Here is a 268,036-nt window from a genome sequence, read left to right on the forward strand (position 1 = left end):
AGATTACACACTGCTGAAGGGACAATGAGGCAAGAACAATATAAAGAAATTCTTGATAAGAAACTTTTCCCCCCAAATAAATGAGTGGTTCCCTAATGAAGATGCCATTTTTATGCATGATGAGGCATCGTGCCACAAAGCCAAAGGAGTTTCCAAGTACTTTGAAAGGAAGCAACTGAAAGTGTTGCCCTGGCCAGGGAATAGCCCCGATATGAACCCAACTGAAAATTTATGGGCTATTGTGAAACGGAGGATAAGGGAATTTACATTAACCACCCAACAAGATCTTGTGGAGAAACTAGAGCATATTAAAATGCCGTGTGAAAAGTTACTAAAATCTATCCAAACAAGATAAAAATTTTGATTAAGAACAAAGGCCTGCATACAAAGTAATGAACGTGCATGTATAATCTGTATGTGGATGTAAATGTGTGATAAAGGTAAAGTTTTGGAAAAAAATGTCTGGAGTGGAGCAATTGGAACACGTCTGCACATCTAATTCTTGCAAAGACATGGTGGACACTGCTGCGACTGTTTGAGGTTTCTCTATTTCTAATTTGCATTTCTGTACTCTTTTATCCCCTTGCCGCAGTGCATATACCGGTTCCCGTGCGATCACAGAAGTTAAGGGCTGTCGGGCGTGGTCGGCACTTGGATGGGTGACCATCCAGGCCGCCATCCGCTGTTGCCATTTTTCGGGGTGCACCCAGCCTCGTGATGCCAATTGAGGAGCTACTCGACCAATAGTAGCGGCTTCGGTCAAGAATACAGTCGTAACGACCGGGAGAGCGGTCTGCTGACCCGACGCCCTTCCTATCCGCATCCTCCACTGAGGATGACACGGCGGTCGGATGGTCCCGGTAGGCCACACGGGGCCTGAAGACTGAGTATTCTTTTATTCAATTCCATCTACATTGTAACTGTGTGTCATTGTTGGCTAATTGGAGTTACTACTCGGAAGGACAAATAAAAGAATAATTAAAAACTTTTTATTCAAATATAGCGGTATGTGCAACGCTGTATAGATATTATCAGCGCGAAACAGATCGAAAGATAAATGGGAGGTAACAAACTGTGCTAAATAGTATTACTGTGTAAAGTGCCACCGGAGACCACGGCCGGCTCATACCGAAGTACTGAGAAAACATTCCCGGACAAACTCCGATATGTTATCGGTGTAGCTGGAGTTGACCCTTTATTTGGAGGACACTTTCTGGGTCGGCTGTTGCACAGTAAGAGGAAAGATGGACGATTACTCCGCAACAGCACCACACGGCGGCTCCCACGCCGAACAATAGCACTGTGCCGCCGGCATTATGGACGCTCATTTGCATCCTGGCTGGGATTAGCGGTGTGCGGACACGCCCACCGCCTATACGGAGGCGGCGCGGTTGTCTAGCGAGCGGTAGCGGCCGCGTACCGTCCTATCTCGCCACTCGCATCGCTTCATCCGACGCGGAATGTCGCCCATGCGCCGGTGGCGCCCTCTGCGATGACGTCACTCTTCCCTGGATACCTGCCTAGGGTGGGACCTCACTTCGGCGACGTGACGTCACAACCCACACAGGCTACCTGGGCTAAAATTATCTGCACAGGGCAAGTACACTACCGGCCATTACAATTGCTACACCACGAAGATGACGTGCTACAGACGCGAAATTTAACCGACAGGAAGAAGATGCTGTGATATGCAAATGATTAGCTTTTCAGAGCATTCACACAACGCTGGCGCCGGTGGTGGCACCTACAACGTGCTAACATGAGGAAAGTTTCCAACCGATTTCTCATACACAAACAGCAGTTGACCGGCGTTGCCTGGTGGAACGTTGTTGTGATGCCTCGTGTGGGGAGGAGAAATGCGTACCGTCACGTTTCAGACTTTGATAAAGGTCGGATTGTAGCCTATCGCGATTGCGGTTTATCATATCGCGACATTGCTGCTCGCGTCGGTCGAGATCCAATGACTGTTAGCAGAATACGGAATCGGTGGGTTCAGGAGGGTAATACGGAACGCCGTGCTGGATTCCAACGGCCTTGTATGACTAGCAGTCGAGATGACAGGCATCTTATCCGCACGGCTGTAACGGATCGTGCAGCCACGTCTCGATCCCTGAGTCAACAGATGGAGACGTTTGCAAGACGACAACCATCTGCACGAACAGTTCGACGACGTTTGCAGCAGGACTATCGGCTCGGAGACCGTGGCTGCGGTTACCCTTGACGCTGCATGACAGAGAGGAGCTCCTGCGATGGTGTACTCGACGACAAACCTGGGTTCACGAATGGCGAAACGTCATTTTTTCGGATGACTCCAGGTTCTGTTTACAGCATCACGATGGTCGCATTCGCGTTTGGCGACATCGCGGTGAACGCACATTGGAAGCGTGTATTTGTAATCGCCATACTGGCGTATGACCCGGCGTGATGGTATGGGCTGCCATTGGTTACACGTCTCGGTCACCTCTTGTTCGCATTGACGGCACTTCGAACAATGGACGTTGCATTTCAGATGTGTTACGACCCGTGGCTCTACCCTTCATTCGATCACTGCGAAATCTTACATTTCAGCTGGATAATGCACGACCGCACGTTGCAGGTCCTGTACTGGCCTTTCTGGATACAGAAAATGTTCGACTGCTGCCTGGCCAGCACATTCCCCAGATCTCTCACCAATCGAAAACGTCTGGTCAATGGTGGCCGAGCAACTGGCTCGTCACAATACGCCAGTCACTACTCTCGATGAACTGTGGTATCGTGTTGAAGCTGCATGGGCAGCTGTACCTGTACACGCCATCCGAGCTCTGTTTGACTCAATGCCCAGGCGTATCGAGGCCGTTATTACGGCCAGAGGTGGTTGTTCTGGGTACTGATTTCTCAGGATCTATGCACCCAAATTGCGTGAAAACCTGATCACCTATCATTTCTAGTATATATGTCCAATGAGTATCAGTTTATCATCTGCATTTCTTTTTGGTGTAGCAATTTTAATGTCCAGTAGTGTAGTCATCGGATTCGACGCCACATTGTGCGACCTGCGCGTCGGAAATGGGGATGAAACGATGATGGGGACACCACAACACTCAGGGCCTGAGCGGAGAAAATCTCCTGCCCCAGCCGGGAATCGAACCCGCGCCTCCTGGCCGCGCTCACCACTCGGCTAACAGGAGCGGATGCGGTTCACACTGAGGCGACAGGATACGATCGTGCGAAGGTCGCGCGACGCGACACACATCGCCGCATTCCCGCTTTTTTTTTCTTTTTTTTTAGTCGGGACGATGCGATATGCGACATGCTACGTGACGCGTCTCGACTTGCGACACGCAACAAGGAAGCGCAAACCACGTTTCCGTTCCAATCACTACCGTGATACCTCCTGAAGAGGGCGTTACTGTAGCTTATCACTTAGAGCTCAAAAACGTGAAAATGGAAAGAAAGAGCTGCGTGCAAGCTATAACGGATCTTTTGCGTTGGGATGAATTTATTTTATTTTCGTTAGATGTTTTCGTCAAATAGCTGAATAAATTGTAATTAAGAATAATTTAATTAAGCAGAGTAGGGAAGATAAAATCAAAGAGATGTTCATTGGGCGGACATTGTCGAAATGTAACGTCATTGCGTTGTTCGGTTGTGTTCCGTTCTGCTGTTCGGTCGTGCGCGTATGTGAAAGGAATTTGTTCCGGGACTAGAATAAACTTTCACATAATACTTACGATTCGATGTTCCGACAGAAGGGGTTAACGTCAGTGGTAATTTGAATTGTGGGCGACAGGATTAGTTTTGACAGATACGTGAAAACCGACGTAACGGAAGTTGTTCGCGTATGATCCTTTCTTCCAGGAGTGCTAGTTCTGTAAGGTTCGCAGGAGAGCTTGTGTAAAGTTTGGAAGGTAGGAGACGAGGTACTGGCAGAAGTGAAATTGTGACGACGGCTTATGAGTCGTGCTAACCCTCTACTTAGTATTGGTGAGTAACCCCCCCCCCCCCCATTCTTTACAGAATCGTACTATCGTGCAGAAAAAAGTCTGAAATGTCTGACTACTGAAGAAACGATTAAATGTATCAAATATCTGTCGTTCATCATGTAAGCGAGAAGAAGTTTAGACAAAGGTTACAAAGTGTATTTGGAGTTGCTTGCAGTCACTAAGTGTTAACATTGTCAAACACTACATGAATAGAGTTTGCAAAATCTGTGCTCCATTTTAAGCAAAAACTAGTCTTTCACGCATCTCAGTGTTTATGATGTCATTTCTGCTGAAGATGGCAGGGGTAAAATACAGGCAGCCGAAGGCTATTTACATTTGTACAGGAACCAGATCGCAGTTACAAGAGTCGAGGGGCATGAGAGGGAAGCAGTGGTCGGGAAGGTAGTGAGACCGCGTTGTAGCCTATTCCCGATGTTATTCAATTTATATACTGAGCAAATATTGAAGAAAAATTTAGAATAGCAATTAAAATCCATGGAGAAGAAATAAAAACTTTGAGGTTCGCCGATGACATTGTAATTCTGTCAGAGACAAAAGGACTTGGAAGAGCAGCTGAACGGAATGGATAGTGTCTTGAGAGGAGGATATAAGATGAACATCAACGAAAGCAAAACGAGGATAACGCAATGTAGTGGAATTAAGTCGGGTGATGCTGAGGAATTAGATTAGGAAATGAGACACTTAGAGTAGTAAAGGAGTTTTGCTATTTGGGGAGCAAAATAACTGATGATGGTCGAAGTAGAGAGGATATAAAATGTAGACTGGCAATGGCAAGGAAAGCGTTTCTGAAGAAGAGAAATTTGTTAACATCGAGTAGAGATTTGCGTGTCAGGAAATTCTTTCTGAAAGCATTTCAATAGTGTGTAGCCATGAGTGGAAGTGAAACATGGAAGATAAATAGTTTGGACGAGAACAGAATAGAAGGTTTCGAGATGTGGTGCTACAGGAGGATGCTGGTGGTTAGGTCGGTAGATCGCATAAGTAATGAAGAGGTATTGAATAGAATTGGGGAGAAGAGGAATTTGTGACAATTTAACTAGAGGAAGGGATCGGTCGGTAGGACATGTTCTGAGCATCAAGGGATCACCAATTTAGTACAGGAGGGCAGCGTGGAGGGTAAAAATCGTAGAGGGAGACCAAGAGATGAATACACTAAGCAGAGTCAGAAGGATGTAGGTTGCAGTAGGTACTGGGAGATGAAGAAGCTTGCACAGGATAGAGTAGCATGGAGAGCTGCATCAAACCAGTCCAGGACTGAAGGCAACAACAACAACAACAACAGCAGCAACAACAATCTCGTAAACTGTGTGTCGTAGAGTGACGTAACTTTGCAGGTACATTCACTGACATTTCTCAGCAAAATGTGTCGGGAGTAGAACTGGCAGCAAAGAGGTAATAAAAAAAAATCGTGCCAGACACGTCTTAGTGCAAACACAGCGAAAATATAGTAAGCGATCAACGTTTATCATTTTGTCGTCGTCTCAACGAGTGATGGTTTAGAAAGGGTTTCTACATCTACTTGCATACTCCGCAAGCCACGGTACAGGGCGTAGCGGAGGGTACCTTGAACCATTACTTATCATTTGCTTCCCTCCTGTTCCACTCGCAAACGTTACGAGAAAAAGACGACTCTTGTTTTTTTGGAGATATATTTCCAAAGCAAGAGAATAGATTAACTGGTAAGATTTTCAAATATTTGTGGGGTAGGAAGTCCACAACATGGATCAACGAAGTTTTTTTTAAAAAAAGTTTTCGAAACAAAAAATATAACACACCAGAAGATATGAACAGGAGAGAAGTCTTTCGGGGAGAAGTATTGAAAATGGAAGGATTCCACGGCCGCGTAGCTGAAAAGAGCGGTACAAAAATGTCTAAAGAGAGAAAGAAGAAACATTTTGAACAGGTGAAAGTGTGAGTAGGCTGTTTAGGTTTTTTTATTGGTAACGCCAGGTAGCGCTCTGTATGAAAATCACTGGCTGTGCTGTGTGCAGTCTGTGGCTGGGTGGCATTGTTGGAATATTTGCTATTGTAGTGTTGGGCAGTTGGAGGTGAGCCGCCAGCAGTGGTGGATGTGGGGGGAGAGATGGAGTTTTGAGAGCGGACGATCTGGAGACAGTACATTTGTAAGACTGGATGTCATGAACTGCTATATATATATATTGACTTTCGAACACTAGTAAGGTAAATACACTGTTTGTTCTCCATCAAAATCTTTCATTTGCTAACTATGCCTATCAGTAGTTAGTGGCTTCAGTAGTTAGAATCTTTTATTTAGCTGGCAGTATTGGCGCTCGCTGTATTGCAGTAGTTCGAGTAACGAAGATTTTTGTGAGGTAATTAATTCATGAAAGGTGTAGGTTATTGTTAGTCACGGACATTCTTTTGTAGGGATTATTATAAGTCAGATTGCATTGCGCTAAAAATATTGTGTGTCACTTTAAGCACAGTCACTGATAATTTTTGTAAGGGGACGTTTCAAAAGATACTGGAAGAAAAGAACGAAGAACTGAAATTAGAAAACTTGTTATAGCTGGGATTCATAGTGATAAACTTTTTGAAGATGGTCATCTTTATACCAGTGACTATTATAAGTTTTTTTATTACACACTATTGCAATTTCGGCCTTGGGCTGATATTACGGCTTTAAGCCCTGTCAACGTAATGTAAATGTGTCAGCTTACATTACGTTGACATGGCTTAAAGCCGTAATATCAGCCCAAGGCCGAAATTGCAATAGTGTGTAATAAAAACGTAAAATAGTCACGGGCGTAAAGATGACGTCCTTGTCCTCAGACAGCCAATTCGCAGTAATAAATAAATAGAAACATTTCTGAAAATGGTACACTTGCTAACTTCTAATATAAATTTAAATGTTAGGTAATCTTTACTGATGGTATTTTATTTGGCCTTGTACGGAATTAAGATGTGGACAATAACCATTGAAGGCAAGAAGGGACTAGTAGGCTTTCAAATGCGGTGGTATGGAATCGAGTAGGGGAAAAACGGTATTTATGGCGCAACTTGAGCGAATTTGATGTGAACAACCAGGCAGCTGAAGGAATCGTTAATTTGGTGCTAGCGTGTGCGTGTGTTTTGGGAGGAGGAAAGGAAAGACAACGTAAGTTCTCATGGCGGAGGATAGGGTGAAAAATCACCATTCTGTGGCTGTATCGGACTGGCTTAAAAGCGCCTAGTCAGTGTCACGGAGTCGAACCCGCCGAAGGCTCGTAGTTTTGTGGAGTACGAGTGGTATAAGCAAGACCCTTCCATTACTGTAGCCGGAAACGGCTAGGCGTTATTTCCGCCTGCTGAGGGACCTTGTCAAGGGCAAAGGGCACGCGCCGGCGCAGATAAGGGCCGCTACGAGTGACGCCGCGCGCAACACGATAAGTGGGACCCCAAACAGGCACTGGAGAAGAACGGGAATTCAACTCCAGTACAATGTTTGTTCTGCAAGTACAGTACAGCGTGCTTCAATAAGGAATATACAACTTTGAAAGTCGTTATAAATTTACTGAAAAAAGATATACACATCGATTTACATCTACATCTACATTTATACTCCGCAAGCCACCCAACGGTGTGTGGCGGAGGGCACTTTACGCGCCACTGTCATTACCTCCCTTTCCTGTTCCAGTCGCGTATGCTTCGCGGGAAGAACGACTGCCGGAAAGCCTCCGTGCGCGCTCGAATCTCTCCAATTTCACATTCGTGATCTCCTCGGGAGGTATAAGTAGGGGGAAGCAATATATTCGATACCTCATCGACTAACGCACCCTCCCTAAACCTGGACAGCAAGCTACACCGCGATGCAGAGCGCCTCTCTTGCAGAGTCTGCCACTCGAGTTTGCTAAACATCTCCGTAACACTATCACGCTTACCAAATGACCCTGTGACGAAACGCGCCGCTCTTCTTTGGATCTTCTCTACCTCCTCCGTCAACCCGATCTGGCACGGATCCCACACTGATGAGCAAACGAGTGTTTTGTAAGCCACCTCCTTTGTTGATGGACTACATTTTCTAAGGACTCTCCCAATGAATCTCAACCTGGTACCCGCCTTACCAACAATTAATTTTATATGATCATTCCACTTCAAATCGTTCCGCACGCATACTCCCAGATATTTTACAGAAGTAACTGCTAGCAGTGTTTGTTCCGCTATCATATAATCATACAATAAAGGATCCTTCTTTCTATGTATTCGCAGTACATTACATTTGTCTATGTCAACGGTCAGTTGCCACTCCCTGCACCAAGTGCCTATCCACTGCAGATCTTCCTGCATTTCGCTGCAGTTTTGTAATGCTGCAACTTCTCTGTATACTAGAGCATCATCCGCGAAAAGCCGCACGGACTTCCGACACTATATACTAGGTCATATATATATATATATATATATATATATATATATATATATATATATATATATATATATATATATTGCGAAAAGCAATGGTCCCATAACACTCCCCTGTGGTACGCCAGAGGTTATTTTATGTCTGTAGACGTCTCTCCATTGATAACAACATTCTGTGTTCTGTTTGCTAAAAACTCTTCAATCCAGCCACACAGCTGGTCTGATATCCCGTAGGCTCTGACTTTGTTTATCAGGCGACAGTGCGGAACTGTATCGAACGCATTCCGGAAGTCAAGGAAAATAGCATCTACCTGGGAGCCTGTATCTAATATTTTCTGGGTCTCATGAACAAATAAAGCGTGTTGGGTCTCACACGATCGCTGTTTCCGGAATCCATGTTGATTCCTACAGAGTAGATTCTGGGTTTCCAGAAACGACACGAAACGCGAGCAAAAAACATGTTCTAAAATTCTACAACAGATCGACGTCAGAGATATAGGCCTGTAGCTTTGCGCATCTGCTCGCCGAGCCTTCTTGAAGACTGGGACTACCTGTGCTCTTTTGCAATCATCTGGAACCTTCCGTTCCTCTAGAGACTTGCGGTACACGGCTGTTAGAAGGGGGGCAAGTTCTTTCGCGTACTCTGTGTAGAATCGACTTGGCATCCCGTCAGGTCCAGTGGACTTTCCTCTGCTGAGTCATTTCAGTTGCTTTTCTATTCCTTGGACACTTATTTCGATGTCAGGCATTTTTTTGTTTGTGCGAGGATTTAGTGTTTTTTGTAGACAAACACGTCAAGTATTTTTTTTAACTTAAACTATAGATGTTGTATGTGGCATCAATTGGTTCTCCTGCACACATCCCGCCGGGAGTCAATTTCTTCCAAAACTCGCTATAGCATTGCCTGTGTAACTTGCTCAGTGGCGGCGTAAATTCTTGCTCTGAGTTCAGATAGAGAAACCGGCACCCGAGGTACGAATCTCCCATTTCATCATCTACATCCTCTTCCATTTCCATAAGATTGTCCTCAAGTACATCGCCCTTGTATAGACCCTTCAAGTTAGGGTGCACGAAAAATCTGTAGACCTAACCATCCCACAAAGCGACAGACGGTCAGGAATACGTGCGTATAGACAGAGCGGTTGTTAATGTACTGGGTTTGGCTCTGAGCACTATGGAACTCAAGATCTGAGGTCGTCAGTCCCCTAGAACTTAGAACTACTTAAACCTAACTAACCTAAGGACATCACACATGTCCATGCCCGAGGCAGGATTCGAACCTGCGACCGTAGCGGTCGCGCGGTTCCAGACTGAAGCGCCTAGAACCGCTCGGCCACAGCGGCCGGCGTACTGGGTTTGGCGCGAAGGGCGTACCTCTAATCATGTATGTCCGCTCTACGAATGTGCCTACAGGATCCCAAGAATATTGAAGACCTTCCCCACACTGTCCACTTCCTAACCGTAATTCCAACTAATGACATTCAAAGGTGAAGTAAAGATCTGAGGTGATGTCGTAGATCATTGGCGAAATGAGTCCACTGATCACAGGCGCATTTCAGATGACAGGCGCGAAACACTTAACACAGGTCACTACTCGGTCGAGAACGAACTACCAGGCAGTTCGTACCTATCTTTCACACCAGCGACATGTTCGTAACATTGAGCAGATATTTTCTCTCACTCAAGCTTATTTCAAACCGGTCTCCGAAAATGAGTTTGTGAAAACTCACTACAGCATTCGTATTCGTGATGGCAACGTGTTGTTACATTTGACTATTTGTGTATTATAGAAAGTGTCGCAAAAGTTAAAAATAGCCTCCGGAAGCGCTTGTGTACAATATGTTACTGTCATTGAAAACGCGAGGAGATATTTAGGTGAACTTTCATAATACTCGATAAATTACACTCAGAATAGGCAAACTCCGATTGTAAAAGTGGTGCCACACAGTCAGAACAGATTCAGAAAACGTTCTTGCGAAACGCAACTAGCTATTTATACTCATGAAGTAATGAGTGTTATCGACGGAGATGTCGAACTGATTCCGTATTTTTAGATTTCCAGAAGGCTTTCGACACGGTTCCTCACAAGCGTCTTCTAACCGAATTGCGTGCCTACGGAGTATCGCCTCAGTTGTGCGACTGGATTCGTGATTTCCTGTCAGAAAGGTCACAGTTCGTAGTAATAGACGGAAAGTCATCGAGTAAAACAGAAGTGATATCCGGCGTTCCCCAAGGAAGTGTTATAGGCCGTCTATTGTTCCTAATCTATATAAATGACATAGGAGACAATCTGAGTTTTTAGATTCTTTGCAGATGATGCTGTCATTTACCGTCTTGTAAAGTAATCAGATGGCGAAAAGAAATTGCACAGTTATTTAGATAGGATATCTGTGTGGTCCAAAAAGTGGCAATTGACCCTGAATAAAGGAAAGTTTGAAGTTATTCATACGAGTACTAAAAGAAATGAGCTAAATTTCGATTAAGCGATAAGTCACATAAATCCGAAGGCTGTAAATTCAACTTAATACTTAGGGATTACAATTACAAATAACCTAAATTGGAACCATCACACAGACAATGTTGTGGGTAGACCAAACCAAAGACTGCGATTCACTGGCAGAGCAGTTGGAAGGTGCAACAGGTCTACTAAAGAGACTGCTTACACCCCGCTTGTCCGCCCTATCCTTGAATATTGCTGTGCGGTGTGGGATCCGCATCAGGTGGGACTGACGGATGACTTCGAAAAACGCACAATACTTAAAAGTACAAAAACAAACACAGTACAGTGGTGTGCAATAAAAAGTGCTGTGAAAAACATAAGAAATGCATAGTGCTGTTGAACAACTAAATATTAGACCAAAATTATCAGTGTCTAACGCAGAAAAACAACGATGTGCTAGTAGACGGCATTTCCCGGTGTAAACGAAAAATCAGGCGAAAAATCACCGTAAGTACAAATCAACGTGCTCTTAACCAACTGGTTTTCGATCTAAAAGCAAATCAAAATGTAAATAATTTAATTACAGACCACTGATGATGCTTCACCTCAATGAAGGGAAACGCGTATGGTGAAAAAAAAAAAAATAAATAAATAAATAAATAAAATTCACGCATTTTTGTTGTTGCAATGTCAGAACAAAAATACCCTAAGAGTTACATAGTTAACTAGCTAGGAATGTGTAGGAACCATCAAAAATCTTCTCGGTTTAGGAGCCGACTCATGGCATCCTGTTGTCGCGACGTTTCGACGAGTATCCTGCCAGTCATCTTCAGGGGAAATGTCTTGCTACTGCCTAGACGGTGACTTTACTGTCGCTGTACCGCAGTCCCCTCTGTGAAGATCCCAACCGGTGTGCAAATGGCGAGCCCTTTAACAACCGGTAACAGATGTTGAGCTGTTAAGATTCCCTTGCGTCATACGCGAATGCAATAGCGCAGAATCTACTCTCCGGCACGCGCTATACAGTGGCTAACGCGATACCGAAGTTGTTATCAGCAGCCCACGGTGACGATGCGATATCAAAGCGACCAACTGGCGATATAGCGCGTCGTGGAGATTCCTTTAAAGGTTACTCGCCCGTTTTATCTGATAAGAGTGGTCTTTCCGCCCTCTGGACTGATTTACGATCGCGGATAACACACCGAGCTGGCAAGCGGCGAATCTGGCGGCCATCACGCTGACAGGTTTGAGCCTTTAGTCGGGGAAGCAACGTAACAGATGAGTTTTTAACTACCGCTAAGTAACTGCTTAAGCTCGGTAATGGGCGCACGGCTTAGCAAAAATCGACACACATCAATTACAACTGTCAATCTAGCAAAAGCCATGGATGATTTAAAGTGGCGCAATTCGTCTGAAATGTTTAGTAGTAAAATAAATTTATGCTGTAAGTGAAGACGAGTCAGTGGAACAAATTGAGAGACTGGATTAATAAGAAATAGAAAAACGTTACGATGCTAGTTTTAATGGTCTATTCTCCTCAATCAGCCTGTAAACTAAGCGATTTTTACAACTTGAAGACTAACGAAGCGAACAACGCAATTTTTTTGCACGTTTGTATGGAGTGTAGCGATGTATTGAAGTGAAAAATGGACGATGAAGAGTTTGGACAAGAAGAGAATAGAAGCTTTCGAAATGTGGTGCTACAGAAGAATGCTGAAGATTAGATGGATAGATCACATAACTAATGAGAAGGTATTGAATAGAATTGGGGGGGAAGAGGAGTTTGTGGCACAACTTGAGCAGAAGAAGGGATCGGTTGGCAGGACATGTTCTGAGGCATCAAGGGATCACCAATTTAGTATTGGAGGGCAGCGTGGAGGGTAAAAATCGTAGAGGGAGACCAAGACATGAATACACTAAGCAGATTCAGAAGGATGTAGGTTGCAGTAGGTACTGGGAGACGAAGCTTGCACAGGATAGAGTAGCATGGAGAGCTGCATCAAACCAGTCTCAGGACTGAAGACCACAACAACAACAACAACAACAACAACAACAACTTGTTGGTTCTTGGTCAACTTCCTAATTTTTTTTAAAATTAGGACAATCATCATTAAGTGCCCACCCGACGAGTTACAGTTGCTCTGTCCAAAATGAATGAGGTGTATCCACGACTAAAGTCCTGCACACCTTGACGAAGATATGCAGATATTTTAATGTGTTGTTCTACAAGTAAAACTAGAGAAAAAAGTTAATATTAATATAGGTCCGCGAATGTTTAGTTACGGAGTTACGGCCAAGAACAGATTTTGCCTGAAATTTAGCAGCTTCGCTAATGTGAAGCCATCGCAAAACTGTACGAGGTTGAAGAAAAGCACGATTTCAATTTATTTGTCATTGGTCTGGCGAATCTAATAAAACATGTCCCAGACGCGTGTCTGCAGTAGTTTTCCAGAACATCCAGAGAACCAAAGCCGTAATTTCGTATAATTTTTAATCGATTAACTACTTGGTCCAATTTGTTTCTTAAATTCCATGTTCTTTCAGTGAATTATATAGAAACTCATTTCAAGGTTAGGAAACTACTAAAACAACTCACTAACGCTTGCCAACAATGTCATAAACGTTTCTACATTCTTAATGGAAAGTAAACAAATTGACTTGGCTCTGAGCACTATGGGACTCAACATCTGAGGTCATCAGTCCCCTAGAACACAGAACTAATTAAACCTAACTAACCTGAGGACAACACACACATCCATGCCCGAGGCAGGATTCGAAACTGCGACCGTAGCAGTCGCGCGGTTCCGGACTGGAGCGCCTAGAACCGCTCGGGCACCCCGGCCGGCCAAATTGACTTGTATAATAATCTTTGCTTCTCTGGATGTTGCGGAAAACTACTGCAGATACACGTCTGGGACAGGTTTTATTACATTCACGAGACCAGTAAAAAGAAAACAAATCGGAATCGTGCTTTACTTTAATCTCTTACAATTTTGCGTCCGCTTAATATTAGCGAAGTTGCTAAATTTCAGGCAAAATATTTTGTTAGTCGTTAATCTGTAACTAAACATTTGCGGACCTACGAATACAGGGTGGTCCATTGATCGTGACCGGGCCAAATATCTCACGAAATAAGCGTCAAACGAAAAAACTACTAAGAATGAAACTCGTCTAGCTTGAAGGGGGAAACCAGATGGAGCTACGGTTGTTCCGTTAGATGGCGCTGCCTTAGGTCAAACGGATATCAACTGGTTCTTTTTGTTTAAGTAGGAAACCCCCCCCCCCATTTTATTACATATTCGTGTAGTACGTAAAGAAATGTGAATGTTTTAGTTGGACGATTTTTTTTTTTCGCTTTGTGATAGATGGCGCTGTAATAGTCACAAACGTATGGCTCACAATTTTAGACGAACAGTTAGTAAGAAGCGAGATATTTGGCCCGTTCACGATCAATGGACCACCTTGTGTATAAATGATGTAGTAGAAAGCGTCGGACGTTCTTTAACGCTATTCGCAGATGATGCATTTGTCTATAGCAAAGTAGCAGCGCCAGAAGATAATAACGATTTACAGGACGACCTGCAGAGAACTGAAGAATGGTGCAGAGTCTGGCAACTGACCCGGAACGTAAATAAATGTAACATATGGCGCATACATGGCAAAAGAAATCCACTACTGTACAGCTACACTATTGACAAACAGCTGGAGACAGCGTCTGCCGTAAAATATCGAGGCGTAACTATCCAGAGCAACCGTAAGTGGAATGTCCATATAGAACAGATAGTGGCAAAAGCAGACACGAGACTCAAGATTCATAGGAAGGCTCTTAAGGAAATATAACTCATCCACGAAAGAAGTGGCTTATAAGGAGCTTGTTCGCCAGATTCTTCAGTATTGTTCCTCTATCTGGGATCCCTATCAGGTACCACTGATAGAGGAGACAGGGAAGATCCAACGAAGAGCGGCGCGTTTCGTCACGGGATGGTTTAGCTGGCGAGAGAGGCGTTACGGAGATGTGAAACTCCACTGGCAGACGTTGCAAGAGAGGCGTTCTGGATCACGGAGAGTGTTACTGTTGAAATGTCGGGGCAACACCTTTCAGAAGGAGTCGGACAACACATTACTTCCCCCGCTCTCCCCACACATACATCGCACATACTGACCACGAGAAGAAAACACCAGAAATTAGAGCCAATACAGAGGCTTACCGATAATCATTCATCCCACGCACTATTCGCGAGTGGAGCAGGGTTGGAGGGATCAGATAGTGGTACCGAAAGTACCCTCCGCCACACACAATTAGGTGGCTTGCGGAGTATGATTTGGCCGTATGTCCATATGACTTTTCTCGCGCCTTATTCTCTAATGGATAGTTTCCTGCAGCATGTCCACAAAGAACGTAATCGCTCTTTGTAACTTGTAGCGTATAAGTAGGGGCTTAGGTAAACTTATCTGCAATGTGCTTACGTAAGTTGCAGTAGGCAGCTTTTGAGAATACACGTAAACTGTCCAAAGGCTCAATACGACGAGGAAGCTTGGCATGAGAGAACCACTTCGCGCTGTACATACGTTGATAGTCGATTCCGGACCCCTTGTCTTTCAACTGCAGTACTTTCTCGGATACTTTGGCTAAAAGCTTGAACGCCAACATTAAGAAGCATTACGTCCTACGCGCCTCACACTGTATCCAAACTAGTGTGGAAGCAACCCTATCACAAATCCTAAGGTTTGTTTCTTTAACACCGCGGTGCTGTACTGTTAACCGTACTCTACAAGCTGTACCCTTGGCACAGGCGGCTGGCAGCTAAAAGTTCGCCGTCGGCTCTTAGCACACTGGCTGCTGGAACGAAACCCGACCGACGCCTTCTCTCTCACGACAGCCAGCTTGCTTACAAGATAAACGAACGTTTAATGGCTACGTATTACCACGGCGCACAATACTGTTATGTACAACGAGGTTGATAGCGAGCGTAAATACACTCCTGGAAATTGAAATAAGAACACCGTGAATTCATTGTCCCAGGAAGGGGAACTTTATTGACACATTCCTGGGGTCAGATACATCACATGATCACACTGACAGAACCACAGGCACATAGACACAGGCAACAGAGCATGCACAATGTCGGCACTAGTACAGTGTATATCCACCTTTCGCAGCAATGCAGGCTGCTATTCTCCCATGGAGACGATCGTAGAGATGCTGGATGTAGTCCTGTGGAACGGCTTGCCATGCCATTTCCACCTGGCGCCTCAGTTGGACCAGCGTTCGTGCTGGACGTGCAGACCGCGTGAGACGACGCTTCATCCAGTCCCAAACATGCTCAATGGGGGACAGATCCGGAGATCTTGCTGGCCAGGGTAGTTGACTTACACCTTCTAGAGCACGTTGGGTGGCACGGGATACATGCGGACGTGCATTGTCCTGTTCGAACAGCAAGTTCCCTTGCCGGTCTGGGAATGGTAGAACGATGGGTTCGATGACGGTTTGGATGTACCGTGCACTATTCAGTGTCCCCTCGACGATCACCAGTGGTGTACGGCCAGTGTAGGAGATCGCGCCCCACACCATGATGCCGGGTGTTGGCCCTGTGTGCCTCGGTCGTATGCAGTCCTGATTGTGGCGCTCACCTGCACGGCGCCAAACACGCATACGACCATCATTGGCACCGAGGCAGAAGCGACTCTCATCGCTGAAGACGACACGTCGCCATTCGTCCCTCCATTCACGCCTGTCGCGACACCACTGGAGGCGGGCTGCACGATGTTGGGGCGTGAGCGGAAGACGGCCTAACGGTGTGCGGGACCGTAGCCCAGCTTCGTGGAGACGGTTGCGAATGGTCCTCGCCGATACCCCAGGAGCAACAGTGTCCCTAATTTGCTGGGAAGTGGCGGTGCGGTCCCCTACGGCACTGCGTAGGATCCTACGGTCTTGGCGTGCATCCGTGCGTCGCTGCGGTCCGGTCCCAGGTCGACGGGCACGTGCACCTTCCGCCGACCACTGGCGACAACATCGATGTACTGTGGAGACCTCACGCCCCACGTGTTGAGCAATTCGGCGGTACGTCCACCCGGCCTCCCGCATGCCCACTATACGCCCTCGCTCAAAGTCCGTCAACTGCACATACGGTTCACGTCCACGCTGTCGCGGCATGCTACCAGTGTTAAAGACCGCGATGGAGCTCCGTATGCCACGGCAAACTGGCTGACACTGACGGCGGCGGTGCACAAATGCTGCGCAGCTAGCGCCATTCGACGGCCAACACCGCGGTTCCTGGTGTGTCCGCTGTGCCGTGCGTGTGATCATTGCTTGTACAGCCCTCTCGCAGTGTCCGGAGCAAGTATGGTGGGTCTGACACACCGGTGTCAATGTGTTCTTTTTTCCATTTCCAGGAGTGTACGTCGGAGTGACCCGAACTCCGCCGACTTTCACCGATCAGAGAAGGGGCAAAAGCCACCCGACAGTTGGTTAAAACAAAACATAAGTACCAACAACACGTAGTACAGCGGGAAGCTTTAACCCGTCATGTTGTTATTACGAAATGGCGATAATTACGCCGTGTGAAGTTGGTACGCAATGCAATAAAAACAATAGAAACAATAATCAAACTGGCAAACTGTTGAAAGCACTATCTGGAGGCGTGCTTGCAGCTGTTACGATGTCAGTGAAAGAAGAAAGGATTTTCGCGTTAAAAACATTTTACAAAAGTGATGCTACAACAGTTCGGATGACATAGTGAATGTCGTACGTTGTTTGTCTAGAGGGTGGTTTTCATCAAAAGTATCCGGACATCTGGCTGAAAATGACTTACAAGTTCGTGGCGCCCTCCATCGGTAATGCTGGAATTCAATGTGTTGTTGGCCCACCCTTAGCCTCGATGAAGGCTTCCACTCTCGCAGGCATATGTTCAGTCAGGTGCTGGAAGGTTTCTTGGGGACCGGCAGCCCATTCTTCACGTAGCGTTGCACTGAGGAGAGGTATCGATGTCGGTCGGTGAGGCCTGGCACGAAGTCGGCGTTCCAAAACATCCCAAATGTGTTCTGTAGGATTCAGGTCAGGACTGTGCAGGCCAGTCCAATACAGAGATTTTATTCTCGTGTAACCACTCCGCCACTGGCCGTGTACTATGAACAGATGCTCGATCGTGTTCAAAGATGCAATCGCCATCCCAGAATTGCTCTTCAACAGTGGAAAGCGAGAAGGTGCTTAAAACTACAATGTAGGCCTGTGCTGTGATAGTGCCACGCAAAACAAGTGGTGCAAGTCCCCTCCATGAAAAACACGAACGCACCATAACACCACCGCCTCAGAATTTTACTGTTGTCACTACACACGCTGGCAGATGACGTTCACCGGGCATTCGCCGTACCCATACCCTGCCATCGGACCGCCACATCACACAACGTTTTTCCACCGTTCTATCGTCCAATGTTTACGCTCCTTACACCGAGCGAGGCGTCGTTTGGCATTTACCGCCGTGATGTGTGGCTTATGAGCAGCCATTCGACCATGAAATCCAAGTTCTCACACATCCCGTCTGTCATATTACTTGCAGTGGATCCTGATGCAGTTCGGAATTCCTGTGTGATGGTCTGGACAGATGTCTGCCTATTACATATTACGACCGTCTTCAACTGTCGGCGGTCTCTGTCAGTCAACAGACGAGGTCTGCCTGTACTCTTTTGTGCTGCACGTGTCCCTTCACGTTTCCACTTCACTATCACGTCGGAAACAGTGGACCTAGGGATGCTTAGGAGTGTGGAAATTTCGCATACAGACGTATGACACAAATGACAGTAAAGAATATGAATATTCAGACAGCAGAATACCCAGACTAGTGAACAGGGGTCGACAAGACTTTCGCGAACTTAGAACACTTATTGCCCGTTTCCTTTTAGAATGGGAGGAGTTACCGCAAAATATAATACCGTAAGAGAAAAGTGAAAGAAACTGAACAAAGTAGGCTAATTTTCGTGTCAAACGATCACTCACTTCAGATACCGTTCGAATAGTAAAAATGGCTGTATTAAGTCTGTGAACAAGATCGTGAATGTGGGCTTTCAGGACAGTTTAGTATCTGAACACCTAGAAATTTGAACTGTTCAGTTGCACTAATCGTATGCCCATTCTGTGAAATTAAAACGTCAGGTTTTGTTGAATTGTGCGTTAGAAACTGTAAAAACTGAGTCTTACTGTGATTTAGCGTTAGTTTACTTTCTACAAGCCATGAACTTGTGTCATGAACTGCGCTATTTGGAACACAGCCAAAGTTGCACACGAAATCCTTTGCTACCAAGCTAGTGCCGTCAGCGAACAGAAATACTTTAGAGCTACCCGTAATGCTAGAGGGCATATCATTTATATAAATGAGGAACAGGCGTGGCCCCAACACTGATCCCTGGGGCACCCTCCACTTGACTGTACCCCGCTCAGAGCACACTTCACAGCCAGTCGCAACACTGTCAATAATGACCTTTTGCTGTCTGTTGTTACAGTAAGAGTATCTCTGCAACATAAAAAGACTGCCCTTTCCTTTCGGTGATTTCACGCGGATTATGTGAGATTTGGGAGTCCACCTGGACGCAAACACTTCGCTTGTTCTCCCCGATCATCATCATAATCATCATCAAGTTATCACTAGGTTATCATGTTATGTTTCTGCCCGATTCTGTCTTCTTGTCCCGACTGCGTTTCATCACATCTGCTTTTTCAGGAATTTGCAAATTTTTGTTTTACTATTTATTTTTCTGGCCCTATCACCTTCCTGACGCCAGTCTTGAAAATGGCTCTGAGCACTATGGGACTTAACATCTGAGGTCATCAGTCCCCTAGAACTTAGAACTACTTAAACCTAACTAACCTAAGGACATCACACACATCCACGCCCGAGGCAGGATTCGAACCTTCGACCGTAGTGGTCGCGCGGTTCCTGACTGGAGCGCCTAGAACCGCTCGGCCACAGCGGCCGGCACGCCAGTCTTCATCGTAGCCTAAGGTAGAGAAGTTACGTTTGCCATCTACGTGTGACTCTCACGAACTTTTTTCTGCCGTATCTATATGACGAAGCGGAATTTGTTCTGAGTGTACTGCATTTTCTGAGGCGGAATTTTCGGATCAGCCCAACATCTGCCTGAAGTGGGTGTGGGAAATCGCCTTAAAACCACGTTACTTAAAACTGATGGGCTGTGGCCGATATGTAAAACTTTCGCCAGCCAGTTCGCCGATTTACCTCCGAGAATGTCGCCCGCAGCTGGAGACGAAACGTTAGGGGAAAGTTTTAGGTACAATCCAGAGCCTGTCAGCCCGGAAGGTTTTAAAGTGAAGTTAATACCGGCCGTGAAAGTCTACACTGAACGCCTAAAACCCAGGTCATGTTAAAGTTCAATGCAACAACACCTTTTCTTTTGCAGACACGGATCGGCCACCGGAAGTGGTAATAGTGTAATGATGGTCGCCCCCCTTATCTCAGCCATGTTGGGGTCCTGTAGCGCTCGTTGGGACAGAGTTTATTAGAGCATTAAAGAAAGCGGAGGTACCTCTCAGGCCACGAAAGCGGCTACACTTGTGAGCGGTCTAGCCTTCCTGGGTGGACTTTGAAACGGACACACAGCTCGAAACCATTGGTGCGACTCGTTATTTATCGACGAAATCAGTGGTAGTTCACTTTTCCTTTGATATTAAACGAACGGATTTAATTATTTTAAAATGTTTTTTACGCACACTACGGAAGCCAGGATGAAAATGAATGAATTAACTGGACGATGGTTAAATTGTGTCACTTGAAATTTGTTTAAAAATATGCTCTTGGCGCAATCTGCCAGGTAGTGTAAGAAGTACATATCTGTAACATGGAAGTTTTAGCTCTAACGGTATTCTTGTAAAACATTACCGTGTTATACTTTTCAGTATAACCGTAGATTACACCCGACATGATCTTTCTTTGCCAACGTCGCGTTTTTATGTTCCAGCGTACAACCAATCTTTATGTGCAAGGATGTGGCTGAAAAAACCCCAATTTTTGATGTACATTCTCTCTCTCTCTCTCTCTCTCTCTCTCTCTCTCTCTCTCTCTCTCTCCCCCTCTCTGTCTGTCTCTGAGAAGATGTCGACAGACAAACTTCTCCATACGCAAGACATTTTTCGTTTATTTTGTCCTTTACCTAAACATGTTTCAGAATTTTATGCGCTTTCCCCTGTTTTCGTTTATAATTTGTTGCGTCTTATATGACGCTATCGGTCATCACTTGTGTCTAGTATACACGCTACTTCTTATCATGGTTCTTGATACTACAGTTTTGTTTCGTACTGTTTTAGACACGTTAAAATACTTGTTTTCTACGCTATCGCTGCCGCTAACTGTTATCAGCATATTTTATTTATCATGTCACAAAAAATACAAGGTTCCTGTGGTCAGCTCACGTGCAATTGAAGCTGTAGAATGTGGAGATACACACAAAACTACCGACAGCGTTGTGTCAGATAGAATAATTAACAAAAACCGGCTCAAGGTACACCACACGAATTGCTGAATCGCTTTTCGGTAAAGCAGAAAATAGACAAACGGTGATCTGCACGATGTAGAAAATATCACCAACTGTTCAAATGTAATTAGACACCTTTGAGACGGACACGAAAATACTGAAATGTAGCAGCAAGAACAGTCGAGTATCAGGGAAGACAATTCAGACGTTCACCTACACAGATAATGACATGAGGGTGACATCTAAGTGATGCACACTATTTTTCACGGTTTTGTACAAAAGTATGACTATTGCAGCAAGAAAAGTTATTAAACGAAGAAAATGATTTGAGAGATAAGTTGAAAGTGAACAAGAAATGTGTAATAAGCGAATGGGTGTTTGCCTATCATATCGGCTTTGCCTCATATAACAAACATCACGAAACATTCACAATCTCGATGCTGTCTCTGTTGTCACTTAGGCAAACATCAAACGCCTGTTCGTTTTGGAAACCCACTAATCGTGCGAGAGCAAAAAACAAAAACTTGCTACCTTACCTTTTATCGCTGCTATGGAACTCTCGTCAATGGCACCAAATTACATACTCCACTCTGCCAAAGCCAGTATTCGTTTCCTCAGGAAAAAAATGAAAACATCACTTTGGACTTCTGCAGAAGATTTGGTGAACAACACAGCACCTGAATTCTCACTCTCACGAAATCTTGGCAGCACTGGTAAAAACACTTTACGAAGATGAAACACACTTCGACGATGGCGTAAGACCATGTACGCAGAGATTTCGGTTTCCTATCGCGACTAATGTTTATTCCGAACCAGAAACGCACGAAAAAACGAAGCTAGCTTTCATCACGCCGCAAAGAGAACAAGCTTTCTAGCATTGCGGAAACAGATCAGAGACGAACGAATTGCTCCCAGAGCTTAGTCACGAAGACGTTGCACTTAGCTCCTGCAGCGAACAGAAAACTCTGAGGGAAACAAGCGAACAGCTGCACTACCGTTATTCGCCGCAGGCGTGACAAGAGAAAGTCGCTAGCGGCTTCCGTTACCGCGACATAAATAACACGACACGGCACACGCGTACTGGAAACACATGTGTTATTAAGTTTTGCGTCCACACGCTTCGCGCGCGCTTTATAAAACCCGTGGTCAACAACACCACCCCACACAACCGCTTCGGAGGAGAAGCAACAACTGAACTTGCAAGCTGCAACGGGAGGCGCGTGCACTCATCTGTAGCAGTGGTGGGGGGGAATCCGAGTGGAGGGGGGATCAGTAGGTGAGGGGATGGCGGAGGGGGGGGGGGGGGCGCAGGGGTGCTCGGAACAGCTGAAAGACGCGAGAAAACTATGCGGCCACACAAAAAAATTAGTTAACAGGCAATGAATGAATCTGGCGGCACACCAATGACCGAGGAACGCGACTTTTATGTGTACACATATACAGGGAGGTCTATTGATAGTGACCAGGCCAAATATCTCACGAAATAAGCGTCAAACGAAAAAACTTCAAAGGACGAAACTTGTCTAGCTTGAAGGGGGAAACCAGATGGCGCTATGGTTGGCCCGCTAGATGGCGCTGCCATAGGTCGAACGGATATCAATTCCTTTTTTAAAAATAGGAATCCCATTATTTATTACATATTCGTGCAGTACGTAAATAAATATGAATGTTTTAGTTGGACCACTTTTTTCGCTTTGTCATAGATGGCTCTGTAATAGTCACAAACACATGGCTCACAATTTTACACATGGCTCACAATTTTAGACGAACAGTTGGTAACAGGTAGGTTTTTTAAAATTAAAATACAAAACGTAGGTACGTTTGAACATTTTATTTCGGTTGTTCCAAAGTGATACATGTACCTTTGTCAACATACCATTTCTGAGAACGCATGCTGTTACAGCGTGATTACCTGTAAATACCACATTAATGCAATAAATGTTGCAAATGATGTCCGTCAACCTCAATGCATTTGGCAATACGTGTAACGACATTCCTCTCGACAGCGAGTAGTTCGCCTTCCGTAATGTTCGCACACGCATTGACAATGCGCTGACGCATGTTGTCAGCCGTTGTCGGTGGATCACGATAGCAAATATACTTCAACTTTCCCCACAGAAAGAAATCCTGTGACGTCAGATCCGGTGAACGTGCGGGCCACGGTATGGTGCTTCGACGACCAATCCACCTGTCACGAAATATGCTATTCAATACCGCTCCAACCGCACGCGAGCTATGTGCCGGACATCCATCATCTTGGAAGTACATCGCCATTCTGTCATGCGGTGAAACATCTTGTAGTAACATCGGTAGAACATTACGTAGGAAATCAGCATACATTGCACCATTGCAATCGATGAAATGGGGGCCAATTACCCTTCCTCCCATAATGCCGCACCGTACATTAACCCGCCAAGGTCGCTGACGTTCCACTTGTCGCAGCTATCGTGGATTTTCCGCTGCCCAATAGTGCATATTATGCCGGTTTACGTTACCGCTGTTGGTGAATGACGCTTCGTCGCTAAATAGAACGCGTGCAAAAAATCTGTCATCGTCCCGTAATTTCTCTTGTGCCCAGTGGCAGAACTGTACACGAGGTTCAAAGTCGTCACCACGCAATTCCTGTTGGGCATCATTTGTTGCAGGTCGTGGTTGTCGTTTCACACGTGGCTGAACACTTCCCGTTTCCTTAAATAACGTAACTATCCGGCGAACGGTCCGGACACTTGGATGATGTCGTCCAGGATACCGAGCAGCATACATAGCACACGCCCGTTGGGCATTTTGATCACAATAGCCATACATCAACACGATATCGGCCTTTTCCGCAATTGGTAAACGGTCCATTTTAACACGGCTAATGTATCACGAAGCAAATACCGACCGCACTGGTGGAATGTTACGTGATACCACGTACTTACACGTTTGTGACTATTACAGCGCCATCTATCACAAAGCAAAAAAAGTGCTCCAACCAAAAAATTCTTCTTTACGTACTACACGAATATGTAATAAAAAATAGCGGTTCCTATTTAAAAAAAAAAACGCTGTTGATATCAGTTTGACCTATGGCAGCGCCATCTAGCGGGCCAACCATAGCGCCATCTGGTTTCCCCCTTGAAGCCAGACGAGTTTCGTTCATGTAGTTTTTTCGTTTGATGCTTATTTCGTGAGATATTTGGCCCGGTCACTATCAATGGACCACTCCGTATATTTTACGAAAACCGTGATGAGGTGCATGGCGGAGGGTGCTTGCCACTGTAGGGTGTGTTCCTGTTCCATTCGCGTGATTAATGTCATTTTGCCTTCGTTGTTGCTACGGGTGCTATACGCGTGCTGTTGTGTGATTTCTTAGACTCACCACTAAACGTCAGGCTTCTCCCGATAGCTTATGTCATCTTCAAGATCGTGCTAATTCAGCTGCTTCTTTCCTCTGTGGCACTCCCACGCGTGAAACAAACCAGTCAATATTTCTGCCGCCATTCTCTGTATACGTTCATTACCCGTTGTTAGTCATGTCTCGTACGGGTCCAACACACTTTGGCAATATGGTAAAATGGGTGATAGGGCAGTTTTGTAAACAATCTCCTTTGTAGACTGCGTTTGCGTTTGCATACTGTCCAACCAATAAACCGAAGTCCACCACCTTCTTTACCCACAACTAAACCTATCAGATCATTCCATTCCACGCTCCTACTATTACTTCCTTCTTTACAGAGTCACTCTTCATTAATTCTTGCTTGTAAGACAGCAATATTTATCAATAACCCACATCACGTAGCTCCACTTACATTTCGTGAAACATAACGTGACAACAGAGGTCGTACGACGCACAACGTTCATTTAGACGTATAGTCTGTTGAGAAAGATTCCAGAGTTTTAATCTTCTAAGCGTTTACCATTACGAACATCAAATGTAAATGACTTTAAAGAAAGTCAGTGCCGCCATTAGACTTTTCTATTTGCAGTGTTACATTTACACAACCATTATTTCGGCTTAAAATGCCACTATCAAGTGTTTTAATGTTATACAGTGCCTAAGGTGGCATACTGTCGTATTTAAAATACACTATTAGACACACAGTTTAAATACGACAGTATGCCATCTTAGGCACTGTATAAAATTGAAACACTGGATAAGGCATTTTAAGCCGAAATCATGATCGTGTAAATGTAACAAATGGCTCTGAGCACTATCGGACTCAACAGCTGAGGCCATCAGTCTCCTAGAAGTTAGAACTACTTAAACCTAACCAACCCAAGGACATCACACACATCCATGCCCGAGGCAGGATTCGAACCTGCGACCGTAGCGGTCGCGCGGTTCCAGAATGAAGCGCCTAGAACCGCTGGGCCACAACGGCCGGCTGCAATTGTAACACTACAAATAAACAACAGTCTAATGGCGGTACTGACTTTAAAGAAATATATTATGACTGTGGCCCCACATTATGAAAAAATTATTAAATGTAACTGAATTAGAATCCACTGCATACCGCCGGCGTTCGGAGTGAATGGCGTTTGTTGGTTTTATTACCTGTAACAAGGAAGGAGCAAAACAGTTTTTGTTTATTCCGCAACGTACTTTTGTCTTTCACTTACATTTATCATGTTACTAATTTTCGAACTATTGCTATCAACATTCTTTGTTTCGAATAGTTGCTACTAACAAACATTTTTCTACCAAACCTTTTGCAACTGGTATCTCAATCCCAAATACACTGGTGTGCATAACTTAACGGCGAGAGGAACTTTCGCATAATGTGTCAATGCCAAGTAACACACGTAAAAAAAAATTATGAATTTAAGGGCACCATCATAAATTAACATTCGTAATGTGATTATTAACCCATGTGGGTAGTGGATTTAAAATTTTATCACAAATCTAAAAAAAAAAAAATTAATTCTGGGACACAATGGGTTAAATCCCACTGCACACGTGTGGAATGAGTTTGGCATACGTCATGCGCGGCAGAAGTCAACTGCAGAGGACCAGGAATGGAAGCCCCTGACACAGGAACTCCTCGCCAACCTTGTAAAGGATGCATTTCCATAGCTACACCACGAAGATGACGTGCTACAGACGCGAAATGTAACCGACAGGAAGATGATGCTGTGATATGCAACGGATTAGTTTTGTTCGGACATGGAAGAGATACAGAGAGACAGGAACTGTCGATGACATGCCTCGCTCAGGCCGCCCGCATTCACACAAGGTTGGCGCCGGTGGCGACACCCACAACGTGCTGACACGAGGAAAGTTTCCAACCGATTTCTCATACACAAACAGCAGTTGACCGGCGTTGCCTGGTGAAACGTTGTTGTGATGCCTCGTGTAAGGTGGAGAAATGCGTACCATCACTTTTCCGACTTTGATAAAGGTCGGATTGTAGCCTATCGCGATTGCGGTTTATCGTATCGCGACATTGCTGCTCGCGTCGGTCGAGATCCGATGACTGTTAGGAGAATATGGAATCGGTGGGTTCAGGAGGGTAATACGGAACGCCGTGCTGGATCCCAATGGCCTCGTATCACTAGCAGTCGATCCCTGAGTCAACAGATGGGGACGTTTGCAAGACGACAACCATCTGCACGAACAGTTCGACGACGTTTGCAGAAGGACGGACTAGCCGAGCGATGTCGTTACGTTGAAGGAAGTCATTCACAAGATATGCACGATGGGGGCACGAATTGTCGTCCATGAACATGGATGCCTCGCCAATATGCTGCCGATATGGTTGCACTATCGGTCGGAGCGCGGCATTCACGTATCGTACAGGCGTTACGGCGCCTTCCGTGACCAGCAGCGGCGTACGTCGGCCCCACATAATGCCACCCCAAAACAGCAGGGAACCTCCACCTTGCTGCACTCGCTGGACAGTGTGTCTGAGGCGTTCAGCCTGACCGGGTTGCCTCCAAACACGTCTCCGACGATTGTCTGGTTGAAGGCATATGCGACACTCGTCGGTGAAGAGAACGTGATGCCAGTCCCGAACGGTCCATTCGGCATGTTGTTGGGCCCATCTGTACCTCGCTGCACGGTGTCGTGGTTGCAAAGATGGACCTCGCCGTGGACGTCGGGAGTGAAGTTGAGCGTCGTGCAGCCTATTGGGCACAGTTTGAGTCTCAACACGACGTCCTGTGGCTGCACGAAAAGCATAATTCAACGTTCAGGGTTCCTCCGAGCCATATTGCGTAGGTAGCGGTCATCCACTGCAGTAGCAGCCCTCGGGCGGCCTGAGGGAGGCATGTCATCGACAGTTCCTGTCTCTCTGTATCTCCTCCGTGTCCGAACAACATCGCTTTGGTTCACTCCGAGACGCCTGGACACTTCCCTTGTTCAGATCCCTTTCTGGCGCACTGTAACAATGCGGAAGCGATCGGACCGCGGTATTGACCGTCTAGGCGTGGTTGAGCTATAGACAACACGAGCCGTGTACCTCCTTCCTGGTGGAATGACTGGAACTGAAGGGCTGTCGGACCCCCTCCGTGTAATAAGCTCTGCTCACAGTCAACGTCTATGTTCAAGAATTCTGGGAATCGGGGTGATGCAAAATTATTTTTCGTGTGGGTAGTTTGCAACTAATCTTTTCTATCAGCTCGTAGCATTTTCACCTGAGCAGCTGGCAACCATTGCGCTCTCTCTCTCTCTCTCTGCGTGTCGCTCTCTCTCTCTGTGTCTCTCTCTCTCTGTCTCTCTCTCTCTCTCTCTCTCTGTGTCGCTCTCTCTCTCTCACTGTGTCGCTCTCTCTCTCTCACTGTGTCGCTCTCTCTCTCTCACTGTGTCGCTCTCTCTCTCTCACTGTGTCTCTCTCTCTCTCTCACTGTGTCTCTCTCTCTCTCTCTCTCTCTCTCTCTCTCTCTGTGTCGCTCTCTCTCTCTCTGTGTCGCTCTCTCTCTCTCTGTGTCGCTCTCTCTCTCTCTGTGTCGCTCTCTCTCTCTCTGTGTCGCTCTCTCTCTCTCTGTGTCGCTCTCTCTCTCTCTGTGTCGCTCTCTCTCTCTCTGTGTCGCTCTCTCTCTCTCTGTGTCGCTCTCTCTCTCTCTCTCTCTCTGTGTCGCTCTCTCTCTCTCTCTCTCTCTGTGTCGCTCTCTCTCTCTCTCTCTCTCTGTGTCGCTCTCTCTCTCTCTCTCTGTGTCGCTCTCTCTCTCTCTCTCTGTGTCGCTCTCTCTCTCTCTCTCTCTCTCTGTGTCGCTCTCTCTCTCTCTCTCTGTGTCGCTCTCTCTCTCTCTCTCTCTGTGTCGCTCTCTCTCTCTCTCTCTGTGTCGCTCTCTCTCTCTCTCTGTGTCGCTCTCTCTCTCTGTGTCGCTCTCTCTCTCTGTGTCGCTCTCTCTCTCTGTGTCGCTCTCTCTCTCTGTGTCGCTCTCTCTCTGTGTCGCTCTCTATATTGCTCTCTCTCACTGTGTCGCTCTCTATATTGCTCTCTCACTGAAAATTGGCACCATTTTTATGTCAGCACTTGGGTACATTTCTAACTAATTTTTTTGAGTACTTCCGGTAGAAATTGAGAAGACTCTAAATGCATGACTTGGCTTGAAATGATTGATAAAAGTTACCTAACAGGAAAAATGTGGATTAGTGGGGAAAAACACATGTCCAAGAGGGAACTAAGTGCCTGCATTAGCGAGTACTGTACTGACTGCCCATTTCTCCCGCGGCTCACTCAGGCTGGGGTCGGCTTCCGGCCCTTATTACCTAACTACCACTTTGCCTAATTAGCGCCGACTACTTTGCGAGCTCTTTCCCTCCCTCCTTAATCTCGCCAAGTGTAACGACGCGCAGCCGTCGCCAGGCCCACAGGCGCATAGCATGCGCCTAACCTCGCCTCCGTTACAGGCTTCCTCTTCTTCCGCTCGTAAGTCACGCAAGGTAATACCACACAGGAAACGCAACTTTGTCACTAGCTCACTACTTTTCTTTTGTTACGGCCCGCATACAAACCTATGCTCTGCAAGCGAATTTACTGTGTGTGGGCCGGCCGGTGTGCCCGAGCGGTTCTAGGCGCTCCAGTCCAGGACCGCGAGACTGCTACGGTCGCAGGTTCGAATCTTGTCTTGGGCATCGATGTGTGTGATGTCCTTACGTTTAAGTAGTTCTCAGTTCTAGGGGACTGACGACCTCAGACATTAGGTCCCATAGTGCTTAGAGCCATTTGAACCATTTACAGTGTGTAGCGGAGGGTACTTGTGGCAGCAGTGAAACGCTCCTTTCTTGTGCACCCCGCAGCTTCCGTTGCGTCGCCTTTTTGTGCCACTGTTAGTCGCAGACAGAAACCACGCACTCTTAGGCTCCTGAAACAATCCAACTGCTTTCACAAAGATTCGAGACCTGATCACTGGAGTGGGACTATGTTCACCGCAAACAGTTTGTAATGAAACTGGTCAATGGCCGGCCCCTTTTCGCTACATACTGCACTTCTCGATACACTCAAATGAATAAATCAATCAATACAGAAATCGTTCAGAAATCATTAAAAACTGTTTTTGATTGTTACCGAACTGTAGAGTATTGTTTTACACTTGTGGAAAAATATCAAAACAGTGCAATGAGTAATAATTTATCAAAATTTTCAGAAGCGGTTTGATGTAGTTTTTACTGTTACCTGCAGGGACAGCCGTGCACGTTAAGGTTTGGCTCGCGGGACGGGGAGGTGGGCCAGCTCGGAGGATTAACGACACAAATCGGTGTGCCGGGCAGCTTGCGTGTGGTTTTTTTAGGCGGTTTCCAGCATCCCACTAGGTGAATACCGGGATCGTACCCACGTCCTGGCTGACTTACACGATTCGCAGGCAGTTAGAAAACTTTCGCCCACTTTCACACGAATAATACTACTCTAAGACAGCGGTACACATACTCTGTCCTGGGAGCTTAAAAAGAACCTACAGTCTGTGGATAGAACAGTTGTGGTCTAGAGTGAGAAGGCAGTGGAGGTCATTATATGATCATGATCATCACGATCACGATGATGATCACGACGACGATGATGATGATGATCACGACGACGATGATGATGATGATCACGACGACGATGATGATGATGATCACGACGACGATGACGATGATGATGATGATGATGATGATCACGACGACGATGATGATGCTGATCACGACGACGATCACGATGATGATCACGACGACGATCACGATGATGATCACGACGACGATCACGATGATGATCACGACGACGATCACGATGATGATCACGACGATCACGATGATGATCACGACGATCACGATGATGATCACGACGATCACGATGATGATCACGACGATCACGATGATGATCACGACGATCACGATCACGATAATGATCATGTGTTCGTGGGGCGCTCAACTACGCGGTCATCTGCATCTTTACAAATGTCCCAATTTTTACGCAGTCCAGGTTTTTTTCACAGTCCAATCTAGCCGCTGTCACAAATGAGGATTAAATGATGCAGACAACACTAACACCCAGTCCCCGGGCAGAGAAAATCCGCAACCCGGCCGGGAATCGAATCCGGGACCCCGTGATTCAGGGGCAGTAGTTATATATGAAGTGGACAATGAGGAAGAGGAAGTAGTAGTTTCAAATGACGATTTTCAGGGATTTCAAAGGTCACTTCGGTTTTATGAACTAAGAAACCTGGTTTTGCAATCTAATAATAAAAATTGCAAAAATATTAATTTAAAAAATGTTTAAAAATTTAGATGCGCCTATAGTCCCTAAAATACGCTAATCACATATGACTTTCTCTGAATGTATAAATCCGTATCTTATAATATCTTTATACGGCTTCTTCGTATCTTTGGTCACCACTGACTAAGTTTCGGCACGTGTGAGTAAGGTTTTTTTTCACACTGGACACAGAGCGACGAGGCGCACGCACACGCACGCGCGACACGAATGTTGGCCTGGTTAATCATCCAAAGAACGCTAAGGTGTTGGGATAAACATTTATGATGTAAAAGCACTTCCGACATCAATTCCGAAAAGTGGCAGCATATGCGTCAAAAGGAAGTAAACAAGTAAATAGTCTATAACCAACAAGCTTTCTACTCACGTGACCTCAGTCTTTACCGAAATCCAACTGTCAGTTAGGGGTGGAAACTGACACGAATAATGAATCCATGTACTGAAACACAAATTTACAATGCAGCAGCAGCAGCAGCATTTATCAAACCGGATGGCGCATTATCTGAAGACGGCCTCCTGCTCATATTTTCATTAAATGACAGCTGGTAGACAGTGACAATTCAATACACAGAATTTGACAGCGAAGGAGATGACGAAAGAAGAAAACATGACAAACTATCAAGAAAAACAGACACTGTAAAAACGCAATACAGCGGGAAAACCACATCATGTGGTAAGAAGCCATAAAAACCACTGATTATGCTGCAACTACAGTGAAACACGTCTGGGACAAAAAACAAGATTGTGTTCTGCTATAAAACTTGCCAACCGTTCTCATGACTCATGAATAAACAAAGACTTTGAAGTATTGTGTGAGTGAATCCAACCAGTAAGGGAGACCGAATGAAGAAGGCTCTTATTACTGACCTCACCGTAGAGAGTAGTTACATTCGCTTCAGAAAAAAAAGGAAAAAAAGAAGGAAAAAAAGAAGGGGGAAAAAAGGAAAAAAAGAAGGGGAAAAGAAGGGGAAAAGAAGGGAAAAAGGAAAGGAAAGAAGGGAAAAAAGGAAAGGAAAGAAGGGGGGGAAAAGGAAAGGAAAGAAGGGGGGGAAAAGGAAAGGAAAGAAGGGGAAAAGGTAAGGAAAGAAGGGAAAAAAGGTAAGGAAAGAAGGGGAAAAGGTAAGGAAAGAAGGGAAAAAAGGTAAGGAAAGAAGGGAAAAAAGGTAAGGAAAGAAGGGAAAAAAGGTAAGGAAAGAAGGGAAAGAAGGGAAAAAAGGAAAGGAAAGAAGGGGAAAAAAGGAAAGGAAAGAAGGGGGAAAAAAGGAAAGGAAAGAAGGGGGAAAAAAGGAAAGGAAAGAAGGGGGAAAAAAGGAAAGGAAAGAAGGGGGAAAAAAGGAAAGGAAAGAAGGGGGAAAAAAGGAAAGGAAAGAAAAGGAAAGAAGGGGGAAAAATAGGAAAGGAAAGAAAAGGAAAGAAGGGGGAAAAATAGGAAAGGAAAGAAGGGGGAAAAAATAGGAAAGGAAAGAAGGGGGAAAAATAGGAAAGGAAAGAAAAGGAAAGAAGGGGGAAAAATAGGAAAGGAAAGAAGGGGGAAAAAATAGGAAAGGAAAGAAGGGGGAAAAATAGGAAAGGAAAGAAGGGGGAAAAATAGGAAAGGAAAGAAGGGGGAAAAATAGGAAAGGAAAGAAGGGGGAAAAATAGGAAAGGAAAGAAGGGGGAAAAATAGGAAAGGAAAGAAGGGGGAAAAATAGGAAAGGAAAGAAGGGGGAAAAATAGGAAAGGAAAGAAGGGGGTAAAAATAGGAAAGGAAAGAAGGGGGTAAAAATACGAAAGGAAAGAAGGGGGTAAAAATACGAAAGGAAAGAAGGGGGGAAAAAAAGGAAAGGAAAGAAGGGGGGAAAAATAGGAAAGGAAAGAAGGGGGGAAAAATAGGAAAGGAAAGAAGGGGGGAAAAATAGGAAAGGAAAGAAGGGGGGAAAAATAGGAAAGGAAAGAAGGGGGGAAAATAGGAAAGGAAAGAAGGGGGGAAAATAGGAAAGGAAAGAAGGGGGGAAAAATAGGAAAGGAAAGAAGGGGGGAAAATAGGAAAGGAAAGAAGGGGGAAAAAATAGGAAAGGAAAGAAGGGGGAAAAATAGGAAAGGAAAGAAGGGGAAAAAATAGGAAAGGAAAGAATGGGGAAAAAAATAGGAACGAAGAGGGAAAAAATAGGAAAGAAAAACGAAAGGATCAACGAAAAAAGCAATCGATTGACCAATCTGTAGTAAAAACCAGTCTGTTGTGCTATCAATAATCTGCCCAAGGTTCGCCGACCCGAAATCGTGGATCTACGAGACTACAGGAGCGCTGATCGCGTCTGTAATGATTCGCCTAATATATCGCCCGATTGCTTCGAACACAGTTAGCCGCGCCACACGGCAGCAGTTAATGCCGTAGCGACACTATTTCGCGGTTCGGCGGATTCTGCGGGAATTGTGAGGTACATTCATTTGTGTGACCGTGTATCGATTTGCTGGAGGGTTTTACCACACGTGGAGTTAAAACTGTCACAGACTCAATCGCATTATCAGAGGGCACGAGTGGTTTTTGATTACTACTATTCAATAAAGACTAACTTGTTTAGTACAGACTAATTGCGAAAATTATTGCCACGATATGGAAATAGCCTAGAAAAAAATTAGCCACAAAAGAACGCATGAGATGCACAAAAACGAAAATCTGAAAGTGTCATCAAATGGTTGAGTTTAAGTATCAGTGAAACTGTCACTAGAAACACCCAGCCAGGCACTGAAGAAAGACGAAAGGCAGAACGCAGTATGTTGTCGCGGAAATTTTAGGTCCAAAATACGCCGATGAAGGAAGATACAGAGTAACAGCAAATAAGGAAACACACAATTATACCTGGATTTATGTAGATATATGGGGAGTACTACCTAGAACTTGCACCAGTTATATTTGGCGGACAGTTCGAGATATCGGCATGAGGTTTCCTACAGATAATAACGTATCGGAACATGTCACTTTGATGTACGAGTAACGCTTGCGATTCCTTTGCCAGGTGAGATTTTTTTTTTTTTTTAATGAAACAGTGTAGCTCTTCTCCGACGACGTTCAGTAACTGTTGACAAGACGAGCAGAGCGTTCTAACACTTGTTCACGTCGGCGTTAAAGCGTCTCGCTTCAGTATACGGGAAATCTGCTGAAGTTGGAAGGCCAAACGGCCGCAAACCCGCTTATTGCGGCGTAAACATCAACAAGTGTCTCTCATGGCAGGTCCCGTCGCTGTACACAGACAGCCAAAACACAGGCCTACAATGACAAGTGATAGGTCTTACTCTATACGACGCACGTACAGTGGCACCTATTGCTGTTGTAAACGGAACTGTACGCTAACTGCTAGCGGATGGGAAGGGGCTCAGGGAAACAATGTGATATGTCTCTACATCGTCCTGTTTACGTGAACAGCTTCTGTGGAAACAACTAAACAGTCGAAAGGCTTAATGTGTATGTTTATAAAAATCACTGCGTGTGCGCGCACGCTTTCCACATCTCCTCCTAAACCACTGGATCAATTTCAGCCAATCTTGCTGCACGTGTTACCTACTATCTCCAAAGAAGCATTTTAGAGCTGAGAACCATAACGCCACCACAAAGGTGTGGATCAAAAGGTCGAAAGTAATGACAAAGAACGGTCGGTCACTCTGAAACGTTCGGACCAATGTCAACCCAATTTTGCGTTAGTCACTGACGAAATCTTGTCGGGCTTTCATCCGGGTGGCTGTGCTGAAATTCCGCGAGCTTTCGATGAGACAAAGGAGAAGAGAAGCTCGCCTTATTCACTACAATGGGCATCCTTGACCCAAAATTGCGAATATACGAGAGAAAAAAAAAATATTCCGACTATCACAAAAGTGCGCCAGGTTTTCAGGTTCCTTCGGTCGCTATCGCAATATATTAGTCCTACAGAAATCATTAACAGGACATTACTATAGGAAATTTAATCTACTTAAATAATGGAGGTCAGAAAAAGCTTTTGACAATGTTGTCTGGGATACTCTCTTTCAAATTCTGAAGGTGGGTGGTGTAATATGCAGACAGCGATATGCTATTTACAATTTGCACAGAAACCAGACGTCAGTTATATGAGTCGAGGGGCATGAAACGGAAGCAGTGGTTGGGAAGGGAGTGAGACAGGGTTGCAGCCTATCCCCGATGTTATTCAATCTGTATACTGAGCAAGCAGTAAAGAAAAGAAAAACTTGGAGTAGGAATTAAAATCCATGGAGAAGAAATAAAAATTGAGATTCGCCGATGGCATTGTAATTCTGTCAGAGACAGCAAAGGACCTGGAAGAGCAGCTGAACGGAATGGACATGGTCTTGAAAGGAGGATATAGGATGAACATCAACAAAAGCAAAGCGTGGATAATGGAATGTAGTCGAATTAAGTCGGGTGATGCTGAGGGAATTAGATTAGGAAATGAGACACTTACAGTAGTAAAGGAGTTTTGCTATTTGGGGAGCAAAATAACTGACGATGGTCTAAGTAGAGAGGATATGAAATGTAGACTGGCAATGGCAAGGAAAGCGTTTCTGAAGAACTTTCGTAACATCGAATACAGATTTAGGTGTCAGAAAGACTTTTCTGAAAGAATTTGTACGGAGGCTAGCCATGAATGGAAGTGAAACATAGACGATAAACAGTTCAGACAAGATCAGAAAAAAAGCTTTCGAAATGTGCTGGCACAGTAGGATGCTGGAGGTTAGATGGGTATATCACGCAAGTAATGAGAAGGTACTGAAGAGAACTGGGGAGAGGAGCAACTAGTGGCGCAACTTGAGTGGAACAAGGGATCGGTTGGTAGGGCATATTCTGAGGCAGCAAGGGATCACCAATTTAGTGCTGGAGGGCAGCGTGGAGGGTAAAAATCGTAGAGGGAGACCAAGAGATGAATACAGTAAGCATATTGAGAAGGATGTAGGCTGCAGTAGGTACTGGGAGATGAAGAGGTAGCATAGTGAGCTGTATCAAACCAGTCTTCGGACTGAAGACCACAACAGCAACAGCAGCAGCAACAACAACAACAAATTGTACTGCGATACATAGGCGCTGGAGGTTGAGGTTTACGAATTATTCAAGGAAAAGTACGAAAGTGACCTTGAAATTCATCCCCAGTCCATACTCAACTCCAACCAGCCAGGATTTCTAGGAGGACGTTGATAGCACTCCCTGTTAGCACTATACACATATTTGCGACTGCACGAACTTTTTCCCCACATTCGACCTTTTTTTTGGTCTTCAATGACTGGCCTTATTATGCCATCGGCTTTGTCGAGCATTTACTATCAGTAAACCTGACATTTGTGTAAACTCTACCTGACAATTTTGTGCTCTTAAAGAGTGTAAACTTAACAACTACATCGCTGTACTCGTCAGTCCCTGTTGATACGGCGCTACTGTGCTTGTGGGGGTTAAGTTTGGATCCAGTTGTGAACGTAAATACACTCCTGGAAATTGAAATAAGAACACCGTGAATTCATTGTCCCAGGAAGGGGAAACTTTATTGACACATTCCTGGGGTCAGATACATCACATGATCACATGATCACACTGACAGAACCACAGGCACATAGACACAGGCAACAGAGCATGCACAATGTCGGCACTAGTACAGTGTATATCCACCTTTCGCAGCAATGCAGGCTGCTATTCTCCCATGGAGACGATCGTAGAGATGCTGGATGTAGTCCTGTGGAACGGCTTGCCATGCCATTTCCACCTGGCGCCTCAGTTGGACCAGCGTTCGTGCCGGACGTGCAGACCGCGTGAGACGACGCTTCATCCAGTCCCAAACATGCTCAATGGGGGACAGATCCGGAGATCTTGCTGGCCAGGGTAGTTGACTTACACCTTCTAGAGCACGTTGGGTGGCACGGGATACATGCGGACGTGCATTGTCCTGTTGGAACAGCAAGTTACCTTGCCGGTCTAGGAATGGTAGAACGATGGGTTCGATGACGGTTTGGATGTACCGTGCACTATTCAGTGTCCCCTCGACGATCACCAGTGGTGTACGGCCAGTGTAGGAGATCGCTCCCCACACCATGATGCCGGGTGTTGGCCCTGTGTGCCTCGGTCGTATGCAGTCCTGATTGTGGCGCTCACCTGCACGGCGCCAAACACGCATACGACCATCATTGGCACCGAGGCAGAAGCGACTCTCATCGCTGAAGACGACACGTCTCCATTCGTCCCTCCATTCACGCCTGTCGCGACACCACTGGAGGCGGGCTGCACGATGTTGGGGCGTGAGCGGAAGACGGCCTAACGGTGTGCGGGTCCGTAGCCCAGCTTCACGGAGACGGTTGCGAATGGTCCTCGCCGATACCCCAGGAGCAACAGTGTCCCTAATTTGCTGGGAAGTGGCGGTGCGGTCCCCTACGGCACTGCGTAGGATCCTACGGTCTTGGCGTGCATCCGTGCGTCGCTGCGGTCCGGTCCCAGGTCGACGGGCACGTGCACCTTCCGCCGACCACTGGCGACAACATCGATGTACTGTGGAGACCTCACGCCCCACGTGTTGAGCAATTCGGCGGTACGTCCACCCGGCCTCCCGCATGCCCACTATACACCCTCGCTCAAAGTCCGTCAACTGCACATACGGTTCACGTCCACGCTGTCGCGGCATGCTACCAGTGTTAAAGACTGCGATGGAGCTCCGTATGCCACGGCAAACTGGCTGACACTGACGGCGGCGGTGCACAAATGCTGCGCAGCTAGCGCCATTCGACGGCCAACACCGCGGTTCCTGGTGTGTCCGCTGTGCCGTGCGTGCGGTCATTGCTTGTACAGCCCTCTCGCAGTGTCCGGAGCAAGTATGGTGGGTCTGACACACCGGTGTCAATGTGTTCTTTTTTCCATTTCCAGGAGTGTAGTTTTAGCGCAGCGGGCAACAAAAGTCGCATTTCTTTCATTACTCTAACGGGCACGATTAAGGTAATAATCTTAATGAAACAGTCGAGTACGCTGGTGGCGGAATAGCCCAATCTACAGAGACCAAAACAGGTAGAACATCGGAAGCAGTTGCTGTAATCTGAAATTATTGTACAGTGGTAGGCGAGAGTCCCGCGAACAACACATTAGAAATCCGACCTGATGGGGCGTGAGAGTGGTGGTGGTGGTGGTGGTGGTGGTGCGTGTGGAGGTCACTTTTCCACATTTTCCTAGAATAACTCGAAAACCGCCTTCTCCAGCGAGAGAGTGTGCCAGTACAAAATTTAACCACGTTAAGTTGCTGTAAGAAACCTGTTCGTTTTTTCTGCATGACTAATTGTTTGTGCACAGCGAGAGAGGTGATGTGGAAGTCTCGCGCTTCGTTTATGGGGGGGACTGTTGTAACACTGCGGGTTGCATAGAAGTAAAGCGGTAGGGGCAGGCTGCTCATCCCGTATACTGCACCCCTTCCGTGTGTGGCCGCCAATACGTCGGGTTAACACAGCGCTGAAACTCGGAACACGTTTGATGCGTACCTCTGGGCCCTGAAGATAAGCCATCAGAAGCAACAGGACACATCCTCAATGAGGAATGTACTTTGAAGTATCAGAAAACAAAGAACACCACTGGCCATTAAAATTGCTACACCAAGAAGAAATGCAGACGATAAACGGGTATTCATTGGACAAACATATTATAATAGACATTTTCACGCGATTTGGGTGCATAGATCCTGAGAAATCAGTACCCAGAACTACCACCTCTGGCCGTAATAACAGCCTCGATACGCCTGGACATTGAGTCAAACAGAGCTCGGATGGCGTGTACAGGTACAGCTGCCCGTGCAGCTTCAACACGTTACCACAGTTCATCGAGATAAGTGACTGGCGTATTGTGACGAGCCAGTTGCTCGGCCACCGCTGACCAGACGTTTTCAATTGGTGAGAGATCTGGAGAATGTGCTGGCCAGGGCAGCAGTCGAACATTTTCTGCACCCAGAAAGGTCCGTACAGGACGTGCAACATGCGGTCGTGCATTATCCTGCTGAAATGTAGGGTTTCGCAGGGATCGAATGAAGGGTAGAGACACGTGTCGTAACACATCTGAAATTTAACGTCCACTGTTCAAAGTGCCGTCAATGCGAACAAGACGTGACCGAGACGTGTAACCAATGGCACCCCATACCATCACGCCGGGTGATACGGCGATGACGAATACACGGTTCCAATGTGCGCTCACCGCGATGTCGCCAAACACGGATGCTACCATCGTGATGCTGTTAACAGAACCTGCATTCATCCGAAAAAAATGACGTTTTACTATTTGTGCACCCAGGTTTGTCGTCGAGTACACCATCGCAGGTGCTCCTGTCTGTGATGCAGCGTCAAGGGTAACCGCAGCCACGGTCTCCGAGCTGATAGGCCGTGCTGCTGCAAACGTCGTCGAACTGTCGGTGCAGATGGTTGTTGTTTTGCAAACGTCCCCATCTGTTGACTCACGGATGGAGACGTGGCTGCACGATCCGTTACAGCCGTGCGGATAAGGTGCCTGTCATCTCGACTGCTAGTGATACGAGGTCGTTGGGATCCAGCGCGGCGTTCCGTATTACCCTCCTGAACCCACCGATTCCATATTCTGCTAACAGTCATCGGATCTTGACCAACGCGAGCAGCGATGTCGCGATACGATAAACCGCAATCGCGATAGGCAACAATCCGACCTTTATCAAAGTCGTAAACGTGATGGTACGCATTTCTCCTCCTCACACAAGGCATCACATCGTTTCACCAGGCAACGCCGGTCAACTGCTGTTTGTGTATGAGAAATCGGTTGGAAACTTTCCTCATGTCAGCACGTTGTAGGTGTCGCCACCGGTGCCAACCTTGTGTGAATGCCCTGAAAAGTTTATGATTTGGACTTCACACCATGTTCTTCCTGTCGGTTAAATTTCGCGTCTGTAGCACGTCATCTTTGTGGAGTAGCAATTTTAATGGCCAGTAGTGTATTTTAAAACTCTGAAACTTAATAGTGGCCTTCAGCCATTGGTATTGGACCTTGCATATGTTTGTTCTATCTACTATGTTTTGATGTTTTCCACCTATGTGTCACAGATTTTTTGAATTACTTTATTGCTATTTTAATTGGATTTTTATCTTGTTGATTTTTTTAAGAGTTCTTGCTTGGCGGCTTTCAGCCGTGAAAGAGTTGCATTTGGTAAAGGTTCGGCTGTGTGTCGCTTTGGTTGTAAATGTGTTATTAAATTGCAATAAATTACAATTAGAAGGTGAAACTGACCCCAACCTTATTTGGCCCTTTCCACAATGCTAATTACCTGTTCCGCCCAGCGGGTTTAGCGGGCGTTTCAAATTGGAATAAACGAAAACAATCCACACGTAGCAGTGCAGGTTCTGTTCGGCTATAGGAATGCAGTGGAAAGTCGGTGTTACGTACAGTTTTCAATCCAAATTATGACCGCGGAACCAGAGAGAACCAGGAGCAGCAACAGAACGAATAGGTCATGGGAAAAAAGAAAACGTGCTGAACAAATGACCAGTGATCCTAAATCAAATTAATGTAGATGAACATCCACGAGTAAAATGACAGTTGTGGAAAAGGAAACCTGAAGCGACAGGAACGGGCGGCCGGTGAGTGGGAAACCGCTCCCCGGTAAGATAGCGGCGCCAGTAGCCGCTCCGCGGAGTTACGCAACCGCCTCACTTATCCGCTGGCTGGGCTGGGTGAGTCAGCGCTGGCCGGCGGCCAATCAGACGCGCCGACTGTCATCTGTCAGCGAGCCGCCAATCAGGCGCGGGGCGCGCGGTTCGCGTGGCGCAGCGGGAAGTGCGTCGCTGCGCGGCCCGACAGTCGTTATCCAATCGCCGGGGAGAGCGCACGTCGGCCGCTGCGCGCGCGCGCGCGCCGCGTACACGTCCGTAATACGGCAGACTAATTCAACTAATTCATAGAGTTGAATCTTTCAAAGGAGTGAACAATCAGTGATTCAGAAAAAAAGAACGGTAGCTCCAAACGTTTCCCATGGCAGAGAGAGAGAGAGAGAGAGAGAGAGAGAGAGAGAGAGAGAGAGAGAGAGACGGAGCATATCAGCAGCGCCTCTGCTGGTCAGAGCACAGTGCACGCCACACAACACAGCCAGCGCCGGCCTCTGCCCTGCTTCTACCTTGGCTGCCTGCATTGTGCAGTGCTCCATTGGATTTTGTGTTTCACATATGCCGTGCCGTCTCTGTGCGTCGTCTGCCGTGTGCAGTGTCTGGCGCAGCTTAACTTCGCATCGCACTCTGTCGGCGATCGTTTGAGTCGCACGTCCTGCCCTCTGGGCAGTTGATGCGAGCAACGGGACAGAGAGCCACCTAGCGGATAACATAGGAACTACTTGCAAAAACCTGCTCGCAAGGGAACGGACGATTTGTCTCGGAGCGGGTGAGTTCACCGCTCCCCCCACCCTCGGAACTCGCCCGCTCAACGCTCACCCCACCGTTCTCGACTCTAGCCAGAGCGTCGAGCAAAGCGACTCAGGTGTCACTCTGGTCTCTGCGGTCTCAGCTCACGCAGTAGTAAAGCTCGCGGCTCGACCTGCTCGACTCAGCGCCTCTGCATCGGAGTTCGTCCCCACTGGATATTGTTCTTCGTAGTAATACCGCTATGTATATTACATTATTATGTTATGTATACATCAATCGTTTTTATTTTATTTTTATTTGTTTAAACTGATTAGATTAGGTTCCTGATGACTCCTCTTACCATAGGATTTTTATTATGGACACTCGAATTTACGCTTTAATTACGAGCGAACCGATAAACGTATCGCAAAATGTGACACACCAATATTGTCCTTGTTTTATTCTGCGTAAGGCTATATGCAGCACTTTCGTTTTACAGTCAAATTTATATTTTTTTTCTTATTCTGGTACGGATTTTGGGATTTTAGGCGTCTTCGGAAGGAAATGTTCACTTTAAAAATATACGGCTTGCGATGTATTTGTACGAGGTTAATGAAATTTTAATACATTATAGCCAAATATATTGTTAATGTAAATCTCAAGTTACAACATTTTCCGATCACCCAAAAAACCACGATAATGCAAAATAAATCAATAATCAAAAACTTTGTCATATCGTGGAAATTTCAATAAACAATACAAAATTCTTACTCATTATCTGTGTTACTTCAAAATAGGATCAAATAAGATCAAAATACAGGTATAGTACTGGAATAAACCAAGTTTAAAGGGCAATGTGCCTTCCATTTATTTTCTATTGTAAATGAGTGGTGAGTCATGAAAAAGAGCTAGTTCATTTCAGGGAGTGAATAGGTCTGATCCAATCTCTGAAAAGAACAGTTTTGCCCATCTCTAGTCCGTATCTCGCGAAGCGCAGGAAAATGAAAGGCAAAAAGCACGTACTGTACGCTGCCGGGCACTGAAATCCCAACAGTCGGAAGAACAGCACATAACGACATAATAAGACCATACACAGGAGTACGAAGACTACTCGATTTTGGGGTGTACAGAATGCCGCATTTGACTCACACGAGGAGAGGTCCTGAGCGATGGGGTTGCCTTTCTGGAACCACATATGTAGGCTAAGACCCCGTTTATTGCACTCCGCACCTTGATGGGACCTCGCCTGCGAGTAATATACATAAAAAAAAAATCGGAATTTCGTGTGATGCTCTATAGCTGAGTCAACATGTAAAAGGATAGGGGTTCGAATCTCGTCTCGTGCTTTGGAATTTATTACTTTCAAACCTTCACCAAGATTACTTTGATCATTATTTTTATTCAGTTACTTAGTTTAATTTCGCTTTTTAATTTCTATTCCTCTGTCAATTCATTTTAATCACCGTATTACGTTTTTCATTCGCTCTCATTTTTTCTTGTTGTTTCCTTTCTGTGGTATCGATAGCAACGATGCCACAGCGTAGGTGCACGTTCATAAGTTGGCACTGCTCCGCTTCCGAATCAGCCCATTTTCATCAAGACCAGACGGCCTGGAAACATCGCTCTAACCACAGAGTGTGTTGATTTGCGATTGAGACTATGTGCTACTTACGACGGGTCTAAGGCTTCGCTCATCATTGCACAGTTATGTAACCATTTATTAACTTGTTTTTGCCAGTAGTAAACATCTATAACTCACAATGCAGTACCGAGAGATTTTCACCTTTTCCTGGTCCTACCAGCTTTCGTGATTCGGCCAATCTTTCAGTTTTCAGGAGCAGACCCACGCGCCGCCTTCCAGGCGGGATACAAAACTTTCCGCATGCAATCTTTGTTCATGTCACTGATTTTTCAGGTATTCGATTTAATTTCTTTCGTTTTATCAAAAAAAAAAAAAATTCTGACAGCACTGCACAGTCAATATAAATAGATTATTTCGTCTGAGTTTTTAACAGACATATCGGCATTTTCAAATTTTTCAATATTATGACAGACAAGGAAAACAGCGACAGGAAGAAAAAAATTGGAGCAAATGGAAAAGTTCGTACGATAATTAAAATGACGTGACAAAGGAGCACAAATAAAAAAAATGCATTTAAACCAATTAAATGAATAAAAATAGGCACCAAAGCTGTTTCGATAAAGATCCGAAAATTAAGAAAAATGAAAGCACCAAATGAGATTAGAACACACAACCCCATCCATTACGTTGCAAAAGCAGTCCGTGTGACATTGCTTTAAACTATAAAGCATGACGCGAAGTTCCGATTTCCTCTTTTATTTCTTCATCGAGTACCCGCGAATGAGTGCCCACCACGGTGAATAGCTGCAGTGTGTGATAGCTGTGACCTTAAACTACATGGCTTCTGAAAGTCGAGACCACTGCTGGGAAGATCTATTTGTTAGAGCTGCAACCTCTCCTAACAACAACATCTAAAACAGCTAGCCACCAAGACGAACTGAACTGGAGGACACACATTGGTACTACGATGTACCATGCAGCGTAACTTGCTGTGACAATGCGAGAGAGAGAGAGAGAGAGAGAGAGAGAGAGAGAGAGAGAGAGAGATACATATATATTGCTTATAACTTTGTGGCGGTCGCCGCTCACATAATTATTCTTAGGGTATAGAGCTTTTGCTCTTGTTAAGAGTAATTTTTACCAGAAGAGAGCCATTCTTGTGATGTAAAAAACCGACGCCATTGCGAGTTTTTGATTCACATTGTAAAATATATGTGTATATTGAAGGAAATCACTTAATAGAACAATAAAATATTGTTCATTTCAAGAAGGTACGTCATACTCTACACCCAGCGTATACTTCTATTCTGATTTAATAATAAATAGGAGCTCGAGATCAGTTCCGACGGGTGCGTTCACAGTTCTAGTGAAATAGTTCGATGTTTTCTTCGGGAAAGAAGTCACTTCATGGATCATTCAAATCCGTAATAGTACCCGGACATTTCTCAGAACTGAAAGCAATCTGATTGCTATGCAACAGCGCCCCGAAGAATATTTCTGCGTACTTTGGTTACCCCTTTCAGCTCAACACGGTATCTGCAGCATCTGGAGCAGATTTCTACAACAGCACCCCGTCTACGCTATGTATTTACCCACAGCAGTGAACATACAGTTACTCACACACACAGAAAGACAATACAAGGTGGTGTGGGGAACATTTCAGTATAAAGGTCCTGTAGAGCTAAACAGTAATTAGCCTAATAGTAGTAGTTGTTGTGGTCTTCAGTCCTGAGACTGGTTTGATGCAGCTCTCCATGCTACTCTATCCTGTGCAAGCTTCTTCATCTCCCAGTACCTACTGCAACCTACATCCTTCTGAATCTGCTTGGTGTATTCATCTCTTGGTCTCCCTCTACGATTTTTACCCTCCACGCTGCCCTCCAATGCGAAATTGGTGATCCTTGATGCCTCAGAACATGACCTACCAACCGATCCCTTCTTCTGGTCAAGTTGTGCCACAAACTCCTCTTCTCCCCAATTCTATTCAATACTTCCTCATTAGTTAAGTGATCTACCCATCTAATCAGCATTCATCTGTAGCACCACATTTCGAAAGCTTCTATTCTCTTCTTGTCCAAACTATTTATCGTCCATGTTTCACTTCCATACATGGCTACACTCCACACAAATACTTTCAGAAACGACTTCCTGACAAATCTATGCTCGATGTTAACAAATATCTCTTCTTCAGAAACGCTTTCCTTGCCATTGCCAGTCTACATTTTATATCCTCTCTACTTCGACCATCACCACTTACTTTACTCCCCAAATAGCAAAACTCCTTTACTACTCTAAGTGTCTGATTTCCTAATCTAATACCCTCAGTATCACCCGATTTAATTCGACTACATTCCATTATCCTCGTTTTGCTTTTGTTGATGTTCATCTTATATCCTCCTTTCAAGACACTGTCCATTCCGTTCAACAGCTCTTCCAAGTCCTTTGCTGTCTCTGACAGAATTACAATGTCATCGGCGAACCTCAACGTTTTTATCTCTTCTCGATGGATTTTAATTCCTACTCTGAATTTTTGTTTTGTTTCCTTTACTGCTTGCTCAATATACAGATTGAATAACATCGGGGACAGGCTACAACCCTGTCTCACTCCCTTCCCAACCACTGCTTCCCTTTCATGCCCCTCGACTCTTGTAACTGCTATCTGGTTTCTGTACAAATTGTAAATAGCCTTTCGCTCCCTGTATTTTACCCCTGCCTAGTAGTAGTAGTAGTAGTAGTAGTAGTAGTAGTAGTAGTAGTAGTAAATAATTTTTTTTTCTCTCAAAGGAGCCTTTATAGTACGTCAGTCCCTATTGGTTCGACACTACGCCAGACATCGTCAATCGTACCGGTAGGCCTGCGGTAATGATTACATTGTCGGCAACACATGGCCAAATGTTGTATTTGGATGTTTGGAGGACGTGCTGACCAGGACAACAATCTGAGGCCTACAGCATCGAGGTGGGACATGACAGCTCGGGCAACCTGCGGTCTTGCGTTATCTTGTGGAAAGATGCCCGCTTCTCGAATCCTCTACTACATGAACGACAGGTGACTGAGTTGTGCTAGTAGCCAATGTCAATCCAGACTATCGTCGTAGGTGTCGGGACAGTATGGCGCTAACTAGAGCAGTGTCACATGGTTCGTTTTCCTCGCTGCCTGCACACACGGTGCGATCGCCCTGCTGCTGTATGCAGAACTCGTATGGAAAGCAAAGGGGTGCCCCCTCCTGTGTCTAGAAAGATCGTGGGATGTGCTTGTGGCATACGTAGCCAGTGTGGTGGAAAAAAAAAAAAAAATCCAGCTGACGCCAAGTCTGCGCAGTCCAGAGGTGTTTGTGTCGAAAAAGGCGCTGCTTGACGAGCAGATACTTCCTTCTTACCTCCCCCCACCCCTCGAGAGGGAGGGAGGGACGAATGGATTGACCTGCCTGCTACGCCAACTCCCCAAGTCCCACAGAGCACATCTGAGATGTACTGGGGCTGTGTACTGAAGCACGTCTTCATACACGAACGACCATCCAGCAACTATGAACCGCTCTTCCTTACCAAACTTATGGCCAACTTGGGACCGAGCGAGGTGGCGCAGTGGTTAGCACACTGGACTCTCATTCGGGAGGACGACGGTTCAATCCCGCGTCCGGCCATCCTGATTCAGGTTTTCCGTGATTTCCCTAAATCGCTCCAGGCAAATGCAGGGATGATTCCTTTGAAAGGGCATGGCCGACTTCCTTCCCCATCCTTCCCTAATCCAATGAGATCAATGACCTTGCTGTTTGGTCTCTTTTACCCAACCCCAAACCAAACCAACCCAACCCCAAACCAAACCAACCCAACCCCAAACCAACCCAACCCCAAACCAAACCAACCCCAAACCAAACCAACCCCAAACCAAACCAACCCCAAACCAAACCAACCCCAAACCAAACCAACCCCAAACCAAACCAACCCCAAACCAAACCAACCCCAAACCAAACCAACCCCAAACCAAACCAACCCCAAACCAAACCAACCCCAAACCAAACCAACCCCAAACCAAACCAACCCCAAACCGAACCAACCCCAAACCGAACCAACCCCAAACCAAACCAACCCCAAACCAAACCAACCCCAAACCAAACCAACCCCAAACCAAACCAACCCAACCCCAAACCAAACCAACCCAACCCCAAACCAAACCAACCCAACCCCAAACCCAAACCAAACCAACCCAACCCAACCCCAAACCAAACCAACCCAACCCGAAACTGGCAGCACATTACAAGGCACACACCCTATTCAGAACCATATCCCACTTTTCTAAACGACTGAGACTGTAATGCAACTACTTTCTTTGAACAGTAGAATCATTTCCGTTCACCTCATTCCGTATTTCTTTCAGTTCCTTCTATACTATACTGAAGCACTTGTTTGCGTGTATTGTCCAAGTTTCATCGAGGTATGTCACTTGGCAGTGAGCCATAACGCGATCCTTAAGTTTTGCACACCAGTGCACACTGACGTGACAAGAGACATGCAATACCTCCAAATACTGTGTAGGATCTCGTTTTGCCCGGGGTAGTGAGCTACTCGGCACGACATGGACTGAACAAGTCCTTGGAAGGCCCTTGCAGAAATACTGAACCGTGCTGCCTCGATGGCCATCCGTAATAGCGAAAGTATTGCCAGTGCAGGATTTTGTGCCCGAAATGACCTCTCGCTCACGTCCATAAATGGTCTACAGAGTTCATGTCGGGCGATCTGGGTTGGCAAATCGCATTGTCCAGAGGGTCTTTCGAACCAGTCACCAACAACTGGCGAGATGAAATGGCGCACTGTCATCCACTGAAATTATATCGTCGTTTGGGAACAGGAAGTTCACGAAGGGGAACAAATGGTTCCCAAGTAGCCCGACATACACAGTCAACGACTGGTCCAATTGGACCAGACGGACAATTCCGTGCCACATAAAAACAGCCGACGCCATTATGGAGGCGCCACCAGCTTAAACAGTGCCTCGTTGACAACTAAGGCCCACGGCTTGCTAGGGTCTGCGTCACACTCAAACACCACCACCTGCTCCTACAGACTGAAATCGGGGTCCACCTGACCACACCGCGGTTTTCCACTCGTCTAGGGTCCAACTATTAGCCAAGGCAATCGCGTCGGCCGCCTGCTGCCACAGACCATTAACGCCAAATTTCGCCGCACAATCCTAACGGTTACGCCCGCCGTACGTCCCACACTGATTTCTGCGGTTATTTCACGCAGTGTTGCTTGCCTGTTAGTACCGACAACCCTAGGCAAACGCCGCTGCTCTCTGTCGTTAAGTGGACGTCATAGGCTACTGCATTGCCCGCGGTGAGAGGTTGTAATGGTACTTGAATTACGTAACCATTACGGCAGCTCACCTCAACCTCTCGATACCAGCAATATTCTACTGTGTTTCTGTAAAGTAGTTAACATATTTCTGTGACAACATTCAGATTTGATTTCATTAACGTAGAGGTACTTTGATGCATCGATATGCTTATATTGCAATGATATTAATGTGAATTCTTTCTTTCGTAATGATCTTTCACTCGAGCGCAGTGCTGTGCAGTGTACGAGTGAAGTAATGTTGGTCGGTCGACGAAAGCTGCTGCTGAGAAGAAAAAGAAGAGAAACGTATATTTCTCTCTCTCTCTCTCTCTCTCTCTCTCTCTCTCTCTCTCTCTCTCTCTCTCCCCCCCCCCCTCCTCCTCCTCTCCCTGCGGCCCTCGCCCCAACACACAGACGCACCTTCACTGCCACTACTGCGGCACGGGAAAGTTGTGGTTTGGGCAGACTTTACGACGCGCTGAAGTGTCGGAGCTCTGCGAGACGTATAGTGGAGCGCATCAACTTGGGCCTGGAGTTTGACAGCCTGATGTGGCGGGCGAATGGAACCGGGCAGTGGACTGAGGCGGGCACATGGATGTAAAAATAAGAGAAGTTGTCATGACGTCACAAACTTGAAGGCGACACAAGTGAAGATCCGCCATGTTAGCTACCCCCAAAACATTCGCTTCTAGTGGTTCGATTCCGTGTAGTCGAAGTGTTTTGATAAAAAAAACGCCGGCTTGCGTCACTTATGGGTGCACTAATCGTTCTCATTGTAGTCTGAAGTCTAAACAAATCACATTTAATTCGTAAGTGGACTTATTTAAGCGCTATTTTCTTATATATACAAATTCTAACACGTGAGGCAATTCTGACCCTACGTCTTATCTTACAAGAAAGATTAAGGATAGGCAAACCTACGTTTCTAGCATTTGTTGACTAAGAGAAAGCTTTTGACAATGTTGACGAATACTCTCTTTCAAATTCTAAAGGTGGCAGGTGTAAAATACAGGGAGCGAAACGCTATTTACAATTTGTACAGAAACCAGATGGCAGTTATAAGAGTCGAGGGACACGATAGGGAAGCAGTGGTTGGGAAGCGAGTGAGACAGGGTTGTAGCCTCTACCCGATGTTATTCAATCTGTATATTGAGCAAGCAGTGAAGGAAACAAAAGAAAAATTTGGAGTAGGTATTAAAATTCATGAAGAAGAAGTAAAAACTTTCAGGTTCGCCGATGACATTGTAATTCTGTCAGAGACAGCAAAGTGCTTTGAAGAGTAGCTGAACGGAATGGACAGTGTCTTGAAAGGAGGATATAAGATAAACATCAACAAAAGCAAAACGAGGATAATGGAATGTAGTCGAATTAAGTCGGGTGATACTGAGGGTATTAGATTAGTAAAGGAGTTTTGCTATTTGGGGAGCAAAATAACTGATGACGGTCGAAGTAGAGAGGATGTAACATGTAAACTGCCAATGGCAAGGAAAGCGTTTCAGAAGAAGAGAAATCTGTTAACATCGAGTATAGATTTAAGTGTCAGGAAGTCTTTTCTGAAAGTATTTGTATGGAGTGTAGCCATGTATGAAAGTGAAACGTGGACGATAAATAGTTTGGACAAAAAGAGAATAGAAGCTTTCGAAATGTGGTGCTACAGAAGAATGCTGAAGATTAAGTGGGTAGATCACATAACTAATGAGGAAGTATTGAATAGGATTGGGGAGAAGAGGAATTTGTGGCACAACTTGACCAGAAGAAGGGATCGGTTGGTAGGACATGTTCTGAGGCATCATCAAGGGTTACCAATTTAGTATTGGAGGGCAGCGTGGAGGGTAAAAATCGTAGAGGGAGACCAAGAGATGAATACACTAAGCAGATTCAGAAGTATGTAGGTTGCAGTAGGTACTGGGAGATGAAGAAGCTTGCACAGGATAGAGTAGCATGGAGAGCTGCATCAAACCAGCCTCAGGACTGAAGACAACAACAACAACAACAACAACAAGAACTTGACATTCTGATGCACTGTAAAGTTTTACAGTATGGTTTTATTTCTGTGATTTGACTTTAGATTTCCTATCAATCCAATGCGAAGAGCTCCCTGGAGGTGAGCAGTACACTTGCTTCTCATTGTTTGGTTATTGCCAAGTAACTGAAAAGTCCTGGCAAGAAATATCCTGGAAATGGGGACTAATGTGTTAAAAAGGATATAATTTAATATAAAAGTGATGTAACTAAATCTAGTTAATTAAATCTTCAGTAAAATGTGTGGAACACCTGTTACAGTGGTTAAATTGTAAGTACTTAAAGGGTTACATATTTGTTAAAGCAAAGTTCCGTATCTAAGTCCAGGCTATTTACATCATTACATTAATCATTGTGTTGTCGTGTTACCCTGTAAACTGCTGTTATTTGCCACCCTGAATGTCACTTGGTAGGTACAATTTAAAAACAAAGCAAATGTGTAGACTGCAATGGGCTTGACTATCTTAAATTCAGTTCCTTCTCTTCGTAATTTAACGAATCTTTCACTTTGTTGACATGGCAGCTGCCTTGTTTATATCATCCCTGCATACATCTATGGGACAGCAAAGGAAATGTGGTAAGTTTCTTGCAAACTTAAACATTTAAAACTTGCATTTGACTGTATCATTTGTAGAATTTGGAACACGTTATTATGTTCGAGTATAATGACTTTTCTGGAGACTAGAAATCTACTCTGTAGGAATCAGCATGCGTTTAGAAAAAGACGATCGTGTGAAACCCAGCTCGCGCTATTCGTCCACGAGACTCAGAGGGCCATAGACACGGGTTCCCAGGTAGATGCCGTGTTTCTCGACTTCCGCAAGGCGTTCGGTGCTGTTCCCCACAGTCGTTTAATGAACAAGGTAAGAGCATACGGACTATCAGACCAATTGTGTGATTGGATTGAAGAGTTCCTAGATAACAGAACGCAGCATGTCATTCTCAATGGAGAGAAGTCTTCCGAAGTAAGAGTGATTTCAGGTGTGCCGCAGGGGAGTGTCGTAGGACCATTGCTATTCACAGTATACATAAATGACCTTGTGGATAACACGGAAGTTCACTGAGGCTTTTTGCGGATCATGTTGTAGTATATCGGGAGGTTGTAACAATGGAAAATTGTACTGAAATGCAGGAGGATCTGCAGGGAATTGACGCATGGTGCAGGGAATGGCAACTGAATCTGAATGTAGACAAGTGTAATGTCCTGCGAATACATAGAAAGAAAGATCCCCTATCATTTAGCTACAAAATAGCAGGTCAGCAACTGGAAGCAGTTAATTCCATAAATTGTCTGGGAGTAGGCATTAGGAGTGATTTAAAATGGAATGATCATATAAAGTTGATCGTCGGTAAAGCAGATGCCAGACAGATTCATTGGAAGAATCGTAATGAAATGCAATCCGAAAACAAAGGAAGTAGGTTACAGTACGCTTGTTCGCCCACTGCTTGAATACTGCTCACCGGTGTGGGATCTGTACCAGATAGGGTCGATAGAAGAGAAAGAGAAGATCCAACGGAGAGCATCGCGCTTCGTTACAGGATCATTTAGTAATCGCGAAAGCGTTACGGAGATGACAGACAAACTCCAGTGGAAGACTCTGCAGGAGAGACGCTCAGCAGCTCGGTACGGGCTTTTGTTGAAGTTTCGAGAACATACCTTCACCGAGGAGTCGAGCAGTATATTGCTCCCTCCTACGTGCATCTCGCGAAGAGACCGTGAGGATAAAATGAGAGAGAGATTAGAGCCCGCACAGAGGCATAGCGAATGTCTTTCTTTCCACGAACGATACGAGACTGGAATACAAGGGAGAACCGATAGAGGTACTCAAGGTACCCTCCGCCACACACCGTCAGGTGGCTTGCGGAGTATGGATGTAGATGTAGAAAATGCAACGAATACAATTCGGTGCCTCTAAACTATGAATCATTGGAGTTCTGGCTTTATCAGTTATCGACACAGACACAATGAAAGTGAATACACTCCTGGAAATGGAAAAAAGAACACATTGACACCGGTGTGTCAGACCCACCATACTTGCTCCGGACACTGCGAGAGGGCTGTACAAGCAATGATCACACGCACGGCACAGCGGACACACCAGGAACCGCGGTGTTGGCCGTCGAATGGCGCTAGCTGCGCAGCATTTGTGCACCGCCGCCGTCAGTGTCAGCCAGTTTGCCGTGGCATACGGAGCTCCATCGCAGTCTTTAACACTGGTAGCATGCCGCGACAGCGTGGACGTGAACCGTATGTGCAGTTGACGGACTTTGAGCGAGGGCGTGTAGTGGGCATGCGGGAGGCCGGGTGGACGTACCGCCGAATTGCTCAACACGTGGGGCGTGAGGTCTCCACAGTACATCGATGTTGTCGCCAGTGGTCGGCGGAAGGTGCACGTGCCCGTCGACCTGGGACCGGACCGCAGCGACGCACGGATGCACGCCAAGACCGTAGGATCCTACGCAGTGCCGTAGGGGACCGCACCGCCACTTCCCAGCAAATTAGGGACACTGTTGCTCCTGGGGTATCGGCGAGGACCATTCGCAACCGTCTCCGTGAAGCTGGGCTACGGTCCCGCACACCGTTAGGCCGTCTTCCGCTCACGCCCCAACATCGTGCAGCCCGCCTCCAGTGGTGTCGCGACAGGCGTGAATGGAGGGACGAATGGAGACGTGTCGTCTTCAGCGATGAGAGTCGCTTCTGCCTCGGTGCCAATGATGGTCGTATGCGTGTTTGGCGCCGTGCAGGTGAGCGCCACAATCAGGACTGCATACGACCGAGGCACACAGGGCCAACACCCGGCATCATGGTGTGGGGAGCGATCTCCTACACTGGCCGTACACCACTGGTGATCGTCGAGGGGACACTGAATAGTGCACGGTACATCCAAACCGTCATCGAACCCATCGTTCTACCATTCCTAGACCGGCAAGGTAACTTGCTGTTCCAACAGGACAATGCACGTCCGCATGTATCCCGTGCCACCCAACGTGCTCTAGAAGGTGTAAGTCAACTACCCTGGCCAGCAAGATCTCCGGATCTGTCCCTCATTGAGCATGTTTGGGACTGGATGAAGCGTCGTCTCACGCGGTCCGCACGTCCAGCACGAACGCTGGTCCAACTGAGGCGCCAGGTGGAAATGGCATGGCAAGCCGTTCCACAGGACTACATCCAGCATCTCTACGATCGTCTCCATGGGAGAATAGCAGCCTGCATTGCTGCGAAAGGTGGATATACACTGTACTAGTGCCGACATTGTGCATGCTCTGTTGCCTGTGTCTATGTGCCTGTGGTTCTGTCAGTGTGATCATGTGATCATGTGATGTATCTGACCCCAGGAATGTGTCAATAAAGTTTCCCCTTCCTGGGACAATGAATTCACGGTGTTCTTATTTCAATTTCCAGGAGTGTAGAAATGGATTACGAAAGCACGCTTTTCATAGCACATACTTCTCTTCTCGGTTATTCGAAGTGTATGAACACAAAAGGAATTACAGTTCTGAGGCCAGAAGCGTAATATTTTCGTGTGGTATTACTGTACCGAATACTCATTTAAGACCAGAAAAACGTTTGGAGTTGCTGTGTTGTACACTAAAACTGTGTGACATTGACCGTATAAAACAAATATCGCGTGCACACGACAGAAATAACGAACAAGAAGCAATTGTAGACACTCGTCTGCTAATGTTTTGGGGGATCCAAGATGGCGGCAGTCTGCGCCGACTGGCTTCGAAACAACGTACAGCGAAAGTCTGTAGCGCCATCTCCCCTTATTCTACCTCCATGGGCGGGCAGTGTTGCCAACTCGCGGCGGCCATATTCCCCCAGCCCCGCCGCGTCAGTAGCGTTCGCTTCACCGCCCAGTTCTACGTCCAGCCTCGCGTCGTCAGGCAGCGACGTCGGCTGAGATGTCCAGCTTTTCTTTAGAAGCAGCAGCCGGGCACGACTTACAGCAAGTCCCCCCTTAACGCCAAAACGGCCAGCTGTCTCAAGGGAATGCAAGCATCTGTACTCGGGTTTCACAAACAGCCCGCACTCCATAGGAAGAGGACTGGTTACGCACTGATCGGCCAGAACATTATTACCATCAACGTAGTAGGCAGTATGTCCAGCTTTGCCAAGGGTAACAGCGGCGACGCTTCGTGGCATGGAACCAGTGAGGTGTTGGTAGGTCGCTGACACCATACGCGCACTCTCAAGTCACCCATTTCCCGTACATTCCGGGGAGGGGATGATGAGCTCTTACGCTACGTTCAATCACATCCCAGACTGTTCGATTGGGTTGAGATCTGTTGAGTTTGTGGGCCAGCACATCAGTCTCACACTCCCTGCCTTGTGGCGTGGCGCACCGTAATGTCGCCGCCGGTGGGAAACCTGATCGTCTCAAAGGCGTGTACGTTGTCTTCAACCAGTGTACAAAACTTGTTGGCCCTATGGTGTCTTGCACTAATTCCACTGGACCCACGCATGGCCTCGTGAATGTTGCCCAGAGAGTAGTGGAGCCGCCGCCATCTTGTCTCTGCCCCGCAGTACAGGCGTCGAGGAGTTGTTCTCTTGGAAGATGACGGATTCATGTCTTCCCATTGACACAACAATGCAGGTATCTGGATTCATCAGACCTTGGAACCACGAAAGTCTGCTACAAAATAGACATTTCTTTGTTACTCTTTGAAACATGATGAGCTGATGGACGACAGAGAAATGGTATCCCGCAAGGAGGTGTACTGGGCCCAGTGTTGTATAATGTTTACAGTAATGACCAACCAGTTAGTCCTGCCACAAGATGCTTCATTTTCACAGATGACACAGCACTTGCTGCAGAAGGTAGAACTTTTGAGGAGGTGGAAGGAAAATACACAACAGGTCTTAATGCACTATTACGATAGCAACTACCTGAAGGAAAACCCCTCAAAAACTCAAGTGTCTCCATTCCACTTACAAGATCGCTGTTTCCGGAATCGATGTTGATTTCTACAGAGTACTTTCTGGGTTTCCAGAAATGACATGATAGGCGAGCAAAAAACTTGTTCTAAAATTCTACAACAGATCGCTGTCAGAGATATAGGCCTATAGTTTTGATCATCTGCTCGACGACTACTGCAGCCTACATCCACTCGGGCCTGATCACTGTAGTCAATCGCTTTGTCTCCCTCTGCGCTTTTTACCCCCCCCCCCCCCCCCCCACACACACACACCGGGATGCTGCCCTCCATTAACAACCTGACGACTCCCTCATGCATCAGGATGGCCTTCGTCGCGAAGCGTGAAATTCAGTCACATCTAACTCAACCCTTCTTCCTCATTGCAGGAGGAGGGATTTGGTCAACTGAAATCTTAAATTGGTACCCCAAGTTTGTATTGCGGATCCGAGAAAAATACATAACAATTTTTCGTTGCCTGATACGTGATACCGTAAATGAAAAAACAAAATGGGTTAAAAACTGTTTCAGAATGGTATCTCAAGAAACACACACATCACATTAGGATCGCAGGAGATAAGGAAGGCGGTTCTTCTAATATAACTAATGATGTACAGGATTTCATAGAAAAAAAAAGATGTCTCCACGTTATTACTGCAATTTCTTTCCGAGTTCTCGGATAATGCCAAAACTAATTTTTAATTCGCTCGTAAGAAAACTAAAGAACTGCTGCAACTGTGTTGCATTCCAGTAACATTTGTGAAAGAAACTACACCAACAGTATGGAGAAAATAGTGTACTATAATCTGGAGAAACAAGTTTGTTTGCTATACAAAAAGTGGTTTGTTATGAAAGATTTAAGAGTAACTGCCTTTGTAATATCCTGGGTCCCTGACGTATATTTCTTGAGATTTTTCAACGGCTTTTAATCACTTTCGATTTTTTGGATTACAGCACCATGACACGCAACGAAAAAATTTTTAAATACAGAAGTTATGTATTTCCTCCGGGAGAATCTGATCTGCAGTAAAAAATGGGGAATCCTACGTAAGATATCGAGTTTAACTAAATCCCCCCCCACATATCTCTGGCAATGGATCGAGTTTGGTCTCGTCGGTTGACACCCTTCGAGGTGGCAAATTTTTATTTTAACTTTTTTAAAACCGATTTGTAGTTGTTCCGAGAACAGTTTTAAATTCGTCACCCTGTATAGTGTTGTGTCCTGTGTGTTCACTAAAAAAAAAAAAAAAAAAAAAAAAAAAAAACGCAGCGTTTGTTCTCTCGTATTCTCTTCCGTTACCTCCAGTGTAATCGGTTGTTCCCGAATGTGATCGAATGGTAATGATCGCTGGCGAAATGTCTGCGAATGCTCTTTCCATTGTGTTTGCTTATATTCTCTCCATTGTAAACCACGTTTGAATCACGTACAATTCGCAATTGGGTACGCCTACAGTGCATGCAAGCTACAAGACATCGCTGTTGGTCGGGTTGCGCACACAGAAGGCGCACCCCTTACGGAACTGCTTCGTCCTGACCCATCTCGGTGGTGCTGCCTTCTGGTTTTCCCTGCTCCCCGACGCGTGACGTCAGAGGCAGACTGCGTCCCCTGCTGACGCCGCAGGGAGCCGGCCCAGCCAAGGTCGAGGGCTCCCCAGACAAAGGGCTCAATGGCGGCCCACCGAACAATGCTCGCCAGAAGACGTACAAGTATTGTAACTGCGCGAGGTGGTCACGTGGTCAGAAAAAAAAAACGTCACAAGATTCCCTCCCGCGATCGGCCTTCAGCTCAACGAGACACAGCTGCGCCAGTGAGACAATTAAATCTAATATCGAACTCTGAAATGGATGTAAACACACGATATGAAATTGTTCACAATGTGAACTACGGCTAGCGGAGAAAAAAAACCGAATATTTAGATCTACATCGAAAAGTGTATTCTGCGAACCAGAGGGAAGTGCATGGCAGACGGTACTCAGCATGGTAACACAAACGCGCTACAATTAACATAACCCTGCCCACTCGCCCCTTCAGAGAGCAATGTATAGAAAGTTTTAGTGTATTCCCAGATTCCCACGTAATACTGGTTCTTGAAACTTTGTCAGCAGCTTTTCACGGGATAGTTGGCGTGAGTCAAACAGACATGTGTGGATTCGTGCTGCCCTTCTCTGTATACGTTGAATATCCCGTCTTGCTCCTATTTCGTACAGGTCCCACATGCTTGAGCAACATTCTACAGTGGGTCGGACGAGTGTTTTGTGAGCTGTCCTCTTCTCTCGTAAGCTGGCAATAAACCGCAGTCTCGCTCCTGCTCCACCCACATTGTGCGTATGTGGTCGTTTCATATCCCTACTGAATCGTTACACCGAGGCATTTGTATCAGGTGGCCCATCCCAATTATGACTGACTCATACTGCAGTCTTAGCATACTACTTTACTGCACTTTCTCAACTGAGCAATCGCCGATTTGTGAACATTAAAAATAAGTTGCCAATCTTTGCACTGTTTCTAAATCTTATCAACATCTGACTGAATGCAACAATGATTAAGTACCTGAACATCCCCTTTCTCGAAGTGAAGTTACACAGTGGTTTTTACCAGGTACATTATTATTATTATTATTATTATCATCATCCCTACCTTCTCAGACGTTAAGTCTGGTTAAGAATGGAGTGACGCGGACCTTTATCAAGCGTCACTTCCTTTTTGCTGTACGGTACATGTTATATTGCATTTAGGAACTTTCGGGTAATTGAACATGTATCAATAATTACGGATTTCTGTAATTGTATATATATGTTTGGATGTAGCTGTATTGCATTGATGTATTGGTGGATATTGTGTGGTATGACTCCTGTAGTTGATAGTATAATTGGTATGATGTCAACTTTATCCTGATGCCACATGTCTTTGACTTCCTCAGCCACTTGGATGTATTTTTCAATTTTTTCTCCTGTTTTCTTTTGTATATTTGTTGTATTGGGTATGGATATTTCGATTAGTTGTGTTAATTTTTTCTTTTTATTGGTGAGTATGATGTCAGGTTTGTTATGTGGCGTTGTTTTATCTGTTATAATGGTTCTGTTCCAGTATAATTTGTATTCATCATTCTCCAGTACATTTTGTGGTGCATACTTGTATGTAGGAACGTGTTGTTTTATAAGTTTATGTTGTAAGGCAAGCTGTTGATGTATTATTTTTGCGACATTGTCATGTCTTCTGGAGTATTCTGTATTTGCTAGTATTGTACATCCACCTGTGATGTGATCTACTGTTTCTATTTGTTGTTTACAAAGTCTGCATTTATCTGTTGTGGTATTGGGATCTTTAATAATATGCTTGCTGAAATACCTGGTGTTTATTGTTTGATCCTGTATTGCAATCATGAATCCTTCTGTCTCACTGTATATGTTACCTTTTCTTAGCCATGTGTCGGATGCGTCTTGATCGATGTGTGGCTGTGTTAGATGATACGGGTGCTTGCCATGAAGTGTTTTCTTTTTCCAATTTACTTTCTTCGTATCTGTTGATGTTATGTGATCTAAAGGGTTGTAGAAGTGGTTATGAAATTGCAGTGGTGTAGCCGATGTATTTATATGAGTGATTGCCTTGTGTATTTTGCTAGTTTCTGCTCGTTCTAGAAAGAATTTTCTTAAATTGTCTACCTGTCCATAATGTAGGTTTTTTTATGTCGATAAATCCCCTTCCTCCTTCCTTTCTGCTTAATGTGAATCTTTCTGTTGCTGAATGTATGTGATGTATTCTATATTTGTGGCATTGTGATCGTGTAAGTGTATTGAGTGCTTCTAGGTCTGTGTTACTCCATTTCACTACTCCAAATGAGTAGGTCAATATTGGTATGGCATAAGTATTTATAGCTTTTGTCTTGTTTCTTGCTGTCAATTCTGTTTTCAGTATTTTTGTTAGTCTATATTTTTCTTTTAGTTCTTCTTTAATATTTGTATTATCTATTCCTATTTTTTGCCTGTATCCGAGATATTTATAGGCATCTGTTTTTTCCATCGCTTCTATGCAGTCGCTGTTATCCAATATGTAATCTTCTTGTTTAGTGTGTTTTCCCTTGACTATGCTATTTTTCTTACATTTGTCTGTTCCAAAAGCCATACTTATATCATTGCTGAATCCTTCTGTTATCTTTAGTAATTGGTTGAGTTGCTGATTGGTTGCTGCCAGTAGTTTTAGATCATCCATGTATAGCAAATGTGATTTTGTGTGGGTATGTTCCAGTAATATTGTATCCATAATTTGTATTGTTTAGCATGTTGGATAGTGGGTTCAGAGCAAGGCAGAACCAGAAAGGGCTTAATGAGTCTCCTTGGTATATTCCACGCTTAATCTGTATTGGCTGTGATGTGATATTATTAGAGTTTGTTTGGATATTAAGTGTGGTTTTCCAGTTTTTCATAACTATGTTTAGGAACTGTATCAATTTAGGATCTACTTTGTATATTTCCAATATCTGTAGTAACCATGAGTGGGGTACACTATCAAAAGCTTTTTGGTAATCAATGTATGCGTAGTGTAGTGACCTTTGTTTAGTTTTAGCTTGATATGTCACCTCTGCATCTATTATCAGTTGCTCTTTACATCCTCGTGCTCCCTTGCAACAGCCTTTTTGTTCTTCATTTATAATTTTGTTCTCTGTTGTATGTGTCAATTTCTGTGTAATGACTGAAGTTAATATTTTATAGATTGTTGGTAGGCATGTTATGGGACGATATTTAGCTGGGTTTGCTGTGTCTGCTTGATCTTTAGGTTTCAGATAGGTTATTCCATGTGTAAGTGTATCAGGGAATGTGTATGGGTCTGCAATGTAACTGTTAAATAATTTAGTTAGATGTGAATGTGTTGAGGTGAACTTCTTTAGCCAGAAATTTGCTATTTTATCATTTCCAGGGGCTTTCCAATTGTGCGTAGAATTAATTGCTCGGGTGACTTCATGTTGCAAAATTATCACTTCAGGCATTTGTGGTATCATATTGTATGAGTCTGTTTCTGCTTGTATCCACCGTGCATGCCTGTTATGTTGTACCGGGTTTGACCATATGTTGCTCCAGAAGTGTTCCATGTCTTATGTTTGGTGGATTGCCTATTTTAATGTGCGTGTTATCTATTGTCTGGTAAAATTTCTTTTGGTTTGTGTTGAATGTTTGGTTTTGTTTCCTTCTATTTTCACTTTTTTTGTATCTTCTAAGTCGTTTGGCCAACGCTTGTAACTTCTGCTTCTTTTCATTTAATTGCTCTATTGCTTCTTGTTGTGAGATTTTACCTAACCTTTTTCGTTTTTTGTCTGATATTTCATTTCTTATAAATTGTGTTAGCTGTCCGATGTCTTTTCTCAGTTTTTCTATTCTGATCTGTAGCCTGTGTTGCCATGCTGGTTTTGTGGGTTTCTTCTGTGTGTTGGTTGGTTCTGATCTCTGCCTAGTGTGTATATTTAGTGTAGTGAGTGCTCCTACATAAACCAGTAGTTGTAACTCTTCCATTGTTGTATTTTCATTTATTTTGTTGTGTATGATTGTGTTGATAGTTGTTATTGTTGTTTGGACTTGTGGGTTATTTGGTGGTCTATGCAAGAATGGTCTAGTGTCTGTATTTGTGTCTTTGTATTCTATATATGTCAGCTGAAATTTTTCTTCTGTATCTAACATGTGTGTCACTTCGTGTTCTATGTGTGCTTGTTCTGGTGGCTGTCTTAAGATTTCGTTTTCCTCTGACTGTTTAATTGGTGCGTGTTGTTCTTTGTTTGTTTGCTCTGGGATGTTTGAGTCCATTACTGTATTTTCTTCTTCTTCTGATTGCACATTATTTTGTTCCAGTATTTGTTCAAATGGCTCTGAGCACTATGGGACTCAACTGCTGAGGTCATTAGTCCCCTAGAACTTAGAACTAGTTAAACCTAACTAACCTAAGGACATCACAAACATCCATGCCCGAGGCAGGATTCGAACCTGCGACCGTAGCGGTCTTGCGGTTCCCGACTGCAGCGCCTTTAACCGCACGGCCACTGCGGCCGGCCAGTATTTGTTGTACTTGCTGTTTGATGTTTTCTAATTCTGACTGGGGTATCCTGTTATTTTTGATTATTACACGGATCTGATCAGCTAGTCGTTGTTCTGTTAAAAATTTTAATTCTGGGTATCTGGTAATAAATGTTGTGTATACTTGTGATCTGTATCCAGTTGTGTTGGTTCCTAGGTTTGTTGCTCGGTAATAACAGAACATGAGGTGTCGATTAACTTCATCTGACCATCTCATCCTCTGTCTTTGTTTTCCTTCTAGGGTGGTTGCAGGAAGCATATCCTGCAAAACACCTCTATTTGGATTTAAATCATTTTCCAGTTGGCTAGCAGTGTCGTTACCATTGTGGGCGGGCATAGGGTTCAAGCGTCGTCCCCGACCATGACGGCGCTTGTCCGAGGCTTCTTTAGTTCTGTCCTGAACCAACTAATCACACTAAAAGGGGGGGTTAGCCCTATTAGTGGTTTGTTCTTTTCGTCGCCTTTTACGACTGGCAGAACATACCGGAGGCCTATTCTTTTCCCGGAGGCCTCCACGGGGGTTATTATTATTATTATTATTATTATTATTATATTATTTTCAGTCCGAAGACTGGTTTGATGCAGCTCTCCATTCTGCTTTATCCTGTGCAAGCGTCTTCATCTCCGAATAACTACTGCAACCTACGTCCTTCTCAATCTGCTACCTGTATACATCTCCTTGTCTCTCTCTACGATTTTCACTCCCCACGCTTTCCTTAAGTACTAAACTTGTGATTCGTTGCTGTCTCAGAACGTGTTCTACCAACTGATCGCTTCTTCTAGTCAAACTTTGCTATAATTTTTTTTCTCCTCCAATTCGTCCCCCCCCCTCCCCCACCCCCACTAGTTACCCAGTCTAATTCTCTTTTTTTTGTAGCACCACGTTTCGTTAGGTTCTACTCTCCTCTTCTTTGAACAAGGCTACATTCTACAGAATTACCTGGACAAAAGACTTCCCAGCACTTAAATTTGTATCCGATGTTATCAAATGCCTTTTTTCAAAAGTGATTTTCGTGCTACAGCCAGTCTGCTTTTTTATATCCTCCACTTCGACCATCTTCTCTTTATCAGAAGTTATTAGCTACTTTTAGTTTCTAACACAAATCTCGGAGCATCATCTTACATAATTCGACTACATTAGGTTTTACTTTTGTTGTTGTCAACCTTATAACTCCTTTTCGAGACACTGTGGACTCAGCTCAACGGATCTTCCAAGTCGTTAACTGTGCTTGATAGAGTTAAGATGTAATCGCCAAATTCCAAATTTTTATTTCGTCTTCCTAAACGTTAATTCCCTTTGAAAATACCGCCTCCGTTTCCTTTACTTCTTGCTAAATTTGGTCAACATGGCGGCTAGGCTACAAACCCATCTCACTCCCTTCTCGACGAGTGCTTCGGTATCATGTCCACCTTTTTTGTAATTGCTCCATTTTCGGCACGGAATACAAAAATGAGGATACATTAGCAAATGTAGTGCGCGACTACAGATGGTAGTGAGATAGCAACTCATACATCCTGAAGATACCTTTACATCTAACTTTCTTCTGCGGAAATATATCTGAAGCGCCGGACACAAATTCGTTTTGACTATTTACATACTGACAGAAATGAGTAGATATTTATGTTATGGGTATGTACTGGCAGTTCTCGAAATGCTGTAGTTTATAACAAATGTATGACCCGTATGGGTATGTTTACATCCGACAGTTATTGCATAATACACGCAAATGTGTCCTGTGTCGTATATTTTTTTCATTCTACTAGCCACGTTGAAAACATCTGAACGCAAAATCGCGGCGTGTGTGTTAGATGTCAGAGAAGAACAAAACACGTTGTGTGTGGTTTCGAGGTTTGTTTTTGAGATGAAGATTCAAGTGCGTACAGTCGATTAATATCGGAGCTCCGTATTGCGAATACAGCACAGTTTTCGAATTTTTTTTTTTTTAAGGAAAGAAGCACCTGATTTCTAAAATCTTGCTTGTAAAATTGGTCCACTTATATCGAAGCAAGATACAAAATTCAGCTATTAGCGTAACAGAAAGACCTGTTCCTACCTTTGCGACGTTTAGCATCGGATAAGCAAATTTTGGTACTTCCAACATTGCAGCCCAGTCAGCAATCGTGACCATCTAATATAAGAAACCATCAGCCTCGATTGCGGAAATGAAACCAACCTTTACCTATGTTTCAACCCAAGTAATAGAGCCTTCTTCAGAAGATAAACCTGATTTTATAATATGTCTACGAGGGCATGTTTTAATTTTATTTCTAGACCATGCCCTCGTAGACATATTATAAAATCAGGTTTATCTTCTGAAGAAGGCTCAATTACTTGGGCTGAAACCTAGGTAAAGGTTGGTTTCATTACCGCAATCGAGGCTGATAGTTTATTATATATTGGATAAGGAAGTACCTATACCATTTGATGAATCAGTAGTTCATTTCATGAAATGTTTAATAAAAGTGTACTGTTTGAAAATCAACGTTATATGTTCACTTGTCATTCTTACGCAAGCTTAAATTGTTTATTCAGAATAGCAAAATGTGAAATATGCCTCATTATTCCCGAAGTACGCAGAACATTATGTAAGCATTAAGAGAAAATTACAGTACGGTAATTGTTGTTGAATAGGTGAACAAGCAAGAAACTTCCTGGCAGATTAAAACTGTGTGCCGGACCGAGACTCGAACTCGGGACCTTTGCCTCTCGCGGGCAAGTGCTCTACCGACTGAGCTACCCAAGCACGACTCTCGCCCCGTCCTCACGGCTTTACTTCTGCCAGTACCTCGTCTCCTACCTTCCAAACTTTACAGAAGCTCTCGTTCCAGGAAGTTTCATATCAGCGCACACTCCGCTGCAGAGTGAAAATCTCATTCTGGAAACATCCCCCAAGCTGTGGCTAAGCCATGTCTCCGCAGTATCCTTTCTTTCAGGAGTGCTAGTCCTGCAAGGTTCGCAGGAGATCTTCTGTTAAGTTTGGAAGGTAGGAGACGAGGTACTGGCAGAAGTAAAGCTGTGAGGACGGGGCGTGAGTCGTGCTTGGGTAGCTCAGAGGTAGAGCACTTGCCCGCGAAAGGCAAAGGTCCCGAGTTCGAGTCTCGGTCCGGCACACAGTTTTAATCTGCCAAGAAGTTTCATATCAGCGCACACTCCGCTGTAGAGTGAAAATCTCATTCTAGGTGAAAAAGCAGTTTAAGTCAGTGTGTAAGGTGCTAAGGTTTTTGGCGGCTGTAGATTTAAAAATTGTTCAGAATTACTTTACGATTCGAGAAATCCACGATCCGAAGCAACCTAGTCCAGATTACTGTAGCTATGAGAAGCAGGATCTGGGGATTGCTCACCCTCCAGACTTAACCAGTAGCACGACCTGCAAAAATTTTCTTCCCACGTTTTTACCAAAGTCCGGAAGAGAGACTTCTCATTTTGACTGCGAGACGTTGGCCGAAAACGCCCACATTAACTCGAAACTTGGTCAGTGGCTGCAAAGTACAAGCAGACAAGCCCTCAACCTTAACCGTACCTGTCGGACGAGTTGAACTTGGAAATTAAGTACTACTAGGATCTGTTGATCTGAATGTGTCGACACGTATCGCTGGTAGTAGGCTTTGTTGGTCATAAGCGTAAAGCTGATTGCAACAGACACAAACGCCACGATTGGTCAGAAGCCGTAACACACTTACACTGGTGGTGTAACGCTCTTGAAAGTAGCTCCTACTTATGTATTAGGTATCTTATTACCGACTTACGTTAAATGAAACTTTAAGATATTCTGATGTATGAAGACCCATCAAGAAGAAAGATTGAATTTCATTACAGTTAGAAAACTGGTAGATAAAAATATAAAAACGATTAAGAAGACATGTGAAAACAAAACTCTCCTCCAAATTGATGAAGAATTTACTAAAAACAACACAAGAAGCTTTTACAGAACTTTCAAATAAAGGTTATCAAGATACAAAGCACCCACCCTCCAATTTAGATATGTAAATGGGACCATCGCTCTCAATAACGCGGAAAATTGCAAAATACGTGCAGGCTACGTTGAGAAACTCTCGAACTGTGAACCCATCCTTGAAAAATTTGAATCCATCCCAAACAACCGCGAGAAGCCGGATTCAGAACCACCGACGACTGAAGAACTACAGAAGGTCATTTCAGGACTTGAAAACAACAAAGCGTCCGGTGAAAACCAAATAGTGGCCGAATTATGGAAAAAGGCTGACAAAAATGCAATTACATCCCTTCAGTGTGTTTTCGATAAAATCCGGAAAGAAGAAGAGATCCGCGCAGAATGGAGAACAGCTCTCATCCACCCTATCCACAAGGAAGGTCTGAAGACAGACCACAAAAATTACAGAGGAATATGACTGCTACACCTTTCTGAAGTCCTTTTGAACAGAGCAGAGCCGCAATTGGACGCGCAAATCGGGGAATACCAGGGAGGTTTTAGAAAGGGTACATCATGTTCGGAACAAATACTGAATCTCAAAAACATTACGGCATACCAAAAATCAAGAGCAAAGACATACGTAATCTCCTTCATTGATTAAAAAAAAAAAACGCATATTATTCGACTGATAGAGAATCTCTGTTATCAGTCCTGGAAGAAATGGGTTAGGATAAGAAAACAATTAATATTATAAAAGCGACCCTTACAAATACACTTTAGAAAGTTAAATTTATTGGCGAATTATCGGAAGCCTTTGAAATAAAAACGGTAGTGCGACAGGGGAAGGTGTCTCGCCGTTGCTGTTCAATTGTGCGCTTGAAAAAGTAGTCAGAGAATGGAACACAAATATTAATAGTGGTATAAGACTGGGTTGCAAAAAGAAGAACCTTAAAGTAAACTGCATTGCTTTTGCAGATGATATGGCCCTGTTTGCTGAAACAATGGAAGAAAGGAAAGCACGGAAGCAAATCCATGAACTAAAGAAACAGGCAGCTAAAATAGGCCTTCACAACTCCTTTGAAAAAACTAAGATATTGACAGACATCAAGAACTCATGTAAATACCTCAAAGTTAAAGAACAGAATACTGAAATAGTAAAAGAATTGAAATATCTCGGAGAATGGATGAGTTGGAATGCTAGAGAAAGCAAAGCAATGGAACCCAGAAAAAACAAAGTTGAACTGGCCTTCCAACTAACAAAAAATACATACAACAAAAAAATCCCTTTCATGGGGGTCCAAAATTACATATTACAGGACAGCGAGTAAGACAGAAGCACTGTATGCAGCAGAAACACCAAACATGAATTTCAAAGGCCGAATGGAGGAATTTGAGCTGAAGGAAAGAAAAATTGAAAGAAAAATCATATAATCAAAATTTCAAGACCATAAGATTACATACATAAAAAATGAAACTCTCCACAAGAAAATTGAGAAACTTTCAGATACTATGCGAAAGAGGAGGATAAATTTTTATGGTCACCTTCTCAGAAAGAATTCCAACAGATTAACTAAACAAATCTTTGACTTTTTCCGTAACCGCAAAACGAAACCCAACTTTTTTTAAAGATACTGAGAAAGACCTAGTAGAATTAAAGACTTCAGAAAATTCACTTATTGATCGAAGAGCTAAATTAATTACTGAAGATGAACATATAAGGTTCCAAGACAAATCTACACAAAAGTCCAAACCCTTCATCTCCGAAGAAGAGAGGAAAACTAGATCACAAAGAATGATGAAATACTGGGCCCTAAGAAAAGAACAACGCACAAAGAAATGATTGATCCACCATACACCAAAGAGGGTGAAATGTAACAAGAACACCCATCAAGGTTTTTCTTAATCACGCTTTAGCTACGCTGCGTTTACTTCAAAAATTTTGCACATTCGCTGTTATTGTATTGTTGCGCTCTCATTGTCGTGCTGTTGATACGCGGTGTGAAAATGGCTGACGCTGTTTCCTGCACCGTCGTGAAACCTGCGCTGGAACACGGCTAAAAAGTGCCGAGAAGTAGGTTGTAAGTTTACGGAAAATTCAGGTTTAATCTTTAGCGAGGAAGAGTATTTATTAAAGTCGAGAACTTGGAAATACGTGATGAGTAGATGAATGAATCGGCAGCGTTGGAGAATGGTAATCCAGTAGTAACAGAATGATCGTGGGTTCAAATATCGCACTGGTTGTTACAATCTTTCGTTCAATTCGGAAAACCTACATCTTTTAAACGTAAAATTCGTCAAATATCTGCTAGCACATTTCCAATGATCATTTTAGATAAAAATGTACGTCTTCTTGTCTGAAATTACATGCTGCTTGCAAAAATTCCAGTTTTCAATCCTTAACTATCGATATGTTAATAAAGATTATTTAAACTAAGAAAACATAAGAAATTAAATTTTTAGGACGAAAATGAAAAGACATACTTTCTATTTGCACTAGATCCATTGTTTTATACAACAAATGTGTTCTCTGACATGCCAGAGTCCTAACCGTCGTGGATACATGAAAAACAATCATTTTCGCAGCATCGAGCACACCGCACTAACGCTAAATTTTTACGGTTGCCACCGTTACCTCCCAACATGAACGCAACAGATCTTGTCTGCAGCCAAATGCACCGATTTGTTGCGAGGAATAATGAGACCGAAGTTAAAATCTCCTGTGTTATTAGGCCGCGTCATGTTCCTTCTAAAATGGTGGACGTTTCGACCCCTCTGCTGGGATCTTCCTCAGGATCTTCTGGTGTACACTACTGCTAGAACATCAGACACAATTTCTGTCCGACATAAAAATTACACAATAACTGTCGTATGTAAACGCAGCTAAATGTCTTTCTGTGGCTTTCTCTACAGCGTTACGCCATCCTTACGAGACAGCAATTTTCGTCGAATTGCGACTAGAGCGCTGAGACGCGCCTCTGTGTGCAAACACGCTGGCTCCCACCCGGCCGGCTGCCGCAGTTGAGCCCTTCTGCAGACAGCTACGCCCACGCACCGCAGAATTCCAGGAGCGCTTGGACGTTTCCACCGAGGGTCGAACAATGCGGCGGGAATTAACTTGAGGACCGCCGCACCGCGTAGAGATACCGCGCGGAATGCGATCCCACGCCCTTTACAGGCCCGCTGTCAACACAGGGGCTTCTTAGCACGTGGAGGCGAAGATTTAAAGTGTCCAGTGTCCCGGTGACATTAGACACAAAACGCTAGCTGCCATCGGAAAAAAAAAACAACGGGTGGGGTGGAATTCTGGCAGTTCAGTTCTCAAAGGGACCACCCTGGAATTTCTAGTACTCGATTCAGTGGAAACTGTGCGAGAGAGACTCTAATCTGCGCGGTAGATTCCAACTGCTAACATCCCGAATGTGAGTGGTTGCTGATCTGCATGTACAAGAATTACAAAGACCGCTTAGAGTTATATGGAAGTGCTAACGTCCATTTGATTAGTCCAGTTAGTTACAAGTTCCAAACGTCTGTTCAGCCATTCTTTTATCGAAGCGGTGTGGAATGCGTCAGTCTACAGGGGAAGCAGGAGATGGACGTGAATAGGGGGCTGGAGGAGATGCACAGATGTAGTGGTAGGGGTAGTTGGACAGAGAGAGCAAGGAGGGGGAAGAGGAAGAAAAGGCGTGAGAGAGGGGAGATGAGGATATAGATGGGGGGGGGGAGCAGGAGATAGAGGGGGAGGTGGAGATAGGCTTAGAGGGGACAGGGAGATGTAGAGAGGAGAGAGGAGAAAGGAGAGCAGATAGGCAGATGTGGCGGGAGCAGATGGACAGACAAAAGAAAGAGGAAGAGGACAGAGGTAAGGGATAGGAAGGAGATGGAGTGAGAAACGAAGAGCAAGGAGATGGAGTGAGAAACGAAGAGCAAGGAGATGGAGTGAGAAACGAAGAGCAAGGAGATGGAGTGAGAAACGAAGAGCAAGGAGATGGAGTGAGAAACGAAGAGCAAGGAGATGGAGTGAGAAACGAAGAGCAAGGAGTGAGTAACGAAGAGCAAGGAGTGAGTAACGAAGAGGAAGGAGTGAGTAACGAAGAGGAAGGAGTGAGTAACGAAGAGGAAGGAGTGAGTAACGAAGAGGAAGGAGTGAGTAACGAAGAGGAAGGAGTGAGTAACGAAGAGGAAGGAGTGAGTAACGAAGAGGAAGGAGTGAGTAACGAAGAGGAAGGAGTGAGTAACGAAGAGGAAGGAGATGGACTGAGAAGCGAAAAGGAAGGAGATGGACGAGAGAAGGTGTGGAGAGGAGATGAGTAAAGAGAGAGGAAAGGAGGATATGGACTGATTGGTTTACTCATTTTGAGCCGCAAGGGGGCGATCTGTAAATGGATCATACGAAATAAACTTCTTTGCAAAGATCGCTAATAAGAATCTATATTCTGGGTAGTCGGTTTCGGTAAACAGTGTTACCATCTTGAGAGCTTGACAGACAGGTTATCGCATATTTCTTAAATCGTCGGTAATAGCAGTCTTTCAAAAATGGTTCAAATGGCCCTGAGCACTATGGGACTTAACTTCTGAGGTCATCAGTCCCCTAGAACTTAGAACTACTTAAACCTATCTAACCTAAAGACATCACACACATCCATGCCCGAAGCAGGATTCGAGCCTGCGACCGCAGCGGTCGCGCGGCTCCAGACTGTTGCGCCTAAAACCGCTCGGCCACTCCGGCCGGCAGCAGTCTTTCTCAAGAACTGACAGGTACCATTTTTTAAGAGACCAGAAGACTGATGCACCGCGCACGTCAAAATTAAAAACAGCCGTATTCACAGTTATTTACGACGTACATCTGCCTTATCCCACTTACGACAACAACAGAGCACATGACTGCAACCAGGGAACCGCAAGACTTAACTGTGAATACAGATATTTTAATTTTGGCATGCCGGTGCATCTGTCTACTTTCTGCAACGTAACTGCCAGTTCATCAGAAATACTACTCTTACTGCTGTTTTAAGACATTATGCAATAACGTGTCTGTCGCGATCTGAAGTTGGTAACACAGATTACCGAAACCAGATGTCGAGAACTGAAGTTATTATCAACGACCTTGGCAAGAAAGTTTTTCTTCTCAAATACACGGTTAGTGTTGACAATAATTAGTATACTTTTTACTAGTTCTCATGCCACTAAAAAACAAGTTTTTTCGCAATACCAATTCTTAAATAGAAATACGTCCATGAAATAGAAGCAATTGACCAGGAGAAATAATTTTAGGTTAGATTTAAACCTTTCTTCGATCCCTGTCGCACATTTTATAGGATTGGGCAACTGATAAAGCTTTTGTGAATTTGCACTTACTTATACCCTGGGACACCCAGTTCAATCAATCTTATACCAAAAGTTTTTGTAGTTGATAATGGATTACGACCGAAATCACGGCAGTAATATAAAATAAATATCATAAAAAATGAAAAAAAGACTCAAAAGGAACACTGAAAATTTAGAAGCTATACAAACACCCAACACAGCCACAAATGGCACCCGTCCAGCGAAAAACACCAATTCTATCCAAGACTGGTCAACCTCACAGACACTATTTTGTATACAGAAGAAATAAATCTACGCGGAAAATGCCTGAAACACAATGTCAGCGCGCGCGCACACACACACACACACACACACACACACACACACACACACACACACACACACACACATATATAGACGAAAGATACATAGAAAAATCCCATAGTTGAATGAGAAAGCATTCTCACACAGCAAAACAGAAACTAAACAAGTGAGGTAAACATTGGTCTGACGAGGGAGCTAGTCCGTAATGAAATCAAAAACATACCAACACAGATGGGAGAAAACAGAAGAAAGCGAAACAATACAGATGCAATAACACCGACAAAACTTAGAAAGAAACTACAGGGACACAACACCATCATCACAAAGGCAGATAAAGGAAAAACAGTCGTTCTCGTGAGTACAGAGCAATACTCACAAAAAATAAAATTATACAATTAAAATCAGATCCAGCAAACAGGTTCCAAACGATGCTGAGAAACATTCTAAAAGACATCGAACATACAATAGAAAACAATGAAAAAGGAAAACTGATACAAACAAATTCCTGTGCACCTTTCCTCCGGTGCCAACCAAAGCTATACAAGAAACATCTCCCTCTCACATCTATTGTGAATTATACAAACGCTTTCACTTCCGCACTTGCAAGATATTTGTTGAGTATCTTATCAGGAAACTACAAATTACGAGAAGAGGACTATAAGGAACACCACCAAGATTGATTCAGTACATAGAAGACATACAAGATCCAGACACAGCCACCCTCCTATCATTTGATTTAGAGAATATGCATTACAACATACCAGTAACTCAAACAATAAACATTATAGAACAAAACCTTAAGACACACAGTACACTTCCACATGAATATATCTAAGAAAGTCAGGCTTCTAGAGCTAATAACAGAACAATTATTTTCAGTTCAATAATGAATTCTATTTACAAAGTTAAGGATTACCAATGGGATCTCCAGTGTCTGGAACCACTGCAAACATATTTATGAACCACGTAGAATAGATTATATTTAACAAAATAATGCCAAATAGGTACAATATCCTATACTGGATTAGATATATGGATGATATCATGTGCCAGATAGATGAACCAAACAATAAAATTGACCAGTTACACACAGACATAAATTCTGTTCATAAGATACATTTTACAATAGAAAAAGAGCGAAGTAGGCAGTTAAATGTTTTGGACATCAGCATAAAGATTCAAAACAACCAACAGACATTTGGCATAAACTGAAAACCGACAACAACAGACAGAATTATACACGAGACATCACAACACCCCAATTCTCAAAATCATTCAGCACTTAGATACATGCTCCACAGACTAAACACAGTACCATTAGATACAGACAATTACAAAAAAAGAAATGAAGACTATAACACAAATAGCCACAAACAATGGATACAAAGAGAACTCAGTAACAAAGCTGAACGAGAAAAATCGAGAAACAGCCAACTGTCACCAACACAAGGGCAAAATCACACACAAACAAATACACAAAATGTAAGAATAGAAACAACACTAAGTGTGAAAGAAACAGAAATTAAACGATGGCACACAATGATATACAACCACAAACACACACACAAAATATCCAATATTTTCAAAAAACAAACCAACAACTCAATTCAGAAATACTTCCCAAAAACAATAGGAAAAACTGAGCTGTATCAGAAATCAGGAATATACCAACTGAAATGCAGTACATGTGATGGAAGGTACATAGGTGAAACCAGATGGACATTCGACACCAGATAGAAGGAAGATGTAAGAGCATGGAAATACAAGGCGAATCATTCAACTTTTGGACAACAATCACACCAACATAAAATAACAACCAGAGATACAGACATGGATATCATCAGGATAAACAACAAAACACACTTCAACTTACAAGAGAACTACGACATCCAAAAAACCCATAACAGAAAACCATAACAGAAAAAAAACCCTCATAAATGATCAGATCAACTTGGCAAAGCACAGACTCCTTAAACTGATTGACGATTTAATACAACATTAAAAGTACAAATATAACCGCAGGCTCTATTTACCACTACCATTTCCTGCCAGATCTGTCCCATGGTCACTGTCTGGGCCATCCCTGAGATCCCCCCCCCCCCTTGGAAAAAAACCATCCTCCACGTCTCTACGTACATACAAGACAATATAATATCGTTTCATAGGTTGGCAACAATCAGAACGTGAACGAAAACAAACGAATAGGCATAAACACTGTGGCAGTGGCGAATGAAAAACAGTTTAGAAAGTCAGTTATAAATAGGGCAGCGCAGGAAATAACGCAAAATAACAAAAACTGCAGATGTGAGCTGAAGCCTATCGACATCAATAACTGCTAACAACAGAGGAAGGCACGGACTATGGAAAGAAACACCGTAAGCAGATTGCAGACAAACTTCATAAAGAAAGCACTGTTTTTAACCCAAAAGAATCAAAAAAATAAATGTAAAAACGCGTGTAGCCAATTTACAGAATACCACAGGTGCTCTGTAAATAAAAGCGAAACGCGTGTAGTGTAATTCTTTTTAATTACATTGCAGTCAGCTCAAGACAGATACTTTATAACAATGGATGTTAACAGCTGCTGCGGTGGATGACACCACAAACAAACGTAAAATAAAGCTCTTTGCTCAGTCAAATGCCGGAAATATGTTTCATACAAAACGTTCTGTATTTTTCGGATAATGTTTAGCCCTGGGCCAACCTCCCAAAACGATACCCAAATTGGCAGTTAAACAAACTATAACTGAACAGTGGTTGCGTTTGAGAAGCTACCAACAACGATACAGTTTCCCGTAAACAACCGGCAACCAAAACCGCCCCCATTTTCCGGACACCTACGCTAGTAAACTACATTCATACGCTGTATTAATGAAGTTAATACAATGAAATATATAATTTATGTTGAAAGTAAATATGTCAGTGACTCACCATTAAGTTCCGGACGGTATTTTCTCGCGCAAGATAATTGACATTTTTATATGAGACACACACACACACACACACACACACACACACACACACACACACACACACACACAGTAAACTGGGCCTCAGCGGCATCTGCCGGCCGCTCTTCTGGTTCGCACTATTACCGCTTCGAATGCAGAGGGCAGCACCGGAGCGGCCCTTACTGGGACTCGTAGTAAGCCAGTTCTCCGCCAGACGGCAGCACTGCACAGCGGCCGCGACACGCCGTAGTTCCCACAATGGCCGCGAGAGCGCACTGACCACGAAACAGCTCTGGAGATCGAGTCGTAATGACAATCGCGTAGTGTTCGTAGCTAAATCCATCTGGCCTAAATAGCTCGACCGGTAAGACTACTGTCCAAATAATGTAGAACGAGACAGTAGTGGTAGACACAATTTAGCAGCTTAGACAAGCTAATGACGTTGCGCAGTTTTAGAGCTGTATACATCTACAATGTTATAATAACTTCATGCTGTGGACACCTCTGTGACATTGAGCCTCCATCAGTTATTTTTCTCATCAAATAGTAAAAGTCATCGACTAATTTCCGAATCTGATTTCAGTCTCTAATTCCCTAACGTCGTGCGATTTATTTAGACTACATCAATTTACCACTGTTTTATTTTTTTTTATTTTTTTTTTTTACTCATCTAGAAACTTTTCAAGACACTAGCCACCCAGATCAACTGTTCTTCGAAGTCTTATAATATCTCACAATTTTTGTTTCTTCTTGCTGAACTTTAATTCTCTCTCTAAATTCCTCCTTGGTTTCTTTTACTGCTTGCTCATTGTACACACTAAATTACATAAAGGATACGCTACAACCCTATCTCACTCCCTTCTCAAACATTTTTCCCTTTCATACAACAAGTAACTTTTAATAAGCTTTCACTCCCTGTAGTATCTATTTCGAAGAGAGTATTCCACCCAATACTGTCACAAGCTACGTCTAAAGACACCAATGCGATAAACATTGTTTGCCTTTCTTTGACGTGTCTTCCAAGACAACTCGTACGTTGACTGTGCGTCCCCACTTTCATCTCGGTGACAAACAGATGTTCGCTGAGATTACCTCTACCACTTTTTTACATTCTGCTATAACTGATTCGTGCCCGTATTTCCCATCAGCGTGTTATTTAACTGATGCAGCATTGCAACCTGTCAGTAGAGTGAGAATAACAGACCGGTTAAAACCGGTATCATCATTTTAGTTGTATTGGTTAATAAAAAAGAAAAAAATAGAAGAGAAAAAAAAAGAAAAAAAGGTTGAAAATGTGGGAAGAAAATCGTAAGTGAAAATGGTTTTTTTTTTTTTTAAATCGTTAATGACCGTGAAAAAAGGGAAAGAATGAAAAGCTAATCGGACTTCGTATTACAGAAAATCTATCGGACTTCGTTATTCAGAAAAGCTATTGTTGGGGTGGTCCTTGTGGCGTTTTTGAGCAAAAGTTAAACCAATTTCCACTACAAAATTTTTTTGAAAAAGAACAGAGAACAACAAAATGTAACTTACAGGGGGAAATGGCGTAGCTTTGAGTTCATTCTTTACCAGGTTAACTTGTCTTCTTTCGGGCGGCGTCCAGGTCTTCAAAAATCTCCATTTTGCGTGAAAAGTCTGCTCCGGAATCTTGCACTCGTCCAGGAGTTTCTAATGTATACAAAACCGTCTTGATCTTAAATACAATTTATTTTAGTTGCTTCTCTCCATCCTCTGAATTTCATAATAACTTCCACAATGTTTACACATTACAATCAGACTAGCTATTAAGTTTTTTACGTCAGCATCAGATCACGTCTGCCTTCAGCTTCGGCTAACAAGAGACAATTGAAAACGGATAGTAAAACAAAAAAGGTTACAATTTTGGTATTTTCTCTGCCGTCGAGCGCTCACACCGCTGCGACGGGATATTTTTATCTGAGGGAACGAATGTAGCGCGGCGAAATTCAAAGTCCCGCTACATCGCCCCCTCGACTGTCACGCTAAAACATTTAGCGTGGCAGGCTAGCATACAATAGAATAGATACACCTAAATGTCAATTATACATGTATATTTTCATTGGAAAGGCCACGTGCATCCATAGGGGATAATCTTAAACAACACTTACTTTCTAAACCTATATACTAAATACAATTATTACAGTTTGGATCCTTTTTACACAATTAATATATATATTTACATGCAGTTCGTTTGAAAAAGCTGCTCGTTTGGTGGAAAAGAAGGCGGCACATTGTAATTTTGATTGGAAATAGGTGATTCCACAATAGGTGTTCTGTCTGTGTCATTAGCCATGGTTTTAGCTGTTTTGTCATTTCCTAGCGATGCGTTTGCACCAATCGCCAAACACGGCACAACATTGTCTCGTAATTTTGTCACTTCGTCTTCTGTGGTTTTTGGCCCGTCTTTAACATGTGTCTTTGTTTTTGAAAGTATGTCCTGTGTAATTGTTTCAAGTTTTTTGTCCAGATAGTCGTCACACAATTTACATTCGTGTACAATTCTTTCGGCAATGTTGGTGTCGTTGTTTAGTGACGCGAGGTCCGCTCGGTCTTCTAATTTTTCTATCTTTTCTTTGAGGTGGGTTTGTTCAAGAACTACCATTGTGAGCTGTTGGGTAATATTTCCCACTTCTTCAGTCAGCTTTTCTTGGGTGGAGCTAGCTGAAGTGTGGGCCTGAGCTAACTCTTCCACACGAGTGTTCACTTCCTGCTGCACATTAACTATTTGAGTTAACTGAGTCTCACATCGGTTGATATTGTTTTTTGTTTCGTGTGTGAATGTGACCAAGGTTTCTTCCTGTTTAGTGACTCGATCGGACAGTGTCTCAAATCGCTGGCTGAGCTGTTGAGTGGTGTTATTTAATTCTGTCATTTGTTTTGTCGACCGTTCAAAATTTTCGGTCATAGTATGGTTTAATATGTCAATTTTCTGACTAACGTCTCGTTTCATGTCTGCAAATAACTCTAATAGTCGGTCCAGTTTGTCAGTTTCCTGTGTCCGATTTGTGTCACATTGCTGAATTTGTCTCATATTCGGTTCTGACATTGGTGTTAACAATGGCGCTGACGGTCTAGTCTCGCGTCCATTCCACATTTCGTCATTTAAAGTCGCCATCTGTGTATTATCACAAATGTTGCGAGTTTGAGGCAAAATCATTGCATTGATCTGTGAACTCGTCCATGGAGGGAAACGCGGACTTTCTTGTTGGTTGAAAGATGAATCTGCTTCACTTAACTCATCTGCCGAAACTATCTCTACCTTACCGCGTTCCATTGTAATAGGATGTATAATAGTAAGTCAAAAAGGGAATAATATGAGTCTGATTAATAAAGATTTGACTCAAATTTAGGTTGAAATATTTCCTCGTCAATGTAAATGATTGCTCTATTGCAAACAATGGTTGAGAAAGATGCAGCAGGGCGGACAAAATTTTTCGTAACAAATGACTGTTTGGCGGTCAAATTCACGATCTTCATATGCAGTTACAACAATACTATAATTACCACAAACTACAATAGAGATAGATAATTTTGGAAAATCTAGAAGAAAACTACAGGATGTGTCGAAAGGGAAAAATGGATTCTGCAGTTGGCTATTGAATGTTTGAATGAAACATAATTGTGTGACTCACCATTAAATTTTCTGTCCTGCAGCGGCTGGTCAATCACTTCTGCGTAAATCGTATTCATCAAAATATGGATTTTCTTAATACATCTCCATCGGATAATCACCAAAAGGTCTCAAAATAACAGTTTTGCATCAATATATGCCATGAAAAGAAAAACAGATTGAATTAGTTACAAAAATTCTTTACAATATTGTTGTATAATCATTTGCTTAGGTACAATAAAGTTGGTGTTTTCGATACCATTTAAACTTCAGGATTTTTTGTTATTCTCTGTTGGGAAAAAATACAAAGTAAAGTTTCAAATTTGCTCAAAAACGACACATCCGAAAATTGCGTCCTGTCGCGGGAGCCAGTTGTATTGGTTAATAAAAAAAGAAAAAAATAGAAGAGAAAAAAAAGAAAAAAAGGTTGAAAATGTGGGAAGAAAATCGTAAGTGAAAATGTTTTTTTTTTTAAATCGTTAATGACCGTGAAAAAAGGGAAAGAATGAAAAGCTAATCGGACTTCGTATTACAGAAAATCTATCGGACTTCGTTATTCAGAAAAGCTATTGTTGGGGTGGTCCTTGTGGCGTTTTTGAGCAAAAGTTAAACCAATTTCCACTACAAAATTTTTTTGAAAAAGAACAGAGAACAACAAAATGTAACTTACAGGGGGAAATGGCGTAGCTTTGAGTTCATTCTTTACCAGGTTAACTTGTCTTCTTTCGGGCGGCGTCCAGGTCTTCAAAAATCTCCATTTTGCGTGAAAAGTCTGCTCCGGAATCTTGCACTCGTCCAGGAGTTTCTAATGTATACAAAACCGTCTTGATCTTAAATACAATTTATTTTAGTTGCTTCTCTCCATCCTCTGAATTTCATAATAACTTCCACAATGTTTACACATTACAATCAGACTAGCTATTAAGTTTTTTACGTCAGCATCAGATCACGTCTGCCTTCAGCTTCGGCTAACAAGAGACAATTGAAAACGGATAGTAAAACAAAAAAGGTTACAATTTTGGTATTTTCTCTGCCGTCGAGCGCTCATACCGCTGCGACGGGATATTTTTATCTGAGGGAACGAATGTAGCGCGGCGAAATTCAAAGTCCCGCTACATAGTTCTGAATAAGGGGTACATTTCGGTATTTGGCGTCGGTTATAACAGCTGATACTCCGATTTTACTAATAAACGGGCAAAAAAAAATGGAAATGTCAATTAGCAATAGCAGCAGTGCTAGCATTTATGGTTTCTAATAACCCTTTTTGAGAAAAACGGGCAATTTTTATTCGTAAACTTTCCACTGATTTGAAATACTGTGTTTTTCTAGGAAAAGCAAAATAGATCAGTGATATTTTAATAAGAGTGACGGCAGAAATGAATAAGGAAGACAAGGCATAGGGATTGGTACAGTATTCCTGAGACAATATTGTGCCTGTTACTATGTGGCCGATCAGATAGTGCGCGCGCATATGTAGTGTGCAAAACATGACATCTGGTCTGTACGGCACTTTCTTGCTGTTATGGTCGCACATCAGTTGTAGTATATAGAATGGCTACATCCCTAGTCTGAAAGTAGTTTACGTACTGCGGTGTCAATGGGCTATAATGCTTCAATTGTCTTAAAAGATTCAAAACTGGAGGGGCCACGAAAAACTTTTGACATATGTAATATAAAAAAAATTAAAACTGTACAATTCATTCACAGTAGAAAATAGAAAGCAGCTGATTTGCTGCGTTTGTTTACCGAGCATGCCTTTATCTGTAACTTCCTGGCGGATTAAAACTGTGTGCGGGACCGAGACCCGAACTCGGGACCTTTGCCTTACGCGGGCGGGCAAGTGCCAGCAAGTTTCATACCAGCGCACACTCCGCTGCAGAGTGAAAATTTCGTTCTGGGTGCCTTTATCTGTCTGCAGCCCTTGAAAGAGGACAAAGCGACACGAAAAATAAGGCTTCTCACCTTTTAGCACTGACTATTCGTAATGTCCAAATACCGGTGCGATTCCCGACTGCAACATGATTTTTGAGCACAGTTTGGAAAAAAAATTAAACAGAATGACAACGCTCTAGGTCAGCTGGGTACACAGAGCGAGGTGGCGCAGTGGCTAGCACACTGGACTCGCATTCGGGAGGACGACGGTTCAGTACCGCGTCAGGCCATCTCGATTTAGGTTTTCCGTTCAAATGGTTCAAATGGCTCTGAGCACTATGGGACTCAACATCTTAGGTCATAAGTCCCCTAGAACTTAGAACTACTTAAACCTAACTAACCGAAGGACATCACACACACCCATGCCCGAGGCAGGATTCGAACCTGCGACCGTAGCAGTCCCGCGGTTCCGGACTGCAGCGCCAGAACCGCACGGCCACCGCGGCCGGCTAGGTTTTCCGTGATTTCCCTAAATCGCTCCAGGCAAATGCCAGGATGGTTCCTTTGAAAGGGCAAGGTCGACTTCCCAGCCCGTCCTTCCCCCCGCTGTCTCGCCTCCTTCCCCAAAACAACCCGATTCACCTGAATACAATTGTTCGTGACGGATCTACATCTACATACATACTCGGCAATCCACCATACGGTGCGTGGCGGAGGGTACCTCGTACCGCAACTAGCATCTTCTCTCCCTGTCCCACTCCCGAACAGAACGAGGGAAAAATGACTGCCTATACGCCTCTGTACGAGCCCTAATCTCTCTTATCTTTGTGGTCTTTTCGCGAAATGTAAGTTGGCGGCAGTAAATCTGTACTGCAGTCAGCCTCAAATGCTGGTTCTCTAAATTTCCTCAGAAGCGATTCACGAAAAAGAACACCTGCTTTCCTCCAGAGACTCCCACCCGAGTTCCTGAAGCATTTCCGTAACACTCGCGTGATGATCAAACCTATCAGTAACAAATCTAGCAGCCCGCCTCTGAATTGCTTCCACGTCCTCCCTCAGTCCGACCTGATAGGGATCCGAAACGCTCGAGCGGTACTCAAGAATAGGTCGTATTAGTGTTTTATAAGCGCTCTCCTTTACAGATGAACCACATCTTCCCAAAATTCTACCAATGAACCGAAGACGACTATCCGCCTTTCCCCACAACTGCCATTACATGCTTGTCCCACTTCGCATCGCCCTGCAATGTTACAACCAAATATTTAATCGACGTGACTGGGTCGAGCGCTACACTACTAATGGAGTATTCAAACATTACGGGATTCTTTTTTCCTATTCATCTGCATTAATTTAAATTTATCTATATTTAGCGTTATCTGCCATTCTTTACACCAATCACAAATCCTGTCCCAGTCATCTTGCATCCTCCTACAGTCACTCAACGACGACACCTTCCCGTACACCACAGCATCATCAGCAAACAGCCACACATTGCTATCCACCCTACCCAAAAGATCATTTATGTAGATAGGAAACAACAGCGGACCTACCACACTTCCCTGGGGCACTCCAGATGATACCCTCACCTCCGATCAACACTCACCGTCGAGGACACGGTGCTTCAGACAATAAATCTAAAGGATATTTCGGACAGTACGAGCAGATGATTTGGTCGCAGAGATCGCCTCATATGCATCCCTTTTATGCCACATAATCGACAGGTCAGTTGGTGCACAAAATCCTGCACCAGCAACACTTTTGCAATTATGGACGGGTACAGATGCACCATGGCTCAGTACTTCTCGTTGAGTCCCCGCTACGGAAAAGGCAAAAGGAGCTTGTCCTACACGACGTTAGGTGGTGCCCCTTACTTCTCACCTCAGCGTAATTCTGTATAACCATGACGTGATTTCAATGTAGTTGTACAATGAAAGTTGCGTAATACGAGGTGCATTCAAGTTCTAGGGTCTCCGATTTTTTTTCTCCGGACTGGAAAGAGATAGAAACATGCGCATTGTTTTAAAATGAGGCCACGTTCATTGTCAATACGTCCCAGAGATGGCAGCACCGTACGGCAGATGGAATTTTACCTCCAGCGGCGACAATGAGAACTGTTTTAAATACTTAAAATGGCGACGTTTTCCTTACTTCAACAGCGTGCAATCATTCGTTTTCTGAATTTGCGTGGTGTGAAACCAGCTGAAATTCGTCGACAGTTGAAGGAGACACGTGGTGACGAGTTACAGATGTGTCGAAAGTGCCTTCGTGGGTGCTACAGTTTAATGAAGGCAGAACATCGTGGGACAACAAACCGAAACCACCTCAGGCTCGCACGAGCCGGTCTGACGACACGGTCGAGAAAGTGGAGAGAATTGTTTTGGGGGATCGCCGAATGACTGTCGAACAGATCGCCTCCAGAGTTGGCATTTCTGTGGGTTCTGTGCACACAATCCTGCACGACGACCTGAAAATGCGAAAAGTGTCATCCAGGTGGGTGCCACGAATGCTGACGGACGACCACACGGCTGCCCCTGTGGCGAGTTGCCGAGCAATGTTGACGCGCAACGACAGCACCAATGGGACTTTCTTTTCGTCGGTTGTGACAATGGATGAAACGTGGATGCCATTTTTCAATCCAGAAACAAAGCGCCAGTCGGCTCAATGGAAGCACACCGATTCACCGCCACCAAAAAAATTTCGGGTAACCGCCAGTGCTGAAAAAATGATGGTGTCCGTGTTCTGGGACAGCGAGGGCGTAATCCTTACCCATTGCGTTCCAAAGGGCACTACGGTAACAGGTGCATCCTACGAAAATGTTTTGGAGAACCAATTCCTTCCTGCACTGCAACAAAAACGTCCGGGAAGGCTGCGCGTGTGCTGTTTCACCGAGACAACGCACCCGCACATCGAGCTAACGTTACGCAACAGTTTCTTCGTGGTAACAACTTTGAAGTGATTCCTCGTGCTCCCTACTCACCTGACCTGGCTCCTAGTGACTTTTGGCTTTTTCCAACAATGAAATACACTCTCCGTGGCCACACATTCACCAGCGGTGCTGCTATTGCCTCAGGGACTTTCCAGTGGTCAAAACAGACTCCTAAAGAAGCCTTCGCCGCTGCCATGGAATCGTGGCGTCAGCGTTGTGAAAAATGTGTACATCTGCAGGGCGATTAAGTCGAGAAGTAACGCCAGTTTCGTCGATTTCGGGTGAGTAGTTAATCAGAAAAAAAATCTGAGGCCTTAGAACTTGAATGCACCTCATAAATATGGAGCTAGACCTCTCATACGTTTTCTTACGACTAACAGCACCTTTAGAAAAGTGTCAACTTTGACACTAAAGACGTAAACAAGCCGGTGGGCAGCTGTATCATACGACAGGTTGTGTCGCCTGAACACCGCCTTCAGGAAGCGCCCAACCGCTTCGCAGCTTCTAGTAGCCCCGTGCGGCGCGTTGTCTGGCAGAAATTTGCACGTAACCTGGCGATTACGCAGGGCGCAGATGAATTTACTGCCAGCCGTAAACAAGGGCGGGCGCCACTTCACGCTTGACGTGTTTACAGCAGGTACGTAACGCCCTGCCACGTGCTGCAGACAAAAGGCGTCTCTCTCTCTCTCTCTCTCTCTCTCTCTCTCTCTCTCTCTCCGTAGATTGCTTGTCACAGTGTAGCACCTCTGTGAACAAATCAGCAAAGGAATGGTTGCAGGAGTGACTGATCCAGCAAAGTGAGAAGTCGAAATTTCAGTGAAATTAAAATCGAGGACAATGTGATTGCAGAGTTAGGCGTAGAAGAGAGCGAGTTAAGAGGGAAGAGTACAGCGAGGGCGAGGAGATGTCTGAAAGCATCATTGGGAGCCAACTGAGAAAGGCCACTATTGGTGCACGAAAAAGGCGAAAATGCTCCTCTTTACGAGACTGACAGAAAAGTGGCGACCCTTCCTCACAAAAATTTTGACATACGAAGGTATTCGCGCTTTTCTGGGCTGAAAGAGAGCAGCAGAGAGACAGTGATGTTGGGACCGAGCAAGGTGACGCAGTAGCCAGCACATTGGTCTCGCATTCGGGAGGACGACGGTTCAAACCCACGTAGCCATCCAGGTTTAGGTTTTCCGTGGTTTCCCTTGACCACTTCAGGAAAATGCCGGGATGGTTCCTTTGAAAGGAAACGGCCGTCTTCCTTCCCTAACCGGATGGAAGCGATGACCTTGCTGTTTGGCCTCCTCCCCCAAATCTGCTCCCCCCCCTCCCCTCCCTCAAAAGCGACGTTGGAAGAGAAGATAGACAGTGATGGTGAAAGAGAGAAAGCGGCAAGTGAGAGGGAAAGATGTAGGGATGAAGACGATAGCAGTGGGACCCTAAGAGAGACGAGACACTGCAGATGAAGCAGGGAGGTGGGTGGCGACCATAGATGAGCTTGGAGGACGCGCAGGGTGTCCGGACCCAACCCTAAACCGTGTTTTATTCCTGGCTCTCACCGACACTATTTTATTTTGCTAGAAGCTCGCCGTGAAGTAGCATATGGTACAAAAGTTGAGTGAGGTACAACCGACGGAAGGTACAGTATGTACCAGTCCCAATTTTATTGAAGTTGCCTCTGATTGGTCGGCACGTTAGGATGCTAGGCATCAAAATGTGTAACTTCTCTTATTAATTATTTATATACTTTTCACTGTATTTAACCCAGTTTTCAGTATGACAATCTCTCATGGTTACCCTAAGAGTTCAAAATGGTTCAAATGGCTCTGAGCACTATGGGACTTCACTTCTGAGGTCATCAGTCCCCTAGAACTACTCAAGCCTAACTAACCTAAGGACATCACACACATCCATGCCCGAGGCAGGATTCGAACCTGCGACCGTAGCGCTCGCGCCATTCCAGACTGAAGCGCCTAGAACCGCTCGGCCACCCCGGCCGGCCTACCCTAACAGTCTATCGGTTTCCTTTATTAAATTTCACTAATTTTCAGAAACATAAGAGTAACTATATTGCAACCGAAGAGCTTCGGGCATCTCTGGGTCGCTTGGGCGCGCCTGGGAGGCAAAGTACTCGGTCTGGAATATAGTTACTTTGTTTCGGGTGTTCTTCAGAGTCGGAGATATTGTACTCTGTATCGGGCGTAACTTAGTTGTAAATCTATATGTAATACTCTGTCCAGTGCGTATCGGAGGAGCCAGACATGTGTATCTTTTTTCGGAAGTTGGATGGAAAAGTTAACACACAGACAATTACGAAAGCTATGTAGAATGTTGTAAAAGACATTGTAAATGTGTGAATATTTGAATAACAACCGAACAGGAAACATTAATGAGGAGTGTCGCCTACCATTATTGTCAGTACTACAGTCTTGCCCTCTGTAGATACAGAGACTAACCTGGGCAAGTGGCTTCCCGCAGAAAGCACAGTGACAGGTTCGAACAGACAGCATAGCAGCCTCCGTCGAACATGATCCCACGACCGACGAGCTGTCTTCTGCGCTGGGGACGCAACTGAAGAAGACGACAGGTTGGTGGGAAGAACGGTCAGAGACTCTTATTCAATCTCTCCACATCTCTCCAGCTCCCGCATCTAACTTCCGAAGGGACACACAATGTACAACCGGAATACTTCAACGCGAGAAAATTTGCCCACTTTCCCCCATCCTCTATCAGCAAGTGTTAAAGTTACTCATATAGGGGTCAAAACTCAAACTAATCCAAGCACATATGTGAAGAGGAGGCAGTGCTAGCTGAAGAGAAAGACAGTGCACTGTACGTGAAGAAGAAAGAGAAAATGGAAATGGAGGACGAAGTTGAAGAGGAAGAGTAAGAGACAAAGACAATGGCAGTGTGACAGAAAAGACGGTGGAAGTGAGAGCGGCACAGAAAGCGTTGAAAGTGACAGAGGGAGAGACGAACAGGAGAACGTGCCAATCGGGGAACACACACAGAGAGAGAGAGAGAGAGAGAGAGAGAGAGAGAGAGAGAGATTATAGAAAGCGGCAGCGAGACAGAGATGTTGAGAATGAAGGATTAACTACAGAGAGCGACTGGGTGGAAGGATTTTGGGGCGGAATGAGAACTGAGACAGCTGGTTTCCCACTTTTCTGTCACAGTCTCTCAAGGTTGAAGCAGTATATTCACCTTTTTTGTGATCCGCCGGCAGAGTTTTTCAGCTGGTTGTTCTTATGCCAAACTAAAGAACCGAGGTTACATCTATTGCACCACGCCTCTACGGCGAGAACTGAATAAATGCGGCAGTAGCTATTCATTTACCTGTCGAACTTCAACTGGCCATTCACTTCCAATATTTCAAAAGTGGTATGAAAACTGGCTGATACACAACACCCACTGTCTGTTCATTGATTTCCAGCGAGTTTGTGACAGCGGCCACGGAAGTAGCCTCTACAACACACTAAGAGAATTTAGGACACCCAATGAAGCAATTAGAGCGATACAAGTGTGCGTGGGTGGTCCACAGGTAGTAGTGAAGTTGGGAGGACCCATATCCTCCAACTTCCCAACCAGAACAGGTTTACGACAGGGAGATGCTGTTTCATGTGTTCTCTTCGACCCTGCGTCGGAGGAAGTGGATTGAGAGAGTAATTTACAGCTATACGGTGGTCTCCGATTCAGACACAGTGAAGTGAAACTCCTGGCATACTCAGATAATGGTCTCTTACTCCGTGAAAGGGAAAAAGAGCGCAACGACATGTACAGATCTCTCAGGTACAGTACCAGTATAATGGGACTCTTGATAAACTGCGAAAAAACGGAATATATAGAAATAGGTCGAGTCATAAGCCCAAAGCCACACTTTTCAATTCACAGCAATTCTAGATTCAGAATTGAAAAGTGACCAGTATAAATACCTTGAATCGTGCTTGAGCAATAAAAATATCTTAACACTCGATATAAATGACGGAACAGCGTCAAGATCAAGATGTCTGTACGCTCAGAGCAGCTCACTCTAAAGTAAAGCTTTGTCAGTCACCACTAAGATGAAGATATATACGACCATCATATGACCAGTGGTACTGTATGAATCGGAAAGGTGGACACTTACCACTAAAGAGAGAGAAAAACTCAGTGTTTCCATAAGGAAAGTAGTGAGTGGTGAGAATGCTTTCGCACGAAAAGTGGCGAGAATGGTTCCGCACGAAAAGTGGCGAGAATGGTTCCACAAGAAAAGTGGCGAGAATGGTTCTGTAAGGAAAGTGATGAGAATGGTTCCGTAAGAAAAGTAGTGAGAATCTTTTTGTAAGAAAAGTGGTGACAAAAATCTGGGGACCTGTGTAGGAGAACGACATATGGACGTTCGAAATGACACTGAAATTTATCAGTTAATGAAGCAACCCACTATTCTCCAGAAGACTGCAATACCATGGTCATGTGGCTGGAATGAAAACCAACAGAATTCTAAAAAAGGCATTTGAGGGAAGTCTTCAAGCAACAACATCATTGGACCGACCTCGCACACGATTTAAAGATGACGCAGAGGACGACGTTGCAGCATAAGGAATACAGGCAGGGCGGAAAAAGACAGGGAGGGGTAGAAGAACATGGAAGGAGCTCGTCCGTACAGCGCGTGGTCTACAGTGCCTGTGAGCGCGAAGAAGAAGAAGAAGAAGAAGAAGAAGAAGAATATACAACATTATTTAATGTGTGGGCTACGTTATTGGAATTATCCTTCTGCGACCAACAGTTTTCAAAATGTTAAAACGAACTAAAGAAGAGACGCCAGCTGCTGAGAACAACGAAGTTAAATCAAGGCGTCGGTCTGCGCCAACGTTTCAACAAGTTTGTACATGTCGTCTTCAGGTGAAGAGAAACAGGAAATTTGTTGAAACGTTGCCGCAGAACGACGCCTTGGCTCGGCTGATAACTCGTCAAGATTTCACCATCGAGATTCGCTGTGAACGTCTAAATTCGCAGACAACAACGAAAGCAGGTAAAGTGAATCTGTGACAACGCGCTACTTTATTAAAAGCGATTTCCGGTTTCAGCTTTGCAGACATCATTAAAGGCGCTGTCGAAATCATTAGATCCGACGATGGCTGCAATTTCGAAACCGGTAATCAATTTTAATACAGTAGCAGGGAACTGATACCACTCAATCAGATCCTCTTTGTTCTAATCCATCTCGTTTCGCAGTCCCTCGTGTTTAGCACTTACGAATCTGTTCACTATAGCTGTCTTCTACACGGAATCGTATCTACAAGACGACTTCTACTTCTGTCTCTACATCGATAACTGTTAAATATCGATTGTACGCAAAAAACATTTTTTAGTGATACGTGACCTCGGTGGGTGTTAAAGTAGCCGCATCACTTATCTGAAATATTTCGGTTTTAGCTGTTCCTGCTAGGGTACTTCCCGTGTCAGTCAGAAAAATGAGGTATTTTTTTACCACGGTTTAACGCCCGTCACAACCGACTTTCAAACCCATTCCGATCTTCTTTGGGCAGAAAAGTACAAGTCCAGAAATAATGAGATAGTATGACACACTTACAGGGAACAGTGACAATTTTATTTAAGCAGAAGTGTATACGTGTAGCATGTACTAACATAAATAACTTTCAGGCTGGAAACCTAACTGAGCCTCGAATGTAGACATTCGCACAAATGATGTAGATCACATCAATTTCCTAACTACCAGGAAAAAATGATCTCCAAATTCGCCATTATCTATGGCCAAAGATACATACTCAATTACAGAATTGCACATGTTAACATTACAATAAATGCACCAGAATAAAGCGGTACCTCATACATTTCGTACAGCATGCCTGGAATGTTACGGTACACGGAACACGCACTCAATAATTACAACTGTGTCCCGAAACGCTTCGCGCAGGAAAAAAAAAAAAAAACTTGTGACTCGCAGCAGCAGCGAATGTTACAAAATCACGAACAAAACCATGATGGCGAATCTGTTAATCGTAGTTAACATATGGATCAAGGACAGTGAAAATAGTGGAGTACCCCGCTAGTATCTTGAGTTCCGCACGGATCACGCGAGTGAGGAATATAAAACGCATTCAATTAGGAAAATCAGTACGGCAGTAGTGACGAGCACGTCGACGACGCGCACCCTGGTCGCTCAGCAGCGCCAGATGTCTCACAGGACACAGCAGTGGGGGAGAGACGCATGGCTCGCACCTCGGTCAATGACGCCACGGGGCAGTCAATACTAGAGGCTAAGGCTAGCAGGGTTTGTAATTGTTGTTTGTAGTTGTACTCACTCTGCGCGGCGACCTGGTGGTGGTGGTGAGCGGCCGCCCTCTGCAACAAAAGAACGAGTTGTTGTAACAAACTTGCCATAACTTTACATATATATTTTGCACTGGGCACTACAGCTCAGACAATAGCAATATAGGCTACGGACCTCTTCAATCACACTTCCAGACTGTAAATTACGTCATATCTACCTCTTCCATTTTAGCTTCCCCTCTCACTTTCTCTCACAATAAAATTCAAATAATCTGTGTCTGACAACTTTATCGATTCACTGGAAATCACTATCGTTCATCCACCTAGTCTTGAAATTCATTCACTGTCCCATTACTCAAATGACCAATTTCATCAATCCAACCATTCATTCACCAAGTCCTTCGCCCATTGGCCGAGTCCTTCGCCCATTGGCCAAGTCCTTCGCCCATTGGCCAAGTCCTTCGCCCATTCACCAAGTCCTTTGCCCATTTATTGCCTCATCCACCCACCCACCTAATCCATCCAATCATTTCTTCATTGGCTATTTCATTCATTCATGCATTCCATTATTCATTACCTCATCCACCCTCCCATCCGTTGTATCTACCGATACTCTTCCTCATCCCCTAATTCGTTGCCCCCTTCATTGAATTACTGAATATCTAATCCACACTCGCACTCAATTATTGATTCATTCCAATCTCATCCACACTTTTCTTTTATTCAGTCAATCTCATTCATTACAGAACCACCATGGACTTTTTACGAGGCTGACACCTGCACACTTAACTGAGTGTGTATCCTCAAAAGAAGTTTCAGTACAACCAGGCGATAGTGCCATACCCCTACATATTGTTTAATCCTTACATTGTAGACGCCATCATAGAACCAGAACATTGTTCAGCAATATCGTTTCAAAAACTATTAATGTACCAGTATTAGTACTATTCATCACCTTTTCCTGCAATAACCTCAAAAAAATCGTAATTTTTGCCAGTAAGGAGAAATGACATAATCTGTTATCGGCTAGTATGTGCCGTATCTGTATTTATGTAAGTTTTTTTTTAGTTTTATTTTAATACTGACATTCCACAGCTGCCATTTGTAGTTTCTATTTTCCTGATTTACATTCCATGTTTCTCGACCTGTTACTGCCTTCCTTTCACCAACGATGCGAGATTCCAGCTCCACAGTTTTGCAGTATGCAATAATGGCCACTTGCAAATGGAGCTGTGACCAAGAAGCTAATGGCAACAGACGAAATATGAAGAAACAAATTCAACAAAGGGTGGAGTTAAGGAAGCTATATTGCAAAAGAAATACTTTATCAGCTAAGGATCAGCAAACAGAATTTTCCTTCGAAAATGAAGCAACTTATTTCTTCATGATGCATAGCCTACCACGTACGCACTTAAACAGTGTCATGATGCACGGTATGGGCACTAAAAGTAAATAAATATTTCATTACTTCTTTCTCCATTGCATTCACCCGTTCCTGCACTACTTGCCACTCACTCACTCACTCTTTCATGACACACATATTTCCCCTCTCTGTGGCTTACATTATGCAGCAGCATGCGCACGCCCGACAGTTCCAGCGACCTGGAGTCCAGCGAGCGGCTGCGCGGCTTCTGGAAGGGGCTTCCAGCGTCGTCCTTGCCTCTGGAGCCGACGCCCTTGATCCAGCGGAAGTAGCTCGCCATGTCTTCTCGGAGCACACACACACACACTCTTTCTCTCACTACACTCCTATTCTTCACTAACACAGGCCACACCACCGCAATTTCACTGTGGATGCTCCTCAAATCTTTCTCCTCAACTCACTCACCAACCACTTGAATGGTAAGAAAGGGGCGCACCATAATAACAAATGTTCATCAACAGTGGATTGCACTGCACTCCACCAAATTCATGCCTCAACTACGAAACGGGACCAACTCAGTTAGCTGTTTATCAGTCTGGTGTGTTTATAACAGACGCGACCACAATGCCTTAAGAGTCCTGCGAAACATCCTTCACTGTTCCAGAAGGATCAAACCGTTACCCTCCAGTTGCTATGGAAAAATAGTGCAGACCGCCAGACAATACCTTCCTAGAACATTTGGCCAGCAGCAAAGTCCAAGGAAGCTCGGCACGATAACAGAGTGGAGTCGACAGCTACGTAGACGAAAACAGGTTCAGTCACTGCAATGCAAGGCCACCCTAGTTTGGGGTGTGGCTTTATTGAAGTCTGCGTCGGTCTGTTTAATTTTCAAGCTCCTAAAATAAGCGCTCACGCAATGTTAACGATCGAGAGTCTTCACGACTGCAGCTAAATAATAGGCTAGTCTATGTTTACATTCTTGAACACCCACTCGGATTAAGGCAATACCATATAACAACACTACACGCTGGATCCAGGAAGGAAAGCCACCACGAGATGTGGTCCCAGCTCATACTGGAACTTAATCAGACGAGAACGCAACCAAACCTGTTACTCACACACTGCGATGTGCTTCATCTTATACGGAGCCCCGGAAGCTAAGACTGGAGAAAACGACATTCTCGTCGGCAAAATTAGACTGGACATCAGCTTGGCATGCTCTGGAGTCTTCGGCTTTGATGGAGTACAACCGTAATTTCCCTCGGTTGTCAACACTGCGACTCCTTGTCTTTACTACGGCGCTTTCACTCAGAACGTCAGGTACACAATCCACTAGACTTAAGAGGTTACAGTCGACATTTCCTGTGCTCCACCAACACAGTGTGTCACGGATGAGCACACTACGGTAACGCTCAGACGCGGTGAGTCGAGCAGCAGTCGAGACAAGCTGCAACAGGAAGAAACCATCATTCAGTCGGCTGACACCGTCTCGCACGTAAGATGTAATCTCAAAGCAGTGAAATACATCCCGCGGAGGCCTCTGTGCCGCAGACAAGAACGCGTCTCTATGCAGATTCAGAGAACGCTATCATACAATTTTCCACGTATTTACACAGCGCGATAAAAGTAAAATACAGTAAATCGAAGAGTAAGTGAACGAATGACGTATGAATGAATGAACTGATGCAGTAGTAAGTGAATAACGAACTGATAAGGTAGTGAGTGAATGAATGAATGAATAAATTGCACGGAATAGATGAACTACTGACTGAGCAAGTTAAAAAGTAGCAGCTGAGAGATGGTGGGGGAGGAGGGGGGGAGGAACAGATCGATAGTTCGAACGATAAATAGATCGATCCATAGCTCGACCTATCGGTCTATCGATGTATATATAAATATGTACACACATCATCGGCTGATCGATATATACATCGGCTGACAGATATGTATGGATCGGCCGACAGATATGTATGGATCGACCGACATATATGGATCGGCCGACAGATATATATGGATCGATCGACAGATATATATGGATCGATCAACATATATGGATCGATCAACAGATATATATGGATCGATCAACAGATATGTAGATCGTGAGACCTGAGTTTCTCCTGGCGTATACAACTTTCAAATAACTTCCGGGAATTCAGCCAGGTAACACTTTCAGCTGAGCTGTCCCATCTTGAAGTTACATTTCGTCAAAATGGTTATGGTGATAGACAGATTGAACGTGCGTTGCGCTATCGACCAACCGTACATCGGGTGATTGATGATAATTCTGAGTCAACACCTAAGTCTACTGCCTTTTTGCCTTACGTAGGAAACACGTCCAATAAGATCGGTCGTATTTTACGGAAATACGATGTGAAATGTGTTTTCCGACCTCCATCTAAAATTAGAGCACTTTTGAGTTCCGTTAAGGATGATCTTGGACTGCGTAAGGCGGGTGTATATCGTATTCCTTGTAGCTGCGGCATGGCATATATTGGTCAAACTATCAGGACCGTGGAGGACAGATGTACTGAGCATAAACGGCACACACGATTACAGCAGCCAAATAGATCTGCTATTGCCGAACATTGCTTGGTTACTGGTCACCCCATGTTATATAATAACACCGAGATATTGGCATGCACGTCCAGCTATTGGGACAGTGTTATTAGGGAGGCAGTTGAGATTAAATTAGCGAGCAACCTCGTTAACAGGGATGGAGGTTTCTGTTTAAACTCTGTTTGGAATCCGGCTCTCTCCCTTGTCAAAAAACAGAGGAACAGAGTCAATGCTGCCTCACCTGCGAATTCATAGTCTCACTATCGATAGCTCTGACTTTGGTCATCTTTGGTGGCACTAGTGTTCAGTGTGTGTGTGTGTGTGTGTGTGTGTGTGTGTGTGTGTGTGTGTGTGTGTGTGTGTGTGTGTGTTATCTTTCCTGCTTCTCTCCGAGAACCGAGGTATTAAATTTGCATGTACGCCGCCTGTCCGTTGCAGTTTGCCTTGAAAATGGCGGGGTGTTCTCCCGCCGAAATATCGGCGGTCGCTGAAAGTGTTACCTGGCTGAATTCCCGGAAGTTATTTGAGATATGTAGATCGATCAACAGATATATACATCGATCAACACATATATACATCGATCAACAGATATATAGATTTATCGATACGTATATAGAACGATTGATTGATGGATATATAGATTGATAGACACTCTGACCGTAATACCGATCGATTGATTGATTGATCGAAATTTCGATCGATGGACTGATCGTTATATCGGCGGATAGTTCGGACAATCGATAGATCAACCGGTAGATAGGATGATTGACAGATCAACCGGTAGATAGGATGATTGACAGATCAAACGGTAGATAGGATCGACAGATCAAACGGTAGATAGGATCGACAGATCAAACGGTAGATAGGATCGACAGATCAAACGGTAGATAGGATCGACAGATCAAACGGTAGATAGGATCGACAGATCAAACGGTAGATAGGATCGACAGATCAAACGGTAGATAGGATCGACAGATCAAACGGTAGATAGGATCGACAGATCAAACGGTAGATAGGATCGACAGATCAAACGGTAGATAGGATCGACAGATCAAACGGTAGATAGGATCGACAGATCAAACGGTAGATAGGATCGACAGATCAAACGGTAGATAGGATCGACAGATCAAACGGTAGATAGGATCGACAGATCAAACGGTAGATAGGATCGACAGATCAAACGGTAGATAGGATCGACAGATCAAACGGTAGATAGGATCGACAGATCAAACGGTAGATAGGATCGACAGATCAAACGGTAGATAGGATCGACAGATCAAACGATAGATAGGATCGACAGATCAAACGATAGATAGGATCGACAGATCAAACGATAGATAGGATCGACAGATCAAACGATAGATAGGATCGACAGATCAAACGATAGATAGGATCGACAGATCAAACGATAGATAGGATCGACAGATCAAACGATAGATAGGAGGATCGACAGATCAAACGATAGATAGGAGGATCGACAGATCAAACGATATGATTATTGATAGATCAACCATTAGATCGGAAGACCGATAGGTCGGAAGATCGATGTCGACCCATATGTCGGAAGATCGATTAACCGAGCTATATATCGGAATATCGATAGGTCGACCCGTATGTGGGAAGGTCGACAGGTCGATCGAAATATCTGAAGATCGATACAATAACCGATGTTTCAGAAGATCGCTATCTCGACCGATATATCGGAAGATCTGCAGCTCGGAAGATCGATAGATTGATTGACAGATGGGAAGATCGACATCGATAGATGTAGATAGATAGATCGATCGATAGAGAGCACTCTTCTTACCACGGAATTATTTGTCATACCTTGTTATTGTTCGACATATTTTTTCTCTTCCCACCAACTTTAAGTATGTTCTTACACAATGAGAAGCATCGGCAAAAATCAGCGAACTTCAAGAGTCTGTGGAGAAATCTTCTGAGCAGCGCAAAGAGCTAAGTCGAAACTTGTGTACCAACCAATTTGATGTGTCCGTTCCGTTTACATGTTCGTTTAATATTTTCATTGACGCAATTACTTACATATTTTCACCAACTACGACACGCTTGTGTATACAAACAGTGATCCAATACTGTCAAATGTTTTTTTATTCCAGTCTTTGATCACAATATGAATTCTTTAGACGATGACCGGTTTCCATCCGTAATGACCATCCTCAGATTTTTGTACACCATGGACATGGACACTTTAGGACATGCTGTAAAAAAAGATATGAGGATGGTCATTACGGATTGAAACCGGTCATCGTCTAAAGAATTCATATTGTGATCAAAGACTGGAATAAAAAACATCTGACTTACATATTTTATACTCTTAGCCAGCATCGGCCACCTTGCTCCATCATCAGAACAACTGAGAATGCACCAGGCTTGGTTGCAAGTAATTCTTTCTTAGTGAATGCTGATGCTGTTGCTGTTTCAGTTGTACCAACTGTGGCCAGTAACAGTTCACACTAAACATTTTTGTGCGACTGTATCAATGAAAATATTAAATGTCCTGACGAGAAAGGTCAATCACTGTTTCCCGACGAGATGTCTTTTTTTCCACTAAGTTTCGTATCGTCTGTGTCAAATCATGCAGATTTCAAGATATTAGGCCCTTTACTGTCAACGACTAGCCAGATGTTGCTACACTGAACCGCCAAAGTAGTATAGGCATGTGTATTCAAGTACAGAGATATGTGAACAGGCAGAATACGGCGCTGCGGTCGGCAATGCCTGTATAAGACAACAAGTGTCTGGCGCATTTGTTAGATCGGTTACTGGCTGCTACAATGGCAGGTTGTCCAGATTTAAGTGAGTCTGAACGTGGTGTTATAGTCGGCGCACGAGCGATGGGACACAGCATCTCCGAGGTAGCGATGAAGTGGGGATTTTCCTGTACGACCATTTCACGAATGTACTGTGACTATCCGTGTAAACATCGAATCTCCGACGTTTCTGCGGCCGTGAAAAGATGGTGCTACAACGGGACCAGAGAGTCATTCAACACGACGGAAGTGCTACCCTTCCGCAAATTGCTGCAAATTTCAATGCTGCGCTATCAGCAGGTGTCAGCGTGCGAACCACTAAACGAAACATTATCGATATGGGCTTTCGGAGCCGAAGGCCCCCTCGTGTACCCTTGTTGACTGCACGACACAAAGCTTTACGCCTCGCCTGGGCCCGTCAACGACGACAATGGACTGTTGATTGACTGCAGACATGTTGCCTGGTCGGACGAGTCTAGTTTCAAATTGCATGGAGTGCATGGGGGTGATCCGAATAACGTGAGAAGATTCCTCCGCAACGAACAACGGCTCTGTTTTAATGATGTCCACCACAAATCCTGTATCATTTTCGTGACACTCTATCCTCCATTTCGCGATAATACAAAACGTGCAGCCCTCCTTTGAACTTTTTCGAAGTACTCCGTCAGTCCTATCTTTTAAGGATCCCACACCGCGCAGCAGTATTCTAAAAGAGGACGGAGAAGCGTAGTGTAGGCAGTCTCCTTAGTAGGTCTGTTACATTTTCCAAGTGTCCTGCCAATAAACGCAGTCTTTGGTTAGCCTTCCCCACAACATTTTCTGTGTTTCCCTTCCAATTAAAGTTGTTCATATTTGTAATACCTAGGTGTTTAGTTGAATTTACGGCTTTTAGATTACACTGATTTATCGTGTAACCGAAATTTAACGGATTCCTTTTACCTCTGACGTTATTACCTTTGCGTTATTTAGGGTCAACTGCCAATTTTCGTACGATACATATACCTTTTCTAAATCGTTTTGCAGTTTGTTTTGATCTTCTGATGACTTTATAGGTCGACAAACGACAGCGTCATCTGCAAACAACCGAAGACGGCTGCTCGTATTGTCTCCCAAATCGATTACATAGATAACAAACAGCAAAGGGCGTGTAATACTACCTTGGGGAACGCCAGAAATCATTTCTGTTTTACTCGATGACTTCCCGTCAATTACCACGAACTGTGACATCTCTGACAATAAATCACGAATCCACTCACATAACTGAGACAATAGTTCATAAGAAGCCGCTTGTGTGGTACAGTGTCGAAAGCCATCCAAAAATACAGAATCGATCTGAAATCCCTTCTCAACAGCACTCAGCACTTCGTGCGAATAAAGAGCTAGTCGAGTTTCACAAGAACGATGTTTTCCAAACCCATGTTGACTGTGTGTCAATAGACCGTTTTCTTCGAGGTAATTCGTAATTTTCGAACACAATATATGTTCCAGAAACCTGATGCGTATCGACGTTAACGATATGGGCCTGTAATTTGGTGGACTAACCCTACTTCCTCTCTCGAATATTGATGTGACCTGTGCAACTTTCCAGTCTTTGGGTACGGATCTTTCGTCGAGCGAAACGGTTGTATATGATTGTTAAGTATGCAACTAATGCATGGGCATACTCTGAAAGTAACCTAATAGGTTTGCAGTCTGGACCAGAAGACTTGATTTTACTAAGTGACGTAAGTTGTTTCATTACTCCGCCCGTATCTGCTTCTATGTTACTCATGTGTGCCGTATTGAATACTGGGACAAGCAACTGTGAGACTTCACTCTTTCCCTCAGCAGACGTGGGCTCGTTACACATCTGGATTCAAACCGTTGTAAAGAGTTCCTATTCAGAGTATTATTTACTTACACCCCTTTAGAAATCCTACAAGTTTACAACGCGAATTTCGGAACACCGTGTATTACTTTTATTTGGTAAAGCTGCCACACTCATGGCCAATAATCAAGAATCGCTAGGTCCGGTGTTCTGTAAGCCACTTCTTTCACGGAAGAATTACATCATCTGTATTACTCCCCCCCTGTCGAAGAAAGCTATTTGTTTTCCACCAATAACATTTGGTTTAACCTGGGTTTACGCGACGAGAGTTGCTAATAAATACTTTTTTATTCACATTCACTTCCGCCTTCAGCAAATGGTCGTTGTCACCATTAATATACATTACGGGGTGCATTCAAGTTCTAAGGCCTCCGACTTTTTTTCTCCGGACTGGAAAGAGATAGAAACATGCGCATTCTTTTAAAATGAGGCCGCGTTCATTGCCAATACGTCCCAGAGATGGCAGCACCGTACGGCAGATGGAATTTTACCGCCAGCGGCGAGAATGAGAACTGTTGTAAATACTTAAAATGGCGACGTTTTCCTTACTTCAACAGCGTGGTGTGAAACCAACTGAAATTCATCGACAGTCGAAGGAGACATGTGGTGACGGAGTTACGGATGTGTCGAAAGTGCCTTCGTGGGTGTGACAGTTTAATGAAGGTAGAACATCATGTGACAACAAACCGAAACAACCTCGGGCTCGTACGAGCCGGTCTGACGACACGATCGAGAAAGTGGAGAGAATTGTTTTGGGGGATCGCCGAATGACTGTTGAACAGATCGCCTCCAGAGTTGGCATTTCTGTGGGTTCTGTGCACACAATCCTGCACGACGACCTGAAAATGCGCAAAGTGTCATCCAGGTGGGTGCCGCGAATGCTGACGGACGACCACACGGCTGCCCGTGTGGCACGTTGCCGAGCAATGTTGACGCGCAACGACAGCACGAATGGGACTTTCTTTACGTCGGTTGCGACAGTGGATGAGACGTGGATGCCATTTTTCAATCCAGAAACAAAGCGCCAGTCAGCTCCATGGAAGCACACAGATTCACCGCCACCAAAAAAATTTCGGGTAGAAAAAATGGTGTCCATGTTCTGGGACAGCGAGGGCGTAATCCTTACCCATTCCGTTCCAAAGGGCACTACGGTAACAGGTGCATCCTACGGAAATGTTTTGAAGAACAAATTCCTTCCTGCACTGCAACAAAAACGTCCGGGAAGGGGTGCGCGTGTGCTGTTTGGCCGAGACAACGCACCCGCACATCGAGCTAACGTTATGCAACAGTTTCTTCGTGATAACAACTTTGAAATGATTCCTCGTGCTCCCTACTCACCTGACCTGGCTCCTAGTGACTTTTGGCTTTTTCCAACAATGAAACACACTCTCCGTGGCCGCACATTCACCAGCGGTGCTGCTATTGCCTCAGCGATTTTCCAGTGGTCAAAACAGACTCCTAAAGAAGCCTTCGCCGCTGCCACGGAATCGTGGCGTCAGCGTTGTGAAAAATGTGTACGTCTGCAGGGCGATTACGTCGAGAAGTAACGCCAGTTTCATCGATTTCGGGTGAGTAGTTAATTAGAAAGAAAAATCGGAGGCCTTAGAACTTCAATGCACCTCGTATTTATGGCAGTTTACAGGGCAAATGAAGAGTGTGACATCAAGTAGCACAGAATCCATAGTATGTTAGTGCTGTGAAGGAGTCCATTTCACGATGTACTAGCGTATTTTATTATATGACAAACAATGATTTACGGTGAATTTTAGCCGTTCGGTGGCCCAATTTTAGGTCTGCCATGTAATCCGTTATAAATGACTCTAACATACGTCGTAGCGCTGCTGATGTGAACATTGGCTAGCTGTGAGCAAGTAGTTGTTTATTAGCAACTCTTGGCAGTTGGACTAAGAAGTCCTTTTGATTACGTTTGAACTGTGGAGCACCAGCTGTACTAGACTGAAGAGCCAAAGAAACTGGTGCTCCTGTCTAATACCGTGTGGGGGCCCCCGTGAGCATGCCTCAACACGACATGGCACGGACTAGACTAATGTCTGAAGTACTGCTGGAGGGAAACGACACCTCGAATCCTGCAGTGCTCTCCATAAATCCGTAAGAGTTCGAGGGTGCGGAGATGTCTTCCGGAGAGCATGTTGCAACGCATCCCAGATACGCTCAATGATCTTCATTTCTGGGGAGTCTGGTGGCCAGCGGAAATGTTTAAACTCAGAAGAGAGTTCCTGAGGCGACTCTGTAGCAATTATGGACGTATGGGGCGACGCATTGTCCTGCTGGAATTGACCAAGTCCACCGGAATGGACAATGGACATCAATGGATGCAGGTGATCAGACAGGATGCCTACGTATGTGTCACCTGTCAGAGTCGTATCTAGTCGTATCAGGGGTCCCATACCAATCCAACTGCACACGCCCCACACCATTGCAGAGCCTCCACCGGTTTGAACTGTTCCCTGCTGACATGCTGGATCCATAGGTTCGTGAGGTTGTCTCCATATCCCTACGTAGCGAAAAATGATCGGGATGATAAAATAAGGGAAATCAGAGCCCGTACGGGAAGATATGGGTGTGTGTTCTTTCCGCGCGCTATACGACATTGCTATAGTACAGAATTGTGAAGGTTGTTCGGTGAACCCTCTGCCAGGCACTTCAATGTTGTTTGCAGAGTATCCATGTAGATGAAGACGGTCGCCTGATGTGGTGCCGTATGCAGTGTTGAATTTACGAGACTTCTGTAGGGACAGAGGAAGTTCTGGCCGCTGCACTAGAAACTGAAGATGGAGAGTGTGTACCGGAACGCACACCGCAGGTACAGTGTGTGTGTGTGTGTGTGTGTGTGTTTAAATAACGTTGGTGGTCGCCACATCGAGCCAGTGTTGTGGAATGCACCAGTACTGTTCTGTACATACAGTACGCTGTTGTTTTTTTTTTTTTTTTTCTCTCTGGCATAATGTGAACAGACCTAATGTTTCAGTGTCGGTACAAATAAATGTGCTTAAGCGGAGTTGGGACGTCGAACGGACCGACTTAGAGCAGCATAGAAACCACAATATATATTAATTTCCACCGTCCATACTTTTACAAATAAATTCAAAAAACTTCGTCAGCATGGACAGGAAAGATTCGGGATTCACACCCATAGCAGTGGAAGTTCAAAAATACAACAAAATAATTTTTTTTACATGCGAAATTTCATCATTTTTTCCAGTTAGTATTGGCTGTATTTGTTGCTATAGGTACACTGCTACACTTTTCCCCCTAAGTAAGGCAGCTTCTTCGATGAATTTTGGACAGCGTACAAACCAGCCTTACAGGTATATGAAACACTAGAATTTGCTTAATTTAGGGGGAAAAAATGAATGAGTTGTTACATTTAAAATTTCGTTTCGAAAAAACTCAAATTTTATAATTAACTATCAATTTTTAACCGAGGTTTTTAATAGATTAGGAAAATTCTAGTTTCATAGACCTGCAAGTATGGTTTGTATTCTGTGCGAAATTTATTGAATTTATTTATTATGCAGGAAACTGTGCCTATAGCAACAAATGGAGCGAATAGTCAGTGAAAAAAAAAAAGATGAAATTTCACATTAAAAAGCACTCCGTCTTCAGGCCACGAGGGGCCTACCGGGACCATCCGACCGCCGTGTCATCCTCTGTGGAGGATGCGGACAGGAGGGGCGTGGGGTCAACACACCGCTCTCCCAGTCGTTACGATGGTTTTCTTTGACCGGAGCCGCTACTATTCGGTCGAGTAGCTCCTCAATTGTCATCAAGAGGCTGAGTGCGCCCCGAAAAATGGCAACAGCGCATGGCGGCCCGGATGGTCACCCATCCAAGTGCCGACCACGCCCGACAGCGCTTAACTTCGGTAATCGCACGGGAACCGGTATATCCACTGCGGCAATGCCGTTGCTATATCATAGGTAGATGTAAATAGTTACTTATATTGAAAGAGTGGTGGGGGGGGGGAGGGGAAAAGCTAGAACAAAGACATGTAACATATCAAGTATAAACCCATTAACTAATATTCTCGTCTTCAACATATAACCTGCTTGAAGATTTATAACAAATGAAATTTCACATATAAAAAAAAAATATTTTGTTGTGTTAACTTCCACTGCTACGAGAGTGAATCCCGAACCCTTCCTAGTCATGCTGACAAAGTTTTATGAATTTATTCGTAAAAGTACTGATAGTGGAAATTAAAATGTGCTTCGGTGTCTCTCCTGCTCCAAGTCGGTCCGTTTGACGTCCTACCTCCCTTAAGTGATAAAATCACGTTTGGCTACAGTTTCTTTCGAATTATTTTGTAATAATTGTACCGCGTCACGCCTAATTCAATTCCTGAAGCAGAGGTGGGTGAGTTAAACATGTAAACTGAAACCGCCGTATGTTTTCGGACATGGGTTCTTATTCGGAATATATGTATTCACCACCCTCTTCTCCTGGTCCCAGAAGCTTGTCAGGAGAATTTCCGAGCTGCCTGCTTAAGAGGAAAAGGATTTCCAACGAAGGGCGGTGCGTTTCGTCACAGGATTGTGTAGTTGGGGAGGGAGAGAGAGAGAGAGAGAGAGAGAGAGAGAGAGAGAGGGGGAGGGAGAGGGAGAGAGTTACAGATACACACACAACAAACTCCAGTTGCACACAGTACAGCACAGGCCTCGTGCATCATACGGAGAGGCCTACTGTTCGAGATCGTACGTAGCTACAAGAGTCGGGCGATATATCACTTCCTCCCACATAAGCATCGTGAAATGACAACGACAAAATCGAAGATATTACAGCTAGTGTGGAGCAGTACGGACTACATTCCTGTGACGAGCCATTTGCGAATGGAACGGCAAAGGGTAGGAGGAGGGGGGGGGGACGACGACAATGCTATACTCACCGCTCGACAATGCAGTAGTGGTCTCGGAGATTATATATATATTATATATGACGCCGCTTCCTACACTCTACAGGAGATGTGCACGTGGGAAATGTTGCGTAGTTGTCCTACATAGATAGCTTCGTACGAATACTGGGATCTTTCCGTTAACACGGGCGCGCCCAGTATCAGATGTTCGTTTCGCCTGACCGACTCTACTCTACTCTCGAATCTAATTGCTTTGACTCTACTACGCGATAAATTGCAAGCTTTGTATTACTACTTTTACTGTCGTCACTCTTCTGATCTCACGCCACCAGGCACGAATACTGCCTATTGGGAAAATTAAAGAGACCTTTGGAACTTGTATGAATATCAAGAGCTCAGATGGAAAACCAGTTCTAAGCAAAGAAGGGAAAGCAGAAAGGTGGAAGGAGTATATAGAGGGTCTATACAAGGGCGATGTACTCGAGGACAATATTATGGAAATGGAAGAGGATGTAGATGAAGATGAAATGGGAGATACGATACTGCGTGAAGAGTTTGACAGAGCACTGAAAGACCTGAGTCGAAACAAGGCCCCCGGAGTAGACAACATTCCATTAGAACTACTGATGGCCTTGGGAGAGCCAGTCCTGACAAAACTCTGCCATCTGGTGAGCAAGATGTATGAGACAGGCGAAATACCCTCAGACTTCAAGAAAAATATAATAATTCCAATCCCAAAGAAAGCAGGTGCTGACAGATGTGAAAAGTACCGAACTATCAGTTTAATAAGTCACGGCTGCAAAATACTAACGCGAATTCTTTACAGACGAATTGAAAAACTGGTAGAAGCAGACCTCGGGGAAGATCAGTTTGGATTCCGTAGTAATTTTGGAACACGTGGGGCAACGCTGACCCTACGACTTATCTTAGAAGAAAGATTAGAAAAGGCGAACCTACATTTCTAGCATTTGTAGACTTTGAGAAATCTTTTGACAGTGTTGCCTGGAATACTATCTTTCTAATTCTGAAGGTGGCAGGGGTAAGATACAGGGTGCGAAAGGCTATTTACAGCTTGTACAGAAAGCAGATGGCAGTTACAAGAGTAAGAGTCTAGGGGCATGAAAGGGAAGCAGTGGTTGGGAAGGGAGTGAGACAGGGTTGTAGCCTCTCCCTGATATTACGAAGTGTATATACTGAGCAAGCAGTAAAGGAACAAAAGAAAAATTCGGAGTAGGTATTGAAATCTATGGAGAAGAAATGAAGACTTTAAGCTTCGCCGATGACATTGTAATCCTGTCAGCAAAGGACTTGGAAGAGCAGCTGAACGGAATGGACAGTGTCTTGAAAGGAGGATGAACATCAACAAAAGCAAAACGAGGATAATGGAATGTAGTCGAATTAAGTCGGGTGATGCTGAGGGAATTAGATTATGAACTGAGACACTTAAAGTAGTGAAGGAGTTTTGCTATTTGGGAAGCAAAATATCTGATGATGGTCGAAGTAGAGAGGATATAAAATGTAGATTGGCAATGGCAAGGAAATCGTTTCTGAAGAAGAGGAATCTTAATATCGAGAATAGATTTAAGTGTCAGGAAGTCGTTTCTGAAAGTGTTTGTATGGAGTGTAGCCATGTATGGAAGTGAAACGTCGACGATAAATAGTTTAGACAAGGAGAGAATAGAAGCTTTCGAAATGTGGTGCTACAGAAGAATGCTGAAGATCAGATGGGTAGATCACATAAGTAATGAGGAGGTATTGAATAGAATTGGGGAGAAGAGGAGTTTGTGGCACAACTTGACAAGAAGAAGGGATCGGTTGGTAGGACACATTCTGAGGCATCAAGGGATCACCAATTTAGTACTGGAGGGCAGCGTGGAGGGTAAAAATCGTAGAGGGAGACCAAGAGATGAATACACTAAGCAGATTCAGAAGGATGTAGGCTGCAGTAGGTACTGAGAGATGAAGAAGCTTGCACAGGATAGAGTAGCATGGAGAGATGCATGAAACCAGTCTCAGGACTGAAGACCACAACAACAACAACAAGAGGCACGAATTTCTCTCCTTTTGCAACCTCTTCATCTCAGAGGATCACTTTCACAATACGTCGTCAAATATTTCTCGGATATATTTGACTTTCTGCGTTCCCCTACAGTTTTTGCTTTCTCCGGTTCCCCCTGGTATCACGCTATTCTTGACACACGACTTTATCACCATCAAAGACGGCTAATTCTGCACATTTCCGTTCACAGAAGGGGGGGAGCTAAAGCTATCGTTACGCATTGCGCAACTAGAAAAGTGGAAATCCGTTTCGGCAGCGTAATTTTACATGAACTGCGCGCTGCATTAACACGGCTGCCTCCTCTGCACGTTGAGTTCCCCATCAGCGGTCCACACAAGTGACTCACGCGTGCTTCTACTCCCGACCCGACCACACAACTCGTCGCTAACACGGCCCATCAATTGACATCAATTGTAACTTCAGTTGTGACAGACGTCATTTGTTGCGTTCTGCGATCTGCCGCACTGTACGCCCAAATGCGACCAATTCAGTCTTGGCGCACACCTCCGGGTACACCGGTGGGCGAAACTGAAGGACGTAACTGACAACTAACACAGCTCGACCAAAGTTCGACCGGAATTGCACAGTACAGTACAGAAGGCGACTTTAACACGTACGCAGTGACACCGACATGAAATGACGCTTCTTCGTAAACAATAACCGCAGTGGAGCCCACCCTGATTAATTACGGCAACCTGGACACCACTTAAGGTGTGACATGGTTGTCAATAGGGCGTGAGATCACCACGAATCGCACTGCGACGTCCCCTCATGCTAGACGCAAGGTCGCTAAGGCGTTTTTGTGGTCGTGCGTTCAATTCCACTAAGTCTCCCTAACGTGCTCAAAGCGACTTAATTCGGGGAAACGTGCAGGACACGCCATTCACCGAGCATACTCTCCGCGCTGTCAGGCGCGGTCGCGTTATATCTTCTATAGAAACGGACCCAGGGCCGAATGCGTTCTGTCAGTACATGAAATTACAACGTAAATGTAGTAACAGATAAAAATGAAATGTTAATAAACCCGAAAACAGTCAAGCCGTAAGTTTAAGGGAACACAATCGAAAATATAACATAAGAATCAACTGAATATTTCAAGGAACTCCTCAGCAGAATAGAAGCAGAATAGAAGCAGTGACGCACGAGGACATTCTTCGGTTTCGATCTGAAAGCGCGTGAATTAGAGAGATCTTGTGAGAGCTTACTGAAAATGGATGCAGCAGTACACTGCACACATTCGTGCGCAAGAGTCAAAGACCTGCGATCCAAATGCAGGTTTGATTTCTGCCGAGTATTAACTCGGCTGAAAGTTGCTTACTCTTGGGAATAAGCTAATATTGTTAACAAGATATATATATATATATATATATATATATATATATATATATATATATATATATATATATATATTGGGAAGCCAATGTGAAAATACCCAGACTAGTGGACAGCAGTGGACAAGACGTTCGCGAACTTACACCACTTATTCCTCGAAATGCCCGTTTCTGAGCCAAAAATATCCTTCTAGAACTGGAAGAGTTACCGCAAAATATAGTACCACACGACATAAGCGAACTAAAATAAGCAAACTAGACTAACGTTCGTGTCGTAAGATCACTCACTTCAGATACCGTTACAATAGTAAAAATGGCAGCATTAAGTCTTTGAACAATATCCTGAACGTGGGCTTTCCACGACAGATTACTATCTATCTGAACACCTAGAAATTTGATCTATTCAGTTTCAGTAATCATACGCCCGTTCTGTGAAATAAAAACGTGAGGTTGTGTTGAATTGTGTGTTAGAAAATGTAAAAACTGAGTCTTACTGTGATGTAGAGTTAATTTTGTACAAGGCATGAAATTAGGTCATGTACTGCACTATTTGAAACCGAGCCAATGTTGCACACGAGGTGCTTCACTACCAAGGTAGTGTCATCAGCAAACAAAAATACTACACGGCACATCATTTATATACCGAGCGGTTCTAGGCGCTTCAGTCTGGAACCACGCGACCGCTACGGTCGCAGGTTCGAATCCTCCCTTGTGCATGGATGTGTTTGATGTCCTTAGGTTACTAGTAGTAGTAGTAGAGGGGCTTTGTGGGCGCACGACAGCAAGGTCTTCAGCGCCCGTTCAGTATCCTAGTGAGACGGGTGTTAAGAAAAAAAAAAAGCTCAGAACATTTACATAAAACGGAACATAAAACACGGGGAACAATCATTGGAAAATATGTGCTCACCCACACCGAAGCGTCGGACGAAGCAGGGCGTCAGCAGTAAAACATGGACAACACAGGGAGAAAATGAGAGAGGGAGCTAAAACAATGTAGCTGATGGAAGTGGCTGGCTGACCGCAAGGAAAAAAAGGGAGGAGTCAGCCACTCTGCAATACACTAAAACCTCCAGCCTAAAAGTTTAGGCCAGAGTCCAGACACATCACAAAACTTAAAAACCCTAGACACACGTGTCTCATCGTTAGCTAAAACACAAGGCAGATCCCCATCAACTTGTGCTGCTGCCCTTGCATCACGGTATAAAATGCAGTCTGTTAAAATGTGCCGGACAGAGATGTGCACACCACAGGCATCACAAAACGGAGGATCCTCCCGCCGTAATAAATAGCTATGCGTCAGAGGACAGTGCCCGATCCGCGGACGTGTGAGGGCCACCTCTTCCCGCCTGAGCAACCGGCAGGAGGAACGCCACGGCCGAGTGGTTGACTTTACCGACCGCACTTTATTGGCCGTCACCGCCAGCCATTCGTCCTCCCACAACTCCATGCTCTTCCTGTGGAGTGCAGCGATGACTGACTGCAAGCGGATAGGACACTGGACCACATCCTGCTCTCTGCAGGCCTCCTTGGCAGCCCGATCGGCCTGTTCATTGCCCCATATGCCGACACGACCAGGCACCCAGCAGAAGGATACCTCTTTACCCCGCCGTTGGAGCAAGTACAGTTGGTCATGTATCAGCTGGACCATCTCCTCAGTCGGGTATAGGTTCTGCAGTGATTGTAAGGCACTAAGAGAATCGGAGCAGAGAAGAAATCGATCGCCCCGAACACGATGCATCAGCTCCAGTGCCTTCAGGATCGCGTGGAGCTCCGCTGCGAAAACGGTATATTCAGCAGGGAGGCGAATCCGGGTAACATGTCAGGGAACACCACAGAACAGCCAAGGGAAGTCTCCTGTTTGGAGCCATCAGTATAAACGACAGTGAAACCGTGATGCACATCTGAAATGTTAAAAAACAGTGACTGGAATGTAAAATCTGGCGTGCCATCCTTCTTAAAACGAGTCAAATCTAAAATAAGTTTGGGTCTCCGGAGGAGCCAAGGTGGAGATCTGCTCCAACCGCGACGTAAAACACGAAGACCAGCCATAGACATTGCAGCGAGGCAATCCTGTGCGCGAATGCCATAGGGCTGCGTCGCACGTTGCCGGTTATGAAATAACCGTGCCAGACGAGGCTGAGCAACGGTATGGTATGCAGGTGTGTATGGTGTAGACAAAGTTTTATACGCCTGGCGCACTGTAAGTAGCCGTCGCCGCATATGAAGTGGCGGTTCACCAGCCTCTGCACAGAGGCTCGGTATGGGGCTAGTTCGGAATGCCCCAGTGGCCAACCGAAGCCCTTCATGGTGCACAACGTCCAACATCTTTAAGTACGAAGGCCTCGCGGACCCATACACCGTGCACCCATAATCGAGCCGAGATCGCATAAACGCCCTGTAAAACTGGAGCAGACAAGTCCTGTCAGCTCCCCACGTACTGTGGCTAAGACATTTTAAAATACTTAAAGCCTGAAGCGACCGCCGTTTCAGGTCTTTAAGATGAGGTAACCACGTGAGCCTCGAGTCAAAAATGAGCCCCAGAAATCCCACCGTGTCTTTAAAAGACAGAATAGTGTCCCTCAGGCGCAACTCAGGAAAGGTGAAAATCGAACGAGAACGGTTAAAAAGAACACATACAGACTTCTCGGTGGAAAACTTAAATCCACTCTTCAGCGCCCAGTCATCCAAACGCCTAATCGTAAGTTGCAACTGACGAGTTGTCGTAGCAAGGCTTGAAGAAGAGCAGAACAAAGAGAAATCATGCACAAACAAAGAACACTGGGCAGGACTTTTCACTATGGACGTAATGCTATTAATAGCGATGGCAAAGAGAGTCACATTTAAAACGCTACCCTGAGGGACACCATTCTCCTGCTCAAAGCGATCAGACAGGACGTCACCAATTCGGTATCTAAAATATCGTGGCGAGAGGAAAGACTGAATAAAAAGAGGAAGACAACCACGAAAACCCCATTCGTGAAGCTGCTCCAGGATGAGACGCCTCCAAGTGGTATCGTAGGCCTTCTCGATGTCGAAAAATACACCTAGAAGGTGATGACGGCGTAGGAAAGCTTGTTGTATAGCCGCCTCCAGGAGGGCAAGGTTATCGAAGGTGGAACGAAACCTCCTGAACCCACACTGAAAGCGACTAAGGAGTTGCCGGGATTCTAACATCCAGACAAGGCGGCGGTTGACCATCCGCTCCAAGGTCTTCCCTATGCAACTAGTGAGGGCAATACTACGGTAGCTACTTGGGCTCGTGCGGTCTTTCCCAGGTTTTAAAAAAAGGGATTAAAACTGCCTCACGCCACGCGTCAGGAAAGTGACCCGACACCCAAATGGCATTAAAAAGTGCGAGGAGGATTTCTTTGTTGCGCATTGTGAGGTGCCATAGCATACTGTAATGGATCCTGTCGTGACCAGGGGAAGTGTCACGAGCTCCAGACAATGCAGAATCCAGTTCCCACATAGAAAAAGGGCAGTTGCAAACATCATGAGAGGTGGGCTGGAAGTTCAGACTACACCTCTCAGCAACCGCTCTATGGCGCTGGAAACCTGGATCCTGACTGGTTGTGGCAGTAACTGTCGCAAAATATGCTGCCATAGTCTGGGCTATGTCTCGCGGATCTGTGTGGAGAGTGCCGTTATTCATTACAGCAGCTATGGGGCACCTCCCTCCTCTGCCAGAAATTCTCCTAATGGTCTCCCACACAATGGAACTTTTGGTGGAACGATTAATGGTGTTCAGGAACTTTTGCCACGACCTCTTCTTGCTCTCACGAATAATGCGGCGACATCTTGCCCTCGCCACCCGAAAGGCTGCAAGATTCTCAGCAGTCGGCCGACACTTGAACCGCCGCAGGGCCGCACGCCTGGTCCTGATTGCAGAGCGGCATTCGTCACTCCACCAAGGCACAGGTGGCCTTTTCCGGTGGCCTGTGGACTGTGGAATGGATGCTGCAGCGGCGTGGTGGACCGTTTTGGTAATATGATCCACCCACACCTCAACATTCGCACAGTGTTCGAATTGGGCCAACTGGCTATAAAGTGTCCAGTCAGCTCCACTGAGCACCCATCGTGGTGGTCTCCTTTCGGGGCCCACGCCATTCGGCAGGTGAATCCAGATTGGGAAATGATCACTGCCGTGCAAGTCAGCGACCACTTCCCAGTGAGCACTAGCGGCAAGAGCTGGAGAGCAAAACGAGAGATCTATGGCAGAGAACGACCCAGTCGCCGTGCAGAAATGAGTACTCTGTCCTCCATTGAGCAAGTAGGCACAGGATGACAGGAGAAGCCTCTCAATTGCTCTACCCCTGGGGCAGGTAATTGCAGAGCCCCAAAGCACATTGTGGGCATTAAAATCACCACAAATAATGAATGGCTGGGGGAGCTGTGTAAGAAGGTCGGTGAGGGCCGCTTCATCAAGAGCATCATGTGGGGGCAAGTAAAGTGAGCATACAGTCAATGGATGACGCACGTGCACGGACACAGCGACGGCCTGTAGAGTCGTCGTAAGTGAGAGAGGCGAGGAATGGTAGTCCGTCCTGACGAAAATACCTACGCCTCCTCTAGCTCTCTCTCCACGCAGGTCGTCCTTTTTGTGGAGTGTATAGCCTCGTATCTCAGGGGAGTATGATGGATGGAAATACGTCTCCTGGAGACAGAGACACAGTGGTCTACCCTGAGAAAGTAGACGAAGTTCCTCCACATGCGTCCTGAACCCTTGCAAGTTCCACTGGAGTATGGGAGCCATCTATGTTGGGGGTAGCACCTTCATCCTGTCTCTCCGACGGGGTGGGGAGACCGCAGCAGGTGGAGGGGCAGGCGTGGGACGAGATGATTGCCCCACACATACATCGTACTCCATCAACTCTGGGGAAGAGTCAGATGAAGCCTCGCGTAAAACAACATCCGCACGGTCAGATGGTTTACCACGGGATTTGACCCACTGTTGCTGCTGCACAGTAGCTTTCTGTGGCTTGGTGGACTTTGGGGGAGCGGATGTGGGAGTGGTAATTGGCGCACTGGGCTTGGGGACAACCTCAGCTGTTGGAGGCGCGAGGGGCTGGACCAAGTCCGCCACTGTACCTTTGTCTGCCGTGCGAGGAGGGGCTACTGGCTCTGGAACACTGCCTGCGTTGCAAGTGCACTGACAGCTACAGGTGTTAGTGCCAACACTCACCACCTCAGTCTGCGTTGAGGCATCGACTTTTGGAGTAGGCTTCTGTACCAGGGATGCAAAAGATATAGCAAATGTGGGAGGTTGCATCGACTTATAAATCTTCTTGGCCTCACCATAGGGGATACGCTTGGTTGTTTTTATTTCCTGGACCTTGCGTTCCTCTAAAAATATGCGGCAGTCCCTACTCCAAACAGGGTGGTTCCCAGAGCAATTAATACATTTAGCCGGAGACGAGCAACCAACTCCTTCATGAGCAGCCTGACCACAGTTTCCACAAGTCGCTTCGCCTTTACAGCCTAAGGTGGTATGCCCAAAACGCTGGCATTTGAAACAGCGCATTTGGGCCGGGAAATAAGGCCTCACACTAAGGCGAAGGAAGCCAGCTTTAATATGTTCGGGAAGTTGCGTGCTACTGAAGGTCAGAATAAAGGAGTCGGATTTGACAAGAGTGCCATCAACCCTCTTCATGATGTGTTGGACATCAACGATACCTTCCGGAGCCCACTCACGTTGCAGTTCTTCCTTGGGAATATCAGCTAGATCCCGGCATGTCACAACACCTTTGCTATAGTTCAAGGTGCTGTGCAGTTCAGTGTCTATGGTATACTGGCCAAGGCATTTAGCAGATTGGAGGTTAGTTGCTTGCTGAGAAGTGGAAGTTTCCACTAGCAAGGTCCCATTACGTAAGCGCTTCACCGATTTTAAGGAGCCACAGATTCCCTCCAATCCCTTTTGAATATAGAAGGGCGAAACCTTCTCGAAACTACCCTCCTTCCGTTTCACAATGAGAAACACATTCGGATTACCAGAATGCATTGTTACCTAAGACTGGACTTTTCAAAGAAGCGCCGGAGTCAGGGGCCCTCTTAAGAGACTGGGTGTTAGAACCTTCCAGCGGCCCACCCTTTCCGCTGAGAGGAAGAAAAGAGGATTTCGAAGGATCCATCTCGGTCCCACGAGCAGCTAGGGAACTAGAAGTCCACCTAGACAGAGCCCCGCGTGCCTAGGTAAGCCTTATACAACTGAGGTGCGGCAGATTCCCCAGAGGTTGCCCGCTATCGACTGTTCCACCTCAACAGCCACGCATCTCATCGGCGCGCAGCACACCTCGAGATTGAGGGGTTTTTTATAGAGGTTTATTCCATCCTCGCGATCCGGGCGGTCAAGCCAAGATCCCCATTCCCTGAGACACACAACGTTCCACCGCCGCGCCGCACGGTGGTCGCTGAAGGATGCTCAGAGGGTAGGGTGACAGGGGACTGGCGGCGCTTAGCAGTCCCCAGCTCAGGAACCCCGGGTTCGCCAAGCCCGTACCCAGCAAATGAATGCTGAGCCCCTGGGGGCATCCTTAGGTTAGTTAGGTTTAAGTAGTCCTAAGTTCTAGGGGACTGATGACCACAGCTGTTAAGTCCCATAGTGCTCAGAGCCATTTGAACCCATTTATATAAGTAATGAACAGGAGTGGCCCCAACACTGATCCCTGGGGCACTCCCCACTTCACCGTACCCCTCTCAGACCCCACATCACAGCCGTTATCAACATTGTGGATAATGACCTTTTGCTGTCTGTTGCTAAAGTAAGAGGTGAACCAATTGTGAGCTGCCACCCATATTCCGTAATGGTCCAGCTTCTGCAGCAATATTTTGTGATCAACACAATCAAATTCCTTAGTTAAACCAAAATATACGCTTAGCGTTCGAAACCTTTTGTTTAAGCCACCCAGTACCTCACAGAGAAAAGAGAATATACCATTTTCGGTTGTTAGATGACTTCGAAAGCCGAACTGTACATTTGATAGCATTCTTGACCAGCCTCACCTCACCATGTCCATTCTCGAAGGTAACTGAAGTTGACGAGCGTTACGGCATTTAAAGGAAACCTGGATACTCGGCACTAGGGTCAGTCTTAGGCGACTGCTGCGAAATTGGAATAGACACTGTAAGACGTCGTGGTCTCCTCACCTTCATTGCTTACATATTCCACCCTCACAATCATATTCCACACATCAAGACGCTTCGTTCGAACCCAAACTCGATAAGATAAAGTCAATGTTGTATGAATTCATGTAAACGATATGCAAATAACAAGTGTACACCGGGGTTGAAATACTCGAGGCTGGCGTACACACATACATTCCAGACACGACAGTCACAGGAGCTTTTAGTTAGAGAGAGGCAGACCACACACCGGGAGGCCGGTCCCTTCAGAGGACGAGTCGACCTCGGCCGCCCGTGGAGCAGACAGCGTGTGCCCGAGTGAAAGGGGGAACGACCCCGTGTTTGGCTTAAAAGCAAATTGAGCTACATTGTGTGGGAGCAGCCAGCCTACGCATTCTTTATACATAGCACGCAGTTTCAGAGATTTTCACAGGGAGACGGCAAACGCCAAACGCCGATACTACAGATTTCCGGATTGGTCGCCTTAAACCAAACATCGTTCTCCTGTTTTACAAGAGCAGTGCTGATTGGCAGACGATATTCCTCACGCTTCGAGCTGAAGGAGTAATGGAAGAGACCGAAGGATATATCCCTTCACGTCTGGCGTGGAGAGGCGCCGTTCCGTTGTCGCTCTTGGAGCGAGGAACAAGTCTCTCCTCAGTACTTCACTGGGAGAGCTCCTCTGTCGAGAGCGAATCGGAGTGCGACTCTATATCGAGTCCTTGTGATTGAGCGCTGTTCACTGTGTTGGCCGCCACACTTATTGTGCGGTGTGAACGGACAGAGTTACAGTTAAACGCCTGCGAGCGAATTTTTAAGTGGCATCGCAGTGGACTGGTTATCTGACCGGTGTACCACGCCAATAGTTAGACTAGGGGCGAATAGGAGTCCTTGACTTCATCAAGGCATACGGAGAGTTTGACTGGCGAAGGTGAATCCAGATAGAACGAGAGTTATCTTATTTGTCAGCAGCGAGCGGCGCAGAGACAGCAGTCATCGCAGCTTACGGTATTGTGCGCTACAGCTATTGCGAGCCCCATATTTCCTCCACGACAGTACACTTCGCTGCATTTCACACGCGACGGCCTCGACCGTACCTAGCAACATTCTAAAGGGTAATTATTCAAGTTGAGTAGCCGCGGCTCTCAGCCATTCTGCCAAGTCAATAACCATCTTAAACTTTGTATAGAAATTTCATTAGCGAATCCTATCATTGAGAGGTAACTTCACATTCCGAAAAGAACCCGGAAATAACTTGTTCAGTTCATAACTAAAAGTGCCATTGTGATTTCTCAGAATTTTTGCAAAATAAACAATAATTTTCGTTAGTTTCATGTTTTTCTTACACTAACTACCACTACTCCCATACCCAAGTACCCCACTAGTTACGTAAGAAATTTTGTGAATTTTTGTGTCATTTACTTACAGCGGACGACTCCAGAAGATATTTATTGCTGAAAGTTTTTCAGGCATTTCTCTTTAGAACGTTAGGAGCGTCTGCCTGACTTCTGTAGTAGTGTGGGGGTGGAAATTGCATCTTGCAGGAGCCACAGGGTAAAGGGTACATCTCAGATTAATCCGTTGCGCAGAATAACATAATAGCAGAGGAAACCCACATGCTCACAACCGTCTTTCAGATGTAGAAACACGCCTGCCAACTTTCGTCTACGTTACTGAACTCCTCGTCGGCGATGTCAATTTTTTTCCGACAGTGTACTCTGATCTCTATGGAACGGGAACGATCCCTACAGAACGGGAACGATCCCTACACTTAGCGCCTCTGCCCTCTGCTATCCGATTTAATCTCGACAGGCCTCCTCTGGCAGCGACGGCGCTGACGTAGACGGCTGATACGGTGGCGGGCGCGTCCAATTAAGAGCCACTTGCAGGCGAGCGTCAAGTGCGCAGCGCCGCCTGGCGCATCGGCTGCCGAGGGAATTTTCTGCTCGCGGGCACCGGAAAAGCCGCCTGCAGACCCAGGAGCAGCTAAGGCCACAGCTGACGGCCGGCGCACCTGTTGATTCTCTCCACACTCTCTAAGTGGCACCTGGCACTATAGAAGCTACAGAGAGTAACGAGTGGACACAGGCAAGCAAGTTTCGGCGAATGGGAATTCCCCAAGTTGTGACGGCAAGCAGTGAAGGAAACAAAAGAAAAGTTCGGAGTAGGTATTAAAATCCATGGAGAAGAAATAAAAACTTTGAGGTTCGCCTGTTACATTGTAATTCTGTCAGAGACAGCAGACGACGTCGAAGAGCACTTGAACGGAATGGATAGTGTCTTGAAAGGAGGGTATAACATGAGCGTCAACGAAAGCAAAGCGAGGATAATGGAATATAGTCGAATTAAGTCGGGTGATGCTGAGGGAATTAGATTAGGAAATGAGACACTTAAAGTAGTAAAGGAGTTTTGCTATTTGTGGAGCAAAATAACTGATCATGGTCGAAGTAGAGAGGATATAAAATGTAGACTGGCAATGGCAAGGAAAGCGTTTCTGAGGAAGAGAAATTTGTTAACGTCGAGTATAGATTTAAGTGTCAGGAAGTCTTTTCTGAAAGAAGTATTTGTATGGAGTGTAGCCATGTATGGAAGTGAAACGTGGACGATAAATAGTTTGGACAAGAAGATAATGGAAGCTTTCGAAATGTGGTGCTACAGAAGAATGCTGAAGATTAGATGGGTAGATGACGTAACTAATGAGGAGGTATTGAATAGAATTGGGGAGAAGAGGACTTTGTGGCACAACTTGACTAGAAGAAGGGATCGGTTGGTAGGACACGTTCTGAGGAAATCAAGGGATCACCAATTTAGTATTGGAGGGCAGCGTGGAGGGTAAAAATCGTAGAGGGAGACCAAGAGATGAATACACTAAGCAGATTCAGAAGGATGTAGGTTGCAGTAGGTACTGGGAGATGAAGAAGTAGCATGGACAGCTGCATCAAACCAGTCTCACGACTGAAGACCACAAGAACAACGTGACAGGGGCGTTATCTGTTTCCTACAGATAATGAGATACACGACGTGATCAAAAGTATCCGGACAGATGGCTGAAAATGGTTTCAAACTTGGTAATGCTGGAATTCGATACGGTCCTCGCCCACCCTTAGCCTTGATGACAGCTTCCAGTCTCGCAGGGATACGTTCTGTGAGGTGCTGGAAGATTTGTTGGGGAATGGCAGACCATTCTTCACGGAATGCTGCACTGAGGAGAGGTATCGATGTCGGTCGGTGAGACCTGGCACGAAGTCGGTGTTCCAAAACATCCCAAAGGTGTTGTATAGGTTTCCCGGGCAGGACTCTGTGCAGGCCAGTCCATTACAAGGGATGTTGTTGTCGTGTAACCACTCCGCCACAGGCTGTGCATTATGAACAGCTGTTCAATCGTGTTGAAATATGCAATCGCCATCCTGGAATTGGTCTTCAACAGTGGAAAGCGAGAAGGTGCTTGAAACATCAGTGTAGGCTTGTTCTGTGATAGTGCCACGCAAAAGGAGGGGGTGCAAGACCCCTGCATCAAAAACACGACCACACCGTAACACGACCGCCTCCGAATTATACTGTCGGCACCACACACGGAGGCAGACGACGTTCACCGGGCATTCGCCATACCCACACCCTGCCATCGGATCGCCACACTGTGTACCGTGATTCCTCACTCCACTCAACATTTTTCCACTGTTCACTCGTCCAGTGTTTACGCTCCATACACCGAGCGAGGCGTCGTTTGGCATTTACCGGCGTGATTTGTGGCTTATGATCAAGCCGCTCGACCCTGAAATCCAAGTTTCCTCACCTCCCGCCTAACTGACATATTACCTGCAGTGGATCCGGGACTCCTGTGTGACGGTCTCGATAGATGTCTGCCTTCATTAAAGCAGAGGTCGTTTTGACGTAGATGGCAAACAATGTTGGTGTCAAGTGGCGAATCTTGCGGTTAATTGTTTTCGTTTGTGATCCTTTCTAGCTAACTGAAGCAATAACACGTCTATTGGTTAGGTTGTTGATGATCGATGAACAGTCCGACTCTTCTAACGCAAAGTTTAGAACCTAAACTGTCGGAAGTAAATGTCAGGCAGCAAGTATCACCCAAGTATCGCAAACGTGCGCCGGCCGGTGTGGCCGAGCGGTTCTAGGCGCTTTAGTGTGGAACCGCGCGACCGCTACGGTCGCAGGTTGGAACCCTGCCTTGGGCATTGTAAGGGGTCCGCAGGCCCTTACTACTAAGTCTGCACTCACACAGGTCGACACGGCACCTATCGATTAGTGTGTCGGGTCGCGAGAGTAGAGTTGAGTCAGTTCAGTGTGTGTTGTAGGTTCCCGCGAGGCGGGCAGAGAGCTGTGCAGAAGCCAGCAGTTGATATAATGCAAAGTTTATCGACAAAGGGAGTGGCCATCGCCGCGGTTTAACCCCTTTGTGTTAGTATTATACGGGAAAGTGAAGAAGTTTAATTACAAGTGTGATCAGCGATATTTGTGTGCCGTTATTGAGATTCCGCGTCTACCGCGCCGGCATTATTTGGATTACAGTGTTGGATTCCAGTGATTGTAATTTGCGTGTGACGATAATGAATAGTGAGGGAGCCTGTGCTGAGATTAGCCGTTATTAACAGTGTATGACGAAGGCAGTGGCTGTCTCCTTATTTGTTGTGTTTTTGATATGAATATAGGTCTTGATTAGTGAAGCTGTGTTGTTGTTCTCTTGCCACCAGACATTTCATTATTACAGCATTTGAGAAGGACAGAATGGAATGTAACAACTCCGTAGCAGTCCAATCCGATTGCCAGCCCCATTAGGTACACGGTCACATTAATTAATTATTTATTTGAGCTGCTATTCAGATCCCGAACGAACGGGCTATAATAGAATAATAAGAGAGTGTTACAGCATGGATGTGTGTGATGTCCTTAGTTTAGTCAGGTTTAAGTAGTTCTAAGTTCTAGGGGACTGATGACCTCAGGTCGTATAGTGGTCAGACCCATTTTAACGATTCGCAGACGTGCACAAAGGATAGCAGTGAGATAATGGAAGCACCGTAGGAAGGACAATTTGCGTTGATGTTCAGAAGCTAAGCGATCGCTGGAAGCCGTAAGTTTTACGAATTGACATATTATAATTAAATCCTTACGACAAATAATTATTCTAAAATTCAAATCGGTGTTGACAATCACGACGTGGGGCAGGTAACGTTAGAACAATCCTAAAGCAGAAACAAGATGCCAGTTATACTTTGGCTTGTACAAAAATTTCACATAACTATTAGTTAAGTGAGATTAATGCTCGGTCTAATTTTATGACTCTTATTTTACCAACAGACCCAAAAATTAATAGAAAGGTGGTAAAGAAACCTGGCGAGTGTTTATTAAAATAATAAAAGCACTGGACTAAAATTAAGTCCAGAAGGGAGAACTGACTGTTGTAGATGAAAACACACACACACACACACACACACACACACACACACACACACACACACACACACGAGCAGTAAAAGTTCGCTTAAAACACTAAAGTATTTAATAAGACATCTGAATGTGGAAGTGTTTTTGTTTTAAGGTAATTCACACGAACAAAGAGAACTCCGCCTTCAGAAAGCATTCAAATTAACAAACTCATTTCTCGCTGTTTAACCAGCCGGCGCTACTTGCGCCACGGAAAGTTACCAGTAAACAGACATCACTCGTTGCTTCCAGTGAGATTACGACAACGCGTGTCCGCCATAAAATCCAGTTTGTGCAAGAACACCCCGGTTTGCGTTCCCAAATAGCTCTCCGTGCCCCACCGCGAAGCCAGGTGGAGATTTCAGACGTAGGATCGCCACATCGTTCCCTGCCGCGGCGATCACGAGGTTCCGACAGCACACGGCAACAGTCCACCACACCGCACGCCGGCTCGGCTGGAATGTGGCGTTCGCTTCGACGCTCTGCTGACGCGCGCTTCCAGGGAAGAGAGAACTCTGCTCTACAGCGAAGAGCGAGTGCGCTGGTGCCGGCGTGACTCTTACATCGCCGGTTGTACGGGTAGCCCCGGTTACACAGTGACTGCCGACAGTCGAAGAGCGGTCTGCCGACGCAGTTCCCACAACCTGACACGTGCGAGCAGGAAGGCAACTGCCGCGTGACGGACTCTTTTGCCGCTCTGTAAGGCTTCGGGCAACCTCTCCCACCCCACCCCATCCCCAGCAGTGAGGAATCCGATACATCAATATGTAAGAAGATACCGTTACCGGCTCTCGATATATCGACGCGAAGTATCGATGTATTGAAGAAAGGCAGCGGTGTGGCGAAAGAATGTACCTATGTATATAAAGTATGTGACTACACATAGGAAGAATCTATCAACACATCGGAAGTATGCATCGAACCGCCGGGAGAACGTGCCGATACGGCGGGAGAACGTACCATTACATAGGAAGAACGTACCATTACATAGGAAGAACGTACCATTACATAGGAAGAACGTGTCGATAATTCGTAAGAATGTATCTATAAATCTGAAGAATGCGTCTATATGTCAAACTAACGTGTCGATAAAATATAGCCCGCATCTCGTGGTCTTGCGGTAGCGTCCTCGCTTCCCACGCCCGGGTTCGATTCCCGGCGGGGTCGGGGATTTTCTCTGCCTCGTGATGGCTGGGTGTTGTGTGCTGTCCTTAGGTTAGTTAGGTTTAAGTAGTTCTAAGTTCTAGGGGACTAATGACCATAGATGTTAAGTCCCATAGTGCTCAGAGCCATTTGAACCATTTTTGATAAAATATAGGCCCGTATTGGCACAACGGTAGAGTGACTCGATGTATCGGGAGAATGTATAAACATATAAGCAGACTGCACAGTTATATATGAAGTTGTATGGAAATAACGAAATATTTTCTTTACATCGAAAGTGTGTATCGATGCATCGGAAGAATGCACCTACTCACGAGTAAAAGTTATCGGTACAGGCAAAGATGGTGTCGACTTATCGGAAGCAAATATCGATAAATCAACAGCTTATGTCGCTACATTGGAAGGACGCTTCGGTACATGGGAAGGTGGCGTCAATTCACGGAAACGATGAGCCGATATATCGACGGAAAGTACCGATATATCGAAAGAAAGTATCGTCACATTTGCCTACATAAATATCGGTTGCGCATTGGAAATATACTGTCGGTTTCAGAGCTATATATTTATGAACTGATTTATTATTACACGTTCTGCATATCAACAAGCTAGCAGCGCACCTAACCCCCTTTGGGCAATGGTTGAAACTGAAACGATGCCCCACGTTCACGCTTGGCGATAACCTCTTTGCTAACAATTTTAACTCCATGTAAGTGGAACAACGGAAGGTGTCAGATGGGTCCGTTGTTCGGTTTCGTCACATATCGGATCTGTCCGGAACAGTTCGTTTAGGCTTGGGTGTTCTTTCTCATTTCTGCCAACTCCAGCAACGTAGGAATAATAGTATCAAAATTGCGTGCAGAATATTTTAACGCAACTGGTGTGCTATTTCTTCGCATCGGGAATCTTGTTATTCCATACACACACACACACACACACACACACACACACAAATGGTTCAAATGGTTCTGAGCACTATGGGACTCAACTGCTGAGGTCATTAGTCCCCTAGAACTTAGAACTAGTTAAACCTAACTAACCTAAGGACATCACAAACATCCATGCCCGAGGCAGGATTCGAACCTGCAACCTTAGCGGTCTTGCGGTTCCAGACTGCAGCGCCTTTAACCGCACGGCCACTTCGGCCGGCCACACACACACACACACACACACACACACACACACACACACACACACACACACACACACACACACACCTCCGACGCCCCCCCCCCCCCCCCCCCCTCTGCCGCCGCCCTTCGGTTCAAATGGGACTGCTACGTTTGTGCCACCTCTACTTGCTTCACACGGTCAAAGAGAAAGGCTTGACGTGATGACAGCTCAAAAAGTTGTAAGACTCCATCACACAGTGAAAGTAACATCATGTACGTCTACAATTTGAAAAGAACAGTTTAAATATTTACCTCAAGTTGTAAAAAATTTAATATAAAATGTCAGCACTCGATATTGCTATTTTGGTATCTATATACCGATAATTACACCGGCGTAAAAATTAACTCTTGTGTGTATGACATGTTTCGTGTATAACTTATATATCGACATATCGATACGTCCCTAAGTAGGTATATCGAAACCGTTTCGACGTATCGTAACGGTTCCGATACATCGTAACGGTTCCGATACATCGTAACGGTTCCGATACATCGTAACGGTTCCGATACATAGTAACGGTTCCGATACATAGTAACGTCGATATATCGACAATTTGTCAACAGTCTTAGGCAGAACGCGCGCGACATCTCAAAAGTCTCTGAAATCGATAGAGACTGTCTCCAATAATTTTGTGCAATACTCTGATTGCAGTTGTGACTCACTGTTATGTGAGTGTACCGGTGTGTTGTGGCAACCCTTGTTCACTCAAGTACGTGCAGCTCTTAGCGGCTCGCCATCTCACAACTATTCATGACGTCGCCTTTCCGGCTTAGATCTTTTTTAATACGTGACTTTGAAGTACCGCATCTTTTTCCTGTCAGTACAAACTTTAATTTTGTTAATGTATTATGTACCTACTATGTTTTAGAACAGTTAGTCTAATTCTGACGACGACGCTCATAGTAGCATGGAAACCTGGTCAATTTTGACTTAATATTTGTGACCGAGGGCTTATTTGTTCTAATATAACATTTTTACATTTTTCAACTCTAAGCCCGTAGGTCCGTGGTGTGTGCGCGCGCTCCCCTGCGCCTGTTTTTTCGCACCGCCTTATCTGCACTTGCGAGGCGAGCGAGCGAGCGAGCGCGGTAAACACGCAGCGGCCGCCCGGAATGTAGGCCAGCAGAATTCTGATCGCTGGCGGGCAGAGGAGCAGGCGCTACGGCGCCGACCCGAAAGGCAGCGGCGGGTACAGTGCTGTGTAGTCACCTGGCGTTCTCACGCGGGTTCGAGTCCCGGTCGGGCAGAAAGATTGATTTGTCCACAGTAGAGAGTCTACGACGTATTCGGAAATTCTCGTTGCAAACTTTTACGGGAGTCACTAGATTATACTTTGAATATGAAGTTATCTCCGAAAAACGTAGATTTTTCCGTTCTACGACAGTTTCAATTCGGATGTGTAACGCATCCACGTCTGCTGACGGAAAGAGGGAAGCACGAGAGTTGTTTGAGATGCTATGCAGTAGGGCAGGCAGCGTAACACGTCCTACGGATTTAACTCCTATGGCCTGCCTAGTTGGGGGGGGGGGGCGGGTGTGCGAAGTTTAATTTGCGAGACTCGTGTAGGGAAAGAGGAAGACCTTCTGGCCGCTGTACTGGACACTGAACATGCCCCAGGTGGGATGGGGAGGGTGTAACAAGAAAACAGTTCGCAGGGAGGGTGTAACAAGAAAACAGTTCGCAGGCACGGTGTCTGCAACCGCGCGACCGCTACGGTCGCAGGTTCGAATCCTGCCTCGGGCATGGATGTGTGTGATGTCCTTAGGTTAGATAGGTTTAAGTAGTTCTAAGTTCTAGGGGACTGATGACCTCAGACGCATTTGAACCATTTTGCACTGTCGACACAAAGTACCGTGACGTCATAGGTGTTTGATACCAAGTATTACGCACTCTACAAGTGTAAGATGAAAATATCATCTCTTGGCACCTGGTTCGCTGTAACACCGGATAGTAACTACTGCCTACAAAGCAATTTGTCATCCATTGCCATGCGGTGATAGGACAGACGACTGAAATTTGGAAGAGACGAGAACTTCGAAAATAGCACAGCCGTAACTTTTGCTGCGTTCCTCAAAAGAAGGAATAACAGTTATGGACAGAGAGAGAGAGAGAGAGAGAGAGAGAGAGAGAGAGAGAGAGAGAGAGAGAGAGAGCAGCCAGTTTAATCCTTTTGTTTTCGTTCTCGCTAGCAGCTTGCGTGGCCTTATCACGTCGTAAGCCGGGCGAAAACAAGTGATACAGCGGCACGTGCAAACCAGCTGTCTGCCTTCCGTACAGTATGAGACACAAAAATTATACATAATTATACACCGAAGAGCCGAAGAAACTGTTAAACCTGCCTAATTATCGTGTAGGGCCTCCGAAATCACGCAGAAGTGCCGCAACACGACGTGGCATGGACTCGACTAATGTCTGAAGTGGTGCTGGAGGGAACTGACACCTTGAATTCTGCAGGTCTGTCCACAAATCCTTAACAGTACGAGGGCGTGGAGATCTCTTCTTAACAGCGCGCTGCAAGGCATCCCAGATATGCTCAATAATGTTCGTCTCTGGGAAGTTTGGTAGCCGGCGGAAGGGTTCCTTTAGCTAACTCTCTAACAGTTTTTGACGTGTCGGGTGCCGCATTGTCCTGCTGGAATTGACCAACTACGTTAGAACGCAGTGTGGACACTAAAGGATGCAGGTGGCGGCAGTCCCGTTGTTGCTGGATCTATTTCTGGCCGCAGGGATGTCCGGGGTTTGATGTTTTGCCGCATTCCTGATATTCACGGCACACTCGTGAAATGGTCGTACGGGAAAATCCCCACTTCATCGCTACCTCGGAGAAGCTGCGTCCTATCCCTCGTGCGCCGACTGTAACACCACGTCCAAACTCACTAACATCTTGATAACCTGCCATTGTAGCAACAGTAAATCGATTTATCAACTGCGACAGACGCTTGTTGTCTTATACAGGCGTTGCCGACCGCAGTGCCGTGTTCCGCCCGTTTACATATCTCTGTATATGAATACGCATGCCTATACCAGTTCCTTCGGCGCTTCAGTGTATATGTGGCGAAGCGGAGCCTCAGCGACGAAGTTCCACACCAGTGGTGGTGTATCAGTGTTTTGGTGTAAGCGATCCCGTTGTGTGCGCGGGCTTGTTGAACTAAAAATGTAGTTACCCCGGGTAAAACTTGCGGCCTTCATACAGTGTAGTCGGCGTATCATAGAACTATTTCCTTGTATGTCGTCTCAGACTGCCAGAGGCAGCGTTGGTGGCAAAACGGCAGCTGCATCACGGCCCCCGAATACGTAAAGCCGTACACGGCCACAGAGGCAGGACAGGATTCCAGCTGGATCCGATCGAGACCCCACAGAGCTACCCAATCAGGCAGCTGACTGCAAGACTTACATGGCATGGCAGAACAGTAGGGAAATGCCATCGGTCTATGGAAGGGAGATTTCTTTCACAATACTGGCACGACACATCCTAGAGTATCCGCCATGTATGTGGGACTCTTACCACGATGTGGTACCCGCTTAACACCCTCTTCCATGACTTTCATATGGATATTTGCAAAGTCTATGTCTATAGTCTATGTCTATAGTGAACGCATTATTGTGGCCAAAATAGACACGAAGCCCATGCCTACTACAGTAGTACAAGTTTATGTGCCAACTAGCTCTGCAGATGATGATGAAATTGATCATATGTATGATGAGATAAAAGAAATTATTCAGGTAGTGAAGGGAGACGAAAATTTAATAGCCATGGGTGACTGGAATTCGACAGTAGGAAAAGGGAGAGAAGGAAACATAGGTGAATATGGATTGGGGCTAAGAAATCAAAGAGGAAGCCGTCTGGTAGAATTTTGCACAGAGCATAACTTATAGCTAACACTTGGTTCAAGAATCATAAAAGAAGGTTGTATACATGGAAGAACCCTGGACCTGGAGATACTAAAAGGTATCATCAGATAGATTATATAATGGCAAGACAGAGATTTAGGAGCCAGGTTTTAAATCGTAACACATTTCCAGGTGCAGATGTGGACTCTGACCACAATCTATTGGTTATGAACTGTAGATTAAAACTGAAGAAACTGCAAAAAGGTGGGAATTTAAGGAGATGGGACCTGGATAAACTGAAAGAACCAGAGGTTGTAGAGTTTCACGGAGAGCATAAGGGAACAATTGACAAGAATGGGGGAAAGAAATACAGTAGAAGAAGAATGGGTAGCTCTGAGGGATGAAGTAGTGATGGCAGCAGAGGATCAAGTAGGTAAAAAGACGAGGGCTAGTAGAAATCCTTGGGTAACAGAAGAAATATTGAATTTAATTGATGAAAGGAGAAAATATAAAAATGCAGTAAATGAAGCAGGCAAAAAGGAATACAAACGTCTCAAAAATGAGATCGACAGGAAGTGCAAAATGGCTAAGCAGGGATGGCTAGAGGACAAATGTAAGGATGTAGAGGCTTGTCTCACTAGGGGTAAGATAGATACTGCCTACAGGAAAATTAAAGAGACCTTTGGAGAGAAGAGAACCACTTGTATGAATATCAAGAGCTCAGATGGCAACCCAGTTCTAAGCAAAGAAGGGAAGGCAGAAAGGTGGAAGGAGTATATAGAGGGTTCATACAAGGGCGATGTACTTGAGGACAATATTATGGAAATGGAAGAGGATGTAGATGAAGACGAAATGGGAGATAAGATACTGCGTGAAGAGTTTGACAGAGCACGGAAAGACCTGAGTCGAAACAAGGCCCCCGGAGTATACAAGCTTCCATTAGAACTAATGACAGCCTTTGGAGAGACAGTCATGACAAAACTCTACCATCTGGTGAGCAAGATGTATGAGACAGGTGAAATACCCTCAGACTTAAAGAAGAATATAGTTTGGATTCCGCAGAAATGTTGGAACACGTGAGGCAATACTGACCCTACCACTTATCTTAGAAGAAAGATTAAGGAAAGACAAACCTTAGTTTCTAGCATTTGTGGACTTAGAGAAGGCTTTTGACAATGTTGACTGGAATACTCTCTTTCAAATTTTAAAGGTGGCAGGGGTAAAATACAGGGAGCGAAAGACTATTTACAATTTGTACAGAAACCAGATGGCAGTTATAAGAGTCGAGGGGCATGAAAGGGAAGCAGTGGTTGGGAAAGGAGTGAGACAGGGTTGTAGCCTCTCCCCGATGTTATTCAATCTGTATATTGAGCAAGCAGTAAAGGAAACAAAAGAAAAAGTCGGAGTAGGTATTAAAGTCCATGGAGAAGAAATAAAAAAATGTGTAAAAGACAGCAAAGGACTTGGAAGTGCAGTTGAACGGAATGGACAGTGTCTTGAAAGGAGGATACAAGATGAACATGAACAAAAGCAAAACGAGGATAATGGAATGTAGTCGAAATAAGTTGGGTGATGGTGAGGGAATTAGATTAGGTAATGAGACACTTAAAGTAGTAAAGGAGTTTTGCTATTTGGGGAGCAAAATAACGGATGATGGTCGAAGTAGAGAGGATATAAAACGTAGACTGGCAGTGGTAAGGAAAGCGTTTCTGAAGAAGAGAAATTTGTTAACATGGAGTATTGATTTAAGTGTCAGGAAGTCGTTTCTGAAAGTATTGTATGAAGTGTAGCCATGTATGGAAGTGAAACCCGGACGACAACTAGTTTGGACAAGAAGAGAATAGAAGCTTTCGAAATGTGGTGCTACAGAAGAATGCTGAAGATAAGGTGGGTAGATCACGTAACTAATGAGGAGGTATTGAATAGCATTGGGGAGAAGAGAAGTTTGTGGCACAACTTGACTAGAAGAAGGGATCGGTTGGTCGGACATGTTCTGAGGCATCAAGGGATGACAAATTTAGCATTGGAGGGCAGCGTGGAGGGTAAAAAGCGTAGAGGGAGACCAAGAATGAATATACTAAGCAGATTCAGAAGGATGTAGGTTGCAGTAGGTACTGGGAGATGAAGAAGCTTGCACAGGATAGAGTAGCACGGGGAGCTGCATCAAACCAGTCTCTGGACTGAAGACGACGACGACGACGACGACGACGACGACGACGAGGAGAAGTCGTAAGTAGAAGCAAATAAATAATTACTGACGCAAATACAGCAGCTATTTGTCTATGATGTGGTGTAATACAGTAAAATTAGCTCTCCACTCAACTAAGAGCAAATATCTGTTTGCAAAGTAAAGCTTTCAGAAGGAGCGACGCAGTACTGTGTTGTTATAAGGATAAGCTTACTAGAGGGTACCATGGTTTCTCTTTTCAATTGATGTACGAACGTCGCAATGGCAGATATTGAGTTAGCCGATCGCGGAACAGAAAAGCAGCTACAATCGCTTAGCAGTGGAAAGGCGCCAGGACCAGACGAGATAACCGTAAGATTCTATAATGATTATGCGAAAGAACTTCCTCCCCTTCTAGCAGTAATTTATCGCGGATCGCTTAATCAACGAAGGATACGTAACGAGTGGAAAAAAAGCGCAGGTCATTTCCGTTTTTAAGAAGTGCCGTAAGAGAGATCCACACAATTACAGACCTACATCGTTGACATCAATCTGTTTTAGAATTATGAGAAATGTTTTATGCTGAAGAATCATGACGTTCTTCCAGGAGAAAAATCTTCTCTATGAAAATCAACATCGATTAGAGATCGTGCGGAACTCGGCTCTTTCTCTGTTCCTCGGTGAGGTCCACAGCGCAGTGGACACCGGCGGTCAGGCCGATGGCGTCTTCCTCGACTTCAGTGAGGAAGTGACTGCCGTTCAATGAAAAAAATACGACCTTGCGCAGTATCTGAGCAGACCTGCGATTGGACTCGAGACTTTCTTGCAGATAGAACTCAGCACGTCGCTCTTAACGGAACTAAATCGACAGATGTAAATGTGATATCCGGAGCACCACAGGAAAGTGTGTAGGACCTTTGCTGTTTAGGATATATATATATATAAATGATCTACTAGAAGTGTCGGATGCTCTTTAAAGCTATTCGCAGATGATGCAGTTGTTGATACCAAAGTGGCAACGCCAGAAGATACAAAGAATTTGCAAAACGGCCTCCAGAAAATTGATGACTGATGCAGTCGACCCTGAACGTGAATGAATGTCACGCATTGCGCATACATAGAAAAAGAAATCCACTACCGTAGAGCTACACAACTGATGACGAACCGCTGGAAACAGTGCCTGCCGTAAAATATCTACGAGTAACTAGTCGGAGCGATCCTTTGTGCAATGACCATATAAAACAGATAGTGGGAAGAGCAGACACCAGACTTAGATTCATAGGAAGAATCTTGAGGAAACCTAACTCATCCACGAAACAAGTGGCTTATAAGGTGCTTGTTCGCCACATTCTTGAGTAGTGTTCGTCTACCTGCGACCCCTATCACGTAGGACTGATTGAAGAGAGAGACAACATGCAAAGAAGAGCGACGCATTTCGTCACGGGTTCGTTCAGCTGGCGAGACAGCGTTACGGAGATGCTGGACAAACTCCACTGGCAGACGTTACAAGAGAGACGTTGTGCATCGCGGAGAGACTTACAGCTGATATTCCGTGTGTTCCGGAAAGGGTCGGACAACGTATTGTCACCTCCAACACACATTTCGCGCAATGACCACGGCGACAAAAGTTGAGAAATTAGGGCCTTACAGGGACTTACTGACATACACTCTTCCCACGCGCTGGAACTGGGTTGGCGGAGCTAAGATAGTTGTACGAAAAGTACCCTCCACCTGACATCTCAGTTGGTTTCTAGGGTGTTTATGTAGAATCGGACGTGGGGCTTTTTCACAGTTTGTCCCTCACGTCTTTTTTTGGCACACACCAGCTCGTCGGTGGATATATCGCAAAACTGCCGCAGTACGCAAACACACTTGCTGTCGGCGTGCGAGCCATAGTCGCAAATATTGACTCTGACGGTCAGGGGGAACGAAGAACGGGAGTAGGAGGTGGGAGGTGGAAGAGAGAGAGAGAGAGAGAGAGAGAGAGAGAGAGAGAGAGAGAGAGAGAGAGAGAGAGAGACTGCAGTAGTCCGCGTCACAGCACGAGCTCTGCATGTTAACGTTAGTAACTCTTGTCTGGTTTGTTTACTACCGAGACAGCAGTCCAAACTTAGCCCTCCAAGAAGAAGCATCATCTCAAACAGCGCCTCATCCTTTCCTCGTGCGAAAAAATGAGCAACACCTGTAGACATACAGAGAGCTGTACCTACTCAGCAGTACTGTAAAACCCTACAATATACATTTCCAAGGATATTTAGTTGCATTAATTGATAAGCACGTCTTGTGTCGACACAAGAGAGATACAGCACACACTGCGAGACTAGAGCCCGCATTTTCGTTTCTACTGAAGTAACGGGTCATGTTTTTGCCGGTCTCAATCCGGTGTTCTCACAGAGTCGCCATGTTATTTTTTGGATTTGCAACGTTGCAGGGTTGCCGGAAGGCCTTCGTTATCTGCGTGACAAGCAGTGTGCGCCCGTCCACGCCAAAGTGGTTGAACGTTGTCAAAATTGTTTGCGAATCGCGTAACTGAGACGGGACTTGTGTACCAGCCCAGTATTCACGTAGTGGGATGTGGAAAACCGCCTAAATGCCACGCCCTGGCTGCTGGGCGCATACGGGAACAGGCCGCCTCCCTGAATACCGGAACAGTAGTGCTGACACCTGGGACGAACCAGGTGGGCCTCCTAATGAAATTAATGTGTTCAAAAAATGTGTGTGAAATCTTATGGGACTCAACTGCTAAGGTCGTCAGTCCCTAAGCTTACACACTACGTAACCTTAATTATCCTAAGGACAAAAAAAAAAAAACACACACACACACACACACACACACACACACACACACATATATATATATATATATATAATGCCCGAGGGAGGACTCGAACCTCCGCCGGGATCAGCCGCACAGCCTATGACTGCAGCGCCTCAGACCGCTCGGCTAATCCCGCGACGCACGAAATTAATAATTTCTTTCATCTGACTAAAGGTTACTTTTTTCTTTTTCCAAATAATTATTCTCCTCCCCCTTCCGGGCGCCGCTTTCCCTCCATGATGCAACTACAGACCCGCCGCAAGTTCAATTCTTCCTCAATCTTTAGCCTTTTTTTTTCTTCTCTAAAACATCCTTACATTTGTCTTTCACCACGCGTTTCTTTCTTTCTCCCTTCACATCACTGCACTACTCCTGTTCTCTTGGTCTTCCACGTAAATTTCACTCTTTGTTTACGAACTTATGAGACTGAGCCGTAGAGTAATGCCTCCAAATTTTTTTGTACGAGAAGCCTTACAGCCACTTAAATGAAATAATCTTATTAGCATCCTACATCTTTTTCCTTCATATCTACATGTTTGTTTCTGCAAGATCGTCACCCTGGCGACGAAGACATTTCTCCGAACGACCGACCGGTATGTTGATGACGTCGCTGTAGAATGTTTGCCTTTGTCGTCAGTGCCACAACCTCACCTCTGCTTGCCGGTGCTTCGCGACTGTCAAACTGAAGTCTTCGAAAGGGTTCTTTAAGTTTTGGAAACCGATTAAAATCGTACTGCGCGAAATCGCGTCTCTGAAAACGATAACTGACGACAGTGAAACCCAAGGCGTCGGTTTATTCCGGCATTGTCACGCAGAAGCAGCCGGAGCTACGTCTGTGTGTGTGTCTGTCTGTCTGTGTGTGTCTGTCTGTGTGTCTGTCTGTGTGTCTGTCTGTGTGTCTGTCTGTGTGTCTGTCTGTGTGTCTGTCTGTGTGTCTGTCTGTCTGTGTGTCTGTCTGTCTGTGTGTCTGTCTGTCTGTGTGTCTGTCTGTCTGTCTGTGTGTCTGTCTGTCTGTCTGTGTGTCTGTCTGTCTGTCTGTGTGTCTGTCTGTCTGTCTGTGTGTGTGTCTGTCTGTCTGTCTGTGTGTGTGTCTGTCTGTCTGTCTCTGTGTGTGTCTGTCTGTCTGTCTCTGTGTGTGTCTCTGTGTGTGTCTCTGTGTGTGTCTCTGTGTGTGTCTCTGTGTGTGTCTCTGTGTGTGTCTCTGTGTGTGTCTCTGTGTGTGTCTCTGTGTGTGTCTCTGTGTGTGTCTCTGTGTGTGTCTCTGTGTGTGTCTCTGTGTGTGTCTCTGTGTGTGTCTCTGTGTGTGTCTCTGTGTGTGTCTCTGTGTGTGTCTCTGTGTGTGTCTCTGTGTGTGTCTCTGTGTGTGTCTGTGTGTGTCTGTGTGTGTCTGTGTGTGTCTGTGTGTGTCTGTGTGTGTCTGTGTGTGTCTGTGTGTGTCTGTGTGTGTCTGTGTGTGTCTGTGTGTGTCTGTGTGTGTCTGTGTGTGTCTGTGTGTGTCTGTGTGTGTCTGTGTGTGTCTGTGTGTGTCTGTGTTTAATCTTCAAGAATGGTTTCTGAAACACATCTATAAAACTTTTGAATATCGCAGAGTAACACCTAGGCCTCTTTGCATCCGAGCTTGGAATCATCACCACCTAGATTTTCGACGATTGAGCCATGATTTTACCACGAGACAAGCGTGGGAAGCACTAGAAGATGAATGACTAGTTTATCCATTATTTCATGAAATGACTTTATTAACTGTGCTCTACTGACACCTGCCACATAATATAACTTTGTTGTTGCCCGAAAATGCAATATTTAGCAGCGTGAGCAACACCACAATCATAATTAATTTTTGACCTTTGTTGTGGTAGGGTCGTTAGAATGTTCAATTGACTTTTATTAGAACATTACGCGTTTCGGGATTACACCCATCTTCAGACATCACAAACTTTACTCCTTCGCCGGTCGGGGTGACCGAGCGGTTCTAGGCGCTACAGTCTGGAATCGCGCGACCGCTACAGTCGCAGGTTCGAATCCTGCCTCGGGCATGGATGTGTGTGATGTCCTTAGGTTAGTTAGGTTTAAATAGTTCTAAGTTATAGGGGCCTGATGACCTCAGATGTTAAGTCCCATACTGCTCAGAGCCATTTTTTTTTCAACTCCTTCCTAACCAACCAGGCGTACAGCCTTGACAATTCAAAAAGAAGTGTCGAATAACATATGACTATAACTGCGACAAGTAGTCTTGAAGCAGAGCGTATACAAACTTCAACTCCTTGGTTAGCAAGGAGTTCAAGTTCGTGATACCTGAAGATGAGTGTAATCCCGAAACGCGTAATGTTCTAATAAAAGACTCAATCTAAAATCTCATGACTTTACTCCGATTGTACAGCACTGGTTGCCAATTACTAACGCATCTTACATAATCAACTATTGCTGGGGAGGGGGGGGGCAGTGAACTGATGTAAGTTAGGTACCCTATCTTAAAGGGCATTAACTATTTTTCCACGCCTGTTTCACTTTTGTATACGTCCTTGGATCACACGTGAAATACCCTCAGACTTCAACAACAATATAATAATTCCAATCCAAAAGAAACCAGGTGTGGAAATTACCGAACTATCATTTTAATAACTCACAGTTTCAAAATACTAACGCGAATTATTTACAGACCAATGGAAAAACTGTTAGAAACCAACGTTGGGGAATATCAGTTTGGATTCTGTACAAATGTTGGAACACTTGAGGCAATACTGGCCTTACGAATTACCTTACAGGATAGATTAAGGAAAGCTAAACGTACCTTTGAATCGGGGAGAGGCTACAACCCTGTCTCACTCCCTTCCCTTATCTAAGTCTGCAAGACTTAGATAAAAGGTTTGGATGATGTTGACTCGAATACTCTCTCTCAAATTCTAAAGGTGGCAAGGGGTAAAATACAGGGAGCGAAAGGCTATTTACAAAAATGGTTCAAATGGCTCTAAGCACTATGGGACTTAACATCTGAGGTCATCAGTCCCCTAGAACTTAAACCTAAAAAAACCTAAAGACATCACACACATCCGTGCCCGAGGCAGGATTCGAACCTGCGACCGTAGCGCTCGCGCGCTTCCCGACTGAAGCGCCTAGAACCGCTCGGCCAAAAAGGCCGGCGGCTATTTACAATTTGTACAGAAACCAGAAGGCAGTCGTAAGAGTGGAGGGATATGAAAGGGAAGCAGTGTTTGGGAAGGGAGTAAGACAGGGTTTTAACCTCTCCGCGATGTTATTCAATCTGTATATTGAGCAAGCAGTAAAGGAAACAAAAGCAAAGTTCGGAGTAGGTATCAAAATCCATGGAGGAGAAATAAAAACTTTGAGGTTCGCCGATGACATTGGAAGAGCAGTTGAATGCAATGGACAGTGTCTTGAAAGGAGGATATAAGATGAACGTCAAGAAAAGCAAAACGAGGATAATGGAATGTAGTCGAATTAAATCGGGTGATGTTGAGGGTATTAGATTAGGAAATGTGACACTTGAGGTAGTAAAGGAGTTTTGCTATTTGGGGAGCAAAATAAGTGATGATGGTCGAAGTAGAGAGGATACAAAATGTAGACTGGCAATGGCAAGGAAAGCGTTTCTGAAGAAGAGAAATTTGTTAACGTCGAGTATAGATTTAAATGTCAAGAAGTCGTTTCTGAAAGTATTTGTATGGAGGGTAGCCATGTATGGAAGTGAAACATGGACGATAAATAGTTTGGACGAGAAGAGAATAGAAGCTTTCGAAATGTGGTACTACAGAAGAATGCTGAAGATTAGATGGGTAGGAGGTATTGAATAGAATTGGGGAGAAGTTTGTGGCACAAATTGACTAGAAGAAGGGATCGGTTGGTAGGACATGTTGTGAGGCATCAAGGGAGAACCAATTTAGCATTGGAGGGCAGCGTGGAGGGTAAAAATCGTAGAGGGAGACGGACGGGTGTATACAGTAAGCAGATTGAGAAGGATGTAGGGCGCAGTAGGTACTGGGAGATGATGAAGCTTGCACAGGATGGAGTATCGTGGAGAGCTGCATCAAATCAGTCTCTGCACTGAAGACGACAACATATGTACGTCCTAACACATACTGTGTATCAGATTGTGAAGACAGAACTAGTGAAGTCTACTGGTACCTCAAAACAAGATCACAGAGGGTAGCCCATGATCGACGTCTTGTAGAAGTGCAAAGCAGAAATTGACGCAGGGGAACGGATGCTACGTGGTGACTGCAGGAGAGGCAGACGGAGTTTGGTGGACCGGCTCGCCGCGGCTGTGACGCTGTGCGCCACGCCCCCCTGGCGCGCCACGCAGCCAGCGCCGCCCACGCACGCACGCGTCCGCCGCCGCTCACGCATACGCCGGGACGGCCGCCGGCGCCTGATTGCCTCAAGTGGCGATGCAGATTCTCGCTTCCCGTTCTCTTCCACTCTCCGCCACGCACCACGCCTGCTCCCGGCCGCGATACGCCATACTGGACCACGCCGCCGCGCTGGCCAGCTCGACGTGTCGGCTGGTTTCGGCACAGTGCGTGGGTGTGGCCGAATATTGGCCGTACACACAGGGCAGAGCTGGACCAGTCGCTGACGACGACCGATGGAGCATTTCAGAAGTGCGCCGCTACAGAAGACAGCTCACCCAGCTTGAGAGGAAGCACTTCCCGCAACAAACGTGCCGCAAAATTGTTGCTGTTATTTTCGTATTAGTTTCGGAGGAAAATCACATTCTCTGTGACTAAGGTGGTACGGACACTTACAGAGTTGAGGGGAAGAGTGTATCGGAAACAGAGTTGAGGGGAAGAGTGTATCGGAAACAGAGTTGAGGGGAAGAGTGTATCGGAAACAGAGTTGAGGGGAAGAGTGTATCGGAAACAGAGTTGAGGGGAAGAGTGTATCGGAAACAGAGTTGAGGGGAAGAGTGTATCGGAAACAGAGTTGAGGGGAAGAGTGTATCGGAAACAGAGTTGAGGGGAAGAGTATATCGGAAACAGTGTTGAGGGGAAGAGTATATCGGAAACAGTGTTGAGGGGAAGAGTATATCGGAAACAGAGTTGAGGGGAAGAGTATATCGGAAACAGAGTTGAGGGGAAGAGTATATCGGAAACAGCGTTGAAGATTGAAGGAGCGAGAAGCAGAGGAAGATTGAAGGAGTGAGAAGGAGAGGAAGACCGAAGATGAGGTCGAAGGATAAGATATCTGGGGACCTAAGGGAGAAACTATGGAAGAAGGAAGAGGCAATGGATAGAGAACTATGGAGAAGGATCCAGACGTGACGTGGGACAAGGCGACGATGAAGAAGAAGATTTTCGTGTTACTTTCGGAGGAAAATCACATTCTCTGTTCGTGTTAGCCGAAAAATTCATTAGTGTACTTACACACACGGAGGTGGCAGAAGCCACGGAACAGTAATTGCACGTTGTACAGACAGTAGTAGTATGGCGTACACAAAGTACACAAGGCCAGTGCATTCCCAGAGCTGCCATTTGCACTCAGCTGATTCATGTGAAAAGCTGTCCAGCGTGATTATGGCCGCACGACGGCAACTACACTACTGGCCATTAAAATTGCTACACCAAGAACAAATGCAGATGATACACGAGTATTCGTTGGACAAATATATTGTACTAGAAATTACATGTGATTACATTTTCACGCAATTTGGGTGCACAGATCCTGAGAAATCAGTACCCACAACAACCACCTCTGGGCGTAATAACGGCCACGATACGCCTGGGCATTGAGTCAAACAGAGCTCGGATGGCGTGTGCAGGTGCAGCTGCCCGTGCAGCTTCAACACGATACCACAGTAACAACAACGACGCTGCACTATTGTACGTATAAATGTTTTCTTCTGATTTTTCGATAAACTTGTGTGATTGATGTTCTGATTTCATTTCTTTTTTTCGTTTCATGCCATTGTGTTCGGAAAACTGTAAACAAGTTTCAATGTGAATATTAATGTTTATGTCAAGCAATATCGTAATAGAACTGAAATGTAACAAATGTTGAGACTGTTATAAGATGTTTAAAATTGTAAATGTGCGTCTGGTCCATACGTAGGCAATGTGTTAAGATATGTCGATTGCAAAACCTCGGGTGAATACCCTGTCTGTAAGGGAGCGGTAAAAGGAGGATGGCAGGCGAGCGCGGGAAAATGCACACGGGCGCTGCACGGCACAACGGGCTCAGCAGTAGTAGTCGGAGTTTGGCACTGGTTTGAGCAACACCTGCTGGAGCGAGGAGGCTCTCCTGGAAGACGTAGCTTCACTGAGCTTCGGGTATGCTGTTCCAACGCCCACACAGCATGGCATAGGCACTAAATGGAAAAGTATCGCGGCGCAAAGAAGAATTAAAGTGCCGATACGTCAAGAGCCATAGCTGTGGTTGTATGTGTGCTCTGTGCCTCGCCATTTCGCCGCCCGCCAACCGCCGCATCGATACAAGCAGGTTGAAACTTTTAGTACTGTATGCGTATGGACCATAGAGTGAACTGTTCAATAATAACCTAAATTTTACCAGAACATTCCCCTCATTTAATTATCCTCACAACTAACCTGGACAGGGTCCTTTCCAAATGTAGTGCAATCCGAGTGTCCCGAAATGAAAAATTAAATTTTGTTTAATAATAATTACTTGCAGACCTACTTATGTTAGGATGGTGTTTAAAGAACTGTTTTGGTTAAGGAACCAGTAAATGCATAACGAAGGTCTAACGAAGTTGAAAGGTAACTTTAATATTGATATAGTAATGAAGTTTAATTATTTCGAGACAGATATAAAGGTATTTAAATGAGAAGTAAATAAGATAAAAAGAGTAGTAACTCATATACTGGAAATCTTGAACGCATGATAATTTCAGCAATCATTTTTTTTAATATAGAGATCATAACAGTTTCAGCGTCCCCCCCCCCCCCCCGCTTTTATTAATTTGCATTCGGAAGTGTTCCACATTGGTTTGACCAGCAAAAGTTAAAGTCAATATATTAAGTCAAAATTTATCAGTGTTTTATCTTTATCAAAATTGACATTTTGTGTGTGGCTCGAAAGTGCTATTTCTACGGTAACCTATGCCCGATTTTAATCAGATCAATAGACAGTACGAAGCTTTGTAGTATACATTATAGTGTAGTGTTATGTATTCATGGTTTTTCCATATCACTACAGAACGTGAAACTATCAGTTCAATAGATTTTCCGGTTCTAAAATTTTACTATATTATGCAGTGTTACTACGTGTTGTTTTGCATGAATACACGTCAACTTGTACAGGGAAGAAACTCAGTTAATGCCTAATTAGGCTGGCGACCGTATTATCATCAAATTTGTAGCATCTTCAGTGTTGCTTTTGGTACACACTGACGTGTATTTGCATTTTGAACTTACTTGACGGATCATTGTTATTACAGAGTGGGTATGTCTGATTTGCCACCATTCAGGTACACGCGGTCAATATCTACACGAAAAGCCTGTCTCGTAAGGTGAGCCCCGCTCACTTACCATAGCACAGGCTGTAATGAGTATTGTGTGCCCCACGCGCACGTTTCACCACAGTTCATCAAGAGTAGTGACTGGCGTATTGTGACGAGCCAGTTGCTCGGCCACCATTCACCAGACGTTTTCAATTGGTGAGAGATCTGGAGAATGTGCTGGCCAGGGCAGCAGTCGAACATTTTCTGTACCCAGAAAGGCCCGTACAGGACCTGCAGTATGCGGTCGTGCATTATCCTGCTGAAATGTAGGGTTTCGCAGGGATCGAATGAAGCGTAGAGCCACGGGTCGTAACACACCTGAAATGTAACGTCCACTGTCCAAAGTGTCGTGGATGCGAGCAAGAGGTGACGGAGGTGTGTAACCAATGGCACCCCATACCATCACGCCGGGTGATACGCCAGTATGGCGATGACGAATACACGCTTCCAATGCGCGTTCACCGCGATGTCGCCACAAACACGGATACGACCATCGTGATGCTGTAAACAGAACTTGGATTCATCCGAAGAAACGACGTTTTGCCATTCGTGCACCCAGGTTCGTCGTCGAGTACACCATCGCAGGCGCTCCTGTCTGTGATGCAGCGTCAAGGGTAACCGCAGCCACGGTCTCCGAGCTGATAGTCCGTGCTGCTGCAAACGTCGTCGAACTGTTCGTACAGATGGTTCTCGTCTCGCAAACGTCTCCATCTGTTGACTCGGGGATCGAGACGTGGCTGCACGATCCGTTACAGCCGTGCGGATAAGATGCCTGTCATCTCGACTGCTAGTCATACGAGGCCGTTGGGATCCAGCACGGCGTTCCGTATTACGCTCCTGAATACACCGATTCCATATTCTGCTAACAGTCATTGGATCTCGACCGACGCGAGCAGCAATGTCACGATACGATAAACCGCAATCGCGATAGGCTACAATCCGACCTTTATCGAAGTCTGAAACGTGATGGTACGCATTTCTCCTCCTTAGACGAGACATCACAACAACGTTTCACCATGCAACGCCGGTCAACTGCTGTTTGTGTATGAGAAATCGGTTGGAAACTTTCCTCATGTCAGTACGTTGCAGGTGTCGCCACCGGCGCCAACCTTGTGTCAATGCTGTGAGAAGCTAATCATTTGCAGATCACAGCGTCTTCTTCCTGTCGGTTAAATTTCGCGTCTGTAGCACGCCATCTTCGTGGTGTAGCAATTTTAATGCCCAGCAGTGTAACAGACTTCGAACACGGAATGATAGTTGGAGCTAGACGCACAGGACATTCCATTTCGGAAATCGTTAGGCAATTCAATATTCGGATATCCACTGCGTGGAGAGAGTGCCGTGAATACCAAATTTCGGACATTACCTCTTACCAACAGACGATGCAGCGGGCCGTCGGCCTTCACTTAACGACAGAGAGCAGCGTCATTTGCATACAGTTGTCGGTGCTGACAGACAAGCAACACTGCGTGAAATAACTGCAGCGATCAATTTGGCGTTGATGCAGCAGACGATCGACGGGAGTGTCTCTGCTAACATCACGACATCGTCTGCAGCGCCCTTCCGGGGCTCGTGACAATATCAGTTGGACCCTACGTCAGTGGAAAACCGTAGCCTGGTCACACGAGACCCGATTTCAGTCGGTAAGAGTTGACCGTAGGGTTCGAGTGTGGGGCAACACCTACGAGGCCATGGACACAGATTGTCACGAAAGCAGTGTGTTAGCTGGTGGTGACTCAGTAATGGTGTGGGCTGTTGAAATATCATTTGAAGTATATGAAAAGTCTCTAAGTGGCCTCGTCCTCGTCTACATCTACATCTAAATTTATACTCCGCAAGCCACCCAACGGCGTGTGGCGGAGGGCACTTTACGTGCCACTGTCATTACCTCCCTTTCCTGTTCCAGTCGCGTACGGTTCGCGGGAAGAACGACTGCCGGAAAGCCTCCGTGCGCGCTCGAATCTAATTTTACATTCGTGGTCTCCTCGGGAGGTATAAGTAGGGGGAAGCAATATATTCGATACCTCATCCAGAAAAGCACCCTCTCGAAACCTGGACAGCAAAGCTATAAATCGTTCCGCACGCATACTCCCACATATTTTACAGAAGTAACTGCTACCAGTGTTTGTTCCGCTATCATATAATCATACAATAAAGGATCCTTCTTTCTATGTATTCGCAATACATTACATTTGTCTATGTTAAGGGTCAGTTGCCACTCCCTGCACCAAGTGCCTATCCGCTGCAGATCTTCCTGCATTTCGCTACAATTTTCTAATGCTGCAACTTCTCTGTATACTACAGCATCATCCGCGAAAAGCCGCATGGAACTTATATATATTATGAAAAGCAATGGTGCCACAACACTCCCCTGTGGCACGCCAGATGTTACTTTAACGTCTGTAGACGTCTCTCCATTGAGAACAACATGCTGTGTTCTGCTTGCTAAAAACTCTTCAATCCAGCCACACAGCTGGTCTGATATTCCGTAGGCTCTTACTTTGTTTATCAGGCGACAGTGTGGAACTGTATCGAACGCCTTCTGGAAGTCAAGGAAAATAGCATCTACCTGGGAGGATGTATCTAATATTTTCTGGGTTTCACGAACAAATAAAGCGAGTTGGGTCTCACACGATCGCTGTTTCCGGAATCCGTGTTGATTCCTACATAGTGTATTCTGGGTTTCCAAAAACGGCATGATACTCGAGCAAAAAACATGTTCTAAAATTCTACAACAGATCGACGTCAGAGATATAGGTCTATAGTTTTGCGCATCTGCTCGACGACTCTTCTTGAAGACTGGGACTACCTGTGCTCTTTTCCAATCATTTGGAACCCTCCGTTCCTCTAGAGACTTGCGGTACACGGCTGTTAGAAGGGGGGGCAAGTTCTTTCTGGGTGAATATATACTCCAGGGAATTTGCGAACCGCGTGCGTCTCACCCTGACTACATACAGACATTTTCTTGCCCTATACTCGTCTTATTGCGTTTAACCTTGTCGTAGAATTATAGCTCTGAGTTGACTACAAAAACATTGTGAGGCAAGAATCATAGGAAACATCGGAAGTGAAATTTTCGCTGCTCCTGTAAGCTATTTCCTGTTGGAACCGTATGCCTTGAAGCTTGGCACTTGTTAGCCTTTAGTAATATTTAGGGTGATTTCGGTTCTATTCGTTCATCAATCAAACGAAGGAGAACACAAAAAGCAGGCTAGTACAGCAAAAGTATTGGAATCAAAGTACGACCTTAATTTCAGAAACAAGTTTCTAACAATGGAGCATAGAATCGTATGCTGTGGAAAAAGCCGGCTAACGACAAGAAGTGAGGTGGTCCCCATAGAACAGCCGAAGAAAGGAACATACGGAGAACACAAACTAGAAGCAGGGCGATGTGTGTTCGCCACATCACGGTATAAATAACAAGCATGGGGGTACAGTGAATTGCGGGCGGTAAAAAACAGAGATTGGCTTGTATCCAACAGACAGTTCAGGAGGTAGAGTGTAAGAGCTGCTCTGAAGGAAGGAAGATTGGGTTTAGCGTCCCGTCGACATCGAGGTCATTATAGACGGAGCAAATGCTCGGGTGGTATCGTGGACGGGGAAGGAAATCTTCCGTGCCATTTTCAAAGGGAACATTCCAGGCACTTGCCTGGAGCGATTTCGGGATATCAGGGAAAACCTAAATCTGGATGGCCGGACGCGGGTTTGAACCGTCGTCCTCCCGAATGCGAGTGCAGCTTGTCGACCACCTCGCTCGGTAGCTGCTCCGAGATGGAGCTGCCGGCACAGCAGAGGCATTCATAGCGGACGACATCGAAGCTAAGTCACTTAACCCTAGGACGCCCAAGGCAGGGGTTCGCTGAACCCACAATTTTTTTATGTCGCCTGCTTTTGCCCAAGTAACTTTCATACTGCATATTCCCTTTGAGTTATTGTTTGTTGTCTGTTTTATGAAACGTTAGTGTCAATATATTTTACAGAAAACTCCTGCTTTGAAAGAAAAAAAAAACTTATTATGGGTCCAACTAACCCCCCCTTAGGCTTCCATGCTACAGAAAATTTCCCTTAGTAGGATTTCGCATTTCTCATCTCCACAACAATGCAAGTTAGTTTCTTGTTGGTTGGTATTCTTGATATTCGCAACAATCGGTTTACTTTCAGAGGAAGTGGCCGTTGATGTCAGTCAGCTGTAAACTTGCAGTGAGTTGGTGCAGTTCCCAACACGTAGGCCTCCGGTTAACTTTGGTGTCCTACACAGCAAAAACGAAACCAAGTAAAAACTTACTGATGTTGTGAACAGTGCACCACGATAAAGGCACTGTTGGAGGAGAGAAGAATAAAACCGAGATAGATGCATATTATAATTCCGCTAAAGGTGGAATTGATGCCATTGCTCAAATGGCGCCTATGTACACCTGCAACAGGGGAACAAAGAGATGGCCTCTATCTGTATTTTACTCTCTCATCGACATTTGTGCTGTCGATGCAACCACCATATTCATCCAGCAACATCCAAGATGGAACGAAAAGAAACGCAACAAACGGAAACTTTATCGTTTGCAAGCTGGGATGGAAGTAGTGAAATTGCAAGTAGAAGAAAGAAGTGCCAAAGCAAGAGGGTTATCTAACCAAATTGTTCAATCAATGGAGACTATTCTACAAAAGAAAATCAAAGAAGCGATAACTAAAGCACATCAGTCTCCTGCAGGGAAAGGTCGGTGCCATATTTGTGTAAGAGAAGCTAAAACAAAGAAGCAGAAGTACAACAATCTAAATAAAACAAAACAGTATTGTAGACAGTGTCATAAACATGTGTGTAACACACATTCAGAAAAAAATTTGTGAAGTGTCTCTCTTGCCTTGAAGTTGAGGACTCATTAGTCTATTGTATATGAACACATCTGTATTTTGTATTGTAATATGCCAATTTTTTAGTCACTCAATCCAATATTTATAACAATTAACAACATTTATAAACTGATGCCTTACTTAAAATACATAAACCATTTTGAAAGTTGTAATTTTTCGTCAGTAAACTTATTTAATACCTGTGGGCTCGCCGAACCCCCCCCGCCCCCCTCACCCTTAGGCATCCAAGATGGAATAAAAGGCTCGGGCATCCTAGGGTTAAGAAAAAATTCTGTGCTTAGGGAATTGTACAACCTCTAACATTTTGACTCCCAATGAATAGAAAATATCGTATAGTCAACAAGTTACGATTTTGGGCTGTGACGAAATCGTGACCGTGAAGTTACTGTTATGACTCACCTTTCCGTTCCTACACTCCCCCCCCCTTAACCCCCTTACTACTTAGTCACACTCACTCACTCACGCTCTCACCCCCCCCCCCCCCTCTCCCCCTCTGTCGCGGTCCAGTCACACAGGAGGTGAAAACTTCGCGGCCGTCGACCTCCCGCGGTTTCGACCAGCCAGAGTCGATACTCTGCCGCCCCTTCCACTGGGGCCCCATCGACCACAGGCGCTATCGACATAGCGCTGCTATTCGCGGACACCTCTTTGGTATTCCGCTGGCGTCGTCCATTAGGAGCGACTCCACACGCCACCTGGAGGGGCTGTCGGGACTACAGATAAGGCACGCAGCCCGCAGCCCACACCCCAGCAAAACGCCAGACCACAGGTCTCGCCGCCGAGATTACGTTCAGTGACGTGTGTGGCGGAACATACCTGTCAAGCTGTTACGTGTTACGCTGGAAAATAACGCAGAGCACTGGAATACTCTCTTTCAAATTCTGAAGGTGGCAGGGGTAAAATACAGGGAGCGAAAGGCTATTTACAATTTGTATAGAAAGATGGCAGCTATAAGAGTCGAGGGGCATGAAAGAGAAGCAGTGGGTGGGAAGGGAGTGAGACAGGGTTGTAGCCTCCCCGATGCTATTCAATCTGTATATCGAGCAAGCAATAAAGGAAACAAAAGAAAAGTTCGGAGTAGGTATTAAAATCCATGGAGAAGAAATAAAAACTTTAAGGTTCGCCGATGACATTGTAATTCTTTCAGGGACAGCAAAGGACTTTGAAGAGCAGTTGAACGGAATGGGCTGTGTCTTGAAAGGAGGATATAAGATGAACATCAACAAAAGCAAAACGAGGATAATGGAATGTAGTCGAATTAAATCGGGTGATGGTGAAGGAATTAGATTAGGAAACGAGACGCTTAAAGTAGTAAAGGAGTTTTGCTATTTGGGGAGCAAAATAAAATGGTCGGAGTAGAGAGGATATAAAATGTAGACTGGCAATGGCAAGGAAAGCGTTTCTGAAGAAGAGAAATTTGTTAACATCGAGTATAGATTCAAGTGTCAGGAAGTCGTTTCTGAAAGTATTCGTATGCAGTGTAGCCATGTATGGAAGTGAAACGTGGACGATAAATAGTTTGGACAAGAGGAGAATAGAAGCTTTCGAAATGTGGTGCTACAGAAGAATGCTGAAGATTAGATGGGTAGATCACGTAACTAATGACGAGATATTGAATAGAATTGGAGAGGAGTTTGTGGCACAACTTGACTAGAAGAAGGGATCGGTTGGTAGGACATGTTCTGAGACATCGAGGGATCACCAATTTAGTATTGGAGGGCAGCGTGGAGGGTAAAAATCGTAGAGGGAGACCAAGAAATGAATACACTAAGCAGATTCAGAACGATGTAGGCTGCAGTAGGTACTGGGAGATGAAGAAGCTTGCACAGGATAGAGTAGCATGGAGAGCTGCATCAAACCAGTCTCAGAACTGAAGACCACAATAACAACAACAACAACAACAACAACAACAACAATGTTTACTGCAGTCAATTAGCACACTCGACGATATGTTAGTCGGCTCCTTCAGAGATGAAACAGGTGGCGTTTGGCCGCTGTAGAAGCTACCCTGCGGTCGTATGAAGGACTGCCAGGCGCTCGACTTTACACGCTGAAATACGAGGTCTCTCCAAAGAAATCCGAAACGTTGTCCGCAAAATTTTCCTATTCTTATTTTTTACTTACTGTGCGTGGTCTCCTTCCACTTACTCTCATCCACAACCGATACACAGCTCCCAACGGCGTTTTCACTTCCGGTAGCAGTCTCGTTACGCCTCTTGCTGGATCGCAGCGATAAAGGCGCCGTCTGCGAATTTCCTTTCGTCTCGTCTATCGTCGCAAATCTTCGCCCTTTCGGCGGAGTTTCCAACTTAGGAAAAAAATAAAATAAAAAGAAAATGTTCGCTTGGGTCAGATGTGGAGAGTACGGAGTATGAAGCAGTACAGTGATTTCGTTTTTTTCTGTGCAATACTGACGCACCAACAGGCGTAAATGTGCCGTGTCAGTGCAAGGCACTAGTGAATTAAGTCATCAGTCATCATCAGGATAGGAAGAAATTACATGTGGTGTCCCACAAGGATCCATCTTAGGGCCACTCCTTTCTCTTGTGTACATAAATGATCTCTCGTCAGTTACACTGCCAGAAGCAGAGTTTGTTTTGTTTGCAGATGACGCAAGTATTGCAATAAATAGTATGTCGAGTGTAGTTCTAGCAATATGATATTTTCATGGATATTAATAAATGGTTTAAAGCCAACTCACTGACATTAAACTCCGAAAAACCTCACTATATGCAATTCCGAACCTGTAATAGGTTTCCACCCAGCATATGCATGAAGTATGAAGAAGAGCACATAGAAGAGGTTGACAGCCTTAAATTTCTGGGATTACATCTTAATAATAAATCCAGTTGGGACGAACACACCACAGAACTGCAGAAACGCCTCAAAAAATCTGTATTTGCAATTCGAGTGTTAGCAGACATAGGCGACATAAAAATGAGAAAGTTTGCGTACTTTGCCTACTTTCATTCCATAATGTCATATGGTATAATATTTTGGGGTAAGTCTTCAAGTCGAACAAAAGTTTTCAGAGTCCCAAAGCGTGTAATACATATTATTTGTGGAGTAAATTCAAGGACGTCCTGCAGAAACCTCTTCAAAGAACTGGTTGTACTAACTACTGGCTCTCAGTATATTTACTCCTTAATGAAGTTTGTCCTAAATAATATATCTCTTTTTCCAACAAACAGCTCAGTTCATACATACAATACCAGGAACAAAAATGATCTGCACAAGGACTTAAAAGCACTTACTTTAGTTCAAAAATGGGTCCACTACTCAGGAACACTCATCTTGAATAATTTGCCAGCAAACATAGAAAAATTTAGTTAGAAATAAAGATCAGTTTAAAAGGAGCCTGAAAGACTTACTAGTGGCCAACTCCTTCTACTACACTGACGAATTTTTTAATAGAAACAAACGATGTATTGAATATACTCATACTATTAGTATTGTTATTTCAGCTAATTATACTAATTACTCGCGGCGCGTTGCCGATTCGCGTAAGAGTTCATTGTAATTTCATTCTAACGAGCTCCATGGTCACCGACGGTATCTATTCTTTCGGAAATGTCCGAAAGAACAGATACCATCTTAGTATATGTCCTAGCGTTTTGTTCGAGGATAAACTGCTCGATATTTCCGATGAAATGTCCACGAGTCCGAACAAGTCAGTAAGAAAACTCGCCCAGGAAATCGATGTTACTATCGGCTCGGCCCACACAGCTGTACGGAAGAAATTTGAAGAGTTATTGTCAATGGTTCAAAAAACGGAAGGAATATTCGTAATGAAACTGTTTTTCACTGGCGAGGCGTGGTTTCATTTATGAGGGTACATGAACTCGCAAAATTCTCGTATGTGGAGTACTGCAAATACATTGTGTATTGATGACGAACTACTTCATTCTGTGAAAATAGGAGTTTGGATTGCAATTTCTAAGACGTCGGATTCTGGGTCCCGTATTTTTCAACGAAACAATAGACGCACAACGATACTCCAGTGATATTCTGTACCCATTCATAGGAGAACTTGTGTTGAGTGAAATACTCAACGGTTATTTTCAACAAGATGGTGCAACCGCGCATACAGGTCGCGTTTCCATGTCGCTGCTCGCTGATGTTTTTGCTGGTCGCATCATTTCACAGGGATCACCTGACCTAACACCACGTAACTTTTTCTTCTGGAGTGCAGCGAAGGCAACTGTCTATAAAAATCGTCCAAAATCCATCGAAGAATTGGAAACTGCAATTATCCACTTTAACTGCTTCTGTTACAGAATAAGTGTTACAGCTTGTGTTTGGAAACATGATTAGACGAACTGAATTGTGTATTCAACAACAGAGGGCACACTTTCAACATTTAATGTGCAAATTTGTAAGTGAAAATGAATATTCAATAAATTAACAACTTGTATTTCACTGAGCTTCATTTCGGTGTATTCACTGTGGCATACGGCACGCGCGGCTAACGATCATACGGCACTGCGGGGACGCTTTTTGAACGACCCCCATACAGTGTAAACAGTAAGGACCTATCACGCCTCCGTGGAGTACTCGTTCACCTCTGTCGGTTTCGTTCCGTTAAGCACGACGTGTTGAGTTCTACCTGCAAGGTTATCTTAACCCCAGAGGAAACGCGCGCGAGCATTTTGAACAGCGAGTCAAACGCTCCGATCAACATGCCCGCAATTCGGAAGCTCTAGAGCGGGGTGTTCAACATTTGCGGTTACCTAGGCCACGCTGTGAGACTACGATTATTTTTGGGCCGTACATAATATACGTACTTAATGCTAACAATAACCACTGAGGGGAATAATGCGGTAAGGGAATAATGTGGCTACTTCCCTTGTTCCAGCCACGATGTTTTAATTTTATTATCAATTTTATTGTTCCTGGTGCATGTTCCATTTTAGTGAGTTTTAACAGGTTCTTTTACTTTTCATTATTCTGATGATGGATACTTGACTTCCGAAACGCGTCAATCTTAGTGTTTTACACTATAACCAAGTGGTTGAGCCGATACATTTTTTAACATTGACATTCAATTTATCCTAACTTCAAATAAACGGAATATTATGGATTTTTTTTTTTTAACGATCGTGTGATGGGTGCTCACTTCCCGGGCCGCAATATTGCTTCATTAGGGCCGAATGCTCTACAGGATCTAATGATCCATGAATGTTTTCTGCTGTATATGGCATACGTGCAGAAACTTGTAGACTGCCTTCCTCACCAAATTGGGTCAATTACCGAGACTGGATGGTATGATGTTTTGGTTTGTGTCATCAGCCACTGTCCATGATGATGATGATGATGATGATGATGATGATGATGATGATGATGATGAAAGGATGAGGACAACAAAACAGCCAGACCGCAGGCAGAGAAAATCCCCAACCTAGCCAGCAATCGAACCCGGGAGCCTGTGATCCTGAGGCAGTGACGCTGGCCACCAGACCATGAGCTACAGAGCACCTAGACTAGAGGCAGTGGGTTTGTCTAGTGTGGTTCACTGTGCCAGCAGTATTCACGCAGTACTTTTGTCGCGTAATGTCTGCCAGCTAGGGACACGACAGACAGCTAATTTATTTCTAGTCTGCGCTGTTCTGGTGGCGCTCGGGTGGGTCAGAGGGAACCTGCGTCATGTACTAACTGCGCCGGCCATCCTCTGCTCTGGGCACTGTGGCCGAAGCGGTGGAGGCGCTATCTGCCCAGCTACGGATGCCCTTCCGCGAGCCAAAAGCGGAGTCGCGCGCGCAGCTGCGCCGACAGTGTGTGTCTCACACACAGTAGCGAGTCCTCGGCTGCGACGCGGTTGGCACAGCTCCCACGCGTTGTTTATCTGTGGCAGATGCCCGACTCTGTGTGTGTGTGTGTGTGTGTGTGTGTGTGTGCGTGTGCGTGTGCGTGTGCGTGTGCGTGTGTGTGTGTGTGTGTGTTCCTAACGAAAACAGCGACCACGCAGATCTTACACACACACACACACACACACACACACACACACACACACACACACACACACACACACAGGTGACACTATTTGGAGAAATTACTCACCAGCCCAAAAATGCCCTTATGGGCGCACAGGAAGACAGAATATGTTCCCGTTTACTTAAAAGGCTCTGACCGAAAAGTCGAGTACCGGCTGCGTCATTGCACCTTTCTGAGAACCCTTGCAAAGTGTCCCAAAAATTTTTGGCTGACATATTCGCGCATCCTTTAACACTAAACCCACCTGTCACTCCCAGACTCTCCCCTAACTAACTCGCTCACATTCTCTGGTTCGTTGTTCTAAGCCGCACATACCCATCCACACTCATTTGTCCTTCCACACACACATTCATTCAGCCCAACTGATTGTCGTCATCTCTTTCTGTCGGGCACTGTCTCCTGTCTCAAAGGCACAGTCCCCTTCGTTCTCTCCTACTACTACTACTGTCTCCTCTTACTGTCTAGCTCTTGCTCTCTCTCTCTCTCTCTCTCTCTCTCTCTCTCTCTCTACTACAAGAGTGGTTCACTACGTAATGCCCCACATTTTTTAAAAAGCCATGAAGATATATATATAATTTCCTTAGCACCGGAAAGGCGCAGGACCGGATGAGGTACCCATAACATTCTACAAACATTATCCGAAAGGACTTACTCCCCTTGTAGCAGTAATTTCTCGTAGATCGCTTGAACAATGATGGGTACCTGGCGACTGGAAGCAAGTGCAGATAATTCCCTCTTTTACAAAGGACTGTACGACAGATGCACACAATTACAGACCTATATCGTTGATGTCAACCTGCTGTAGAATTGTGGAACATATTTTATGCTCAAGAATCACGGCGTTCTTGGAGCAGGAAAATCTCTCTAAAAATCAAGATGGATTCCGAAAACGGACACCCTGCGAAAGTCGGCTCGCTCTGTTCCCCCACGAGATCCACAGCGCGGTGGCCAACGGAGCTCAGCTTGATGCAGTGCTCCATGACCGAGCTTAGGGAGTATGGGAGCACACTTGCGATTCGTTTCGAGACTTTCTTGCAGACAAATGTCAAAAGTTCTCCTTAGTTTTTTTTGTGTCAATTGCCGTGGCGTAGTGTATCATGAATTTTTGGATCAGGGTCGTACTGTCAATAACGAGTATTACCTTCACGTTACGCGCCGTTTGCGAGAAGCAATACGCAAAAAACGTCCGGAATTGTCGAAAACCAATTCGTGGCGTTTGCATCACGACAGTGCAACCGCTCATTCATCGTTGTTTGTGAGAGATCTTTTGGCTAAAAAAGGACAATCATGCCTTACGCACCATATTCTCCGGATTTGCCCCCTGCCACTTTTTCCTGTTCCCAAAACTGAAGAGACCTACGAAAGGACGAAAATTTCCAACGATTGAAGAAATAGAAACTGCATCACTGGAAGAACTCAAGGTTGTACCAAAAAATGCTTATGAGAAGTGCTTCGAGGACTGGAAGAAGTATTGAGGGGGGTTACTTTGAAGGTGACAACATGAATATTGATGAATGAATACTTTTCACAAAAATATGAACTCACCTCACTTTTTGAACACAGCTCGTATTGTGTCGCGTCGCACACACGTGCTACCTCCGCAGACAAAGGCCTCGCAGCGGACGGGAAATTTACTCCAGGCAACAAAATCCCCGCCAGCCGGTTGCGTTAACGATTCACCACACCGTATGAAAACAGCTTCGAACGTTAAAGGGTCGAACGTTTTCCACAGATTCATTACTGCTCGTATTCCATTTGTCAACAGGTTCTTTTTTCCAAGGGCACAGTATGTGTACCTCGAGCTGTCAGTTTTAATTGGCCCTTTTGTCAGCGCTTGATTAATTCATCAGCAATCGATCGTGCTTTTTGCGTCCCGCAAAATACAACGAAACACAATGTTTACCAAATGTATTCGTTCCTCCTGAATAATTCCTCAAAATATCGTACTCAATCATGAAACGCTTGGCCACTATTAGCCCAATTTTTCATCCCTGAATTCCACTCAAATATCTTTCTAGTCATCTGCTTCCTTCCTGAAGTCGATGGTTCTAGAACGTAGGACTTCGATTTGCGTGTCTTAATTGGCATTGTTCAGACTTTCCTCTGCCTGTCTGCGATTCATTCAGACGCCTTTCTATTAGTTTGCTGTTTTAATGTCGCAGCGTTTTAGTTTTACATGTTGGTATTCCTGTTGCCACGGGTTTATTTATCGACTGTCGTCTGGAGATAATCAGTGAAGCTGTGGGCGCTAGAAAATGGAGTGCTAAGAGGAGGAATCGGAACATGTCCGACATATGTCTTCGACTTCGGTAGATGGGTGAGAGGAACGGAGGCAGCCAGAAAAATTTGTGCCATGTGTGGGGGTAATGCCACTGGACAGAGCACGGCAACGAACTGGTTTTCTAGTTGTAAAGAGGCTCGTTTACCCTCTAGTTAGTCTCCAGATTCAGGAACACCTTTGGGGTTTGATGAAGATCGTTTCAACGCATCAATGCAAAGTTAACGAAGTCAGTGTACTCGGGAACTGGCAAATGTGGTTAACTGTTCTTATTCCCCCACTGTACGACATTTGCAGGCAGTGGGGAAGATTCAGAGTTCGGATGTACGGGTACCGCACGGCCTAAGCCACAATCAAATAAATCAGTCGATCTGTCCTTCCCCGTCATCGATTGGCTCGGCAACAACACCGGCCGTTTCTATCCTGGACCAGCACTGGTTGCCAGAAGTGGCGCCTTTACGCTAGCATCGGGAAAAGAGAAGAATTACTGAGCGCAAACTCCCCGTGCGAAGACCTGCGTGCATCCACGAAGGATAACGTTTCGCATCTGGTGGAACAGTGACGGTGTGTTGTCCTACAAACTGCTTCCCCGAGGTGTAGCCACCACTGGTGACATTTACTGTCAACAACTGAGACGTCTTGCTGACGCAGTCCGACAACAAAGACCTGGAAGACTGCGTGAAGTGACGCTCCAACAAGATAACGCCCGCCCGCAGCCTGCTAGACTGACGAAAAATAGTATACAGTAGTACCTGGGCTCGGAAGTCGTTCCGCACCCACCTTACTCACCTCATCTTGCGTCCTCATATTTTCACCCCCCCCCCTTCTCTCTCTCTCTCTCTCTCTCCCTCTCTCATTATATATATATATATATATATATATATATATATATATATATATATATATATATATATATATAGGGTTATTACAAATGATTGAAGCGATTTCACAGCTCTACAATAACTTTATTATTTGAGATATTTTCACAATGCTTTGCACACACATACAAAAACTTAAAAAGTTTTTTTAGGCATTCACAAATGTTCGATATGTGCCCCTTTAGTGATTCGGCAGACATCAAGCGGATAATCAAGTTCCTGCCACACTCGGCGCAGCATGTCCCCATCAATGAGTTCGAAAGCATCGTTGATGCGAGCTCGCAGTTCTGGCACGTTTCTTGGTAGAGGAGGTTTAAACACTGAATCCTCCACATAACCCCACAGAAAGAAATCGCATGGGGTTAAGTCGGGAGAGCGTGGAGGCCATGACACGAATTGCTGATCGTGATCTCCACCACGACCGATCCATCGGTTTTCCAATCTCCTGTTTAAGAAATGCCGAACATCACGATGGAAGTGCGGTGGAGCACCATCCTGTTGAAGGATGAAGTCGGCGCTGTCGGTCTCCAGTTGTGGCACGAGCCAATTTTCCAGCATGGCCAGATACACGTGTCCTGTAACGTTTTTTTCGCAGAAGAAAAAGGGGCCGTAAACTTCAAACCGTGAGATTGCACAAAACACGTTAACTTTTGGTGAATTGCGAATTTGCTGCACGAATGCGTGAGGATTCTCTACCGCCCAGATTCGCACATTGTGTCTGTTCACTTCACCATTAAGAAAAAAATGTTGCTTCATCACTGAAAACGAGTTTCGCACTGGACGCATCCTCTTCCATGAGCTGTTGCAAAGCGTTTGACTTTGTCATCGGGTGTCAGGGCTTGTAGCAATTGTAAACGGCAAGGCTTCTGCTTTAGCCTTTTCCGTAAGATTTTCCAAACCGCCGGCTGTGGTACGTTTAGCTCCCTGCTTGCTTTATTCGTCGACTTCCGCGGGCTACGCGTGAAACTTGCCCGCACGCGTTCAACCGTTTCTTCGCTCACTGCAGGCCGACCCGTCGATTTCCCCTTACAGAGGTATCCAGAAGCTTTAAACTGCGCATACCATCGCCGAATGGAGTTGGTAGTTGGTGGATCTTTGTTGAACTTCGTCCTGAAGTGTCGTTGCACTGTTATGACTGACTGATGTGAGTGCATTTCAAGCACGACATACGCTTTCTCGGCTCCTGTCGCCATTTTGTCTCACTGCGCTCTCGAGCGCTCTGGCGGCAGAAACCTGAAGTGCGGCTTCAACCGAACGAAACTTCGTGTTTCGCTACGTATCTGTAGTGCGTCGTGATCATACGTCAATGAATGGATCTACAGTGAATTTATGAAATCGCTTCAATCATTTGTAATAGCCCTGTATATAGTTTCCGTGCGAGCTGTGATTTCCCCTTTTTTGGTGAGCGTTTCTTCCTATGTAGGTTGGCGTCAACAAAGTATTTTCGCATTCGCACGAGGAAGATGGTAACAAATTCGGTTAGAGATTGCGTCGCAACGAAAAACGCCTTTCTTTTAATGATGTCCTGTCTCATTTCAGTGACACTACCTCACATATTTCGCGATAATACGAAACGTGCTGCCCTTCTATGAACTTTTTGACGTACTCCGCCAGTCCTACGTGCTAAGGATCCCACACCGCGCAGCAGAATCCTAAAAGAGGACGGACAAGCGTAGTGTAGGCAGTCTCCTTAGTAGGTCTGTTACATTTTCCAAGTGTCCTGCCAATACTACAGTCTTTGATTATCCTTCGCCACAACAATTTCTGTGTCTTTGTTCCAATTTAAGCTGTTCATAATTCTTAGGTATTTAGTTGAACTCACAGCTTTTAGAGTTGACTGATTTATCGTGTAACCGAAGTTTAACGAGTTCCTTTTAACAGTCATGTGGATGACCTCACACTTTTCGTTATTTCAGGTCAACTGCCACTTTTCGCACCATTCAGAAATTTTTTCTACATCGTTTTGCAGTTTGTTTTGATCTTCTGATAACTTTATTAGTCGATAAACGACAGCGTCATCTGCAAACAACCGAAGGCGGCTGCTCAGATTGTCTCCCAAATCGTTTATATAGAAAAAAAAAAACAGCAAAGGGTCTGTAACACTGCCTTGGGGAACGCCAGAAATCACTTCTGTTTTGCTCGAGGACTTTCCGACAATCACTACTAACCGTGACCTCTCCGACAGGAAATCACGAATCCAGTCACATAACTGAGACGATATTCCATAAGCACGCAATTTTACTACGAGCCGCTTGTGCGGTACAGTGTCAAAAGCCTTCCCGAAATCAAGACATACGGAATCAATTTAAGATCCCTTGTTGATAGCACTCAACACTTCGCGCAAGTGAAGAGCTAGTTGTGTTTCGCAATAACGATGTTTTCTAATCCGTGTTGGTGTCAATACACCGTGTTCTTCGAGGTAATTCATAATGTTGGAACACAATATACGTTCTAAAATCCCGCTGCGTATAGACGTCAACGATATGGGCCTGTAGTTTAGTGGATTACTCCTACTGCCAGTCTTGAATATCGGTGTGACCTGTTCCAGTCTTTGGGCCCGGATCTTTCGTGTAGCGAGCGGTTGCATTATTACTGCCAAGTACGAAGCTATTGCACGGGCGTATTCTGAAAGGAACGTAATCGGTATACAGTCTGGACCGGAAGACTTGCTTTTATTAAGTGATGTGAGTTGCTTCTCTACTGCCAGGATATCTGCCTCTAAGTTATTCGTATTTAGTAGTCTATTGCACGTTTATTACCTTAAAAATAAACTTTTTTAAATTCAATGTATTAGTATTTGTAAAATGATTCTTTCATATAGCGTTCATTAAAAAATGACGACCATGTCACTTGGGACCTGTGGAATGGTACATTGCCGGCCGGTGTGGCCGAGCGGTTCTAGGCGCTTCAGTCTGGAACCGCACGACCGCTGCGGTCGCAGGTTCGAATCCTGCCTCGGGCATGGATGTGTGTGATGTCCTCAGGTTAGTTAGGTTCAGGTAGTTCTGAGTTCTAGGGGGCTGATGACCCCAGACGTTAAGTCCCACAGTGCTCAGAGCCATTTGAACCATTTGAATGGTACATTAGCTTACCTGTTTCAGTTGTAAATATTTGTCATGTTCTACATCCTGGAGGACCTCCTCACTACGGATGAATTGGAATGAAAGTAAATCCAATCTAATCTTGGCAACTGTCCTTGATTCGAATTCTGGAATGTTTATTTCGTCTTCTTTGGAGGGATTTCGGAAGGCTGTGTATCATAGCTCTGCCATGCACTTCGCAGTGGTCAGCAGAGTATGGACGCGTACGTAGATGGATGTAACTGTAAACGTGGAGAGGAATGCGGTTGCCACACGTCGGCTATATGCGGCCGAAGGGGGGGGGGGGTAATCTGGTGTTGAATGGGTCCGACGCTTGCGTGGGAGGGAAGTGACGACGCGGAAAACGCAGGCGCCAGGTGCGAACTGTGCCAAGGACGCAGCCAGGAGCCAACAACAGCTGGAGCGAGCTGGAGCTGGAGACACGCACCGCACGTCCGCGTTTGGTCAGCGGCGGCTGGGGCGGAATAATGCAAGGGAAACACCTGCCGTACCGCCAAGCGCTTAGGTCGCCGAAGCGTTCACTGTGTGCGATTTGTGAAACAGCGGCTACAGCAGCACTCGCTGGTAAGTGGTAGAAACTTCCTCCGCGATCTTTCTGAATAAAACTGATTAGAGGGCTAAATGAAGTTGTTAACTTCCACACGCTGTTTCTGCTACTGCCAACACAGGTATCTACCATTAAGATTAAAGGAACACAGAGAGTGACAGGTGTCTAAGAACCTACATGTAGCAGAAGTAAAGATGTTGCTCATACAGAAACGTGCAGGTTATTCTCAGAGATCTTAGCCACAGTAAGTGCAAGGGTGTTGGATAAATATAAATTTAAAAAGCTATTATAGACTGCGACATTTCTCGGTACACATGTTGCAGTCTATAATAGCTTTTTAAATTTATATTTATCCAACACCCTTGCACTTGCTGTGGCTAAGATCTTTGACAATAACCCACAAGTTTCTGTATGACCAACATCTTTACACCTGCTACATCTAAGTTCTTTGACCACATGTTTGTATGTAAACATAGTGTATTTCACGAGTGCACATCATAGTAGTGTAATATGAAGGCATACTCGGTAAAACTGAAATATGGACGTGAAAATGACCGTAAGTGCGTAACTAAGTGGCAAAATTATCACCACAGCATAACTGTAATAATGGTGCTTCATCTTTTTGTAAGTACAGGTATATTTTCGTCAAATGCTGCCTTACCACTTACAATTGTCCCAGTTGTATCTGTATAGTCGCCAGCAAAAAAAAAAAAAAAAAAAAAAAAAAAAAAAAAAAAAAAAAAAAAAAAATTTGTATTTATACAGTGATCTCCAAAAGGACAAACATGTAGATGGGCGCAAGCACGAAACCGGTCGTGTGAAAATAAATAACCTTTTATTGTGACTGGTAGCAGATAATTTTCTACACCTCATACAGGAACAGTCACGGAGTTCGACAGCATCCACTATGGATAAAATTCATTTGACAAGTGTCTGTCACATAAAATCGAGCTAAAAAATTACAGAATTACAAAACCTTTTTAAAACGTTCGTTCACCAAAAACCTTCAAACTTACGCAACAAGGTTCAGTGGCAGTACTAAAACCTACGCTTCATCGCGGCCTCAACTAACAACCGTAAAAACATGAAACAGGTAGCGTACACAAGTGCCGTTAGTGTAGAGGACATTCTCTTCACTTTTTTTTTAATCGGTTTGTCCTACTGAGGACCCCATCAAATAACTGACGTACTCTTTCTTTTCTCCTTCCTTTCTTTCCAGCAATTTTCCATTCTCTCCCCATGTTTTCCTGTTCTTTCTTCATACTGGACCTGCCTTTTTCTTTGTTGTCTCCTGCAAGCCCTTGAAATCTTTTACTGTTCCGCTGGATATTTCTCCTATTTCTTCCTCCATTATTTACATTTCCGCCTGGACTCTTAACTTCCTTTATCCACAATGTTTTGGAGTTATAATTTTTTAAAATCCTGTTTTCTTCTAGACTTTTTAGGTTTTCATGGAATGCAACTCTTCTGTTCCTGATGGTGTCTGATTTTTCGCTAAAATTTCATTTTCTTGTTACTCTATTTCGCTTCCTTTCCACTTCGTACTCATAAAAATATAGACATTATTCAAATTGCTAACATACACAGTGCAATCGTAACACACATTTATTGTAGCATAATGATGTATAACAGACATCTTTCACCCTTTCAAATGGCTCTGAGCACTATGGGACTCAACTGCTGTGGTCATAAGTCCCCTAGAACTTAGAACTACTTAAACCTAACTAACCTAAGGACATCACACACATCCATGCCCGAGGCAGGATTCGAACCTGCGACCGTAGCAGTCGCACGGTTCCGGACTGCGCGCCTACAACCGCGAGACCACCGCGGCCCTTTCACCCTTTATGCCCCTCTAATTGTAAACAGTAGACATCTGACGATGGCAGTAGCCGAAACGACGCAATCAATAAAGTTATTTATTCAGCTCTATATACGGTTTTATTTACAAAAAGCAGCAGCATTTCCTGATTCTTGGCCAAACAGGATGTCATCAATTAGAAAAGCCCTCTACAATGCAACGGAAGTAGCTTCTGGAATACACTTGTCGATGCCTCCATCTCTCTCTCTCTCTCTCTCTCTCTCTCTCTCTCTCTCTCTCTCTCTCTCTATCCATCTCCCTCTCACTCTCTATCCATCTCTCTCTCTCTCTCTCTCTCTCACTCTCTCTCTCTCTCTCTCTCTCTCTCTCTCTCTCTCTCTACCTCTCAAAATCGCGAGAGATGTCCTAAGTCTTACTCCAAGCAATCGGCATTACAATCTCGAATTCCTACAATGCCGATGGTATTCGAGGACTCATTTGCAGCGGTCAACGAGTTTCGCCAACATTCGACTCCACTTTAACCACGCCTGTCTCCCTCCACATCTGCACAGAATCGACACTTACGGTTCTCCCGCAGGCGACTGCTGTCCTGACTCAGGTGTTAACTACGTCTCGTTTTCGTGTCCGAAATTTGAATGTGAAACACTGTCCTTCAAGATCACCGCATACCGCCTCCCTCAATCAGCTGTTTCTGTTTTGTCTACTAAAGCTATTTGCCTTTATCTAGTATTTGTTTATTTTCTTAAACAGCACACGGAAAAAAATATGTGGCCTTTAGTAGCAGGCATATTTTGATTTCCCTCTGCCGCTTATGATGAAATTTACAGAGTAATGTGAAATTTTAACTATAAAAGTAAAATTTAATGAACTATTGAAAATTTACTGCGAATAAAATTTGGCAGCCTGAGATTTTAATTCTGTAAATACACAAGCGTGAACTTTTCTGTACAATGAAGTACACTGTGGATCCTGTGTTTTACATGTCTGATACGGTGAAAACTCCATACGTCAAAAAAAATCTACTGCTCTTCACTTTAAACGGGAAGAATGAAATCCAGTTCTCCAACAGCGACTTGTCTTCCGCCCTGACTGCTACGGCCACGGAGCATCCCTGCTCAGTCGTTCCTGGAGTCCTTGGTTCTTATTCCTGTTTTACTGTCACTGTAGAGTGTAGTATATAATGAATAATACTAACAACAGCGACATAGAATTATACAGGGTGAGTCACTAACTATTGCCACCAAGAATAACTCCAAAAGTATGAAAGAAGCTGAAATGTTTGTGGGACAAAAGTTGCAAGGGACAAAAGTTGCAAGGGACAACAGGGGCCATAATATGACGTTGGTTTTTTGTTGCTAGTTGGCTCAAATGGCTCTGAGCACTATGGGACTCAACTGCCGAGGTCATTAGTCCCCTAGAACTTAGAACTAGTTAAACCTAACTAACCTAAGGACATCACAAACATCCATGCCCGAGGCAGGATTCGAACCTGCGACCGTAGCGGTCTTGCGGTTCCAGACTGCAGCGCCTTTAACCGCACGGCCACTTCGGCCGGCTTTGTTGCTAGGTGGGGTCGCTTCAGAGATATGTTTTTTTTTAATGGGATAATATAGTTTGGTGCTTATTTTCTGATAGTGGCTATCGAGACGAATCGAATGATGTGTAACAGTGAAGTCTTTGAAGGTTAAACAAGGTCACAAAGGTGGCATGAACGTCCATTTACAGAAGGTGTTCGAAGTGAAGGCCATTCGTATCAGTGGAGTGCTCCAATCTTCTTATCATGGATTGAGGGGTATTCCTTACCACATCGGCACTTATCGAAGCACATGCTCTGACAACTCTCCCTCGCTTATCTTCTGGTGTAGTTGGAACGTCTTTATAAACAATGTCATTTGCGAATACCCACAAGAAAAAATGTGTCTAAAATTTTTCTACTCACTCAGATACTAGCGATCGAAATACTTTCCTGCTGTCGAGCAAGTGAATCAGCAAATGCTGATGCTAACCGATAGCTGCTGGTAAAAACCAAAGAGTTTGTACAACAGTATGTGGTTTCTTGCATTTAGCAATCTTGTGCCAATCTTCTAACAAGGGAACCTCCCCATCGCACCCCCCTCAGATTTAGTTATAAGTTGGCACAGTGGATAGGCCTAGAAAAACTGAACACTGATCGATCGCGAAAACAGGAAGAAATTGTGTGGAACTATGAAAAAATAAGCAAAATAGACACACTGAGTAATCCATGTGCAAGATAGGCAATATCAAGGACAGTGTGAGCTCAGGAGCGCCGTGGTCCCGTGGTTAGCGTGACGAGCTGCGGAATGAGAGGTCCTTGGTTGAAGTCTTCCCTCGAGTGAAAAATTTAACTTTTTGTTTTCAGTTTGTGAGACACTCTTATGTTTTCATCACTTTTTTGGGAGTGATTATCACATCCACAAGAAAACCTAAATCGGGCAAGGTAGAAGAATCATTTTACCCATTCGCCAAGTGTACTAGTTAGGTGGGTCGACAACATATTCCTGTCATGTGACGCACATGCCGTCACCAGTGTCGTATAGAATATATCAGACGTGTTTTCCTGTGGAGGAATCGGTTGACTTATAACCTTGCGATCAAATGTTTTCGGTTTCCATTGGAGAGGCACGTCCTTTCGTCAACTAATCGCACGGTTCTGCGGTGCGGTCGCAAAACACAGACACTAAACTTGTTGCAGTGCACAGAGACGTCAATGAACGAACGGACAGATCATAGCTTTGCGAAAGTAAAAAAAGTAAAATTTTCAGTCGAGGGAAGATTTGAACCAAAGACATCTCGTTCCGCAGTTGCTCACGCTAACCACGGGACAACGGCGCTCCTGACCTTACACCATCCTATTGCCTATCTTGAGCATGAACTACTCAGTTTGTATATTTTGTTTATTTTTTCATAGTTCCACAGAACTACTTCCTGTTTTCTCGATTAATCTGTGTTCAGTTTTTCAAGGCCTATCCACTGTGCCAACTTTTAACTAAATATGAGAGGGGGGGGGGGGGCGATGGGGATGTTCCCTTGTAAGAGGCCTTAGAATTCACATTCGTCGCTTCAGCAAAGCTCTTCTATGTTGACAATAAAACTTTTTAGTTTTCCTGAGAAATATCCTTTCCCTTTTCCCCATTGGTATCATGGTGTCTCTCTAACCTGTTAGGTTTCATGCTACCAGCAGCTGAAACGGTTGAATTACCCACTACGGACATTCCTTCCCCACTGACAGTGATTTTCGTGCACCCCAGCAGCCGGTCGCGGTGGCCGAGCGGTTCTAGGCGCTTCAGTCTGGAACCGCGCGACTGCTACGGTCGGAGGTTCGAATCCTGCCTCGGGCATGGATGTGTGTGATGTCCTTAGGTTAGTTAGCTTTAAGTAGTTCTAAGTTCTAGGGGACTGATGACCTCAGATGTCAAGTCCCATAGTGCTCAGAGCCATTTGAACCATTTTTTGCACCCCAGCAACAAAACAATCCCGGTCACACGTTCTCTGTTTCGTCTTCGGAGTATCTGCCTTCCCTCCGCCAGCTGATGGGCTACAGGGATCTCCGTGCCTTGTCACTCACCAGGAACCGCCTCACACTGCAGACACGCGTTGTTCGCGAAGTCTCAAAGACAGTGAAGAGGTGTTGAGAAAGGCAAGACAACGCTCGCATTGTGCGCGAAAGGTAAGCGCCAAGTCACTGTGCAGTCGGCAATGTGATTCCACGGACGGCCGACAACTTCGTTCGATCACTCCGGACGTTGCTAAAAACGTGACTCCGATTTCAGTGTCGACAACCGCGTCTGGTGAAATTCGATCCAAACCAATGCCGTCATCTGTGTTCGGATGAGAAGATAACGGAACTGTTTGTTACTAACATCTCTCTATAACCGGATCCCGCTCCAGCCACTGCCGGGTGTGGATGCTGACGAGTCCTCTCCACGTGGCTCGGTCCTCCCACCACTTCTCTTCCTCCACTTGCTGCCAGGCCACACCACTCCTTTCCACAGATATTCTCACTCCCATTTTCCAGCGTGTTCTCGGGCGCACTCTAGGTCTTTTCCCATGCATCTTTAGTTCTTCCATAATTTTGGGGAGTCTCTGCCCATGCAGCCTCTTAACATGCCCATTCCATCTTAATCTCTTTCTCTAAATTTCTTCTCTCATACTTTCTTGTTTAAGGTCCTTTCTAATCTCTACATTCCTTACTCTGTCCATTCTAGTTTTCCCCTTAACTGCTCTGAGAAATTTCATTTTCTCCTTCTTGCAGTCTGCTCCAGTCCCTTTCTGTCATTGTCCATGTTTCTCCACCACAGGTGACAATAGGGATGTAATAATTCTCATACATAAGGACTTTTACTTTTTCTGAAACTTCCGTATTCCAAATCAGGTGTTTTATTCTTTGGTATAAATTGCCTCCCTTCTGTAACCTCCTATTAATTTCGTTAGTTGTTCTTCCATCCCTAGGTATTTCACTCCCTAAACAAGTGAAACTTCCCACCACTTTGAGGGGTTCTCCAATCAAGGTAATATTTCCGTTGATCCCTTTCTCTCTTCCAAATACCATTACTTTTATCTTTATTTATTTGTAATCCATACATTTACATTATTTCCTTCCACGCGTCAAGTAGTTCAAAAATGGTTCAAATGGCTCTGAGCACTATGGGACTTAACTTCTGAGGTCATCAGTCCCCTAGAACTTAGAACTACTTGAGCCTAACTAATTTAAGGACATGACACACATCCATGCCCGAGGCAGGATTCGAACCTGCGACCGCAGCGGTCGCGCGGCTCCGGACTATAGTGCCTAGAACTGTTCATCTACCTCTTTATCACCCCATATTAGCATATCTGCAAAAATCATCTTTTTGTCTTTTTCTTTTACTATATCTTTAACTGCCGTATTCATTCCCTCCATCACAACATTAAAAAGTGCAGGAGATAAAATACTACCTTGCCTAAGCCTTTGTCATATTTCGAAGTATTCAGAGTTCCCCAGTGGTGTTCTAATTCTACAATTATATCCTCTGTACATTATTATATCAATGTATCCATCTTCTATGTCTATTTCTTCATTTCTTCCCAGAGTCTTCCCCTGTTAACCGAGTCATATGCCTTTTCTATGTCTATAACAACCATTATCATCCCTTTTGTTATACTCCCAACTTTTTTTCCATCAGCTGACCGATAGAAAAAAAAAATCAGGTCGATCGTGCTTCTTCCTTTCCTAAATCCATGCTGTTCTTCACTCAGCTCCTCTTCAATCTGTTCACTTATTCGATTTAGTAAAATCCTTTCAAAAATCTTGGCTGTATGACTCATAAGGGTTATTCCTCTGTAGTTTTTACAAAGTCTTATTGGCTTTTTTGTCAATAACATATTTTTAAAAATATAACGCCCTCCCGCCTCACGCCGCACAGTTTGAGAACCACTCGCATACGTGGCTAAAATAAACTACTCAGCGACAACATTATGACCACTGACCCACCCAGGATGAAAACCCATCCAGGCCGTAGCAGCGTCACCTGCCGAGGAGTGAACGCTGCTCTGACACCCGCACGGTGCATGTAGTACTAGTGAGTGAGCGAGCTGTCCATGTGGAGAGCGGGGACTGGGGAAGGCACGCGCGTTCTACAGAGTTTGACCGGGGGCAGATTGTGACGGTCCGCGGGATCGGTCGAGCATTTTGGGAACTGCACGACTTGCCGAGTGTTCGAGGAGTGCTGTGGTGAGCGTCTTCAACACGTGGTGAAGCCTAGGTGAAATCGAGTCCGAGAGTCGTGGGGTTGGGCGGCTGAGCCTAATTATGGACGTCAAACGTCCTATGCTGGGCAGACTGTTACAACAGCACAGGTGGCGAACTGTGGCGGAACTAACATCAGACTTTAGTGCTGGGCAGAGTATATTGAGATTTTGTACCATCCAACAGAGAAAAACTACGAACTATAAATGTGCTTATGCCATCCAACAGAGAACTCGGTAAGATCATCTTACGTCGTCACGACTGTAGTACCACATTTAGCCCATAATTTGAACAGAAACTGTTCAGAATCTATGCCTTCAACACAGAACTGTATTCAAGTGTACGTTGGACAGTTGGCAATTCATAAAAGAATAAATCGGAACATTTGAGATGTGGTGCTGTAGGATGTTGGTAAAATGAAACTGACTTAGAAACTAAAACATCAAGTCAGTATGGCACGGATGGTTGCCGAGGACTCGAGGGGCAACTTCGGCTGCACGATTGGAAAGATTCTTTCGTATCCTTCGGGCACACTGGCACCTTTCCTTCGTGAAGTGTGATGATGATGTTTCGCTCGTGGGGTGGCGCTCAACTGCGCGGTCATCAGCGCCCGTTCTAAGTCCCAATTTTAACACAGTGCCATTTTCGAACACAGTGCAACACAGTGCCATTTTCGAACACAGTGCCACACAGTGCCATAGTGCCACACAGTGCCATTTTCGAACACAGTGCCACACAGTGCCATTTTCGAACACAGTGCCACACAGTGCCATTTTCGAACACAGTGCCACACAGTGCCATTTTCGAACACAGTGCCACACAGTGCCATTTTTTTCGAACACAGTGCCACACAGTGCCATTTTTTTTCGAACACAGTGCCATTTTTTTCGAACACAGTGCCATTTTTTCGAACACAGTGCCATTTTTTCGAACACATTGCCATTTTTTTTCGAACACATTGCCATTTTTTTTCGAACACATTGCCATTTTTTTTCGAACACAGTGCCATTTACACAGTGCCATTTTTTTTCGAACACAGTGCCATTTTTTTCCGAACACAGAGCCATTTTTTTCGAACACAGTGCCATTTTCGAACAGTGCCACACAGTGCCATTTTCTAACACGGTGCCATTTTCTAGCACAGTGCCATTTTCTAGCACAGTGCCATTTTCTAGCACAGTGCCATTTTCTAGCACAGTGCCATTTTCTAGCACAGTGCCATTTTCTAGCACAGTGCCATTTTCTAGCACAGTGCCATTTTCTAGCACAGTGCCATTTTCTAGCACAGTGCCATTTTCTAGCACAGTGCCATTTTCTAGCACAGTGCCATTTTCTAGCACAGTGCCATTTTCTAGCACAGTCCCATTTAGTCACTGTCACAAATCATGATGATGAAATGAAGAGGACAAGACTAACACAGTGTTCCTGGGCAGAGAAAATCCCCGAACCCGGCTGGGAACGGAATGCAGGACCCCGTGATTCAGACGCAGCAAGGCTAACCACTAGACCACGAGCTGATGACTTTGTTACGTGTAAGTGGTGTGTTTTGAACTGATCCGGTCCAAGCTAACCTAACAGCCGTATTGAACTCACAACTATTCTTCCTCTGTAGGATTGCCCTTTTCCTCCTTCTCCGTCAAACATTAGACCATTTGGTCCTTTGCGACTTCTCGATCCATCCATGTTCTCTTTGGTCTGTCAATGTTCCTTCTTTCTGTAGGGGTGTGCTGTAGCAGCTTTCTTGGAACACGTTCATAGCCCAACTTACCCGTCCGACGGACGGATGACCATCAAAGAGTGCCGTGTGTACTCACTCCCACGATATGCAGAGCACAGGTTTGGAATCGAGTCCAGGAAACTGGGGGGAAAACTGGTGGTCAGGGACCGTAGCGTAGGCCAGCAGCGCTGCACCCCTTTACTGCAAAGGTGAGGGGGAAGCTCTCAATAGGACGTCGCGTACCCAGGCTGGTCACCCATCCAACTACTGGCCAAGCCCGACGTCGCTTAACTACCCTGCTCCAACGGGAACCAGAGTATTCAACGACGCAAGGCCGCCGGCGACAGATAAGATAAGAGGAGGACATTCCCCGCGTAATCAGCGACGAGATTAACTCCTAGGAAACAGCGACAACAAGTGACAGAATCACAGTATACGAATTAGAGAGACCAGAGAATAACTTGGACAGTACTAGAGCAGTGGTTCACAACCTGCTGATAATTACCCCCTGCAGGGTAATATGGAAACTATTTCTTTTAAAGTTCATTCTTATTACCGCTATATACTGTAATACTGATTACTGAGTTAACAGTCCTAATTTTTTTTCGGGCACCAACATTATCCCGTAACACAGTTCGGTTGAGGTTGAAGGTTATGAAGCGAAAGTATGATAATCATCTACTCACATAGTCCACCTTTTATACACACGGTTTTTACTCTCTGTATGCTGCACTTATGCTTTAATCTCTCATAAAAACGCGTTCTCCGAGTCGTAGGTATTTCCCGCAACAGACCAAAAATTGCCTCCTCCTTCCTTCGGTAACACGTAATCCAGCTAACTGACGGCACAATCTAACAGTACCTACGAAATAGTTACTAAAATACTACTCCAGGCCCTTCGTAAGGTTATTATTATTTCTTTCTTTTCTCAGACGTTATGTCCGGTCAAAAATGGAAAGTGACGCGGACCTTGATCAAGCGTGACTTCCTTTTAACTGTACGGTATATGTTACATCGCATTTAGGAACTTGCGGGTAATTGAACATGTATCAATAATTACAGATTTCTGTAGTTGTATATATACGTTTGGATGTAGCTGTATTGCATTGATGTACTGGTGGATATTGTGTGGTATGACTCCTGTAGTTGATAGTATAATTGGTATAATGTCAACTTTATCCTGATGCCACATGTCTTTGACTTCCTCAGCCAGTTGGATGTATTTTTCAATTTTTTCTCCTGTTTTCTTTTGTAAATTTGTTGTATTGGGTACGGATATTTCGATTAGTTGTGTTAATTTCTTCTTTTTATTGGTGAGTATGATGTCAGGTTTGTTATGTGGTGTTGTTTTATCTGTTATAATGGTTCTGTTCCAGTATAATTTGTATTCATCATTCTCCAGTACATTTTGTGGTGCATACTTGTATGTGGGAACGTGTTATTTTATTAGTTTGTTTTATGGCAAGTTGTTGATGTATTATTTTTGCTACATTGTCATGTCTTCTGGGGTATTCTGTATTTGCTAGTATTGTACATCCGCTTGTGATGTGATCTACTGTTTCTATTTGTTGTTTGCAATGTCTGCATTTATCTGTTGTGGTATTGGGATCTCTAATAATATGCTTGCTGTAGTACCTGGTGTTTATTGTTTGATCCTGTATTGCAATCATGAATCCTTCTGTCTCACTGTATATATTGCCTTTTCTTAGCCACGTGTTGGATGCGTCTTGATCGATGTGTGGCTGTGTTAGATGATACGGGTGCTTGCCATGTAGTCTTTTCTTTTTCCAATTTACTTTCTTCGTATCCGTTGATGTTATGTGATCTAAAGGGTTGTAGAGGTGGTTATGAAATTGTAGTGGTGTAGCCGATGTATTTATGAGTGATTGCTTTGTGTATTTTGCTAGTTTCTGCTCGTTCTATAAAGAATTTTCTTAAATAGTCTACCTGTCCATAATGTAGGTTTTTTTATGTCGATGAATCCCCTTCCTCCTTCCTTTCTGCTTAATGTGAATCTTTCTGTTGCTGAATGTATGTGATGTATTCTATATTTGTGGCATTGTGATCGTGTAAGTGTATTGAGTGCTTCTAGGTCTGTGTTACTCCATTTCACTACTCCAAATGAGTAGGTCAATATTGGTATAGCATAGGTATTTATAGCTTTTGTCTTGTTTCTTGCTGTCAATTCTGTTTTCAGTATTTTTGTTAGTCTGTCTATATTTTTCTTTTAGTTCTTCTTTAACATTTGTATTATCTATTCCTATTTTTGTCTGTATCCTAGATATTTATAGGCATCTGTTTTTTCCATCGCTTCTATGCAGTCACTGTGGTTATCCAATATGAGATGATCTTGTTTAGTGTGTTTTCCCTTGACTATGCTATTTTTCTTACATTTGTCTGTTCCAAAAGCCATATTTATATCATTGCTGAATACTTCTTTTATCTTTAGTAATTGGTTGAGTTGTTGATTTGTTGCTGCCAGTAGTTTTTACAGCAAATGTGTGATTTTGTGTGGGTATGTTCCAGTGATATTGTATCCACAATTTGTATTATTTAGCATGTTGGATAGTGGGTTCAGAGCAAGGCAGAACCGGAAAGGACTTAATGAGTCTCCTTGGTATATTCCACGCTTAATCTGTATTGGCTGTGATGTGATATTATTTGAATTTGTTTGGATATTAAGTGTGGTTTTCCAATTTTTCATTACTATGTTTAGGAACTGTATCAATTTAGGATCTACTTTGTATATTTCCAATATTTGTAGTAACCATGAGTGGGGTACACTATCAAAAGCTTTTTGGTAATCAATGTATGCGTAGTGTAGCGACCTTTGTTTAGTTTTAGCTTGATATGTCACCTCTGCATCTATTATCAGTTGCTCTTTACATCCTCGTGCTCCTTTGCAACAGCCTTTTTGTTCTTCATTTATAATTTTGTTCTGTGTTGTATGTGTCATTAATTTCTGTGTAATGACTAAAGTTAATATTTTGTATATTGTTGGTAGGCATGTTATAGGGCGATATTTAGCTGCGTTTGGTGTGTCTGTTTGATCTTTAGGTTTCAGATAAGTTATTCCATGTGTAAGTGTATCAGGGAATGTGTATGGGTCTGCAATGTAACTGTTAAATAATTTAGTTAGATGTGAATGTGTTGAGGTGAACTTCTTTAGCCAGAAATTTGCTATTTTATCTTTTATTATTATTATTATTATTATTATTATTATTATTATTATTATTATTACTAGCTGTAATTATCAGACAAAGCTTTGGCACCCTAAGGTATTTCAATTTTTACCAGTTTACAAGCAAGGAGTCCACCAATGAAGTAACTTACAAACAGTGAGTGTAGCCCACACATTTCATTTCGTTCGCTCTCTAACGGGGGTGCACAGTGTGGGTGAAGCAAGAGTCTGTAGGGAGAGGGATGGTGCAGAGGAACCATATTTTGCAACACGCGTCCATCCTCAATGTGGATACTTAGTTTCGTTCTCCAGAGAGGAGTTGGAATTTGCACTCGTGGTGCACTGCGAAGTGTTTCATCATTCCATAAAAAAGGGTTGCTAGGAATAAGCAGAACCATTAGTTCATGGTACAATAACACATCTCCAGAAACTGTCCTTTGTCATTATAAACACAGAAGTGTTCAGACAAAATTCTTTTTCATCTAAAACTAACTTACGTCCTAACGTTCATGACGTTGGAGGTGGGTGGGTGGGGGGGGGGGGGCTAACTAATACCTGATTGCCCTCAGGGATAATGGCCTCAGAGTGGTTCGTGAACACTGTACTAGAGGGAGGTGAAGGGAGGAAAACCTACAACGTCCAACAAATAACGAAGCCGTAGAGTTTCGAAAGCGGTAGCAGACAGATACAGCGCAAATACTAAGCTAAGTTGGAGGCAAAATATGACAGAAAACTGGCGTCATTCTCTACAATAAAACGCCGTACCCGTAGATCAGGTGCGACACGTCTCAGCTGTTGAACTTCTGATCTTGAGTTTGAAGCTCGTTTTGGATCCGTGATAGGTTACGAATATTTTTTGCGCAAGTTCCGCATTGAGCTAACATTTCTTTTTGTCTTTTCTATCCCAGTCGTAAATTTTCGATGTAAGAACGTTTTCTATACTAAGTTAAAAATCTACAGACGAAACTATGTCGTATAAAAACACCTGTAGGAGAAAATGAAAATTTTGAAGTCTACTCTGGACTAAAACAATGGAACGCCATTTCACCTGTTTTATTTAACGTGGTGTTGAAGTAGATCGACAGAGGAATTTACTGAAACTAATCCACACGGGATTCCTAGAGTTGCCTAGGTGGACGATTGCAGACAGAAGATCAGATAGTACTAATTTCAAAATCCGCTTGCGTCAATCATCTGTTATATCAGTGAAACAGGACAGTGTGAAGCATTAATATTCCGAAACAAATCTGAATAAAAACGGTTAGTATTCGAAAGAAGAATAGCAACTAAAAATTGTTTGAACAATGTGTGATGAAAACAACATGGAAAGGAGTATAATCTGAAATGAAGTATTGAGAGAACTGTAGGAACAGCGTAATATCACGGAAGTGCTCAAGAGGAGAAGGCTGAATTGGGCAGGCCACATAGCAAGAATAATGGAGAACGGGACAAACCACCTCGGACACAATTCCCCAGCACAGGAGAAGTAACGAGGAAGAGGCAGAATTATGTGGCAAGACAACATATGGGGCGACAAATCTGCAGTTAACAATACCGAACGGAGAAACAGTACAGTCAACAGAAAGAAACAGAAGACGCTCTCAGAGAGGGCTTATAGTGGGTAAGGCTCTTGGTTATAGGTGACACATTGTGAAAGGAAAACAGGAACTGCAGAAGCCGCAAAAACCACAACACGTGTTGACTAGGTACGTAACTCTCCTTCCGGTTTTCAGATTCGCGAATACTAAAAGCTGAATTCCTGTATGATGATGGCCTTGTGATTTTCGTTCGCAAGACTGGTTTCATGCAGCTCTCCATGCTACTCTATCCTGCGCAAGAACTACTGCAACTACATCCTTCTGAATCTGCTTCGTCTATTCACCTCTTGGCCTCCCTCTACGATTTTTAACCTCCATGCTTCCCTCCAACCGATCCCTTCTTCTAGTCAAGTTGTCCCACAGATTCCTCTTCTCCCCAATTCTGTTCACTAACCTTGATGCCTCAAAACGTGTCCTATCAACCGATCCCTTCTTCTAGTCAAGTTGTGCCACAAATTCCTCTTCTCCCCAATTCTATTCAATACCATCTCATTAGTTACGTGATCTACCCATCTAATCTTCAGCATTCTTCTGTAGCACCACATTTCGAAAGCTTCAATTCTCTTCTTGTCTACACTGTCAATCATCCATGTTTCACTTCCATGCATGGCTACACTCCACACAAATACTTTCAGGAAAAAGACTTTCTAACACTTTAAATCCACATTCGATGATAACAGATTTCTCTTCTTCAGAAATGCGTATGTTCCCGTTACCAGCTTACGTTTTATATCCTCCCTACTTCGACAGTCGTGAGTTATCGTGCTGCGCCAACAGCAAAACTACTTTGAGTGTGTTCTCTCCTAATCTAATTCCCTCACCATCACTTGATTTCATTCGACGACATTCGATTATCCTCGTTTTGCTTTTGCTGATGTTCATCTTATATCCTCTTTCAAGACACTACATATTACCTTCAACTGCTCTTGCAAGTTCTCCGCTGCATGTGACGGAACTACAATGCCATCTGCAAACATGAAAGTATTTACTACTTGTCTCTGAACTTTTATAATTCCTAATGCAAATTTTTCTTTTGTTTCCTTCACTGCTCGGTCAATATACGCTCTTTGCCTTGCATGCCCTGACTCTTACACCTGCCGTCTGGTGTCCATAGAAGTTCTTAATATCCTTTCGCTCCATTGTACTTTATCCTTGCTACGTTCAGAATTCCACAGAGAGTATTCTAGTCAATACAACTAGAGTTAAGAAAGATAATACACTACTGGCTATTAAAATTGGTACACCAAGAAGAAATGCAGATGATAAACGGGTATTCATTAGAGAAATATATTATACTATAACTGACATGTGATTACATTTTCAAGCAATATGGGTGCGTAGATCCTGAGAAATCAGTACCCAGAACAACCACCTCTGGACGTAATAACGGCCTCTATACGCCTGGGCATTGAGTCAAACAGAGCTGGGATGGCGTGTACTGGTACAGCTGCCCATGCAGCTTCAACACGATACCACAGTTCATCAAGAGTAGTGGCTGGCGTATTGTGACGAGCCAGTTGCTCGCCCACCATTGACCAGACGTTTGCAATTGGTGAGAGATCTGGAGAATGTGCTGGCCAGGGCAGCAGTCGAACATTTTCTGTATCAAGAAAGGCCCGTACAGGACCTGCAACATGCGGTCGTGCATTATCCTGCTGAAATGTAGCGTTTTGCAGGGATCGAATGGAGGGTAGAGCCACAGGTCGTATCCATCTGAAATGTAACGTCCACTGTTCAAAGTGCCGTCAACGCGAGCAAGAGGTGACCGAGACGTGTAACCGATGGCACCCCATACCATCACGCCGGGTGATACGCCAGTATGGCGATGACGAATACACGCTTCCAATGTGCCTTCACCGCGATGTCGCCAAACGCGGATGCGACCATCATGATGATACTGTAAACAGAACCTGGATTCATCCGAATAAATGACGTTTTGCCATTCGTGCACCCAGGTTCGTCGTCGAGTACACCATCACAGGCGCTCCTGTCAGTGATGCAGTGTCAAGGGTAACCGCAGCCACGGTCTCCGAGCTGATGTTCCGTGCTGCTGCAAACAGTTCGTGCAGGTGGTTGTTGCCTTGCTAACGTCCCCCTGTGTTGACTCAGGGATCGAGATGTGGCTGCACGATCCATTACAGCCTTGCGGATAAGATGCCTGTCATCTCGACTGCTAGTGATACGAGGCCGTTGGGATCCAGCACGGCGTTCCGTATTACCCTCCTGAACCCACCGATTCCATATTCTGCTGACAGTCATCGGATCTCGACCGACGCGAGCAGCAATGTCGCGATACGATAAACCGCAATCGCGACAGGCTACAATCCGGCCTTTATCAAAGTCGGAAACGTGATGGTACGCATTTCTCCTCCTTACACGAGGCATCACAACAACGTTTCACCAGGCAACGCCGGTCAACCTTGTGTGAATGCTCTCAAAAGCTAATCATTTGCATATCACAGCATCTTCTTCCAGCCCGCATCTCGTGGTCGTGCGGTAGCGTTCTCGCTTCCCACGCCCGGGTTCCCGGGTTCGATTCCCGGCGGGGTCAGGGATTTTCTCTGCCTCGTGATGGCTGGGTGTTGTGTGCTGTCCTTAGGCTAGTTAGGTTTAAGTAGTTCTAAGTTCTAGGGGACGTATGACCACAGCAGTTGAGTCCCATAGTGCTCAGAGCCATTTGAACCATCTTCTTCCTGTCGGTTAAATTTCGCGTCTGTAGCACGTCATCTTCGTGGTGTAGCAATTTTAATGGCCAGTAGTGTACTTTCCAGCGCGCCCTTGTACAAATCCGACTGCAGCGAATCGTGTCTGGGCAAAAAAAAAAAAGGAGCTAAGAAATTGTGTTTGTCCACAGCGTAGACTATCCGAAGGGAAGGGAAGCTGAACGTCAGTTATGGTCGTAAGCGGTTTGTGCAGTGACTCGCAAGCAGGCGGCTACAATGGCAAGTGTAAACAGCGGGCGAGAGGCGCCGCGGTCGGCGGATATAGACGGCGCCTGGTATTTTAAAGAGGGGGGGGGGAGGAGAGGGGAGAGTGGAGGGGAGGGGGAGGGTATTTAAAGTGAGCGCCGGAGGGGGGGGGGGGAAGGAGGGACAGCCGGGTCGCGCAGCTATCGCAGGATGTGGTTGTTATGCTCGTTGCTGCGAGCTGACAAACAGCCGGCTGGCCGCTGCAGGCGCCGGCGTCGCCGTATTTGCAAGGTGACGATGCGCCAAGCGGCCGAAACGTCAGAGGCGGTGCGGGGCGGGGCGTGCCGGCTCTGTCCTTTCGTCCTCTGCCGCGTTCTCTCGTCACTGCCGCGCCGCACAGACTTGGGAGGGGGAGAACGTTTCTGTCTCTTGCAAGCCTTTACTTTAGAGTAAGTGTCGCACAGAGCGCGGAAGGGACTCCGAAGTTACAGCATTATCCACGGCCAGCAGCATGTTGTAATCGACAGCGAAAACTGACGTGGAGGAGCCTATACGATGTTGTGGTCTTCAGTCCTGAGACTGGTTTGATACAGATCTCCATGCTACTCTATCCTGTGCAAGCTGCTTCATCTCCCAGTACCTACTGCAGCCTACAACCTTCCGAATCTGCTTAGTATATTCATCTCTTGGTGTCCCTCTACGATTTTACCCCCCACGCTGGCCTCCAATACTAAATTGGTGATCCCTTGATGCCTCAGAACATGTCTTACCAACCGATCCCTTCTTCTAGTCAAGTTGTGCCACAAACTCCTCTCCTCCCCAATCCTATTCAGTACCTCCTCATTAGTTATGTGATCTACCCATCTAATCTTCAGCATCCTTCTGTAGCACCACATTTCGGAAGCTTCTATTCTCTTCTTGACCAAACTATTTATCGCCCATGTTTCACATCCATACATGGCTGCACTCCATACAAATACTTTCAGAAACGACTTCCTGACAAGTCTATACTCGAATTTAACAAATTTCTCTTCTTCAGAAACGCTTTCCTTCCCACTGCCAGTCTACATTTTATGTCCTCTCTACTTCGACCATCATCAGTTATTTTGGTGCCCAAATCGCAAAATCCATCTACTATAAGTGTCTCGTTTCCTAGCCTAATTCCCGCAGCATCACCCGACCTAATTCGACTACATTCCATTATCCTCGTTTTGCTTTTGTTGATATTCACCTTATATCCTCCTTTCAAGAGACTGTCCATTCCGTTCCGCTGCTCTTCCAGGTCGTTTCCTGTCTGTGATAGAATCACAATGCCTTCGGGAAACCTCAAAGTTTTTATTTCTTTTGCCTGAAGTTTGATACCTGCTCCACGTTTTTTCTTGGTTTCCTTTACTGCTTATTCAATGTACAGATTGAATAACATCGGGGGTACGCTACAACCCTGTCTCATTCCTTTCTTAACCACTGCTTCCCTTTCATGCCCCTCGACTCTTATTAGTGGAGTGTTCATTATGGGCAGCAAGAAAAGATGAACTTGTGATTGTCAGACGAAGCTCATTTCCGCCTCTGTGGAGCAGTACAGAAACAAAATGTTTGATTTTGATGTTGACTTGTTGCTGTTGTAGTCTTCAGTCGAGAGACTGGTTTCATGCAGCTCTCCATGCTACTCTATCCTGTTCAAGCTTCTTCATCTCGCAGTACGTACCGCAACCTACATCCTTCTGTATCTGTTTACCGTATTCATCTCATGGCCTCCCTCTGTGACTTTTGCCGTCCACACTTCCCTCCAGTACTAAATTGGTGATCCCTTGGTGTGTCTGTCCCACCAACCGGTCCCTTCTTTTGATCAAGTTCTGCCACAAATTTCTCTTCTTCCCAATTCTATTCAATACCTCCTCATTACTTAATCGATCTACGTATGTATTCTTGAGCGTTCTTCTGTAGCACCACATTTCGAAAGTTTCTATTCTCTTCTTGTCTACACTATTTACCGCCCATACATGGCTACATTCCAGGCGAACCCCATCAGAAAACACTTCCTAACACATTTCTGTTAGGCGTTGATAAAGAGAAACCGAAAGACCTCTCCACTATACGCGATGTCATTCGACCTGTATGCACGTGTGGGAAGTAGTAAAGGAAGCCAAAGCAAGATTTGGAGAAGACACACTAAAGCTCTGACGTTTGCCGAAGGCACTGTAATTCTCAGAGACAGCAAAGGCGCTGGAAAAGGAGCGAACGGACTGGACAGTATCTTGAGAAGAGGTTATAAAACGAAGATCAACGAAGGTAGAAGAATTTTGTGGTGTACTCGAATTAAATGAGACCATGCTCATGGAACTAGATTAAGAAACCAGCAACTGAAAGCAGTAGGCAAGTTTCGACATTTGGGCAGCAAAGTAACTAATGATGGCTGAAGCAGAGGGGACATAAAATGCATACTGGCAATAGCTTTCCGAAAAACAGGCAGTTAATAATACACAATTAATATAAATTTAAATGTTAAGTAGTATTGTTTGAGGATAGAGACGTTGAACCAAGAAGGGAATATAAGCTTTTGAAAAGTGGTGCAACAGGAGAATGCTCTGTATCAGAGAGGTACATAGAGAGCTTGCGTAGTTAATGAGGAGGTAATGAATAAATTGCGGAGAAGAGGAGTTTGTGGCACAACTAGGTGGAAGAAGGGATCGGTTCGTAGGACACAAGCTCCGAGGCATCAAGGGATCACCAGTTTAGCATTGGAGGGCAACGTGGAGGGCAAAAATCGTAGAGAGAGACCAGGAGATGGTACACTAAGCAGATTCAGAAGGATGTAGGTTGCAGTAGGTACAGGGAGATGAAGAAGCTTGCACAGGATAGAGTAGCATGGAGAGCTGCATCAAACCAGTCTCAGTTTCTTAAGTTATTTGCTTCCCAAACGCCAGAACTTCTCCGCTACTTTTGCAGTCATTTCCTTATCTAACTTACAATTATCATCTCCAAATGTCCCCTATGCAACGTCGAATAGCTTAAAAATATCGCAACCAATCGGCCAGTAATACCGCAACACAGACGTCAACTAACATCGGGCATAACAGAGCAGCGACTCACATTGCGTATGCGTGACGCACTGCGGCCTTGCTCCCCCCTTTTCCCTCTCCCCTCCCCTCCCCACCCCTCTCCGTACCGCTGATTTCCCACCCCCTCGGACATTAACACAGCTGCCAGCTATCGATCCTGGAATCTCGCCAAAGTCCATGCAGACCCTGATGATACCAGCGCAATCTCTCCTCTCTACGCCTCTCCCCCCTTACCTGCCACTCGTGCCCTTTTCCTTCCCTATTCCATGAATTCCAAGAGACTTCCATCTCCAGCACCTGCATCGTAAGCCCGTGCAGACCGCTTGTTTCATTAAGGCGCTGACATACAAGTGACCACCGGCACAAATATATATATAAAAACGCAAACGGACTTCCTTAAATAACAACTTGAAACCGGCGTTCTGGAATATTAAATCGGTAATCTACAGAGTGTGTATATTCGCTACCTGAGATTTTGATAACTTTATAACTGTAATGGATGGTGACAGATCGTTTTCAACCTGTGACAACTCACGTTTCTTTTGGGTACCTTCCGACTGACGCAGGAGGAGGGGGAGATTAGTGTTTAACGTCCCGTCGACAACGAGGTCATTAGAGACGGAGCACAAGCTCGGATTAGGGAAGGAAATCGGTCGTGCCCTTTCAAAGGAACCATCCCGGCATTTGCCCGAAGTGATCTAGGAAAATCACGGAAAACCTAAATCAGGATAGTCGGACGCGGGACTGACGCAGTTTTCAGGCAAAACTGAACTGTAATACCTGATAAAATGTGTGACCTGGTTCATGCTGAAGATATCCGATACTCACGATTAGGGAAACTTTCGAACACGGTATGGAAGGTAACCAGCGTCCCGACCAACTACTCGGCGTACGTCATTTACGATAACAGGTAGTGTTGTGCGTAAAAGAAAGGGGGGGGGGGGCGTGTCGCGTTTCGGTTACAGGTGCCATCGTGCACAGGGTACGACAGGCGTTTACGAGGAGTCTGACAAAATCGGTGCGTACGACGGCCACAGGGTTGAAAGTGAGACAATCGACAACGCACAGTGGCTTGCATAAGAAGTTCAGCTGTATGCCTACAAGGAGCACCTGCTTCAGGCATTAAAGCCTACGGGCAAACCTCAGAGACAACAGTTTGCCACAAAGAAAGACTTTTCGAAAAAGGTTTGTTTGCCCGATGAGGCAACGTTTCATGTATCTGGCAAACTGAATCGTCGGAACGTTCGTATATGGGCGAATGCCGGGATGGTTCCTGTGAAAGGACACGGCCGACATCCTTCCCTAATCCGATGGCGCCCATGACCTCAGCGTTTGGTCCCTTCTCCCCCAAATGTACCAACCAATTACTATAACGTCTTTGCGTCCCCTAATTGGATAAGAAACATTCGCGTAGTAACTTTCTAGGGACATGTGCAGGTAAAAAAAAACAATAACTGGGTTTCGAACACGGGGTTCAAAATAAAATTAAGAAGCCGCGACGCTAACCACAGTGCAGACATTTCGTCTGAGGATACAGCGCGCTGACAGGCATCTAAAAGGAGGTCGAAGTTCGTGAGAAATCGAGTGCTCGCACTTGGCGTGTTCTCCCCCTCCTAAGACCTGCAGTGTGGCGTGCTGTGAAGACGCACAGTGCAGAGCGGGTGTATCTCTCGTCCAGTGCTTCTGAGTGAAGGGATGGACGTACGGCAGTCCCACGACGCACGCCCGCCTGCCTGACCCAGCCCAGCCCAAGGTCGAAGGGCCCGCGCTGTGGTACAGCCGCAACCAACTACACGCTGCTGCTGCTGCTGTTGTTGTTTTCGCTGCCAGGTCACTGGCGCGTGCCAACTATTATTGGCGGAACACGGCGGCAGCGGAGCGAAAACGCAGACTGCACTCTGTAGTAGAGTGCCGCTAGCCTTCGCTCTCACTAGTGCTGTGCAGAAAGAGAGAGGGAGAAAAAAGAGAGAGAGGGAGAAAAGAAAAGAAAGAGAGGGAGAGAAGAAAAGAAAGAGAGGGAGAAAAGAAAAGAAAGAGAGGGAGAGAAGAAAAGAAAGAGAGGGAGTAAAGAAAGAGAGAGAGAGAAGAGAGGCAAACAGAGAGAGAGAGAGAGAGAGAGAGAGAGAGAGAGAGAGAAGAGAGGCGAACAGAGAGAGAGAAGAGAGGCGAACAGAGAGAGAGAAGAGAGGCGAACAGAGAGAGAGAAGAGAGGCGAACAGAGAGAGAGAAGAGAGGCGAACAGAGAGAGAGAAGAGAGGCGAACAGAGAGAGAGAGAGAGAGAGAGAGAGAGAGAGAGAGAGAGAGAGAGAAAAGAGAGGCAAACAGAGAGAGAGAGAGAGAGAGAGAGAGAGAGAGAGAAGAGAGGCAAACAGAGAGAGTGAAGAGAGGCAAACAGAGAGAGTGAAGAGAGGCAAACAGAGAGAGTGAAGAGAGGCAAACAGAGAGAGTGAAGAGAGGCAAACAGAGAGAGTGAAGAGAGGCAAACAGAGAGAGTGAAGAGAGGCAAACAGAGAGAGTGAAGAGAGGCAAACAGAGAGAGTGAAGAGAGGCAAACAGAGAGAGTGAAGAGAGGCAAACAGAGAGAGTGAAGAGAGGCAAAGAAAACAGAGAAAGAGAGAAAGAAAACAGAGAAAGAGAGAAAGAAAACAGAGAAAGAGAGAAAGAAAACAGACAAAAGAGAGAAAGAAAACAGAGAAAGAGAGAAAGAAAACAGAGAAAGAGAGAAAGAAGAAAAAGAAAACAGAGAGAAAGAGGAAAAAGAAAACAGAGAGAAAGAGGAAAAAGAAAACAGAGAGAAAGAGGAAAAAGAAAGAAAACAGAGAGAAAGAAGAAAAAGAAAGAAAACAGAGAGAAAGAAAAATAAAGACAGAAAGAGAAAAAAGAAAAGAAAGAAAAAAGACTGAGTAAGAGAGAAAGAAAGGAAGAGAGAGAGAGAGAGAGAGAGAGAGAGAGAGAGAGAGAGAGAGAGGGGGGGGGGGAGAGTGGCAGGGGGTATATATATGTTGGTAACAGAGTAAGCTTCGATTAGTCTCACCAGCTCCTCGTTCAGGTAATGCAAACAATAACACAATGATCGTGGACTCCTAAAAAACAGATTCCATTTTGCAATAGTAAACACCCCATTCTTCAACGAATGTAAATTTCAAACATCTCGTTCCTTTAAAAATAAGTTAATGGCTTGATTTCACTTGGTGCAACAAGCCTGAAGAAGGTTCGGGAAGCTTTGAAATGATGTGTCAACTTTCTCCTTAGGCATAAGTGGTCACAGTCTCAAACAATGGGTGATAATAGTCTCGCTATTTCCGCACGGTGAACAACGCTACCTGACGACATGTACGGAGTTTGACTATTAGTATTCTTACTCTGTCGAAACTTTTACGAAAGGTTAGACGTCCTAATGAGAAAACTGAGTCAACATTTTAAATTTTTAAGTATGCCACTGCTTATATCAAAGACTAAAGAAACAAACTGTTGCACCTGAAAGCCATTTTAGAGTGAACCTGCAAGTGGGAGCGCCTACAACTTCAGCCACTTAGTTGGCTGGTCTTAAAAAAAAAATAAAGAAACAGCCATTTAGTAAAGTACATTTGTTGCCTGTTGGTCTCTTGCTGTAGTACCATGATTTTACACGTTTTGATCACTCGTTGTACAAAGTACCCAACAACGTAACTAAATCTTGTACGAATCGAATGTATACGAAATGAAAATTAAAGTTCAGAAAAAAACTGGAGAAAAGGAACGAATTATGATGCCACCGGAAATTTAGAGTGGATTTGCTCCGGATGCATTGTTTGTTTACACTGACGTAACTTACGCCAGGGACAAAAAATGAAGTGTAACGCAATGGTCTGGCCTAAGAGCGCATGTCAGTATGTCGTAAGTGGTGCCTGCTAAAGACGAAACGGCGAAACGGCTGAGACCACTTATCACTTGTACGACGTCCGGCCTTGGGACTCTCTCTCTCTCTCTCTCTCTCTCTCTCTCTGAACGTTGAACGGCTATTCGTGGCCGAGTACAAACGGCTGCAAGCGACCTCGCTGCTTCTGTTGTCACGACCAGGCGTCGACTTCCGCTGCTAACAAGGAGGGAGGGCGCTGCCGCTAATGACGCACACCTCGACGGAGATTTTTCCGGCGTCGATCGACCCATCAACCGATCCTACAGGACAGCCGCGACAACACAAGTGTCATTCCCAGCAACTTCCTGCGGTGGTAGAACAGCCTAAATAAGAGAGTACATTTCTCGGGTTATCCGTAGATACACGACTGTTTCTGAGGAAACGGTGGCGCAAGTTTTCAGCATAAGTCAGCCGAAATAGTGGCACAGTAACTGGCGTCGCAGTTTGCTAATTTAGCACCCCGTGTTCGAAGTCTGATACTAGTTGTATTTTTTTAATTTATATTATTTTTAACACTTACACTGTTTAATTTTTTATTTTGTTTTCATTCATCTACCTACGTCCCTAAAAGTTTAATACACAACTGTTTCTTATCAAACCTGGGGATACGAGGACGTCATATCAATTTTAAAATAAATCCATTTCACACCAAGTGTCACACATTTATTATATAATGCGTCTGTGGTCACTGAGGGCTTACCATCTTTTTAAATTCTCGTATCGTGATATTTCATTCTCTTGTTGTTGTTGTCGTCTTCAGTCCAGAGACTGGTTTGATGCAGCTATCCATGCTACTCTATCCTGTGCAAGCTTCTTCATCTCCCAGTACCTACTGCAACCTACATCCTTCTGAATCTGCGTATTCATCTCTTAGTCTCCCTCTACGATTTTTACCCTCCACGCTGCCCTCCAGTACTAAATTGATGAGCCCTTGATGCCTCAGAATATGCCCTACCAACCAATTCCTTCCTCTAGTCAACTTGTGCCACAAACTCCTCCCCAATTCTATTCAATACCTCCTCATTAGTTATGTGATCTACCCATCTAATCTTCAACATTATTCTGTAACACCACATTTCGAAAGCTTCTACTTCCTATCTGGCCGAACTGTTTATCGTCCATGTTTCACTTCTACACATCGATACACTCCGAATGACTTCCTGATACTGAAATCTATACTCGATGACAACAAATTTCTCTTCCTCAGGAACATTTGTCTTGCCATTGCCAGACTGTAATTTATATCCTCTCTACTTCGACCAACATCAGTTATTTTGCTGCGCAAATAGCAAAAGTCATCTACTACTTTGTCTTATTTGCTAATCTAATTCCTCAGCATCACCCGACTTAATTCGACTACATTCCATTATCCTCGTTTTGCTTTTGTTGATGTTCACCTTATACCCTCCTCTGAACACACTGTCCGTTCCGTTCAACTGCTCTTCCCAGTCCTTTGCTGCCTCTGACAGAATTACAATGTCATCGGCAAAACTCAAAGATTTTTATTTTTTCTCCATGGATTTTAATACCTACTCCGAACTTTTCTTTTGTTTCCTTTACTGCTTGCTCAATATACAGATTGAATAACATCGGGGAGGGGCTACAACCCTGTCTCACTCCCTTCTCAACTACTGCTTCCCTTTCAAGCCCCTCGACTCTTGTAAGTGCTATTTGGTTTCTGTACATATTATAAATAACTTTTCGCTCCCTGTATTTTACATTTGCCACCTTCGTAATTCTCATATCAGTTCCCATACTAATTCTTTTTATTCGTATGTTTATTCTTCAGGAAGATCTGATGCATTCTATTGGATGGTACCGATTGGACAAACATTCGAAACGCGGATATTCGAAACGCTCGAGCATCGTGCTCGGGGCAGGTTCGCCACTGGACGTTGCTTCGTTAGGAATCTGACTCTGGAAAGAAACGTCGTCAACACCGATGAAGACTTCGCGCGTTGGCAATAATTTCGCAGCAACTGATTATGAATGAAGATACACCACACGAACTGCACCGAAAACAATTTCAAATCATTTTCTGGTCTATTTTTAATTCATTCCTCTGACTAGAAGTTATGAAATTGAAAACGGGTGAAGATAATAGAGCAAATAATTTCGCATAGTAGTAATACCTTCTCCTTACACATTTATGAGATTGCATCACTAAAAGGCTGGGGAATACCGCTTCTTCAATTAGTGGACGAATAAGGTCAACGGTTGTATCAATGAACACCAAAAAACATTCGTGTGATAATTCTCTACTGATATGACTATATAAATGGAAAAAAACTAAACTAAAAGTATTAATCCGGTTTCGAATACGGGGCACAAAATCAACAAGGTATTACGCTAACCATTGACCAACCATTTCTCTCCAGGATATCACGCGCTAAAAGGAACCAAAACGTCGAAAACTTTGAGTGCCTCTTTTATTTTATTTAAAGCCGAGATAGTGCTCGTTAATTTTGACCCCTAATCCACCTCCCGAAGTTTTTGGGAAATCAGGTTATACGGCACCTGCTATGTCCTGGTTGTGACCCAAGTCAAGTTTCAACCGTTCTGCATGCCATCCCACAGACACGTAGGTACAGACCGAGCACGCCACAATACCTGTCGTGTTCTGAGGTCTGAAACCAACATTTAACTCGCGCCAAGGACGGCAGAAAGCCCAGTGTCTGCCTTTACAGCACGCACTATGCGCAGAGGAGCCGACATTTACAGTTTCTCTTCTTCACACCTCTAATCGAGCATTGATTGTAACAGCTAAAACCACCAGTCTTAGTATTATACACGGGCCAGTCGGATTAGTATGAGCACCGCATATGTGCAACGTCGGTATGCAATAACCACACGAAGACGCCAGTGGAGGGTGTATAAAACGTGTCGAGGGAGACGGGATAAAGAGTGCAGTCGTTATAATGCCGAAACAGAGCTATGTATCTGACATCCAGAAGGACATGATGATTGGATTTTGGGCCAAGGTTGGAACCATTTCGGAAGCGGCTACATTTCTAAACTGTTCGTGTGCTGCTTTCGTTAAGTAAAGCATGAATAACTTCATTTTGTAGGTCTACTCTTTCCTTTGGTGCAGGACAAGGAGGAAACTGACTAGAATCTCCTTCCGGTGATTTTATATATGATCCAGTGTCGGCTTGTTTCACAAGGTGAAGAGTGAATTTACTCTTTTTACCCATAGCTGAAAAAGTAGTTACTGTAGAATGTATAGGATTCTGTTCAGTTCTAAAATTAGAACCTCGTATGTACCGAGTGCAGTCTGTTCTAAACAGCACTCTCCGACATCATTACTGAGCCAAATGGTGAACTTTGAGCCATAGATGACAGGGCTGACTGCGGGGATGTGTACAGACGAATAGATGTGCAACTGCCCAGCAGCTGACTGCCCACATGGAACCTTCGACGAACGCTCGACGAACGCTCGACGAACGCTCGACGAACGCTCGACGAACGCTCGACGAACGCTCGACGAACGCTCGACGAACGCTCGACGAACGCTCGACGAACGCTCGACGAACGCTGCTGTGTATGGGCCTCTGCAGCAAGCGCCTGCTTCACGCATCCGTGCTGTCTGCCGTTCATCGGCGATAAAAGCTGGAATTCGCAGGCCAGCACCGCAACGGGATGTCCATCGAATGACGACAGGTGGTCTTCTCGGTTGATACAAGATTTTTGCTCCATTGGACGAACGCTGTTCGAGTGAACGGCGTTAAAACATCTGAGAGCAAACACCTGGCAACAATCGTCAGAAGAGTCCATACCGACGGAGGGGCGTTACAATCTGGAGAATGTTTTTGTGCAATTCCCTGCGTGGTCTCGTTATTCGTGAGAGCACTATGTATCAACATAAATGGGCGTCTACACTTGGGGACTGTGTCCATCCCTTCACGGAGTTCGTTCTTCCCCAGCTTGATGGCATATACCAGCAGGACAATGCAATGTGTCACACAGCTCACAGTGTTCGTGTGTGGTTCGAAGACCACCAGGATGACATTACCGAACTCCCCTGACCAACCGAACTCCCTGCATTTAAACCCAGTAGAGAATCTGCTGGACCACCACGATCGGGCTTTTCGCGCCACGGGCCTTCAACTGAGAAACGCCGCACAACTGATCAGGGCAAAGGTCCACATCCCAGTCGGAACTTCATCGACTCCCTTCCTGCCAGTCTCGGAGCGGCCGATACTGCAGAATGTGCTCAGTCAAGCTTCTGACAGGTGATCACATTCGTGTGACTGTAGTTTTACCAGACGTACCATCCGCCATACGCCTCGAGTTGACTCAGTAACTACACCGTGCGTGTGCAGGATCACGTCTGCAGGCGCTGCGAGCGGAACGGCAGAGATAGCAGACTGGCTCAGCTGTTTGGCAACTGTCTGGCGGCTGACCCCCTGTCCTGCGCGGGGTTATCAGCCTCAGCTGAGCGCGGCTGACGCACTCGGCTGTGCGAGCAGATACAGAGTGTGTGTGTGTGTGTGTGTGGCAGCGGACGGCATTTGCGTCACAAAGGTAGTAACGCATTCCGCGAGTTAACACTGTGTGACAGCAGCTCTCAAGAGGTCCGTTATCAGCGTTGGAGGGCGCGCGCACCTGTCAAGGGCGGCTTTTCTTCGCTCTCTGCCTTCACAAACGCCCTGTAAGGTAAGCCGCCTACCGCCTTAAGGGGAGCCGGAGGTGGTCAAATCCAAAAAATTACGATTTTTTTTTGCTACCGAAAATTAATTGGAACATTCCTCTTTAATGTAAACTTTGAATTATTGTTCTACTCGCCCTAGAAGTGGGGTTATTACCATTTTCCCCCACGCCTGCAGAGGAAATGGGCGGCCCCCTCGTGACTTCCTGGCGAACTGCTTGGGATTTTCTCGGCCTGTTACGCATACAGCGCCTTATGTTACGCATACAGCGAGTGTGCAAGCGTTGGCTACATTGTTTTCTGTGACAAATATTACCCGTATTTCCTTACAGCTTACTCCTATTTTCCTCAGAATTTCGAACATCTTGCTCCATTTAATATTGTCGTACACTTTTGTTCTGGTTACGATGCCACGTTTTAGTAACCGTGTATGTAAGAAGAGGAAGAACGTAGCGAAAAGAAAATTAACACTAATACCAAGTTGCGATACTACAATGAATAAGAGCGCGGAACATCGTCTCTTTGCTGTTTACCGTTTCGAATTAGTTCAGTGTTGCGACTGTTGTTGGTAGTATTAGACTTCTTGTGTAAAGCGGGTAATATGCAGTATGTACAAGAATCAGGAGGGAACAAGAAAACCAATTTTTCATGACTTAGCATAGCCAGAATTGTTACACAAATGTCTACACGGAAAGACGCAGAATCCTAATGAGAGCGTAAACAATTTGATTTGGAAAGTGATTCGTAAAAGGGTGTTTGTAAGCATAAAAACACTGCACTTTGGCATTTATGATGGAATAGCAACCTACAACCGACGGAACAGTGTGAAGTGTCAAGTTCTGAAGGCATTAGGATTTACAGCTGGGGTGAACACTGTACGAGCACTAAGAAATATTGACAGAGAAAGGATAAGAGGAGGAGAAAGAAGAGAAAGGCATATGAAGTATGATGGAACAACAGGCCAGAAAAGAAGACAGAAGAGGAAGCTTTTGGAGGATGAAGAAGAAGACCCTGATAATCCATCCTATAGTGCAGGAATGTATTGAGAAACTTTGATAGCCATTTCCCGTAAATTAGAATTTTTCGAATATAAGGAACATTTTCTCAAAATCCACTCAAGCTAGAGAGATGAAATTTTTATACAGCACTCCTAGTGGTCAAACTTACATTGTAACACAGCCATTTGGCAATATGTTGAGTAGTTTCATTTCAGTTTAATTATAAAGCTATTATTTGTAAAAAAATTTGGGTCATTAATAAAAAAAAATAATTGGAAGGAAACTAGAAAAGATACTCCAAAATCCCTCTGTCATAACTGCAATACTAAACTACTCTATATGTAAAAAAAATTCAAATTTTTCTATTTGGTAGTCTATTCATAAATGTTCCTCAAACTTAGTGATTTTAACATGGGCAGCATAGGCACCTCCGGCTCCCCTTAATCCACGATCTGCATTTCCGTCTTTATTTCCGGTGCCACCTCTATCAGCGCTAGGAATGTAGGGGGTGTTCCGAAACTATTCGTACAAATCACCACGTGAGGTAGAGAACACCTAAACAAACATACTTCCATAAGGAACATACGGTCTCTGAAGTCAACCCGTAATGTTACGGAAACATTTTGTCAGTGGTGCTAATATAGTGTAGGTGAGTGGCAATGGGTATAGAGATTCACAACTACTATTTATTTATTTATTTATTTATTTATTTATTTACTTACACGTCAAGTTCCGTAGGACCAAATTGAGGAGCAAATTTCCAACCTCATTGAACGGGTCAGCACATGAAATTACAAAGTAGAAGTAGTAACAGACAAAAATAAAATGTCTATCAACCCCCAAAAAAATCCAAGCCGTAAGTTTAAGTAAACACAATCAACAATATAACAGACGAATCAGCTTAATTTTTCAAGGAAATCCTCAAAAGAATAGAAGCAGTGACCAATGAGGAAACTCTTCAGTTTCGATCTGAAAGCGCGTGAATTACTCAGATCTTGTGGTAGCTTATTGAAAATGGATGCAGCAGCATGCGGCACACATTTGTTCACAAGAGTCAAGGAACTGCGATCCAAATGCAGGTTTGATTTCTGCCGAGTATTAACTGAGGTGAAAGTTGCTTATTCTCGGGAATATGGTGATATTATTAACAAGAAACGACATAAATAATATACATATTAAGAGGCCAATGTCAAAAGACCCAGACTAATGAACAGGTGTCGACAAGAGGTTCACGACCTTACACCACTTATTGCTCGAACCGTCCGTTTCTGAGCCAAAAGATATCCTTTTAGAATGGGAAGAGTTGCCCCAAAATGTGTTAGCATACGTCGCAGGCAAAAGAAAATAAGTTAAGTAGACTACTATTCGAACATTATCTGAAGTTAAGTGATAGTTCGAGAAAACTGGAGTAGTAAAAGTGGCAGCATTGAACGAGATCCTGAACGTGGGCTTTCCACGACAGTTCACTTTCCATCTCAACACATACAAATTTGAACTGTTCAGTTTCACTAATCATATGCCCCTTCTGTGAAATCGAAACGTCGGGTTTTGTTAAATTGTGTGTTAAACTTTAAAAACAGAGTCTCGCTGTGATTTAGCGTTACTTCATTTCTAGAATCCATGAACTCACGTCATGAACTGACCTATTTGAAAGCCAGCCAATGTTGCACACGACATCCTTCACTATCAAGCTAGTGTCATCAGCAAACAGAAATATTTTACTTACCCGTAATACTAGAGGGCATATCACTTATATAAATAAGGAACAGGAGCGGCCCCAACACTGATCCCTGGGGCACCCCCCACTTGACAGTACCCCACTCATATCCCACATCACAGCCGTTATCAACATTGTCAATAATGACCTTTTGCTTACTGTTGCTAAATAAGAGGTGAACCAATTGTGAGGTACTCCCCGTATTCCCTAATGGTCCAAGTACTGGAGCAATATTTTGTGATCAACACAATCAAACGCCTTAGCTAAATGAAAAAATATACCTAGCATTCGAAACCTTTTGTTTAATCCATCCAGTACCTCACAGTGAAGAAGAGAATATAGCATTTTCAGTTGTTAAACGATTTCTGAAGCCCAACTGTGCATTTGACAGCAAATCGTGTGATATAAAATGATCTGTTATCCTTATATACACAACCTTTCCAGTAACTTTAGCAGACACTGATGGCTTAGAAACAGGTCTAAAATTCTCTACATTACCCCATTCTCCTTTTTTATAAAGAGCATTTAGTACTGAGTACTTTAATCGCTCACGAAACTGACTATCCCTAAATGAAAAATTACAAATGTGGCTAAGTACAGGGCTAACATGTGCAGCACAGTACTTTAATATTCTGCTAGGCCCTCCATCATATTCATAAGAGTCCTTAATCTTCAGTGATTTAATTATTGACTTTATCTCCCCCTTGTCTGTATCACAGAGGGGTATTTCAGACGTCAATCTTGGAAAGGCATTTGCCGAGAGAGGTACATGATTCCCTGCTCTGTGCACGGACTGTTGGCTATAGTTATTATTTTCTTCGCGTAAAAACAACTGACATCATAAGCACTCGTGGCAGAACCGTTAGACACGAAGATAAAAGGACTTGAAAAGGTCTACACGTTGAGCGCAATCGGCGAAAGGGAAGACAGCTCAAACCACGGACCATGAGAAAGGTCTGTAAAACAAGCCATAGAGACATGGAGGTCCTTAAATGAAAATTATACACCTCTGGCCGTAATAACGGCCGTGATACGCCTGGGCATTGAGTCAAACAGAGCTCGGATGGCGTGTACAGGTACAGCTGCCCATGCAGCTTCAACACGATACCACAGTTCATCAAGAGTAGTGACTGGCGTATTGTGACGAGCCAGTTGCTCGGCCACCATTGACCAGACGTTTTCAGTTGGTGAGAGATCTGGAGAATGTGCTGGCCAGGGCAGCAGTCGAACATTTTCTGTATCCAGAAAGGCCCGTACAGGACCTTCAACACGCGGCCGTGCATTATCCTGCTGAAATGTAGGGTTTCGCAGAGATCGAATGAAGGGTAGAGCCACGGGTCGTAACACATTTGAAATGTAACGTCCAATGTTCAAAGTGCCGTCAATGCGAACAAGAGGTGACCGAGATGTGTGACCAATGGCACCCCATACCATCACGCCGGGTGATACGCCAGTATGGCGATGACCAATACACGCTTCCCATGTGCGTTAACGGCGATGTCGCCAAACACGGATGCGACCATCGTGATGCTGTAAACAGAACCCGGATTCATCCGAAAAAATGACGTTTTGCCATTCGTGCACCCATGTTCGTCGTCGAGTACACCATCGCAGGCGCTCCTGTCTGTGGTGCAGCGTCAAAGCTAACCGCAGCCATGGTCTCCGAGCTGATAGTCCGTGCTGCTGCAAACGTCGTCGAACTGTTCGTGCAGATGGTTGTCGTCTTGCAAACGTCCCCATCTGTTGACTCAGGGATCGAGACGTGGCTGCACGATCCGTTATAGCCGTGCGGATAAGATGCCTGTCATCTCGACTGCTAGTGATACGAGGCCGTTGGGATCCAGCACGGCGTTCCGTATTACCCTCCTGAACCGACCGATTCCATATTCTGCTAACAGTCATGGGATCTCGACCGACGCGAGCAGCAATGTCGCGATACGATAAACCGCAATCGCGATAGGCTACAATGCGACCTTTATCAAAGTCGGAAACGTGATGGTACGCATTTCTCCTCCTTACAGGAGGCATCACAACAACGTTTCATCAGGCCAACTGCTGTTTGTGTATGAGAAATCGGTTGGAAACTTTCCTCGTGTCAGAACGTTGTAGGTGTCGCCACCGGCGCCGACCTTGTGTGAATGCTCTGAAAAGCTAATGATTTGCATATCACAGCATCTTCTTCCTGTCGCTTAAATTTCGCCTCTGTAGCACGTCATCTTCCTGGTGTAGCACTTTTAATGGCCAGTAGTGTTTCTCCTTCGCTATATTACTAGGACGGATAAAAAGAAAAAGGCGATCGAGAACCCGAGCTAAAACGGCCAATATCTCAGATGGTAAACAGAAACGGGAACTGTTAGAAAATGGCATTCCGTCAGGAAGTGGCGGATAGTTAAAAGTTGGGCGCAATGTGTAGAAAGTGGCGGGGTAGCGCGACTTAGCGAATGACGACGGCTAGAAAGGCAGTGCCCGATATGGAAGCTTAGTTAAAGTAACGTCCTCCAGGCGGGAGGGCCGCTGGGAGAGGCTTGATAAACCGGAGCTCGTTCCCTTGAAGGGAGGTCCGATGGTAATGCTAAAGTGGTACCATCTCCTGACAAAGGGCAACACAGGGATCATCGGAGGGAATGTGGGAACTCGTGGACTGAGGTACGAGGACTGCCGCCTCGTCAGTAGCGTCAGTAAAACTCGTTTCCCGTCAGACCGACGTGGTCAGGAACCCACATGAACATCACAGTTGCTCCATCAACGGAGAGCGAGTGGCAGTTTCCCAGGACCCGTTGCACTAAGGGATGGACGGTGTACGGGTCGTTTCTGGGGCCACTGCTGTTTCTTATTTATATAAATGATATGATGCGGCACATACAAGCTCTGAAGGGTGCTGAGTGAGCCGGAGAAAATGACGCAACTGAAAAGGGAGACAGGGATAATGTTCACAATTTCAGACCTATTTCAATGCCATCGGTGTTTGCTAAAGTTATCGAGAAGGTTGTATATACAACGTTACTGAAGCATTTAAATTCACATAATTTGCTGTCCAATGTACAGTTTGGTAACAGAAATGGTTTAACAACTGAAAATGCTATATTCTCTTTTCACTGTGAGGTTGCGAACTCTATGTGTTTTCTTTGATTTAACGAAGGCTTTTGACTGTGTTGACCACAAATTTTACTGCAGAAGTTGGACCGTTATGCAGTAAGGGGAGTAGCTTACAATTGGTTCGCCTCTTACTTTAAGAACAGAAAGCAGAAGGTAATTCTCCGCAATATTGAGAGTGGTAGTGATGTTCAGTCCCAATGGGGCACTGTTAAGTGGGGCGTTCCCCAAGGGTCGGTGCTGGGGCCACTGCTGTTTCTTATTTAGTATATAAATGATGTGCCTTCTAGTATTACAGGTGATTCAAAAATATTTCTTTTTGCTGATGACACCAGCTTGATAGTGAAGGATCTTGTGTGTAATATTGAAACAGTATCAAACAATGTATTTCATGAAATAAGTTCGTGGCTTGTGGAAAATAATTTGATGCTAAATCACAGTAAGACTAAGTTTTTACAGTTTCTAACTCACAATTCAACAAGAACCAATATTTTGATCAGACAGAATGGGCATATTATAAGTGAGACGGAACAGTTCAAGTTCCTAGGCGTTCGGATAGATAGTAAGCTGTCGTGGAAAGCCCATGTTCAGGATCTTGTTCAGAAACTAAATGCTGCTTTATTTACCATTAGAACAGTATCTGAAATAAGTGACAGTTCAACACTAAAAGTAGTCTACTTCGCATATTTTCATACGCTTATGTCTTAGGGTATTATTTTTTGGGGTAATTCTTCTGATCCAAAAAGGGTATTTTTGGCTCAAAAACGGGCTGTTCGAGCTACGTGTGCTGTAAGTTCGAGAATACCTTGTCGACCCCTATTCAATAGTCTGGGAATTTTGACATTGCCCTCACAGTATATATTTTCTTTAATGTCCTTTGTTGTTAGCAATATTAGCTTATCCCCGAGAGTTAGCAGCTTTCACTCAGTTACTACTAGGCAGAAACCAAATCTGCATGTGGAATGCACTTCCTTGACTCTTGTGCAGAAAGGAGTGCAGTATTCTGCTGCATCCATTTTCAATAAGCTACCACAAGAACTCAAAAATCTTAGCAGTAGCCCAAACACTTTTAAGTCTAAATTGAAGAGTTTTCTCATAACTGACTCCTCCTATTCTGTCGAGGAGCTCCTGGAAGAGCTGAAAAATTAAACAAATTCCCGTGTTACATTGTTGATTTTCTTTATTTAAACTTACGACTTGTCGCCTGAATGTTTCTTGTATTTCATTTTATCTGTTTCTACAATCGTGTTATAATTTCACGTATTGATTCGTTCCATGACCATGGAGTCTTCTCCTTAATTTGGTCCCACGGAACAATAAATAAATAAAGGCTGTGTCGCCGAATGTACTGTGTGTCCTGATACAGGGCCAAGAGCTCTGCTGTAAATACTGAGCAGTATTCTGGAAGCCGATACCGAAAATCGTCGGTGCCAAAGAGGAAGGCACACCAGACACCACTGGTGTCCTTATAATACATATCAGAGCGATAGAGCGAATCCGGAGTAGGTTCCTTGGGAACCAAATGAAGTCCAAGCTGCAGTGGTTGGGCGCACCTCTGATCCTTACGCGAGGGTTGTACTTCCAGCACCAACCCCTTTGAGCATTGCCGTGAGCAATCATCCGATATGGGAATTTATGGTTCGGCAGAGGTGGCTCTTTGGTTTGGCCAACCAGGTGAAGCGGCTTCACGTTTGTGGAGTTCTTCCTCTGAGGGCATGCGAAGCGGCTGCTGCCTGAAACCGTTGTGGAAACATAAGAAAACCCTCGCCGTTAGAATTGCCATCGCTGGTGGTTGTACTGCAGACATGCCAGGAATCTTGGAACGGACATGACAACTAACGGTTCCGCCAAGTACTGCGTGCACACACCAACGGTCGCCCATTTGGAGCAGTTTTGTGAACGTCAGGGGCTGCAATTAGCATATTAAACCACCAAAATCGTTCGTGGGATCATAAATTGCAGTCAGGGATGATGTGTACCAGAATCAAAATTATGTTTTCAGGTTCTCTACCCCCTGTTTTAATCTGAACGACTAGTTCTCAAAAGATGTAGCGTGCAGATTAGATTAGAGATTAGATGAGATTGGTACTTGTTCCATAGATCATGAATGCAAAACTTTGTAATGATGTGGAACGTGTCAGGTTAATAAATGGTGTCTATACAAGATATTACATTACACAAAATATTACATGACAATATTTTTAATTTTTTTGTTTGTTTTTGGTGGGGGTAGGGAAATTACCCACTTACTATATCCAAAAATTCATCTAATGAGTGGAAGGAGTTGCCATTAAGAAATTCTTTTAATTTCCTTTTAAATGCTATATGGCTTTCTGTCACACTTTTGATGCTATTAGTAAGTGACCAAAGACTTTTGTGGCAGCATTATTTACCCCCTTCTGCGCCAAAGTTAGATTTAACCTTAAGTAGTGAAGATCATCCTTTCTCCTAGTGTTGTAGCCATGTACACTGCTGTTACTTTTGAATTCGTTCTAATTGTTAATAACAAATTTCAAAAGTATACACACACACATATATATATATATATATATATATATATATATATATATATATATATATATATATATATATATATATTGTGAGGCTGCAGTGAAGATTTCTAGCTCTTTAAATAAGTATCTGCAGTGTGATCTTGGATGAGCTCCAGCAGTTATTCTGATTACACGATTTTGTGCAATGAACACTCTTCTACTCAATGATGAGTTACCCCAGAATATGATGCCACACGAAAGCAGAGAATGAAAATAGGCGCGGTAAGCTAAATTACTGAGATGTATATCGCCAAAATTTTCAATGACCCTAATAGCATAAGTAGCTGAACTCAAACGTTTCAGCAGATCCTCAGCGTGTTTTTTTCCAGTTCAACCTCTCATCAATGCAGACACCTAGAAATTTTTAATATTCTATCTTAGCTACCGATTTCTGATCGAAGGCTATATTTATTAATGGTGTCATTCCATTTACTGTGTGGAACTGTATATGCTGTGTTTTGTCAAAGTTTAATGAGAGCCCATTCGCAGAGAACCGCTTAATGATTTTTCTGAAAAACATCGTTTACAATTTTAACAGTTAATTCTTGTCTGTCGGGTGTGATAGCTATACTTGTATCATCGGCAAAAAGTACCAGTTTCGCATCTTCGTGAAAATAGAATTGCAAGTCATTAATATATATTAAGAACAGCAGAGGACCCAAGACCGAACCTTGCGGCACCCCATTCTCGATTGTTCCCCAGTTTGAGAATCACCAGTTTTTTGCATATTATGTGAACTGTTTATTTCAACTTTCTGCACTCTTCCAGTTAGGTATGATTTAAACCATTTGAGCACTGTACCATTCACACCACAATACTTGAGCTTATCTAGAAGTATTGCATGATTTACACAATCAAAAGCCTTTGATAGATGACAAAAAAATCCCAACGGGTGACTTCCGGTTACTCACAGCATTTAATATTTCATTAGTGAAAGTGTATATAGCATTTTCCGTTGAAAAACCCTTCTGGAAACCAAACTGACATTTTGTCAAAACTTTATTCTTACAAAGGTGTGAAGTTACTGTACAACACATTACTTTTTCAAGAATTTTGGATAATGCAGTCAGAAGACGTATTGGGCGGTAGTTGTTGATATCAGACGTATCCCCTTACAGCGGTTTAACAATGGCATACTTCAGTCTATCTGGCAAAATACCCCGCTTCAGAGAGCTATTACATATGTGGCTAAGAATCCCAGTACGAGTGGATCAATATTTAGGACGTTCACAGGAAGAACCGTAGCGACCTAACAAGTCTGCTACATATTGGCTCTGAAACGCCTAGCTTAAGAGCTATGGACATTTGCTCAGTTCATTAAGTGAGAAGTGTTTTCGCAATAGCGAAAATGTACTACTCATGCTCTTAGGGTATGTACTGTAAGGAGCCATATTTACCAGACTTTTTTCTTGTTTTGATCTTTATTGCTTCTACATCTACACCCCACTAGCCAACAAGCGATGTGTGGCGGAGGGCACAGTCCACGCCAAAGTCATATTCCCCCCCCCCCCCTCTGCGTCACTCGCGGATCACGTGGGAAAAACGACTGTCTGAACGCCTCAGTACGAGCTCTAATTTCAATTATCTTTGAATGGTGATCGTTGCGCGATTTGAAAGTTGGTGGTAATAATACATGCTGTACATCCTCGGTGAGGATCGGATTTTGGAATTTAGTGAGCAGCCCCTTCCGTTTCCCATTGTCCATTTGCAAGTGTATCAGAGTTCAAACTCTCTATGAGATTTGTAATGCTCTCGCGATGGCTGAATGTACCAGTCACGAATCTTGCCGCTCTTCTTTGGACCTTCTCAATCTCTTTAATCAGACCCAACTGGTAAGGGTACCACACAGACGAACAGTACTCCAAGACTAGGCGAACTACAGTATTCTAAGCAATTTCCATTGTTGAAGGACTGCATCGCTTCAAGATTCTAACCATAAATTGCTATCTAGAGTTCGCCTTGCCTGTTATTTGTGTAATCTAATCATTAAATTTGAGATCGTTTCGAATAGTCACACGTAGATACTTGACGGATGTTACTGCTTCCAAGGATCGCGCATTTATTTTGTACTCTTATATTAATGGGGATTTTCGCCCTGTTATACGCAGTAGGTTCCACTCACTGACATTGAGAGATAAGTGCCAGTCATTAAACCACACATTTATTTTCTGCAAATCCTTATTGATTTGTTCACAACTTTCGTGTGATACTACTTTCCTGTACACTACAACATAATCGGCGAACAGTCTAATGCCACTGTCAGTACCATCAACCAGATCGTTTATATTAATCGTAAAAAGCAGAGGACCTATTACGCTGCCCTGGAGCACACCTGAAGTTATGCTTGATTCTGTTGAAGTCACCCCATTCAGGACGACATACTGTTCTCTGTTGTTAGAAAAATATCTATCCAACCGCATATGTCATTGGATAGACTGCAAGCATGTACTTTTTGTAGCAAGCGACAGGGTGGAAAACAGTCAAACACCTTTCGAAAGTCAAGAAATGTGACATAAACCTGGGAGCCGGTATCTAGAGCCTGTTGTGAGCCAGTATCTAGAGCGTGTTGTATATCACCCACAAAGAGGCATGACCGCTGTTTCCTAAAAACCGTGCTGGTTTCTGCAGATGAGCTTCTCAGAGTCTAGAAAGGTCATTATGTCTGAACACGGAAAGAAAGAGACACCGGAAGAAAAAAAAATAAAAAAAAGACAACGCACCACGGGAAGATAGGGGAAAAAAATGAGACACCGCCACCACGGCAAGATAGGGGAAAAAAATGAGACACCGCCACCACGGCAAGATAGGGAAAAAAAATGAGACACCGCCACCACGGCAAGATAGGGAAAAAAAATGAGACACCGCCACCACGGCAAGATAGGGAAAAAAAATGAGACACCGCCACCACGGCAAGATAGGGAAAAAATGAGACACCGCCACCACGGCAAGATAGGGAAAAAATGAGACACCGCCACCACGGCAAGATAGGGAAAAAATGAGACACCGCCACCACGGCAAGATAGGGAAAAAATGAGACACCGCCACCACGGCAAGATAGGGAAAAAATGAGACACCGCCACCACGGCAAGATAGGCAAAAAATGACACACCGCCACCACGGCAAGATAGGCAAAAAATGACACACCGCCACCACGGCAAGATAGGCAAAAAATGACACACCGCCACCACGGCAAGATAGGCAAAAAATGACACACCGCCACCACGGCAAGATAGGCAAAAAATGACACACCGCCACCACGGCAAGATAGGCAAAAAATGACACACCGCCACCACGGCAAGATAGGCAAAAAATGACACACCGCCACCACGGCAAGATAGGCAAAAAATGACACACCGCCACCACGGCAAGATAGGCAAAAAATGACACACCGCCACCACGGCAAGATAGGCAAAAAATGACACACCGCCACCACGGCAAGATAGGCAAAAAATGACACACCGCCACCACGGCAAGATAGGCAAAAAATGACACACCGCCACCACGGCAAGATAGGGAAAAAATGAGTCACCGCCACCACGGCAAGATAGGGAAAAAATGAGTCACCGCCACCACGGCAAGATAGGGAAAAAATGAGTCACCGCCACCACGGCAAGATAAGGAAAATATAAGACACCGCCACCACGGCAAGATAAGGAAAACATAAGACACCGCCACCACGGCAAGATAGGAAGAAAAGGAGACACCGCCACCACGGCAAGATAGGAAGAAAAGGAGACACCGCCACCACGGCAAGATAGGAAGAAAAGGAGACACCGCCACCACGGCAAGATAGGAAGAAAAGGAGACACCGCCACCACGGCAAGATAGGAAGAAAAGCAGACACCGCCACCACGGCAAGATAGGAAGAAAAGGAGACACCGCCACCACGGCAAGATAGGAAGAAAAGGAGACACCGCCACCACGGCAAGATAGGAAGAAAAGGAGACACCGCCACCACGGCAAGATAGGAAGAAAAGCAGACACCGCCACCACGGCAAGATAGGAAGAAAAGGAGACACCGCCACCACGGCAAGATAGGAAGAAAAGGAGACACCGCCACCACGGGAAGATAGGAAGAAAAGGAGACACCGCCACCACGGGAAGATAGGAAGAAAAGGAGACACCGCCACCACGGGAAGATAGGAAGAAAAGGAGACACCACCACCACGGGAAGATAGGAAGAAAAGGAGACACCGCCACCACGGGAAGATAGGAAGAAAAGGAGACACCACCACCACGGGAAGATAGGAAGAAAAGGAGACACCACCACCACGGGAAGATAGGAAGAAAAGGAGACACCACCACCACGGGAAGATAGGAAGAAAAGGAGACACCACCACCACGGGAAGATAGGAAGAAAAGGAGACACCACCACCACGGGAAGATAGGAAGAAATCGAGACACCGCCACCACCACGGGAAGATAGGAAGAAAAACAGACACCGCCACCACGGGAAGATATAGGAAAAAAAGGAGACACCGCCACCACGGGAAGAGATAGGAAAAAAAGGAGACACCACCACCACGGGAAGATAGGAATAAAAGGAGACACCACCACCACGGGAAGATAGGAATAAAAGGAGACTCCACCACCACGGGAAGAGATAGGAATAAAAGGAGACACCACCACCACGGGAAGAGATAGGAAAAAAAGGAGACACCACCACCACGGGAAGAGATAGGAAAAAAAGGAGACACCACCACCACGGGAAGAGAGAGGAAAAAAAGGAGACACCGCCACCACGGGAAGAGAGAGGAAAAAAAGGAGACACCGCCACCACGGGAAGAGAGAGGAAAAAAAGGAGACACCGCCACCACGGGAAGAGAGAGGAAAAAAAGGAGACACCGCCACCACGGGAAGAGAGAGGAAAAAAAGGAGACACCGCCACCACGGGAAGAGAGAGGAAAAAAAGGAGACACCGCCACCACGGGAAGAGATAGGAAAAAAAGGAGACACCGCCACCACGGGAAGAGATAGGAAAAAAAGGAGACACCGCCACCACGGGAAGAGAGAGGAAAAAAAGGAGACACCGCCACCACGGGAAGACAGGAAAAAAAACAGACACCGCCACCACGGGAAGACAGGAAAAAAAAACAGACACCGCCACCACGGGAAGACAGGAAAAAAAAACAGACACCGCCACCACGGGAAGACAGGAAAAAAAACAGACACCGCCACCACGGGAAGACAGGAAAAAAAACAGACACCGCCACCACGGGAAGACAGGAAAAAAAGGAGACACCGCCACCACGGGAAGACAGGAAAAAAAGGAGACTCCGCCACCACGGGAAGACAGGAAAAAAAGGAGACACCGCCACCACGGGAAGACAGGAAAAAAAGGAGACACCGCCACCACGGGAAGACAGGAAAAAAGGAGACACCGCCACCACGGGAAGATAGGAAAAAAAGGAGACACCGCCACCACGGGAAGATAGGAAAAAAAGGAGACACCGCCACCACGGGAAGATAGGAAAAAAAGGAGACACCGCCACCACGGGAAGATAGGAAAAAACAGGAGACACCGCCACCACGGGAAGATAGGAAAAAAAGGAGACACCGCCACCACGGGAAGATAGGAAAAAAAGGAGACACCGCCACCACGGGAAGATAGGAAAAAAAGGAGACACCGCCACCACGGGAAGATAGGAAAAAAAGGAGACACCGCCACCACGGGAAGATAGGAAAAAAAGGAGACACCGCCACCACGGGAAGATAGGAAAAAAAGGAGACACCGCCACCACGGGAAGATAGGAAAAAAAGGAGACACCGCCACCACGGGAAGATAGGAAAAAAAAGGAGACACCGCCACCACGGGAAGATAGGAAAAAAAGGAGACACCGCCACCACGGGAAGATAGGAAAAAAAGGAGACACCGCCACCACGGGAAGATAGGAAAGAAAGGAGACACCGCAACCACGGGAAGATAGGAAAGAAAGGAGACACCGCAACCACGGGAAGATAGGAAAAAAAGGAGACACCGCCACCACGGGAAGATAGGAAAAAAAGGAGACACCGCCACCACGGGAAGATAGGAAAAAAAGGAGACACCGCCACCACGGGAAGATAGGAAAAAAAGGAGACACCGCCACCACGGGAAGATAGGAAAAAAAGGAGACACCGCCACCACGGGAAGATAGGAAAAAAAGGAGACACCGCCACCACGGGAAGATAGGAAAAAAAGGAGACACCGCCACCACGGGAAGATAGGAAAAAAAGGAGACACCGCCACCACGGTAAGATAGGAAAAAAAGGAGACACCGCCACCACGGTAAGATAGGAAAAAAAGGAGACACCGCCACCACGGTAAGATAGGAAAAAAAGGAGACACCGCCACCACGGTAAGATAGGAAAAAAAGGAGACACCGCCACCACGGTAAGATAGGAAAAAAAGGAGAGACCGCCACCAAGGGAAGATAGGAAAAAAAGGAGAGACCGCCACCAAGGGAAGATAGGAAAGAAAGGAGACCACCGCCACCAAGGGAAGATAGGAAAGAAAGGAGACCACCGCCACCAAGGGAAGATAGGAAAGAAAGGAGACCACCGCCACCACGGCAAGATAGGGAAAATATAAGACACCGCCACCACGGCAAGATAGGGAAAATATAAGACACCGCCACCACGGCAAGATAGGGAAAATATAAGACACCGCCACCACGGCAAGATAGGGAAAATATAAGACACCGCCACCACGGCAAGATAGGGAAAATATAAGACACCGCCACCACGGCAAGATAGGGAAAATATAAGACACCGCCACCACGGCAAGATAGGGAAAATATAAGACACCGCCACCACGGCAAGATAGGGAAAATATAAGACACCGCCACCACGGCAAGATAGGGAAAATATAAGACACCGCCACCACGGCAAGATAGGGAAAATATAAGACACCGCCACCACGGCAAGATAGGGAAAAAATGAGACACCGCCACCACGGCAAGAGAGGGAAAATATAAGACGCCGCCACCACGGCAAGATAGGGAAAATATAAGACACCGCCACCACGGCAAGATAGGGAAAATATACGACACCGCCACTAAGGCAAGATAGGGAAAAAAATAAGACACCGCCACCACGGCAAGATAGGGAAAAAAATAAGACACCACCACCACGGCAAGATAGGAAAAAAATGAGACACCGCCACCACGGCAAGATAGGAAAAAAATGAGACACTGCCACCACGGCAAGATAGGAAAAAAATGAGACACCGCCACCACGGCAAGATAGGAAAAAAATGAGACACCGCCACCACGGCAAGATAGGAAAAAAATGAGACACCGCCACCACGGCAAGATAGGAAAAAAATGAGACACCGCCACCACGGCAAGATAGGAAAAAAAGGAGACACCACCACCACGGGAAGATAGAAAAAAAAGGAGACACCACCACCACCACGGGAAGATAGAAAAAAAAGGAGACACCACCACCACGGGAAGATAGGAAAAAAAGGAGACACCACCACCACGGCAAGATAGGAAAAAAATGAGACACTGCCACCACGGCAAGATAGGAAAAAAATGAGACACCGCCACCACGGCAAGATAGGAAAAAAATGAGACACCGCCACCACGGCAAGATAGGAAAAAAATGAGACACCGCCACCACGGCAAGATAGGAAAAAAAGGAGACACCACCACCACTGGAAGATAGAAAAAAAAGGAGACACCACCACCACCACGGGAAGATAGAAAAAAAAGGAGACACCACCACCACGGGAAGATAGGAAAAAAAGGAGACACCACCACCACGGGAAGAGAGAGGAAAAAAAGGAGACACCACCACCACGGGAAGAGAGAGGAAAAAAAGGAGACACCACCACCACGGGAAGAGATAGGAAAAAAAGGAGACACCACCACCACGGGAAGAGATAGGAAAAAAAGGAGACACCACCACCACGGGAAGAGATAGGAAAAAAAGGAGACACCACCACCACGGGAAGAGATAGGAAAAAAAGGAGACACCACCACTGGAAGATAGGAAAAAAAGGAGACACCACCACCGGAAGATAGGAAAAAAAGGAGACACCACCACCGGAAGATAGGAAAAAAAGGAGACACCACCACCGGAAGATAGGAAAAAAAGGAGACACCACCACCGGAAGATAGGAAAAAAAGGAGACACCACCACCGGAAGATAGGAAAAAAAGGAGACACCACCACCGGAAGATAGGAAAAAAAGGAGACACCACCACCGGAAGATAGGAAAAAAAGGAGACACCACCACCGGAAGATAGAAAAGAAAGGAGACACCACCACCGGAAGATAGAAAAGAAAGGAGACACCACCACCGGAAGATAGAAAAGAAGGAAGACACCACCACCAGAAGATAGGAAAGAAAGACACCACCGCCAGAAGATGGAAAAGAAAGTCACGGAAAGAAAAAAAAGACACGGGAAAAAAAAGATGTATTTCGCAGTATGAGAGATGGCTGGCTGGATGATTTGGGGAGAGGGGTCCAAACATCGACGTCATCAGTCTTATCAGACTAGGGAAGGAAATCGGCTGTGTCCTTCCTAAGGAACCACCCCAGCATTTGCCTGAAGCGATTCGGCGAAATTGCGGAAAACCTAAATAAAGATGGCCGGACGAGGTTTTGAACCGTCGTCCTCTCGAATGCGAGTCCGTTGTGCTAACGACTGCGCTCAGTCGCTCGGTTATCGACGATGAAGAAGTGCTCTTAGCTCTTACGTTTTACAGACTTCTTTTTACTAGACTTTTTCCGTTGTTTTGGTCCACACCACCCGCAATCTTAGCAACAACAGTAGCTGTACATGTAGTCCAGTGTGAGAAGTATCAGAACGATTTTCGCTTGCGACTTTCCACTCCGTCGTTTCCAGTGCAGAAACCGTTACTTCAAATAGATACATTTACCCTCTACACCCCTAAAAGTCTTATGTTAACAATCTTCATGCGAGAACCGCACGTTTTCCATATTCTCATTGCAGTACTAGTGACATTTCGAACGACTTGTAGCCAAACATAGGCTTTAAACACTAACAACGCGAGTACAACTGAAGAGCAGCAGCTACGCAGATTGTAAGTAAAAATTTGGGCTTTCACTACGTTGTGGAAAGGTAGAATACGACAGAAATGCTTCCAGCCAGGAAATACAGTGTCTAATACACAAATAGGAATAGTATACAGACAAATATCCGTACACTTCTCTGGCCACCAATGTTGCCTTTCAAAAGATAATGCCAAATCTATGTGTCACGATTTTTTTTTTGTTTTGTTTTCAAAGTTGCACACAGACGAACCTAACCTGAAAATTATCAACATAACAAGGCTCTTAACCAAGCGGGACGTTGGACAGCGAAACGATTGATTGCTAAGCAGCACGGCACATCTGATCTGATAAGCATTAAATGTCCGCTAGAGCGGGAGAGGCGGATTGTGGGTGAGGTAACAGCGGCAGATAGCGAGCGGCAGCTGGTGTTTACCACTCGTCGCAGCCACACCGCATCTGTCAAGAGGGGGTCCGCGAGCTGTTTATCATCAGACCGGTTTATCTCCAGCGCTTATCCGTGGTCCCTATCTGCTAGGCCCTAAGCTGTCACTGATACCCCCCACATGTCACACACTCACACACACACACACACACACACACACACACACACACACACACACACACACACACACACACACACCAATACGCGCTACGAGTTGTTTGTTTGTTTGCGACGTTCTGAGGCTCAACAGCAGGGCATCCGGCATATGTAGCCGCAAAACCAGACACGACTAAAAACCTAATCAACTTCAAAATGCACACCGGTCGCTTTGGGGCGCAGTATTTGGTCAGTTTTATATTCTGTTGAGTTACGTCGTAGGTGGCAGAATTCGATTTATTGGTGGAATACTGCCGGAGTGCAATGAGTCCAAGGCTTACAAATCGTTCGTGGGACCGTTTCTAGAATACTGCTCAAGGCTGTGGGGGCGAGGTACCAGACAGGACCAACTGCGCGACGGCAATGGAGATGCTATGGAAGACAGTGGTGGCAAAGCGGAGTTACTAAACACAGCCTTCCGAGATGCCTTCACAAAAGAAGACGAAGTAAACAATCCACAATTCGAAACAAGAACAGGTGCCAGCATGAGTAACGTAGAAGTAAATTTCCTCGGAGTAGTGAATCAACTCAAATCACTTAATAAAAGCTTGTCTTCCGGTCCACACTGTATACCAATTAGGTTCGTTTCGGAGTATGCTGATGCATTAGCTTCGTACTTGACAATCATATACAACCGTTCGCTCGACGAAAGATCCGTAACCAAAGACTGGAAAATTGCGCAGGTCACACTAATATTCAAGAAAGGTGGTAGGAGTAATCCACTAAATAACAGCCCCAAATCACTATGCAGCAGGATTCTGAATTATCTAGGACAGTGTCCACTGACACACAGTCAACATGGGTTTAGAAAACATCCTCCTTGTGAAACACAACTATCTCTGTACTCGCAGGTTGTGATGAGTGCTATTGACAAGGGATTTCAGATCGATTCCGTATTTCTGGATTTCGGGGAAGGCTTTTGACACGGTACCACACAACCGGCTCGTAGTGAAACTGCGTGCTTATGGGATGTCGTTTCAGGTATGTCACTGGATTTGTTACTTCATGTCAGAGTTCACAGTTCGTAGTAACTGACGTAAAGTCATCGAGTAAAACAGAAGTGATTTGTGGCGTTCCCCAATGCAGTGTTATAGGCCCTTTGCTGTTTCTTATCTATATAAACGACTTGGGAGTCAATCTGAGCAGCCGTCTTCGGTTGTTTGTCAGATGTCGCTGTCGTTTATCGACTAGTAGAGTCATCAGACGATCAAAACAAACTGCAAAACGATTTACAAAAGATACCTGAATGGTGCGAAAATCGGCAATGGACCCTAAATAACGAAAAGTGAGAGATCATCCACATGAGTGCTAAAAGGAATTCGTTGAACTTCGGTTACACGATAAATCAGTCAAATCTAAAGGTAAGTAAATTCAACTAAATACCTAGATATTACAATTACGAACAACTTAAATAGGAACGAACACATAGAAAATGTTGTTGGGGAAGGCTAACCAAAAACTGCGTTTTGTTGGCAGGACACTCTCAAAATGTAACAGACCTACTAAGGAGACTGCCTACACTACGCTTGTCCGTCCTCTTTTAGAATACTGCTGCGTGGTGTGGGATCTTTACCAGATAGGACTGACGGAATACATCGAAAAAGTTCAAAGAAGTGCAGCGCGTTTTGTATTATCGCGAAATATAGGAGACAGTGTCACTGAAATGATACAGTATTTGGGCTGGACATCATTAAAACAAAGGCGTTCTTCGTTGCGACGGGATCTCCTCACGAGATTCCAATCAACAACTTTTTGCTCCGAATGCGAAAATATTCTGTTGACACCGACCAACATAGGGAGAAACGATCACCACGATAAAATAAGGGAAATCAGAGCTCGTACGGAAAGATACATGTGTTCGTTCTTTCCGCGTGCTATGCGAGATTGGAATAATAGAGAATTGTGAAGGTGGTTCGGTGAACCCCTCTGCCAGGCACTTGATGTGATTCGTAGAGTATCCGTGTGGATGCAGATGTAAAATATTTACGGACAAAGGCAGCACGAATGGCCACAGGTTTTTTTAATCTGTAGGAGAGTGTCAGATATACTGAAAGTAGTGGACTGACAGACTAAGGCAAATGTAAACCATCCCGAGAAAGTCTATTAACAAAGTTTCAAGAGCCGGGTTTAACTGATTACTCTAGAGATACACTACAAACCCCCTACGTATCGCTCACATAGAGACGGTGAGGATAAGATCAGAACAAGTAGTGCGTGCTGACAGCCATTCAAAACACTCACTCTTGCCCGTGCTCCATACATGAATGGATTGGGATAGAAACCCTAATATCTGGTATAGTAAGACGTGCCCTCTGCCATGCACCTCACGGTGGTTTGCAGAGTACAGGTGTAGATGTATGGATATAACCCGTATCAACGTAGCAGCAGAATTCTCTCTCGAAAAATATGCCAATTATTGGTACTGGTGGTGATAAGTGTTTAACGTCCCGTCGACAACGAGATCATTAGAGACGGAGCGCAAGCTCGGGTTAGGGAAGGATTGGGAAGGAAATCGGCCGTGCCCTTTCAAAGGAACCATCCCGGCCATTGGTACTGTCTGTTGTGATTAAAGTGCAGGAAACGTCGTATTGGTGGTACAAGAATTTTCGAATCTTAACTTACATCATACTTACATAAAGAAGGTTGTATACCTGGAAGAATCCTGGAGATACTAAAAGGTATCAGATAGATTATATAATGGTAAGACAGAGATTTAGGAACCAGGTTTTAAATTGTGACATTTCCAGGGGCAGATGTGGACTTGACCACGATCTATTGGTTATGAACTGTAGATTAAAACTGAAGAAACTGCAAACAGGTGGGAATTTAAGGATATGGGACCTGGATAAACTGAAAGAACCAGAGGTTGTAGAGAGTTTCAGGGAGAGCATAAGGGAACAATTGACAGGAATGGGGGAAAGAAATACAGTAGAAGACGAATGGGTAGCTTTGAGGGATGAAGTAGTGAAGGCAGCACAGGATCAAGTAGGTAAAAAGACGAGGGCTAGTAGAAATCCTTGGGTAACAGAAGAAATACTGAATTTAATTGATGAAAGGAGAAAATATAAAAATGCAGTAAATGAAGCAGGCAAAAAGGAATACAAACGTCTCAAAAATGAGATCGACAGGAAGTGCAAAATGGCTAAGCAGGGATGGCTAGAGGACAAATGTAAGGATGTAGAGGCCTATCTCACTAGGGGTAAGATAGATACAGCCTACAGGAAAATTAAAGGGTCCTTTGGAGATAAGAGAACGACTTGTATGTATAACAAGAGCTCAGATGGAAACCCAGTTCTAAGAAGGGAAAGCAGAAAGGTGGAAGGAGTATATAGAGGGTCTATACAAGAGCGATGTACTGGAGGACAATTTATGGAAATGGAAGAGGATGTAGATGAAGATGAAATTGGAGATATGATACTGTAATTCTGTCATAGTCAGCAAAGGACTTGGAAGAGCAGTTGAATGGAATGGACAGTGTCTTGAAAGGAGGATATAAGATGAACAGCAAGAAAAGCAAAACATGGATAATGGAATGTAGTCTAAGTCGGGTGATGCTGGTCGAAGTAGAGAGGATATAAAATGTAGACTGGCAATGGCAAGGAAAGCGTTTCTGAAGAAGATAAATTTGTTAACATCCAGTATTGATTTAAGTGTCAGGAAGTCATTTCTGAAAGTATTCGTATGGAGTGTAGCCATGTATGGAAGTGCAACATGGACGATAAATAGTTTGGACAAGAAGAGAATAGAAGCTTTCGAAATGTGGTGCTACAGAAGAATGCTGAAGATTAGATGGGTAGATCACATAACTAATGAGGAAGTATTGAATAGGATTGGGGAGAAGAGAAGTTTGTGGCACAACTAGACTAGAAGAAGGGATCGGTTGGTAGGACATGTTTTGAGGCATCAAGGGATCACCAATTTAGAATTGGAGGGCAGCGTGGAGAGTAAAAATCGTAGAGGGAGACCAAGAGATGAATACACTAAGCAGATTCAGAAGGATGTAGGTTGCAGTAGGTACTGGGAAATGGAAAAGCTTGCACAGGATAGAGTAGCATGGAGAGCTGCATCAAACCAGTCTCAGGACTGAAGACCACAACAACAACAACAACAACAACAACAACAACAACTTACATCTGATGAAAGTATACCAAATGGTTCAAATGGCTCCGAGCACTAAACATCTGAGGTCATCAGTCCCCTAGAACTTAGAACTACTTAAACATAACTAACCTAAGGTCATCACACACGTCCGTGCCCGAGGCAGGATTCGAACCTGCGACCGTAGCAGCAGCGCGGTTGCGGACTGAAGCGTCTAGAACCGATCGGCCACAGCGGCCGGCTGGACGTATACCGTTTCAACGCAAACGAACATTGAAGATCCACTACAAACACATTTCTTAGTAAGCTTTTTTACAATTAAAATTCAGTTAATAACATATTTACGATTAGAGTGCTCAGAAGGACGAGGTCACACGCTGGAGAAGTTTAGCGTAGCGTAATGAATAGAGACGTAAGAGTTATAATGTGACGAGGTCGTTTTACAACATCCAGTTTATTTTTACTCCCCTTCGCGTTTTTCTAATAGCGGTTCAGAAATCCTGTTATTAACGTAATAAAAGTATCTTCTACAATATGTGATGTTATGTAAATGTTAAGTGCAGTCTCTCTGAGGAGCGAGTTTATTTGATTGACTTTGTCTACAGAACAGCGCCCACTAATTGTAGTAAGATATTTTGCACTCTCCTGTTTCGAGTTTTATATTTCACCTGTTGTAAAGATTCTGTTACTGAGTAGCAACAGCGATCGCTTACGAATTACATCAAGGTTTTACTAAAATGTGAGAATGCGGCAGTAATTTTTATCCTGTGTGCAGGACTACTGCAAATTTGGATGACTCTATTCTGTAATGAAACTTTTATAAGTCGACGTCATTATTGACCGAATATAAAAGGTGTGCAACTTTGCTTCCGCCGTTTTTTCCCCAACATTTGAGGCTTTAATTAAACAAATTGGTTACACATGTATCATTCAAAGTATTTTCCATCACTGGCCACTACGTTCTGCCATCTTTCGGGCGGTGTACGGATCCAGCGTCGAGAAAATTGTTCATCTTTTGAAGCGATCCACGAATCGATCCGATATGTGACTTCTTCATGAGATCGTAAGTGTTGGTCAGCCAGGCCATTGATCTAAACAGGTGGTAGTCAGAGGGAGCTTAACCATTTTAACGTTTGCAAGTACGTTTCGACCTCTTTCGTAACGTCGGGTCGAGCGTTGTCGTGGTGAAAAATCACATTATCGTGCCTCTCGCTGTATTGCGGCCGTTCGTCTTTTAATGCTCTGCTCAGACGCATTAATTGCGTTCGATAAGGAGCACGTGTGATTGTTTCACTCGGTTTTAACACCTCGTAGTACACGACGCCGAGCTGGTCCCACCAAATGCAGAGCATGATCTCGGAGCCGTGAATATTCGGTTTGGCCGTCGACGTGGAAGCATGGCCGGATATGCCCATGATTTTTTGCGTTTAGTACTATCGTAATGAACCCATATTTCGTCCCCGGTCACAATGCGATGCAGAAATCGCTTCCGTTTTTGCCTCTGAAGACACTGTTAAACACAGAAACGCAGTTCAACGTCTCTCGGTTTGAGCACTCACGGGACCCAAGATCCTTCTTTCTGAATCGTGCCCATAGCCTCGAGACGTTTTGAAATGGCTCGCTGTGTCACTCCCAGTAATCGGGCCAGTTCTTCTCGACTTTGACGCGAGTCTTCACTCAGCCATGTCTCCAATTCTGTATCTTCGAAAACATTATCTCTCCCACCAAAATGCCGGTCTACGACGTTGAAAAATCACCGTTCTTGAAGCGTTGAAACCACTTACGACACGTTCTTTCACAAATAGCGCCCTTACCATACGTACTTGAGAGCATTCGATGAGACTCAGCCGCTCTTTCCTTCGTATTGTAACAAAACAGTAACGCCTCCCGCAAATGACGTTACCATACGTACTTGAGAGCATTCGATGAGACTCAGCCGCTCTTTCCTTCGTATTGTAACAAAACAGAAACACCTTCCGCAAATGACGAGAACTGGGCTCGTAAACTGACATTTTCAATCGAGAACAACTTTAGGATGCAGAACAAAAATCGACTAATGCTCGAATGAGGTTACGTTGACTGACGTCTGCGGTCTGTTTCTTTCGAGCGCTACTTACCGTTGTCGCTACCTATCGGCGAACGGCGAAAGCGAAGTTGTACATCTTGTAGTACTGCCATTTTTGCCTTTTAAGCTGCTCATAGGCACTGATGTTTTTGTTGATGTATGGTACGGACAGAACAACATGACTACCATATGGACGAGGGAGGAAAGGTGCGATGTAGCGGAGCTAAAGTAGGGATTTCACGCCCGTCCATCTCGTCAAGAAAACAGTGCTATTTGCGAGCCGCACACAGCCGACAACTGCCTCTGGAGAGTGGTGCAACCGTGTACAACACGCTGAGGCACACCCAAAGTTACCGCATCGTTTCTGAGCGTTCGACGACAAGTTGACAAACCACAGCCCGTGTGCAGACAGCTTTCGTTAGTTAGTTTCATGTTCCGTGCATCATTTTGCACGGTAAGTCCTAATGATGTGGAACACGTAACTTAGATTCACGTCACAGACGAAGTTGAAAATATGTTCAAATGTGTGTGAAATCTTATGGGACTTAACTGCTAAGGTCATCAGTCCCTAAGCTTACACACTACTTAACCTAAATTATCCTAAGGACAAGCGCGCGCGCGCGCGCGCACGCACGCACGCACGCACGCACGCACGCACGCACGCACGCACACACACACACACACACACACACACACACACACACACACACACACACACACATTCCCGAGGGAGGACTCGAACCTCCGCCGGGACCAGCCGCACAGTCCATGACTGCAGCGCCTTAGACCGTGTAAATATGGTTACATGGTTAACATCCATAAGAATTTTTAAACGTATACGTATGTGTGTTAGCAATTCCTACCCACCACCTTTCACACACTGCAATAATAGGAATTAGTCTGTTTTCACTTTGAACTTTGCTGTTTGTCAGACATTTTACGTTACTCACTAATGTTATCAGAAATTTTGGGAGCGACATCGTGCGTCCCCCTTTTTTTGCTAAACATAGTCGTAATGTCGAGCCGTGAATGTCTTTTTTCCGTGTCGTACTGTAATTACAGCCATCATTGTTCCTTTTGAATTGTAGTGGATTATTTACAACAAACTTCACGAGGGAATAAGTATACTTGGAAGCAGTAATCGGATTGCTCAACTCCTCAAAAAATGTCTACAACATGATCTTCGGTGACCAGCACACATTATTCTTACAGCACATTTCTGGCCAACGAAGACTTTCTTACATGAGTAACCGCACAACATTATTCCATACGATATTACTGAACGAAAATATGCTAAATCTACTACCAAGAGAAAATGTGCCTGAACTAAGTTGTAATGCGCTGGATCCAATCTGAATTCTCACGAATATCGGCACCTAAGAATTTTGAAGTTTTCATCTCGTTTATTATTACTTCCTCGCCACGTGTCACACTTATCACTGCTATAGTACTTTCAGGCGTGCATAACAAGAACATTTCTTCCGCTCCTGTATGCAACCTTGGGATGAAACAGCAGCGATTACTTGGTTACACGTTTGGGACCACGTGATGTGTACTCAGTAGCGAGCCGCGCCGATGACGTCACAGTGAACCGAACCAGCGCCCAACTGCCAGTATGTACCGTGTTGTAATTGCGTTTACGAGCGAAAACGAGATTCTTTACAGCAGCATCAAGTTTTATTACTGACTGGCGGCTGAGTTGCGGAGTTAACAGCATAATAATTATCAGAGTACTGAGGGATTTGTTAGAGTTAAGTTTTGTTCAAGTCAAAAATTAATACTTTGCTGCACCATCAGCACTTCTACTAACCACAGCAGATGGCATCACGGTATCCTGGAAAGCTGATTTTCCGAAGAGGAGTGAAGAGATTCTGTGATCACCCTTTGCCTACCACTGTCTCCCAAAGAATTAGGTCTTTCACTTTTGGGCCGGAATGCGCGCGCAATGCTATCAACTATACGCAACAATGAGAAAGACTAGCATACTTTAATTGCTAATATATTGGCAGAAATTCGAAATACCACTATAGAACCACCATCTTCCTTGAAGTCTTCACTTATTGTCTATCTACAGGACAGTGAATGCGATAACAACCAAGTTCAACTTGTTTCCGGCGTGGGAGTAATTTTTGAGAACTGAACCGGATAACAAAAGGGGAAAATGTTCCAGATTTGAAGGAAAATGTTGAGCTGTTAGAGATGACTGAAGGACATGTTGCTTACACACTTACGCGTGAACACCCCGAATTACAACACGTTTATGTTAAACTAATTGATCACGTAATTGTTTCGGGAAATAACTCCCTTGAAACGATTGCAAGAGGCTCCTCAATGAGGTCAACTAAAAGTGTTATCGAATTCGCTTTGAAAATGGCAAGGGAATTTCCTAACAGTTCCACTCCAATTTCATTGATCTTAACCCAAAAGCTTTTGAAGGTTTAAATATCAAAGAATGGAGAGCTTTGACGGGTTTTGTAAGGCCACGGACTTTCATCATAATGAAAGCTATCAACAAGAAAAACTGGAAGATATTAAGCGAAGTAAGAGTGAAAAACGACAAAAACTGAAAAATTTGCAACGTAATTTTCGAAAATAAAAGTTGTTAAAATACATTTAGACTTCAAAAATGACATTACAGGCGATTTCCCCATACTACAGGTCTACGTGATAGTCTGTGTCGAGCCTATCTCACCACTCTCTCCCCCCCCCCCCCCCCCCCCCTCTGCGATCGTGAAAGAGGTCTACGACGTCCTTCGGAGGGTTCCCACTAGCATTTCACCGACAGTAACAAAATAGTCTAATATTAAGGCTTAATAATAATAACGAATTTCACTAGACTCTGTCAATCCGGTCATCGAAAATATAATAAAAATTTGTGACCTGGAGTGTTGCAATCAAACATGTGAGTAACAAACTACAAGGCGCGGAAATAAGGTTCTTACGAATTATGGTGCAGCAAATTCGGAACGACACCTTAAGAAACGCAAAAAATAAGTGTGAAGTTATTCACATGAGTACAAAAAGAAATCCGCTAAATTTCGATTACGCAGTATGTGACACAAATCTGAAGGCTGTAAATTCAACTACATACTTAGGGATTACAAGTACAAATATCCTGAATTGGAACCATCACGTAGATAATGTCGTGGGTAGAGCAGACCAGAGATTGCGCGATTCACTGGCAGAACACTTGGAAGGTGCAACAGGTCCACTAAAGAGACTGCTTACACCACGCTTGTCCGCCCTATTCTGGAGTATTGCTGTGCGGTGTGGGATCCGCATCAGGTGGGACTGACGGATGACATCGAAAAAGTACAAAGAAGGGCAGCTCGTTTTGTATTATCGCGATACAGGGGACATAGTGTCAGAGACATGATGCGTGAATCGGAGTGGCAATAATGAAAAGAAAGGCGTTTTTCGTTGGGACAGGATCTTCTCATGAAATTTCAATCACCAGTTTTCTCCTGCGACTGCGAAAACATTGTTAGCACCCACCTACATAGGGAGAAATGATCATCACTATAAAATAAGAGAAATCAGGGCTCGCACAGAAAAATGTAAGTGCCCGTTTTTCCTGCGCGCCGTTCGGGAGTGGAACGGTAGACAGCTTGAAGGTGGTTCATTGAACCCTCTGCCAGGCACTTCACTATGAATAGCAGAGTAATTACGTTGATGTAGATGGGAAAATCTGTAGTGTACGCATAGTTGAAAAGAAACCGTGACTAAGGCCAGTTTGTCAAATGTTCTAGCCATGTCCAACGAATGGACAAGGCAAGGAAAGCAAACCAACAGCTCCACACACAGACATGTGACTGCTCCGGAGAACGTTACGATGGCCAAGGATAAGATGGCTGGACACAGGCCCGCACACAGGATTTTTTTTTTTTTGGAGGGGGGGGGGGGCGGGGGTTGCGGGGAATCGGAAAGTTAATGGTACCTACAGTGACTGCTTATATTACAATATAAATACAGACTCGATTAAACCTTTTGATGATTCAGACAGGCGGGCAAGAAATGATTTGGTGTTTCCATTCGCCTTAAATGATCCAGAAACGTATCAACAGCTCAATTTTCCCCGAAACTACTAGGTATACATTTATCTAATTTACAGCAGTGTACTGAAGTATCTGGATCACATAATACGCAGTAGAAAAGTAAATACTTCGTAAAAATTCAAGCAAACGAACAGTATGCCGGCCGGAGTGGCCGAGCGGTTCTAGGCGCTACGGTCGCAGGTTCGAATCCTGCCTCGGGCATGGATGTGTGTGATGTCCTTAGGTTAGTTATGTTTAAGTAGTTCTAAGTCTAGGGACTTAGAAGTTAAGTCCCATAGTGCTCAGAGCCATTTGAACCAAACTAACAGTATTACAAAATAAAGTCAAAATCACTCGCCATTTTTTTCCTACGTGAAAGACATCTACTTACTTTACGCAACTTTCCGAACAATGGTACTAACCTTAAATCAAGTCCGCGTTTTGTTCCGAAATAGCGCAGATACAGACAGACACGTTTCAGCTAAATTTCTCCTGTTATGGCTGAATGTGGCACCGAGATTGGAGACAAAGGAAGCTAACTGGCTGAAACGTGTCCTTGGGTGGACTCCTTTCAACTGCTGGGAGATTTTCAGGCACACACAGATTTGGCGATGTTATGAAACTGTTCACCACGTGCTCTGCTCTACACGAGCTGAAACCTCACACAGTTACACGTCTTTTCCTCTGCTGCTTTTCCATCGACTTCTTTACACCTGAAACTCCTTTCACTTGATTTTCAGTCATAACCAAGAACGAATAATATTAAGGGGACATGCTCGTGAAAATGACCAAAAGTTTGAAAAAAATATTTCTTGGTTAATAGAAGAGAGAATTTCATGCTGATTTCAAAAATGTATAGTTTATGGGCATTGTAATTTTCCTTTCGTTCTACAATTGAGACTGAGCGTAATGTTACACAGGGGCCACGCCCATCTGTCAGTTTGAAGTGCGTCAGAATACGTGATGCATTATTTTGTTCTTCCCTTTTTTTCAGTGTTAGATATGAATCGTTAATACAGATGTATTCTAGAAGACACTGACTGCTGGAACCAAATTACACGCGTATCTATAGGGCTACGGTTCGAATGTAAACAAAGTTCTGAGAATATATGATTTCGAAATTGCATACGTATGTGGTTTTGTAGTTATTGTGTGTTGTTTTGTTTCTGTCTGAGCGTGCGCGTGCGCAGTGCTACAAATGCCGACAGTAAAGAAATTTAGCCCCAAACGAAAGTTTCACGGCAACCAGTTCCAAACACAACCGAACAATAAACATCAGTTGCTTCAAAAGTCTCCCGCAGAAACAGTGTATACATGCAGTGCTTCTAGACGTAAACTTTCACTTTTTGAAGGCAGTAAGAACAAAGCCTAGTAGTATTGTGAGCAGCAATAACGACGGAAATGTTATTGTGAACCTAAATATGCCGTCAAGACTTTTGAAGATTGCTGTGAAATGTAAGTACCGCACTTGTGAAGGTAGCATTGTCGTTTCAAGGACATTTGACCAAGGAAGGGTCTTTCAAGTCCGTTGTAGATTGCCCGTAACTCGTGTAAGTTGCACAGTCATACTGTGACGTCGCCAGTAACTGATAGTCGACATTACAGTGTAAATATTCAGCTCGCTTATGCAATGCGATGTATTGGAAGGGGAAGGACAGATGCCCAGACATTTACTGCAGTGATGGATTTGCCTCCACTTCCAGTGAAGTTTCACAAAGACAATAAATTAACACATAATTCTTTATGTGGCGTAAGTGAACATCCAATGAGAAGAGCAGCAGAGGAATGAATAGTAGCCTTGTCTCAGACTACAGGCAGTGTAGCAGCATCTGACGGATTTCGGCAGAAGGGAGGTAACCACTACTGGCCATTTAAATTGCTACACCACGAAGATGACACGCTACAGACGCCAAATTTAACCGACAGGAAGAAGATGCTATGATATGCAAATGATCAGCTTTCCAGAGCATTCACACAACGTTGGCGCCGGTGGCGACACCTACAACGTGTCGACACGAGGAAAGTTTCCAACCGATTTCTCATACACGAACAGCAGTTGACCGGCGTTGCCTGGTGAAACGTTGTTGTGATGCCTCGTGTACGGAGGAGAAATGCGTACCATCAGGTTTCCGACTTTGATAAAGGTCGGATTGTAGCCTATCGCGATTGCGGTTTATCGTATCGCGACATTTCTGCTCGCGTCGGTCGAGATCCCATGACTTAACAGAATATGGAATCGGTGGGTTCAGGAGGGTAATACGGAACGCCTTGCCGGATCCCAACGGCCTCGTATCACTAGCAGTCGAGATGACAGGCATCTTATCCGCACGGCTGTAACGGATCGTGCAGCCACGTCTCGATCTCTGAGTCAACAGATGGGGACGTTTGCAAGACGACACCCATCTGCACGAACAGTTCGACGACGTTTGCAGCAGCACGGACTATCAGCTCGGAGACCGTGCCTGCGGTTACCCTTGACGCTGCATCACAGACAGGAGCGCCTGCGATGGTGTACTCCACGACGAACCTGGGTGCACGAATGGCAAAACGTCATTTTTTCAGATGAATCCAGGTTCTGTTTACAGCATCACGATGGTCGCATCCGTGTTTGGCGACATCGCGGTGAACGCACATTGGAAGCGTGTATTCGTCATCGCCATACTGGCGTATCACCCGTCGTGATGGTATGGGGTGCCATTGGTTACACGTCTCTGGCACCTCTTGTTGGCATTGACGACACTTTGAACAGTGGACGTTACATTTCAGATGTGTTACGACCCGTGGCTCTACCCTTCATTAGATCGCTCCGAAACCCTACATTTCAGGAGGATAATGCACGACCGCATCTTGCAGGTCCTGTACGGGCCTTTCTGGGTACAGAAAATGTTCGACTGCTGCCCTGGCCAGCACATTCTCCAGATCTCTCACCAATTGAAAACGTCTGGTGAATGGTGGCCGAGCAACTGGCTCGTCACAATACGCCAGTCACTACTCTTGATGAACTGTGGTATCGTGTTGAAGCTGCATGGGCAGCTGTACCTGTACACGCCATCCGAGCTCCGTTTGACTGACTCTGTTTGACTAGTATAATATATTTTTGCAATGAATACCCGTTTATCATCTGCATTTCTTCTTGGTGTAGCAATTTTAATGGCCAGTAGCGTACTTCTCTGAACGTGGGTTGCAACTGCCCCGTTTATTGAAAGTGCTAAGATACTGGATTACGAATGTCTCACAAAGCACTGCCTGGGTTGTTCGAGTAAATTTATTGGCATCCATGTTTGTGCAAAGAAATTTAATGGCCCAAGTGGAAACATGGAAAAGAAAGGAGTTCGAAACATGTTTAGAAGGTCTGATGTCAGTCATGGTGTAAGGTATTGGGGATGGAGACTGTAAAGGACACACTACTATTGTTAATGACAGACAATATGGGGACACTGGGATAGAAAAGCTTGAATGTGCTGCGCATGTACAAAAAAAGAATGGGAGCTCGTCTGAGAAAATTATGTGAGTCAGTGGAAAAAAACTGTCAGACGGAAAAAACATAGGTGGTCCAGGTCGTCTTACGGGAAGTGATACTGGTTCTTTGACTCAATATTATGGACTAGCGCTAAGGAGAAATGCAGGAGACTTGCAGAACACGAGATGAGCTGTTTGGGCAGCATGGTTTCACAGGGTGTCAACAGATGAAACACCACAGCATGGTTTGTGTCCAACTGTGGTGCAAGTACTGGTTGAACAATGCTGCAGGCATAGAATATACCCCACAAGCATTCCGTACCACTTGCTGTAATGGAGGCAATTAGGCCAATATATAGGGATCTGGCTAATAAAGATCTACTTACGAAATGTATACACGGTCTCTCTCATAATGCAAATGAAAGTTTCAACAGCTGTATATGGGAGAGTATACCCAAAACCGTATTTGTTGGGGTGACAATGCTGAAGATTGGTGTAATGGATGAAATAACATTCAATGATGGTGCAAGTTCAAGGATCAATGTTATGAAGAAATTGAACATCCAGACGGGAAGGAATATGGCTTCAGCTCTAACTGCCACTGATAAGCGGCGGGTAATCTAAGCAGAGACAGCTGCAGAAGCTGCTACCAAGGAGTCAAGGATGAAGAAAAGAAGGAAGAGAATGAGTATGGAGGATAAGAGGAGGACAACTGGAGTATGCAGCTGGAATGTTCTGAACGAGCCAAGTGGTAAGTTATGGTTCAAATGGCTCTGTGCACTATGGGACTCAACATCTGAGGTCATCAGTCCCCTAGAACTTATAACTACTTAAACCTAACTAACCTAAGGACATCACACACATCCATGCCCGAGGCAGGATTCGAAACTGCAACCGTAGCAGTCGCGCGGTTCCTAACTGAAGCGCCTAGAACCGCTCGGCGATAAGTTAATAAATCTGAAATTTTTTTTTGCGATTTTCCGAAAACTCGAATGTTTTATCATTCAGGTACATTTTTCTCCTGAATGACTGAAGTTAAACTATCATGAATTGGTACAGATACTTAGAATGACCTCCCTTGCCTACTATATCCTGAAACATTTATAACATGATTATGATGATGATGATGTCGGTGATATCTGAGCTACATTTTTAAATATGTTTGTTGTAGTAAAATAAATAACTTATCTTTTTCTCAGATCAGCATGAGGGAAGGAAATTGGAGGCATACAACACTTACGTCAAATTTGCCTGTTCTCTGACTTTTCCCAAGTTGTGCAGTCAGTGGTTCAAAAGAAAATGGTGCCCCAGCGAAATGGCGTTCCATTTTTTATAATATTATAAATATTGTTGTCAGGACCAACAAATGATAAATATCGCAATGATTTTTTGCGAAATGCTTTGACTAATGACTGTTATTGTGTGTAAGAATTTTGAGCTATCTCTCATTTATATATCAGTTGCACTATGAGCGTAAAGATAATGCAAAAAATGCAGCCCGACCAGGGGCGTCCCCCCTTAACAACACATTTCAGTACTAGAAAATTTCCATTGTATCTAGTTGTTGTTGTGGTCTTCAGTCCTGGTTTGATGCAGCTCTCCATGCTACTCTATCCTGTGCAAGCTTCTTCATCTCCCAGTACCTACTGCAACCTACATCCTTCTGAATCTGCTTAGTGTATTCATCTCTTGGTCTCCCTCTGCGATTTTTACCCTCCACGCTACCCACCAATACTAAATTGGTGATCCCTCCATGTCTCAGAACATGTCCTACCAACCGGTCCCTTCTTCTAGTCAAGCTGTGCCACAAACTTCTCTTCTCCCCAATCCTATTCAATACCTCCTACTTAGTTACGTGATCCACCCACCTTATCTTCAGCATTCTTCTGTAGCACCAAATTTCGAAAGCTTCTATTCTCTTCTTGTCTAAACTGGTTATCGTCCATGTTTCACTTCCATACATGGCTACACTCCATACAACTACTTTCAGAAACGACTTCCTGACACTTAAATCTATACTCCATGTTAACAAATTTCTCTTCTTCAGAAACGCTTTTCTTCCCATTGCCAGTCTACATTTTATATCCTCTGCACTTCGACCATCATCCGTTATTTTACTCTCAAAGTAGCAAAACTCCTTTACTACTGTAAGTGTCTCATTTCCTAATCTAATTCCCTCAGCATCACCCGATTTCATTCGACTACATTCCACTAACCTCGCTTTGCTTTTGTTGACGTTCATCTTATATCCTCCGTTTAAACACACTGTCCATTCCGTTCAACGGCTCTTCCAAGTCCTTTGCTGTCTCTGACAGAATTACAATGTCATCGGCGAACCTTTGAGTTTTTGTATCCAGTATAAGCCCAAAAATTTCGTTGTTGGGGGGGGGGGGGGGGTGGAGGGGCGGCGCACCTTCCCCCCCCCCCTCCCCATCTCGCCTGCGGGTCTGGCAGGAGCAAGTGAAGGAGGATATCCAAACCACAACAAAAGGAGTAGACAGGGATACAGTCCTGGTACATGGGCAGTCACAAGTGAAAACTGAGTGATGGTAACTCTGTTGTTCAGACAATGGGGGGAGATACAGATCAACGAGGTGTCTCCACGGCAGCAGCCTCTGAGTTCTGTATACTGGAGCGCACGCCGATACGAACCCGCGCCGGTCTTATTGCGCCGCGACGATATTTGCAGTGACCGACCGACCGACCTCAGAGGCCTGCAGAGTATTTTACGACCTCCGCCTGGTGAGAGGTGAACGAGGTAGGTGGCTGGCGCTTTCATGTCTCGGTGTCCCTGTTGTGTGAGCCGCCCCTGCTTGTAGCAACCTACTGCCCTGCGCAGTTCCTTTGGCTCTCTCACTGTACACCCATCCCCACCACCCCTGCAGCTCCCTAGCCGCGAGAGAGCGACTTGTCTGCCTCTAAAAGGTCTTTCGCTATTATAGATAAACACGAAAATCGTAAGAAATTTTGGTCTTATGTCAAAGCGGTAGGTGGATCGAAACAAAATGTCCAGACACTCTGTGACCAAAACGGTACTGAAACAGAGGATAACAGACTAAAGGCCGAAATACTGAATGTCTTTTTCCAAAGCTGTTTCACAGAGGAAGACTGCACTGTAGTTCCTTCTCTAGATTGTCGCACAGATGACAAAATGGTAGATATCGAAATGGACGACAGAGGGATAGAGAAACAATTAAAATCGCTCTAAAGAGGAAAGGCCGCTGGACCTCATGGGATACCAGTTCGATTTTACGCAGAGTACGCGAAGGAACTTGCCCCTCTTCTTGCAGCGGTGTACCGTAGGTCTCTAGAAGAGCGTAGCGTTTCAAACGATTGGAAAAGGGCACAGGTCATCCCCGTTTTCAAGAAGGGACGTCGAACAGATGTGCATAACTATAGACCTATATCTATAACGTCGATCAGTTGTATAATTTTGGAACACGTATTATGTTCGAGTATAATGACTTTTCTGGAGGCTAAAAATCTACTCTGTAGGAATCAGCATGTGGTTCGTAAAAGACGGTCGTGTGAAACCCAGCTCGCGCTATTCGTCCACGAGACTCAGAGGGCCATAGACACGGGTTCCCAGGTAAATGCCGTGTTTCTCGACTTCCGCAAGGCGTTCTTCGATACAGTTCCCCACAGTCGTTTAATGAACAGAGTAAGAGCATATGGACTATCAGACCAATTGTGTGATTGGATTGAAGAGTTCCTAGATAACAGAACGCAGCATGTCATTCTCAATGGAGAGAAGTCTTCCGAAGTAAGAGTGATTTCAGGTGTGCCGCAGGGGAGTGTCGTAGGACCGTTGCTATTCACAATACACATAAATGACCTTGTGGATGACATCGGAAGTTCACTGAGGCTTTTTGCGGATCATGTTGTAGTATATCGAGAGGTTGTAACAATGGAAAATTGTACTGAAATGCAGGAGGATCTGCAACGAATTGACGCATGGTGCGGGGATTGGCAACTGAATCTCAATGTAGACAAGTGTAATGTGCTGCGAATACATAGAAAGAAAGATCCCTTATTTAGCTAAAATATAGCAGGTCAGCAAATGGAAGCAAATTCCATAAATTATCTGGGAGTAGGCATTAGGAGTGATTTAACATGAAATGACCATATAAAATTAATCGTCGGTAAGGCAGATTCCAGACAGAATCATCGGAAGAATCCTAAGGAAATGCAATCCGAAAACAAAGGAAGTAGGTTACAGTACGCTTGTCCGCCCACTGCTCGAATACTGCTCAGCAGTGTGGGATTCGTACCAGACAGGGTCGATAGAAGAGATGGAGAAGATCCAACAGAGAGCAGCGCGCTGCGTTACAGGATCATTTAGTGATCGCGAAAGCGTTACTGAGATGACAGATAAACTCCAGTGGAAGACTCTGCAGGAGAGACGCTCAGTAGCTCGGTACGGGCTTTTGTTGAAGTTTCGAGAACATACCTTCACAGAGGAGTCGAGCAGTATATTGCTCCCTCCTACGTATATCTCGCGAAGAGATCGTGAGGATAAAATCAGAGAGATTAGAGCCCACACAGAGGCATACCGACAATGTTTCTTTCCACGAACAATACGAGACTGGAATAGAAGGGAGAACTGATAAAGGTACTCAAGGTACCCTCCGCCACACACCGGCAGGTGGCTTGCGGAGTATGGATGTAGATGTAGAAGCGGCTAGTAGACGACAGTAGAACACGTAAATAGTTCTAATAAACGTAGATCCTCAAACCAGTGATTTCTCCTATATGAGATAGGCACAAGTGCTGCCGTTCCAATGCTGCAACACTGTGTCCAATGTTATATTTTTGGACAATGTTCCTTATAGTGAACCAAAGCCATGTGTACGGTTCACAACGTGATGATGTTTGGTTTTTGGGGGGCGCTCAACTGCGTGGTCATTAGCGTCTGTACAAAGGCCCAATTTTAACACAGTCAATTTTTTTTTTACGCAGTCCAGTCTACCCACTGGCACGAATGATGATGATGATGATGATGATGATATTGATAACACAAACACTCAGTCCCCCGGCAGAGAAATTCCCCAACTCGGCCGGGAATCGAACCCGGGTCCCCGTGAACCAGAGGCTGCAGCGCTAGCTACTAGACCACGACCTGCGGACGGCCGAAATCTGCCTTTACATGAACGCGGGCCATGTGGAACGCCTGTAACGTGTTTCTCCTGAAGTGCGTATCTTCCTTCACTTTGTATCCCCAGGGTCCCCTTGTTCTAATGTGTTTACCAATACCTAGTTATAATACGTCGTATTAGAGAATCCATTGTTTTCCAGACTTAACGGGGAAGACCACATTAGGTTCAAAAAAATCCCTTTTTTATTGCATAAACCGTTAGCTTAACTATCCAAGAATGTCAAAATTTCAAAGCGAAATTCGCATTCGTTTAGATTTTATGAGCATAGAACGGAAGGAAATTCTTCGAATATATGAAGATTTATGAAGGGATGAATTACTAGAGAGATGTTTAGGCGGCCACACACAAAATGCGAACGAAAATTTTAATTCCACTGTTAGGCGATTAGCTCCTAAACACTTGCACTCCCGACTAACAGTCGTCGAATTGGCATCTTACTTAGCAGCGGGCTTATTCAATGAAGGAAATTCTTCCCTTGCGATGGTCACGAACGAGTCGGGAATTGCAGCAGGCACGCAAAGCTTCAGTTGCGCCGTCAGAATCGACGCAGTTCATTAGAATCGAAGGAAGGTCGGAAAGCACTGCTGCGACCTCAAAACGAAGCCCGTGACGAAGAAGAACGATTAATATACGGTGCTGGGATCGCGGATTAATCGGTAAGCACTTTACATTATTGTTAACTTCCTCGAATGTCTAGTTATTCACTATTTGCTCTGTTGCCGTAGGTCTTTCGGCATTGTTTACAATACTCACTTGCGCTTTGTAATGCACATAATTTTAATCCAACGGAGAAGTCTAGTGTGTCCAGACTTTTTTTTTTTTAATTTTAATCCAACTGTCAAAAATGACAGAATGAATGGACTGTGTTAAGAATACTTCTACTGCCCCTAGAGCGTTGTGTGTAAATTTTGCACGTTTAAATGAATACGGCGTCGCAATTTAAACATTTTATTGACAGAGACCGAGCTGTAAATGCACCTACAATTAACTGAAAAATCACTTCCAAAAATCAAAAAAGCCAATTTCTCCCATTTTGTCTAAGGTAATAGAATTGTTGCACCCTGCCATGGCACTAAGGTAATGTGGAAAAACGGTTGCTGTAATAATCGGAACTGCTAACAAGAGTGCGAGTTCTGTCAGCTGAAAAAACATTTCGGTAAACTTAATTCTACATATTGTGTTTTCAATTGGAAGATCATTTACATAGACTGCCTTCAGTAATCAACCTATGACTCAACCATATGGAACTCCACTAAAGATTTGTCCCCATTCAACAAAATTTTCCCCGTATTCACTGGTCAAAATTACGTAGCACAATTTTATGTAATCCTAGAAAAAACATGTTTTTATAGGGAGAAGGGTGATTGATGATGTATGATTTTTTTTGAGATATTCAAACAACAGATTTTCAGTTGTGACTTTTTGGATGTTCTGAATCCGTATGACGTGAGGCATATCAAAGAAAATGTCGACAATATGAACTGTTAGTGGTCACCTTGTTTGCTCTAAGACGCCCAGATGGAGAATTGTGTTATGTGGTTGAAATCTATCACAGTGGGAAATGTTTTCTGTGGGTGCGCCTAAATAAATTAATAAAAAATTCCGACGATCCTTCTGGCATCTTTCAGCGAAACACGTAAACAATTTCTGTAACATTTTTCTACTTATGGAAGACCATGTACACATATCACAGACGAGACTGGACCTTACATGAAACGACGCGGAGAAATTTCAACCAATTCATGTTTCAGATTATTTAGCACAGCTTCGAGCATCAGTGAAAAAACAAAATGAATGACTATAGACAACGGTGACTTACATATTATACAGAGTTATATTTCAATTTTTTTTAGACACATTCACAAAACACATATTCCGTTGTGACGTTTCCGACTACACGTTGGGTATCTTCAGAAACGAGGTCTTTGACGACATATGTCACACACACACACACACACACACACACACACACACACACACACACACACACACAATACCGCATTGTTCGAATTACAACTATTGCTGCCCTACTGTTTTCCATGTGTTGCCCAAGATGGGCAGGTTCCGAAGATGGCCAATTTTCTAGTTGAAACTGATCGCTACCTTAAACTCTTGAGATTGTATATATAAAAAGAAACTAACAAGCTGTCTTTCAGTTATCTGTTAGTGACTCATTTTGGAGTACAAGCTATTTTCATGAAATCAACCTTATTTACCGTGTATTAAATGGAACGCTATTTATATATATGCGCGATAATGGCCCTCAGCCCTTAACCCCGTGGAATGCAACTATGTTTCTATCCCCTATCCGGAGAAATCTCCCCCATATTCATGGACCTGCAGCTAAAAAAAAAAATTAGCATTCTATGTAAGCAGAATGTTGACTGACATGTTACAGGTTTTTTTTATATTTGTTGTTGTCACATAGGCATACTCAGTTGTTGTTGGTGTTAGGACAGCAACCAGCCACAAATTTACTTTCAGTTCCTTTATTCAAAGGGTACCGTTACCAGTTTCGAATCGTTGCGATTCATCCTCAGACGGTTTACACGCTTTCTTTATGACATGTGGTGTGTTTTTTACAGATTGTCGTGAAACGTCGGTTTGGAGTGTTTGTTTTCATAGCATTCGTCGAACAGATGTAAATGCATTCCCACAGCATTTTTATTGTTGCACACGTAAATTGTTCTCACTGAACACTTAAGATTTGTCACTGAACACTTAAGATTTGTCACTGAGAAGATTTCTAACACGCAACATATGTTTTGATACATACAAAGATCTTACAAACATATGAGTATCGTATGTTTGTAAGCTCTTTGTATGTATGAGTATCATATGTTTGTAAGCTCTTTGTATGTATCAAAACATGTGTTGCGTGTTAGAAATATTCTCAGTGACAAATCTTAAGTGTTCAGTGACAAATCTTAAGTGTTCAGTGAGAACAATTTACGTGTCCAACAATAAGAATGCAGTGGGAATGCATTTACATCTGTTGGACGAATGCTATGAAAACAAACACTCCATACCGACGTTTCACGACAATTAATCTGTAAAAAACACACCACGTCATAAAGAAAGCGTGTAAACAGTCTGAGGATGACCACAACGATTCGAAACCGGTAACGGTACCCTTTCAATAAAAGAACTGAAAGTGAATTTGTGGATGGTTGCTGTCCTAACACCATCAACATTTGTCTTCAAACAGCAGCCACGGTCTCCATCATGTCATCGTATGACAAAATTGCATACTCAGTTGTGCTGTTTGTGGACGTACAATGCATTGATCATCAGCTGGATAGGTACGTCTTTGGCACCGTATGGCGTGCAAAACATTCACGACACACACACTGCCACTATGACAACTCATATGGCGTGAAAGACGTACTGATTCTGAAGATTGTGAATTTGACGTCGCAGCTGGATACGTGTTTTGTGAATGTATAAAAAAATAATCCGCTTTCTTTCCGCCGTCGTATTTACACGACGGCATTCTGGGACATTAGAAGAAGCTCTCGCTGGCTGCGGCACAGAAACCACCGGGAGAAGGGCAACAAAACGCATTCGCTGTACGAACTCTGTGTTGACACCCGCGACGCTGCGACGAAGAGCTTTTCTTCTCCTCCTCTGGCCTCAGAAACACTGGAAAACACCAATACGGCGTGCTGACGCCGTAAACACACGCAACACTCGTCGCACGCTGTCCTACGCTTCTGCGCAGTACGCAAATCGCAAACAACACACACACACACTCCGCAGGACAGATCGGCGCGGCACTGCCACGGAGAAACACCCCGGCACGGAAGAAAACAAAATAACGCCGACAAGAGACGATCAAGGCGCGCTGAAGTTAGCTGGCAGTCAGAACAGATGAGGCGCCGGTAACAGTGGAGACCCGGCCGCGATCGCGCGCGGATTGCAACTGCGCCCGCAGACAAAACACGGCGCCGCGAACAGCTGACGGCGCCAGAGGCTGCGGCGGCCGCCGCTAGAGGCGCAACGGTCGCGCGACCGCTGATAAGCTTATCTCTGGCTCGCAAATGCCGACAAGCGGCGATCTCTCTGCCTAGACTGCATGTCTAATAATTAATGGTGTGTACGATGTGTGATCAAAAAGTAACGGGTATCTTTCCAATTCCGCGGGTTTTATGCATACAATTTAAATATAGACTTCTATCAGAAATCGGTAGCTAAGGTAGAATATTCAAAATTTCTAGGTGTATGCATTGATGAGGGGTTGAACTATTGTTTCTACCCTGATCAGGAGTCCAGTTTCTAGGATGGCCTTCGGCTGTGCGTCTGAGGTATGACTTGTGCGGTTCTTACATTGAGGTTCTCATAATTGTACCACAATGGTCTATAACGTCCTCGCCTAAAGTCAAAATACCTATTTGCACACCTTATATCGTTGGGCATAAATACATATTCTCTATAGGCGTCCCTGAACTGACGCACTAAATCATCCAAATTAAGCTTATAATACCACAATTCTTCCAACACAATAACAACTGCAGAATAATTAAACTTGTTGCCATAAAATGTTATAGCAATTTCATCAATCCTCTGCTGGTTGTTAGCAACAAGGAAGGCGAGGCGTAGATCGTCCGGGTAATTTCGGATATGGTCCCAGTTGGCATAAAAAAATTCCAACGCAGACATTAGCTGTAAACAAATACCTTTATTCAGAAAGTAACATTACCTTTCCTCTTACAAAAAGTCATATAGACTCTATTCCTTACAACAGATGTAACATATTTAACTTCACTTTGAACATTATCGTTTTTCTCAGGTTCATCACCAGCACTTTGAAGTCCAATGTAAAACAGATTGGTACCTTGAAAAAGCCGATTCTTTACTTTACATTTGAGTATGGAAAAATGGCATTACTAAACATGGGTATACGGGTATGACGTCGAAACAGAGGCCAATCTTCCCAACTGAAACTGCCTGAAGAGCCAAGGTCGGGAAAAAAAAAAATTCGACAAGTTCGATCGCATGTGAATGTTCTTCTCACTGTTTACTTAGATTACAATGGGATTGTGCACCACGAGTTCCTACCTTATGGTCGTAAGGAATACTACCTAGACGCCATGTGTCATTCGCTTGAAGAAAAAAAAAAAAAAAAAAAAAAAAAAAAAGTTCAAATGTGTGTGAAATCTTATGGGACTTAACTGCTAAGGTCATCAGTCCCTAAGCTTACACACTACTTAACCTAAATTATCCTAAGAACAAACACACACACCCATGCCCGAGGGAGGACTCGAACCTCCGCCGGGAGCAGCCGCACAGTCCATGACTGTAGCGCCTAAGACCGCTCGGCTAATCCCGCGCGGCTCGCGTGAAGCAATCCGAAGGAAATTACCAGAACTGTGGCAATACCACTCGTGGAAATTTCATCATGACAGTACTTGCACGCACACCTCAATGCTTCTTCGTGATTTTTTTTGGCAAAAACGAAACAGTCATGTTGCCCCAACCACCGGACACGCCCCCCTGAGACTTCTTTCAGTTCCCGAGGCCGAAAACCACGACAGGGCGTCGTTTCGCCACCACTGATGAAAGCAGAATCACTGAAGGGGCTGAATACGATAGCGAAACCCGAGTTCCACCAAGTGCTTCTGAGATCGGAAAAAGCGTTGGCTCAAGTGTATTATATCTGAGGGGATTCCCTTGAAGTGGACAGACTATGTTTATTAACCAATAAAGATGGTTTAAGAAAAAAAATTTCCGTTACTTTTTTACCACATCTCGTAGAGGCCGTACTACACAGCTCGACATAAAAACTGCAGCGCAGGGTCGATAGGAAGTATTAAAATTTGGCTTATCGCACGTATGCATATTAGAAAGACTATATTACGTGATAAAAAGTACCCGGACACACATTAGTTGGCAACAATACGGCCTGTGACCCACCCTTTGCCTGTATGAAGGGTCGAACTGTGCCGGCGACACGCTGAGTGAGGTGTCTGGGTAAGTGGGCCGCTTCTGTGTTGGCAGCGCTGTGTAGCGCTTTGCTCTGCATCTCTGACTGCACTTCGTAAGAGAGACTGTGGCTAGTCGGACTCGTTGGAAGGTAGTCGCCAGTAGTGTTGGGCAGTTGGAAGTTGGTCGCCAGCAGCGATGGAAGTACGAGGTGCATTCAAGTTCTAAGGCCACCGATTTTTGTTTTCTAATTAACGACTCACCCGAAATCGATGAAACTGGCGTTACTTCTCGACGTAATCGCCCTGCAGACGTACACATTTTTCACAACGCTGACGCCACGATTCCATGGCAGCGGCGAAGGCTTCTTTAGGAGTCTGTTTCGACCACTGGAAAATCGCTGAGGCAACAGCAGCACGGCTGGTGAATGTGCGGCCACGGAGAGTGTCTTTCATTGTTGGGAAAAGCCAAAAGTCACTAGGAGCCGGGTCAGGTGAGTAGGGAGCACGAGGAATCACTTCAAAGTTGTTATCACGAAGAAACTGTTGCGTAACGTTAGCTCGATGTGCGGGTGCGTCGTCTCGGTGAAACAGCACACGCGCAGCCCTTCCCAGACGTTTTTGTTGCAGTGCAGGAAGGAATTTGTTCTCCAAAACATTTTCGTAGGATGCACCTGTTACCGTAGTGCCCTTTGGAACGCAATGGGTAAGGATTACGCCCTCGCTGTCCCAGAACATGGACACCATCATTTTTTCAGCACTGGCGGTTACCCGAAATTTTTTTGGTGGCGGTGAATCGGTGTGCTTCCATTGAGCCGACTGGCGCTTTGTTTCTGGATTGAAAAATGGCATCCACGTCTCATCCATTGTCACAACCGACGAAAAGAAAGTCCCATTCGTGCTGTCGTTGCGCGTCAACATTGCTCGGCAACGTGCCACACGGGCAGCCGTGTGGTCGTCCGTCAGCATTCGCGGCACCCACCTGGATGACACTTTTCGCATTTTCAGGTCGTCGTGCAGGATTGTGTGCACAGAACCCACAGAAATGCCAACTCTGGAGGCGATCTGTTCGACAGTCATTCGGTGATCCCCCAAACCAATTCTCTCCACTTTCTCGATCGTGTCTTCAGACCGGCTTGTGCGAGCCCGAGGTTGTTTTGGTTTGTTGTCACACGATGTTGTGCTTTCATTAAACTGTCGCACCCACGAACGGACTTTTGACACATCTATAACTCCGTCACCACGTGTCTCCTTCAACTGTCGATGAATTTCAATTGGTTTCACACCACGCAAATTCAGAAAACGAATGATTGCACGCTGTTCCAGCAAGGAAAACGTCGCCATTTTAAGTATTTAAAACAGTTCTCATTCTCGCCGCTGGCGGTAAAATTCCACCTGCTGTACGGTGCTGCCATCTCTGGGACGTATTGGCGATGAACGCGACCTCATTTTAAAACAATGCGCATGTTTCCATCTCTTTCCAGTCCGGAGAAACAGATCGGAGGCCTTAGAACTTAAATGCACCTCGTACTGTTGGGCAGTTGGAGGTTAACAGCCAGCAGTGGTGGATGTCAGATGTGAGAAGTTAGCATTGATGGAGGGTAGATGTCTGAAGTGTTAGTGAAGGCGAACTATCAGTACATGTTCCACTGGGAGACTGAATATTATTCATGATTATATACCTTTGTACTAGATGTCAGTGACGATTTATACTCTTGTCTTAGCTGGATGTCACATTATTAAGGTAAAAAACACATTATTTGCGTGTTTTGCAGATTAAATTGCCTTTACCAGCTGCTAGTTATTTTATTTATCCCATACGCGTTTCGCCTTCTCCTGTTCTAAGGCATCATCAGAGGGATGTATAATGATACAGTTTTGTTAGTTATAGATTATCAAACACTTCACTTAGCGATTTTTTTGTAAAAATGTAATTACTTACGGTTTACTCATCTGCGTTTCCTCCCATCTGGTCTGGAGTTCGCACTACCACTTTTGTCACTGTTCTATATTCACATCATTGTATTTTCGCCATCCACACACTGTTCACCACGTTTCTCACTCTTTTTTGTGATGGACTATCGTTCTTCTGTCACTCTATACAACCATTTCGTCGTACACTTCTTTTCACGGAGTAAATATTGCGACTCCATTACGTGTTTCATCGTCTTTGGTATGTTTACCTATTTGTAGCCAACCTAACGAACTATATGTTGCTGACCAGATGGGAGGAAATGCACATCAGCAAATCTTAAGTAATTACATTTTTACAAAAAAATCGCTAAGTGAATTGTTTGATAATCTATAACTAACAAAACTGTATCATTATAGATTCCACTGATGATACCTTAGAACGGGAGAAGGCAAAACGCGTATGGGATACATAAAATAACTAGCAGCAGGAAAAGGCAGTCTGGTTTGCAAAACAAGTATTTATATGCTTGCTGCAGAGGATGGCCACACAAACAAACTTGTTATACATGATTTGGTTTGCAACAAAATCCTTCCTTTGCTAACCACGTGCCTATTAGTAATTAGTGACTTTAGTAGTTAGTGACTTTAGTAGTTAGTGACTTTAGTAGTTAGTGACTTTAGTAGTTAGTGACTTTAGTAGTTAGTGACTTTAGTAGTTAGTGACTTTAGTAGTTAGTGACTTTAGTAGTTAGTGACTTTAGTAGTTAGTGACTTTAGTAGTTAGTGACTTTAGTAGTTAGTGACTTTAGTAGTTAGTGACTTTAGTAGTTACTGACTTTAGTAGTTACTGACTTTAGTAGTTACTGACTTTAGTAGTTACTGACTTTAGTAGTTACTGACTTTAGTAGTTACTGACTTTAGTAGTTACTGACTTTAGTAGTTAGAATCTTTTCTTTAGGTAGCAGTATTGACGCTCGCTGTATTGCAGTATTTCGCTTTAATGAAGATTTTTCCGAGGTAAGTGCTTGATGAAATGTATAGGTTACTGTTAGGATTTCTTTTTAGTCAGACCCATTCTTTTGAATTAACTATTTGAAATCAGGTTACACTTTTTTTTAAGCAGTCAGATTGCGTTGCGCTAGAATATTGTGGGTCAGCATTGACATTATAAGAAAAGGTAAAGTAGGCTCTGTACGTTCAGTTTTACTCAGCTGTTTCAGAATCAAATAACTTAGAAGTTTCAACTACCCATTTCATTCAGCAATACAAGCAGAAAAGAATTTCAATAAAGAAGTTTCATCTGAATGTCTCTTCCTCAAGAGCCAGAAACATGCAAAGGCAGTGATGTTGGAGAGAAGTCAACGTTCTCATCCGAAAGGTGTTAGATTGTCTTCAAGTCGAGACTCTGGACTGGTATTAATTAAAAGTTAATGCTGTTCAAAGAAATTCATGATTGTATGTTTTTTAAATAAAATGTTACGGAGTTCGAGTGTGCCCCTCTGCGTGCGATATATCGCAAAGTAGGTCCGGTACATATCGATTGTTTCGCTGCGACTCACTCGAATCGCATCCGCTTATTTCCGACAACAATAGCAAAGACGGAACAATTCTTGAAACACAGTATGCCACCCCATTTTGCAAATCTTTAGGGAAGTATCCCAGAAAGGTCCCATTCCTAACCTCTACAAGAAAGTATTCAGAAAATGATATCAACGTTCTAAATGCACAGATTTTTCACGTGGCCGGCGCTCTTCCTCGTCATTGATACGCACAGGCTTGACTTTGAGATAAAATGCACGCAGTTACTATCATGCCTTTTTATTATTTGATCTTGCATATTCCGACACCTTTCATGCATTTTTAAGTATTTTTCATGCATATTTTAAAGTTTTCATTACGCATATAATCCGCCCGCCCCGATTACCTATTTATGTGGCACTTGTGGTATTGTGAACGAAGCAAGTCAGAAACTGTGGTCTGAATATGCCTCCCGCTGTTGGATTCTGACACATGGCAATGGGCGTCTCTGTCTCTCACACAACGCACAGCAAAACTTTCTCAAAAACAATCGGCATTGTAATGTTTTCCTAAATGAGACAGCATTTGCGGAATCTTTTCTTATATAAAAGAATGTACACCATATATGTTCCAAAGACATCGTGTCAGAACTATATGTATGATAATGAATACAGGATAAAGCAATCAATCAAAATTTGCACCACTGCCAAGTGAGCTAGAGAGCCGGCTCAGAACCGCACCCTCGCGCTCTCTACTTTGAAGTCTCCACTGTGTACGCACTGTGAAGCAGGCGATTTGAGGCTGACGCGGTGCTGAATCTTACTTTATAGTCAAACGCCACATGCGTTCCTTATCAAATCTCCATCTACCCCTACAGGCAACTATTACGAATTGTGGAACACCGTGTATTCTACAATTCGCATGTTCGTGAATTGAACAACTCTCTCCACTCGTGCAAACATACTTTAGCAAGAAGTAGCGACTCACACATAAGAACATGCCAGTAACAAAACTGAACTCCGCCCGAGCATGTCATGAAGTTACAACGGTACCGACCGGTCGCCGTGTCATCCTCAGTTCACAGGCGTCACCGGATGCAGATGTGGAGGGGCCGTATGTCAGTTTCCGAGACCGGAGCCGCTACTTCTGAGTCGAGTAGGTCCTCAGCTTGCCTCACAAGGGCTGAGTGCACCCCGCTCGTCAACAGCGCTCGGCAGACCGGATGGTCACCCATCCAAGTGCTAGCCCAGCCCGACAGCGCTTAACTTCGGTGATATGACGGGAACCGATGTTACCACTGCGGCAAGCCTGTTGGCACGAACATGCCACACGCATGATATTTTCCACGACAGTTTTCTTATCCGTCAATGCAGCACAACCAGTTCTGTGAAAGCCAGTCTGCTATCTCAACAACTTCCGCCAAAACACTCTCCGCCAGTCTGAGAGACTTCTGAACAGGGAATGTCCACTTAGCTACCTGACACAAACACACATACCTGGCAGCCATGCAACTGCCAAGAAGATACTGGGCAGCGTCAAGAATAAAAGCAGCTCTTTACAAATGGCTGATGACATCCCACAGCCCAGAATGTGAACGTAGCCCATCGGAGCAAACTGTAGACCACTTCATTAAAGAATAACCAAAAAAAGAGATTTGAACCAGACTGAAGATATTTCATGACAGCCTCTCCAGAAGCTGCTTGGGAGCTTTCTGTACAAGGCACACGGAAGGAACTGTGAAATTAACTTCTCTAAACGTTCACCTCCTGTGCTTTTAAAACTAGTTTATTAACGATTTCGAAACACTGTTTCCTATCCTGTTTTTATGTTCGACACACGTCAAAATTACCTGCAGTTTTGCCATAATTTATATAAAAAAAGAACACACACACACACACACACACACACACACACACACACACACACACACACACACACACTCATGAGGGCAGTACGTTAGAATAAGGGGGACACTTACCGCTTTCCTCTTATCCTCGGCCGAGACGGCTGAATGGGACCGATGTCTGAACATGTCCATCACCTGAAACACACATCACGCCACACTGTCATTAAAACACCACAAACACCTGCTGCAAACCGAGCCACATCATCGAAAGATTAAGATAAACCTTGGTGCCAGAGAGGGGAAGGGCAACAGGCAGATTCCATATTTCTAGATTTTCAACAAAAGGAAAAGGAGGATAATGGAGTGTAGTCGAATTAAGTCGGGTGATGCTGAGGTAACTAGATTAGGAAATGAGACACTTAAAGTAGTAAAGGAGTTTTGCTATTTGGGGAGCAAAATAACTGATGAGGGTCGAGGAGGAGAGGATATAAAATGTAGACTGACAATGGCAAGGAAAACGTTCCTGAAGAAGAGAAATTTGTTAACATGGAGTATAGAGTTAAGTGTCAGGAAGTCGTTTCTGAGAGTATTTGTATGGAGTGTAGCCATGTATGGAAGTGAAACATGGACGATGAATAGTTTAGACAAGAAGCTTTCGAAATGTGGGGCTACAGAAGATTGCTGAAGATTACGTGGGTAGATCACATAACTAATGAGGAGGTATTGAATAGACTTGGGGAGAAGTTTGTGGCACAATTTGACAAGAAGAAGGGATCGGTTGGTAGGACATATTCTGAGGCATCAAGGGATCACCAATTTGGTATTGGAGGGCAGCGTGGCGTGTAAAAATCGTAGAGGGAGACCAAGAGGTGAATACACTAAACAGATTCAGAAGGATGTAGGCTGCAGTAGATACTGGGAGATGAAGAAGCTTGCACAGGATAGAGTAGCATGGAGAGCTGCATCAAACCCGTCTCTGGACTAAGGACCACAACAACAACAGATTTTCGAAAAGCATTTAACACAGTGCCCCATTGCAAGCTGATGATAACGAAGGTACGAGGATATGGAATGCGTTCACAGATATGCGAGTGGCTCGAAGACTTCTCGAATAACAGATCCCAGCATGTTGTCCTCGACAACGGGTGTTCATCACAGACAAGGGTACCGCCAGGGAAATGTGACGGGAGCGCTGATGTTCTCTGCATATGTTACTGATTTGGCGGACAGGGTGGGCAGAAATCTACGGCTGTTTGCTGATGATGCCATCAATGTTTACTGAAATGTAACATCTGTACTAGTAATATTTGTATCATAATACGAGGGTCACTCCGAAAGAAACGCACACTATTTTCGTAAAAATACAGTTTTCATTCTGCACGTGTGTAAGTTTTACAGCGTGTAGATTCATCCTTCCCGCTTGTTTTCAAACTTAGTTCAACCTGTTCCCGTGAGTGGCGCCGTCGCAGCATGTCTTCGAGATGGCTGCTACACTTGACGTTCGTCAGAAGCAACGTGTTGTCATAGAATTCCTGTGCTGTGGCAACGAGACAGTGGGGAACATCCACAAGATGTTGAAAAAGGTGTACGGAGATGCTGCTGTCGATCGCAGTACAGTTAGTCGGTGGGCGAGCAGGTTACGTGACGAAAGCGGGCACGGCAATATTGAGGATTGTCCTCGCAGCGGCAGGCCTCGTACTGCACACACTCCAGACAATGTGCAGGGAGTTGAATTGGTGACTGCTCACAGACGCATCACAGGGAACGAATTGTCACGCCACGTTGGGATAGGGGAATCAAGTGTTTGAAGAATACTGAAAGTGTTCGCGTTAAAAAAGGTTTGTGCCAGGTGGGTTCCCAGGATGTTGACAGTGGTTCACAAAGAAGCAAGAAAAACGGTATGCAGCGAACGTTTGGAACAGTACGAGAATGGTGGAGATGAATTTCTTGGAAGAATTGTGACAGGTCATGAAACATGGCTCCATTATTTTTCACCAGAGACGAAGAGGCAATCGATGGAGTGCCATCGTGCAAATTCACCCAAGGAAAAAAAAAAAAAATTCAAAACCACACCTTCTGCTAGAAAAGGTATGGCTACGGTGTTTTTCGATTCCGAAGGACTCTTGCCTTTGGACATCATGCCAAGTGGAACCACCATAAATTCTGATGCATATGTGACGACACTGAAGAAACTTCGAGCTCGACTGAGTCGTGTTCGACCACATCGGCAAAAGCAGGATGTTTTGCTGTTGCACGACAACGCACGGCCACATGTCAGTCAAAAAACCGTGGAAGCGATCACAAAACTCGGATGGACAACACTCAAAACACCCGTCTTACAGTCCCCTACCTGGCTCCATGTGACTATCATCTCTTTGGGAAACTGAAAGACTCTCTTCGTGGAACAAGGTTTGAAGATGATGACCTCCTTGTGCACGCTGCCAAACAGTGGCTCCAACAGGTTAGTCCAGAATTTTACCGTTCGTGTATACAGGCGCTGGTTCCAAGATGACGTAAGGCAGCTGAGAGGGATGAAAATTATGCGGAGAAATGAAAATATTGTTCCTAAAGGATGTACTACGCACTGTAAAACTTTCAAACATGTAAAAAAAATAGTGTGCATTTCTTTTGGAGTAACCCTCGTACTAAAGTTATATAGTTTGTCCTAAACAGAGAAAATTTAAGGACACTGGAATTAGTCGCTGAGTTCTTCCATTGGCGTTGGTCAGTGCAACATCGAGCATTGGTATGCAACTGTTAAAGAGTGTCCAGAAACTGAAAATGAGTTTTATTTCTCTTATACACGGTGTTACAAAAAGGTACGGCCGAACTTTCAGGAAACATTCCTCACACACAAATAAAGAAAAGATGTTATGTGGACATGTGTCTGGAAACGCTTAATTTCCTTGTTAGAGCTCATTTTAGTTTGTTCTTCCACCTACGCTCAATGGAGCACGTTATCATGATTTCATACGGGATACTCTACCTGTGCTGCTAGAACATGTGCCTTTACAAGTAGTACACAACATGTGGTTCATGCATGATTGAGCTCCTGCACATTTCAGTCGAAGTGTTCATACGCTTCTCGACAACAGATTTGGTGACCGATAGATTGGTAGAGGCGGAGCAATTTCGTGGTCTCCACACTCTCCTGACCTCAATCCTCTAGACTTTCATTTACGGGGGCATTTGAAAGCTCTCGTCTAGGCAACCCCGGTACCAAATGTAGAGACTCTTGGTGCTCGTACTGTGGACGGCTGTGATACAATACGCCATTCTCCAGGGCTGCATCAGCGCATCAGGGATTCTGTGCGACGGAGGGTGGATGCACGTATCATCGCTAACGGAGGACATTTTGAACATTTCCTGTAACAAAGTGTTTGAAGTCACGCTCGTACGTTCTGTTGCTGTGTGTTTCCATTCCACGATTAATGTGATTTGAAGAGAAGTAATAAAATGAGCTCTAACATGGAAAGTAAGCGTTTCCGGACACATGTCCACATAACATTTTCTTTCTTTGTGTGTGAGAAATGTTTCCTGAAAGTTTGGCCATACCTTTTTGTAACACCCTGTATACTGAATAAGACATCTGTTGAGAAAACTGCATCTGCTAGTAAGGAGGAACAATAACAATGAAAAAATTTAAAAAATTATGGAATGTGATAGAAACATTCATTAAAATCAGTACATGTCTTTTTTTTTAAATTTTGGAACTCACAGTGCACGGCAAGTCTAGAAAGTTTAAAGTGTGCACATAAAGTACCCCCCTGTCCCCTTGTTGGTATTGGTAGGGTTAGCACTGAGGTAGCTTTGGATACAGCGAAGTATGAGGGTGGATTTAGATGGAACTTTAAATGGGTCATGTAATTTTCCCAGATTCTGAAGGAGGCAGGTGTGTAGTGGAACAGCAGGGGTTCTGACTGACCTTGGAGACGGGCCCGCGGCTGGTGTTGCTGTCGGAGCCGGCGCGCGGCCTGCCGCTGCCGCCGCTACTGCTGTGTCCGTGGCTGCCGCTGTGCCCGTGGTCACCGCCCCCGCCACTGCTGCCCTCGGACTTTGATGTCGATGACGAGTCTGAGGTCTTGCTGCTGCCCCCACTCGAGCTCGGGGACATCAGGGAGTGCTGCAACATTGTAACATCCGTGTGTCGTATAATACCGTGAGACAACTCTCTTCACGTGCAGCATTTTATAATATTATGTATCTCCTTACATGAGTTACCCCTGCTAATTTTGAGAGGATGCAAACTTTAGATCGTCACTGTGATTTTCCAGACGGAACTCTGGTATGGAACTAGAAATAATAATACATCGTATACACTATGAATGGGAAATACTTTTTATTTCGATTTTGGTTTTTATTATTTTCAGGGACTTAAATTTTTTCACAGGATGCAATTTCAACATTTTCTAAGCGATATTTTGAACAAGGAAGAATGTCACCACTCGCATGGATCCTCGACTGCTCGAAACAAATTCAAAAGGCACATCGAACCGAGGCAGCAGTAGAAATGTTACACCTGTGTCAGGAAAATTCGTGTGACTTCTTTAACCGTTCAACAACCATAGCGCAGTGCTGGGTGTATCAATACCACGCTGAGACACTGGCGCAAGACAAGCAGTGGAGATGTGGATTCTCCATGGCCAAAAAGGGTGAAGAGCCATACTGTGTGTTTTGGGACAGGCACGGTCTGTTGGCAACTGGTTATGCTCGTAACGGGCAAACCGTCAGTGGCGCAGACCACAGAAATTTCCAGATGAGGTTACACCAGGCTGTGATGCAGGTTATTGCAGGAGGCTGTCCGTGGGGCTGTTTTCGCTCCACAACAACGACAACAACAACACACCTCATTCTGCACATGATGCGTATCACAGCGCTTCTCTGCGCTATCAAATGTTTCCTACAGCCCACTCCCCCACCCCCTCACTGTTCTCCTGATGTGGTATCCAATGGCTTTGTCTGTCCTCAAATGACGAAACCAGTGTGTCACAGCCATTTCCAGAATGACAATGAGGTAATCCTGGTGGTTTAATGTTTTGTCAACAGCCAAAAATGCAAATTACTCCAACCAATGTTTCAGCTAAGTCATCCGTCTGAGTGAAAAATGTGGCGCACTGAAGGTGAATATAAGATGAACCGAGACCGTGGCCACTGTGCAAGGCGAGTCCGGATGTTGCCTTGTGGTGTAAGCAACACAGAAGAAAGTATATAAGCAGAGCAGAGACCAATAGGGAATCACTGTAGAGAGGATACTGGCCACAAACTGGGAAACGCAGTGAGCTAAGTGACTTTGTCAAAGAGCATGATCTTTTGGCGTGGCGGCTAGGAACGACCATCTTTGAAATGGCAAATTGCAAAGCCGGTTGCCTGCTGACACGGTACCATCGTGAGCAGACTAGGCGACAAGATGTGGGCATCCACAGTCGCGCACAGAACGTGGACGGCAGAGGCTTGTCCACTATGTAAAGCAAGACGGATGGTGGTCCGTGGGAGATCTGATGACACACTACTGTGCGGGTCCTGGCACAACCGTTTTGGAGTGCACCACTCAGCACAAATCGCGTAAAGTGGGTCTCGTCAGCAGGTAAACCGTGTGTGTTGCCAGGCTGATCCAATGATATCATCATTTATGATTCCAATGGGCATGGGATCATCGAGACTGGACCGGTGTTCAACAGATGTCTCCTCCTCCCACGAGTATGGGTGTGTGCGTTGTCCTTAGTGTAAGTTAGTTTAAGTAGTGTGTAAGCTTAGGGACCGATGACCCCAGCAGTTTGGTCCAATAAGATATTACCACAAATTTCCAAAGTTGAACGGAAATGTGTCGACTAAATTAAATTCATTGTTATAAAAGGTCGACGGTCATCTCCACATACGCAATCATTCCCTGCACCATATACAAGGCCAGTAGGGACAGTATTATGCTGTCATAAATGGGAGAACAACAACAACAACATTCATCTAGGCATCCAAATAGTAATCAAAGGCAGGGTGACAGCTATGGACTATATGATCCATTATTGCACACCACCTGCATCCCTACATGCTTGATGTTTTAGGCATTCGTGATGGCATCTCCTAGAAGGATTTGTTTCCAAGTCGGAGCACCAAAATTTTGGAAGAGTGGTTTGAGGACCGTGACAGTGAAATGTCACTTCCCCTAATCCGTAACTGAAGGGTTATACATGGAACACTATAATCAGCCAGCAGTGTAAACACAAACTAGCGACTTGCTCGCAGGCATTTGGTGCCAGGTACCTCCGGATACGTACGAAGCTGTCGTTGAACCAGTCGCATGGAAAATCACTGCTGTACTGCGTCCCGAAATTTGGCCAACGCGCTACAGACGGTGATAACATTTTGGCTCATCAATATAGTAGAGACCAGAAACAGATCAAGTAGGAGTCTGATGTTGCAGTTCACACGCTTCACAAATCAAGGCGCCGCTGTTACATCAGTGCTAATGGGCATTGTCCGATCCCTCTGTGCTTCCCCAAGTACGACCAGATTGAGAACGGTCACTTCACACTCACTGACCCGTTCTCTCTCCCTGAGGTGTACAGTGGAGACTTACTGTTAGTACTGAAGATCGGCACACGACCCTGCTGGTTTGAAGTAACACTGTGAAGGCGAAATGACCTACTGTCGCTATCAGATGTGCTTTTGGCGAAGCTGCATTTCGTGAGACAGTGGATGATGTAACGCGACGAAGTACACAATTACAGGTGTGTTCCACTAGAGCAGGAACTGTGATATGTGGAATGAGTTTCACGCTGCAGTCCACGCTTCAGACGAAAACGATACCAATTTCGTCGAGTGCAAACAACATGGTTGTATTCTCGTTTATTCCACCTCCACTATGAGGAAACGTATGTCGTGTGCCAAATGAAAACTGGGCATACAGAAAAGTAACTATTACATCACTGCGACAGAACAGCGTGCTATTTCTGTATTTCTTGCACTTATGGCACATTATTTCTGTAATTAATTTTAATAATTAATTACCACTAACAGGTTTCAGTTCTTCCTCCACTTATGATCATTGTACTAACGTTACAGAGTCTGCAATGCATGTACACTGCTGGCCACCGTAAATGCAACACCAAGAAAGACAAGAGGTAGCACAACAAAATTTATTTTGTAGATAACATGTTGACCAAGTATCAAATGATTACGTTTACAGACGTCTGTGACATGTGGTTCCTGCCAGAATCAGTAGCCAGAGTAGCCGCCATTGTTGAACATAACCGCTGCCACACGTCTCGGCATTGAGTCAAAGAGACGTTGGATGTGTTCCTGGGGTACAGCAGCCCAAGCAGCTTCCACACGTTGCCAAAGATCATCTGGTGTGGCAGCTGGGGATGTAATCTGGGTCACTCGTTGAGCAACCGTGGACCACATGTTTTCTATCGGCGAAAGATCCGGAGAGCGAGCCGGCCAGGGAAGCAATTCAATCTGGTTATTGACGAAGAACCTTTGGACAATGCGTGCCACGTGTGGTCGCGCATTATCTTGTTGAAATATGGCTGTGGCCGAGCCCTGAAGGTAAGGAAGGACAACTGGCTCCAGCACCTCGGATATGTAGCGCCGGCTATTTAAAGTGCCGGCAATGCGTACTAGAGGCGTGCGAGAGTAATATCGAATACCATAATACCCGGTGCAAGAGCAGTGCGGCGGCGCATAATGCAGATGTCCAGCATCCTCCCTCCACGGTGTCTCCACACTCGAATCCGACCATCGTGGTGCTGCAGACAGAAGCGTGCCTCGTCAGTAAAGACAACGTCATTCCATTCTGCCGTCCACATCCGTTTGTCATCACACCATTGGCGACGGAGACTTCTGTGGTTCTGCGTCAATGGTAGACGAAGCAATGGACGTCTTGCGGACAGACCACTCTGCTGTAAACGGCGTCGAATGGTACGCGCAGACACTGGATGATGCGTTACAGACGCAATGTGCTGTGCTACGGTTCGGGATGTCACTGAGCGATCCGCCACTGCCATGCGCACAATTTGCCTATCAGCACGTGCAGTGGTGCACCGAGGTGAATGCGATCGACCACGTCGGTCCGTCGTACCCTCCTGCATCCGACGGTCACATATCCGCATTACAGTTGTTTGGTTTCGTCGAACACGACTAGCGATTTCTCTGTACGATAATCCACAATCTCGGTAAGCCACTATCCTTCCTCTGTCGAACTCGGATACTCGATCAAAAGATGTTCGCTGTTGTCTACGAGGCATAACTGATCGTCTTGTGAAACAACCACAAGGTAAACACACGTGCCGAACGTACACTCGTCGAAATCGCCAAGCCTTAAATGCCGCTATGAGGTGGCACCACAGGCGCGCGTGATGTGCGTCTGCGCTGAAATTCTAATCAGTCGCATATCTCATCGCTGCAAACTCATGGTGCAAATTTCACTTGGTTCGGGTGCTTCCTTCAGTGTGTTGCATTTACGGTGGCCAGCAGTGTATGTTTAGGTGGACATAATTGTTGTACGTACTCTCAACAGATTTTAATGAAACTTTTTATCTATATGAATGTATGTATAAACCCAACTTTCACTAGCAATCTTATTTTGGTAGAGAACTCGCTTCTGTCGTTTAGGCGAGACGCACATTTCGACACACTTTAACTTGCACTTGAGAATGGCAGTAACGCCGAAGTCACGACTGTGTGAAATAAATGAACAGTAATTTCTACATCTACGTGATTACTCCGCTATTCACAATAAAGTGCCTGGCAGAGGGTTCAATGAACCACCTTCAAGCTGTCTGTCTACCGTTCCACTCTCGAACGGCGCGCGAGAAAAATGAGCACTTGAATTTTTCTGCGCGAGCCCTGATTTCTCTTATTTTATCGTAATGATCATTTCTCCCTATGTAGGAGGGTGCCTACAGAATATCTCCGCAATAGGAGGAGAAAACTGGTACTGAAATTTCACGAGAAGATCCCGTCGCAACGAAAAACGCCTTTGTTTTAATGATTGCTACTCCAATTCACGTATCGTGTCTCTGACACTATCTCCCCTATTTCGCGATAGTACAAAACGAGCTGCCCTTCTTTGAACTTTTTCGATGTCATCCGCCAGTCCCCCCTGATGCGGATCCCACACGGCACAGTAGAACTCCAGAATAGGGCGGACAAGCGTGGTGTAAGCGGTCTCTATCGTAGACCTGTTGTATTTTCTAAGTGTTCCAATCGCAGTGTTTCGTTTGCTCTACATACAACATTATCTGCGTGATCGTTCCAATTTTGTGTATTTGTAATTGCAATCCCCAAGTATTTAGTTGAATTTACAGCCTTCAGATTTGTTTGACTTATCGCGTAATCGAAATTTAGTTTATTTCTTTTAGTACTAATGTGAATAACATCACTTCAGGGTCAACTGCCACTTTTCGTACCATAAAAATATGTTACGTAAATCATTTTACAATTCTTTTTGATCATCTGATGACTTTACAAGACGGTAAATGACAGCATCATCTACAAACAATCTAAGACGGCTACTTAGATTGTCCCCTATGTCGTTAATATAGATCAGGAACAATAGAGGGCCTATAAGACTTCCTTGGGGAACGCCGGATATTACTTCTGTTTTACTCGATGACTTTCCGTCTATTACCACGAACTGTGACCTTTCTGACAGGAAATCACGAATCCAGTCGCACAACTGAGGCAATACTCCGTAGGCACGCAGTTTGGTTAGAAGACGCTTGTGAGGAACAGTATCGAAAGCCTTCTGGAAATCTAAAAATACGGAATCAATTTGACATCCCCTGTCGATAACACTTATTACTTCATGAGTATAAAGAGTTGGTCGAGTTTCACAAGAACGACATTTTCTGAATCCGTGCTGACTACGTGTCAATAAACCGTTTTCTTCGAGGTACTTCATAGTGTTCGAATACAGTGTATGTTCCAAAACCCTACTGCAAATCGACGTTAGTGATTTGGCCCTGTAATTCAGCGGATTGGTCCTACTTCCCTTATTCGGTACTGGTGTGACTTAAACTTTAACAGCGGACATATCTGTCGAAATGGTCGCACATTGTTCGTCAACTCTCGTACGGACGCTCCTTGTTTAGCGAGCGGAGTCGGATGGCGGGTGAGTAGTGGCAGACACACAAGAGATGGCTAGTTCTGAAACGCCGCCAACAGCACTCGCTGCACAGTTCAAAGTGAGTGTACGCAGCTCATTTCTGGTCTCTAGTACATATGTACATGCGGAGCGCAGCAGAAACGTTCGTGGCGGCAGTCGGACGTTACCGAGGTACGCTACTGGTAATGAAAATTGCTACACCACGAAGATGACGTGCTGCAGACGCGAGATTTAACAGACAGGAAAAAGACGCTGTGATATGCAAATGGTTAGCTTTTCAGACCATTCAAAATGGTTCAAATGGCTCTGAGCACTATAGGACTTAACATCTTAGGTCATCAGTCCCCTAGGACTTAGAACTACTGAAACCTAACTAACCTAAAGACATCACACAAATCCATGCCCGAGGCAGGATTCGAACCTGCGACCGTAGCACTCTCGCGGTTCCGGACTGCAGCGCCTAGAACCGCAAGACCACCGCGGCCGGCTTTCAGAGCATTCACACAAGGTCGGCGCCGGTGGAGACACCTACAACGTGCTCACATGAGGAAAGTTTCCAACCGGTTTCTCATACACAAACAGCAGTTGACCGGCGTTGCCTCGTGAAACGCTGTTGTGATGCCTCGTGTAAGGAGGAGAAATGCGTAACATCACGTTTCAGACTTTGATAAATGTCAGACTGTAGCCTATCGCGATTGCCGTATATCGTATCGCGACATTGCTGCTCGCGTTGGTCGAGATCCAATGACTGTTAGCAGAATATGGAATCGGTGGGTTCATGAGGGTAATACGGAACGCCGTGCTGGATCCCAACGGCCTCGTATCACTAGCAGTCGAGATGACAGTCATCTTATTCGCACGGCCCTAACGGATCGTGCAGCCACGACTCGATCCCTCAGTCAACAGATATGGACGTTTCCAAGACGACAACTATCTGCAAGAACAGTTCGACGTCGTTTGCAGCAGCATGGACTATCAGCTCAGAGACCGTGGCTGCGGTTACCCTTGACACTGCATCACAGACAGGAGCGCCTTCGATGGTGTACTCGACGACGAACCCGGGTGAACGAATGGCAAAACGTCATTCTTTCGGATGAATGCAGGTTCTCTTTACAGCATCACGGTGGTCGCATCCGTGTTTTGCGACATCGCGGTGAACGCACATTTGAAGCGTGTATTCGTGATCGCCATGCTGGCGTATCTCCCGGCGTGATGGTATGGGGTGCCATCGGTTACACGTCTCGGTCACCTCTTGTCGCATTGACGGCACTTTGAACAGTGGACGTTACATTTCAAATGTGTTACGACCCGTGAGTCTACCCTTCCTTCGATCCCTGCGAAAGCCTACATTTCAGCAGGATAATGCACGACGACATGTTACAGGTCCTGTACGGGCCTTTCTGGATACAGAAAATGTTCGACGCTGCCCTGGCCAGCACATTCTCCAGATCTCTCACCAACTGAAAACGTCTGGTCAATGGTGGCCGAGCAACAGGCTCGTCACAATACTCGAGTCACTACTCTCGATGAACTGTGGTATCGTGTTGAAGCTGCACGGGCAGCTGTACCTGTACACGCCATCCGAGCTCTGTTTGACTCAATGCCCAGGCGTATCGAGGCCGTTATTATGGCCAGAGGTGGTTGTTCTGGGTACTGATTTCTCGGGATCTATGCACCCAAGTTGCGTGAAAATGTAATCAGATGTCAGATGTAGTGTAGTATTTTTGTCCAATGAATACCCGTTTATCATGTGCATTTCTTCTAGGTGTAGCAGTTTTAATGGCCTTGCTCACCTGCACGGCGCTCTTCATGTGGGAGATGATGTTGGCGCCGGGGCGGCGCGGCGTCTTGTGGCCGCCGGCGTCCGACTTGCTGCGGGGGCGGAAGGCGTCCAGCAGCGTGGAGTGGCGCTGCCGAGAGGGCGACGGCTGCGGCTGCGGGGCCGGCGGCGGCGCCGGCTGGGGGCTGTGCTGCGCGGGCGGCGCCGACACCACGTCATCGCCGGACCGCCGCCGCGGCTGCTGCTGCTGCTGTTGGGGGCCGGGGGAGATGGCGCCCGGTCGGTGCCGAGACTGCGCCATGCTCCATGTGCCTGCAACACCAGCACACCACACTCACTGCACCGGGTCTCCTCCACGAGTGAGCTCGCTGTACTGGGTGTTACAAAAAGGTACGGCCAAACTTCCAGGAAACATTCCTCACACACAGAGAAAGAAAATATCTTATGTGGACATGTGTCCGGAAACGCTTACTTTCCATGTTACAGCTCGTTTTATTACTTCTCTTCAAATCACATTAATCATGGAATGGAAACACACACAACAGAACGTACCAGCGTTTCAAACACTTTGATACAAGAAATGTTCGAAATGTCCTCAGTTAGAGAGATACGTGCATCCACCCTCCGTCGCACGGAATCCCTGATGCGCTGATGCAGCCCTGTAGAATGGCGTATCGTATCACAGCCGTCCACAATACGAGCACGAAGAGTCTCTACATTTGGTACCGGGGTTGCGTAGACGAGAGCTTTCAAATGCCCCCATAAACGAAAGTCGAGAGGGTTGAGGTCAGGAGAGCGTGGAGGCCACGGAATTGGTCCGCCTCTACCAATCCGTCGGTCACCGAATCCGTTGTCGAGAAGCGTACCAACACTTCGTCTGAAATGTGCAGGAGCTCCATCGTGCATGAACCACATGTTGTGTCGTACTTGTAAAGGCACATGTTCTAGCAGCACAGGTAGAGTATCCCCTATGAAATCGTGATAACGTGCCCCATTGAGCGTAGGTGGACGAAACTAAAATGAGCTCTAACATGGAAATTAAGCGTTTCCGGACACATGTCCACTTAACATCTTTTCTTTATTTGTGTGTGAGGAATGTTTCCTGCAAGTTTGCCCGTACCTTTTTGTAACACCATGTATATTTTATGAACAAATATTTATTTATTTGAAATTACAATGAAATGAACACCCTTAGCTGCTTACAAGCGTTGACATACGTCAACGGGGACGGATGAAAATGAGTGCCCCCACCGGGACTCGAACCCGGTCTGCTTACAATGTCAGACGCTCCATCCATCTGAGCCACCGAGGACACAGAGGACAGCGCGACTGCAGGGATTTATCTCTGGCACGCCTTCCGCGAGACCCACATTCTCAACGTATTGTCCCGCACTACGTTCGCAGTGCCCCCGCCCATTATACTCATTACTCGCGGCGCGTTGCCGATTCCCGTAAGAGTTCGGGCACTGTTTGTGCATTCGCACGGGAGAAGAACATGGACAAGTGGTCGCTCAGCCTTAATATACTAAGACGCTATCTGTTCTTTTCGACGTGTCCGAAAGAACAGACACCATCGGTGACCATCCAGCTCGTTAGAATGAAATTACGATGAACTCACCGGCCACTTGTCCATCTTCTTTTCCTGTGCGAATGCCCAAACAGTTCCCGAACTCTTACGGGAATCGGCAACGCGCCGCGAGTAATGAGTATAATGGGCGGAGGTACTACGAATGTAGTGAGAGCCAATACATTCAGAATGTGAGTCTCGCGGGAGGCGTGCGCGAGATAGTCCCTGCAGTCGAAGTATCCACTGTGTCCTCGGTGGCTCAGATGGAGCCGGCACGGTAGCTGAGCGTGTTCGGTGAGAAGGTTTAGCTACGATCTGTAATAAAAAAACCTGAGTGAACGGATTAACGAACACCGGAACGAGTGTCATCGGACGTCAGTCACGAACAAATTCAACGAACAATATAGAACAATAATGAGCTATAAAAAAAAATTTTAAAAAATGGATACACCGTCTGCCGTGTAAGCAGGAGATACCGGGTTCGAGTCCCGGTCGCGGCACTCATTTTCATCTGTCCCGTTGACGTATGTCAACTCCTGTAAGCAGCTAAGGATGTTCATTTCATTGTAATTTCATTCTAACGAGCTGCATGGTCACCGAAGGTGTTTGTTCTTTCGGACATGTCCGAAAGAACAGGTGCCATGTTACTTTATTTATTTATTTATTCCTCAGTATTCATGTTCTCCCAAGCAAAGTACGAGGCGCGTTTGTTCCAAAAATTTGTGTGAAATGTGAAAGGCGTATGTACTCGTTGGCAGCGACGATGAGGCATTGTAGAATCTCTGAGCAGAGCAGTTGCGCTCGAAGCGCAGTGCAGTACAGCAGTCTGTTGGGAGCAGTAGCCGAGTTATGTAGCGGAGAGGAGTCTGTCAGTAGTGGTAGCGCAGAGCAGTCGGCGGGCGTCGGCACCGCAATGGTCGAGATTCAGGACAAGGTATATTATTAAGCAGCATTGCGATCAGCTAATGATGTTAATTAAGTGTAATTTCTGTAAGAATCGCCCCCAATAATAATTTTGATTTTAAAAGCAATTTTTAACAAAGAATCATTCGATTTCCTTCCATTTCCTTTAAACAAAAAATTTCAATTAACTTCAAAAAAATTTAGTTATTGCGATACATGTGCTGTAAGCTGTGGCGCAGAATAAGAGCAGAATTTTGACATGCAGTTATATTAAGGTAAGAAATTAATTCTGATTTTTGCACAGGGCCAAAGACCGACATTTCGGGTTAATTGAGTTTTGGTTAACACCGTAGTTCCATTGTCATGGGATCATGTTTCATTATTTTATGCGAACTTATACTTGCGTCAGATTGCTAATTTTTGTTTAATTGTCATTGTCATTAATATTTTTGCGGGAAGGTTACACTTGGCTCCATTTTTATTAACTATTTTCTTTTAAATTTTCTGTGGGGAGGTTACAAATGTTATGGGACTTCACTGCTAACTCATCAGTCCCTAAACTTACACACTACTTAACCTAAATTATCCTGAGGGCACACACACACACACACACACACACACACACACACACACACACACACACACACACACACACACACCCATGCGCGAGGGAGTAGTCGAACCTCCGCCGGGACCAGCCACACAGTCCATGACTGCAGCGTCTAAGACCGCTCGGCTAATCCCGCGCGGCCGAGGCGCATTTGGAAAGTCCGTGCGAAGTCAGAGAGATGGCACCACCGGCGCGTATCGAGGTCGTGTTTAGTTAGTAGCCTCTTTGGAGAGAACGCACACCAAGTTTCAGCCATGTTGGTCTATTTCTTCGCGTTTGGCATTCGTGTGAATCAAGGAAGTCGAGTGATGGTAAAAAAAATGGACGAATAAGAATTTCGTGTGCTGATTAAACATTACTTTATGAAAAGCAAAACGCCTCAGGATAGTAAAGAGAAGCTTGATAAACATTACGGTGACTCTGCACGTTCGATTACAACAGTTTAGAAGTGGTTTCACAATTTTCGCAGTGGCCATATGGGCACAAGTTATGCTGAACGTTCTGAACGCCCTGTGGAGGTTACGACTCCAGAAATCTTTGATAAAATCCACGATGTGGTGATGGATGACAGAAGAATTAAGGTGCGGGATACTGCTAGTGCTTGGGGCATCTCGGATCAACGGGTACATAATATTCTGCACAAAGATTTGGACATGAGAATGTTATCCGCAAGGTGGGTTCCGCGATTGCTCACGCTTTACCAAAAACGGAATCGTGTGAAGTGTTGCAAGGATGGTTTGCAGCTGTTCGGGAAGAATCCGCAGGACTCTCAGCGTCGTTTCGTCACTGTGGATGAAGCATGGATACATTACTGTACTCCTGAGACCAAACAACAATCTAAACGATGGGTTACCGTGGGAGAATCTGCACCAAAAAAGGCGATGACCATTCCTTCGGCCGGAAAGGTTATGGCGACTGTCTTTTGGGATTCGCGGGAAATAATCCTCACCGACTACCTGGAAAAGGGTAAAACTATTAGAGGTGCATATTATTCATCGTTATTAGACCGCCGGCCGCGGTGGTCTCGCGGCTCTAGGCGCGCAGTCCGGAACCGTGCGACTGCTACGGTCGCAGGTTCGAATCCTGCCTCGGGCATGGATGTGTGTGATGTCCTTAGGTTAGTTAGGTTTAAGTAGTTCTAAGTTCTAGGGGACTGATGACCACAGCAGTTGAGTCCCATAGTGCTCAGAGCCATTTGAACCATTTTTGTTATTAGACCGTTTTAAAACCTAGCTGCAAGAAAAACTCAGGCGATTGGACCGCAAAAAAGTCCTTTTGCATCACGACAATGCACCAGCACACACCTCAGCAGTTCTGGTCGCAAAATTAATGGAAATATGATTCCAACTCGTTTCACATCGCCCCTATTCTCCAGACTTGGCTCCCTCAGAGTACTGTTTGTTCCCGGATTTGAAGAAATGGCTGTCGGGACAAAGATTTTATTCAAACGAGCAAGTGATTGCAGCAACTAATAGCTATTTCGCAGACTTGGGCAATTCCTGTTATTCGGAAGGGATCAACAAATTAGAACAGCTTTGGACGAAGTGTGTAAGTCTAGAAGTAGACTACGTCGAAAAATAATAATGGTTAATCCCAAACACTTAAGTAGTTTTTCTTTTTGCACGGACTTTTCGAATTTCCCCCTCGTAATCCCCCTCACACACAATACACTTGTGCCACTGCTTCTTCCAATCCTGGAAGGACTTCTGATAAGCACTTCCCGGTACAGCGCAAAGTGCTTCCAGCGATGCAGTTCTTATTTTCTGAATCGTTGAAAATCTTCGTCCTTTCGTAGGTCTCTTTAGTTGTGGGAACAGGAAAAAGTCGCAGGGGGGCCAAATCCGCTCAATATGGTGGCTGAGGGATGATTGTCGTATTGTTTTTAGCCAAAAAATCTCTCACAAGCAAGGATGAATGAATGGGCAGGTGCCTTATCGAGAAGGGAAATGCCATGACCTGTTTGTCCACAATGCCGGAGTTTTTTTTTTTTTTGCGTATTTCTTCTCGCAAACGGCGCATAACGTCATGGTAATACCCCTTATTGGCCGTACGACCTCGAGGCAAAAATTCTTGGTGAACTACGCCACGTTAATTGAAAGAAACGGAACAGTCAGCAAAACTTTTGACATTTGATCGAACTTTGCGTTCTTTTTTTGGTCTCGGCTCTCCAGAATGCTTCCATTGGGACGATTGGGCTGTGGTTTCGACGTCACAGCCGTAAACCCATGTCTCGACACACGCTTTTGAGCAAATCAGGATCACCACTGACGTCATTCAAGAGCTCCTGAGCGATGATTGTGCCACGGTTCTTCTGATCAAAATTGACAAGGTTTGGAGCAAACTTCGCCGACACACATCTCGTGCCGAAAACGTCAGAAAAAGTTACATGACGAGTCGACCGATATGCCAACATCCTCAGCAGCTTCTATTACGGTAATTCGACGATTTTCCAAAACAATTTTCTGTACAACTTCTACGTTATCATCTGTTGTTGATGCGCTGGGGCGTCCAAAGTGATGTTCATCATTGGCAACTTCTCGGCCATCTTGGAAGAGCTTGTACCACTAGCGAACTTTTTGTTTTTTACTTATGGCAGACTCACCGTATGCCACTGTCGACATTTCAAGCGTTTTAAAGCACCTGACTCCATTTTACACACAAAATTTAATGCAGATTCACTGCTCCATTTTTTATAATAATCGAAAATCTCCGAGGACACTAAAGCACGTCTAATCTTTCCATGTGCCAAAAACAAACCAAGTAGAGTGTACACTCTAAACTCTGAACGTATGTTCGGGAAATCTGTACCAACATAACAAAAAAAAAAAAAGGATCGATGATCGAATGTATGTTGCCCCCGAGATTTGGAAAGTCACCTTAGTTTTTGAGCAGCCCTCGCAATAGCTGCTACAAAGAAAATTTATCTCGAAACCTGGCAGAAAATCCAGAGAGATTCTGGTGGTAGATAAAGTACGCTAGCGGACAGACACAGCCGACGCCTTCTCTGGGCGATAGCAACGGAAATACTATCCATGACAGTGTAACACGGGGTGAGAATTTTTGAGACAATCTTCAGTTATATTAAAAAAAAAATTTAAAGCTGAATCTATGAAAACCGGTATTTCAGTTTTTGGTTAGGTATGACGAAATATTTGTTAGCAGATGTAAGCTGCTATGGAAATATCTCCACATCAACGCAAAAGGCACGATTAACAAGCACCTCGGACTTCCGGTACAAGTACATTCTGAAAAGACCAAGCTTGTATGTCTTTCATCTGCGTGGAAAGATAAGGTGTTGCATAAAAATCTTACTAAAGGAAAACAAAAACAAGAACAGATCTATACGTGATCGAAACAGCGGGTGCTACAGTAGTATTTGATGTAATTACTGACCGACTTCAAAAATTTGAAATGCTCTCATAAGCCACTCATTAAGAGTATAACCTTATGTTGGAGTTTTAACACACTAAAGCAGGTATTAATAGTTACTGTCTATGGCTCGAGACAGCGTAATTCATGGTGCGCAATTTACCCAGACTGTATTCATCCAATATTGGGCAATGAGACCATTCAGCGACTGCCAAGATACTTTACACACAATTTCAAACTTTTCGAAAACATTTTCTTACTGGTATCCCCAGCAAAACGATGAAAGCAAAAAAAAAAAGTTCATCGCTTACCACATTTTAAGCTCTTCATACAGATGGACCTCAACATCGCTTACGACGTTTTAATTCGCCGTTTCTTTACTACTAACACTATTCGCAACATGGTTGGCCGACAGAATCCACATATATCACTGACCGTACCAGCAAAATTGTATCAACACGACAGATCGTGAGATATGACATCACAGCCATTGAGATGAATACAAATTTTATGTTCGAGCTTTTTTTCATACATGCGAGTTCGATTCTTTAAAGAATCGGTAGTGGTGGGGTTACAGGTTGTTGCACTATTTTCCCAGGGTCTATACGCGGACAAGAAAAAAACATTCCGGATCTACCAGTTAAAAAAAAAGGTACTTATTTCCACGTGAAAATACACTTTTTCAATGATAAGCGACACTATACTTTCCCTGGAAGGTGTAAAAACATCAGTCCTTTGAGTGGTGAAGGTTTCATACACCTGTGAGAACTTCCCGGCGCTTTAGAAAACTTTTTAACTCGGAAAGGGGGGGGAAACACGTTTTGGAAAGATCTTTGATGGGCAGGAACATGTACGCTACGTTCTTTCGTATTACGAAAGTATAAATTCGAATTCCATGAAACACAGCATGCTAGGGATTGAAACAGAGATTGCAATGCGCTATTGGAAGCCAATCATAGCCCAAGTCACGTTATCTCGTCAGCCAATCACAACAGCTATTCAAAGCATAGGACGCGATGCAGTCAGCCAATAGCAACATCACTGTTAAGCAGCGTGAACGCACAAATAGGAAAAGTTGATGTTTAAATTTACACAATCTAGCTACAAGAAAAGCTAAGCTTTCACGTAAAGGGCGATTCACGAAGATACGCAAATATTTTAATACGTTGTTCTACAAGTAAAACTAAAGAAAAAAGTTAATATAAACATAGGTCCGCAAATGTTTAGTTACAGAGCTACGACTAATAATAGATTTTGACTGAAATTCAGCAACTTCGCCAACATGAAGCCACCGCAAAACTGTACGCGGTTTAAGTAAAGCACGATTTCCATTTATTCATTTATTTTGTTGTTACTGGTCCGGTGAATATACGAGTAATAAAATATGTCCCATTCCTATTTCATAAATAACACACAAAATAAAACAGTTATTGTGTGGTTTCACTCAAATACATTGTTGTTGTGTTTTCTCACTGAACACTACAGAAAATTAACTCTTTTCAAGGTTAGGAAACAACTGAAACAACTCACTAACGGTTACCAACAATGACATTAACGCTTCTACATTCTTAATGGAAAGTAAACAAATTTACTTGTATTATAATCTTTGCTTCTCCGGATGTTCTGGATACACGTCTGGGACATGTTTTATTAGATTCACCAGATCAATAACAACAGAATAAATGGAAAACGAGCTTTACTTTCACCTCTTAAAGTTTCGCGATGGCTTCATATTAGCCAAGTTGCTAAATTTCAGACAAAATCTTTTACTAGCCTAACTTCGTAACTAAACATTTGCTGACTTATGTTAACATGAACTACTTTTTTTAGTGTTACTTGTGGAATAACATATGAAAATAGTTGAATATCTTCGTGAACCACCCTGTATAATACCGAAGATTAATAAGCTACAAGAAAAGTTAAGCTTTCACAGATAACATTGGTCTTTTTAGCTTGTCTCACACCTTGAGATACATCACACAAATGTGTGAGTAAATTTTTAAATAATGACAATGTGTCGTGTTCTGGGTCGGTAATTATTGCAAGTGGATGGTCTTGAATGTTTTAAGTTTTAAATGAAAGTCAAACGCTCTCCGAGTTACGAAATTAATTGCATATTTCTCATGTAACATAGTTCATCTTATGTGAAAGGAAATTCTTTTGAAAATAACGCTTTTCAAAGATCCATTTGCAGAATTTTCTCGCGACTTCTTAGACTTGGGTTTGTTTCGGCGGCTGCCATTGAGCGCCAGAAAAATCGGGTGAGCAGCTACGATGACGTATGAAACCGGTACGATCGTACACATATAGCCTTAAGGGAGATCTCACATGACTTTATAGACGAAGTCAGAGGATACTCGAAGAGCATAAGAATTTCGTAAACCATACGAAAACGATAGTTAGGCTTAAAGGACATTCATATGTCCAGATTCACAATGAAGTAGTCCCTAACCTGATATAAAGCTTTTTCAGTGCGCTTTTCGGAATGTACCAGTACTATATTGCCTCGTGTTTGATTCTTTATTACGGCATAATGGCATACGTGCCAGGAGATGAAAATTTACACTTTAAACTCTGTGCACAGTTGAAACTAGCCAATAGTGTGGAATGAAATACTTCGTTTCTTATCAGTTGACAGCATCTGCGGGAAACAATATAAAAGCATTTATTTTGCAAACCGACTAAAATAACTTCATTGTTGTGCAAGGCGACTACAACTTGACTGACAAAGACGTGGAAATAAAATGAAACCAGAAAACTGAAACTAAAAATAGTTTTCCGTAATTATAGCATTACAGTGACAGTCCCCAGAGGCGCGTGCCGCGTGTGTGAACGAGCGTTGTCGTGATGAAAAATGGCATTGCGGTAGTCACGCGAGATGTGACACCGGAGAATTCAGCATGTCCGTGGCGCATTGTTGTGCTGTCAAGAGTTTCCAGCCGTGCCCTGAAGACATACGTGGTGGCGCCCCCGTCCATGACAGTTGAGGCAGGGCTGTTTATAAATTATCGGCATCTTGCCACAAAATATCGATATCTGTCGGTCCGATACATCGGTATAAAAACGGCAAAATCTAGTGCCAATAATTTTTTTTAATATTGTGTCTTTCATAATTTTCGGGACGTATTTGAATTTTTCATTTGAAATCGTGGCCGGACATAATATTACTTTCACGGCGTGAAGGAGTCTTACTACTTTTTGGGCTTTGATCACGTCCAGTCTCTGTCTTTTCCGGTGTGGATCAAGTATGTGTGGCACAAAGTGGAAGCAGTCCGATTACACTGTGTAATGGTACTTTAATTACGTAACCATTACGGCCGCCCACCTGAACCTCTCGATACCAGTAATATTCTACTGTTTCCGTAAAGTAGTTGACATATTTCTGAGACAACATCCAGATTTGATTTCATTAATGTAGAGGTACTTTGATACATCGATATGTTTATACTGCAATGATATTATTCTTGTGTGTATTCTTTCTTTTGTCACTATGATCTTGGACGTACTTTTAACTCTGGGCCGGCCGCGGTGGTCTCGCGGTTCTAGGCGCTCAGTCCGGAACCGCGCGACTGCTACGGTCGCAAGTTCAACCCCTGCCTCGGGCATGGATGTGTGTGATGTCCTTAGGTTACTTAGGTTTAAGTAGTTCTAAGTTCTAGGGGACTGATGACCACACATGTTAAGTCCCATAGTGCTCAGAGCCATTTTTTGTAACTCTGATTTTTGGGCGCGTAAGCGGTTATTAGTTAGTTATTAGAGAGTCGAACCTTGAGAAAGGTCAGGTCTTGGACGTCATGTTGGAAAGACGCATATTGTAGTCAGCTTATAAAATGTGAACTTCAACAGCGAGGAAGATGTTTTCAAGTATGTTTTGTGATGTTTTGTGTGTTACGTGATATTGCAACAAAGGAATAAAAAAGAAGTGTAACTTAAATTCGGAGTGCTGATTACTTTTTTACATCACCATTGTCCTGCAAAAGTGTAATCTCCAAGAATGGTTTGTGAACGAGCTTGGAATCATCACCACCTAGATTTTCGACGATTGAGCCAAGATTTTAGAACGAGACCAGCGTGGGAAACACGAAACGATGAGTGCCTAGTTTATTCATTATTACATGAAATGACTTTATTAACTGTGCTCTAATGACACCTGCCACATAATGTAACTTTGTTCTTGCCTGAAAATGCAATATTTAGCAGCGTGAGCAACACCACAATCATTATTAAATGCTGACCTTTGTTGTGGTAGGGTTGTTAGAACTGGTATGTGGCGGTGTGAATAGAACAACAAGATAACCGATGTCAAGAAACAGCACACCAGTTGCTGTTTAATGCAACTAGCGAGCTATTTCTTCACGTCCACATTCTTCAAAAACAACTGCTGAAAATGACGAACGAGAATCTGAATGACAAGGCTGGTCTTTACAGTGGGCCAGACCACAATGTTTAGCTTCACCACGCTATTTCGACACTACAACTGCTATACTCTGTTTATCATAAGAATAAACCTGTCGGCTAGAGTGGCCGAGTGGTTCTAGGCGCTACAGTCTGGAGCCGCGCGACCGCTACGGTCGCAGGTTCCAATCCTGCCTCGGGCATGGGTGTGTGTGATGTCCTTAGGTTAGTTAGGTTTAAAATGGGTTCAAATGGCTCTGAGCACTATGGGACTTAACTTGTAAGGTCATCGGTCTCCTGGAACTTAGAGCTACTTAAACCTAACTAACCCAAGGACATCACACACACCCATGCCCGAGGCAGGGTTCGAATCTGCGACCGCAGCGGTCGCGCGGTTCCAGACTGTAGCGCCTAGAACCGCTCGGCCACTCCGGCCGGCTAGGTTTAAGTAGTTCTAAGTTCTGGGGTACTGATGACCTCAGGTGTTAAGTCCCATAGTGCTCAGAGCCATTTGAACCAATAAACCTGATGGAAACATTACGCCATGTATTCTTCCGCGTTCGCTTGTATCTCATTGAATTTCGTTTCACGTGCAGCGGAAGCCAAACTGTGACCAGAACAGTCATGTACGATCATGAGGGTAGGTCTTGTGCTGTGTTCGACGCGCATAGATTGAGCGATAATGTGCGGGACAATAGCTTTATCGGCGCATTAAACTTGGACAGCTCTGGCCAACCAGCGGTCCAACTAACCTGCAATGGTGTGGGCAGTTGCAGTTCGGGCGTAAAAAGAGACGGGCATAGAACCAATATAGCTTCGGATGTCATTTAATTTTTAAACAGAATGAAATATTATTCGGCAAAACTCCAGCACTACAGCGCGCTTCTCAGGTGACCAGACGGAGAGCATAAAATGCTCTCGTTCTCACCTGACACAGTGTTCTAATTACAAACAAGAGTGACGAAAATTCGTAACTTGAACACAGGGTAATTTTTCTGAGCGAGTTGTGTGTAGTGCAAAAGCATACAGCAGGGATTTCACCGTACTGTTGAATACTGAAGCCGCTGAAGGTATTAATTTTAGTCAGTCGTCTGCTTCTTAGCTCCTTCCTTGTCCGATTCCGAGAAGCCGCGCGGGATTAGCCGAGCGGTCCAAGGCGCTGCAGTCATGGACTGTGCGGCTGGTCCCGGAGGAGGTTCGAGTCCTCCCTCGGGCATGGGTGTGTGTGTGTTTGTCCTTAGGATAATTTAGGTTAAGTAGTGTGTAAGCTTAGGGACTGATGACCTTAGCAGTTAAGTCCCATAAGATTGGACATACATGTGAACATTTTGATTCCGAGATATACGTTTCAGTTCTTAAGTGTCACCTGCTACGCTGATAACGAGCGTATTAACAACAGAATCCAAGACGAGCCTTTCTATATCCCGCCAGCGTCCGGAAGTGACGTCTAAAAAAGCTGCGTGCGTTAGTTCCGTAATGTCTGGCAGCTTAACAGTTGTTATTTCTCGGACCAGATCCCGTAACTTGGCTCCACATCAGTTCTGTTGGGTTCGTATTGTAATGGTACAGTGGTAAATGTAAAAACGCGGCATTTGTACGGTGTGCTCGATGCTGTGAAAATGACTGTGTTCCTATGACACTTATCTACATCTGCGGTATAAAATAATGGACACAGCCCAAATAAAGAGGATTTGGTTTTTCATTTTTGCCTCAAAAATGACATTGTTATGTTATGTAAAGAGACCAAGAGTTAAACACTGGCGGATTCAGAAGGACGTAGATTCCAGCAGTTATTCGGAGATGAAGAAGCTTGCACAGGATAGAGTATCATGGAGAGCTGCACCAAACCAGTCTCTGCACTGAAGGCAACAACAACATGTTTCCTTAATGTAAGCAACCTTTATTAACAGTCTTTCATAAAATATCGATAACTAAGAATTTCTATTTGAAATGAAAATAGGAATTTCGCGTGCGATATGTAATTAGAAACAAGCTGTGCATTAATCATAAAAAATGATGATTAATTTTGTAATTACGAGAGGTAGATATTTCAAATTGATCGAGAAAATCAAAATGACTATGGCGATTTTTTGAACCAGCAAATATGACCTGCAATTTATTAACAATTTGTTACGTTACCGATTCCGCTAGAGAGTTTACGTGAAATTACATGTCAACTTCATGTAATAAAGTGCGTCGGAAAACTTTAAAGCTGATTATTTCTGTAAATTTGAAAAACATTAGGAACAACACATTTCCCGCCCCCCCTTTTTTTTTACCGTGTTCCACACGCGTGTTTCACTACGGAACAGGAAGCAAAGTCAGCCATTTTCATGCTGCGCATTAACAACGCGACAATCGGAGCATAACGCTGCACATGCTGTGACTACACAATATTTTAAATAAAAACTGCACAGCTAAGGCGTGATTAAGAAAAACGTTCATAGCTATTAATACATTTCAATTCTTGGAATTTCATGTAATGTAAGTTAGTAATAATGTACGTATAACGGACCTACTTCCAAGAGCGTAACAGTACCAATGTATGCGTACTGCGGCTTCTGACCAATCATCGCCTTTGCCTTTGTTTACATCAGGTTTATTCTTATGATGAACGGAGCATAGGCCGCTGGCGTCTGCAGATTGAAAAGACAGGCAAGTCGACATGAAGTGTTCCGGACAAATCCCATGTATGGACAAAACCGAACAATGGACCCATCAGAAACTTTTATTGTACCACTTACGTCCAGTTACCGTCGATAGCAAAGAGGTTATCGCCAAGCATGAACGTGCATCCCTTTCCTTTCGATTCTTGCTCTAAGGCAGTTGGTTGGTTAGTTGCAAGTTCATTGATAATCGCACGGTACGGAAGCCGTTATGGTGGCGAATGTGTCATGTGCACAAGAAATGCACATACGAGAGAAAATTGCATCCGCGCCGAATTAAGGATTCATATATTATTTACCCCACTCCCTTAAATGGCACAAAATGCATATACTATATTTATAGATTTATTTATTCCTATTCAAGGATTCATCTGTGGTATAGAAGGGGTTGTCAAGGAGATCAATTTCAATTTATTTTTGAAGCTATTACTTCTGTCTGTCAGACATTTTATTTCATCTGGCAACTTGTCGATAATTTTTATAGCAGCATATTTTACCCCTTTCTGTGCCAAAGATAGGTTCAGTAAAGGGTAGTGTAAGTCTTTCTTTTTTCTGGTATTATAATCATGCCGGCCTCTGGTGGCCGAGCGGTTCTGGCGCTACAGTCTGGAACCGCGCGACCGCTACGGTCGCAGGTTCGAATCCTGCCTCGGGCATGGATGTGTGTGATGTCCTTAGGTTAGTTAGGTTTAAGTAGTTCTAAGTTCTAGGGGACTTATGACCTCAGCAGTTGAGTCCCATAGTGCTCAGAGCCATTTGAACCATTATAATCATGAATGTCACTGTTGTTTTTGAACTGGGCCATGTTGTTGAGAACAAATTTCATTACTGAGTAAATGCAGTATTTAAAAAGATGCCTACAAGATGTGCTACTATGAACCCCACACATTATTCTGACCACTTTCTTTTGAGCAGTGAATACTTTTTGTCTAAATGTTGAGTTACCCCAAAATATTACTCCATATGACATCAGAGTGTGGAAGAATGCAAAGTATGTTAGCTTACTAATTTCTATATCCTCAAAATTGGCAATTATTCTGATTGCATAAGTTGCTGAGCCTAGTCGCTTTAGAAGATCCAAAATATGAATTTTCCAATTAGGATTCTCATCTACGTGTACACCCGAAAACTTAGTATGATCTATCCTGTCTACTGACTTCCGTTGATTGTAAGGGGTCCGCAGGCCCTTACTGCTAAGTTTGCGCTCACACAGGTCGACAGGGCAACTATCGAGTAGTGTGTGCAGGGCGCGAGAGCTAGAGGGGGTTCACCGGAGTGCCGAGTGCTGCTTGGGTAGATTCCCGCGAGGCGGGAAGAACTGGGCGGAGAGCGGTGTGGAGATGTGCTGAAGTAAGGGTGTGGTAGGTTCCCGCGAGGCGGGCAGAGCTGTGCAGAAGCCAGCAGCTGAATTAATACAAATTACCGGCAAAGGGAGTGGCCACCGCCGCGGTTTAACCCCTTTGTGTTAGTATTATACGGGAAAGTGAAGAAGTTTAATTACACAGTGATTTCAGTGATATTGAGGGCCGCTATTGCACTTCCGCGTCTACCGCGCCGGCATTACTTGGATTACAGTGATTGGATGTTGCGTGTGACAATTAAGAATAACTAGAGAAACCTGTGCTGAGATTAGCCGTCATTAACAGTGTATTGACGAAGGCAGTGGCTGTCTCATTTTTTGTGCTTTTGCTAAGAATATAGATCTTGTTTGTGAAACTGTGTTGTGTCCTTCTTACCACCAAACAGTACTTATTACAGTATTTGCGAAGGACAATACGGAATGTAACATCCCCTGAGCAGTCCAATCCGATTGCCAGCCCATTAGGTACACGGTCACATTAATCAATTATCTAATTTTGGGCTGCTATTCAGATCCGCGAACGAGCGGATAAATAAAAGGGTATGTTACATGATGTGTTATATTTATTGAAGGAACTGTACTTTTTGATGCAGAAAATTGGATGTACTGCGTTTTTACAAAGTTTAGAGCGAGCCCATTTGCAGGAAACCTATTAATGACTTTTCCAAAGACGTTATTTGCATGAAACTTCCTGGCAGATTAAAACTGTGTGCCCGACCGAGACTTGAACTCGGGACCTTTGCCTTTCGCGGGCAAGTGCTCTACCACCTGAGCTACCGAAGCACGACTCACGACCGGTACTCACAGCTTTACTTCTGCCAGTACCTCGTCTCACTACCTTCCAAACTTTACAGAAGCTCTCCTGCGAAACTTGCAGAACTAGCACTCCTGAAAGAAAGGATATTGCGGAGACATGGCTTAGCCACAGCCTGGGGGATGTTTCCAGAGAGCTTCTGTAAAGTTTGGAAGGTAGGAGACGAGGTACTGGCAGAAGTAAAGCTGTGAGTACCGGGCGTGAGTCGTGCTTCGGTAGCTCAGTTGGTAGAGCACTTGCCCGCGAAAGGCAAAGGTCCCGAGTTCGAGTCTCGGTCGGGCACACAGTTTTAATCTGCCAGGAAGTTTCATATCAGCGCACACTCCGCTGCAGAGTGAAAATCTCATTCTGGAGACGTTATTTGCATCATTTTCAATTGGACTTTCTTTTACTGTATTAATAATGATGCTTGTATCATCAACAAACAGTGTCAGTTGAGCTTCCTGTTTCAGGTAGGAAAGGAGGTCGTTCACATATATCAAGAACAGAAGGGGGCCCACGATTGAACCCTGTGGAACACCTAATGTAATATCACCCCAGTTAGATGAGATGGCAAACTTAATTAAAGTAGGCTGCTAGCTTGTTGATGTACAGAGTGTCTAATCAAAAATCGATTCTTGAATATCTAAAACCTGCAGTACATTTACAATGTGAATTTTTAGGCACATGTATGTCGATACGTTTTCTGTTGATACATCCTTACCCTTTTCGGACTTGTATCGAGACACGGTAAAGACATTTTTAAAATATCGACATATCGCATACTGTGGCATCTGATAGCCCCAATAAATATGGATACGGAACTATTTGGCCAAATGGAGACCCCGCAGTGAGCTAACTTTCACAATATGTCACGTTTCACCCGATTACGCGGCATATGGGTAACCTTCACAGTGATAACATCTGACGGTCCTAACGCCACTTACACACGCTGCAAGACATAGCGGTAACACTAACGCACACTGGTGACCATCGCATCATTCATAGAGGACTGCAATGCTAATCCTTTACGTACTCTCCGACGAAGTGTGCCTCTACATAATTACATTAATATCCGACCGCAGCTCCTGGTTGCTTAACTTCCTTCTACCGGTCCGTGTATATGAGCAAGACGTGCCCCCCGCCACGCACTGTATAGACACTTGCAGTGTACGCATATGCGGTTGTCGATATAGACGGTCTGGAAGTTGTGAAGGAGGGTGAGCGCATTATCTGCACTCTGAGACAGCATAACAGAGTCGTCAGTTAACAACTAGCTGTGGTATTCTCAGCAGATTAGATAAAAAGTGGAAATGATGTTAAGTGCTACCTATACCGCTGCAGTTGACGCAATACCCCACACTGCAAATTAGTTACGGAGAACTATGTAAAAAAAAAAAAAAAAAAAAAAAAAAAAAGGCCTTGAGGGAAGTTGATAAGGTGATGGAAATTCTGAAAGTGGAAAAGGTGCACCGGAACGACACGAGACTAATTAACGGGACATTGTACGTGAAAATCGTTGAAATTTGACATTTTCTGTTTTCTACTCCATAACGTACTTCGGACTTTCCTGAACATTTTTGGGATATAATACATTAAAATCAGACAATTGCGAGACCTTCAAATAATATTTTCAATGTTTGACGCGTGACTATCAAATTTTGCGGAAAAACCTATACTGGCGCAGTTGAGGAGTCATATCTTGGGAACTACTCAGTCTAGAAGGCTATGAATTGCGTTGTTTTCTGCCTACTGCTACGTCTCAGAAGTTGGCATTACGAATAAACAAATCAGTCCTTTTGTTTCTGATACTAGTTTCCGTTGAAACTTGTGTGATTATCGGCTATTTTCGTAGTAAGCTATCTTCTCTTGCTTTTTATACGTAAATAAAATGACGAAGCTTAAAAGTAACTTCAAGAAACGCAAATTAACGGGTAACAGATATGTGAGACCTGCATTTTCTTCTGAAGTACTTGAAAACACGTGTGCTAGCAGTGAAGGAAACCACGATAATGTTTCTGAATGCAAGCTGTATTTTGTGGCAGCCTGCATGAATTTAGACATAAACACTCTCTTCCTTTGGCAGTAATGTAGGCAATCAAACCTACTTACTGATATTTGGCAAACCCTCAACTGCTTTTAGTTTACATGGGAAGACCCAGAATGTGAATCAGTCCTTCAATGTAACGTTGTGTGGTGCCGTGTGCATAAAAATGTACTTGGTCTTGTGACTCTAAAGTTAGCAGTGTCTGATGCTGTAATAACTTTTAATGGTGGGAACTACGAAAGACTTAAGGTTCTGGAGAAGTTAGGGGGTAAGATTGGGCCAAGACACAGCTAAAAGACTGCGGGAACTGGATGAGCTTCGTGTACGTGAAGTAGAGTTAGCTGCTCAGCAAATGACAAAAGAAGCAAGAAAGCAATGGAATTGGCAAGGGCTGGGCTGTTGTGGCACAGAAGAAAACACAGACTATGGGCCAGGGCAATTCTAGTGCATAAAAGACGCAGAAATTTAAGTCTGTATAAGAATTTGTAGAAAAAGTTTTAAAGCTCAATATCTCTGAACTACATTTTTTGCAATAATGACCCGTTTTCGAAAAAAGTACCGATGGTAGAGACATGAAATTTTCACACCATCCCAAGTGAGAAATTCAACACATATGGAACAAGAATCATTAAAATATCGTGAGTTATTTTATGTTCATTTATTTACAGAATTCTGTCAAAAAATTTTGTGTTTAAAAAAAAAAGAAGATAATATGCCCCACATAACAATTTTAGTAGTAATTCTACTTCAGTGTATCTAGAAATGTGCAGTCAATAACTACGGAAAATTTTAAGTTGGCGTCTTAAAAAGCTTCCAAGATAATAGGTCTCAAAATTCGATAATTTAACATTGGCGGCAAAGGATATACAATGTCCCATTAAGGGGTTATTGGCAAGGGAAAAAGCGACGTCGAACCTGGAAAATTCTATCACAGCCTCAAGTCTGAAGAGGAGTAAGGCAGGATTGCTGTTTTTCACAAGATGTGAGAACACAACTTAGCAAAAAGAACTTTAATGTGAGACAAATGTCACAGATGCACAGGCTGGCTCCTAGTGGTCCAGCAAGGTTTTGGAGGTAGTGATGTTCAGAGATGGGTGTTCAAACAGCCTTGAATATTCTTTTAAAGACGCTGCTGAAGATGTCATCCGTTTACAATAATCCACAATTGATGCCTGCGTGCTCATGATGGTCTAAGACGTTCAAAACAACCAGCTGTTCCTACAACAACGGCCGCAGCCTTAGCCAGATGGGAAACCACCTCTTCTGGAGTGTCTATCGGTGTCTCCTACACCAAATGCTTGACGTCCACGTGCAAAAAGAAATCCGTAGGTGGTGCGGGCAACATCTTTGCAGCAGTATTCATCACACAGAACATAGTCTCTGAACAGCACCAGCGTCGATATACATTGTTTATTTTAGATCCCGCACATGGAAAATGCTAGAAGTTGGGAAGGAAATACTGAGGCCAGAAGACCAAGTGTACCAGATTTGCTCATGTATTGTCTGTCCTTTGACGAAAAAACAGCATCTCTTCGGATAACATTACGGAGACTTTGGGAGAGTGCAGGAGTGCAGAATGAAAAGCAATAGAAAGAAAACTTACGGTAGTGAGGGTACATGACCGAAACTGGTTATGCAGTACAGACATTTGGGGAGCGTGCGAACTGGTAACTGGATGAGAGAAAAAGAAGTAACATCCAGTATTGTAATGGCCAAGCGAGCTTTCCAGAAAAAGGAACGTTTGAAATGCAGCAAATTGCTCTCTTAAGTTAAAAAAAGGTTTGAGAACTACTTTGTATGTAGTGCTTTTCTGTACGCCTGCGGATTGGCAGGAAAATGAATTCTTAGAACTACTACTGAACTACAGTTGAAGGACAGGAGAGAACTGTAAGGAAAAAGAGGGAAAATGTTAGATGAAGTGAAAAGAGGAGTATGATATTCAACGAAGTACTTGGCCTGGAATAGGGTCAGATTGTGACAGCCGTTGTATGACGACGACGACGACGAAAATGAAGACGACGACGACGAAAATGACGACGACGACGACGAAAATGACGACGACGACGACGACGAAAATGACTACGACGACGACGACGAAAATGACGACGACGACGACGACGAAAATGACGACGACGACGACGACGAAAATGACGACGACGACGACGACAATGACGACGACGACAATGACGACGACGACGACGACGAAAATGACGACGACGACGACGACGAAAATGACGACGACGACGACGACAATGACGACGACGACGACGACAATGACGACGACGACGACGACAATGACGACGACGACGACGACGAAAATGACGACGACGACGACGACGAAAATGACGACGACGACGACGACGACGAAAATGACGACGACGACGAAAATAACGACGACGACGACGACGAAAATAACGACGACGACAACTTCGACAATAATAACAACTTCGACAATAATAACAACTTCGACAATAATAACAACTTCGACAATAATAACAACTTCGACAATAATAACAACTTCGACGACGACGACAATAATAATAACGACGACGACGACGACGACGGACAACAATAACGACGACGACGACGACGGACAATAATAACGACGACGACGACGACGGACAATAATAACGACGACGACGACGACGGACAATAATAACGACGACGACGACGACGGACAATAATAACGACGACGACGACGACGACGACGACGACGACGATCATGATGATAACGACGACGACTCTGGAGGGGGGCGTGGCCTTCCTCTTCTCCAACTCGCGCGTGCATAAAACGTTTCGTTATTCGGAACCACGGCCGTGTGACAGTAGTCTTACCAGCTCGATGGCTGCGCCACACCATTCTGCTGCCAAAACACAGTACACGCTCGTGGCGGCTCCGGCGTATGGAATGAGCTACGCTACTACCTGCACATCGCTTCTCTCTCGCCTCCGAACTGTCTACACGCGCCGTCTGCAATCACGGCCGGAGCAGATGGGCGACTCTTGAAACGAAAACAGACGGCCCACAACGAGCTACAACTGTATCGCATCACGCCGGGTCTGAAACGTACCCACACCTACTGCTACATCATCATATAACGTGCCACACGGAGGGCATTGCTTTGCTCTACGTCTACGTCTGTAATGCGCACATCGCCACGAAGTGAGTGGCGGAGAATACTTAGCGCAGTTACATCGTTTCCTCGCCGAATTAATCACCGGAATATCCTCAAGATTTAGAAAGAAGGCGAACACTTGCTCGACGAAACTGTTGGAATGAACATCCTGGTCCATGTTGACGGTAACATCAGTGAGTATGCTGAACTTGCAACACTATTTGTTTATGGTTTATCAGAATTTTATAATTTTTTGCTTTAAAATTTTAGCATTTTGGTGCTGTATTTTCTTTATGTAAAGTAACCCCCCCCCCCAATGAACCATGGACCTTTCCGTTGGTGGGGAGGCTTGCGTGCCTCAGCGATACAGATGGCCTTACCGTAGGTGCAACCACAACGGAGGGGTATCTGTTGAGAGGCCAGACAAACGTGTGGTTCCTGAAGAGGGGCAGCAGCCTTTTTAGTAGTTGCAGGGGCAACAGTCTGGATGATTGACTGATCTGGTCTTGTAACATTAACCAAAACGGCCTTGCTGTGCTTGTACTGCGAACAGCTGAAAGCAAGGGGAAACTACAGCCGTAATTTTTCCCGAGGGCATGCAGCTTTACTCTATGGTTAAATTATGATGGCGTCCTCTTGGGTAAAATATTCCGGAGGTAAAATAGTCCCCCATTCGGATCTCCGGGCGGCGACTACTCAAGAGGACGTTGTGATCAGGAGAAAGAAAACTGGCGTTCTACGGATCGGAGCATGGAATGTCAGATCCCTTAACTGGGTAGGTAGATTAGAAAATTTAAAAAGGGAAATGGATAGGTTAAAGTTAGATATAGTGGGAATTAGCGAAGTTCGGAGGCAGCAGGAACAAGACTTTTGGTCAGGTGAATACAGGGTTATAAATACAAAATGAGATAGGAGTAATGCAGGAGTAGGTTTAATAATGAATAAAAAAATAGGAGTGCGGGTAAGCTACTACAAACAGCACAGTGAACGCATTATTGTGGCCAAGGTAAGACACGAAGCCCACGCCTACTACAGTAGTACAAGTTTATATGCCAACTAGCTCTGCAGATGAAGAACTTTATCAAACGTATGATGAGATAAAAGAAATTATTCAGGTTGTGAAGGGAGACGAAAATTTAATAGTCATGGGTGACTGGGATTCGAGAGTGGGAAAAGGGAGAGAAGGAAACATAGCAGGCGAATAAGGATTGGGGGTAAGAAATGAAAGAGGAAGCCGTCTGGTAGAATTTTGCACAGAGCATAACTTAATCATAGCTAACACTTGCTTCAACAATCATAAAAGTAGGCTGTATACATGGAAGAACCCTGGAGATACTAAAAGGTATCAGATGGATTATATAATGGTAAGACAGAGATTCAGGAACCAGGCTTTAAATTGTAAGACATTTCCAGGGGCAGATGTGGATTCTGACCACAATCTATTGGTTATGAACTGCAGATTGAAACTGAAGAAACTGCAAAAAGGTGGGAATTTAAGGAGATGGGACCTGGATAAACTGAAAGAACCAGAGGTTGTAGAGAGTTCCAAGGGAGAGCATAAGGGAACAATTGACAGGAATGGGGGAAAGAAATACAGTAAAAGAAAAATGGGTAGCTCTGAGGGATGAAGTAGTGAAGGCAGCAGAGGATCAAGTAGGTAAAAAGACGAGGGCTAGTAGAAATCCTTGGGTAACAGAAGAAATATTGAACTTAATTGATGAAAGGAGAAAATATAAAAATGCAGTAAATGAAGCAGGCAAAAAGGAATACAAACGTCTCAAAAATGAGATCGACAGGAAGTCCAAAATGGCTAAGCAGGGATGGTTAGAGGGCAAATATAAGGATGTAGAGGCTTATCTCACTATGGGTAAGATAGATACTGCCTACAGGAAATTTAAAGAGACCTTTAGAGAAAGGAGAACCACTTGTATGAATATCAAGAGCTCAGATGGAAACAGTTCGAAGCAAAGAAGGGAAAGAAGAAAGGTGGAATGAGTATATAGAGGGTCTGTACAAGGGCGATGTACTTGAGGACAATATTATGGAAATGGAAGAGGATGTAGATGAAGATGAAATGGGAGATAAGATACTGCGTGAAGAGTTTGACAGAGCACTGAAAGACCTGAGTCGAAACAAGGCCCCGGGAGTAGACAACATTCCATTAGAACTACTGATGGCCTTGGGAGAGCCAGTCATGACAAAACTCTACCATCTGGTGAGCAAGATGTATGAAACAGGCGAAATACCCTCAGACTTCAAGAAGAATATAATAATTCCAATCCAAAGAAAGCAGGTGTTGACAGATGTGAAAATTACCGAACTATCAGTTTAATAAGCCACAGCTGCAAAATACTAATACGAATTCTTTACAGACGAATGGAAAAACTGGTAGAAGCCCGACGTCGGGGAAGATCAGTTTGATTCCGTAGAAATATCGGAACACGTGAGGCAATACTGACCCTACAATCATCTTATAAGCCAGATTAAGGAAAGACAAACCTACGTTTCTAGCAATTGTAGACATCTGCGAAAGGCTATTTACAATTTTTACTGAAACAAGATGGCAGTTAGAGTCGAGGGACATGAAAGGAAAGCAGTGGTTGGAAGGGAGTGAGACAGGGTTGTAGCCTCTCCCCGATGTTATTCAAACTGTATATTGAGCAAGCAGTGAAGGAAAGAAATGAAAAATTCGGAGTAGGTACTAAAATCCAGGGAGACGAAATAAAATGTTTGATGTTTGCCGATGACATTGTAATTCTGTCAGCAAAGGACTTGGAATAGCAGCTGAATGGAGAGTGTCTTGAAAGGAGGGTATAAGATGAACATCAACAAAAGCAAAACGAGGATAATGGAATGTAGTCGAGTTAACTCGGGTGATACTGAGAGAATTATATTAGGAAATGAGACACAAAGTAGTAAAGGAGTCTTGCTATTTGGGGAGCAAAGTAAGTGATGATGGTCGAAGTAGAGAGGATATAAAATGTGGACCGGCAATGGCAAGGAAAGCGTTTCTGAAGAAGAGAAATTTCTTAACATCGAGTATAGATTTAAGCGTCAGGAAGTCGTTTCTGAAAGTATTTGTATGGAGTGTAGCCATGTATGGAACATGGATGATAAATAGTTTGGAGAGAAGAGAATAGAAGCTTTGGAAATGTGGTGCTACAGAATAATGCTGAAGATTAGATGGGTAGATCACATAACTAATGAGGAAGTATTGAACAGGATTGGGGAGAAGAGAAGTTTGTGGCACAACTTGACCAGAAGAATGGATCGGTTGGTAGGACATGTTCTGAGGCATGAAGGGATCACCAATTTAGTACTGGAGGGCAGCGTTGAGGGTAAAATCGTAGAGGGAGACCAAGAGATAAATACACTAAGCAGATTCAGAAGGATGTAGGCTGCAGTAGGTAGTGGGAGATGAGAAGCTTGCACAGGATAGAGTAGCATGGAGAGCTGCATCAAACCAGTCTCAGGACTGAAGACAACAACAACACTGTTTCATTGCGTGCATAGGCTGGCGACCATTAGTACATGTTTAAAACACTAAATGAACTTGGAACTGAGTTGCCCTAGCTACAATGAAGTACTATTCATACTGCGTTTCTTTCGATCTTAGGAACAAAATTGAATCGTCTGATTTACTTATCCATTAGACACAACGTAAGGTCAAATCCTGTAAAAGAATAACTCTATTGATTAGCTTTTCTATTAACAGGCCTCTCCTCCCATAGCTTACTTTATTGGAAACTAAACTGAATTTTAGTAAGAGGGTTATACGTGGCAACATAGAGACCGGGTTTTCTGCTATTTAGGTAAAAGCGTACTAAATTACAATAGTATCGGCATGGTGATAAACTCATGGTATGAAAAACAGCCACGGAACATGACAGCACCACCTCCATCCAAAACAACACCCTCCACACACTTGGGACTCGACTGCGGCCGACACCTCGGCTCACTTGACCCCCAGTCAGCCATTGTCCAGTCTCTGTGCTGTTCGGTCCACTGGAGGCGTACAGCTTCGTGTGGCCCACTGTGAGCGACTGCCTTCCGCTACCGTACTACAAATGTCGAACTCCCCTTCTCAGTGTCGGCTCGGAAACAGTTTGAGCTCGACTTGCATTCTGTGACGGCAGCAATTCCTATTGGGTTTCGAAGGGATTTCCACTGACGCGGCGTGACACCCACCCCTCCGGTCGGGGTAGTTTTGTCACCACTGCTCTCTTGACCACATGTTTAAAGCTGAGTGTGAGTTCTACTGTGTACGGTTATGTTACGGCACAAAAAATGGTTCAAATGGCTCTGAGCACTATGGGACAACATCTGAGGTCATCAGTCCCCTAGCACTACTTAAACCTAACTACCTAAAGACATCACACACATGCATGCCCGAGGCAGGATTCGAACCAGCGATCGTAGCAGTCGTGCGGGTCCAGACTGAAGGGCCTAGAACCGCTCGGCTACACAGGCCGGCTGTTACGGCACATGTTTTATTACATTCGCCAGATCAATACGAACAAAATAAATGGAAATCGTGCTTTACTTTAATCTCGTACAGTTTTGTGATGGTTTCATATTAGCGAAATTGCTAAATTTCGGGCAAAATACCTTATTAGCCGTAACTAAAGATTTGCGGACCTATGTTTATATGAACTTTTTTCTTTAGTTTTACTTCTAGAATAACATATTAAAACATTTGCATATATTCGTGGATCACTCTGCGTATTATCGATATTAGAGTCTTACAAAATAGTGAGTATTGATCTTTTGA

The 268,036-nt window shown here is 44.6% G+C and overlaps 1 protein-coding gene across 1 annotated transcript; it reads right to left on the reverse strand.

Annotated features, from left to right (window-relative positions):
* Window positions 1-88,181: 88,181 nt before the first annotated feature.
* On the reverse strand, window positions 88,182-242,740 carry LOC126232153 (inhibitor of growth protein 1 homolog). The gene is made up of 4 exons (XM_049942458.1): window positions 242,453-242,740; window positions 234,480-234,677; window positions 230,687-230,749; window positions 88,182-88,412 (listed from the first exon to the last, which is right to left on the reverse strand). Exons 1-4 carry the CDS (start codon window positions 242,738-242,740, stop codon window positions 88,182-88,184), a joined length of 780 nt encoding a protein of 259 aa, XP_049798415.1.
* Between the last annotated feature and the right edge of the window lie 25,296 nt (window positions 242,741-268,036).

The sequence above is a fragment of the Schistocerca nitens genome, unplaced genomic scaffold (assembly GCF_023898315.1).
Source record: "Schistocerca nitens isolate TAMUIC-IGC-003100 unplaced genomic scaffold, iqSchNite1.1 HiC_scaffold_463, whole genome shotgun sequence".
Classification (NCBI taxonomy): domain Eukaryota; kingdom Metazoa; phylum Arthropoda; class Insecta; order Orthoptera; family Acrididae; genus Schistocerca; species Schistocerca nitens.

Coding starts and splice junctions, on each gene's coding strand:
- LOC126232153 (XM_049942458.1), bottom strand. CDS start 242,740: ATGGCGCAGTCTCGGCACCGACCGGGCGCCATCTCCCCCGGCCCCCAA. Junction 234,678..242,452: donor ACATGAAGAGCGCCGTGCAG/GTGAGCAAGGCC, acceptor ACAATGTTGCAG/CACTCCCTGATGTCCCCGAG. Junction 88,413..230,686: donor CCGAGGATAAGAGGAAAGCG/GTAAGTGTCCCC, acceptor CTTTTGTTGCAG/AGGGCGGCCGCTCACCACCA.